The sequence below is a fragment of the Empidonax traillii genome, unplaced genomic scaffold (assembly GCF_003031625.1).
Source record: "Empidonax traillii isolate 1590-97213 ecotype Southwest subspecies unplaced genomic scaffold, ASM303162v1 scaffold30:size3273891, whole genome shotgun sequence".
Lineage (NCBI taxonomy): Eukaryota > Metazoa > Chordata > Aves > Passeriformes > Tyrannidae > Empidonax > Empidonax traillii.
The window spans coordinates 3,060,192-3,271,670 of NW_020955223.1; the positions used below are offsets into that span (position 1 = coordinate 3,060,192).

Below are 211,479 nucleotides of genomic sequence, written 5' to 3' on the forward strand. Positions count from 1 at the left end.
AAAAAAAAAAAAAAAAAAAAAGGAAAAAGAAGGATCCAGAGGAAGAAAGCTTGACATTCATGTTTTTAAACCTGAAAATGTGTCATGTTTATTGTTAAAAAAAAAGGTGGAGATGGGCATAAGAGGACTTGTACAGAATATTTCTCTGTGCAACACCTGTGCATTTAAGAGCCCTTATCTGAAGTAGAACTAACCTGCTTTTATTCTTGCAATGTAGTTTAGTGTTTTTTCGGAATTACAGAACTTAAAATACACTGTATTTCTCATTTGAAATAATGTTTCAATAATTACAGCTCACAGAATAAATATTTTTCTGTAGAACAAATATAATTTTTACTTCACAAGCAGTGCTTCTACTACTGGAGATTGATGTATATTATGTAAGAAAAAAAGCTCGTAATCAAATGTTAGCCCACACAACCTCTTGAAGCTGAGTATACACAAACACTTTCTTATAGAATGTTCCTGTGTAGATTGGTAGGGACAATTTTCTGTCATAAAAATAAATATTATTTAATTTTATTGGATACAAAGGTCATATGAAGAGATTTCATCCCTTTCCTAGAATTTTCATGGACTCAAACAGTAAATGATTGACTGACTCTGATATATCAGTAATAGTTGCTCATCTAAATTAACTTCACTGTTGTTGCCCATGTTTTTTCTCGTCTTTGACCTCAATAAACAATGATTTCATATGTTTTCTTGTTAATTGCCCAAAGTTATTTAGTACTTTCTAGCCAAGAATGGGATGCAACTGGATAATTCTTTCCAATTAGCAGTAAATTTATTATTACAGTAAAACTAGCTGTATTTTTCACTTAGTGCTTTACATCATTTATTTTGTAATTTGCAACATCAGAAAGTACCAGATCAAGTACCTGAAAAATGACCAAGAAAACATGAAACAGTGTAAGTCAATTTTCATAAAGAAGTATTGAATAACACCCCCAAAGGCATATAGAATTATGTTATATGCAGGTGACTTTCAAGTCACCTTAAGCGTAATAATATATCTAAAACATGCCTGATACCCTGTATTTATTTCTCTTAACTTAAAACACAGATGATGTTCTGTAAAGTAATGTAAACATCCCTAACCTCTCCTGAGCAGCAATTAATTAAAAAGAAAATAAGTCTTGCACTAATTTTTTTCTAGGCATTACAGTGTTATTCAGACATTGGAAAGCAAATTTAAAAGATAGGACTGCCAGACCTCTCAAAAGACAGTATTTTCAGTGCAGAGCACATATACGAAAAATATGCACTCGGGGTCTGATAAATTAAATGAGAACCATGCCGCAGCTTTGAGATTCACTTCACAGAAGTACCTCTCACAGTGTTATTCCACAACGACTGGAGATATTGTTCATAGAGTTGCATCTCTGTGTCAGCCCAATGTCTCAAACATGAATCACAATGATTGTTTTCATCTTAAAAACAGATGCAGATGGATAGGTTTAATGTAATTTACTAAAAATGGCTTAAGTGGGATTTTCCAGAATGGTTAAGGAGTGTCAGAAATGTAAAATATATATTTTTTTAATGCCAAAGAACAAAACAACGTAGATAAATGATTATCCAGGCTGAAATGATACAGGAAAGTTTAGATTCAAAACTCCCTGATCTAAATGAGAACTGTTTTTCCAATGATTTTTGTTGCATCTGATTTGAAAAAGCAAAGGATTAAAAAAAACCCAACAACATTTCTTCATCCCTGTTGCTGAATTCTCCTTTCTGTTGCTGTGGTACATAGTGAAAATCAACAATGATGGCATTTGTTTCGATGTTTGGATTTCAAGTGTGAATATTTATTTACCTAAAACTCATCATATCTTGTCATTGCTCAAGGTGGTGGGGAAGGAAGAGAAGTGATTTTTGTTGGTCTTGATGCCAGTGATAGGAACTGCAATTTCCCAGGGGAAATGACTAACTAGGTTCGGCAAAAGCTTTGATGTTTTTTTTAATGTCAAAAAAAGATTTGAGACTTTAGAAAGTGTATGAGATAAGAAACTGAGAAGTAACGTGTTAAGATTTTTTTTTTTTTTTTTGGTAACTGATTAATTACCATGTGTTTTTCCCAGTTATTGTTCTCAGTAAATCATCTCCCACCTCTCCACCTTTTCTGTTTCCATATGCAAATGCTTGTTACATGTTGTAAGTAGTTCTCACAGGTAGGTCTGCAGAGGCTTTTCCCGTAGTGCACCACTTTGATACAAAGGGAGGGTTTCAGAAAGAAAGCCTAAGCAACAAGGAAAATGACGTTTTCAGAGAAGAGATCGATTCCCTCGTAAAAGAAAGAAAAAAGGATATGTGCAGAAGTTGGAAGATTTGTGACCTATAAATTACGGAAAATGGATCAATTAAGCTTAGGAAAGTAAACAGCAGCATGGAAAATATGGAGATTCAGGGACAAATGTGCTTTGGCTAAGTATTTTGGGAAGCATCATCTGTGTCAAAGTGGATTCTCACGTGGCCATGACATCTTAGAGTTTTATGTGTGTGAGAAAGAGACGAACTACAGAAGACACAGAGGGAGACTGCGATCTGGCAGAATTTTGGTGCTCAGACAAGAAAATCAGTATTTGGTATTTTGTTAATGTCTCTGTAAAGAACATGAGAATTTGCACTTTCAAAAATTAAGTGGAATTATGGAGAAGATAACTGATGGAAATACCAATTTATCTTTCAGGCTAGAATCATTTCCAGAGTGATTACATCTAACCAGATTTTGAAAATACATAAATTATTTTTCCATGCAAAGTTAATTTAATTCTAGTTTAAGGAAGAAAAAAACAATCTGGAATATTTGCAACCTAGCAAGCCCATAATCTACTTGAGAAAGCATGATGATTTCACTTATTGCTAGTGGCACTAGTTACCTGCTAGGCATGTACAGCTGTTAGAGTCCAAATTTAAAAAGTAGAGAAAGTGTATTTGGCAACTATAGTTCTGCCACAATTCATTCATAGTTCTACTGCAGATAGGTATAGGTAATATGGACATCAAGAATATATTGTGTCTGAACAGTGCAGCAAAAATCCCATAAGCGCATTACTCACACTCCTTTAGTTAGGGTTACTTTACTCAAAGGGATCAATCTGCTTCTGACACAAATTTCCTCATCTTCTCAAAAGATGAGGAAAACCCAGATCTGCACTGAGTGCTGTCTTGTAAGATAAATGTTTGAAGTAGTTATAAAGTCTTATTTGCACATAATAGCCCATATATAGAGGCTACTAACAAGGGCTGCAGTGTGCCGGTAAATACCTGGATTAAATTTGACTGGTTCAGTGGTGCTAAGCCTCTAACAGTGCTCTCAGTAGTAGATGCTGAACACATTGGAGCACCTTTACAAATTGCATCATGCTGTCAGCCCCAGAAGGCTGACAAATTTCCATAGAAAAAGTGTTTCTCAGTTTGGCAATACAAAGGTTTTGTGTTGGTTTTGTTCTACTTTTTAAGTGTGTTCCACCATGATTAGTACATTTGAACACCACTGTTTTCCAGACAACTCCCTAATTGAATTGGGGACCATGTTAGTTCTCCCCATGACCCGTCAGAAATAAAGAATTTGTTTACTGTAAATTGCTCAGCACTTACTCCTATGCACCATCTGCCACACTTACGCACAACGAGCTGCATTTCTAATAATAGCTCTTTTAACTTAAGGAAAGTAATAAAAGATATTTCATGTGCAAACATGGAATATAATGGCACATTTAAATCTTCCTGCTTACTTTACCCTTACATATAAAGTTTTAGTGGCAATAAATAAACTTCTTTTAGATTTCAAACTTTTTATGTAATAGTTGAAGTTTTGCACCATCAAGGAAAGTAAGAAATAGGGTACTAATTTTGTCCCTAAACTTGCCTTAGCTGAATCTTACAGTGTGTTTTGACTTCATAATAAAATTAGTGCCTTTTTACCAGTAATAGCCTTTTCTCATCACATATCTGTGAGGTCCTGATTTAAGAACAGGTAAAAAAGGACCTTGCTAGCACACCATCCCTAAGATATTGGCATGCTGCCCTCAGGCTTATCTCTGGTGAGCCTTGTTTTATCCTTTTCTTCAGTTCTGATTTAAAGTTCTTTCAATGAGCCCTTCTAACTCCTGAGCAAAGATCCTTTTCTCCCTTTGGGACAACTTTGCATATAATTTTATTTGTATTCTGGACTTTCACCCCCTTTCTTAGCACTCTTCTAGAAGTGTCTCTAGAAGTGTCTTTCTGTCTGTCTTTTAATCTTTAAGATGTTCTTGTTCACCAACTATTTTTTCTAAATTTATTTCATTAATCTTTTTATTCAATGTTGTCCAGGACTGTATATTGTGTAAGTGTATTACTCTTTTACTGGAAGTAATTTAATTCACTTGGTATGTGTCATGAAGGAAATTTTTTTCTTCCTTTCTGTGTAATGGAACATTCAGCAAACCTTTCTGTATTTTAGTATTTTATAGACTCACTGCTTTTATCATTTTTTATGTATTTTGCCTCTGTAGAACTATAAATACAAGTTCTCAAAGATTATATGAACACTTTCTTCTTTGCAGAATTCTGCTTTCTAATTTTAGTTAATCAATGTGACTTAAATAAAATACTAGTTTTAAAGCAAGTTCTTATTCCATGTATTTGGTGTTTTATTATTTTCTTTGCTTTCAGAACAACATTATAACAGGTGTAAAGACCAAAAAATTTGTCAGCCTTCACATAAAATGCATCTCAAGGTCTATCATACCACCTGTTTTCAAGAACCTAGGAACCATAAATGAAGGTAAACAAAATATGTTTTCCCAGTTTTATTGTTATCTTCCAAGCTTTTCCTATATATTTTTCAAAGCACGTGTGGCAGAGCTCTCTGGGCTCATTACATATTTGGGGCTTTCATTCCTATTTTCATCTCATAATGATTGAGGGTTAGGGCCCCTTATTGAGAAACTTATTTCTATATCTTAAGTATCTTCCTTACAAAATCTGCTATGTTCTGTCTTTAAGAAATGATTGCGTTGTTTATAAGAGTCCTTCGGAAGTTGTCAGACACTCCCTTACTGGTAATTTTATCTTGTAAAGACTGGAAAGGTATATTCTTTAATAGCACTGTTCCTGCAAATACAAGTAATGTTGGAAACACTGGTGAAAATTTTAGGCACAGTCCTTTTAATCCCTTTTCAGTCTCCTATACTTGAATTTTGACATCTCTTCATTAATTTTAAATCACCTATTTTCATTTTTAACAAAAATAACAATAATATTAAATTATGAGGTTATTTACATTACCAAAGTAAATTTGGTAAAACTATTCAAGTGTGGCTACTATTGACTACTAAAGTCAAAGTACTTCCCAAAAGGAATTTAATATAGATCAAGAAGTCTTATAATTTTGGCTTTGTATTAACTTTTATATTGCCTTATTAAGAAACCCATATTCCATATCAGAATTCTCATCTTTTTATAAGGTATTATTGTTGAAAATTAAACTACATTTTTATTTATTTTTTTTTCATGAAGTGATTGTTAATTTCTGTTATTTCCTGATTCTGTTGCTAGGTTTGTTTTGTGTAGATAGTATGAGTGATATGTGAAGTCTTATCCTTTTATCTTTATCTTTTAGTAAGGTAGTTGTACTGATGAGTGACAAATCTAGAGAACATATTTTCAAGGCATTTGTTTTCGCACAACTGTAATCTTAGTTTGAATACACATGGAAGACAAAAAGCAATCTATTTAATAGCAGTCAGCGAAGTTTTATGTGAAATTACATGTTCATATATGTTGAACAGTGTAATTCAACAACAAAAAATCAAGCAAAGCAATTCAGAAGGATTCATGTATATATAATTCTAATTATTTTTGTAACTGTCATATAGCACGTGATTTCTTTCAGTGGCAGAAAGTTCTGAGTATCAGGCTTATACTATACCCAACACTGATGAAAATAGCAGGAAAACTGAGAAGTAATTGACAAATCAGCTGGTACAGATTATTCAGAGGAAAGAGGATAAACTGCCCTCCCTAAGCATGTAACCATAACTCCACCAGGAAAAACAGATGAAACCATGAAGCTGGACACTGCATAACATTTCCATTTCTGTTTTCCTAGCATTGTCTTATTGTTGTGGATATGAAACTGTCTACTTTGATTACTCAAGGTCTATCCTTTTCAGCTTTAACGCCAAAAATCAGTGACATGGGTTTGCCCAAACTACAGGTCTGCCTAGCAACACACCGTGAAAAGAAAATAAAAATCTTTTTCAGATTTGAATTTTGTAATTGTTGACTATCTCCCCACTCTTCTGTTAATAAGGAGATGCCACTCTTCTTTCTCTGCACCACTCATTATCATCTTGGCTGCCACTGTTGCTGTGATGGCTCAAGATTTCCTGAGAGCAGTGGGATTTGTCTCAGCTTTCTGATCATGGCAGGGGGAGGAGCTGGTTTATACTTGCTGCAGTGCACTTGTTCCTAATCATTATGCCGGGTCCCTAAGCTGTTTCTTCACAACTAGGAAGGAAACACACTGCAGAGTCCAATGTCTTTCCCAACTGGCTTCAAATACTTTGGCTGTATTAAACGCTGCAAGTTTATAGGTTTCAGACTTGTCCCCACTGCCTCCAATCCCAGGCAGGCTTAATTGCACAGCAAAAATAAGTTTTGTAGATCTACAGGTATAAATTTGGAAATTATAAGTTTGGAAACAGAAGGCTACAAAAAGGGAAACAGAAAACACGATCCATCTGTCTAGTTGCTTAACTTTTCATGAATGTCTCTAGGGGTTGTCCCCCTGTACACTTTTTCTGCTTCCTACCAGCCTGGATTCCTGTCCAAAGAAACAGGCAGAATTGATGAATTACATTTCACATCTACACTGTCCTTCCAAGAAATGAATGTGCTTGTTGGCTCAGCCAGATCCACTGGGTATTTATAGGTGACTTCCCAGCTGTGCCATGCAGCTAGTCAGACAGGTATCTAACTGGTTTTGCCACAGTTTGCATATTCACCCTTTTTGTAGGGCTGCTTGCACCCTTGTTTTGATTATGGTTATAAATATATTTTATGACAATTTCTTTTTTTTTTCCCTAACAGTTTCCTACAGAAATTGCTTTTGATGCTTCTTTAATACAGACAGTAACTTTAGCAACAAGCTGGTTTTCTGAGGGAGCATAACATGAGCTAATGCTGTTGGTATTCCTTGTGTCCAGTATGATAGTTTTCTGTTATAAGCAACCAAGATTTTCAGTTACATTTTTGTAAGCTTTTTTCTCTGAAAGAAATTAAAGTATACAAGTTCTTCCAAAGGAAGTTTCATTTTTGTTTTGATATTCACTTGATTTATTATTCACAAAGAACCTTTGAACAGAAACTGACGAGTCTATGAGCCAAAATACTGACTTTAGAGAAGGCCTTTGGCTGCAGTTTTAATGCCCTGTCTAAATCAGCAGGGAATAGTGCAAGAATATTAAACGTCCTGTTTAAAAGTTAAATCCAACAAAACACACTTACCAAAACATACACTGCAAATTAAAATGAGGTGTTTCTTTGATATTTTACATTCTTTCTCTTCTGAGGTATAGAGAAATCCAAGCTGCTCATTTTGTCCCATATTTTCACTTTTTATATCTTACTAATTTCATTTTTAGCTTTGAAAAAGAAGTCAAAAAAATGTTAGGTCCAATGTAATTTCAATTTGGCTCAATATAATGCTTGCCAAAGGATGGTAGTTAGACTTCCTAAAAAAGGAATGCAACATGAAGAGGGGAAAATGGCCTTTTGAAAAAAAAAAATCTCAGACACAGTAGGAAAGCTGGAGACTTAGTCTTTATGAACAATCCTCTGTTTCCCAAGGTAAGACATTTTGTCTTTGTTACCCCAGTCATCTTCTGATAAGTAGAGATAATATGCTGCTGTATTTGGGAGCTTGTGAAATAAGTGCCTATGAACTCTTGGAGCGTGTTGTAATTAAACATTGTTCTTTTTTGCTGTTGACAGATGATAATTATACCATCTCAGAGAGACTGATGACCTACTTACTGATTTCATTTGTATTATTTATGGGAATTTATGTTTACAATGTGCTTACAAAGAAACAGTTCTGGTATCCAGAAATTTTGATTCAAGATTGCAGAAACGACTATTATATGTATCTATAAGCTTTTTTTTTTTTTTTTTTAACCCATAAATCTCTAACTATGCAACTAGTGAAGTGGAAGTAAAGGGGTTTGCTTCTTCTGGGCCTACCTGCTTGCTATTGCTCTCAAGAACTTGTCTCTCACCACTGGCACCTCTGGAGAGTGCATATTGTACCCGTGGTAGGCAAATCAGCACTGGGGAGGTGCAGTCTCACGGCTAATGGGACTTGAGGATCAGCCAGGAATCCAGGCCTTTGAAGTCAGATCTTGCTTCAAGCCTGTCCTTTCATAAACTGAGAATAGAATTGTCTTCCTCATTACGCTTTTTTTCTATACCTGCTTCTCACAGTAGGAGGTTTTAAATTGCCAAAGTTAAGCAGTTTAATAATTACTTTTGAAAAGTGAAAGCGCACATGGCTAGGCAATTTCGTTTCTGTTTTGAAAATAAGTTTTTCCTCTTGTTTCTGAAAAAGGTGGTGAAAATTATGATTGCTTATGAAATTAGTTTGTATAACTGGTTAGGTATTTGATTATTTGAGCATCTGTCTTTAACAGCTGAGGTAGTTCTGTTGCCTTAAGCACAAATCAGTGAGGTGAGAGCAGATAGTGGGAAAGAGACAGAAATTGCTCTCAGGCTACTTGCCACTCAAGAAGTCTAGTTGCAGAGTGCAGGAGTTGTTCTAAAAAGGCAGATGTAATGTAAAATCAGTGAGATCCACTTTAAAAATGCACATTTTTGCAAGTAGAAATAATTCCAGCTGCAAGTTATTTGGTGTGAAATTCTTTTCCTTCCCTTAAATATAACATCGGGATGGTAAAGAAAATCCCTGAAAAAGGAACTAGAAAAAGAACTTCAAAGAGAGTTCTATGTTTCCCTGTCTTGCAGTAGTTCCTATTGTGCCTTGTAGTATTCCCCTGCCCCTAGGGTCCTAACAGACGTTAAGATTGAATAAAAGATTTTAAATTCTGACCAGGAGAGGAAGAAAGTGGTTTTCTGATATTTTAAAATCCTTTAAGATCAGTCATTTCATATTAGTTTGCTTTTCAACACTACTTTTTTGTTGTTGTTGTCTCGTCTCTTCCAATGCTTCCAGTGCAGGTCACACATCAGTTCTTGTTCTCATGTCCCACACCTGAAAAGCTAAACAGAGCAGGGAAATTGTGAAGATCAGTTAGGCAGCACCTCCTTATAAAATAAGCTCAGAGCTCTGTTGCTAATCTGGTTTCTGACAGTTACCACTGTTTGCCCTAGGCTAGGATTAGAAGTTAGATGTGGGGATCAGGACTGTGGCATGGGAGGTTAAGGAAACATGCAAACTAGTAGTGTATTAGATCAAATGGGAGAATACTTTGCTCTGTCAAAGGGATGAAGTAAGAATCCAGCATAATTCTGTTGCTATTCCTCATAAAGAAAAACAAAAGCTAAAGTAGATGATGGTCATAAGATCAGGAACAGCCTGTGTTCCAAAAGAACTGTTGTCCTCTTACAGGATTATAACTTTGTTCATAGAAAAGTGTTAAAAGTGTTTGTTTTGCAGCTATTCAAAAGATGTTTCTTTCAGAAGAAATGAAGGACAACACCCCCATGACTGAAAGGACATAGCATCTGCCAGCCCGGCATCTGCCTTCTGGCACAATCCCCAGGACCTTAACCTTCAGAAGCCAAAATATCCAAGATAATATAATATCCAATATCCAAGGTCCTCACTTAGTAAGACAGCAAATGTATTTGAATTGCAACTTAAGTTTCCTTCTACTGTTCATATGACGTACCAAGGGGAAGTACCAAGTTTCTCAAAATAAAGTAAATTATGCATAAACAATATATAAAATATTCCACATTCTTTCTGTCCAAACTTGGGAATGTATCATGCTTTGTTACACAGTGTGGCACATTTCTTTCATCTTGTCTGGAAGAAAAATGGCTAAAATATGTAAAATACAGAAGGAAAAAAATTAGTATCTTTCGAAAGTGCCACAAGAACAAATAGTTCATCTGAGACTAACTTGGGAAAAGTTTGTTGAAGTATCTTTGTTTTTTATGAAGTAGTGATATTTCTATTATTTGAATCCTATGCTAGGTTGAAACTATACAATATGCAGTCATAAAATCTTTCTGTTTGTGAATCATAGAATCATTATAGAATCATCACAGAATATCCTGATTTGGAAGGGTCCCACAAGAATCACAGAGTTCAACTCCTGATCCTACACAGGGCAACCCCAAGAATCACACCATGTGCCTGAGAGCATTGTCCAAACACTTGAACTTCAACAACCTAGGTGCTGTGACTTCTCTGGAGAGCTTGTTCCAGTGCCCAACCACCCTCCAGGGGAAGAACCTTTTTCTAATATCCAACCTAAATGTCCCTTGACACAACTTCAGGCCATTCCCTTGGGTCGTGTCACTGGTCCCCTCAGAGAAGAGATCACTGTCTTTCCTCTAACTTCTCCTTGTGAGGAATTTGTAGACTGCAATGAGGTCTCCCTCAGGTTCCTTTTCTCCAGGCTGAACAAGCCAAGTGACCTCAGCCATTCCACATTTGGCTTCCCGTCGAGATAATTAATATAATTAACTCTGGTGCATATTTTTTCCCCATATAGTATCACAATTTTTTTATTTTAGTTTGATAGCAATCTGTGACTAGTAGAGAATTTTTTTAAAGAAAAAATAAACTTGGTCACAGGAATGGGTAAATTATGGCTACTAATGTGTCTTCAGCCTATTATGTGCAACAGAGGAAAAAACCAGCAGTCATTAACCACAAAGGTATGTGTTAAGCAGAAACAAAACGTTTTTACTGTCCTGGGAAGCAGATAGGAATTGATTGGAAAATAGATATTAGGCAGGTGGGAAGTGTATCATTACCTAAAATGCAATTTCGTAAGTGTCAAACAGATACAGCTATCCTGCAATACTCTGGCTAGTTCATAGATTTGTTATTTGGGAGATATATTAGGCTCGTGGGCCAACACTCATTTCAGAACAAAGTTCTCACACACTCATATCTTTTGCAAATGCTTCCAGTCTGTAACAAATAGTAGAAAAGTGAGATAAACTACTAATGACTGAAAAACCATGATAACCCATAATATAAAGTTCCTTAGAATTAGTAATGGAGCTCTTTTTCAGTTGGGTGTTTTTGTTTGAGTTTTTTTTTTTTGGTTTTTTTTGTTTGTTTCCAGTCTAAAGAAGTATTATGAAGAGCAGAAACCTTCACCAACCACAAGATCTCTAAGAGCAGTAGGGTGCATTTGCAGGTAAATCATTCTGGCACAAAGGGACAGCTAAATGATGCTGATAAAACGCAGAACTTCATTAACTGACATTAAGAAAACTACATTTATGATGATTAATTGAAGAGAAAAAATTCTCTGGGACCTTATTGTTTTTCACATGCAAAATTCCTGAATTTTATATCAGAGATTGCATAAATAATTGCTATACCTTTATAATTGATACTTTAAATAGCATTCAATTATAAGGAAAAAATCTCAGTTTCTGATGGAGTTGACCCATTGGTAAATGTTGGTGGGGTTTTTTTTGTTTAGTTTGGTTTGGTTTGGTTTTTTCCTGCTGTTTATCTTTCGTAGACTCACATGGTCTAATCACCCACAGAGCTGAGGACTAACATGAATCCTCTGGGTCACATTAGAGATCCTGGACTGATGCAGAATGGATATTTAGTGAAGTCTGAAGCCCAAAATGTCTAGCATATAGCAAGAAAACAATATCATACATAAGTTATTTATTTGTTCATTTGTAAGGCTACTCCAGAACAATTAAATGCCATCTTTAGACTGGAAGATGCAAATTGCAGTTGTTTGCATGATTGAGTTCTTTAGAAAGATTGTATGTGACAGGTTTTCTGCTCGAGTATCAATCTTGCTACAAAGTTCTTTGATGGGGTTGTCTCTAAGGCTCTGAGACTTAGCCTCAGAAAGACAAAGAGCTAGTCAAACAGCTAGAGCTGTCCAGATGGCTTCTTCTTTATTGATGACCCATCTCTTGTCACACAGTTTCTCTGCTGCTTTTGGGGAAAAAAAGGTCAGAAATCCCTATTTTGTTTCCTGTATGATTGTCCCTTAGTACTTTTTTTCATTATTCTGTAAATTAACATCAAAGAGAGAATCTGAAAGACATATATAACAGAAGACTTGTCTCCACAGATGCAGGGGCAGGAGGGAGGGTAGTACGAGCATTGTGACCAAATAATGATAAATACTGTGATTTCCAAAAGCACTGAAGTGAAGGAAGAGTCTGTGTGTTATCTGCAGATGTTTTACAATTGATTTTATGTTAATTGACATCCATGATAACTGTTTTCTAAATCATTTTCAAAATTATACAGATCTCCTTACTACCCAAAGCACTGCTAGTATTTAAATATTTGCCTGGTGTTTTTTCTGTTCTTTTGGCCTCCCAGCATTTTCTACATCTCTGTTAATGGGGCCTGCCTTTCAGAGAATGTGATAGTGTTGAAGGCCAGCATTCAGCACAGCATTTCACAAGCAGGAAATGTTAATGGGAGTGGTCAGTCATTTTAGCTTCTTTTGTATAAATCAAATGAATTTCACCCTAGTGCTGGCCATGGCCCCTTCAACAGGGTCAGCCAAAATGTCTGTGTTAGACACAAACTTCACTACTTGGTCTAATCAGGTTTTTTAACCTAAACAGAGACGTGTCCTCCAAAATATTTTTTTTTTTTCTTTCTCAGTGCTACTGCAAGTGTTTCAGCAGTTCTGCTTTGGCATTGGAAATGTTGTGATTGTTCCTGTACACATCAGTAACATTCTCTCCTGAACTGCAGGATTTATGGATGAGTAGAAAGCATGCAGCTAAAGACATCTACAAAAGTGTGGGGTTTTTTCTTTCTGGAATTTTCAGAAAAAAGCCTCTGAGGTTGAAGAGGTTTAAAATCCTTCTTTCGTTAGGAATACAAGTGTATAGAAATGCCCATATTTTTATGTGCCACTAATGTAAACCTCCTAGCATAGTAAAATGCAAAAAATGTCTTTTTGTATAAATTGAGTACAAAAAAATGTTTTTCTGACTCATGCTTAATTTTTGCAATGCTCTTGAAATAATTAATGGGTTACTCCACCTCAAAAGATTTTCACATATTCCTATCCCTAAACATGGATTTAAGTGTTCCATAATATATCCGTGGTTCCCTAATAATAATACATTCCTTTACTATAAATGAATATATCCTTAAGAAGCTTAAAGGGGAAACATATTTTGTAATTTTTAATATATCTTTTCGTAATAGTTATCATGTATTTCACGTGACCATCTTCTACTTTGTCAGCTTGGAGCGAGATAGCAGCTCCCCTGACATTCAGGAACTGCTATTGTACCAACAGCCTGGGCACCTTTGCATTTATTATCTTTTTGCAGTGGAAGAGAATAATAACAGAAGAGGGGAAAGGATGGGAAAAGAGCAGGTCTGTGTCATTTCTTTCTCAAATTCAAGTATATGCTGCTCTCTTGTGGAACTTCTATGGTAGTTACAAGCACTATACAAAGGTGTCCTTGCCTTTCTGACTGTTTTATTTTGTTCCAGTGAATATTGCTAAAACAGATTTACTGCATTTTTTTTCAAATTATGCTATATAGATATCAATTTGCCTACTAATGTACTGTTGTTTGGTATTTTTCATTCATGGTCAGCCTCCATTGTTGACATAGCTGTGCTTGCTGCTTTTGGAATTAAATTTGTGCTGTTTTGTAAAAAAACATGTATTTGCTAATACTGGGAAACTGCCTATTTTACTCTTTAGGTTGCACTGAAACACACTTGTAGTTTTTTCTAGTTTATTCTTTTAATTAGCCTCAGTAATAAATTAAGTGGTTTAAAGAAGGGAACAAAAACTTGGATATGTCTGCATGATGTTTGCATCTGTGAGGTGTGTTGTCCAAATTATGGACTCTAAAATCTATTCTTATGTGTTATGAATCTGAGTGCTGAGTGAAACTTTTAGAATAATTTTTCAAAGTATTTCACTGTCCAGCCAAAGAAAGGAGGTGACACAGTCATAGAGCCATCCTCCCTGAGGCCCTGGGAAGCAAAGAGCTCCACAAGTAGGAGAACTTTGGGTGCCTGGTGTCCTGAGGATGTCTTAAGGTGAGATTCTCTGCTTTCCAAGGAATATGTGTGAATACATGTGTTTCAGTTTACATGGCAGTTGCTCTGTCATCAAGAGCATCCCTCTACCTTGACATCCATTTTTATCCACTTACAAGACCGAAGTATTTGAGGCTGTTGCCCTTCTGTCAGATGTGATCAAAAATATTATTTATTATTGAGTGATAGGGTGGTAGACCAATTTATTACCTATTTACCTGGAAAACATAAGTTAATAGTAATAACAATAAGCCGTGTTTGTACCTGAATGTGCCCTACATTCTTACATGTTATGCAGCATATTTTATCCAGAAGAATCCTAAAGAAATCTACAGGCTAAATGTCCCCCCCTTCTGGCTCACCCTTAGAATTTCTACTGCAAACCCAATACTCTGTTTCTATAAAGTCTGGTTGAGTTCACCGATATAACACACACCCAGCAAAATGCTCTACTACAAAGAAACACTTCATTCCCTGATATAAATACTTCCTGCCACCTCTGCTGAGAAAAAAAAAAAAAAAAAAAAAAAAAAAATCTCCTTAGTGCAGGTACTTACTCCTGTAAGCAACAACAATTTTTGAAGATCTGTTAAAGTATAACCATTGTTAAAATCACACTGGCAGTTTCAAGAACACTGAATTTACTCTTGCCAAGTAAGTGCTGCTCAGAAAGTTGAGGTAGGGTTTGACATTTGGTCTGCTCTAACCCTTGGAGGAGCACAGCCTGTGTTCAAAGGGGAGTAAGAAAGGTCCTGGAGATATCTTTAGCGCAAACTGGGCTTCCAGGAGGCAATGGCTAATGCACTATAAACACAGCCTCTGGCTCCCTGCACACCAGCTTCTCTGTGTAGCTCAGCCTTGTATTCTCTTGCTTGCAGACAGGATATTCTCCGGTGAAAAGAGGGAGTCCAAAGAATCAAGTCATAATCAGTGTGCTTTTGTGAGTTCTGTGAAATAGAATGAGAGTTACAAAGGAAAAGCAAGTAGGTTTTGAGTGCACAATATTTCAGGAGAGATTGGGAAACGGTGTTTTTACGATATTCTATTATGTCTCCTCTTTGGAGAGAGGCTAAGCCAGTGCCAAAGGAATAGTTTCCCAATGTGCTATTTGTTCACAGGATGGATGGGGGCTGACAAGCTGACCATCAGAACGGTTTCTTTGTCCTTGGAGCTCCAGGTGGTTTAACAGTGCTGACAAGCTACGTGTTTTTACCAAAATGACTGTTCATTCCTTTTTATATGACTTTTCAGCCCTTTACAGCTTATTTTTCAAGGACTTTTAAAGGAAAAAAAAAAAAGCAGCAGGGTATAATAGGTGGTATAATAGGTATATAGGTATATATATATATAATAGGTATTTAAGGTGGTGGGGAGGTAAGGGTAAGGTAATATGGGGTGTACACATGATGGGGAGGGGGTCTCTCTTGCCTTGTTCAGAAATACATTCACCCAGAGAAAGCTCAGAGGTAGAAGTATGAGTATTCATGCCACATAAATAAGAATCATGGCATAATCATGGCTATAATCAGATTTACTAGCAGCAAGATCGACATGACTGTATAATGTTCCATGCATTTTCTGAAAGTATATTTAAGGATGTAAAGTACAGTATTAAAATTATTCTCAAGAGCCTCTGAAGATTTTTTAAATATAATATTTTTATTGGTTTTAATAAAATATTTGAAAGTTCAGCCATTTATAGGTAAAGATGATAATTACTTAATGTAAACAGCATATAATGTTGTTGGCATTCATGATTATAATCTGATTTAGTCCATGTAGATTAGAACAGAATATAAGAACAGATTGATTTGTTGCTAATAAAGAATAAGGAGTCATTCTTGCTTACTGCTTTAGGTTCTGATTTTGACCAGCTTGTAGAGATAGATATAAATTCAGGGCCCAACAAAGAGGACTAATGACCTCCTTCAAGCTGTTCCTAATGCAGCTGGCTCCTCACTGCCAGGGTCTGCAGCTGAGTCACGATCAGCATGTTGACCACCAAGAGCTACTTCCAGGCCTGCAAGCTATCTTAGCACCTCTGTAATCTCTCTGCAATATTTGTAAGGATATATTTTTTTATTATATATATTTTTCTAAATATAGATAAATTCTTTACAATTCTTTTGAAATAATCAAAGTATTTAATTAGCTTAGCAAGTAGAGACATTTAATTTTGCCCAGAAAGGGATAGGAATAGGGAAAAGCAACTGCATATATTCTCTGTTACCTACCTGGGGGTGGAAAAAATGCTGACTTCTATATGCAGTAGTTACTCTGTTAGCTTTTCAGGCAAGAACTGGGGAAGAGAGTTGCCTCATGTTGCACAAATTTGGCTAGAGACCTCTAATCCATTGACTCTCAAAACTATGTTGACTTGGTTGAGGTCTGAGGACCGTTGAGATAAATGGCACTGGCACCCTGAATTTCTGATAAAAATAAATTGGCAGTTCATCCAAAGAGGGCAAAGTATCCACTTGCAGTGCATAATGGGGTGATTATATTTTATTTCCATCATTCCTAGCACCCAAAAGATGCATGTGATATTTGATGCAAACCGAGACACTTGTTTTGAAAGGTTTCGCCATTATGTGTGTAGCAAATGGTTGTGTCTAAGCTTCTTTTCTGCACAGCTTGTTCTCTTTGCTGAGCTTCTTCAGGGAATAAGAGAGAGAAAAAATCTCTGCAGATTTTATTTCCACAAGAATGCTGCTCCCTTCATAGGAATGGTCTTTTTAACCAGGATTCACTGTTGCCTTTAAAAGTCTGTTTTCCTAAAATGCTTAAAAAACTTAATTAACTTCTGGTCCTCATTCCTTTCTTCCATTTATTTACAGAAACTGCTCATTGGTGCATTATTATTGCAGTTACTCTTCATCAGCAGCGTAAACTTTGCATCATCTCATCAAAAAATTGCATTGTATTGTTTCCTGCTATCTTATCACTTTACTTTCATCTTATTTTAAAAGCTTATTCATAGCACTGAAGCCTTTCCTCGAAGTTGTTGGGTGTTCACTAAACTTTTACCACTTGTCACAATTCAGCTGCAGTGAGAGAGCAGATTGCACACAGGACTGCATGAGTAACAGCTTGAAGGAGGTCATTAGTCCCCTCTGCTCGGCCCTAAATTTATATTTATGTCTGATATCAGAAGGGAGATCTATATTCCATGGATTTACATGTCCGTGTTTCTGGGGGTGCTAAATCAGCAAAAAGGAGCACAAAGGGCCAGGGCAGCGGCAACAGTGACAGCCAGAGCCAGGGAAAACACTGGCAGAGCAGAGATTTGCCAGCTGTACTGTATGGATAGTGCAATCGTGTATTCAAAGAGATGCAAATGAAAGCAGGAATAGAAAAAGGAACTGCTGGTCTCTGATGGGACCCTCCCAGTGCAGTAATCCGTGTCTCTAAATCTCCACATTGCCTTGATTTTATTTCTGCATCTGCTACAGAGAAGGCGCCTTGAGAGAATTCACAGGCCGTGCGTCTCCAAAAAGGGAACCGCATGGGTATTTTGGGCAGAAACGCTGTCCCTCCTCCCGCGCTGCGCGCTGGGACCCCCGAGCGAGCGCAGGGCTGGGCTCGCGGGCCGAGCGGCGCTGCCGCAGCGCCGCCCGGTGGCCGCGGGGCGAACTGCGCCGGGACCCCCGGCCCGTGCGGCGGCAGCGACGGCCCCGACACACACGGCAAACAAACTGACAGCATCTCAAAACCTACAGGATCTGCCGAGTGTCGCGTTCTGTTTGATTTTGCAGAAGGCAGCTGTCTCACGGTGGAATAACTCGCTGATACAGCTTCCTCTCTGCATCTTGTCTTCCGCGGTTACCACTGCGGGGCTGTCATTTTACCGTAGCAGAGAGATTTACTGTGTCAGTAAGGGTAGAGCTCCGTGGACTTCCAGACAAAGGCACTATTCTGCTCTTGACAGACCTATGGATTTCCGTTGGTGCCGAAGTGCAGAGCTGTAGGAACTCTGATATTGCAGTTAGCTGGGGAGGATAGGTCAGACTAGAGGTGTCCTATGCCAGGGAAACAATTAATACATCATTTTATCCCATGCAAAATATTTATCACCTAGAGCTGATGATGGATACAGTGATAGGATTTTTCAGATACAGCCAAAGTGTTTTCATAACAAAAACCTCAAAGTTTTCCAAGTAATGAAGTCCTCCAATAACCAAATATGAAATATTAACATTACCCCTGTGTCTATTTCCATTTTAATTTTCTAGCTTTTTTCATTCTTAAAACATGCAAACTCAACTGGTAGGACTGTCATGAGCTTTGTCTCTTTATTTTATTACCTACTGCTGAATGCTCTTCTCTCCTCCTATTTAAGTCCAGTGCATATTTCAGCATCAGTGCTGCTAGGCATAACCAGCTTGTCAAAGTTTATTTTAAAAGCTATTTACTGTAATTTGTGAGGGAGATTGGAGACACTTTAGTTGCTCGACAGCTGCTTTGCAGTCAATCAAAAGTAGAGAAGTAATTTAATTCCGGTGTCCTCTCCAGAGAAAATCTTTAAAAGGACAATAATGAAGTAGGAACATGATGGACACAGAAAAAAGCAAAGCACAGGAGAGATGCTTTAGTTGTGTAGTTCCCATCCAAAAAGTGTGCCTTGCTCATTATTCATGTGCTCAGTGCACGAGCTCTCATACCCATCTGTTACTGAGGAATGAGCTGGAAATAGCTGGTTGCAGGAGCATTATCATGAAGAAAGAGTAACAAAACTTCTGGTAATAGTGTTAATAATTGTAGACTCTGAATCTAAAAATAAGGCAGAACCTGGTTTTATAAACAAGATATCAAAGTTATTTACCTGTATGTGTTGATGGCCAACTATTAACGTTTCTAGGTTTAAACTCTGGTAAAGGGCATGTTTAACACGCCTAGACTTAGAAAATTCACCCTCCTAGGACAGTGATTGTCTCACATCTCATTACACGTTCCAAGGAAGGTATCTCCTTTTTCTTCACTTTAACTTGGTACATGTGAGGCTTTTGAATGTGTCCATCTTTGTTGTGATGAGGTTTCTCTCTGAACTGTTCTGTGCTTAGCACTGAGAATAAAGAGATGCCACTTTTCTTGGTAGTGATTGCATTTTGATTTTTGAGAGAGATGTTATTTTGTAAGATAAGAGAAAATGCCTATAAAAATAGTAGAGCTCTTCAATGATAATGTCAAACTTAAGCATTAATAATGATCTTTCACTTCAGCAAATAATTAGGTGCTTATTCAAAAGGTGGAGCTACTTTTTTCCCCCTCAAAAATGCAAGGCAGAACACTGGACACCTGACTACCTCCTGGGGACTCCTTCATGTTTTATGCTTTCTGCTTTTCTGCAAGAGTGAAAATGTTGTTGTTAAGAGTTAGGTCTTTGAAAATGTCTTGTCATCCACATATCCAACTTCAGGCCTTACATAATTTTTTTCTGATGTCTTGGGCTCAGAAGTGTGACTTGGCTCGCTTGTACCTTTCTCAAACATCTGATACCCTGTATGCAGTTTCTTGTATATCCATTTCTCGTTTAGTAATGCTATCATTAGTATGATTTCCAGAGCTGCTGCCCTAGCAATGGATGTTGGACATACACAGACTGAAACAGTCTACATATGTATAAAGATTTTTGATACAATACTTTGTTCTTCCTCCCTGATCTTGTACCAAGACATTGTAACACACTCGTAGTTTAAGTGTTTTAGCGCACACACACACACACACACACACACACACACACATTATGTATATGCAAGCAGATCAGTTTTAAACTACCAGTAAATTTTCCAGAAGTCCAAAGTTTGTAATAATTAGCACTTAAAAAATTTTGTGAAGGTGTTCATCAACATCATTCATCAAAGACTAATGTTTATATAAAAAGTGTGCTAAAGGTTCATTGCTTTCATTTGCACCTCTGTTTGATTAATCTTTTTTCTTGGTCCATCACTTTCTTTTTCTTTTTTTCTTGACATATGTTTTTTTGCTGTTAATCTTTGAAGTCCATCTTTGATTCAAGGAAATGAAAGTTGGATGGTAATGTTTGAAAAGGTGTTATTCCTGTTAAATAATGAAGTCATTCTGGCTCAGTTTGTTAACTGGTAGGTGTCCATTTGGCTAATTGGTCTGATGGCATGTAAAAGTGTTTAGAAGACATCACAAAAGTGACAGAAAAAAACCTGTCCCCAATTTATTTTAGTGTTCTGGTAAACTTTCCTGAAGCTTTTTCCTTTCTTCTTTTTAGAGCTGTAAACATCAGAAGGAGAGTTTAATAAAATGCTTTTACCTCAGACTACAGGGGGCTTTAACGGAAAAGGGAAAAATGTTTGAAACTGTTGCATCTTCATTCTTTTTCTAAGGCAAGAACATTGAGAGTTCACACAATGGCATTTTAATAACTGGTCTTATTACCTTCACAGCAGTATTAAAAATGGGGGCACCTGGGTTTACCAAACTGGTTAAAAGGAAACAAAACTATTCCATACAAAAAATCCTTGAAAAGGCACATAGGAGTATAAATAAGTTAATTTCAAAATGTCAAACAGTTCTTTAGAACATATATATGAAGTCTAAGAAGATATTCACAGACTCTCTATTTTGCAGAATATCAAGTGCCACAGCAACACCTGATAGCACAGCCACATTTCCCCGAGTAATTAAGTCAATAACAGCATCCTTTGGAGCCCTGGTGGTTCATATCTGTGCTAATGATGACCCCTAACTAGCCTGCCTTCCTCAAAACTGAGAGCAAGCAGCATGGCACATCTTGCATCAATAGGGCTGCATTTCTCCTTTGCCTCTGCTTTAACCATCACCAAAACACATCTCTGTGCCCGGAGAGGCTCTGTGAGTACTGCCTTGTGATGGCTGGGCTGTGCCTCCATGCTCACATTGCCTGGGAAATTCCCAATTGCCACAGGGTGAGCCATCCTTGATACTCAGCCTATGCCACTTCACCTAAGAGACGGTGTGTGAGTGTGTGTGTGGTAACTTTTACATAAAAGTCAACAGGAGAACAGACATATTTGCAGTGTATGTTACTGTATGTATATTCCAAGGAGGGCATGTTTCACTTCTTTTAAAAATTTTAAATCTTTTCAGAATTATTATCAGTGATGTTTTGAATTCAGAAGTATTAGTTCCTCTGTGACCTTGATTTTTTTTCTATTTCTCGCCTTGTAGTTGAAATAAATACTTCATTTGTTGCCTTCTAAATTAAACAGTTGTCAAGATACTATGATATTTTCTGTGGAGTCTGCATTGTAATCACAAGTGAGGAATCTGAAATTCTGTGCTATTACCTCTGGTAGGAGGTGGTTGTGCTTTTCCACACCAGTTTGCCCATGACTACTCTTATTTCTTCCTGTTTTTTATTGTTTCTTGAACAGTTGCTGATGTTGGACAAGAAAAACATGCAAACTTGAGACCTCTCTGTGCCTGGCTGTTTGTTCTTGCTGCTGCTACGTGGTCTTATAATGCTGTTGCAACTCTTCTGTTCTTCGTACTACAGTACTCACTGGAACTGCAGTTTCTAATGCAAGAAGTAAGATCAAAGCAGATACAAATTGATTTTGTGTTTCTTCATTTCACATATTATCTATGAATTGATCTGAATCATTTAAGGTCCTCCCATTCTGGCAATGCTTGGTAATTTCTGTTGTTTTATCATGTAACCAAACATGTCTTTTTGAAACTTTTATTTATGAAACAGAAGAAATATGCAGTAATTAAGGAATTTGGTGCTAGAAAGTTTTGTAAAGTTTATATTGAGTGTCTCCTCTGCTAGTATGGTGAGTCAGGCTGAACAGTGAGTTATTTTCATCCTCAATTCAGTGAGGCTGGCATCCTTTTCATCCTTTGAATCATTCTATTACATGCCTCCAGAATAGTTGTATTGCTGTTCTGGCCCTCTGCTGTGCAAATAAGCAAAGCAGCTTTCCCCTAATTTTTTACCCTTTCCCTATCAATATGCTTGCTTATAAATTGTTACACTGTTGTGGCTGTGGTTTACTTTCCACTGGCTTATGCTTCATATCACTGTGTGCATATGCAGAACTTGGTGCTCAAGTGTTGTGTCTTGGCCCTGTTCTCACCAGACCATAGGGAAATTGTGGAAAATCTAAACAGAGTGGACCTATTCTATAGCTACAGATTTTATTTTACCTCAAGGTACTTTGCCTGGGAGTCAAATGCATGAGAGTCTTGCGAGTCAAAGAGTTTGCTTGCTATCCCATGCTCTTCTCCACTCTTCTCCGGGCTGGAAGTTCTTCCGCGCAATGACCTTCTCTTCCTCTGTTCTTAAATATGTTATCACAAAAGCGCATTTTCATTGGCTCAGCCTTGGCCAGGAGCAGGAAATTCATGTAGAGCTGGATATCACTGGCTTTTTATATGATAGTGAAAGCTCCTAGTAGTTTCTGACAGAAACCACTCTATAGCCCTCTCCAGCTACTAAAACCCATGACAAATAGATATTTGTTTTGCCAGAGAAGTCATCCAGGGGTAGCTGCATCACCAAAGTCTACAGAAAATTTGCATCACCCTCATAGATGTAGATAAGGGCCTACAACTGAAAAATTAACATGTTGGCTGAATTTGTTACCATACTTATTTGTTAGTATCAGCTTCCACATTCCAGAAGTCTCACATATGTTTGCTGTAAAACCAGTGTACAGTGTGTGAAACAGCCTGCTCTAATTACCATCTAGACAATGCCAGGAAAGTGAAGCTAATTCAAATGATCTCTATTAAGTCATCCAAAACATGGCATTACATGCCATGAAATCAAATTACTTGGATGCAGACTGGTGACAAGGGAAATATTACATGTCAAGATCATGCCTTTTTTTCCCCTTCTTTCAGCCAACAAATTAGAAGCTCATTTGAAAAGTCAGCTTAATTTGATATAGTGATGTGGTGATGACAACTTGGACAGCATTTAGCTCTCAGGAAGCTAACCTTTTAAAAGCAAAGTCCAAAATCTTTAGTGATGGCATGTAATATTTTCGCAGTCTTATAAATTTTGGTCCCTAAGAATCTGAAGGTGGTAAATTGATATATCTGGGCTGTGCTTTCACTGTATCTTAGGTCCATTTTACAAGCAGTGAAAAAAATGTGCTTCTATTAGACAAGCCTACAAAGAAAGCTTACATCTTTGGTTAGTTGTGAATCTGGCAATCGGTTATATGTGTGATATACCAAATGCAGATAAGCTGAAAGAAAAAAACACTCTTTACTGAGACACTTGTTGACTTGCAAAATATTGAAAAGTTGTTGACAAATTTATTTTATTTTTCCTTTTTTTGCTTGAATATTTTTCCCCTTGGAGATTACTAGCTGTAGTTAAGGAGGGCTTACTTTACTTATCTGTGAACTAATTGATAAGTTTTATATGATAATTTTTAATACTGGGAGCCCAGCCTGCTCTACTAGGTGTGAGGACTAATGACATTGTCCATGTTTTTGCCTGCAAGTATTAGAACCTATTAAGAAAACACCTTTCCATTATTTGTTAATCTCATCAAGATTTATATGAATCCTAAGCCATTACCTGCCTCTGTGTCCAAAGAAAACAGAGTAATGCATGGAATCAAAAGTGTATGTGTTTTACAATACTATCATTTATATAATCATGTGATTTTTTTTCTCACAGGGTCCAATCTTTGTTCATTTCAGATACTCAATTCTTATAATTCATTTATCTGCAACTTCTTATCAATTTTCATCCCTATCTTCCTCCCAAATTCTTATTTCTTAGTCTCCATAAATCCCTTAATCTCCTTAGTGTGCCATACCAGGAGTATGTATCTTGTGGGAGTTCAGTTTCCAATATTCAAAAATGTTTCTATGGGACAAGGGGGAAATTATGAGTTTTAAAAGATTTGTAATTTTTCCTGATTTGAATGGTTTGAAAGAAAGGCTAGTTTTGACTTTACAGTCAGCTCCTCTTTGCAGTTCCCCTGTTTTGGGTTCTCTCCCAAAGTGGAGAAAAAGTAAGGCTTCTAACCAAAGGATTGTCAGGCATTTTTTTTAATAAGAAAGTCATCATATGCTATCCAATTTTAGCTGAAGCTTTAAAACAATGTTTAATTGCATAAAGATCAATGAAGGTACTACTAATTGAAACAAGTTGTGATAAGAGTAAATATTACATAATTGTCACCCTAGACCACCTGGTATATCAGCAGCACAGCACTCCCTAATAGAAGGGACCTGGGTGCTCTCCATGGCCAGCAGGATTGTTTGGCTTAGCAAATGTTCCACTATTGTAGGCAGTTTGTTTTGAATGTTTTCCCAGATGAGACTTCTACTGCTTTCCTGGAGAGAGAGATCTTTAATCTTAGGAATCATAAATATTAGAGATGAAATCTGCCCAGTTACTTCTTCAAGGCCATATATCCAGACCTTATATTAAAGTCTTTTTTTTGTCTACATGCACTTTTGTTACATGTTCTTGCCTTACTCTCAAGGTACACTGACTATCTGTATGTGTTGGAATTTTATGCTGTTCTTACTTCACCTTGTTATGACATTCACATTCCCTCAAATCCTTCCTTAAAAAGAATTTTGTTCATCTGTCTTCAGCTCAAGACTCCACCATGCTATGGGTGGGCAGGCATGTTTCAGGCACCTACATGTACATAATGACCCTTGATGTTCTAGGAAGAATCACACTCTGGGGAAAATGACTGACAGGCTGTTCTGTCTTTTATGAATTTATGGCAATGGTACCTGCTGTAGACCATACCCCAGATTTGCTTCTTACCTGACCACTTTGGAGCCATTAGAAGGGTGGTAGATGCTAAGAGATGGCGTAAGTTCAAAAGCAAATTGGTCCCAAAGTAAAAGCCACCTAAGTCTGCAATATACAGTGGCTGGTGGACAACTATTGGCCTGGGGAGTCCTGAAACAAACAATGCTTGGCTTGATAGTGTAAATGCAAGAAAAACTCTGTGCTACAAAAACTTTTCATTTTTTATTAAAGATTAATTTCAAATTTTCCACTCAATATCTTTAGCTAATAGGTTGTTTTGCGAGATGTAGTAATGTAAGTAATTCTTTACTTATTCTGTCCTGTCTTCACTAGTCCTTTGCTGAGCTGTAGTTAAAGGCACTATTAGTCTATTTACTATCACAAATGTAAGTTATTTTGAAATAATTCTACTCTGCTCTTGAGGGAGAAAAGCCTCACAGCATGTTTTTTCATGTCTTTGATCACATCAGATTTTGATGTGGCTCATTGCTTTATGACATATTTTCCCTTGTTCTTCTTTGTCCCCCACTGCTATCTTGCAGTTTTTTTGCAGTCAATCCTAGCTACTTTTTAGTTCACTTCAGGCACTTTTTTGTTCCAGTTGTTCATAATTTTAATCTTTTCAGTAACTAGCCCATTGGCTTCTTTACCATGTCTGCTCAGTCAGTATTTTTTTTAGCATTAGCAAGTTCTGTGTCCATATTGAACAGCTTTCTAGCTCACTGGTATATTAGGGGGACAACATTAGTTTAGCTGGTTACCCTTGTGACACAAAATCACAATTCAGACAGAAGCCTTGCTTATGGTAATAAATACTTCTGTATTTCCTACAAAAATTGTCATTGTTGATTTTTTCCTGTCATCACTTTTTTTTGCACATAGTGCAGTTTTAGTAAATTTAGGCTTTCGATTCAGTTCTAAGTTAAAAGATCCTGCTAAACTGACTTGAATCTCTCCATTAAAAATAGCAAGATGTGTCCTTAAGATAAAGACAATATTTTCTTACATTTTTATACATTTCTCTAATTATTTGAAGCCAAACTTTGAAAAGCAGTACCAAGAGAAGATTACTGTATTGATACCTTGGAGTTTTGATGTTTTGATTTTTTAAATTTTTGTAGATCTTAGAAGTAGTTTAGATTTTAGAGTAGCAGCCCTTTACCCTTAACACACCAGCTCAAACCCCTGTTACCCATTCCCATATCAATTCCCTAAATTCCATAGCATGTTTAGTCTCTTTTTCAAGGTAGAATTGTAGAAGAACATCTTAACCCTACGGAACAAGATACAGCTGTAGACCCAACAACCTTCAGGCTTGGAATTCTGGAAGGCCTCCAAGGACATTACGTGCTCTGAGGAAGATGAAGATGAAGAAGAGGGGGTCCCAAAATGCCCCCAGACCCAATTTCCAAGAGGTGTGGCAGGGGCAGAACCTGGGTGGTGGCTGGACTGGATTGGGAGAAAATCATTATAAAAACTGTGGACATCTGTATTTCAGGGGAGAGCGCTGGAGGTATTCCAGAAAGCCTGGGGTCTCATTGAAACCTTTGTATCCTTATCTTATCTCCTACCTAATTTGGCTTGGAGTCTTTTTTTTCCTCACAGCCATTTAGGCAACAGTATCAATATTCATATAACTCAAAAATTCTATCAATCCTTTTTTCTCATCCATTCACCCCAAAATTCTGTTGCTGCAGAGTTGTTACACTCAAAATCTCCCTTATGGGCATAAGCAGTGCGCACAGCTCTTTTATGTACAAAGAGCTAAAAAATTATTAGTATTAGTGAAATTGAAGCACTCTAACCATTATTAGTCCAGATCTCATTGTTTACAAAAGAACAATAACACCGCTAAAATGTTTATATGGATACCTGTTAGTGCCTACCCCTTCCTCCCAGTGTTAGGCTGATGTCTCCACTGCTCCTCTGGGGTTTCACACTGGTGGCAGTGAGGAAGTGTCAGTGAATTGTCAGCCTTTAGAGTCCTTTAGTGTGAGGGATGTGATGTTTGTGGTGATCCTTACTCTAGGATCAATTTGGGGTAATTTCTATGTGTCTGCCAACACCCTTTTACACCTTTGCTCTGTCTTCATTGTTCTGTTGTTTCATATTACACCCAATTTACTATACATGGTGTCTTTTATGTATGTTAGATACTATTTCTTTGTTATCTCTAAAACCAGTTCTGTCCAGCTCCAGGTCCACAATCATCATGTTAGAGTCATAAGCACTACTCTGCAAAGAATAACTGCTTGTTACTGCTACTTGTGTAAAACTATGATTCTACTATACAAACAAAACAAATTAAATGTAGACATCTGGTACCCTGCCTGCTATTCCAACTGATTTCCTGTGATGATGCTCTTAGCAACTAGTTCAGTTGGGTTAAAAGCCTTTCAGAACATGAGAGAATGAAACATGGCGTAGATATATTGTATCTGACAGTCAAGTATGTATAATACTGACACAAGCTAAAATGGGGAAAGATTCTCCTTCCCACCCCTTCCCCCCAAAAAATAAATATAAAAATTAAAAAAATTAAAAAAAATAATAAAAAAAGAGAGAAAGGCTGTAGAACTATGAAGATATGCACAGATAATGGATTGTTCAAGCCCTCCCCAGAGAAACTGGGAGCACAATTAATTTCCTTGTCCTTAGGAGTTGTATCCTAAATGGAAGATCTGGAAGGTTTTTGGAAAAGCAATTTGAACACAGTGATCTGGATAATTCTTTAAATTAATATTTTTTCCCTCTTTAAAAGAAATTTAATGTTACTTTTATTTAATTGTCCTGTGATTCTACTGTAAGAAACCCAATAATCCTCCCAATCCTGTTGCATATGTGATTTCTTCTTATATACATAGTTCAATACAGTTATGCAGAGACTGCTCAGGATGTTTTGCATGCTAATTGACAACCGCTGAAGTAGAACTTAAAAGCTTTAAACAAGTTAAATCAAGTAATAATAAACGTTATTATCACATATGTTATTTTCTTATAATCTCTATAGTGTAATTATAGGTATATAAAGCCTTAAATAATAGCAGAAAACATTATGGCTTATAAGAACTTGTTAAACATAAAGATAATTTTAAATATGTCATGGTAAGGCATTTTGATGAGACCCATGAAGTATTCTGGAGAAACATACTGTATTGCCATTTCATTGATCTTAGGCGGCAGATGGAAGTCTTGTCATCTGCAGTACCACTTCATTTCAAAGAGAATATATTAACAGATATGGAGTATGGCAATTTTTAATGTAAATAATGCTTTCCCTTTCTGAAAGAGCCCATTTACAGTTTTGAGACCATTAGACTTCTGCCCTGACTTCTTCAGCACTGTAATTCTGCAACAGGATTTGAGAGTCAGTTTGAGATTGATGATTAACTTCTCGCTTGTGTTGCAAAGCTTCCTCTTATATTTCTGTAAAACTGAACAAATGACTGCTACTAATGTTATGCTCATCAGCTAGTAAATGGAGGCCATTTAAGGCAGAAACGTAGGATCTAGCTCCAGCTGCTGTTCTAATGTTGCAGAAAGCTTTGGCTGCAGTTCATTAAATTCAACTTCAGGCAGTCACAAAACTGCCAGCTAATTATTTTTTTTCTTTCCTCGGCTAAGTGAAACCTGGTGTCACCGATTTCCACTCACAAAATGGAGCTACATAATCCTGAATTCTGAAGACTGAAGAAACAAAGCAGTGAGGAAGCAACCAACATAATTCTTATAAAAAGAGGTAAGATTGAGCCAGTGAAACTTCATTTCCTACCAATTTGTCAGAATACCTTGGCAGTTAGACTCTGTATGGGACATTGCTTCTTTGCTAGTAGATCACAGGACCTTTATTAATAACTGTTGGTTTATGTTTTGGGGACTAATAATCTGATTGGAGATGCAGGTTACATGGGTTCAACTATCTGGTTGAAAAGGAGCAGACCTATGGCCGAGAGGTAATTTTCTGCAGTACTGAGTACATGGAATGTTTTAGTCTCTATTATGCTGGTACAAATCAAATCAAATGATGAGATTTTTTTTCATTTTGTGCAATATCGAAACTAAAAGTGAGATCCAAAGCTGAAAGACAGATGTATGGAGATGCCCCTCCTGACCTTAAGCACAGAATATCTACCTGAACGCAGCTCTGTGTTAACACATATGATGCTACACACCTCTGATAAACTGTTTCAACATATCTCATCTGTTCTACCCCTGATTTTAAGCTGTTGGTAGAGCTTAAAGTAACTAAAATCAGAACATCCATGTGTGTTTAGAATAAAGTAACTAAAGCCAGACATCCATGTGTGTTTAGAATAACACTCAGAAACAGGAAACGTAAATAACCTCCTGCCATGGAGAATAGGGTTGGTTGACTCCTGTGGTGGTTCACAAACAGAGAACATTTCCAAGCAAGTCCACCAAACTTTCATCCCAAAATTCCTGGAAAAATAATAGACAGTGAGAATTTGAGCATCTGTTAATCATTGTTTATTGTCATATCAGAGTCAGGATTTCAAAGAGGGACTTCTCCCTTCTGCTATAAATTGTACATGCAGAGGAGAGAGCCCTTAATATGCTTTTACAATTAAAATTAACAAATATACAAAATAACAAAGGAACAGTAAACCGTGAAGTAACAGCAATAAAATGGTAGAGTAAAATATGTAGAATCGGGTATCTTCAAGGTTTCTAAATACATAGTTGAAGCTTTAGTTGCAACAAGAGAGGAAAAATTATTTCAGCCTCAAAATTCATATTTTAAATATGCATATTTTTGCTTTTGACAGCATGTCTTCAAATACTTGTAAGCTGTCAACTGGTAACTATTGTTGTCTAACTGTGATCTTAAGAGTGAGAAGACACATCAAAAGAAAATTAAAGCTATGATAGCAATCAGTGCAAATCAGAAAAGTTCCACATAAGGATGAAATCTAGCACTTGTGTCAAGCACCAAGACACAATGGGGACAGAGGAAGAAAGATATTAAGGGAGTTGAGTTTAGAGTATGAAAGCAAGACACAATATATTACCTTTTTGTCTTTCTATGACAGTTTTCATATTTTTTATGTGACACAGGTTGTTTAAATAAGTTTGGGTTTACTCTGAGTGAGCTTTTTGTAGGACTTCATTATGCAGCACATTAACCTGTCAGTACTGGACAGCCCATTCACAGAACTGTTAACTAAATTCTAGTCATATGCTCAAGTCGTATTTCTATATATGTATCTCAATGAGCAGCAGTAGGTAGAATTAAAAAGCTGAGAATTAATTCCCAGTTTGATATGTATAGGTAAGAAAGAGGGTTTGTTTTTATAATTTTTAAGGAAAAGAAAAAATTAGACTTGCTTTTAAATGCAATACTGAAATGGTGATGAAATTTGTAAGCTAAACAAAACTGATCAAAAGACAATTTTCTGCCATTTTAAAGAACTACAATGACACTGAAAGGTAATTTTTAAAATAAACAAAAACTCATTATTAATTTCAGTTTCACAATATAATTCTAACAAACATAAGGATTAGGTTCTGAATACAATCCACAAAATATTAAAACATATATGGGAGCCACTAAATCCTCATCTATAAATGGACAAATACCAAATCTTATCTTCTATAAAAAGACAGGATTTGTTAATATATAAATGCATAGTGATAATTTAATAGGTCCAACCTTGAACTCTTTGAAATGTGATTTCTTTGAATATGGAAAACAATAACAGGTATGATCATGGATTATGATCCTGTGGCTAAGTTGTACCTTCACCATAGTGACAAATCAGAGGACTTTTTCCCTTACCCAAAGGGGGTCCAAACCAGTCATGGGCCTCCCAGCAGAGCCTTATGAGAGCTGGGGGAAATAATGACCTCCTTCAAGCTCTTGCCAGTGCAGCACTGTGTGCAGCTGCCTTCCTCGTCACCAGGGCCTGAAGCTGAGCCATGGTCAGTGTGTTGTCCACCCTCCACCTTTTCAGCAGGGTTGTTATGTGACCAAACTAGGACAAGCAGGATAATTCATCGAACAGCATCAGCTTGTCAAGGCAGGTCAGAATATAAACACCAGAACTGACTTATGCATCAGGCTGGAAGGGTCAGCTTCCAGCACCACCACCTGTGCGGACGCAGGTTGGCGTTAACAACCTGACAGAGTTCAAGAAGCATTTGGACAATGTTCTTAGGCACATGATGTGACTCTCCAGGTTGTCCTGTTCAGGGTTAAATTGGACTCAATGATCCTTGTGGGTGCTATCCAACTCAGCATATTCTGTGACTTTATGAACCTGCCACCCTGATGTTGACATGTTCTCATGAGGCTCAGTCCTGTCCCAGAGCGAAGATGCCACTGGCAAACAGAAAGAACAATGGCATCTGCCCAGTGTCACTGAAGGGGTGCCTCACGGTAAGCTGTCCAATTTTTCCATTTAAGCAGGACTTAGAAAAAATGCCCATTTGAAAAGGATGTAGAGATGCTTCACCAGTACATCTGCACAGGACCAATCCCTCCACTGCCAGGGACAGAGCCTCAGTGAAGGTAAGCAAAATTAGACACCTGCACCCTCTGCTGAAAAATAAATGAACAGGCAAGCAAAGACTAAGGTACACACACACACACACACAAACACACATATTCATGATCCCCATCCCCCTCCTAAATGCTAATCTGCCTGGTCATTGTCTGCTTTTGGAAAGACAGTAAGCTTTACTGTGTCTAAGAAAACACAAGAAGATTCAGAGAGTACTGGTTCTGTAGTCAAACTGTGCATAGTGATGCCAAGCAGATCCTGAATGGCTGCTTAAGCTCACTGCTGTTTCAAGCAGGGTAACTTTTTAGACCGAATACTCTCAGTCTTCACATTACTAAAGGCTAAATATTTCCAAGGCTTACCTAAGCCTCTTCATTTACCTCTCAATTTATGTCCTTTTATTATACTTGCACTGGAAAATCATATTCTCCTGTAATTTATTTTTTTTTTAAATAAAGGCTACCTTTCCCAATCTGTAAGCCATTACTCTTAAAGAACCAATTGTCAAAATCCTGCTATGTCTCTTTACTGAATGTGAAGACCATATAATCTTCAATAGTATACCATAGCTAATTCTTTTCTGCAGAGCTTAAAAGAGAATTTTAATTTCCTTCTCTCAAGTATGTTTTTTAACTGTTCATAAAATTCTACCTCTATGGAATTAAAGAACTTTAAGTGATCTAAGAAATTCCTCTATTAAGGTGCAAATGGGATTCAAGAAAAATACTTTGATTTTACTGTGAATTCCAGCAGGAGAAAACGTGCATAGGAGGTGTTTACGAAAATCCTGAAATGCCTCTCAAATCAGTTGTGTGCTCTCAAAATTGTGTTAGCCTGGAAGAGTTACTGGGGAGGTAATAACTACTGAAATAGCACAAGTCCCCTGTGATCTGGTGTGTAAATACACAGCAGAACAGGACATGAAAAAAATTGAGTTCTGGAGACCACAGAGGTAGAATATGAGCAGTTACAGAACAAAATGCAAAGTGACTCTTTTTCTTCTTGTGCAGGGACAGTGACAAACGCAGCTTCACTGAAGTGATGTCTTCTAGTGAGATCTTGATCCACCCCTTATTCTCCACAAAAGGGTTGGTTTTTCTGATATAAAAATGCCAATTAAGGAAAAAACCTTAAAATATCAATTATTTTTTGCATTTACTGGATATTTATCAATCAACTAAATATCTTTCGTAAATTTTTAAGTCTGTAGGACTGTAGCAACAGACTTGATAGTTACCATAGCATCAGCAATTATTTTTGTTTTTAAAGACTAATTTTTAACAAGAATATGTTTTCTAAGTCCTTTAAAAAAGCCCCAAACCAAACAAAATCAAAAAGAGACTATTTAAAATGTGGTCATATTTTAGGGATCTGGCTTTTATTGTTACTCTACCCCAGTATAGTGTACTACATCTATTAAAAAAGACATTAAATGATTTTGTGTTTATATTTATTGTCAGCAATACATCAGTTATGTAAAAATAACCCAGATGAAAATGTAAGACTTTTTACATTTTCACATCATCTGTATTAACTGAATAAAGCTTAGTGACAATATACACAAATTTGCAGTAGTAGTTGTACGTAAACATTTTGTGCATTAAAAAAGAAATGTACATAATTTAAAAAATAAAAATGCATTACACAATTTACAAATTAACATTAACAAAAAAAAAAAGGTAAACATTCCTCAGACAGCTGCCTCCTTGCTCTACAAAATAAATATTCAAGTAAATTAAGTTAGGCAAAATAAACTCTCAACTTTGGGTGAGCACAATTTACATAAAGGTAAAAAGACAGATTTCCATTTAATTCAAGGTATACTTTACAGTGATTTACACAAAGAGTTTTTAAGTTGGTCTCTTCATATTGTAAAACTGGAAAAAAAAACTTTATTACATTTTGGCAGGAGAAAGGGGGTTTCAAAATTGATGCTTTATACCAAATATAAATAAGCGTGTGCAGTTGCATCAAAGCTTCAAAAAGGAACTGTTCCAGGACTCAAAGCAGACACTGTAATCTAGAAACTACAGTTTTAAAAAGGAAAATACAAAGCACCACATCAACAGGAAAATGTCTACTTTGCTATTTTCTGAATGGTTTATTTGATCACTGGAAACGTTACTTTCACAAACTAATAATCTACAGTAGTGGCTGCTTTAGGCACTGGATTTGTAGAAGCACTCTGATTTTTAAAGCAAATTGCTTTTCATTCTATACTGATAATTCACCTATTATTTATTTCCATTTCAATGCTAGAGGGCTTATCCACCTTAGTAACTTTTAGCTTTACATAAAATCTCTGCCCTCCTTACATTTTTTTCTTGATAATGAGGGAAGCCATCCTGGCTTCAAATCTCCATGCACTTTGTTCATAGAAAAAATAATAATAAAAATGCACTCTAGATTTTAAATGCAGCACTAGTATGATGCAGATGTGCACCAAATATTTACTGATCAGATATAAAATACTTGCATGGATTGCAAAGGCCAAACATACTTAAAAAACTCTCCTCTCTCTTTCTTTGTTTGTCCATTTAATATGGTAAGAAAAAAGAGATGTCATACCTTTAATTTCAAGTTATTAAATGCTTAGATTTAGGACATAAAAGTCTTTAAGGTAAGAACTAGGCAACGGCTCCTGCCAAGACCAGCCTGTACAATAAAGATGACTCACTGTCAATGAAAGAAACCCTATTCCCTCAATGCCCTATTGGTCCAAAACTATTTGAAGACACAGAATCAGACTTAAAAGCACAGAAAACATTTTTAAACTTGATTTCTCCACACGTTGTTATCATTCTTTAAAACTTTATAACTTTTCCATGTTATTTTTTGTATGTCAGACAACAGAGGAATCAACCAGGTTTTTCTTGTTTTCTACTCAAGAACGCTGAGCTAATTAAAATCATCAAGATTTTTATTTTTCCTATGGATCTTTACAAAGTGATCTTAGAGTGAGGGCCCCAGTCCTGAAACACATATATGAATGAGCCACTGCTGTGGCAGGGGGCCACGGAACTTCATCTGCTGTGGCTGGATCAAGGCATAAAATGAGAAATTAACCTGCAACAAAGACTGTTACTATTGTTCCTCTATTCATCCTTCCCATTTAGGGAATACTTACACAGTGGGAGAAAGGTAATTTTCTTGATTCAGTAACGCCATACTGGTAATATGTTAGCTAAGTTAGAGTAGGACCATAATCTCTCTTGAACACCCACAAAATGCTCATTGGTTCCAGAAATTATTCTATATGAAAAAAAGTGTGTATTTTTAAGGACTGATGTTACCTTTTGATGTCCATGACAATCTTGCCATTGATTTTGGTTGATCTGGGCCAAAGTTTGCAAAGCTACAGTTTTATTCGGTGTGCAAAACCCAGTGCTTCTTGAGTAAATAGCATGATGAGTAGGCAGAAGCGGTTTAGGTTATAAAAAAGACCTGAGAACCTAATATTGAACTTTATATAACAATTATTTTTGAGAGGTTGCCTGATAGAATTTTCTATTGCTTACTAGTGGCACAGTCACTTGTATGTTCAGGCTACACACAGAAGCCTTTTGAGGAGAATAGCCCTTCTCAGGTCATGGATCACATCCCTAACAGGCATGTAGATACAGTGGCAAGTCAATGACCTTCAGGCTGGAAGCGTAACACTGAAAAGCCATAAGCATGGAAGAAGTTAACAGTGAGTTTTCATACTGCCAGATTTGTTTTTTAAATTCATAAGTATTAAAATGGCAGAACTATTGATCGTATTGTTTACTTGCCAGTACACTCAAGAATTTAACTGACTAATTAAAAGGGTCTATCCAATTATCCTAATTAGAAAAGATGAAAGGGCTCTGAGTACTTCACTGTCAGCAATAGTGAGAAAGCTCTCACTAGCAGAAGGAAAGAAAAGCAAAACCTTTTTATTTCACTTGAACAATCAGAACAGTTTTTTAGACAAGTATGTCACTCAGGATTACAGGGCAACCACTTTTTCTTTTCTTCTTTTTTCTAGCAAAGTTAACAAATATAAAAAATCTAGTCATAAACAGCCTTCAAAGTACAATTAGAAACCAGCAGGACAATCTATACCAATATAGGTAGATGGGGCAAGAAACTAGACACTTGTATTACTGCCATGATGTAGACTACAAATGGCTGCTGTGATGAGGAACGGTGTGTACAGTACACATTGTTAGCCAATCCCATCCAGTCACAGTCCAAACTGAACGCTACTCTCTTCAGGATTCAAAACCTGTCTACTTGACACTCCTTGCACAAGATACATCATTATCCTTTCTGAAAAGAGGCAGTTTCTATGGCAATACTAGTTAAGTGCATATCATGCTGCACTAATATAGTGCAAAAATTTGCCTTACATGTCGCAAAAAAGATGCAGGCAACAGTTCGAGTTAGAGAAAGTAGAAACGTATTGTAACATTTACAACAGGTATTCTTTTTCCAGACAGCAACCACTAGAAAACAGTGAATCTGAGAATGCCTCCTTTCTGGATGTACACATGAGGCCTTTATACTTTGGAGTGGTAACAGGACAGAATTTTGCAAGTGAGTCATTGCCCTCTGAAATGCAGGTTAACACAAGTTATCACCAACTGGCAAACTCTTGAGCTTGCTCAGTGGGTTGATCTCAGTTAAAAGTTAATATTGTACTAAGCACTAAAATGCTCTTTAACAAGTATATAATCAGATAGAGTAATACATATGGTTCAACTGAGTATATATGTTATGCTTGAATATAAAGAGTCATAGACAGCTCGGTACAAACTCTTCATGCTTTCTGATTATACTTGGTTAATGATGCAGGGGCTTCCAACTGTTAATACTATGTCAGCTACAGTATTCTGGAGACAGAAGTGGTGCTTATAGTTTCTAAGACTAAGGAAACACCAGAGATCTCCAACTGCAGTGTCTATTAACGTGATTCTGCCAGACTTCTCAGTGCTGATGGTCAAAGTAAAGCAATAATACCTTGAATATCCATAGGCATTATGAAATCCATCCTTCTTTATCTATGGTGCAATTACAAAAAAAGAGAAAGAGTCAAAACACTTAATCCACTCCATAGAAAATCCCTGTGGCTTTGGACACCTTCTTATTTCAATCCAATAATTTGGACTCCATTTGTCACCATGAGAAGTTATATTTTACATATCTGCATCTCCATCATAAGCCAAGGTTAAAGGTTTCAGTCGGTTGTTCTGCCTTCTCTGGGGCTTCTTTGGCTTTTTGCTGAAACAATAAGATAATTGGTAAATAGAACAAGCAACTAATAACATACAAAGACGGACTTCAGTCTTAAATGAAAGATGAGCATGCTGATAATGCATTTGATTGTTCATTGATAAAAGCTGTAAGTCTAAAAGCTTCATTTGGATCATGAATTAGCTGTTTATCAACCCAAAGCAATGTCTAATTCAAAGCTCATTTGTACAGAAACAAGCTGTTATGGTGCTGATGTGACTTGATGAAGTACCTTGGCAGGTACTTCTGCAACATCAGTCAGTTTTCAGAAGAACTCAGAGCCTGCCATGCAATATTTGGTCACGTATCAAAGCTGCAATCACATTCTTTTAAATTACATCATTCAAATCTTAAACCTCTCTCAACTGATCAAAGGTTTCCACAGGAAAGTTCCATCTTTTGATTGGTTTTATCTCATTATACTTGCTGGAATGATACAGTTAATTCTAGATGTTATAATCAAACCGGTCATAAATAGCAGGGATATGGCTGTTAGCCATAACATTCCTTGTACAGCCTTGAATTAAGATTATAATTCAGCAGTATTTCCAATCCATTTGATATAGTTTTAAAAAAATTACCAAGCCAAAGGAAAATGAATGTTTATGCATGCTTTTGTACTTGTCTTCTTTTAGAGCGTAATATAAGCATTTCTTTAAATCAGGTCTGTGCATTCTCAGTCTTCCTCCACAATCTTATCTCGGTCATGTCACTTAGGCTGCCCAAATATGAATCTTTTATATCAAGTCAGTTCTTACAGTGGCTTGCAGTGGCCACAGATTATTACTAAAAGGCATACAAATCCAGAAGTGCCCTGAATATCCAAATGCCTACTAATGCAGTACCACTGAGAGCCTGATGCATATGACCACAGTTTCCTCTTCTTTTATCTGCACAGTCATTTGGATCAGAAATTCCAAAAAGGACCTAGAAAACTTCAGGGAGCACATTCTCAAAGGTGATTTGTTAAAAAAAAAAAATCATTTCACGTATGAAAAAGACAAGAAAGTTTTCAGATTTTTTTGGTTGTGTATCTCTATATCCTGTCAAATATAAAATCTGACTTGCCTGATTAATAAATCATTATTAAATTATTAAATTATTATAAAAATAAATAATTATTAAATTTCCTTCTTTTCATTTTGAGATACAGACACCATAAAATTATTATGGACACTGTGAGTAACAGAGATAAACTGAGCAAGAGTATACCACCAGAGTAAAACCAGAATCCACTAACCTGAGTTTGATCAAAAGGACTTGGAAAATTAAAAACTGCAGTTCCTACAGCAGCATATGTAAACACTTGCACTACAGTCTGTGTGTGACTGTTTATTTATAAATAATTAAAGAACTCACCAGGCTAGATAGATCATAGAAACAATAAAGATGAGTAAAACAAATGCACCAGCAGCTACACCATAAACCCAGGTCTTCAGCCTCCCATCTAAAAGGAATGAATGTTAGTCAGTAGTGTTCGAGTTAGTGCTGTTGAATTATTAGTTCTGATATAGCATAGAAATACTTCAATGATTAAAAATAAATGTATTCACTAGAAATTACAGATTAATAAGAGTAAATACTGTTAAATAAGTGAACAATGACTTCTCTCTGTACTTGTGCTCTGCTTTTTAGCCAACGTCTGGATAATTCAAATGGAGCTGAGATGTGGGACAGATGCAGCAGGTGAGATATCCAGAAATTCAGCCCCAGGGCCCGCTGGTAGCGAGTGATCTCTCAGTGTGATTGCAGGGCAGTCCATCAGCCCAGGGCTCATTTATGCTGTTAGCATCACTTTCCGTTCTAGCTCCAGTAAATCAATCTGCCTGTTACTTTTATTCTGGTTTCTATTTACTTTTATGCTTTTAAATACTCCTAGCATGCTTTACCTCATCCATACCTTAACTGTACCTACACAACTTTCACTACAGCATTAAGTTATATATTTTTAATATCTTTTCCTATCAAATGCAAATTTTGTTGTTATAAACCACATTCTTCTCAGAGAATAAAAATACACTAAAAAAGACAATCCATGCTCACAAATAGAACAACTGTCTGTTGTCAGTAAGGACTGTATTTATGTGCAGCCTGTGCAGTTTGCATTTTGGACATGATGTCCCTGCAGGCTGAGATACACATACCACTCTTCTTCTTGCCTCGATCCTAGATGCACCCAATTCTACCAGGAAAAATGATGTGACTTTGTCTGTGGGGTTTTGCTCTTACCCCAAATGAGCATGTCAGAACTAAAAGTACAGGTATGCCTTTTGACTCACTACTTTTATCTGACTCATTTCTACGAGGCTTTTTGAAAGCGTTGTTTCCCAGGAGGTTAGCTAGCCTTGTTCCATTTCCTTGACAATAAAAAAAATCCATTATAAATCTGAATTATTTCATTTACAAATGGCAAAAGTTTTATTACATGAAGTTGTGTATATTTTCAATGTAAGGAAACACAGATAAAAATTTTTCAAACCAAACCCTTACTGCTTCCTGATATCTCTCTAGAACAAAAAGAATCATCAATGCAGTTTACATTTCTGCAATAATAACGAACATTAGTCAGACTGAGTTTGCTCAGTTACACAGTAGTGCTCTCTATTGCTCTGCAATTAGCTTACTGGTCCCTAGAAATGCAAAATCTTGCAGTCATATGGACAAGTTGTTCGAGACTAGTGAATATCAAGACATTTTACCTTTGCTACCTTATTCAACCTAAAAAAACATTATAACTGATATAACTGAAATTAACTGATAAATTAAACAGTAGATTTGACCTGACAAACTCTATGATAACAACATCAATGAGAAAAATTCAGACTTCAGTACTGCTAAATAGGTTAGTTTCTTCTCTCCTTGCTTTATTTCCATTGGTAAATTTAAGAGTTTTCAGGTTGTTTTGGGTTGGCTTGTTTTAAAATAGTAAAATCTTGAAAAAAGACTGGCAATACCTTGTGTATGGATTTATCTATTTTTGGTAAAACAAGGAACTCCGTTAATGAGGTCATGGCTATTATGCAACTACTGACATCTAACTCAGGCTTTCTCAATTCCCCCTGGAGAGATTATTTTGAAGTATACAAGGGAATTGGCATCTCAAACTCATCTGTGTGTGGTAATACATCAGAACAGACAACTGAAGAGGATAGTTTTCATACATTCCTTTCTGAAACTGCAATAAAATTCGTTGAAGACAGTGAAAGACCTATTTTAAATTTAGACTTAGAAACTGTAAGGAAAGGAATAATCATGCCAGAGTAAATGAAAACTTTTCCAGTAGATACCCAATCCTGAAATTAAAATGATCCAGCATAAATCTCGTCTGAAGTGCAAAATGTTCACTTTCTTTTACATTTGCTCATACCTTCACTGCATAAAGGATTAGTTCTATTGAATATGGTTGGGATTGTCTGAACTGAGCTTTGTCTCCTTCCTAACTTGAATTACAGAAAAACTGGTGAGTTTTCATGAAATCTCTCAACCGGACCTTGCTCCAAAACCATGCCTGAGCTTGTGTGAGCATCCCCATTCCCAAACAGTTGAAGGCAACTGTCCAATATTTGCTTCTTGTTGCCAATCTGGCTTCTACAACCCACCCTCTGGCCTTTTCAGGTGCAGTTAGCTAGAATGAGTAAATGATAACATATTTGTTAAGATGCTGTTTTTTAAAGGAGGACCAGGAAAATTTAATTTTTTTTTATTATTGATTAAAGTACTTTGAGTAAAGACCATTTTATTGCAGGTATCAAATATGTATTACAGTACAAATAACAGTAAATGCTAGTAGGACTAAGGGGATATAACATAAGTATTTCTAATTTCTAACCCAAATATTATTTAATCTGTTTATTAGAAGTATTGTGAAAATTCTCAATTTACAACATTTTATGGATTATGCATGTAAAGATAGTGCTTTCAATTCTGAGATTAAAAACATCCAAAACCCTTTAGACAGAAGTGTGTTAGAATATTTAGCTCTATGTGATTTAAAAGACATGATGATAACCAATTGCTCTCTTCCATGTAAGTAACATTTTGGACAAGCAACATACATCTTTATGTGAAAGTATTTTGCTAATTAAAGTTTTATTTGTCTCAATACTTAATAGCACTAGGGAATATTTACTGATATTTGATTACATGATGGACTATACAAAGTATTTTTAATTAAATAACTGACTTATGTTTCATGCCACGCTTGCACATAAGTCCTTGCTTAGCTCTTAAGAGAGTGGTCCATCATAAAAGCAAATACTGCCTACAGAGACTTCAAGCATGCCTATGCTAGACATCAATAATATGGTTAGATTTTGATTAAAATGAATTAGTCTAAATATGGATATGGCAGAAAAGCATTACCATATCTATACAGATTATTTTCCTACAATTTATGCTATGGATGCAGATTTCAAGCAGCCTTTACCCTTTGAATTCACCTGAGCTACTTTTTCATTCCTCTGTCAACTGCATTATTAGTTGAGACACCTTAATTTAACTTCCTGTCTTGCACCTTTGCAGCCAACTTGCTTCTGAAGTCACATTTCAAATAGCTCTTGTGAAATTTAACAGGTGTAAGCGATTAAAAGGAAATCTGCAATATAAGATTTCCTTAAATATATTGATGGAGTAGTGAGAAGGCTAGGGGTTTACTTCTCTCGCTTTGTTTTCAGTCAAAGCAGATTCCTGCCTTCTTAAATGAACACTTGAGGGTTTTTCTTTTTTATCTTGGCATCACAAAAATGTAAATGCCAAACCCTGAAGCAGTACTTAGCACTAAGAACTGCTCATTGTATGACTTCACCTGGCCCAAAAGGCTGTAGAAACCAGGTCCTTCCTCGTCCTGACTGGTTACTGGACGGCTGGGTGGGGTTCACAGCTCGACTGGTTTTCACATCTCCCTTTTTGTCCTCCATGGTGGGGATCACCACTACTGGGATGAGAGTGCACTGTTCGAGTGTGCCATCAGAGGACATAACTTCAGTGTATCCATCTTCACAACTGCATGTTCTAGTCTGTAGGGAACAAGTGTTTTACACTGTGTAGCAGAAAAATAAAGTTTTCTGTGAGCTACAAAGCATAATAACATGGATGACTGGAAGAGAAGACTCTTTTGATGAGTGCTAGCCTGGAGGGTACCTCTTCATACATTTTTATGCAAGTTCATACCATATCAACAGAGATTCTTTAACATTTTATTGAAGGGTAGAAAATGATGTGAGGTTGATTTTAACAAATTAATAACTAGTAAAATCTCCGAAAATACTTTTTGTTGGCACAATATCTGTAACACTGAGAGATGTGCGGGAAGCCCTCACGGGGGTGTTCTATGCTCCAATGCAGTAGCACATACCTCACTGCAGTAAGCGTGGGGATGGCTGCACGGTGGGTTACATGACCTGTCAGCATCTGGTTGGCGCATCACTAAACAGCCCCCTGTAGGACAGAAAATCATATTTTGACATGGTAATACCTCACCACTGATGAAATTACTGATTTCATTACTTGCTGTAGTATATCATGGATGTCAATTTTTTTTGCTAATTTGAATTTGAGAGTCCTTCTCTTATTCCAAGGTGAGGGATAATTGGCATCAAGTATTTTCTTATAGGTAGAGTAAAAGGATACAGCAAATGAATTTGATTTCATGTGCATTTTAGAGAACTAATAATTGGCAATTGAGCCTTTGTTTTCCCCTTTTTTCCTTTGGTGGATTGCTTAAAAAACAGTTTAAATGCTTTAAAACAGCTTTAAATGCTCAAGGGAACAGATTTAGCTCTCTAGGGCCTTCCTTATGACTCGCATATTAAAACTGTGGCCAAAACAGAAGTAAAATCATAATTTTAATTTATGTCGTTGTCTGTTAAACTGAAAACAATTTACTCATCCTGTTTATCAAGGGATACTTATTTTCTGTTGCTCCTCAGTGGTCACTTTTACACATGCTATAGCTTTGCCATTATGAAGTGAGGCTTCATGTTAGTGTAAGATTTTTTTGAATGGAAAGCAGTATTATCAGTAAAGCATCTACTGAATGTTACAATACTGATAATATAGCGGGTTTCAGTAGTCTTTTCCCTTTTTATACAGACCTAGTTCTTATTCTGTAACATTTTGTACAGTGCAGTTATTGTTAGGGACCAATATACACAATCAGGCTTTCACTATCATTTCAGCCAGAATGTCTTTAAAATGCATTTAGAACCAGTCTGAATTTACCTGTGTTTCCTTTTAGCTTAAAGAAGAGGCATATGCATCATGTACTTTAAAACTTGCACTGCTACAGGACAGCTTATCTTTCTTCTCTCACATTAGTAATATTTTTATACTGGTGTGATATGATAATGAAATCCTGATAGCTGAGGTTGGTCACAACGATAGCAGATGCAGTTAGATGTGGTTATGTAGATCCAGGTGTTAACAGGATGGCTGATGAAGAACAAAGAAAATCCTGCTGGTTGCCATAAGTTTTCCCCATCCCCAGAAAAGAAAATTATACATCCTAGCATACAAATCACATGCCTGTGGGAATCTATGCAATAAAAAATCAGTCATCCAAGGAAGCTGCAGAAGGAAAGAGTTGCCTCATCGCCCATGGGAAAGAACACCTTCAAGTAAAAAAGAGCTATTCAGCACAGCAATATTATGCAAACAAGTAAATAGATAAAGACCTTAAAATACCAACAGGAATCACAATAATTATTTGATAGTGTCTGAATTGAAATACATTATATTAGAGACAAACGCACAGGAATAAGGCAGACAAGAAACACAATAGGGCAGACAAGAAACACAGTCATCAGAGAGATGGGTTAATTCTAGATCACAATAGCTAATCTCCATTTAAATCAATCATGTAAGGGCATCTATCAGTTTGAGCTCTTAAATACTGTACATTTTACTGTACTGTTTTATACAAAACACTGTCAAAAAAATGTACAGTTGCAAATTAAAATCTGGTTCACCACTGTATATTTAATGTAGAGAAATTCCTATACTTTGGTGCTGTGTCTGAAAACAATCAGAAACATATGAAAAATATAGCTTTGCATTGCACAGAGACTGGTGATTGTGTGTTCTGGAATTTTCCACCAGTCTTCATTTCAAATCAGAAAGTTAACACAGCTTTAGAGCCACATACAAACAAAAATGTCTTTCAATGTCTTTGAAAAGAGAAATACAGTATAGGTCTGAGGTTTGTTAACACAGGAGGTCCCATTATGAAAATTCTGCCAACAACACATATTCATACTTTTTTTTTCCCTGGAATTTATCACATGGCCATATTTAGTCACATCAAAACAAATTATTATTTTCATGTGACTGACTGTGATTTATGAATACATTCTGATTTTAACATCTCAGAGCCATACTCTCCAAGATGCTATCTGTTTTGAAATCCTATAGGACCTTTCATAGATAATATCCTATATTAATCTCACAAAAAGGATTCTTACTTAAGAGTTTTACTTAAGATACAAGTATCTTAGCTAAGCAGGAAGGAATCAAGGTGCACAAATAATGCCTTGTTGCACTTGCTGTGAACATGATGCATTTTAATAGTCTATCAGCATAAGGTAAGATTTGCAAGAAACTTTGAGCTATTATTTCAACACCTTGTAAAGATAATACAGACATTTTATTTCTACTGTTACAACAAACAAGAGTGGTGGATTCCAACATGAGGAAGTATTGTATTGACAGTCCTTGAATAACAGCTCCCCTCCTGTGACTGACCTGGCAGTGGCTGGCATTGAGGATGTGTTTACAATCTCTGGGATTCTTTTACTAATGTCTGAGCTGATACAAAAATTATTTAAACAATAAATGCATAAATCTTAGCTTCAATGAATCCCTATTTCTGAAAAACAATTCCATATAAATAGACAGATATGAAGATTTTCTTCTGAGACCCCAGTTATCCTTACTTCATGTTTTTAATGCTTTGGTTTGCAAAAAATCTCACTGCATCCCATACCTGTCTACTGAAGTATCCTGATATAGATTTAAGGCATTGATGTACAGAAATAAACTTTTATAAGCAAATTTATAAAAATTTGATATTTTGTAATTTTAAGGAGATGTATCGTATATGGATTACATTATCAACTTTGCAGCTTTCTCTGTCTTTGTATAGGCACTGAAATGACCTTTAATACATAAAAGTTTTATTTGTTGCAGAGCTTGAAATCTAAACCCCTAAATTTAGAAGTGCAAAGATGCCTATGGTTAAAAAAAACCCCAACCATATACAATGTAAAATATTTCAGGTCCACTACAGAAGATAATATTTATATTTACTTTTAGGATTACTTGATGCATAATTCTGGAAAAGAAACCACATCTTTAGTATGCAAAGAGATAATGATTCAAGACAACATGTCAATTCCCACACCAGGAAGTGGTTTTGGCAGGTTTTTTGTTTGAGGTTTTTTTATTTTTTATTTTTTGGGAAAACACATTATCCACCTGTTTTCCAGGCTTTTTCAGTCCGTATAAAAAAAGTAATTACCTGTGACATTTAAACCATCCGATCTTTGGCACCACACTGTCCGAGAGGATCCCTTCCATGGGCTAGCCATCCACTTGTATTCATAGCACTGGCCATCTACAGCGAGAAAATTTGTTTTTTCAAGAAATTTGATGACAAGATCTTAGGCTACCACTGTCAGCAGCTACACTCATCAGAAGATCATTCTCATTCTGTGACCATACTCATTATGATTAACAGCTTGAACAGCTAAGTAGGCATCTCCCTACTCATTCAGCAACTTAGAAGGGTGCACTGCATAAATGGAAGCTCCAAGGTCTCCTGCACTTACTGGACACATACAGAATAGACCAGACGTGTCCTGGACTCTAACTATAAGGGTTGTACGCTCTGCTTTTTGAGTAAATCTGATGTAATGTAATTATTAAAAAAGGATAATTTTAAAGTGGTAACTATAATAGTTATCAAATCGGCACTTGCCTAAATTTGTGAACCATGAACAGAAAGAAAACAAAATTATTGGTGTTCTGTGGTTTTTTCTTACAGGAGGAGGGTTTATGCATATTTTTTTACTTACCATTGCATGGTCTTGTTTCCAAAGCCTGTGCTGGACAGAGATGTTGATTCTCTAAGTCCTGAATGATCACTGCTCGAGATCGGACTTGTATTCCTCCAAAGCCAAGATCCTCACCATTAACACAGGTAAGCTGGCAAAGGCTCCATTCTGACCATTCTCTCAAGTAACAGTCCCCTGTCAAAGAACAATTTTTATAAGATGAATGACCATTGTATGTGAAGAGTTTTTTGCACTGAATATGTCTTAGAAAAAAATGTCCAAATCCGGTTTCTTAATTTTCCTTCTTTTTAGTTCCTTTCATTCCTATTTTTAAATTTGACTTATACTTAAGAGAAAATGATACTTTGACACTCTCTGAATATCTGTGTCATAGAAAATAGTAAAAAAAAAGGTTTTACAAAGGCCTATTTGTTCTAGAGTAGGGTATTTTCCTGTAGCATTCCTATAGGATCACTCTTGTTTTGGATTTTTAAACAATGCTCCATCCAATATCTGATTTTTTGTAAATTTTAGGGTATTGTATGCCCTATGCTAAATTTATGTATCTTTCTTTTGCAATTCTTCTTTGATCTCAGAAAGAGAAAACATTTTCTGGTATTAAAAAGATTAATTGTTGCTTATTCTCATGCAGAATTTCTTCAAACAGATGTAGAATCAACTGCTGGAACATTCTTTGCAAGAAAGGGAAATGGGAACGTGATTAAAATGTCTGCTCTGGCTATTTCATGCTAGGATAATAGGGATTTTTAGAATGTTATAGTGTAAAACTGAAAAATAAAATTATACTAATTAGTGTGAACAGCTAAAGAACATTTAAGGAAGATCCAAGGCACAACACAAAGGAACCATTTTTTTAAAACTGCAGTCAAAAATTGGACTAGACTATGCACAGATTCATAAATAAACCTCTTAGTTCTCATTATTTCAGTGAAAAAGCTATTAAAAATTCATGCTACCTTGCATTATACTGATGGCAGATATAATCAGTACTGTGTTGACCAGATGCCTGATTAATGAAGGAATTTTATTTGCCAAAGCTAGGAAAGCATGCAAAGAAATGAATAATTGACAAACTGGTATATACATAATAGGAAAACAAGCAGTGATTTCTGGAAACATTAGCTGGAGCGTATCATTAGCACATCCCCACAGGGCAGTTATTCTTGCTGGCTAAATATGAGAGTGGGGAAGAATATGTTCCTGCTCAGCAAAATTTTAAAAGCCAGCAGGAAGCAGCTATTTTTTTTAAACTTGACCAATATGAAAACATAACTACAAGCTTAATATTCTTCCAATTTTTATTTAAGAAGTAAAAATATGTGAAAACCATGCATTTGGAATGCTATGTACACAGCAGTGATGGAAGCCTCCCCACTTTTGATTAATTTCTATTTATTGAGACAACTTTGCCTTCAGTCTAATCTGCAATGAACTGGAAAAGGAAAATCTGAGAAAGCGGAGGGTTGCAAGAGAATGAAAATAGGGTATTGGTAAGAAATGATAGCTACATTAGAACTGAAGGAGTTAATCCCTTCTGAAGACATCATTAATGACTACTAAACAATAGTAACAGACTTCAGATTCTACAAGTAAGTGTCTGAAATGAACTGGAGGGGTTTTACAAGAAATTAAACAGCTTCTATGTGCTCTTAGCCTGCTCAGTATGAGGATCATGGACCTGATAATTCATAACAGCTCCTTTGGATTCAGTTCACAAAGGCAATGATAGTGCATGTCCCATCCAGAGAGTTAAACAGCTAAAGGCATTCATGTTTTCTCAGAGATCAAAACAATAGCTTCATTTGGAATAGACTCTTTAAAGAAAAAAATAAGACCCCTTAGCTTAGCTTCCTTAGACAATCATAAAAGGCATCAAGTTCTTAGCCACTGGTAAAAGTATTAGTAAAGCTGTTAGGTGATCTAAGCACTTAAAAAAAATACTTAGCTGTAAACCAACACTATAGAGAGTTTTTATTTATTTAAAAAGACTTTGTGAAAAAAATATATTATTCTTCGGTACAATCTGTGACTGAGAAGTCTTTCATAAAATTTATAACGTGGTATTTTTCTAATTGATTTATTGTCATGAAGCCACTCCTGGAAAGTAACTCTGTCAGTCATTTGATGGATTAATCCAATCAGTAAAGCACATGAAAAGATTTAATTGCCTGTGGCTAATGCTAGGCACTAATAACTGAAATGACACCCAACCAATCTTGAAAAGCAACAATTTTTTGAACAGCTTTGTTACCTGGACAAGGGACAGTGCAGGTTTCTTCAAGTATCATCTTCTTATCCCCATCTATAATAGGCTCTATTTCTCCACAGAATTCCTCATCTACTACTTTGCCATCATCTTCAGTGGATCCATCATAAACCACACAGGAAATGTTCCTCACTCGTGTTCCCTCTCCACACTGAGCATCCTTTGGAAGGAGAACATATACAGATAGTGGACAGAAAAAAGTGCCAAAAGACTAGATCTGATTTACGTGTCATTCTGTCTTCTATTATTTTTGCTTAACTACTTATTCATTCCAGTAAGGAGGAAGAAAAAAAATAAAAAGACATAGTTCAATACTTCTGAAATAAATAAACAAATCCAACCCAAAATTTCTGGTGGCTGCTAGCTGTGGAGCTAATTATGCCTTTGAATTGCAGTATCAATGGCAGTATCATGGCAGAACCATGGCAGTATCTCAAGTAAAGATCTCTTCTAGTATGTGAATATATTTCTGCTGATATACTTTTACAATAGAAATATTGAAATTATTAGCAAAAATGCTGCTTGGGTACCAAAGTTTACATTTATACTTTTAATATCTGTAGGAGAGTTTTGTATCTATTGACAAATATGAACTCTAAGGAAAAAAATCTTTCATTTTGGTATAAGAGAGGTGGAAGCAAATTGTTTACAGCATTGTGAAGAAGGTATCTGGGTATATCCCAAATATGCCTAGATATGCAAGTTCCATAACTTCAAAGTTACCTCTACTTTGCATGGAGACCATTGACCATATTGCCATCGATAACAAGGTTTTACTGGACAGGGTTTGAATTGCTCCATCTGAGAAGGACAAGGCCTCCCATCACCCTGAAATGGTTGATTTATGGTCCTTCTTCTGATCATTTTTCCTGTAAACAAGAAACAGCAATATAATTAACAGCAGAGTGGTTAGACTTATTTATTCTTCAAGATGGTTCTATTTTGCTGAAAAGTGTTGTATTTGAATAAAGTAATTTTTTCCACATTTGAAAAATTGGATTGTAAAACAGATCTGCTGGCTCTTGTCTGTTATGTGGATTCATATTTTCCAAGACAGACACTTTATTGTTTGTTTGTACTGCAAGTGCAGGAAGATGTCTAATTAGGATTGCTTCTGTAACAGCAAACAAAAGCAGTAATTTTCTAGTTCACAAGCCTGCAGAAAAAAATTCTTTCTGAAAGTGACAATATGTTTGTAGCACTTCACTGGAGATTCCTGCTCCTCATCTGGAGTTTTCTGCTAGAAGAGACCAACATGTTCTGTTCTTCCCTGAGTTAACACAGAAACATGTATTCCATAATTGTTTGACTCCAGCAAAAGGGAACAGCTTGCAACTTTCCATCACTGTCTGTCTGGATAATGTGACATGCAGATTTCGCAGGAGATGGAGGATTCTTCACTCAGGCCCAAAATTAAAGTGCAGGAGGCTCATCTGACATTAATCTTCTCTTCAGCCACGAGCAGTACTCAGCTTCACTGAGATACAGGTTTTAATTCAAATACTTATATAAACTGAAAAGGTAAGACATTTTTATCCTTTCAGTAACTCTTGCTTCTTTCATCTTGCAGAGGACATTATACCATTACTTTTCACTACAGACATGTTATGTGATATAACCAAAAAGTTTCTTCTGTGTCTGAAGTAGTGGCCAAGTGGCTGTTCTGGAGTTGTCACCTCACAAGAGTTTCCACAAAGCCAATACAGCTGTAAAATCTATATATAAATATAAGAGTCAAGTCTGAAAAAAGATGTATGTATTTAAATTTGTATACTAAGGCTTATGATAAACTAAGGCATTCCACAAGTTTACCTACATAACACCTGATGTTAGCTGGCCAAAGAATTAATCTTTAATTCTACATTTCAGTCTCATGCATTTGGAATTGAGCACCCTAATGATAATGACACGGATCTTTTGCTGAGAGCAGGCTACACAAGCCATGATGCACAAGCAGAACTATATAAATCTCCCAGACAGCCATGTTCACTGCAGACAGCTAGAAAGATGTTTGCCAACCAGAGCCTCATCACTCTTGAATTCACAGCTGCTCCAACTGAGATGTCACAGGAGAAAAAAAGACTTTCTTGAAAAGTACTGCAGAAAAACCTCCAAAGAACAGCAAAGAGCAGAATTCTTCCTCAGCTTTATGGGTATTTAAATGGGTGCACAAAAGCAGTTTAGCTTTGTGGAAATTGGGTTTATTACATGGTTATTACTTATGGAAAAAGACCAGTTACTTCCAACTTCTTGCACAACAGGAAAATTATAGCTTGAAGGCTTAGATGTGAGGCTGTCACCATCAGTTAAAAACACTGAAAATTTGAAAGCTGTTTTACATTACTTATTTTAAATAAATGTTCTAACTTCCACAAATAAATTCTATGCTTGGAAAGTACAGGCATTTCAGACAGTGACCCACCTTCACTTTTTGAAAAAGCACAGCAACAATAACTCTCATTCAGAAAAATATCAGGTCAGTTCAGGTTTTGTACGTAGGGCAAAGCTTGTAAAGGAAAATCTGGCAACATATTTAAGTCTTCAGTGGAGCTGTTAGTTCAGTTCTCATTCTATAAAGATTACTTTGAATACAGAAGTGTAGATTATTTTAATACAGAAGTCACACTTTGAGAGAACCTTCAATAACTTATTATGAGACATTTCAGAGCAAATAAATAACAAGAGTTTCTCATAACTAAAATGTGTCTTTGATTTCCATTCTCTGACATATTTGATTTAAAAAAACTTAGATAGTGATCAGCAACATTTCAGAAAAAAAAACAAATTAGTGCAATTACAGTGAAAGTAACTTGTACCTCCATGCTTGCTCTGTATTTAAAACTATAGAATTCTGCAGTGAGTAAATTTATTAGTTTTAATCATTGTGCACTTCTATAATTTTAGGTGTTCTAAACTCATCACTAATAATAAAACTTAAGAGAAAATCCCTCTTTCCTTTTTCTCCCCCAACCAACTGAAAAATAAATATTCACATCAATGTTTATTTTTGGCTCAGTATATCATTCATCATATATCACTTTTTTCCCAAAGTCTGAAATTATTTTGGACCAAATTCTCATCTTCAGTGAGTAAAGTCTCACTAAAGCATATTATTTCCATGAATAAGACTGATTTAGATCTCTGTCACTCTCTCTACCTAGCTACATTTTATAGTTCTGCAAAAAGAAGTGTTATTGCTTTTATTAAAGAAAAAAAAACCAAGAGTTCAGTCTTTAAAATATACAAAAGGTACATACTGACCTGTAAGGCCACATATTTGAGAGCACTCAGACCAAGGGGACCAGTCAGAGAGCTGACAGTTCACAGGACATTCCACCACACAGGACATATTCATTTGCCACGTCTTTTCCAAACCAAGCTAAAAGAAGATGTTAAACAGTCAGCACATAACTCCAGGCCTCTCTGTCATCAGTGCAGTGTGATGCATTAGGACACGGTGAATCTGAGATAGCTAAAGATTTATGCAAGCATGAAGTCATTACTAAATAAAAAGTAAAGCAAATAGGACATCAGAAATGTCACTTCAAGGCCATCCTAATACATGCTTAAATCCCATTTTCATCAATCATTTTCTAAACTAGAGCCTATAAATGGAGGGCTTCAGCTCTACAATATTACTTTTTACAAGATAAAGGCCAAAGTAATTTATGAAGTATCAGTGAAGTATTTTGAAACAGGAATGTAAAAATACTGAATTAGCAGCAGCTATTAATAACTGAATTGAAGTGGTGCTAGGAGCCAGGTTCAAAACTAGCAAAAGGAAGAAGATGAACATGTATTGGACAGTCAGTTAATTTATCCGAAGATGTTGTAGATGCTAAAAGTTTACAGGAGCTCAAGAGAGACTGAACAAGTTAATGAAAGAGAAATCTGAAGGTTTAAACAGATAGAAACCCCATCAGGCAAATGCAGTCCAAGAGCTAAAAAGTGGTGGAGGCTGCAAAAGTAGCAAATGAAAAGTCATGGATGTCTGTCCTTCTTATTCTTCCTCAGGCATCTGGTTATGCCTATCTTGTTTTTTTACTAATGTGCTGTATAAGTGCATGATATATATTATGCTATCCATGCAAATTATTGACATGACATTGACAATGATATGTTCCCCCAAAAATAAATAAATAAATACAGCTTTGTATGTTTTCCTGAAAAGCTTTGCAAATAGCAGAATCCGCTAACATTCATAAAGTGAAAGCGCAATTGCTGGAGGAGTATGAGAGAAGGGGACAAAGAAAATAATCAGACTCACATGTTTCCCCAAAAATATATTCTGTACTCAGCTCTTCTCTGAGTTGGATTCAGCCTAACAATAACAAATGATGGAAATCCCCTCCCTCCCAGGGAAAGAGAAGTTTTATGATCATGATTAGGACACGGAACAATGGCTACATGGTCCTTTGCCCAATGAGTTGGCCCCAGAATGAGTTAAAGGACAGGCCAGGTATAAGGTGTATGATATAAAATGTGAAAGAAAATCAATCCTGCCCATATGAACAGATGTATAGCACAAAAGACTGTCCTCTTCATTGGACCTCACCAGCAGACCTTGATCATCATTGAGGCCTTTCAGAATCCCAGGAGGTTGTGAATATCTTTAACTAGATAAAATCCCCACATACTTTAAAAAAAAAAAAAAAAGCAAACGACATTTCAAAACCTATTAATTTTAATGACTGCAGAGGTTAATGACATAAAATCAGCAGTTAAGACTTTAAAAGGGAAATAAAACCACTATTTCCTACTAAACACAAGCATAGAGCAATAATTAGGCACAACATTAACATGTCCTCCATAAATAAATTACCACAAGTACTGGAAATGTCTCCTCCTGATAGACTCACAACGTTTTAAATTTGCATTCGCAGTACCATTTATTGAGACAAATGAGGTTTTAGACCTCTGTTCTGTTTTATACATCAAAAAATGAGTTCTTGGTTTTTCTCAGTGGTTCAGTATAGCCTAGATTATACAGCTATCACACAGAGGCAACACCTGAAACCTTTGGATAATCTGGAATTCAGATGATTAGGAAACTAGAGAACCCTCTTTGAAGTCCTTATTTGGGTCAAATCTTCTGAGCAAAGGCTTTAAAGCCTGATGATTTGATTCCTGCCAATTATAGAAACACAACTGCTCTCTTTTGAGACTGGCCTTCTCAGATGGACTTTGTCAGCTCAAGAGGGAAAAGCCCAAGAGAGATATTAACAATGAAGAGGAGAAAGCTGAAGTCCAGATTACCCACAGTGACCTTCTATTTGCATGTCTTAGATACTGGAGTGCTGCTTAAAATAGATCTTGGGAGCAATTGACAGACTGCAGTTTGATAGTAATCACATATTCTTTTCTAATTCCTCTCCTTCCTTCAGTTTATGAACAACAATTCACCTCGAAGAGCTTAGAAAACCTTTAAAAAGCCCCCTTACCTGAAAGCCTCTGTTCTGGATGAGCTGTCGTTTCTGACTTGACAATTGCAAGTACTGAAAGATACCCCTGAGTGCCCTGTGCTCCTGGTCACACATGCCAGGGGCAGCAGACTGCCAGACCAGCATGCTCTTTAAACCCTGTGATCCACAAAAAGTATCTGTATTTGTTTATAGGAGTGTTTGGCACCACAGATTAACCCATGCTGCCAGAGGTTAATCATGTAATCTGACAAGCAGACTATTTACCAACAAAATGGAAAAGTTTGCTTTAATGCAAAAAGCCCTACTGGTTTCTAGGCTTTTCTCATCTTTAATTGAAGGTAAATGAATGAAACTAAGTTTATAATAGGAATATGACCTGGACTAGCTTGCTTTTGGTGATTTGATTTTCAAATACTCAAAGAAAAGTCAAGTTCGTGCGAGATGCTAATTTTGTAGAGTTAGAAAGAAGTAATCCAGTATTACTGTGCCTGGGGAGTGTGAAGAGAACTACATTAACATAACCAGGACTTGGAAATAAGCTCTAGAAATTGATTTATCTTGGCAGTAATCTTTTTTAGCTGATTGACTGAAACAAACTCAAGATCATATGGATGCATAAGGAAACCAGAACACAGGGGCTCAGAAGGAACGTTAGTATTTAACTGCACTGATGCTTATAGTGTTGAAGATTGTGATGGGCAAAAGTCAGCAAAGGGGCTTTTTATATATGCCTTTTATTAATTTCTTTAGCCATCTATTATATAGAAACTCAGACGTTGAAATCATGTGTCCTAATTTCTTAGGGATCAGAGTAGGTTTATCTATTCTGATCTCTCTACTTTGCATATGGTAGTAAGAAACATAATTCAGTACATGTATGTACAAATAAATTAAACAAACCTTTTTATTCATACATCTAGTATAAAGTTTTATGATAGCCCAGGCAAATTCTATTAGCTAGGCCATTACAAACTTATTTCATATTTCTCCTGTTTATCAACTTTTCCAACCCCATGCACCTTACTTTGAACTTCTCTTAATCTTTCTGCACTGTCCTTATAGCGCAAAACCACAGCAAAAGTCCCCACTCTGAAGGAGCATTAGCAAGAAGTACACAGTGTGTATTCACACTTTGATAATTTCTTGAATACTCTCCTCTTGTGACCTGGAAGGTCACAGCGTTGACTTTCACGTCTTCGCGGTGAAGGGTCTGTTCAGATCTGAACAGCTTGGCTTTCTTGTTAATCAGGTTAACAGGTTTTACACTTTAGTTATTGGATCAGCCTTTGACCTTGTTGTACCACTGCTTACACATCCATAATTCAACAAAGAGTCTTAATGGTATGACCGGGGAGTGGATCAGAGCTTCCTACAAGAAGATATATCTCTGTATGATCTAGCAAATCAAAAGAGCAAATAAGAATTTCTCTGAGTAATAAACTTTCATTTCTTAAAGGCAGGAAAGCTCCTGAGGTTTTCTGAAATGAGATTTCAGTGTAAAATGTAATCATTTGTTCTAAATGTTGCTTTAAATCTTTGGTTAACAACTAGAATAATTTCTTGTTTTATGGTAGAAGAAAAATATTTCCCCTTAAAATTTAGTAAATCATATTTTTTCTATTGAAATATTTATGTGGATGGATATTTTATAGCATGCCTTGGTATTAATTAATCAATATTGCAGTGTCTTAGAAATAACCTGACAGACATTTTTCTTCTTTTAACACATTAAACCATTAATAGAATGCATTAATGCAGTGCCTTATTAACTTCACAACAACTTGCTGGTAGATAGTCAGATACCGTGCGGAAAATTTTTGCAGATTCCACATCCCTGGAAATGTTCCAGTCCAGGTTGGATGGGGCTCTGGGCAGTCTGGTCTAGTGGAAGATGACCCCGCCCATGAAAGGAAGTAGAGTGTCAGTCTCAGCTAAAACCTCCTGCTTTTGCTAAGAATGTAAAGATTCAGGAATCCAGAACGCCAGAGGAGATTGGAGAAACTTAAGTAGGTCAGATATAGGACAAAACGATAGTCCAAAGTAAATGATGAGTCTCCTGACTCCCTCCACTTCTGATGACACTGTTTTCTATGGGTACATCCTGAAGAGCAGCTACGAGTCAGAAGGATCACACAGAAAACTGTTGGTGCCAAAGCCACTGTGGAGGTCACTCCACCTTTGTCCCCCAAGGCAACTAATTTTGTTTCTTATGTCATGGTGATGGTGAAATGGCAGTTGAAACAAGTGCAGTTACTTTCCATCAGAAATGCATGTAGGATTGCCCTTAATGTACAATTTGTGTTGTCTTCCTACTGTTTTCCTACATACTACCATCTCCATGCAATTGAAAATATTAAGACAAACAAACGTCAGGAAGCCAGTGCTGTCAAATTTGAGGTTAGTTTGAACATTTGCAAAATGGCTCTTTCAAAATTTAAGGTCTGCTAGGTAGTTCTCCATATATGCTCCTACTTAATATTACATTCATGCTGCACATTTTTTCCACACTAGCCTGCGTATCTTCTCCATCACACAGCTGGATACAAGAACTTAGCATTCAGCCCAGCTGTGGAATGGCACATGAGAAATATTTTACAACACATTGAGTAAATGATTGATACTGGCAGGTGTCCAAGGTTCTGTGCAGAAATTGTATCAAATTAGAATTATGATTAGTATTCTGACTAAGATTTATTACATTTATTTGATTTTATTAATTATTGTTTCTAAGTAATTTCCTTCAGGACAAAATAATTAGCATATGTTCATGGAGGCACTTAAAAGTAACCAAAGGAAATAATATAAAAATCACTCCTGATGGATCAGTTCGTTTCAGAGGTACTTAACAACCCATGAATAGTGTTGCAAAACATCTGGTGAAGATGTCATGCAGCTCAGTTTGCTCAGTATTAATTAGCACCATTAGAAGCGGGCTTACTCACAGGTACCCACTCACCTCTTCACAGTACTTCAGGTCAACCGATTTGCCATCGCTGCGAACACAATCAAGCATCCGTGTTTTGATGCCATTACCACAGACAGCCTTCTCACTGAGCTGACATGTGCTCCAGTCTGGAAAAGATGAATTCATTAGCATAGCAGACTTTCAGATAGAATTCTTAATGATCCAGTCTCCCATCTAATTCTAACTCCAAGGACCTAAAATAATCCTCACAATCAACTTTTACACATGCAAAGGCCCATGGAGCCTAGCTGCTATACATTTTTGGAAACAGTGACTTTTACTGCAAATAGTCGGTGTCATGGTGCTTTCCTGAAAAGTTCATATTTGGTTTCTTCTGCATAGCTTTTGAGTAAATCCCCAAATTAAAGGAGAAATAAATTTCCTGCAGTTATAGCATACCCATTTCACCTAAGTTGCAAAGCCTCCATTTACTGTTTATGGGGATCAAATAGCCTGAATCAGTTTTCAGTACAAGTTCCACAACTCCCTCTGGATAAGAACAGAAAGCTTAAAAATCCATCCTGTAAGGGGAATGGAAGTAAACTGTAGTCCCAGACTGCCACTAGAGCATAACACCACAAATACCTGTCACATTGTAGTCATAGTGGTAGCAGTTCTTGTTCAAAGTGCAGGCTTCTGTCTCAGTGGCAGCAGGACAAGGCTTTCCATCATCTGGTTGTCTCAGGGATTCAGCTGACCTTTCACGAACACTACTTCCGTTGCATGGCTTAAAAGGGAGATTGGAAACAGCTTTCATATTTTGGCACCCTGATACTTTTTTATGCAGCCTTTATAACAACCTTTCAAGTGATCCCTTCACAAAACACAAGTGTTACATAACGGGTTCATGCTTCTGTGTAAGAGAAACCCTTTTCTGTTTATTTCAGAGAGAACTTGCTCCTGCATCTTGGTACCACCCAAGGTGAAATATCCTTTAACTTGTTAACACCTCTCTATTTTCCTGATTATTGCATGTTTCAGTACTAGTGCTTTGTAACCATTTCACTCATAACTGGATATTGAGAGGCTCACTTTTCAAATGCTATAATGTAGTGCATCAGAACATCAGTACTCAGAGGTTCTGAAACACTTTTATTTTTTTTTTCTGTTTGTTTGGTGGTGGTTTTTTTGGTGGTTTTTTTTGATATTTCTTCTTGAAATTGCTGTCAGGAATGGGAAAAAAAGGCCCAAAATTACCTTTCTATGTTCAGTCTTGATCCACAGACTTCACTCATTATCAGATAGTGACACTTTTAGTACAGGGACTGCGCTGCTATGGAGAGGCTCAGAGCTAGGCTAAAAGACAGACTCCCAAGCCACTGCCAAAGCTATTCCACTACACAGAAGGCACCCCTCACTAAATACTGACCACTGGGACATTATAGTCTGTGTTTTGGAGTAATTTTGCTTAAAGAAAAATATTGGCATACTTAATTTACAGTCAATAATCAAGAACCGTAAAGATTACACTTTATATAGACATTAGCACAGGTAATCACTGCTCATTTCAGCATCTTTGCACAATACATCATGTATACATTTTTAAAGCATCCACCTAAAACTATACTTCTTACCAAAGAACATTGAGACCATGATCCCCATTCAGATATAACACAGTCCTCAGGACATGGCAATGTGCATTTTCTAGCACCAAGTGGCATCTCTTCAGGATCACACAGATAGTCCTCTACAGTGTCAGAAGGACCATCCACAGTGTTTAACATGCACCTGGAAAAAAGAACTGCACATAAACTGCATTTGTCGTGGATTTTGTACAGTAACTGCATTCTACACTATTCTAAAACACTTCAACATTTTGTTGTCACGTAACAGACATGAGTATCCAAGAGCCAAAAATAATCCTTGTTTTTACAGATAATAGCCACCTAAAGACACGCACATAATAAAGACAATCCCTATCAGTAACTTGCTGAGGGCCTCTGGGCAAGTGATTTGCTTGACATTAGCTTACCACTAAGCCACAATAATGCAAATCATCTATATTTTAGACATATTTTGTGTATAATTAAACTATAATTTTAAATCCAGAATTATTAAAACTTTAAAAATTTATATTCTTAGCATTATTCCCTAATTCCCACAGATGCTATTTAATTACCAATAGATTAAATTAGGAATCAAGGTAATCCATAATCAGTAGACAGAGTCATATTGCACTCAGTGAAGTTAATCTGATTTATATCAGGCAGGATTCAGGTGTGGTACATTATGGTTGGACTCAATGCTGTACATTACACAGAATTACATTATATTAAATATAATAAATGCAGTCATAACTGAAAGTGAGGGTTCTCTAAAGTGAAGGAGGAACAACACTGTTATACCTGACTTTCCTTGTTTGAACACCTTCTCCACAATTCTCTTTTAAGTCCACATTGGTCACTTTGCAGACGCTCCAAGGTTCAGTAACCCATATGTACTGGCTGCAGTCACTGTGGCAGGGGACTACCTCATACACCTGGAATCCACATTCAGTGTCAGTTTTGTTGCACACAAGTAAGATAAACATGCAACAGTGATCATAAAAAAAAAAAAGGTCAGTGTTCTTTTTGGTAAGAATGACAAATATAAACTTGCTGAATTAAAGGCTATAGTAATAATAGAGATTAAATACTTGATAAAAAACTATCAAATAACAAAAAGACAAAAGCTAACTAATAATGGATTGCCCAGTCTTCTCTGCCCCTAAGTCCATATTGTGCCATTTTCAACAAAAACATGAACACAACTAACATAAAGTCTGTAACTAGGCTAGCTCTTGAGCATACCTTTTAAAAAAATGTTGCTAAAACTCTGCTAACACTTTACCTCTGTTCTTCGCATCTCCCCCCCACTATTCCATTCCACTGTTATTAGTTGTGGGAATTTGTATTTCTAACGAGGGGTGACCTCAAGGGAAATTATACCAAGATATATTGGTTAATTTTATTTATTCATTGTGTATGATCAAAATCACTAATATATTTGTCCAGTATTAGTATTGTGTTTGGATCTGAACAACAAATTTGAAATAGCATCTCATACAATAATTTATACAGTGTTCCGTCTCCTATCTCAAGTATACATTACAAAAAAAGGGCCAAACAACATAAACATTGGACATAATCAGGTTAAGGTTATATCTCTATTTTAGAAACACTTACCTGAGCCTGCAGAAAGTATTTTCATGAACCCAAGAGAAAAAACAACAACAACAAACAAACAGGAGAAAAACAAAACAACAAAGAGAAAAAGAATTATTAGAATGAAGCATATGTATTGAAATGATATTAATTTAGCTTGTACTACAAATAATAGTCTGTTACTTCTGCAAAGCAAAAGGCATCCAATTTTTCCTCTTGGATGTCCCTTGCTGTCATGAGGCATTTTGCAAGAAGTTTGCCCTTGGAAGAAAAAAACTGTTTATAAACCACAACTGGTGGGATGAAACTGTAAATTACCCAATCTCTTTCTCAGTCCTGAACATTTGATAGAGTTGTTTTCCCTCTTTGCCTATAATGAGCATCAAACCTTCTCTCAGTAGAAAATCCAGTTTCCCCAAGATAAGAGTAAATTCTCTGTGTTTTTGGAGGATGCTGGACTTCATTATTAATTGAAATTGTTCTGACAGCATTAAGTGCAATAAATTCAAAGGAATAATGGAACTGGCAGTTCTCATCCTTCCAAAGTTCCAGGTTCTTTCACTGAATATCTTAATTATGTGTTGTTTACTTAAAGTCCATTGCCTCAATATTAACTTATACCAGCCAACTTCACGTACCATTCTAGTTATCAAGTCAGCATAACTAATACCGCTAGACCATCTAAGACATTGTCTTAAACAAGTGTTTGATTTCTTTTTAGGAACACGTCTCATGTAGGAAAAGAGGGCTAATGGTTTGATAGTTAACCTGCAAGAAAATACCCCGAATCACAAAAAATTTAAGGCCTTGAACACTGAATGTGTCTGATGTATCACCATGCAGCTGATCAGCCTATGCACAAGACCACAAGCATAGTCAGCATACTCGGGCCTTCTTCGAACTACATAAGCATTAATTTGGGCATAAAGGCGTGTGCTGTAAATGCATGTTAAGTAAGATACTGGACTCCATGGACAATTTATTCCTCAGAATTCTTCTCCAGAATTTCCAAAATGAGAATAGAGAAGACTTAATCCAGAGAACTGTCTATATGTCTGAACCTGATTAGCATAAGAAGAAATACAGAAACTTTGCATATTCAACAGCCTTTCCAGTAACATAAAATCTGGATATGTTGTCAGAAGTGCAAAGGAGAACTCTATATTTCATTGCACATGTTAGTGGTGTTCTCCTGATACTCTGATACTATGACTGCAGGCCACTGCAGCTGGTTAGTGTAAGGTTTGTATGTCCACCTGCTCCTCATAAGGTGGCAAATAACACCTAGAGTCAATAAAGACAGGGATGTCCTTGATTTGTCTAACAGTCTCAGATTAGTCTCTTTCTTTGAAATCCTATGAAGGCAATGGACATGATTTTATAAGAAACCTGACTCAATTATTACTGTAATTATGAAGCCTTTTAGCCTAGGGAAGTGAGTACTGAGCAAGCTTCATTTAACAGGATTGTGTTTTGGGAGCCACCCTGGCATGCACTGTCCAAGAGGAAAGACACTCACTGAGACATCTATGTGTTCACTGTTCAGTCTCCTCCAAAAAACAGATACACATGCCAGCCCTGAGAGACACTGAACAACTTCTTAACAACATCTTAAGGATTTTATTTCAATGTTTCCCTAGCCTTACTATTAGAAAGTTTTCCAAAGGTTTAACCCAAATCTGTTTGCAGCATTCTAAGCTTTTTATCCTATCCATGATGGCCACGGAAAATGGATTATTGCCATGGAAAAAGGATTATTTCCTCCTTCTTTGCAACAGCCTTTTATGTATGTGTTATCAAACTGCCAGCATCCTCCCTCCCATCTCCTGCTCCTTGGGCTATACAACATGTTTTAGTCTTTCCTCAGGCTCAAAATTCCTAGATATTAGCTTAAAGCATAGCCCCCTGTAAATCATAATCCACATATTTGTGGGCACCAAAGATCCAATCTAACCATTATGCTTTGTATGTATGCAAATAACCCTGTTACATATATAAGTAATAAATATGTAAATAAACAAAATTACATTCAATAATTGAAATAAGTATTCTGAAGAGTCAGTAATTTGCCATCCGAATAATGGTGGATCACATTTAGATTAAATAGATCAAGTAACTATGCATGTGTATTTCTGCATGTTTTTGAATTGACAGGGAATGTATTTAAAAATGAAAGATACAGCCTCTATATTCTTAAAAATCCTTATGTTCTCTGTAGAGATTCCTTCTCATGAAAGTACTATATTTCATTTTTATTTTTTACCATAGTTATATTTTGAACCATCTACTATTATTTGGCAAGTACCATGTAACATTGCCACAAATCAAATTAGAGTCAAAGTACCAGCAGAGGGCAATAGTGTTGCATACAAGTGGTGAACAGGCCTCCAATAAAATCACCTTTGATGCAGAAAAAGCCTATTATGTACTACATGAATATTAAAGAAGGAAAAAGACTTCTGTATAGACTATAATTTGCTCCTATTGAATCACATTCCTCCTAAATTTAAAGCATATTTACATGCTGACCCAAATCCAGCAACCCTCATTCTAGTTTGTATTTTGTTAAAGTAGATCACAAACTTAATTTATTAGATGCAGTTTAACACTTATTATTTTCTAAATTAGAACTAATTACATTCCCTAAAGTAGAAAATGAGATCAACAAGCATTTCACTCTGTGCTAGCAAAATGTCAATAGGATAATATTAAGTACATGCATTTTTATTCAAATGTAAATTGACAGCACTTTTTTTTAAATCTTTGAATATTTACAGAAAAGACCATGTAGCTGTTTAACATGCCTCTGCAGACTAAATTGAATTCAACAGTAATATGAATATAAATCAACTTTGAAGAGCATAAGTTAATTGACAAGGAACATTTTTCCTTTCTAAAACTCTCCAAGCAAAGAAGCTTCAGGGGTTTGACTTGGACTAGTGCTAAACTTAGTTCCAAGAACTACATGCTTATCAGTTATCCAAGAAGTCCCAGTGTGGTCTTGGATCATGTTTTCTGGCTTAGTTTCAATTGAAGATGATACAGATTATATGGCCAGCCTGCTACATAGTGTAACATCAATAAAGTGCAGTTAGTGGGAGAAGTGGGAGATGGACTCTGGAAGTGCCATTCATGACTTGAACTGCAGTGCTGGGGCAAGCATACTGAGAAGGTCAAGCTCCAGCTTGACTAAAAACTGACTAACAGACACTGTTTGATAATGTGTGAGTGTTTGAGACTTTTAATTTGCTTTCTGATCTAAGATGGTCAGAGAGGGATATTAAGAATCTTGCCAGATTGAGCAACTGTAATGAAACATTCTACCCATTGTCATAGAAACATAGCAAGGCTTGGGCTAGAAGGGACCTTAAAGATCATCTAGTTCCAACCCTCCTGCCATGGGTAGGGACACCTTCCACTAGACCAGGTTGCTCAGAGAACCATTCAACCTGGTCTTGAACAGTTCCAGTTTTGGGGCATTTGCAACTTCTCTGGGCAAACACTTCCAGCGCCTACCACCCTCATAGTAAAGAATTTCTTTCTAATATCTGCTCTAAACCTTCTATCTTTCAGTTTGAAGTCATTACCCCTTGTCCTGTCACTATATGCTCTTTTAAATGTTTATCTCCATCTTTCTTGAAGGCTCCCTTCAGGTAAGAGGTCTTCACAATCTAAAGAACATTTTATTGTCTTTAATCTGCTGTTCAGATAATGTGTTAAATTCTTGCAGATAAGGAAGTAATGAAGCCAGATTCTTTGCTGACGGAGGAATTCTGAGTCAGCACATACTCCTCCATCTGCCTCTTAATGTTGTATTGTTTTTCTACATCAACAAGCAATATGGATAAAACGGTTATCTGAGGTATAGAAGAAGATATGTCAATAATGTAAATATAAATCAAATTACCTGATTGACATGATCTAGCTTTGGACAGGGTCTTCCACCATTGTAGGGTTTTTCACGGAGCCATTTAGACCGGACCTTTACCCCGCTCCCACAGGATTTACTGCAGCGAGACCAGTTGGACCACTCACTGAGCTTGCAGTCTGAGGGACACGGAATAATACAGGCTTCCTCAATGTACCCTGCATGAATGGAAAAGAAAGTGAAATCTCTTCAGCATGTCACTTTGCCACTTCTCCCTGAAGCCCTCGTCTCCTTCATTTAGATTGTCCAAAGTTTGACTAGACAGGACTGTGTGAATAGAGAGATTTCTTCATCATTAGGGCTAAATTAAATTCTGAAGAAAATTGACACATATAGCTGGAGACTGTGTTAGAGTAGCAGCTGAGCATCCTCACCGCTCTGTGATTAGGATTCATGCTCACCAGATTTCAGCACTCAAACTTTCTGACAGCTACAGTGTAATTGACACTAAGCAGTTCTTGGCTGCATCATTCTTACTTTGTATAAACAATATGTATTTTTTTTAAGGAAAAAAGGTTTCATTAAAGGCTACTCTACAACTGTATCAAGGAACTCAATTGCAGTTTTACATCAAAAATCCAGCTGAGAAGATATGCATCTTGCCAGCCTGGAGCAAGAGAACTTAACACCTTGTGACCTTTGTAAGGCTAGAAGGAGAGAGTAGCCTGCCACATTAATGATCTGCCGATTAACAACCATCTGCCCCCAGTAGCACACTGAATAATTGCACTGAATGGAAAAGCAGATGTTTGGTTTGGATAAGTCATCGGTCCTGAGAGGTTGGAAGGGAGTATGACATGGTCTGCAGGGAGTAACATGAGGCCTCAATTCACTGAATAAGTAAAAATGTCTTTCTTTCAAAAGCAACATATGGCATAGCTCTAAAATATGTTTAATTTATTCTAATATTTAAGGGAGAAGCTATTAAATGCCAAATAAAAAGCTGGCCTTTACTATCTTTTTCAACAATATCCTGAACATGTATGAACTCTCACCTCCCCTTTGCTGCATCAGATCCACAAAGTATTGACTATTGCCAAATGTTCACTTTAAAGATTAAAAAAACCTCAGTACATTTCAAAGTGTATTAAGATATTTGATGAAAACAGTTGCAAAATTGACTCATACTTCAGTAAAATCGTTCTCAAAAGATTGGCACAGTTTGCTAGATATGGTTTCATGTGTTTCTCGGAAATACTGAATTTTTTTAGTTTGAAAGCGATCACTATCTTTCCATCAGAGCTGATGTCAGCAGCTTTATGTTTTAACATATACTTGTAAGTAAAGCTAATCTGTCTCTTCTAAAAGCAATCAATAGTAACCAATTACAAGGTGTGTAAAGAATCAAAAAACTTAAAATATATACCTATTTCTAGTTGTTTCCATTGATTTATTTTAGATATAAGTAAGTTTAAAAAAAAAAAAATTGTAGCATTCATAGTATTTTATGGTCAAATTCAGGTGATGATTTTATACCGTATGGCTTTGCTCTATTTGGAAGTGTTAAATAAATATAGAGAGCGCATCCTGGATTTGAGCACTGCAAAACTATTGCCCACCACCTCCACATACCTCCTTTAAATGCCTATAATGTTATGAGCTTGAATTGCAAGCATATTTATTAAATATATCTTGCCATTTGATTGATCAGCTCAGTGATGATATATGAAAGGGACATTGTGTTAAAATATATTTTTGAAGATCATATCACTGAATATCAGAGGTGGTGATATAGATTGCCCTGCAGGAGTAAAGCCAAAATTGATTACATTTCACTTTACCTGACATCTCTGAGTCTTACAAATCCAATGCACCCTATGTCACAGCTCCATCCTACACCGAACCTTGATTGCATAAATACCAAACTCTGCATCTTCACCAGAAATGAGCTTTCAACAAGCCCTCTTAGGTCAGCCCTCTTGCTAAACAAACCCATGCACTCATACAATAAAGAAGCTACTGAATGAAAATGGACAAACCCAAAAAAGTTAAAAGAAACAACTACCTCCAAGCAGTAAGTGTTTAGTAATATTTATTGTCTCATAGAACTATGCAAAGATTTTACTGCTCTATGAATCATTTTGAGATTCTGAAATGCTGACTTGACTTTCAACATGACTTCAAATTCTTTTTTGAAAGGACCAAATTCAAGTTGTTTTAAATGTGTTGTAAAACCTTAAGTAGGTAACTTCATCCAGTATAGGCTGCTTCAGGAAGACTTTATTTTAAGGACTTCCATAAACCTCTGAGTTTATCTTAATAACTCTCAAAGGCATCTTCCCAGTATACCATGATATATTGGGAATTTGATAATACTTCTTAGCCCACCAAAAGAAACCTGTGTGGAATATACAAAACTAAAACGATTGACAAATTAGAAACTATTTTGCCTTATTTCCCTTCAGTTCATCCAAACAAGGACAACAAAGTTTTTGGTTTTTTTTAGATAATGAGAATATTAAATGTTAATGTTAACATAAAAAAGTTTAACATTAGAAACTTGCAGATATAAGTTGTATCAAATACATTATATTATATGCAAGTTCCAGGTAACATTTTAATTACACTGAGCTATACTTCAAGGAATTCCATAAAATATCAAATGAAACCATATCTCTACATCAACCTTTATTCACACTATCTATGAAGTATCTACATTTAAGTCAGCCACTAAAACTGTCTTAATATAGAAGGCAAAAAAGACAGAAAAGTATCATATTACAGGTACAGAGTCTTAATAAATAACATGGAAAACTGCAACCTTGTTTATATGTTAATCCATTTTGTAGAGGATGCAGTGGTTCACTTGACATTTCCCACATGCTTTATAATGAAAAAATACTGAACTGCAGTCTTATATGGGGTCATTAATCTTATAAGCTTCATGGAATAGCTTCTGCTCACTATACAGCCCTTTCCTATGCCATCTCTAGGATATCTGGCCTACAATGCTCTCCTCTCCCTTTTTTCTATTTCCTCAGAAAGGCATCAAGACCCAAACTCCATATATAAACAGCTGAAAAAGAAGAATTGAAAAAGAGAAAACAAGAATGGAGCCAATAATTGAAAGGATAAAAAGAAGCTCTAACAAGGAAGGAAGCTTCTGAAAATGTGAAACATTTTCAGAGAACAGAGAAGAAAAACATCTATTATTGTGTAAGATGCAAGACAAGCATAAAAAAACCTCTACTAACCACTGGTATACTAAGAACACTGGATGCAAAAAAAGGTCAAAGGCACAAATAGAATAAAAGTATCCAGGAAGGAGTTTCACAGCTTCTTCAGAAAGAAGGAAATAAATAAATAAACAAAGAACCCAATGTTTAGCTTGGTTCTTCACCCAAAGGGTAGTTTGGCACTGGAACAGGGAAGTGATGGCAGCACCAAGCCTGCTGGAGTTCAGAAAGCATTTGGACAATGCACTCAGTCATGTGGTGTGATTCTTGGGGTGTCCTGCACAGGGTCAGGATTTGGACTTTGATGATCCTTGTGGGTTCCTTCCAACTCGGGATGTTCTATGATTCTATGAAGTTACTTTTCATGTCACAGAGACAGAAGTCAAAACAACAGAGAAAATGTAAAATAAAATAGAGATTGAGGAGGAATAGAGAAAAGGGTAAGAAAAGACAGGGAGAAGGAGGAGGAAATAACTGGCTCAGAGAAATAAATTCAGGAGAATTATAAAGACACACTGCATAGGGATTCAAAATGAAGAAAGAAGAGAAAAGAACAAAACACCCTGACATAAGCAATATCTTGGTGAAGCACAAGCAGCTGGCTCTTGACAGCTTACTCTGATATCCCCTGACCACACAATGAAATGTAATGAAGAACACTCTAACAAATCAAAATAGAGGACAAAGAGAAGAAATAAAAACATTGGCCTCTGATTTGCATTCTGTATGTAATTAGCATGCAGAATGAAAACGACCCTGTTATATCTGACATCAAAAAGTTTCTGGCATATTCATCCCTTGGCATCTTTTCCTCTCAGGGGCCTCACTATTTTGATCAACAGACTATTTAGCATTTAGCTATGCCACTGGACTCCCTTAGAACTAGGTAGAAGCAGACTTCAAACTGCTTACAGATACTACTTTAGTCAAGAAAGAAGACTGAAATAAAAAAATAATTTTTTTTTTGCAAATGACTTGTTTCACTCCATTTACTACCTAATGAATGCTCTGTTTCAGAAAAAACTTCTCTGGAGCTTGTCATCACCTCAGATGTCTTTCTGTGTCTATGATGTCTGCATATCTTTTAGAGTGATCAAGGATGATAAGCTCCGTAAGTTCATAGCAACCCTACCTGAAATCCAGGAAAGCAGATATTTAGAAATTTTGAAAAGTTTAAATTTTTTAGTTGTTTTTTGTTAAATTTCAGGCATTTGTATTTGTAAACTTTGTTCACACTGTAAAAATTTTAGCAAGAGAGAGGACAGCATGTCCTTATATAGAAAAAATATTTAAAAAAATATAAACACAGAAACCTGAAATATTACATGCAAATGGCACTGGTAATGCAGATACATAGTTTCTGACATGAAAAGGATATGAATGAGCCATATTTTAATATTCAGTATTGTTTTCAGTCCGATCAAATCATCCTTGAAATGGTGAAATGAAATAGGCCTCTCAAGTGTGGGTGAGTGTCTTTATGGTGGAATATCACCCAGTTATATCACATAAATAGGCTGCTTAATATACCTGCACCAAAAGTCATACAAGAGCTTTGAGGTTTAAAGAACAAGCAAGAAATTACCAAGGTAGAAATACAAGAGATGCAGAGAGAAGGAAAGAACGAGAGCAGTGAAATTGCTATGAAGAAGAAAGCTGAAGAAAAAAGTTTATAGAGGAGGGAGGGATAATGAAATAGCAGACCAACACTGTAAAGGCTGAAGATATGTTTTCTGAACATCAGTAGTTCATTTTGTTGCCTTCATGCTTCCTAAATTTCTTCCTTTGCCATAGAGCATCTGAGGGATGTTGGAGAGATGAGACCTTGGTGCACTGTGGTACAGAGTACAGCCCCTGCATGGTCCAGAGAGCTATTGAAAAGAGATGCCTATCTCTAAGGGCCTATGCCTTTTCGCAGGGCAGCAGTTTCTTGATTATTTCAGCTCCTATCAGCTGAACTTCATGAGGCTGTGAAATGGGCAGTTGTCTATTATGAACAGGAACATGGCTATTCTATCATTAAAGATTACTGAACCACAATTTAACAAATGACTTTGAACCACTAGGATTATGAACAGAACTCATTAGTAAAAGGGAAAAGTTACTGTCCCCTTGCTAATTTGCTATAAAATCTGGACTCCTAGAACAAAGTCATTAACAGATGTGATGGATAATTTATAAGGGAGGACTCTAATGGACTTCAAACTTTTTCTAATGGCAAAGCAGGTTAAGTAGGTGGATACAGGATTTTTCCCCATAAATTGCACTTGTAATGTGTAAGAATAGACCGACTACCTGAGTTGAAGGGTGTAGAGTGTGAAAATATAAACATCTTACAAACTGTTAACATGAACTCTTTTGTCCGTAGGACTGACAGTTATGCTCCTGCTTTTATGACCAAATGTTATACTGTGTTCCAGAAAAAATCCCTGCAATGTCAGAATGTCATAGATTTTTTAAATTTTTTTTGTTTGTTTTAGGAAATATAGGAAATAAGAAATATACATCTTCTAGGACCTAGAAATATACAAGTATTTGTAACAGAAGATATGTATTTCTGGAGACTATTTGTATTTCTGTTGATCCATGGAAAGATAGATTGAACACCATGAGGCTTTTTCTCTTTTTTTTTTTCCTGGATTACCCTCCAAACCCTCAAAAACTGAGAGCAACTGTTCATGCTTAACTATCTTCTGCACCAGTAGTTCTGCCTCTGATGAACTAACTACAGGGCTTTGGGTTGATGGATGACTGCTTCAAAACAGATGACCTGTTGACAAGGCAGATGTGGTGGCACCACAATGCAGAAGCCTAAGGTAGGATTTGTGGTGCAAGGCAAAAGGTAGCATATTCCTAGGGAACACATGACATAAATATATACTTTAAAAGAAAATCTTAGAAAATATATAAGCTATGAAACATCAAAGCATCCTAATAACAATTTCAGAACCTAAGCTTACTACCATACTAGATTAGAAGTTCCTATGGGAAATAAATTTACTTCTGAATAAACATTCAACAGACACCCTCAATTAAATTTTAACACCGATATTTTTTTCTGGATAAATTTGCATTGCTTCAGGTTAGAATACTGAAAGTCAAAAAACATTAGGATTTAAAAAATCCTAATAAAAGTGGATAAAACAATTCTAACAGACATCTTGGACTCCACTGACTCCATTATATCATACGAGATTTTACTGTTGCACATATAAGCAACTAAATACAAAATTCCTCGATTCACACTGATACTCCTAACAGCTGTTGTAAAAGTATTCACTGATAGGCAGATATTCCTCTCTAATCCCCCACATAAGCCTTGTAGCCACAGAAGGCTTTGTAGAGTCAGCACAAATCAATGCATCTCATTTAATTAATGCTAAAGGGGCAAATAATCTCACACTAATAAGGCAGCAGACAAACTATCCTGACTGCTTGACTGTGCCTAAGGTCTTAACAGTAAATGGACATGAATTAAGAAGGGTAATACGACCTATATAAAAATTCTGCATCTGTCTGCTGTGCAACTACAATGTTTGCCTTCACTAGGCACACACAAACAGAGCCACCGCTCAGCTTTTGTGGGTCATGATCCTTAACTGATATATGATGGAGAAAAACTAGATACTGAAGAGCAGATAGTGTAATGCCACATGACAGTGTCTTGCTTTTGATTTGTCATGAAATTTCAAGGTGCAGTTTAAAGGGACAATGAAGAGAATCTCAATTTTTTTTTCACAAATACACTGAAACAGATTGTTGGCAGACACATGTCACTATCTGCAGAGCTCTAATATTCTAGTGATGACAGGGATAAGGCTATGAAAAACAACTGCTGCTTTTCTAATGGAAAAAACCTCTCACACATGACTATCAAGCAAATTGTATATTTTTATGTTTCTCCAGTAAAATTACCTATTTAGTATTGAAGAATAGAAGGAACAAGAGAAAAGGCCATTTATGTGTCTTCCATTAAGGAAAACAGGTAAACCACAGCTCAGTTACCACATCTGTTGGCAACTGGAAGCTGTTAGCTCCTCCCTACACTCTGAAGAACTGGAATGATTGAAAAATACCAGTGGCAGAATATTTCAAATGGTTGCTGAGTGGTTTAAACTCTTTCACCAGTAAATTTAGCTCAAATTTGAAACTAAACATTTTTAAATGAAAAATCAAAATATTTGACATATGTAACAATGAAAATAAACATCCAAAGATAAAAAAGAAAGCGAGGGAAAAACCAAACCGTCTTGTCTCTTTGCAGATGAAACTTTGGTCTGTTTTCAGCTTTTTGTTTGGGATTTCTTTTGAAGCACCTGTTAAGCTACAGAAAGCTAAGGACTCTTTTCAGAAAGGCTCTGGCCTTTGCTCCCCAGTGTTCTCACCCAGTGGTAACAACAGATTTATTTTATTATATTTTGCCTTTCCTTTTGTGTTACGGTCACTCCTGACACTTTGAGAAACTTGTTTGCACTTGGGATCTTATAAATGCACCCAAAATTTCAAAAATTATCACAAGAATCTCCCGATGGGTCTGCTAATTTAGCACTATCCTTTTGTCATACCTGTTCTTTAGCTCCTTGGTGTCTGTGAAACTGTTAGTGTGTTGCTAACTCTTCTCAAATCTTTGAAAATGAGATGTGTCAAGCAGTAAAAAGAGCTCTGAAGTACTTATTCTTCTGCTCCTGTTTACCTTTTCTTTTCTGAGTAAGTTAATTTAATTGTGATTATAATCACATTTTTCAAAACAGCTTACGAATTTTTTGGCATTGAAGAGAGGATTTGTCTTCTCATTCCTTCCACTCAAAACATCATGACTTGCAGCATTGACTTGTTCATTGCCTCATAAATTTGCATGGCAATATTTACATAAAACTTTTGACAGTCTCTCAATTTGAGTTTCTTATGGCATTTTAATATATCATAGTATGTCCCATGATATATTAATAACATCAGTGTGGGTGCAGTTTGTCCCTCTTGTCAAATTTAGAGGTTGTTGTCACAGCTGAAGAACTTCAATTATCTCCACTTCGCACCTCAGGTTTTCATAGTGTCAGGAGATAACAAAAGTTCAAGTAAAAGTTGGATACCACACAGGAGAGATCTTCTTAAAGGTCTTGACTTCTCTACGACTGCAAGCTAATTGAGCAAATAATATCCTATTAAAAAAATGCAATTACATACTATACTAGTTAGAAAAGAAATAACAGATCTGCAGGAACAAAGAGTAAAACAAATTTCTGAGTAAAACAGATAATGTAGTTGAAAAAACTGCTGAAACTTTGGATCAGTTTTAAAATCAGTGAAAAATGCAGTGTTATCACTTCTGCAGAAAAATAACTTTGTTAAAATTTACAAAAATAACACAAGCAGGCTTGATTTCTGAGTCCTGTCAACTTCAGCTTGAAAAAACAAACACAGATTGATGGGAAACTACAAGATACTTTTATCTGTTAGCAGGTGGGGTACTATTGTGATACCACAAGAGTCCCTTGTTGATTTGGCATAATATAGCCAATCCAACCAACAAACAGCACACTGAAATCTAGAGATGATGCCAAACTAAAGAACTGGCATAGAAAAAGGGCATGAAAATAACATGAAAAGCATCATAAATACTGGGAAGATATGAAATAAGATTTACTTGGCAAAACTGCGGTTTATACACATTGAAAAAATAAAACAAATCATCAGAACATAATCCACGGATACAAAGCAGACATTCAGAAAAGGCAGAGACATATACTGAAATTAGATTGAATATCATTTGGTCTAGCTGCCTTGTATCTGCAAAAGTAAGCTAAACCTGGAAAAATGCTGAAGGCAGACAATAAATAAGGGAAGCCTATACTATTACCTATGTACAACAACTAGAGGAGCTACTGGAAAGGAAACCATCATTTCAGTGACATATTCCTTAGCACCAGTTTAATTCCTTATCATCCATGTTAGTTACTTCATTCCCTGTATACAAGAAATTCCTGTCAAACAATTTTAGAAAAGTACAAGGAATATAGGATTAGTTCATGGCAATTCCAAGCTTTATCTGCTCACACATTACAACACCATGGACCAAGTTAACTGTACTCTCTCCCTGAAATAGAACTGATGAGAAAACACACACGAGGAGGGGAGTTGGGGGGGAGATGGGGGTGGCATGGTGGAATAGCAAAGAACCAGACACCTTAATGAACTAATCTAGAGAGGAAGAATTCAAAAGAGAACAACACCTAAACCCAGAGCATTCAGGCTTCCCAATTTACAATAAATACAGTAATGACTGGCAAACACTTCCAGTTTACAAGGAGAGTTAAAAGAGACTTTAAATTTCCTGTGAGAAAAATGGGATGGAATTGCAGAAAGAAAAAACACAACAAAGCAATGCTCTATTGTGTTTTGTGAAGGATGCCTTTAGACTACACAGAACAAAACTAAATCTTTGCAGGCCTCAACCCAGAGCAGATAGCTGAGAACAGAATTAAAGAATATCCCCAGAGTAAAAAGAGAGATTTTCTGTCCCATGAGAGTTTAGGATTTAGACTTTGTCATTCAAACATATCTTCCAGTATGAGCATACTACAGGAAAAGATGATTTTAAATGAAAATAAACATGGGAGAAAATTCTCCACAAAATTATCTTTCAGCTTTGCTTTGAGGATTTAAGCTGAAATACCACTTTTCCATTTTATTACAAAGATATGCTAACAGCTTGGCTTGATACATTGAGTTTCTAATTTATCATAGCTCTAAACAGGAATTAATAGTACAAATTAAAATCTCCTTATTTAATTAAATTTGATTAGCTAGTTTAAATATATTCAGCTAAATAAATGAAATTTCTGTTATCTTAATTTGACGTTAGAAAGTATAATACATATAAGAATTAAACTTACATTGACCTTTTAATGACACTGAAACTTATATCCAGCCTTTTATACCAACTGCTCAGATACAATTTTTCACTGCAAGCAAGGAAAAAAAAAAGAGCACAAAAACTCCAGTGATGTCAATTAGCACAATTCTGGCTCACTGAAAGCCAGAAAGGGCTAGTTCTGATCCTAATGCTACAGATGCATCCCCTGTAGGAAGGAACAGTCTTTTTAATTGCTTCAGGAGAGAGAAAAGAATATAAACTCCTTAACCATCCTAGTTTTACACATGACAGATTTATATAGAGAAAAAGTGTTGCGTGCTGTTGAACTCAGATCAATATATGCCTGCCTGTTAAGGTGCTGAAGAATAAATGGAGAGCGATAAGGCTATTCAAGAAGTTTAAAGCTATCTAAAGAACTAATGGAAATAATTTCAGCCTTTCCAAATTAGTCACGTGCTTGTTTATTTTTTTGAGAATTTGACCCTTCTAAATGGCTTTATTTTCAAATTTCTAGATACAGTTATCAGAAAAATAACAATATTTTTTTTCATTAAAATACCTAGTTAGTAACTTAGCATGATTTTACTTTTAAATATTGCATGATAGCAATTAATAAAAATTAAGCTGACTATTTTACAAGTCAGCAAAAACGTGTGCTGGGTTTGAAGGTATCTTGGGATAAAATGCAGCCTAAGCAATAAATATTAACCTGATAATTCTACTTGTACACATGAATTAATTAAAGCACATAAATAAAGAGGAAAGAAAATAGTTTTCTAAATACCGTGACTGTTGCATCGTGATGTTTCCACAAGTCGATTGTTTTGGTCATAGCATGCCATGGCTTGGTACCGATAGCCTTGTCCACATTCCTTAATGTCCCCTTGTACCTTCATTCCTAGCAATACTTCCATCTTGCCCTCTGGTAAAATACAGTCTGACCAATTCCCCACAGGCTGAGCACTGTACTTGTCACACGGACAAAACTGATTCTCGATCAGAGGATACAACTGAGAATTTCTGCATTTATCCTTTTTCTTACTTTTTCCTAGAAAGAAGAAATAGTTGTTTTAGCAAAAAAATTTCATTTAGACTTCTGTAATAAGTGCTTGCAATCATATACGTATGCTTAATATTACTTACACTAATCTTTATTCATTTAAGTTATTGAGTTGAATTTCTAAAAGTAGTGGATACTTACAATTTGCTCAAAGGGAATGTCTTTCTTTAAAAAAGACACGATCAATATTTACTTTGAATAAAAATGCTTGGGGAGTACAATTTGAAAAAGTTAGCAATTAAATGAATATACCCTTTTTCTCTTATTTCATCAGCAGTGTACAGTTCCATAACAAACTTTCTCAAGTTGAAAGTGCAGAAGGAAGTAATATGCATCTTTGTTACGCTAGTGCCTTCTTTCAAAATGTCAAAATTCTTTAATTTAAACATTTTTTATAGTACATTTGTTAAAAATTACCATTCTTCCCTCTAATAGAATAAGCTCCTGTGAATTTGTTTCTATTCAACTCTCTTCTTGTTTTCCTTCCTTAACTGGAGCATAACCATCCACTCAACTTCCCCTTCCCATTAAAAACATTTTTAATCTTCTCTTTGGTAAAGTTTGTTTAATTTTCCTTTCCATACCAGACAGTTCATATAAATCAATGGAGTAGTCTTTGAAAAAGTAGTTTTGAAAAGGCTTGTTACTTAGATACTACTGTAAATTAATATTCTGTAATATTTTCATTGCTATTCAAAACAAGGCACTGGACACAACTTTGCAGTATCCTTAGTTCTTCTATTTCCTACTGCCTTTATTTAGAATAGACAAAAGGTACCTCAAGAAAAGTTTATCATTCTTCTGACAACACAACGTCTCATTAAATGTGCATTTCTCCTCCTCCTTTTCACTGGAAATAATTATGAATTTACTCCAAGCTTTACATGTTAGCCTGGGTAATGCATTGCCACAGAGAATACGCCACAGCATATCACAGTTTTAGCAAGCTTGAAGGGGTTACAAGTAAGGACAGGAAGTAGCAAAAAGTGTTACTTTCTTGCTTTGTTTAAAAAAAACAACAAACCTGTTAATCAGAGTTTTATTTTCCTTGTGGAAGCAAACATGGCATAAAGTTTACTTTATTATTAGACAGTCACAGTGAGGCTTCTTGAATTTCATGAATTATTCATTGTCCACTGGTCTGATTTACAGGGGGATGGAGTAGGGGATAGGGTTTGGATCCTATCATATTCTTTCTGATGCCGCTAATGGGCACCCCCCTTAGCTAGCTTTCCTCCACCACAGACAATACAGACTAATTGGCAGAGAGTGCTGTGACAGAGGCCAAGTCTCACTCTTGAGGTTTCAATTAAAATTTAGAAGCAGAGAATTTTTTTTTCATTTCACACAGAAGAAACAGTAATTTAAAAAAACAAAACAAAAAAAAACAGACAAAACAAAACAAAAAAACCCACCAAAACCTAACATATTAAAAAGAAGTTGAAGAAAAAAAAATGTTTCTAAGTGGAACAGTGTCTACTGTGTGGAAAAAGCAAAAGTTTGTGGCAAGGGTTTGGACATCACTGGAAAACCTTTTTATTCTGTTAACTAAAACCTCAAGAGGTTTCATGGGACACAAAATAAGAGCATTATTACTAGTGTCAAGAAATAAGGCAGAAAATCAGGCAATGTGTTGCCTCATGTGGTGATCTGTGCTGCTGGATTTAGGCAATGGAAGAACAGAGAACAAAAAGAACTTGGAGAGCAAACATTCAGCCTAGAAAGGACTGGCTTAATCATGCATTTGACATTAAAGACTGCAGCTAAGAAGTTCAAAAGAGGCAAACCAAAGTTTAAGGCTCAAAAAGGTGGTCTGTAGCAAAAGGCTGAAAAGCATTCAGCTGCCATAGTGATTCTAAATGCACCAAAACACCATCCAAGAGGGAAGTCTTGTTTTAGCAAAGACCAGATGTGGGAAGAGGAAGGCAAGTAGGTTAACACCCAGTCCTGTTAAGCTGAGATGATTGTTAACTTGTCTGTCAAAAATTTTAAAGAATTACTAAATATATAACTACATTTGGAAAAAACCTTGGCATCTTGTGTTCCCCATCTTCTCTCTAGCCACTTACCCATAATCAAGACTGTCTGACATATGGCAGGAGTTTTTTCTCCTGGATGTTGTTCCACTAACAATATATAAAGCATGACACTGCATCTGCTTTCTGCCACTATGACAAATGCTTGTCATAAGGCAACCTCAGAAATCCTGAGGTTTTAAACAAAATGGTATTCATAATTAATAAAAGATGCATTATTTTCCTGGTTAGTCTTACCAACAAGAGTGCGTTTTCTTGTCCTGACTCCCCCACAGTCCCCGTTACAGGGAGAAAATTTTGACCAGTTCGTAAACTGACAATCATCTTGGCAGGGAATCTGGCACATCTGTGTTAAGGATGGTAATGGGCCAGCGTATTTAAGGCACTCACTGATGTCAGCTTGTCCACCATCTTGTCTGCGACAAGTAATTGCTGGAAGCAAAAAGAAATGGAGTCCAATTCAGCATTTTTTGTATGAATGTCTCTATTCAATTTAGTAACCAACAATATTCTACCACAAAAACACACTGGAAGTCCAGAATACCTATACAACCACTTAATATTTGCCACCAGTTTTACCCTGAGTGAATATATTTGACATTTCCAATTTTTTTTAGATTTTGTTAAAATTAGTTTTTAAGTACTTAACAGGAAAAAAAAATCTTACAGACCATGGTAAATATTATAAAGGTTGCACCATGTTATCCATACCTGTTATTCCGCTTTACACAAACACAGCCTACATCTAAGACATTAAACCTTGTAATATCATTTTAAGTAACTGAATTGTGTATAAGTTATAAAATTTTATCAGCAGAATGTATTTTAGAAAAAGGGATAGATATAAAATTTAGAAGCATGTTTGAATTCAGGATACTTCTTAACTGCTTACAATAGTATTGACGCCTGATGTTCTTCAGCAATTTTTAATCTTGTAAAAGGGCTGAAAAAAAAAGCATGTTTCCTAGGAGTGGAGGATCAGCCAATCGGGCTACAACTTTTTAGAACAGGATAGCTGTGTCCTGAATTAAAGCTTCTTACTTAATAAGAAAAAAAAAAAAAGTTCCTTAAGAAAATTTCAGGTCACACAAAATGAAGCAGTTGGAACATAAGGATGTACAAAAAATAGGGCTGTTTCAATAATATAGCTCTTAAAAATGACAGAGTGATTAATGTTGGAAGGGACCACTAGATCTCACTTGGACCAACCTCCCTGCTCACGCACAGTCCCCTGGAGCACTTTGCACAGGATTGTGCCCAGAAGGCTTTTGAATATCTCCAGGGAAGGAGGCTCCACAACCTCTCTGGGCAACCCATTCCAGTGTGTGGTCATCCTCACAATAAAAAAGTTCTTCCTAATGTTCAGGTAGAACTTCTGTGTTCCAGTTTATGCCCATTGCATCTTGTAATACTGCCTGGCACCACCAAGAAGAGCCTCTTTATACTCTTCCCTCGCAGTCTTCTTGAGTCTGAGCAGGCCCAACCCCCTCAGCCTTTCCTCATAAGAGAGATGATTCAGTCCCTCAATCATCTTTGTTGCCACAGGACCGGCTCCAGGAGCTCCATGTCTCTCTTCTACTGAGGAGCCCAGAACTGGACAGAGTATTTCAGATGGGGCCTCATTAGGGATGTGTAGAGGTGCAGGATCACCTCTCTTGACCTGCTGGCAATGCTCCCTCTAATGCATCCCAGGGTACCATTGGTCTTCTTGCCCATGAGGACACACTGCTGGCTCATGGACAGTTTGCTGTCCACAACAACCCCCAGGTCCTTCTCCACAGAGCTGCTTTTCAGTAGGTCAGCTCCCAGCCTATGCTGGTATATGGAATGCAAGACCCTGCATTTGCCTTTGTTGAATTTCAGATGATTCTTCTCTGCCCACCTCTCCAACTTGTTGAGGTCCTTCTGAAGGGCTGCACAGCACTCTGGGTCCTCCTAGCTTTATGTCATCAGCAAACTTTCTGAGGAGGCACTTTATTCCTTCATCAAAGTCAACAATGCCCTATTATTATTTCTCATGCCTATTTTTTTTTTAAACATGGTTGCTTATCTATTTTTCTGTCATAAGCCTGAGTAAACCCAGCTTTATTTCCTTCCCCAAAATAACATAAAAGTTGTTACACAGTAACAAGACTGGAAACTTCTAGTTGTTTATTCACACAATAGAATTATATTTATGTTTCTTGGCATCTGACAGCACACAGTGCATGCAGAAGCTCAAGACTGTGAAATAATTCAGGTCACCAATTGTTGCTGTAACATTGCACTTGAATAATATTCTGTATACATATAGGGAATATAATTTTTTAGATCTCACTCTATAATTTAAGCACAGCACTTCAGTTGTGCTTAAAATAATTGTTTTATTAGCATGTGGATTAAAAAAAAAAACACACAAGTTCAACTGCTGGAGAAAAAAGGGTTTGGATGCAAAGTCTCAAAATAAAGCAGAAAGCCACTTATGAGTGGGGAAGGAGAGGGGCAGGTGCTCATCTCTTCTCTGTGAAAGGTCATAAGGGAATGGCATGAAGCTATATCGGGGGGTGGGGGGGTGGGGGGTGTTTAGATATTGGGAAAGGGTTCTCCACCCAGAGGGTAGTTGAAACAGGCTCCTCAGGGACTGCTCACAGTACCAAGCCTGCTGGAGTACAAGACACATTTGGACAACCAGTCAGGCACACGGTGTGATTCTTGGTTTTGTCCTGTGGATAGCCAGGAGTTGAACTTCCATAATCCTTGTGGGTCCCTTCCAACTCAGGATATTCTATGATTCTATGAGTACATCCTCCAGGAGGAAAAAAAAGAAGAATAGCTGAGGAAACTTTTTTTATTGCCCTAAGGTAATAAAGCTGAAAAAAGCTTTTTTGTCTGACTACTTCTAAACTCAATTTCTAACTCATTACGACTGTAGGAAGCTGAACTTGATGACCCACATGGTCCATTTCAAGACTGTGTGCCTACTAAAACATATCCAGAGGTCCCAAGGGCATTGTTTTTGCATCATGTACCTGGTAAAACACTGAAGGGGAGGGGGGGGGTGTTTCCTGGGACGTTAAGAAAACAAATTCCCTGATCCTTGACTACCCTTTGGAGCAGGGCTGCCAGCACTGTTTGTAATAGGCTCAGTACTGCATTAAGTTGTGCTTACTGGAGGACAGTCCAGCTGCACATTGTCTAATACAATTATTCTGTCAAACCCTATTAGTATTGGTGTGGTTTATGTGAGGAAAGCTTTTTTTTTTTTTTTCCCCCACATATAATTATAGTGATTCAATGAGTGAAATCAAACGCTTAAAAATTGAAAATCCATACTATAGGATTTCTAAGATTACACAAATATTTTGGAAAAACACAATAGTAGTCAAACTACTGTCTTCCAATAGAAGCTTAGGCTATGCTGTTGGATTCTACTGAGATACTCTTCTCTGCTAATAGCATACATCAGTTTCCCCAAGGTAAAAACATAGTTCAGACTAGTTCTACCATAGGGAAATTAACAGAGGTCAAACCTAAATTCTCTGACTTGAGTTTGACTTTGGCATGTGCACACATCAGCAAAACTAATTGCATTATCTTCACTTCCTTCTCAGGAGATACAGGCCACCATTTTTAGCAATGAAAACTATACCTAGCTAAGGGCTAAAAGATGGTCCACTAATAGCCAATAACTTTTAATAACTTTCCTCAAAAGTTTAATACCTATTCTACATACTGCTTCTCCACCCAGTCCTTTGACAAGACATAAATATTGTTCATTGAAGAACATTCTTTCTTTCTAGCTAAATTGGCTTTTTCTAAAGCCAATATTCTTTCCCTCATCTTTCCTGCTTATTAAACATTACTCCATGAGCAGATATACACTCTGTCATAAATTTTTTCATACTTGTATTAATCCATTTAATTTACATCAGGCAGACCCAGGTGAAAAGCTCCCCTGAGGATTAACACTTTGGGTTTTTTTCCAGATTAACTGTCAGTTGTACTGTAGCAATCAAAGCAGGAAAACTCTTCATTCTTGAGATCTAAATATTTCACCTTAATAACAACACAAATTAGAGGACAGTTTGCCATACTATATCAGTTCCTGAATCTCAGTTTTTACAGTGCCTGTTCATAACTATTCAAATTACTTCTAACTGACAAGACCTGGATAATTCACTCTATATTCCATTTTCCTACTGTTATTCTTCAGATTCAAGTACCACCGCGAAAGATTTATATTCCTTATGACTGCTGAAGAGCGGGTATTTTTCCATTACTTAAAGCAGGGATTTGACAACTGTATAAATTCCATTAATACACAATAATTTTGGCCAGCTAACTGTCTTGACATCTGAAATGCTCTTACTGTTAGTAGAGTTACTTTTTCCATTCACAACCTAACCTAGGCAAACTCATCCCCTGCTTCTCTGGTCAACCCCCTGCTTCTTTAACTATATTTGGTAGAAGTTACTGATATCAATGACCAACTTACTATACAGAGAAGTGTCTTCAACTACTATAAAGCCATATCATGACAGGCTAATTATTTTGTCTATACAATGCAGTCATATTTATTACAGACATTAGCAGTAAGTGGAAAGAGCACAGTTCCTCTTTTACTGAATTAAATGCAAGCAATTATTAAGTGAAAAAACAGGAATACACCTAACAGAAAAATCAAACTTAACATGGAAACCTTTCACTTACAAAATTGCTTTGGTATTTAACAACCACTATCTCCCAGAAGAAGGGTGTGAAATAAATGGCAGTCTAAATTTTCTAGACAAAGGACTTTAATATAATTAAAACTTCATTGGACAGCATTGTTTCCACCAAGCCCCCAGAGGGGACTACAGGCTAATATATTTTTTGTTGGCATAATTAAACACTGAGACTGCATTTTAACAAGTCATGTTATGTGTGGGTTTATATAAAAACCTTCCCAGTGTTAACATCATTAGCATACTTCACTGAGATTTCACTGATATGTGAGCTTCAGTGACCCCTATACCTAAAAATTCCTTCATAAATGAAGGTGTTCTATGTCCTTTTAAATCATTCAGTATTTTTAACAACAAAAACATTATTTTTCCAATTCTAGAAAACCAGAATTATTTTAGCACACTAACTTTTCTTACACCTTCTATCCATGTTTCCTAACCTATGATCTCATCTATGTTTATTTCTTCCTCAGTGGGACACAGCAGACTAGATACTACCATAAGCATCTTAAGCAGGAGCACATGCCCATAATACTGAGAAAATACAAGCCTGAGTGTTCTTCATGTTCCATGGAGAATAACAATGTATTTCTGCCAAATAAAGTTGTCTGGAGATTCTGGCTCTTGTGTTGCCAAAAAAAAATAAAAAAAAATAAAAATCTCATGCAAACACTGCTTTTGAGCAGTTATCCAAATACTTACTTCAGTACAAATCCTCAAGTTGACCACTGTCCTTTGCAGCGACTAGAATATGAACCAGGCAATAGGGTACTCTCATTTGTTAAGTTTTAACAACTTCAAAATAGCAGTTTATAGATCCATGAAGAGCAGCACTCTTCTCAAACTTATGATTTTGTCTTCTTTCCTATGCTTTCAATAAGGGCATGAAACTCCCACAAGAGCAAACTCCCCCACCTTCATAAGTGATGCCCAAAGAGAGAGGCTGCTGTCCCTGCTTAACTAAAGAGGGAGGAAAGGGCTTTTCATCACTGGTTCTGCCTCGAAGCCTTCCTGTTGTACAAACAAGCCTGCAAGGCCTCTGCATGTGCTCATGGCCATCCTGAGAAGCTTCCTCCCATTCCCTGTCTTTCAAATAAGTCTACAGACACCCTGAGAATGAAGAATTACAAGAGCTTGAGATCAGGTCTTTAATAAAGGCCAGTTCCCAGTGACATCAAATACAGCCATCCAGGTATTTTCTCTGACAGCCAGGTTAATTTAGCTTCTGCTTAAATTTACAAATAATCTTCCTCTTGGTATTACAGAATATGTTGACAGATTTCACAATTTTCATCCCATTTCTCCCACAAAACTCTGAGGAAGATTCATGGTGGCAAGGACTGCAGTTTGTACATCCTTCTGCAAATCTCTTCCAGTCACTGGGATAGGTCTTACCAAGTGCATCCATCCACATACATCATGATGTGATTAGGCTATTGCAGTTTGGGCACTCAAGCTTCTCATCTGCTACATGTCCTCTTCACTAGCACTGGGATGCTGTCAAAACCCTACTTAAATTTGCAGGAGCTACTGGCAAAACAAGCCATTTTAGTAACTTTCCTAGGTTTTCCTATACAATTCCAAAGGGATCTGAACTGTGTTAAGCTGAGGTTTACTTACACCAATCTAAGATATGAGTATAACATAACACATACCTACCTAAGTTGTTCACAGTTTCAACATTAATTTTTCTATCTCACTGAGTAGACTACTAATCTGAAATTAGATCTATGTGCTAATAAATGCCAGCCTTAAAAAAACAAAGTAATATCTCTTAGCACCCTAACCCTAATTTCTCTCACTGTGAGAGTGATAGTCCACAGCCCCATCAAATATTAGTAGCTCGAGTTTATTGAGGATTTACTTTTTCATTCTAGTTTTTGGTTGGTTGGAGTTGTTTCATTTTTATTTTTTTGCAGGGGATATCTCCCTCCTGGGTTTCAGTTGACTCATCAAGACATCAACTTACTCTTGTTAGTTGAGAAACACCTTATGAAAATAAACACAACATAAACATTGCAGTAAAATATGGCTTTTTAAAATATTTCTATATAGAAATATAGAAAGTATCCTATATTCTTCTATATTTCTATTCTATATTATAGAAAATATTTCTATATTTTTCTATATTTTTATATTTCTTTTTTCTTGAGGTCAAAAGGAAGTTTTAAACTCCTTGCTGATGAACCTATAATTCTCTTGAGAGTTTTGAAGAGAAGTCTTAAGTTGCTTCAATTCTGTAATACATTCCTGCCCTGGTAAAAGGTGCTGTTAAAAGGCATTTTACTGGTGATACAACTTCAGATTTTCATTTATCATAGAAATTCAACACAACTGTCATGACTACCTGCCTTCTTCACATAAAGTTCATGACTATAACAACGAGTTTGCTGCTCGGGTATTAAATGCTATGTTACTACGCTTAGGATTAGATATAAATACTTGCCCATTATTTGCATGAATAGCTAACGAACATGTTTTTCTAAAAAATTTTAAAGAAATTCTTATTTTAAAACAAGACCCAGAAACCACCAAACCATTTTATTCTCTTTCCTCTGCTTTGACCTGTTACAGCTTTGTGACATTCATTTAAACTGACATGATTTGTACCAAAACCTTCATTATACAAGACAGACAGAAACAGAGCTGTCCTTAACAATGAATCAGAATTCTAAATTTTATGATTCACCCAAGTATCTCTTCTGCCAAGAAAGACCAAATGTGATAAAAAAGCTGAAGAATGGAAGTGTAAATAGTAAAGCTGTGATATAAAGCAAAGCATGCATAGGGTCTAGTTACAGACTTAAGATCTAATAAGTCATTTTTAATGATTTCTAACTTTTGCCTTTTCCTTCAGATTTAATTATCTAACTAAAATACTAACAGTAACAGACTATTTTGTTCAGAAAAAACTGCTAATGAATGCATGGTCAGATATGCCTTTTCCCTGTTGTACATTCCTATTCTTTCTTAACACATTTTCTGATATGCATGTTACAGTGTTTGTGCATGGGCCATCAGATCAGAAATAGGACAAGCTGATAGCAATGGCAACATCCCTTAGCACTGAAAAAGAAAAACTGAGAACTCTTCCCACTTACAAGAATGCAATTACTTGCTCTACTGAGTATCGACATAAAATGAAAGGACAATCCACAGGATATCAAAGGGCAGAGATTACTTTTATAAGGTTATTGTTTCACTTTGTCATCAAAAGTAAATCAGCATGAACAGATAAATGAATGTGTGATTTTTGCATTCATGAGTGCCAGAAATTTGAAAGAGAACTCTTTCTCTATTGAATAAGAAATGCTACTAGGTCAACAATTTGGTCAATATTTTTACAGAAATCACCAACAAACAGTTACATGTACTGTTCAAAACATCTGTATTCCAGTAGCAATAACAAATGCAGTATCACAATGTTATACCAAATGGATATTTCAGTGTTTAGCATTTCCTGGTTTTGTGGTGGTTAAAAAGACTTGCACAGTAGAAGCTCAGTCTTTTCTGTATCTACATCATAAAATATTCCTCAAATAAATAATTTATGGTACAGATTTTTTTAATGATATATTATCAATCAAAGTTTTTCATGGCCTGTAGAAACTTTATTTATGAGAAGCCAAGTATGCAGGATATATAAATTAGCAGAGAGAGGGGATAAAACCTTTTCCAAAGCCTTTCTTCAGAAACTGGTGAAATCTTTCTAAACACTGTCCAGGGCAGAGCTCAGTCAGACAGATGCCTGCTCTCAGGTCAGTCTGCCTTCAGATATCACTTTGCATGAAATCAACTCTTGTTCAGGGGATCAAACAAAACAATGTGTATCACTAAAAATTCTCACATGACAATTTTCATAGTAGAATTTGGAATGTAAGAGGCAAAAGTGAATATATGTTGATGCCCTGTGTAGGAGATAAACTACATTAAACAAACAAAGCACACTATTCATGTTCAAAATGCAATTTTCTGATGGGAGAAGTAAATAAACTTCAACTGATAATCTCTAGAATTACAGAAGTGTGTTTTCCAAAATGAAATTTACTTTTCTGCAAAAATTCAACTTTTACTTCCAAATCATATTCATTGTAAAGGTAAAATATTTTATTTGTCTCCATCTAAGGAAAAGCTGTACAAGTTTATTTAGCTCCTACAGGCTATCAGTTTACATTACTGAGAACAAAAGTAAAAGATATATTCAACACATTGTGAGGTATTAAAGCACTCAGACTCAGTACATAATATACCTGGGTTTGAAACTTAAGATTTTAATTTTCACCACTTACATAAATGTAAAAAATATTGGGCCAAAAAAATCTCTGTCTTTAAGTGCCCCTATAATATTCACCACTGCAACAGCCTAAACAATATTTAGATTCATATTTAGATATCTGGACTGCAGCACAAATGAACTTTGGTTGTCCAACTGAATAACTTGCTCTGTGAATTCTACAATAAAATTTATACATGGGACAGATTTAAAAAAGAAACAGGAGCAAACAAAATCTGCCTTTCTAATGGTTTATCTCAGAATTATTCACAGAATTCCATCAAAATCACCTCTTTCTTCAGGCTTAGCTGCACCAGGGGTTCCTAATGAATGATTACTCATCCTATCACTTCATGACATTACACTAGAGAGCTACTTCCATTTTACTTGCTTGTAGGAATAAGATTACTGTTTGAATACATCATCTTTCACAAGACTGAACTCTATGTAGTACCAAAGAGAAATTCTGCCAGACTGTTCTAACAGATTTGAAAACTACATGCCCAGTATTTCCAAAATCATGTATTATTCCATATGTGTGTGCCCTGCACACACTTTGACGTACATTAAAAAAATACCCTCTTATGACACATAGGAATAATAAAATCCAATCTGCATGCATTATAATTAGCAATCTTTCCTTATTAACTGGCTTTGAGGCAAAGTCAAGAGATTTTGGTACTACCATGCAAGTACAGAAGACACCACTTTGTACTATTTGAACTCCTACCTTCTGTCAAACACAGAAATCTTATTTCCTCAGCGTGCAATTTGAATGTATCCTCCAGAGCAGCTAGAAATAGACTGCATTGTGATAGACCTTTGAAATAATTACCACAGCCAGAAGCCTTCTGTATTAGCAGGCAATGCCTTCAGGTTTCATTTTGTGGTAAGCCCTAAATTGATCTCCTGTAACACTTTTTTAGTTAGCAGTAGGAGCTACTAGCTTAAGATTTACTCTGTGACTTTTTAAAGTATACCACAACCTCCTTCAATACTGCAAGGAAGTTAATGACCTGAACATTTCACTTCTGCAGTTAGCAGTGCCCTTGCCCAGGAATGCTACAATCTGCTCAGCCAATAGTGTTTTAATAGATAGGAGTTTGCACTCAAAAACCGGCAAAGGAGAAAAACCTTCCTGGAATTCAAGGTTGACTAGTAGTTCAAAGCAATTCAATTACTGTTACACAGTAAGCAGGAATTGCAATTATTTTCGTATTGAATTTATTTAATGCACCTCAAAAACCCTTCTCCCGACTGTATTTAACAGAATCACACATACACAATTCTGTTAAAAACGCAACACTCTCCATGAAAACAGGTGACAGTAAAGCTGTATTTGGATGCAAAAATTATTTGCTATTTAATGGAAATGGTGCAAAAATATCTGGATCATTGAGCTCAAAGGGTCAGTGGTTTCAAAGTCCAGCCATCCCCTGGTTAAGAGCGTTGCACCTCAGTAGTTAATTCCAGGGTCAATTCTGTTTAGTTTCTTTAACAACCTGTACAGAAAGCATCCTCAGCAAGTTTGAGGAAGATGCCAGTCTGAATAGTCAGTACCCTGGAAGGTTAGGCTGCCATTCAAAGGACCTTAACAGCCTACAGAAATGGGCTGGCACTGAACTTTAATAGTATAAATGCAAAGTCCTGCATCTGTAATGCTCCTGTTGCTCTCTGCAACTACTTTAATTTGAGGACATAGAGAAGAGATAATCAAACTGTTCCCAGAGATATACAGGGAAAGGGTAAGGGGTCACAGACACAAATTGCATCAGGGAACAAGTGCCGGAGAGGCTGTGGGATCTCCATGCTGGCAGATTCTCCAAACACACTGAGATATGGCCCTGAGCAACCTGTTCTAGTCTGAGTGGGATTCAGCTTTGAAACTGGCACTGCTCAGGGTACAGGGTTGGATTAAGGGACTTCCAGAATTTCCTCTCAGATGAAAATTATTGTAGGGTTCTCCAACCCTAAACTTTCAAACAAACACAGGGTGCAAAAGCCTTTTATTCTGTCTAATGGATATATCCACAAACCCATTTGTACATCCTTACCATGAAAAATATCACATTTTCACAGGTGAATTTACACAACCTTTTCTACAAAAAGAAGCATGTAAAGTCACCTATCCTTTTCTTTTTCTTTTTGAAAACATACTTTCTACAAACACCTATGAAAACTTGATTCAAGAAAGGATGGTGAAAAAACATGAACAAAAAATGCCATAAAATTACTGACCAATGTGGTATCTATACTTCAAAATAAATCAACACTGACATTTTATGAGTAAAACATTTGTTAAATATCAGTTGTGATGCACCCAGCCATACTAGCATTCAGTATTTTCCTTTGCTGATGAACATACAGATAGATAAATTAATATTAGGTATAATGACTAAAATTTTAGGCATTTCCCACACCAGTGCAGTTATAGATTTCTGAGGAATAAATGACAGAACCAAAGGGTCCAACCTCTTGCTTGTAGCCCAGGTCCACAAGTCTCATGTGCTCCTGGACTGTCTTGGCGCACATACCATGGTACGAGCTGGCACCTGCGCCATTTGTGGGTCTTCCACCTGAAATGAGAAGGGAAGTAATCAGCTTCAAATAATTCATCTAAACTTGTAGCCATCAAACCTGAGGCAGCACAAAGTGCTAGACAGCTAGAAACTACCATAGGATGTTGCTTCCTATTACTAACTGGTCACAGACAATTCACAAAAAATAGTAACAATACCATAAACTTATCCCTATTTCTGTTAACTTTTTTTTCTCCTTTTAGGATGAGGTCACTAAGAACACAGTGAAGAAAAGTAGAGGCAAAGGAGGTAAGAAAGAGTAAACCGTATGTATTTTCTAGGATTTCAAAGCACAAAGGTACATTAACACTACCTAACAAATACACACTGAATACAATTAACACAAAGCTCTAACACAATTATAAAAGACATGAGAAAGAAATTTTAAAAAAGAAAACTAAACAGAACAATAAAATTATATGAATTGAATACCCATTTAATAGAACTCCTTTGCTATGGATTTATATCTGAGCACGTTGAGAGTATTTTACAAATCAACAAGATGATATGCTAAAATTTGAAAAGTGGACTTAGCAAAGGGACACTAGCATCTCATAAAATCAACTTTGACCCACTAAGTAAGGATGAATTTAAAACACTACCACATCCTAGTAAACCTCTCCTCTTTCCCACTTTCTTTTCCCTCCTGTCTGTTTTCCACTTACATGAAGCAAAGGTGTGTTGAAGTTTACCAAACATTCCAGAGATAAGACTCCAGGATTGATTTCTGATTAAGGCAACACTGGAATTGTTTTTTGGCAGTAAATATTGTAACGTGAAAAGTGAATTTCTTTATCTTTTCCTTCTTTTCTTTTCCCCAGGTTTTTTCTTCCCCCACTCCCTTGGGTATGCATTGCAATACAACAGTAAATGGAGCAATTCTGCCTTGCTTGAGCACAAAGAAGTCTTGGAGCTACAAAGATTAGGTAGGATGAACAAAGTTTTAGGATTTTTATTTTGTTTTCTCAAATTTCAAAGGGTATGATTACAAGAGTAAAGTTGCCACAACAGACAAATTCCTTTGTTAAGTTTCATTTGCCAAATGCTATTCCAAAAGAATAAATAAGAAGCAAAAAGGAAAACCAGCTACACTAAAGTACTGGGACAATGGGCTTGAATGACTGTAAGGGTGCCTCTGGCAATTCCTGGGATCTTGGGCTGCCGAATGATATGACCTCATAAATGTGGAGTCACCCAAGAAATCCAACACAATGTGAGTATGAGCCCACACCCTGTCAAAGTAAAACACAGACAAAAAAAAAACAACCCACAAACCAAACAAAACACCAAAAAACTTGAAAAAATGCTAAAATCAAATACAATATTGTGCTGTTAAAATTATTCTATCATTATCTGCTATGAAACTTTTTATAAAGTTCCCTGCTGATGCTGCAGAATACCCTAGGCCTTAAATATAACAAATCCAGGCAGGTCTATTTGTTGTCACAGCTCTAAAATAATCCACAGTTGTCCACAGCCCCAGCCATCAGCAGTTTGCATATTTTAAACTATCTCAGTGGTTTTGCACCTCAAGTTTCACTGCAACTTGCCTCTATGGGACAGTAACTGAACTAAGGCATGAGCCAACTGAGTGTGTGAGTCCATCTGCTGCAGCATGTGTGTAGGTCAGAAAGATGCACAAAGAAATATAGAGAACATGTGTTCAGTATTAGTTCATGTCATGAAATATAAATGACCTCATCTACCACTCTCTAGCAACTCTTCTTTCTTCTTCTCAGCACATTATCATGCAGTTCAGATACTGAACATACTGAAGAGATGAGAAGCACCCAGCATTTTAAAAGAAAACTCTGACTCTCATTTTGACTAGAGAAAGTTCTTGAGCTCTATTTCTCTGATGTTTGGAGTACATCAGCTGTTCATTGGAAGCTTAAATTTTATTTGTACCTCTGCAACAGAGAGCAGTTTCATAAAACAAAACAAAAAATCTTTTTATTGTTTTGTCAAGTAAATCTAAATAGCTGCATCAGAATTTTCTAAACTCTGTCTATATCAACAGCCAGATCTTGTTGTGTGACTAGACCTTCCCACACCACTCTGATGGATTATACAGAACTACCCACAAATTTTCTTAACCTTTGATGGTGGAGATCCCCAGCTACTGGAACAGTTCTCAATATTCTGTGGTGAAGATTAGGGCAACTCAGAGGACATAGGGAATATGGGGATATGCTCAATTCTGGACCGTCTCAGGGCTTACAGCGATAGAAAGATGAAGAATACAGTGGGTGGTAGAGTGTGGCACCAGAATTCAGCTCTCCTGCGGAAAAAATCCTTCACTCTGCACCCTTTGTGGTGAATGAATTCAAGCGGGACAGACTTTTGTCCAGAAAGAACTCTCTTGTAACTTTATTACTCCATACCTATATACAGACTCTCTACCGACCCTAGGTCCGAGCTATCCAGCCAGGCAAATGTTTCTTTATCTACCCACATACCACACACACCCATGTGACTGCTTCTAGCCACAGAGAACAACCATGCTTCTAGCAGCTTTCCAGCTCGACCTTGTGATTCTTTTCACACACACACACTATTATTAGCTCTGGCTAGCTCAGGACCGCAATATTTTTGCTTTAGTTTTTTCTTCTTCTTTTATCATCCAGGTGGCTGCTCCTACACTCTCCTAAACAGATAAGGTTGCTGTTCAGTGCTTTGGAATTTAGAAAGATAGCTTTTTTTTTACATGTATACAATGTCAAAACAGGTTCTAGGAAAAATTTATCCAGAAAAGTAATTTTTAGTTGTTACAATGTTCCTGCAAAGGAACTGGAACAAAATGAAAGAGTGATTCACTCTGGGCTCAACTGAGTCTACATATCTGTTTTGAAACCTTGATTTAGATATGTATTCTTTTTGTCAAATTAGTACATGCTAGAAAAGAACCTCCTGTTAAGAAGTGGAGTTCAGCAAGCTTAAGAGGTAGTACAAGTTGAAAAATTATGTCTGAGCTAATTCTGGTTGATTGTCTCTCATACCTGTAGCTATGGCAGACAGGAGAAGCTTCACATTCCCTTTCCTCAAACAAAGAGTCTGGGCACTCTCGACCACCATTGGCAGGGAGCTGGATGATGACTCGGTGACGGGATTGCTTCCTTACTGTGACACCCCCTGCAAAGAGTACAAGATCTTGTTTCTCCTGCTACTACATAGGGATGACAGTAATTACGGGGAAAACAGGACTTAACAGGTATTTGAACTGATTGCTATAATATCAACATGCTATTTTGCCCATAAGCAGTAAAATTAAGGCTAATAGAAAAAATACTTTAAATTCAGCTGGAGGCCAGCAAGCAGAACTAAACATAAAGCAGTAGCAGCAATACTGAACAAGTGACTAAACAAATGAACAGACAGATGAAATGAATACACAGTTCAAGTCAAAAATTAAACCAGCTCACTTTGCTGCTGCACTTTCCAGTTTGAAGGTATAAGCTTGACCTAATCATTTCCATGTAGAACTGAAGACAGAAATTCCACTCTAGAATTCCTTTGCAGTTTACAGTTTTTAATTATTATAGTCATTCATTATTAATGATAAACAACAAATAGTTTCTACAGGAATTTTGATTTCAGTCATCTTCGGGTATCAGTTCTTCAGGCAGAAAATCAAGAGAAAAGCTACAGATCTGTATTAGTTCCACAGCAATGCCTAATACAGAAATACTGTTAGGTAAAAATCTTGGATTTTTTTTTTTTTTTTCCAATGAGCAGTAGGGCAGACATTTGGCTGACTCGGCTGATATCAGCTTTGGGTGGGTTATTGCAGCAGCTGCAGCTTGTCTGAACACAGAAGCGTGCTGGACCACAGCCAAGGAATTGTAATTAGGAGAAAGCAGTAGGAGAATCCCGGTGGTGGCTCTCCACCACCTGGCTGCTTTTCAGCACATAGGAAACCCTTCACTCTCGAGTCAAACAGCTCCAGGAGATGCCAAGAGCTGTCACAAGGGACAAGACAGACGTGCAGCCCAGCAAAGCTACCCACCAGCTTGCTGACACAAATGGGTAAACCCCATGAAATAAAAACTGTCTGTGTAGTATAAAAAGAGTTCAACCACTGAATAGACAAGATGCCTGTAGTAGGTCACAAATATACTGTTTAATAGAAGTCTACATGCTAGTTGGTAGTAAATATTTGTGAATATTTGCTCTTGCATCAAGAACTTCCTTAAAACTCGCATAAATGAGAATAGGAAAGGACAGCATTTTTGTCCAAGATGATCTGATCTAACAAAAATATTTCAGAAAGAACAATTAATACTGCTGCAAAATAACACAGTATTTAATGATGAATAACTATTTCACAGTTTAAGATTTAATGGTTTAAATTCTCTGCTCTTTTTCGAAGGTTATGAATTTAAGTTTTTCTAACCCTTTTTTTTTTTTCTCATTTGTTAAGCAGTAATAGGAGTTACTGCAAAAATGCCTTTATGCCTGTGTCCTTTATTAAGCATATAGAATTGGCCATGGCAGTCCAAGTCTGTATGTTTGATATAACTGTACCTTACATTCTGATAATCTGGTAGCTGTGAGTAATCACCACATCCCACAAAGGGATTAGCACCCTGTGGAACAGAGTATATTACAGAGTCTGTCTATAATAGTACATATTAGAAAAACAACTCCTGCTAAGCTTAAAAAAATAAATAAGGCATAAAAATGTGGCTAATCTTAAGCCTGTCATCACTCTTCATGTGTGACTTCATGTCTCAACTTCATGTATGATTTCAATGTAATAAGAATTTAGGGGAGACCTGCACTGTTTTTAAGAGCTCTGATAAGTATAATAAAATGGTATTGGATTATATGCTTAAATCAGACCATTACCATCAATATAAAGCCTGCTGATTTTTATTAACTTTCCTTCAGTTTTCCTCAGAGTAGAAGCAGCCAGCCAAAATTATATACAATTGCGTGTCTACTTACCTACCTACTTTTCTCCTGGTGTATAAAGTCTCAGTTTTTTTCTCATGAGCAAGCAGCCTAAGCTTACCTGTCAATTTTATAATCTGAAAATTAAAATGCTACAACTGTAGGAGTTATCTGTTTTGGTTTTACATTAAGAGATATGTGTTTACTCTGTGACTAGTTATCTCTTTATCAGTGTAAGATGCAAATGAAAGTTTGTAACATTAGGTAAAATTGGGGGAAAAATCTATAAGCAGATGCATATAGGAAATGTATAGAAAAAATATTCTTTTCATCAAAAACTTTTTGTCCTCCCGGTAGCTGCTGTACCAAGTATTACACGTCCCCTGTTACAAAGAGATATGTATAACCATTCTGCCAAAAGTGACTGCTGGTCGAACTTCACATAATGGATAAAATTACCTTCTTGACATGAAGAAGGACATGCTGTCCAGTCACTGAATGGAGTCACAATACAGTCCTTTCTACAGGGAAGCAGACAAGGTCTCACAGTTTCAGGTCGAAGGCTTTCAGGGCATCTAAAAGAAAAAAGACAAACATTACCAAATAAACAATCATTCTGCAGTGAAGTGGTGAATCATGAGAGGTACTGAGTGCCTGCAGGCACATGAGGGCAGTGCTAGTTGTCCAGAATTCACCAGGATGGAGCACAGACATAAAAACTATTAGCATTTAAATACCTCTGGTGAAGACAAGCCAAACATGGTGTATTCTGCGCCTGGGGATTTGACTTAAATCATCATTGTTCCTCACCCTCCATGCCAGACTCTGTTCTTGTCAGGGTTATTTTCAAGTTTCCACATAATTATGAAGAAAAGCCACCTCCTTTAGCTTAGCAAAATACAGTTTTAGGTCTCATGACTTTAGCAGAAATATAAACTCTGGAAGGAGGCATATTTAAAATAATGCTGCTAATTCAGGAACAAAGAGGTATAAAGTGACAGTGACTATGAGAGAAACCAGAAAATGATTTGAAACTGCGTGATTAATGAGACTGAGAAAGACTGTCAGAGAAGACAAAAATCCTCACTTGTTTTAGGAAGAGGTTTGATCAGCATATAAAAAGGATTATTGGACTGCCACATATGGGACTCATTACCCAGGTCATTTTCCCCATTCTGTGGGGATTCTGTCCCTTTTCATCAAGGACAAAATACTCTGCTTGATAAGAATGATGCAATAACTCTCATAGAAGTACAAATCTTCAAAATAATTTCAAAACTACTATTGCCCTAAAAGCATACAGACTGGAGACTGTCAGAAGAATATGTAAAGATATAAGAAAAACATCACTTCCATATTTTGGAGCTTTTGCATCATTACAGAAAAACATTACTGTGACTAGCTTCTCCTCTTCTGGCTGCTGGGCAACTGGGACCAGAGAGATGAGACACCAGTTTTATATTTAGATTTCAACAGCTGGGAAAGCTTGGCTTGTGCAAGGCATCTTGCTTGCCAGTCCAAAGGAAATCAAGCAAGTCTAATGGTGAACTATCAAGAAAATATGGTCTCCACAGTCAGTGAAGAACTATGCTTGGGCTCTGTCAGGAGGACAAAAGTTGAGCTGCAGCGTTACAGGAACATATTCTTCAGCAATAACACTTGCTAGTTCATGTTTTCCATCAGTTGTCTCTGCATTTTCCTGTCAATTCACATAAGCTTCTCAATGTATGATCCATTACTAAGAACCAGCATCAACTCCTTGGTGTGCTCTTACAACAGTATCTCCATCCTCTCTCTTCTCTCCCCTTCTGCTACTGTGAAAGACCATGAAATATTATGGCTACAGCAACACAAATCCTCATCAGCTTTCTATAAGCTCTCTTGACATTTTTTAATCAAATTGTGCCTTGTTTCTATGGGATTCATAAAATCAGATTCTATATGCATGGGTGTACTATATATGAACAGGTACACTTTAAAAAAACCCTCTGTTATGAATCATATATGTTCACTATGTTGGTAGAGATTTTCCCCAAGGTGAAAATAAAAAATGTTTCTGAAAAGTATTGAACATTGGCTTACTAATGGCTTTTTTTATATTGTTTTTTTTTCACACTGGCTTTTTCCTTAAAGAATGTGAGGAATTATAAGTGTACAAAAGAGTTTGAAATATACACATTCAACAAAGAATTTAATTGAGAACTTCATCTTTCAGAAGCACTGAACACTATAATTCCTCTTCAGATACTTAGGCAAGGTAATTAGTTCAATTAGAGCACCATTTCTATCCTTTATATTGTTTGTATTTACTATATGTGGCTTAAAGCGAAGTATTGATTTTTTTGCGGTCCTTACTCAAGGTCAAATTAAACAGAAAAGATACATGCTGAAGTCTGTAACTTGTGAGGCAGATAAGGCCAATAATATTGATTGTATCGTACCACAGTAATCCTTTTTATTAAGGGGAGTTTAAAACAAGGTTCCTATTTACATTTTCATGTTAAATGTCTGGGGTTTAAAAATGATTCTGTGATTTTAATGTGACAATTTGAAGCATCAATTGAGATTTTTTCTCATTTCACATGATTAATTTATGAAAGAATAAAACAGCCCTCCTCCAAAAATTTAAGGTCAAATCAAAGGCAGAGACATTAACAGTAGATTTCAGAAGAATGATAAATCATTAGAGGGTTTTGGGTTTTTTTAATGTAAATGCCCTAAAAAAAAGATATAATGATATCATGACTATACAGAACAGCAACTTAATGCAGACACAGAACAGGGTAGATTACTGAATGTGCTGGCATTACTCCTCTTATTTCCATTTTAAAGTAAATTAGGCTTAAGGTCTACTGCAGAATAAAGCAACAAATGGCAAGCATCATGCGAATAGCTGTCTCATGAACTTTCTAAATGACCTCTGATATCAGTTCTTTCAGATTTGAATCTGTCCTGAGCGGGATATATTTACAGACTGCCAATCCATATAAAGATATTATCAAATGCTTTTTACTAGCAGCTAATCCATATTTAACCCTGGTCATACATTAAACTGTAAAATTAAATCACTAGGCCAAAAGGATCACTTAAAAAACTATATATATGGGGGAAAAAAATCACAGAGGTTGTCTAGATAATGTTTAAACTAATGTTTCAAATTAATGCCCAGTCAGGGCATTGGAGGTACCACAAGGATCTTTGGAATGATGCTGCTCTGCATGTCACACACATATCTCATGAACTGTATTTCGACTCAACCTGACAATGGCAAGGAGCCAACTGGATTTAGTCAGCAGTATCACCATTGCAAATACACCCCATAAAAAACAATAGTGAGAAAGGTATCATCTAGTCCTCCTGTTGCACCAGTTTTGTATTTTTAGAAGATGAAGTGTTCACCTGTGAGAACACTCATGAGAAAGAACAGGGTCTTTTTGTCTTTGCATGTAGTTATTGGTGACAAAAATATAAAGCAGCAAAATCCAAAGACAATTATAGCATGAAGATATTTTTAAAGATCTTTACTTTTTTGGGCCCACTTGTCCCACGTTGACTCTCACACAGATGACCTTTCTTGTCTGCATCCCCACGGAACAGGTGGCCTCCCCGTTCCAGCTGGCAGAGGAGTTGAAAGCAGAGACAGACGTGTCCTCTATGCACTGTCCCCACGGGCCGGTTTGCCAGTGATACACAGTGCAAGAGTGCTCGTTACAGCTGCGCATTTCCTGTAGGGCACTGATATTTGGGCACTGTATTCCTCCTGGAACAATAAAAGAGGGCAGAAATTCATTCAGTGGAAGGAGATATTTTTTAACTTTAAAACAACCCCATGAACCCACTTTGAACTCACATTAGTTACACGTTATCAGTTTAAATACATGAAAGAAATGCTGTTCTCCTTTTTCCTCCTCTTCATATGCTCAGTATTGACTTTGACAAATTTTAGTCAACAGACCACACAGAACAGACTGTTCACGGACAGTATTTAAATCTGTACCATAAGGATGCCAAAATAATCATAACTTCTATGACACATTAATGTACTTGGAGTAATCTACAGCCTTACTACTTTGAAGTTCTCTAGAAGGGACTACAAGAGATCACATAAGGACATATGAAGGCTCTAGGCAGAAGAAATGGTTAATTATTCTAGTTATGCATGTGTAAAGACCACTGTTTATGTCTAATTCACAGATCAATTAAAAAGATTTTTGGAGCTCTTGTCCTATCTCCCAGTGGATGCTTATCCATGTTATATAATTACCAAAGAGGATGGCACAGCTGGCAATTTCAGGTCCAGATTGAGATAACAAAGGCTGTTGCAGGTTAAGATTAAAATGCATTGAAGTGTCAATAATTGTGAAGAAAAGCTCAGATAATGCTATCTTTGTTGTGTTTGGTTTCAGATAGTATGCGTAGTCTATAATATTCAAGCACTTCGAGTCACTCTGGCCTCCCAGAGTCCTCCACGAGAAGTGAAGAGGTTTTTCCTATTAGACTTGATCCCAGGCTACTAATGTCCAGCCCTGTGAGTAGACAGCATGTCTGCTAGATACCTGGTGTTACTAGACATACAGAATCTAAGCTTAAGAACTAACTTAAACATTCATGGCCTACAAAGAACAATAGGAGTCCTATTTCCAAATGATGGAAAGGTAGGAAAAACTCTAAATAACATTTCAGCCTTTCCCAAATGACAGGAAAAGTAACAATGACAACTGAAAAAGGAGCTTTTTATTAGTTAATGCAGTGAGCCATATGACTTCTCCAAAAAAGAAATATGTATGCTCACACCAAATGCATGTTGGAGAGTATATTGGACTTTATATCCCAGCACCGAACTTGAGGTTGACTTCCTGCCCTACAGACACGCAAGAAGGAAGGGATTTTAAGCACTCGTTGAGAGAAATTAAACAAACAACTAAATGTAACAAAAGAAACAATGGATGCTTCTAATACTCAACACAATTCAAGTCATTAGCACAAAAATACTTTATATCCCAAGCTGCATTTTAAGGATGACTAGATTTGCAGCAAACATGAGGAAAAGTCCATTCTAATGAAGCCACAACATAAAATCCAAATTCTCACATTTTTCCCTAGAGATATTTCTAACTTCTGTCTTTGGGCTAAAAATATTGATGCAAGCAAGCAACAGTAAACATCATATTAATTGACATGTTTTGCCACAGACTAGCTAATCTTAAATTTTGCAAAAGGGGATTAGAAAAACCTACAAATCTGTGAATGTAATTAAAGAATAACGTCAATCAATTTTCTTTTGTTTCAGAATGGATGCAACTCAAGTCCATCAGAATTGCTTAAAATATGTAACAGTTAGCAAAACATCAAGACAAAGCACCAGATGAATTTCTCTGAAAAAAGCAAATAAAAAACTCCAAATAGTAAAATGAAATTATGTTTACGTAATAAGTTTCAAAAAGTTATGTAGTTAGCATTGTTCAGGGAAGGAAAAAATTTCCAGATAACACCAGCAGATAGGAATATTAGCAAGGAAATTAGGAAAGTGAGTGTGTTTTGAAAAGAAAAAATAAACAGTCACAAATTATTTGTCATGGAATAGAAAATAGACCCATGGGAGAAGTCTAGACAAATTCGCTCAGCAATAGGGTTAAAAAAGGAAAACTGAAAAGGCATAAGGAAGGTTACTAATTATTTTCGTCTGATGTTAACTCAAGAAGAAACACAAGGGAAATATTTAAGGAAATTAATATATTAAAGGGGTGTGTGGGGGGGAAGAAATGTTTCCCCAGAATTGGATGCCACAGACAACAGTTCCTAAGGCATTTGAGAATAAAGTGACAACTTGGGTTCAGTTTTGACAGCTATGCAAGAATGTATATTCAGGGAAAAAAAAAGAGAGTGACATTGACTTGTAAATGAAAAACATTGGGGCATAAATGTCTGCAGCTCAGTGGGAGTTCAGTTCTGTTCAGATTAAACTAAGAATTAAAAGCATGTAAAGATTGAATAAAATGTGGAAATAATATTACTAAAATAAAAACCAACTACTGCTAGTACCAAATACTGTAATATCCACCCCCCCCCCCAACTATTAATTTATAAATCGAAATATCATTCTTTCCAGGAAAACAGCGCTCCCTTGTGCTCACTCAAATTTAAATGGGTACAGAAAAAGCAGAAGTGGTTGGAAAAGTGGCAATTAGAGATGCCTTTTACAACATCCATGTCGGGGTAACGAGATCCTGGCTGCTCGACTTTAGGAGCATATCCCCAAAAGGGGACAGGTTTGACAGAAATATAAAAGTTAATGAGCATCACAGAAAAAAATAAAACAGACATTTGATTTCATCAGAACATGTGAAAAAGGGACATACAATAATAAATATAATCCTTAACAACACATGATCAGATGACAGTAAATAACTGCTTGGCAGTACCAAAAAGACAGACACAGTCAGAACCAAGACTGTTCCACTACTGCAAACATTGACGCTTCCCCACCTGCTGCATCAGTTACACAAACCAAGTAGACTTGTCCTACAATACACAGCAGGACAGGAGACAGAGTGTACCCATGGGAAATGAGAGGTCTGTCTCCAAGTCTTTTCATGGATAGGATTTGAGCCCAGACACCACAATACAGTCAGGAATTTGAGCTGATGGGCTCCTGAAGAAATGGAAAAGCACAGTAACATCCTCTGCTCCAGCTCACCATCACACACAGGTGCCAGGTCACTTTGTAAGTCTTGCCCGAAAATCCAGGTTCCACAGTTCCAAAACTAAGTAATTTTTTTTATTCCAGTTTCATGAGAAAACCCATGTTCTCCAAAACTTATTCTTTAGTGAATGAGCTATTTTGCTGAGAAAACAATTTCTCAGTTCTATGCATTCATATTTAATTACCAAGCACTGTTATTTCAAGCCAGGAAAATACAAAAATTAAAAACTCCTTTGGTCCAGCTATTCCTTACATATCCAGTAAATCAACCTTGCAGATATATGAGAAGGAAGAGCTATAGGTCCTTGACAAACAGAATATCTGAAGAGATGGACAACTGATATTCTATACTATCTAACTCAGTGATGTTTAATAGTTTGTGATATATGAGGTCACACTAAATAGTCCTTCTGGCATTATACTTTGCTAATCTATGAGCATACAACCGCCAGAGTAAGACAGTGCCATAGACACGCATTCTGCCCTAAGAGAATATGTAGAACAAAATTGCCCTTCACTCTCATTTTATTAAATTAAGCTTTTAAATCAGATAATTTTTCTCTTTGCATTTGAATTGTGGAATTTTGTTTGTTTGTTTTTAAATCCTTACTTTTCCAAAATTGGAAACTGATAAAACTTGGACTGTATCCACATTAGCATTATGCTCTCTGACAGTGTCAATCTATGGCAGCGTATAATCAATACAGAATCAATCTGCATAAATACTTCTTACTGAAAAACTATGATTCATTTAGTAATTTTTAGTCTCAGGTTTAGTAGTTAGGTAAAGTAGTCCTAGTGTATACTATTAATTATAAAAGATTTATTGTAAGCAGGAAATAAAAAAAAAAAAGAACAGAAATATTAAACAGAATATAAAACAAAAATAGACAATCTTACATTCAAAAGGATAGGCTGAGATGTATAGGATGGCTTTACTAGTTTTATGCAGAATAACTACAGGATGTATCAGGTAACATCACTGTGTCCTTTGCTGTCATTTTATATTTTGAGACAATGACTTTCCCAAGTTTCTTACTGTACCATGAAGATATATTTGACAGTGACACAAATTAGTGACCACTATAGGCAGGCTCACAGACAGGCAAATTTATAAATCACTTTGCCTTTCAAACCTTCAAGCTGAGGACAATGATCTCAGAAAAGATATCAAAAATGGCTATTGTGACACCCATTTCCACACGGAATCATCTTGCAAACCATAGTAAGTCTTTATCTTGAGAAAAGAGACTCTCTCTCTCCACTGAATGCAAATAAATAAGCCCATCCCAGCTGTGCATGACCACACTGTGCTTGAGGCTCAGCAGCCATGTGGTTTAACCATAAGGAAAAGGTCTTCTGAATGACGAAATGATGATGAGAGGGTGTCATCATCATGAGAGGGTGAGGTCAGCTCCTGGCTCAAGCAGAAGTCAGTGTGGTGCTGGAGGGGCAATTGGTATCCCAGAGCTCATTAGAAAACTTTGTCACTATTGTAATTTACATACAGCTTATATTTTTCCTGTGAACTTATGCTTACCACTGAGGAATTATAATACTACTGAATCATTCCTATTCTAAGTTATCCAAAGAAACTGATTATACTGTGGCAGTTTCCTGGTGGCCACTCATGCTAACTTGATGGTTTCTTCAAACCAATCAGCAGCACAGATAGCTGGGAAATAATAAGGAAAATAATTTCTTGTGTGTGAAATGACGTAGCTCTATTACAGGCAGTCATCTGCCAACATTAACTAGCAAAATGACAGCATTTAGTATTTTTTACTTCAGAGAAGAGAGAAACTGAACAATCACAGCAATACTTAATAAGGAGCCATCTGAGATCCAGATGAAAGAACCTATTTCACATGTACTTACAGATCCTCAAAAATTTCAGTGAGATTTTCATGTTTTAATACCCGAATGAACAAAAATTAGGTGCTTCAGATAGTTTGAGGGTTTGCAGTATTCCTTGTGTATGTAATGCCTGCAATGCTTTGATCTTCTTATGCTTGTGGATTGAATTCTCCCTGATTAGCAGGAAGATGTGTGTGATCAAGGACTTATATTGATAAATGTGGACCCCTTATGTCATCTTAGAAGACAAGTTTAGTCTATATTCATGGATTGGCAACAGCCTTGTAGATTCTTTCATTAATATCCAATCCTGACATATATTAGGAATAGTATATATTTATATTCATATTATATATATACATATTTAGATTTTATATATATTATATATTTATATTATTAGTCCTATTGTGTTCTGAATAAAAACTCTCAGATATCATGGCTGAATTATAGAGAAATTACTATGAAATAGTTTACCAATCCTGGTCTGTCTCTCATAACTACAGTTCTAGGACAGGTTCAAAAATCCAAAAGAAAACATCTGTGGGACTGTTCACCTGAACAGTACTGACAGCTGTTTTCAGAACCCAGTTTTAATGTGTAAATGGAATTATTGGTCTTACATTTATGAGAATTGAGAGTTTTAGTTATACATGCTGCTTACGGAGTTTTCATCTACAGTATTGAGCCTTTTTCCTAAGTTACAAATAGAACTGAGAACTGTATTTTGCCAAAAAATGTTCATGTTCATGTTCTTTTTTATATCAGCAGAATACAGATGTTCAGATATGTGAGTATATTCTTTGCCCCTAGAACATAAAATGAGCTCCCAGTACCAACTACACCAATCAGTGTTTTATGTTTTGGGAACATAGCTGATCTTTGTCATTCAGTTATTTGTCATGTAGCAAATGACTAAAAGGCATAAGAGACATGTGAGGAGAAAGATGACAATAGCTCTAATTCCAGTGAAGCATAAAAAATATCAGTTAAACTGATACATTTTGAATATAATACAAGAAAAGGTGAAAAGTACCTTCCAGCTAGAGAGTTGTAACAATATGCTAAGCTTTGGAATATTTATATACTTCCATTCTCTGGAGTTCGCACAAAGTGCAAAAGAGCACAATAATGAAGAGATCTGTTCAACATGTGAGTGAAGTGCTATAAGCTATATAGACATACCAGCTAAAAAATGCAAGGAATAACCTCATCTCAGAATAGTGGTAAAGAGGTCAAGGTGTGAACAAACTGAAGCATTATAACACCGAGGTAATGAGTTAGCTTTCTCAGCATTAGTTTAAGGATCTTTTCACTACTACCTATGTGTCAGTCTTTGTGATCACTCTGTGCTGATTCTGATCATTGCACAACAAACGTATAAAATTCACATACCTAAAATCCAGGCTACGCTGAATGGTTTTGCTGCATCTGCAGTTTTGTAAATTAACCTAGGTTGTATTAAGTATCAAAGTCAGAATAAAAAGAGTACTTTTTAAGAAGAAGCATAAGAAAGTGGAATAATTTTTTTTAATAACTTTTCACTTCTGTGACATGCTTTTCGGGAGTTTAAATTTCTGCCTCAGTAAAACTGCAAAAGTGTATTGAAAATCTATTGCCTCGACCTACACGGAAAAGCAAGAAGCATGTGAATACATGTTTATTTGAATTAACTGGCTCTTTGTTTCCCTCGAAATGAGTCCATTTGACACACTATGAAAACAAACAAAACGGACAACATAAACCGAATTTTGTTTCTAATTTTAAAAGAGTTTCTACTTTGTTACATAGATCCATCCAAGTAACTTACTATTTGAATCATCTACCAAAATAGAGTTCTGATTGCTTCTTACACTTCTACTAAGGGTTCCTTTCAGGGAAATGCTCTGCTACCATTTTTTTTTTTTTCACAATCACCCAAATTCTGTCAAATACACTGCACACTTTTAGCAACAGTGTTACCTTTGTCTGCATATAGCTGTGTACAGATGTTCTGTTTCGCTGCTCCCATACATTACAGCTTCCACTTTTCAGCTAAATTTTATCTTAATATAAAGTTATAAAATGCTTAACAGTTTTAAAGAAGAACTACCACATGCATTTGATCCTTTATATTGATGGCATTTAAGTTTTCCGTCAGTAATACATATGAGTAAACATCTTCTAAGAACTCCTTGGTGGCTATGTCTCCTGGCTCCCAGTGTTGCACAAGGCATTTTATCAGTTGGAGCCTGGCACACCTGACATTAGAACCATCTTACATATAGAATATATTTACTCTACAGCCCACAACCCTCCCCTCCCTGGCAATTGAAACCAAAACAAAACACATTGTAGGAAGCATGGGAAATCATCAAAGAATAGATATTAGCCCATATCTAAAACCTTTTTCTTCTTCTCCTTTATATTCCAGCTGTCTTCTCTTTGCATGTGCTGCAGAAGGACCATTTGCAAGAATGTAAACCATGTATGAGTGAGGGCTTTCAGGGCAAAACCCAAGTCCTGCTATGAATAAAAATGTTAATGGGGTAACAAAAGTTACACGTAATGGTGCATCAGATAAACCATTTGCAGTATTTAATTTTAGTAGAAAACAAGAAAACCATGTATTTGAAACAGAAATGATAACATTAAGCAGAATAATAAAAAATAGCAACATTAACTGAAATGGGTAAAATAAAATCTCCTCTTTAGAACAGCTTCAGGTATCAGGAGTAACATCAAATAAACATTTAAATAATTTTTCTACATTTAAATAAACCCACAACTCCATCTAATAATTTGCTTCTGTAGATCGAGAAATTACTTTGCTATTACAAAGACAGTTGAGAATTCACAATCAAACCAGAGCCTGCAAGGGAATGCGACCTTACCTTCACCTGCGTACGCTAGAATGGAGCGGGCACGCATCTGCTTCCCTTCTGTGGTTTTGCCGGAGCAGGTGTGTGAGCAGGAGGACCATGCAGACCACATGCTGAGCACACAGTCCTTTGGGCACGGAGCTTCACAGGCAACCGGGATCGGGTAGATGGCATCTCTACACAGCTGTCTGTCAACCTCTTCTCCTGGGAAAAAAAGGCCGGTAGCAGTCCATCATTTGTTAAATTAACTTAAAATGAGCAATCTAGTCCAGATGGACACACAAATAAATTAGATTCTGTTCTTCTATACAAACAAAGTAAATAGACTTTTTATTAAAATTACTTGTCTCCTCTGCCTCGATTCTGGGAGAACTTGCTTAAACCTAGCCTTATTTGATATTCTGATGAAGTGAATGCCAGTCTGGGTGGTCTTGGGACTTTAATTTTGTAATACTCAATTTCACAGAAAATCCGAATGTGAGTAACAGAGTATATTGTACACCTATGGAAAACTGTGTACATAGAAACGCAAGTACAGTAATGGCCTAGTTTTCTTCCATGTTTGTGGGAGAAGGAGAAAAACATCCTAACTTCCAGCTTAGCCAGTTCTGTAACCCACGATTCATCCTTTGAATTGCAGCTATCCATCAAAATATGAAAAGCTGTAGTAGACTGCAGTCAGTGTCATTTGGTTAGAAAGATCTTCATTTGTTACCAAACCAGTGACACATCACTCTTTGTGTCATGGAAGTATAAAATGATCTGTCACATCAAGGTACGCATTTTATTATAATAAAAAGATCCTGGCCGGTATAAGTTGTTTAATGAAATATTAGCTATTGTTTATGTAGCAGGGTTCCTTTCGATTTCAATGAGAAAAATCATGGCAGCACTGTGTCTAAGATCTGTCTGAACAGCACTCCAATCATGAAATGGATAGTTTTGTGAAGTGACATATGATTCCTTGATCAAATAAGTTCATATTCATTAAGTGAGGAATGAATGAAAGACCACATATTCTGGTGTCAATAAATCTCATCATAAATCTTCATGTTGGTGCAGATGATAGAAAAAAATCAACTCAGAAGGCAGAGGTTTGCGTTCACTTTTTAGAATTCTAGCCTTGTTATTAACAAATCAACTAAAGAGAATGTTTGCCAGGAAAAGCATCAGGATTGAGCAGCAGCCCAATACATAATGCCACTTTCAAGGAACTGTGAAAAAGTTGCATCTAAGAGCACACTGGAGTTTTGAGGCCCTGATTACCACCTACAATCAAGGCAGGGAAAGAGCCAGTTCATTTGTAAACATGAAACTTTTAAAAAAAATTTTCTGAAAAGGATAAACTTTCAAAGCATCTGAATGCCTTTTGAGCTATATGATCCTTGCTGTACTAGGGCATAAAAGCCTCCTGTTGCGTTGTATTTTGCCTTCTGAAATACTGTCGAAGCATACTTGATCTTGCCAGGACTTAACAGGAGTGTCTAGAGCATGCACTTTCTAAGATCCATCATGTCAATCCCTTTGTTCTAATAGCCAACGTCAACAAAATAAAGTTTCATCATAATCTCCAAATGAACATAAGTTTTCAATACAACAAAACATTTGTTAGGTATATTAATTAAATACTCTATAATTGAATCATAAATGCATCAGCCACTGTTAATAATTACCAGCTGGATTCGGAAAGCTAATTCAGTGAGAACTGTGCATACTGTAAATGAAGCCAAAGCTCTATAAACACTGCTTTACCCAAGTCTCAAACCAGGTTTTATTGCTTAATAGAATAATAATAATAAAATGATTCAAACACTAATCTAAACAGAAACCACATTTTTTGTCATTCAAGAGTTACAGTCTTAGACTCTCTCAAATAAGAATCTCTGTTAAACTGAGTTCCTGAAACTAGGAGGTTCTTTAATACTTCAGTCATATTATGGTCCCAGAGCTATTAATGACCAAATTCCTTATGAAAGAGGAAAAGATGAGGGCCATCCATCCAATCCTTTTAACCAGGGTCAAATATTTTAGTCATACAGAATATTTAGGCACAACAGAACTGCAAACATCAATCTTCCTTGGCTCTGAAAACCAGGGGAAATCTGCAGCTCATGTTTTTAAAATAACCTGAAGTAGTCATACTCGTCTGAATTATAAAGACCTTTGAGATCAAGTCAGTCTCAACAGCTGTATTTTACCATATTAAAAATAAAAACTTGAGCCTTGCCAAAGGCTTCATAGCTCTCCCACATCAAGTTCTGCTTCCCTCACTGGACTCAGTCTGCATCAATTGCTCCTTCTTTTGTATCACAGGTCACCACACTCTGACACTGGTGCAGGATGGATTCCTTTCTGCTTCCTCAGAACAGAATGTGTCTGGGTTGAAGGACAAGAGACAGAGGAGTGGACTGCAAACATCCTTTCCAAAGAAAAGGAAAAAAAAGCTAGAAAAGGGGTTAACCCCACTCTCAAATTGTTCCATTGTCAGGTAAGACTCTGAGGTAAACCGCTGTGAAACTTTCACACTTGCTACTATTACAGTAAAGTGCAAACATATTGACCTTATTTATAACCTGCTACCTGTTAATTTTAATCTCAAACTAAATTTGGGGCCACAATGAGAAATTCTGTTAAACTAGTTTCAGTCTGAGTTTATATTTCAAACAAAACTAAGCCTTGACCCTCTCCCAGAATCAAACCCTTCTTTTCTCCTTTGCTTTTACAGAGAAACTATTCTAGAGATACGGATCTTACATACTGGCATTTCATTTTTGTCATCTGTCCAATTCTTATCTGATGAATTCAATAGCAGAGAAATGTAGTTGGAAGGAAGGTTTATAATGGGTACTTATCTTCAGTGAAATATTTTTTTAGACTAAATTGTTTCTGACATTTCACTAATGATTTTATGAACAACTTGACCTTTTTTGCCTTCCTCTTTAAAGTGCATAGTGTAGTCAGCTACCAGGAACCTCTCAGCCATAAGCTGGGAACAATGCCAATGTAAAGACTAAAACTATTTAGAAAAAGTCCCCTTTGAAAAAGTTTGCCATGTGTGTAGAAGCAAGTCCAGAGGAGGCCATAAAGGTGATTACAGAGCAGGAGCATGCTTCCTATGAGGAATAGCTGAGAAAATTGGAGTTGTTCAGCCTGGAGAAGAGAAAGCTTTAGTGAGACATTATAGCACCTTCCAGTATTTAAAAAGGGCTAACAAGAAGGCTGGAGAGGGGTTTTTTACAAAAGCATGTAGGGATAGGACAAGGCGTAATGGCTTTAAACTGAAACAGTGTAGGTCTAGATCAGATAAAAGGAAGACATTTTTTATTGTGAAGGTGGTGAGGCACTGGAACAGGTTGTCCAGAGAAGCTGTGGATGTCCCACCTCTAGAAGTGTCCAAGGCCATGTTGGAAGGAGCTCTGAGCAACTTGGTCTAGTGGAAGCTGTCCCTGCCTATAGTGGGGGATGGGGAGCTGGAACTAGATGAACTTTATCCCTTCCAACCCAAACTATTCTATGATGCTGTGATTCTACTTGAATGTTATGGGTATAAATTTATGTTGCACAAGAATTGAAGGCAGAACTCTAAAAACATGACTGAAAGGCCTCTGCCCTGGGTTATTTATACTTTAAATGACAGAATGACAAAAAGTAAAAAGCTGAAAGACGAAAACAGAATATGACATTTCTGTCAAGAGAACTCTTCACCATTTATCAGTTGATTTGTTCTTTAAAATCTGGTATCTAGCAATAGTCCATATTCAGAAACAATGTCTATGTTGTTGAATGATATTTCTCTCTTAGGCAACAGATGCACATTTTGGACTAAAATCTCCAAACTTCACTTAAGGGAGTGACTGTAGGTATAAATGACAGAAAACAAAAGAGGTTTAATTTTTCAAGAATTTAAAATGTCAAAAATTGTGTCAACCTTTCCTGGGATTTTTTTTTACAGATTTACATTAGTGAGGAGTGCTGAGGAGCTAGCATTCCTCAAATTGTTATGCTGGATCCAGCTAGACAATCAGCAAAGCGGGTCACTACATTAAAACCTCCTTGCAGCCACCTTTTTGACATGAAAACCTCCTGTATGTGTGCACACAGGAGAGCCACTATTGAACTACTGAAGGATTTAACTGCTTTAAAACAAACAAACACAAAACACCAACCAGATGAAACCCCCCAAACCTCCTACTGAACAGGCAAAGTTTTACAGATCAGAGAGGGAGTTTGTGAATAGCGTTCCAGAGGAACTGGCTGATAAGACTGTACTCATATCACCAGTTTTGTTTTATTATATTCACAAAGCTGATGTGTTATCTGTGAAAATTTGGTCTAGATGCTGATGGTTGGTCTAGATCAGAGAAGACCCACTTTCTGTGGTTAGTGCAGTTGAATCATATCAGTCCTTTGTGTTTTTCGTCACTTGTGTAAAATGTGTGTGATATTTAAGTTGCTTGTAAAATGATTCAAGAAAGTTCCAATGGGAAGCATTCTTAGAATTGGTATCACTAGAGAGACATGGCAAAGAAATGTTCTTGCTTATGTGCATCTTTTAACATGATGTGCTTCAGTGCACAGTAAAAAATTGCTGTGAAATTTTAACCTGTAGTAAATGAAAAGGTGTTTAATAAAGGAACTTTTTTTTTAAGCCCTAAAATAAGCACTAAAATCGCTGCAAGATTCAACGAAGCACAGAGAACAACTTAAAAAAATGCAACGTAAAATAAAACTGCTGCTGGAGTCATATGCAATAGGACAAGTTTGGTCTCAGTTCTGTGCCAGGAAACCAGCTATTGTTTCTGAAAGGCTGAACAATAAACCAACATAAACTCAGTAAAAAATTGACAATAAAATCACAGTAAATGGGATTAAATCAAGAGAGTGCTCTGAACAGTAATGTCAAACATTATTTTTAATATGCCTGTGTAATCCATAAAAGACAGGAATATCACACTGGTGCCAAAGAAATCTTACAGTTATATTTAAAAGTTCATAAAAGAATTAATGACAGTAACTGAGCCCAAATGCTAAAACTGCAGACTTCAGATTCTGAATTGTATGGTCCAATGTGTCCAAATTTACTATTATATCTTCAACTGTAAGAAACAAAAAGTCTCCCTTAGGTCATTACCTTTTTTTTTGTGGCTCCTTCACCCAGACACAATAGTCTGATTTTAAGTACAAACCACAGAGAATCATTCAAGTGTTTTTAAACCTGCACACTTAAAATGAGGACATAAAGATATAAAGTATGGAAAAGACTAATAGTTCACAGCACTGCACGATCTGCATGTACTGGTTATACATATTAAGGTACATACTGTGTTGCATGTATGTGACTACCTCAGTTATAGGCATCAGTTTCTCAACTGATGCCTCTCTTAGCAGTTTTCTTGTCTTGCCAGCAAAGCTGTAAAGGAGGCATGTGATGTATCATCCATTGGAAAACTGCTGGGCACCTTAAATACTTGGAAAAGCACCCCAGAGCTCAATTTTCAAAGCACTCAAAAACAAAACAGAAATAAAAGTTTTCAACTGCCTTCAGTAATGCCTCCAAGCTTGGAGGCTGCAGGAGAAAAATGCAACTAGCACGATAGCAAAATCTGTGAGCTGTGCTGATTGCCACTGTTTCCTTCCTTTCCTGTACAGAAAAATAATCAACAGGAAAGTCTTGAACTGTCTCTGCTATGGTTTGCAAAGGCTGAAATGGTTGAGACTGTTCTTTATCTTGAATATTCAGCTTCCCACGTGCATTCTTCCCACATGAGGTCCTATATGTATTCTCACACTGATTCCCTCATCAGTCTCACAACGTGTTGAATGACCTCCTCAGCCTGGCTGAGGAGCCAAAGCTGTCTATCAAGAACAAAATATGCATATTTATACTCAAAACTTAGTAAAACCAGGACTGTGCTATGTGCTCAGTCCTGTTCTTCATATGGAACTAACTTTAATCACTCTCTGCAGTTGAAGTCAATAAAGCATATCCTTCTCCACTAACAAGTTGGTATATGATACAATGTTAATTTGTTTTGCATTACTCCTGTAGAGATATACAATGATAGTTCGACTAAAAGAAGTGAAAATGTGGGGATTTTTGTTTGCTTGTTTCTTAATTTTCTTACAATTCTGAAGTGCCTAAATCAGGCCAGAAAAACAGAAAGAAAATCCAACTGTCTCAAAGTTACAGGAATGTCATGACTAGATTGTAACAGTATAGGCAGAGTATTAGTGAGTTTAACTGTCATTATTCTAAATAAAATAAAAAAACAACTTCAAGAAAATCACTAAATAAGAAAACTTACAAACTTATCAAATTGTGCAATTCCATACTAGATTTTAAATAATAATAACCTTGTCTATGCATTGGATGATTAGTCTAACGAAAGATGCAAGTTCTTTATATTACAGAACAGCTATCAAATTTATCAAAAAACCCACATCTGTCATGTGCTAGGACACCCTATTTCTACAAATGAGCAGATGGCAATCAACCACTAGGATAAACTAAAATTATTTTTAAATTTCTAATACTTTTGCATTTCTTTCAAATTACTAATTGATTACCCATCCCCAAAATTCACCACGAAAGGAAAAATCTTGCCTGCCTATCATGAATTGCATGTAAGTTAATGCCACAGCTAATTAACTTTTCCTTCCAAACCTCATTGCTCCAGCAGTAGTGTGGATTTTTCTTACTAAAATGATCAGAAGATATAGAGAACTACGTTGTCAACTATGCATAGTAAAAAGTGGGGGCCCATAATACTTTCATTCAAATTTTGCCCTTTTGCATAATCAGACACTTGCAATGTGTCTTCTACTTTTTTTTTTTTTTTTTTTTTTTTTTTTTTTTTTTTTTTTTTTTTTTTTTTTTTTTTTTTTTTTTTTTTTTTTTTTTTTTTTTTTTTTTTTTTTTTTTTTTTTTTTTTTTTTTTTTTTTTTTTTTTTTTTTTTTTTTTTTTTACAGTTCTGTCTTGTTGTTTGTTTGGTTTTCCCTATACAGAAGGAACTCTCTGAGGAATGCTGCCTTTCTCAGAGAATGTCTCTAACTAAAATGCATACACAACTGCAAAAGGCTGACCCAGATTTTTCAGTAGGGAGAATTTAGAAGTTAATCTCTGAAAACCTAATCAAATAAGCCACAGAAAGGGGAAACAATAATATTTACATGCAATTCATCATTTACCATCTAGTTTAGCTCAACAATCTTAAGAGTATTTGGAGGGGGAAAAAAGCAGCACATGCAGCAGTACCTGACTGACAGAACAATTTTTGCTCTTGAATCAGTTCAATACCTGCATATAGCACATACTTTGATAGACAATAGGAAACTTTCTTATTAATCCCACTAGCCTTCATATCATCTTGATGGTATTTATTCATATCTCTCCAAAGTCTGTCAATGTAAGCTTTAATGTTAGTAAAATGGCAATGCCTTTGAAAACCGCAGCAACCTTAGTAATTATTTTCTCTTATGGTTCCTTAGTGACCAGCTATCAAAAATATCTCTCTATGAGGTAGGTTGATAAATTCTCAACATTTGAAATAATTTTTAACCTCTCTAATTGAACATAAAGCCACATTAATTACAATTTATGACCTCAGTATATTCTACTTCATTGACTGCTACGTTTTTCAACAAACATAATGTGAAAGGATGGTGTATTTTCCCCTCATGTGAGCCTTATCTAGTGAAGTTTCTGCATTCATTTCTAATGCTTAGGTGCCTAGCTGGTAGCTCCAAGTGTTAAATCAGTTGATGATTCCCTAATCACAAGGCTTTCTCTCAATTGCTTTTGCTAAGTAGTATTTGCATTTAATTAAGTACATCTTAATTAGTTTATGGTTAATATTCTTGAAGTCCTTTTCTTCTAAGAAGCCTAAGTAGAAATGGCAGTGATTTCAGTGAAGACAAATACACTGGGTATTCACATCTGTTCATTTTATAAAAATAATAGAGAGTTGGTCAAATAGTTTAATGATATGAAAACACTGTAGGATTGTTAATTGTTTGATTTGGTGATTTGTGTGTGCAAATTTACTGTGGTTTTAGTTTCAATGCAGTATCATACAGTCTATTCCTTACTAGAACAAAATGATAAACTTGATATTTTGGCCACTTTAAAAAAACATAATGAATCTCATAAACTTGTGGATGTATTTATTTTTTTAAAATGAGAGATTTGCTAGAACAAGCACATTGTATTTCCTCTTATTTATATCTTTACCATGACAGCACACACAAATCAGTGACACAGAGAAAGAGTCACTGACTACTCTGCTTTCACTATGCAAATGCTGGAAGATATGAATATCTTTTAAAATATAATACTAAATTTTAAAATGTGACTTTAGCTTTTTGTTTTTTTAAGCAAACCTTTGTGATGACAAATGCTTGATAATGACAGGAACTAATAATATACAAAACAAAAATGGCTGGAGCTTAGAAACCCACCATATCCAATGTTTTTCCAATCAAAGATAACAGCATGTCAACACACTTAAGAAAACATCATGATCTTTTTAAGGTTTTCTATTCCTTAATGAGATGAAACATCACATTTTACAAGGAATAACTTCTTGTTGATAGCTATGTGCAATTTTCTTCTTTCTTCATATATTCGCCTTATGGGAAAAGAAATTTTGATGAGTGGGATGACAGTGGCTTCAAGAACTCCCACATTCATGCAGAAATCTAATTTCAACAATAACACTTGAATACTTCTGCTCCTACCCTGTAACCAAACCAGTAAATGCTACTGCTACAGCTCAGTTATAGCTTACAGAGTAGCAAGTGTTTGCTCACCTTCCCCACAACACAGCATACGACCGGCTGTGTAGAAAGAACGCAGATGCAGGTAAGCCCTTGCAAGTGGTTTACAGGAAAGCTAAGAGTGTGAAAGCTATTCTGCTACAGAGGTAAGACAGTTCTAGCTACAAGTTTCTTCCCTGTCTTTAAGCTCATCCAAAGTTTCAAACAAGCAAATTTCAAGAAAACTAAGTCACTGCTAAAAAATCCAGGTTAGTATTTCTCAATGCTTCAGGTAAAGCTTTGCACTATATACAAAACAGTTACAGGAATGACCAAAAACAAAGTAACACTCCATAACTTGAAATAATGACAACAATAAAGGGACAACTCTGACGCAAAAATTAGGAACCTATTTTAAAGATGGATATTTCCTCCTATAATTGCTTCAGATGGGAAACATCTTAGCATATTCTTTGAATGTAACTTCAAAATAATGGTTAAAAATAGTGAACTAACATCTTCAGATACAATAATAATGCTTCCAATAATCCCATTTCCATGTCTGGCAATAGCAGAACAGTGTACCTCCATTTATATTGGAATCATCTATTAGGATTACAGTCATGTAGATAGAGTCTAAATTTGAAAGAAGCAAATAAAAACAGGTAAAGAAATAGTATTTATTTATGCAGATAATATTTTTTTAATGTAAAATGCAGTGCCAACAGATTAAACAAAAGTATGAAAAAAAAAATAGTCCATAACTATGTTAACACAGAAGTATACAGAAACCTGGGGCAATTGGCTGGGGAAATTAATTCCATTAAAGGGTAACCTTCTTATTTGTGCTGGCATTCTTTACTCAACAAGAATCAGAAAAGTAAAAAATAGCTGTTCTCTTTTTTGTCATCTTAACATTTAGCGGTATCCTTTGAAAATTTACCTCTCACTTCTTTATCTCCTCTCTAAATTTTTACTATTCTTTTCTAGATTTACTAAGTTTGAAAACCAAAATTACATATTTTCACTCAAAAAATTTCAAAAAATATTTTCACTCCAGTTCTACCTGTATTTATTTACATAATTTTCTAAGCAGTAGGGGTGATGCCAGCCACAGTATCTGTTTGCCCCAGCACACAGAAGTCACCTGGCTACCTATTAGGGTCCCAGTTAAACAATCAATCAATAAATAAATATACTTGAGGCAAGTTCCTTCAGTATACACACAGAGACACATAGATGGTATCTTATAGCACTATGGCTTAAAAAGTAACACAGCCTTTTTATCTCTGACACAACCCTATGAGTTACTGAGTGCATATTTTTTATTATGCATCAAAGGCTATTGGAAAATTCTTCTTACAGACAATACCTTCTTTGATTCTTCACTACTTGAGATACCACTGAATATTCACCAGCATGAAAGGCTGTATCTGAATTATTAGTGATAAAGTGATTATCACTAAAAAAGCCTATTCTAAATAGGAATACTGAAGAATTAATCCAAATTAATTAAAATCAGACTTTGAAGGAGATTAGTTAAATTGTATTAACATTTTATGTTAATATATAGCCCATTTTGTATGGCTATCCTTACTCAGAATAAAAGAGAAAATTCTTGACAAATAGAATTAAGGCCACCTTAATTCTGAATAAGAGGATTCACAGACACATTTAATATAGTTTAATTATTTTTGCTGTTAGTTTGGATCGACTTTTCGAAGTGTCTCCATGCACGTAAGACAAAACAAAAACTGAGACATGATATGTTTTTAGCTGAAAATCTCCTATACTTTTAACTTGATGTCATAGTAGACTTGTAGCACAGGGATAGAAGTCCAGTATTTATAATAAAGAGCACAATGGAGTATCCATACACTGCCTGACAATAGGAATAAAATTTTCCTACTGCTTGACAGGTAGTTGAAGCATTTTCATGGTTCATTTGCTAACGTAGTTTTACTGAGAATGATAAGGAACAGAGAATATAAGTGTATTGATCATAACCAAGCACAGTTGTCTTCTAGTGTCAAATAAGCCAATCAAATGTCATCTTGAAACGAAAGAAAAAATAAGTTTGATGACAGGCTACAGTCCCATTGAGAATAAAATCAATATTAGTCATGGGACCAAGTGGGATCAATATGTCAGACCAATAGGCCATTTTAGCAGGATGGGAAAAGGAGGGGAAAAGTGCTGACAGAGCTATAAGGTAACAAAAAGAGAGTGTGAACCTGGAGCATGAGATCACTTGAAAATTCACACTACATTTCTAAAAAACTTGTCAAAAGCACCATGTCACCTTAAAAAGATATAGCTGATTCCAAGTTCAACTGGGCTGTCTCATAAAATTTTCCCAATCAAGCCCCTATTCATACAGTGAAAAAATTATATAAAAATATGACCAAAAAAATTTTAAAAATACTTTCTCTATTAGATTATAAAACGTTACAGAAACTCTACTTCACTTTAAAAGTGAAGGAAACTTCTTTCACAGACTTTGGAAAATACTGTTATTTGAACATTGTTAACAGTAGGATTTTATTACATCAATTTGAAAATGCAGAATGAATGTATTTTATTGCAATATGTCTTTTTCCTTATTTAGAAAAACAGACATTTTTCATTGGAAATTGTGATACTAGTTTTTCACTGCTGAGTATTCTCATAAGATTTTTTAATTCATCTGATATAGACAAGTAGAGTGTTGTGGCCTTTTAAAAGGTTTCACAGGCATTTTATTGTAACTGCTATTTTAGGCATTTCCTCCTCCCCTCCAATAAACTCAAAATTAAGAGGAGAACAACTTCGGGAAGGATAATGTCAATCAAACCAGTTTGATTAGAAAAGATAATTCTGATGTGCTGTCTGAACTAGATTAATATTCAAGGATATAAGTCAGGAATAGAAGCATAAAAAGGAAATAATAGGCAAGACTAGAAAAACAGTAGCTTGAAAACAATGTGACAGTTCCACTAACGTCAGTAGAATGAAAGTGCTCACCACAATCTTTTCAAAAATTCCCTACACTGAGGTACTAATCTGCATATTTTCAGCAGTTACCTTAAATGGCCTTGTTTTTCAAGAAACACCAAAACTTTCACAAACTTCAGGCTTCTCATTTTCTGCATAAATATGAGCTTTGGTGAATAAATTTATAAATTTAAGCTAAAAGGTTCAAACAGTTGCATCATGAATTGATTCATAAACACTCCAGCACTGCAGTTTCAACACCAAGTATTTTCCTAGAATTTGGCCACCAACAGTATAATATTATTCTTCTCTCTAATGCAAAAGCTTAATCCACAGCTGAAAAGAAAGACTAATGGTATGCACCTGACAGCATATTAGGTGACTTTTCCACTTGGTCTAGTATTTCACAAATATGCAGTGAATTTGCAGTGAGTTTACAACTGTGCATTCATATATATCTGTCATACCTCTTGCTACACAAATAAATATACACGTATCTCAAAAAGGGGGTTAAGAGAGTAAGAAAAATTATTTTATATAGGAAAAGATGATTGCAAACATTTTCTTTGCATTATTCATACAGTTGCAGCTAGTAAAGAGTTGTCACTCTCTATGTAATCTGACAGCTCAATTAAATCATAGTTAAAACACAGGACCCAAGAGGTGTAAGAGAGATCACTGCCACTGTCATGTTTACACATTTCTGAGAAATAGTTTTAAAATTAATTTCATGGATGCTTCTGTCTGTGTCCTACCACTGGCAGATAAAATGCAGTCTTTGGAGAACATCTTTTTATGCATCTTGCAAAGAATATCTTCTCATCATTACAAGCAGAAGGCACAGCATGCCTTTAGGGAGCTCAGAGGTGAATTAATCTTCTCTTTTGGAAATATTTTCATAACTGATTCCAGAAGACTAAAACTAACCCATCCCTTTTGACTTTTCTGTTCTCCAAGCCTCTCAGCACATGGATTCAGAAAAAGAGTTGGACGGAAAGCAGCCAGAGGTAAATACCATTACATCTTATAAATGCTAAATTAAGGACATATAATAACATTGTCACACCTAAACCAGAAATAACAGGAGCACATCTGCAATGTAGAGGGACATTACAACTTTCTTACTTTGTTAATAAGATATACAAGCTAATGTCCTAAAGTCAGAGAAATTAGAGATTTCACTGTAGATTTACACCTACTCAAGGAAATAAATTGTATCCTGGAAATAGAATTCCCTTTCCCTACTGGAAGGACATCACCAGTTTTCCAGAAGCCTCCTATAATATATAAGATGCATCTATCTAGAGTTATTCTTCTTTTCTCCCTCTTTAAATAATAATAATAAAAAAATCTATTCTGAGACACTCAGAACAAGAGATTTTATATAGTTTCTGCTTAATATCTTTTCTCTGGAAAACAGTAATGCACCAATTTGGTATTTATAAAATAACATCAGTGACAGTAAATGATGCCTAATATCAGTAAAATTAAACTCAAACATCTGATAATTCCTAGGGAAATATTTACAAAGTTAATCAATAAATTACCCCCAAAACTATGTCAAGAAACCAAACAAGAGTAAATCTCAGAATTAAAGTTGCCTTCATATAATGCAGGCTTTTTAATTGCATAATCACTTGCTTATTATTTTTCCACTGGGTCCCTTCCTCCTTCAGTTCACAGACTGAAAACTCCTTAATGAGGAGCTATTTGGTATTTTTATTCTTTTGTTCAAGGCACAAGCCTATGTTTTATTTACCACATACTAATTAAAAGTGTTATTAAAACAGAACTGGTGTTTTTCCTACGATCTTTCTGTCATGACTATCAGACGCCCACTAATACAGTGTTATTTTCAGAACACTCAAGATGTGATGGGTTAGTACTATATTTTGCTGACACTGAACAAAAGTGGAGCAAAATTAAACCCTGAAGAATGAAAAAACTAAGGCTAGCTTTATCAAAGACATGGTATTCATTACTACAAAATGCCTACTTAATTGCCAAAGGAGATATATAATCTGTATCACAAATAAGTAACAGGTTCTGTGGGGAAAATGTTATGTCGGCACAATTAAATAATTAAGTACTTCCATCTGACACATTCGGATAAGGACCATACAAACCATTTTAATTTCCTAATGTTTGAGGGCTTGCTTTTGCAACCTAAAATACTTAATTTTGAAATTATATTTCTTTCCAATTTTCTAGTTTAAAAGAGAAGCCAAATGAAAAATAGTACTTCTGCCATGGGTGTTTCACTGATGCTGGACGCTGCTGCTCTGCCTGGTGATCTCGTGAGGCAAAAGAAGATGCAGACTATAATGCATAGTGTTCCAGCTCTAGAAGTTATGAATTTCCTTCTTTATTCCCCATTCTCTGGCTTCTTACCCAGCCTTATTTTCTCTAGACACTAATCCCAGTCTGCCACCTCACTGTCCCTTTCACCCGGCTCTGACAAATTCTCCCCAGCTGCTTGTCAAATCCTCCCTTGGGCTGACCATTAACAGACTAAATCCCTCCTAAAATTAATTTCTAATCTCTGTCATGTAGAGACACTAAAATTTGCTTGGTCTCAGTAAACTGTCTTGGAAACCAGTGTAAAATCTCACCTTTCCCCAGTTCTTAACTTCATTGCTTGGTCTGAACTAGTTTCTTCGTCTTGTCTTCCATACCCCTTTTCACCAAATCCCAGGTACAAATTTATTCCTTTCCCTCTACTAGTGTTTCAGCTACGGAGAGTCACAGATACCTGCACCTCATAACCTGGAACAGATCACTGGGAACATTGGAGAGACTGGCATTCTCAGCTGTTTGCCTTGATTCCAAGTAGGCATTGTGGCTGGGCATATTTTAGTTTGAGGTTTTTAAAGTATTCAGTAGAGATGGTGTTTTCTTCAGCGCACAGGAGTTGCAAGAATTGCAAAATGACACAGATTATCTTAAGGCTCTGAATTGTCACTGGAACGGTTATCTTGTGAAATCAAATATTTTTGGCAGGTAAGAGTGGTTTTTCATTAATCAGTACTCAACAGAAATTATGATCTATAAGAAATGTCAGACAATGAGCTGCTTAAAGCTGGAAGGACTGAGAGTAAAATTGTTATTTATGCTGGCTCAACGTGACTAGCTCATGTTTTAATTGTCACCATTTATCAACACACTAGTTTCACGGCTTTGAAATTTGATAACATTTATTTAGAAAATTCCAATAACCTGCATGCTAATGGTACTACTACTAACATTTATTTAGAAAATAAATGTTAGTAGTAGTACCATTAGCATGCAGGTTGTTGGAAAATATAAATAGGCCAATGCAACCTTTTTGTCTCAGATGGAAAACTGACTCCCATCAAACCTAATGAGACGATACTGTCTTAGAACATTTTATCATAAAGATTAATGACTGGTACTGTGTAATATAATATGTACCATTATTTTTATAGATAACAGTATTAGATGTAATTTTATCTCTTCTGAGTATGTTTTGTAAAAAGATTTCAAGTATTTTCTGAGTCTATTCTAGGGAGTTAACATGTTGGCGTACAAAAAAAAATCCAAAACCAAAGTTCAGTACTGGCACTATAAATCCAGTTTTACAATCCATCCATAATTCCATAAACCATTTCTCTTTCTTGTTTCATAACAGCATAATCTGAAGCAACAAATGGAAATCCTGTAAAGCTTTAAACTGACCTTCCTGGAAAAAAACTATTTTTTTAAAATGTATCTACAATTATTCCCCTTTGAGTTGTTACCATGATAAAACTTGGAGTCTAATCAGAACTGGGTTCCTGCATTGCAGAATGCTACTTAAATCAAAATGTATGTTTCGAAATCTCCCCTCTTAATTTACCCACAAGCAGTTATTGCAGGATCATACTGGCTATGCCATGAAAAACAAAGGCAAGGTACTAAGAGTATGTATAATATAAAACATGTAATTGCACTCTCTGGTACATTTTCAAAACACTTGCACTTCCCATTACATCAGCTTCTACTCCTAGAAGTCCAGCAAATCTTACACCAGCGCAGCCTCTCTGCAAGGGCATTATAGTACATTTTAGAAGTAAACAGGCAAAACACACCAAACTCATCTGACCGGACAGCCAAGTTATGATCTATGACATGAGAAAAAAATTTTGGTAATTAAGCTGGCCCACCCATTTTCCACTTAATTATATTATTTATGGACATTAATGTCTCTGTAGGCATTGTCCATATCAAGTGCAATTCTGTCTTCAAAAATATATGATAAATTGGAAACGAAGATCTATTGCATTGTTATAAGGGATAATTGTTTACTGAACTGTGCAAATGAAACATAGTTACATTCTACTTATCACTTTAATTGAAATCATCACATCAAATTATAGGGCAACTGTTAAAGACATGGAGAAAGAAAGTGATGCTTTTAATTCATTCCATATAATTTATTCACTTCATGTTACATAAACACTAAAAGCACTCATTCTTCTACAAAACTCAATAGTGACACGTCCACTCTCCTAATGTCAAGATGAGAGACTAAAATGAATTGGTGTTACCAACTAAAAGTGACCTTTTATTGACAGAAGAAATATCAATTATCAAACTTTCTGAGATTTGAATGAGATATTTTAAGCAGTACTGTGCACTAGTTTTTCTCCTAACATTTCTTTACATTAAATAGAGCAAACCTTGTAAAAAAATTAAAAGCCTTAAAAATCCAGTACTCTGAAACATGAGAGTGTCCATTTACAGTGAATTCTTTAAACTCACTGTATTTTACTCTCAGTAAGAAATGTTTACATACACCAAACTTCTGATAAACTTATTAAATATATTTTTATGTAAGCAGAAAAATTAAAGAATGGAAAGACTTGGTTTTAAATTTTGTAACCTATATGTTTACTGTGAAGAAAAAACTATACATATTACATTTGATTTAAATCCCTCAGATGGTCATCCAAAAAGCTCTCAACAGCAAAGAAGAGTTTAAAGCAATTCTGTTATAATATTAGCTAGGTAATAAATATCAGGAAATGATGACTAATGCCCATATAACCAAGTTCCTCTGAGTGTAAGGCAATATGAGCTGAAAGAAACTGTCACTAGCTACTGTATTTTTCTACTAATTGACTGCTGAGCATTGACCAGATTTTGATCTGGGTTTTTTTAATAAGATTAACTGACTAATTCAATGTAATCTGAATTTGAATCTGGTTCTTTGTTCTTTTTACAGAACTCCATCATAAAGTGACACAAAGTAGTATTTTCTATCCTAAATACTCATCAAAAAATCCAACCAGTCTGATGGTTTCTTCATTCAATGCATATAACCACACAATAAAAATGGCAGAAAAAGTAGATTCTTTATATTTGGGCACACCTATAAAATACTTATGCCCAGACTGATTGATTCTTTTACTGTTTCCCATTTTGAAAATAAATGAAGACCAGTAGCTACTCATTTAGCGTATATTTGATGCAAGCCATAAGTATACTGAAAGAGCCAATTCCTAAAATAGCCAAAATACTTCAAATAAAAGTTGTTACATCGGCCAATCTTCAGTTTTCCTGAAATGTATTCTATATGTTTCATTAACTGCCTATTGTAAGATGATATAAAGCCATAAGCAAATTTAATACAGAAAACAGAGATATTTATCAGGGAATAACAGAAGACAATTTAAAATTCATGAAGACATTTTGTAAGATTTACTTCAAAGTGAAATTCAACAAAAGGAAGATAGATTTCAGAAATACAAATATTTCTAAATCCAAAGAAACACAATAAGGCAAATAAAACAAATAGGATATTCATATGCCTGAAGTACGGTGTTTTCAGCCAGTCTCAGTAGACAAGAATAAACACAGAATAAATGAAATATACCCTGGAAATGTGCTCTGTTCCATTTTGATCAGTACAGTGCTTCAGCTCCAGACAAAGTAGCTAAACTAATTGTTTTGAAATGTGTCTGAACAAAACAGACTACCTTCTATATCTTCTAATTAACTACTGACACCACTGTTTTATCCCCCAAAATTGCAAAACCAGTATAACCCATCCGTTTACATGAGAATATACCAATGGCAGTGGTGGTTTGAATTTGCGCTTCAGTCTCAGGGAGACCAGATCCGTGTCACCCACATCCATCCAGGTGCCAGAGAAGAGCTCATGGCACTCAGCTACATCAGCACACACCTCCGTCCAGACAACTTCAAGAACAATTTTGCTACTTCAAAGAGTTGTAGGAATTTACATATATACGGAGAGCCTTGCTGTTGCCATGGCTCCCTCTTCTAAGGCGAGTCTCTCTCACAGCTGCGATACAGAAGATGGCAGCGCGTCCACTCCTGTCTGTGCCCTGTTGAGCTAGCTGTAACCCAACAATTAGTGAGCTTGACCAAGACCCGGAAGAAAATTGCCCTTCAAAAGTGAGATCTGTTTTATCCAGAGTAGCACATACAGTAGCACAAAGCCCAGTATATTATAAAGGCTGTAAACCAGTTTATTATTTACACAGTCTTACAAAATGAGCGAGTAATTTCAGCCGACTGTTTGAGGATCAGAAGCACACTACTGACCCTACAGCCGCTGCTACTGTTTCAGACTGAAGATAAAACCAAAAAATGAATGAAACAAGCATTTTGTAGGTATTTTCAGCAGTAGTTAATTTTGCGGATTTTTATGTCAGAAATTAGTTTGCTCTATTTACATATGATTGGGACTAATGTGTCTCTTAACAGAGTGTGGAAGTGGCCAGCTTTCTCACTACAGACTTCAAATAATACAGAAAAATATTTGAAACTGTATTCTTCATAGATTGTCATAGCTTTAGAGAAACAGAGTAAATTCATCTGTTCTAAAAATATTCTTCTGAACTGTATTAAAATACTTATAAGAGACAATATGTACATACCTGTATGTGTGCAAGTATGCCTTGTATACATAAAAAAGATGGATGATAATTAATTTTAAAAAGTCATTTTATCATTATTCAAAGTTAATCCGTAGAATGGAACACTAGCAACAGATCTCTGCTTATTAAAATTAGGTATACAATGGAGGAATTCTGATCAGTTTCTGTCCAGTCTGTGAGTTGCCACAACCAAAAGGTGTTCTTTACACCTAAAGGAGCTCCTTTGTGAAATTTCCAGGAAAATTATTCTGAAAAGGCTGTTTCCACAGTAAAAGACTGAAGTTCCTTTTATATAATAAAATACATCAAAGTTCATTATAGCCTCTGCAATGACAACCTGGGGTACTGGCTGTCATATTTTTTTCAGCCTGAATGAAAATTCTGATTACTGCCATCCGCTGTGGAAAGAAAATGACAATCACAGGCTTCCGGCAATGAGACGGGAGGATAATCTATTGTTTGCTATTCTCTCAAAGGTTGTAATGACTCTTATCTATACACCAAATTGAAGAGAGACGCTCATTCCAATTATATGAAACAATCTCACAAATGCTGTTGCTTGATTCTAATTGTGAAGTAAAACATCCAGGTCAAGACACCTTATCCCAACTGATTATGCTTCAAACATATAGAACGATGGAACAGTGCACAGGAAGAAAAGATACTAATCAGTGCAGCATTTAATTCACATTAAGCAGTACCTTTAGAGTACAATGCTTACCCTGAAATACGTACCACTAGCCTTTTTCATTTTATAAAGCAGAAGCCAAGGGGAAAATACACTTTTATTTTAATACACTTAGTCCCTTCAATCCAACCTTTCCTATCCAGGCACTTTAAGATAGGCTCATTAATACTTCTAATAAAAAAACTCTTGAAGAGACCAAAGAGAATAATGTTAAGCAAAGATTAGTTCAGTTTTAGTAACATAGCAAACTTAAGCAATAATTAATGCTTTCCCCATGCTGTTTTCCTTCAGAGTCATTTTTACATGGAAAACTGAATGAAATTCCCTGTGTGCTATTTAGATCAAAATTATAGCATGATTGTTACATAAATTATGTATCCTGTTAATTGAGGCACAGTCTTTAACTGACATTCAATGCAGTCTTCTCCAAAAAAATGCTCAAAGAACACTGAATATCACAAATTTCTTGTGATGAGTAATTTAAGCCATGATGTTTAGACAATTGAAGAGTAGCATTCTCCAAACTTTATTTTACTGCAAACTACCCTGCAGATGTAGGGCTTGAAGCAAAACTTGCCTGAATGCAAAGTGTTGCTCTGTTGTATTTTGCAGAGCAGAACTCAGACATCTGCAACAAGTGTTTGGTGATGGATACCATGGTTGTTCTGTTGACTGCAGGGGTAGGACACCAAAGTACTAGATGGGAACTACGTGGGAAGAGGTGGCAGTACATATTTAGAGAGGTATTTAAGAGTTGCCTACAGGTTTTTTAGGGGGTTGGTGCTGTGGGAGACAAAGTAAGGTGATGCTTGAGAAGAGACAGTTTGGATGGAGAGAATGCTGAGGTTTGTGGGTGCTTACTTTGTACTTTGCTTCTACTGCATCATGCAAATCTTTCTCAGGAGAGACTTAAGCAAAAGACACCTGGTATTCCTGGTAAAGTACACAGAATATTGTTTACTAAGAGAAGGGGTTCAAAGAAGAGCTGGGTCAATCCACTACATTACTCTTCATTGCTTTTGCACTCTGTTGAAAGATAGTGAACATGTACCTTTGTGGGTGATTGGATCTTTGCAAAACAAGCCATAATTGCAATTTGTTTTCTCCTTTCTTTGAAACTATGCCCACAACTCTTTAACTTTTAAACACTGACAAGCATATGGCCAAAGCCTGACTTCTCACTGCTTCTGGGAAAGACAGCTGACATAGGCAATGTATAATGCCATATAATTCAGAAAGACAGAGAGACAAAGATGAATACTGTGAATAAAAAAAAAAAAAATCACACGTCTTCAAAGTCAAATTTGGCCAAAACCAAAGCTCATGCAGTGCAGAGAGCAAACCCTGTGAGTTTTCAACAGAAAATACCATATATTTAAAAGATATCTCAAAGTTTAGTGGCTCAATTGCATGTTCCAAATATGCAATAAGTTATAGGCAATATAAATTGCTATATTACAATTTAGTAAGCAATTAGGTAACACATGAGAAAATAACCCTCCTCAAAAATAATAATAAAAAAAAGGTAAACCAAACTAACCAAAATCTAGTCAAGAAAAAAATACAACAAACCAAACCAAAACAAACAATTTCTTTCTGTTTTACAGATAAATTTCTTTTGCTATCAAAAAAGAGAGAAAAAAATAACAATTATTCAGAAAACTCTTTCATTTATAAGGAAAAGGTCATTTTTCACCCGAAAATGTACATAAACAAAATGCAAATAGTTTCAGTGTTGTTGCCAAGAAATTATTACATTGCAAAGGGAAATTTTTTGAGATAAGGACACAAAATATAGTATATTCAGTATTGTAACTTTATTCTAATCTCTTTCTGAGCTGTAAAAATGGTTACCAGTTCCCTTAGGTGTATGTAGAAAAATGAAGCTTACACTCTAAATCTCAGCTTTTCAATTTAAGCCCCAAAACTCAATCTTGATCCAAATTCTTCAGCATGAAATCCTAAGATTTAAATATCTCTATAATCAGTTCTTATTACTTCTGATCAATTTAATTTCAAAATATTTTGTGCTGCTGTTAACACTCATCCGACACGTCCTCTTACTTAATCCTCTGTAGGGCGTTAGAAGCCTATTACCATATTACACTGTAGTCAGTAAAATTGTTTTAATTTATATGCTGCTCTAGACTATAATATCACTAATGAATAAGGAATATTCTTGCAACAATAATTCATGAATCTTCTGTAGATTAAAGTATTTTGTAAGCAGCTTTCAAAATTGGCTTTTGTGACTATGTCATGCAAAATCTGTTTTCTCCCACAGAAGATAATTGAATAATGGTGGTATTTTTTGACCTTTCGTAGAAGCAAGACAGCTCAGATTGTCAACCCAGCTCCATAACACACATCAAACCATGCTTTTTAATAAACACATTATTATTTTTCTTCCAGCTATACTTACTGCAATATGTCTTAGTTTACTCACACTTTATTTGTTCCTGGACTGAGAGGATCAGCTTTGTTAGGGGGATTACATCAGGGAATTCAGTCACGCCACTGCAGGCATGAGTCTGATCTACTGATGAACAATAGGTGTTTCCTATTAATTTTCTCAAAGTCTCCTCATTTATCTTTGAAGACCTACAGTGTATAGATGAAGGGTCTTGATCCTAGAGCAACTAGAGGTCTTACCCTTCTTAACCAATACTAAAGGACATTTATTTCTATTCCAGAACTCTTTGTTTTAAGGATTAAGAAAGCTGAGAACAAAAACTGCTACCCTTTTGGACTACGTATTAGCACCTTCACTCTAGTTGGTGTGTACTGCAGAAAAAAGCACCTTACCATCACTGTTGACACAGACGACAACAGGAACCTGTGTACCAGGGCCGCATGGCTTTTCATTGTCTGGAATGCATTCCTCCAGCCCTATGATTCTCCAGTCATAGCATGAGGGCTCTTCACATGGGATGGCTTCCAGCAGGTGAGGGCAGTTTCCTGTTCCTCCTGTAGGCTCATTGGTGATGCGACGTTTCCTCAGTTTAAAGCCTAAAAAGTCCATGAAAATAACAATTCAACTTTAAAATGCAAAGCGAAGCTTTTTTTTATCTATCTGGTCAGATCCATCTCATGTAATAAATCTTGCCTAGATTGCTGGGTTGCCATTTCTCAAACATATTGTTTGTTTTCTTGTCAGATATCTTCCAATAGGGATGGATTACCAAATGATATCATCTTATAAACACTACATTTCTGCTCCAACTCTCCCCCCAAAATAAAATAGAAGAATAAAAAGACTGCATTGTAAGACAAACAAAGGCATGGAAATAAAACCAAGAAGTCTTATGAACAAATTTTCAGTAATAAACATTATAATATTCATTTGAATACATTTAAAAACTTCCTTAAGACTACCCAAACTCATTTTGGGATGGAGAAACTGATGGGCGTTATACAGTGTGTCACCTGTGAGATCAATGCTAGTAACCAAGAGCAAACCCCTCTCCCGCTTTCAGGATGTAATGTTGAAAAAGCCAGACTACATATAGTCAGAACAGCCTAATCAAATTGAATGGATTCAAAAAATAGTTCCTCATGTAATAACTTCCTATAGTTTCTATCTGATTGGAATATTTTTAACTTTGGTAAGGGTTTGTTTCTTTTCACAGCCTTTTTTTTTTAATCAGTATTCAAGCAAGTTAGTATTATACAGATATTTTTTATAAAATGCTACATATAACTCATTTCTACCAGAACACAAACTAAACCAGAGAGTTGTCAAACACATATGCGCAAGAACTGATTCTTTGTTTGAAGACATGCCTCTTCATTTAACTCTAATAAATATTACTTTAAAAATACATTTCCATGTATCTTCAATTGTCATTTGTGTGAAGGTTCTTTTCTAAACTGAAGAGATCAGCCAAATTATGAGCAAATGGTTTAGTAAGTCTGACACAAAAGGCTGATATCATTTCAAAAATAAAGAACTCCAGTATCTACAGCAACAAAGGAGGCAAGTGATCCGGAAATATGTAGAAAGACATGCTGCTAAAAGTGGGAGTGCCCGTACAATTTTTACATCATTCTCTCAGAAGAACTGTCAATGCAATTATAAAATAAAATGTAAGAATTTCCAGATACAAGGAAAACATTGGCAGTTGAGAAAAGATCCCTGCTCATATGTGCAGGAATAAAGGCTTACATAATGTACATCCTAATATATTTCCTTTAGGCAGATGTCCAAATCAGTCTCACAAACCTAAACTTTACGCCCCAAAATGTAGCAAATCTTTCAGTGATGGAACAGCAACAGAAATAACAGACTACTTGAAAGCTATACTCAGAGGAGACTTAATCCAATAGGCTTACACACTGAACTGCTTTTTCCTTCTTGAATTGATCAAGGTTGGATTAGAGTTCTGCAAAACAGCTTTGCAAAACTTGCATTACTGCTGCCCACACAGAAGTGTAGCTAGCAGTATGCCAGAAAGACACAGCTAAACTAACATGCTAATCATACTTGCTCCTTCAAGTGGACATATGTAGCTGCCCTTTCTTATGGCTGTTTTTAATCAAGGAACCAAGTCTGTATTCCCAGCTTTTGTCAGATAATCGCATTGCAGCAATGACTAGGCCAGTTTTTCTCATTTACAGCCAGGAACCCGCAGACTTCTAACATGAGGTCCCTGTCACTCTATTCTTGCTTTCCTATTTTGATGTCAGGTTACTACAATCTGTTTGGCATGGAAATAAGCTGTAAAACATGCTGAAATTGAAACCAGCACATATGTCATCAGTAAAACAATGTCACGTATCAACAATGAATGGTCCCATTTCCTTGCCAGATCATGCTTTACGGTCTAATGGTGAATCCCTAAGCTATTACTGAACTGTAAATCTTTGAGTCACTTGGACACTACATAACTCAAAGGCTGCCTCTGTCCTCTTATCGAGACAGTGCCAGAATTGTGATTTGAACACACAGACAAACTATATTCCTTCCAATGTGAGAGAAAGACTCAAAACTGGAATTGATCTGTAAAAATGCAAACCAATTTTGAGAGTCTAGTAAATAGGCTACATTTTTGCCAGCTTTCATGTAACAGTAATATTAAAATATAGGCCTAATTCAATGACCTTATTTTGATGTTCAGAGGCACTGGATATACACTTCTTGGTACAAAAGTTAGTGTGCTTGCACAGCCAGAGGTTCCTAGTGACTCAGGAATATTAATCACCATTAAAAGGATCTGCTGAATTTTTACATACCCTTCTTGGCTTGAGGGTCATCACAGCTTTCATAGGTGCATGGTCCCCAGGCTGACCATGCTGAGGTCTCACATTCTATAGGACAGGGAATATGGCACAGCTGGGAGGTGCTGGGAAGAGGTCCTGTACACAGTTTACGGTCCACCGGCCTCGAAGCTGTCAAAACAAAGTTAAAACATTTCTCACATGTCAGCTTTACGTGGACAGAACCATCCTTCAATTAGAAAGGCTGCTATAATTTTAAATTGAAGAAGTGATGGAAAAATGCCCACTTCCAAAAAAATGAAACACAAGTCAGTTCACTGTCTACACGAACAGAGTCAAATCCGATTATGTGGAGTCAGGGAGACTGTAGATATTGCAGCACCCTCTTGGACGAGTCCTTGCATTTAAGGTATAAATTATGCTACTACAATAATTGTTCACTTTGCACTCTGTAAATTGATGTCCTGCTATCTCACTACTTCCTTTCTTAAGAAACTGAAAAAAAACCTGTATAAATCCCTTCGCACTTGTGTATATATATAGTATATGATACAATAACTTCAAAAGACTGGTTAATTAATATTAAAAGATTATTTTTAAGTAACTTGAAACAAGCTAAAATTACAAATTTTTTTCTTCTTTAAAGACTGTAAGGTGCATACTCAGCAGTATGATTTGTGCAGTAGAAGCTTTAGTTCAAGACAGGCCTTGTTTCAAACATATATGGTTTGCATATACTATAAATATATATAAGTAATCTATTCAAAGTAATTAAAATGACACAAGACAATTTATTTTTTCATTAAAGTATTATTAATCTATAAAGACACTTCTGAAAGCAGATTCTTCTGATCTCTAAGGATCAATAAACCAGGCCAAAATCACCCTTCTCCTTCCATACTTTAATCTTTGACTCCCCAAGTCATGCAAAAATTAGGACAACTCTAGAAGATACCAGAGTAAGGTGAAGAACTCTAACTCAAAATGTATTATTTCATTGCAAGCAAGACTTTAGTTCTCTTTCATAATTCAGGACTTGAAAAAATATCACACTAAGCAGAGAATATCTGCTAGCAGGCGAAGTGAAATCTGCCACATTAATTCACATCAGTTGATTGAAAAAACATGACATTCCTTAACTTAAAACACTCTCATTGTACTCCCATCAGCATTTTTTTTCACAGGAAGGTTACCTCATTATTTTTTGCCACCACTACAAATAATTCCTTTTGATGGGAAGAGCTCTCTGATGAAATAAGTTCAGAATACGACAAAATATCCTTCTTAAAGATGAGATCAATAACAACTGATACAATGTGAAAGTAAACACCATGTTGTTAAAGTGTGGTCTTACTTGTAGACATGTGTGTATGTCTTTCGTTTCAGATTTTCTAAGTAGATGATCTTTCCAGTTACAGCAAAACCATTCAATTCTCACTTTTTTAAGGGAAAAAGGGAATGAAAAATCCTCCCCCTCTTCTGATTTTCCACATTGCCTCCTTTGACACAGTTTTACACTGTGTTGTTCCACGTAATGAAGGCATGAAGATGGCCCACAGTCCTTCAACATTACTGCCTCCAGCTCACCAATCTCTCAACACAAAATAATACAAAACCAAATATTTCAACATTTGCATAATGCTATTTTGGAATTAAATTTTATGACAGAACATTGAATTTTACAGTAAGTTTGACATGCACACCTAACATGCATGATAATCAACATAATATGCATATTTTGTGTAGAAAATGGATATAAATAAAAATAATTTGCCTGTAATTGAGTTTGAATTGAATATTTTCTAATAAAAAAAGAAAACCAGTAAGTAATTTCTATCTGTACTTTTTAAACCTTGATTTAATCAGGGAATTACCCAAGTGAGACAGTTGAAATTAAGGGTCAATTACACCCCTGAGACGCAGCCTTGCTTCAGGGAACAGAGAAAGTATTCTGAGGAATGCCATGCTTCATCTCCAGCCTGCATCTGGATAAAGAACTTACCATCACACTGTAACAAAAGATCTTTCCTCAGGAAGCTTTAAATAGCAGGTTCTTCATTCTATAGGTATCAATAAATCTCTAAATATGCCAAAATGTTTTTTAAATGCTTTTAGACCATAAATTATGTATAAATGTCTGCTAACAGATCTGTGATATATTGCTTTTAAAACAAAAGAATTCAACAGTAGGATAGATAAGTTTCAGGTTATTAAAAAAATCTTTCAGGTTATTAAAAAAAAAATGTTTTCATCATGAAGAATTAAGAATGCATTCATGCAGGATTACTCAGAATTCTTTCTTTGAGAAGACAGTAAATTAAGACAACAGCCTTGCCTTGGTATTTTATGACCATCTTGCTCCCATCAGTTTAAATGGATTTCTTTCAGTATCAAAAAAGTATAAATTAACTCAGCTTTTGATGCTTACTTTTTATCAAGACACTCTGAGAGACGATGATTCTGGATGCAGAAATTTACAGTTTAAAACCTTGTCTTATCCCTGTCCTTTCATACTGTCTTGTGGCAGCAATAAGGATTGTTCTTTTTTCCTTCAAAGTGATGTTGAACGTTGATTAGACTGTGTGTAATACTACAAGATCAATGTGAAATGTGACCAAATTGTGGGCCAAGAATGGAGATAAAAGTGAATGCATTTTGATAATCTCTCTTTCTCCTTCTGTCTGACTAAAAAATTAGATTCAGTTTTCAATAAATTTCAGGTTTGAAAGTAGTGATCTAAAAACCAAAATAAGATTCAATCATCCTGTCCTCAAATTATCTGCTCTATCAGGAAATTTTAGCTGAATATATTTTATACCCTTGTAAAACACCTGCTCGAGTAACTGAATTTAAAAAAGGATTGAAAAAGAACAGTTCTGTTCTTATGCCTTTGCTACATATATCAAGATCTCAAACTCCCCATCTGTCTCTAGAGACCCTCAATAGATTGGTGCCCAGTAATGACCAGGATGGTAAAGAGAGTGAATTTGTATGTGACTGCATCAGTGTCACATACAGACACAAGTAGACACAACTTCATATTTCTCTTTCTGGTCATTTGTCATATCGGTTTCATAGGAAATTTCTCCAAGTACTCACACTCAAAAAACCCAAGAAGAACTCAAGCCCAAAACATATTAATTGACCAACAATTAAAGAATTCATATTCTTCTTTTTATAATGTTGAATTCTATGATCAAAATTCATTAGATAATTCAGAACCTGATGGTCTAAGAAACAGCACAAGTCTATGCAGCTCTCCTGTGTTTAAGAGGGCAGTGACTGTGTGTTTGCAGATATAGCATAAAATTATGCCCATGAAGGAACTTTTCTCCCATTCTTATTCTACATCAAAGGATTTAAAGGTACTTGTAAAAAGATGACAATATCCACTTCATCTTACAGCGAGAGAAGCTTTGTGATGAAACCAGTTGAGGTGAATAGAGATGAAACAATTTAAGTCAGTGTCAAGTAAAAGGCAGAATGACAATGGCCTCCATGAAACTTGATTGCCACCTGCTTAATTACTACATCCAATACTCCTTCTTCCTTCTGACCTGAACGACATGAGGGATTCTGGTTCAGCTAAGTATTAAAAGTTCAAATTCTTACTGGAGCCCTAACTCAGTGTTTTAAATCTACAGAAGGGACTGGAAACAGCTGCTATGATGAAAGCTGCAAAACAATTCCCAGAGTTCAGAATTGAAAGGAGTGGAGCAGGAAACTATTCCAGCATCCCAGCAGGCTCATCATCATTAGTTTGAGTTTGGGCCTGTCACTTTCAAACTGACCTGAAACTTCCTGAGAATGCATGAATCCATTTAAATATTTTAGAGCTACATAAACATGTTAATTATACACATATAGCCAACAAGGTCTCCCAAAAGGGATATTGCCTCCTTTGCATGCTTTTAATCAAAGGGCCAGGTCAGAGGCCTTAATTTACCTACCTGTTATTTCAAAAGTGATTGATAGCAGAGGCGCAGCACTAGCCTTCGACTTGATCTGTGACTGACTTTCTGAAATAACAGGGAAACGCCATCATGAGTATATGAGAACGGAGGTCTTTAAAGCAGCCTTACTCAGACAGCATTCCCTACCATCGACCGTAAACTACACTGAAATGAAGGCGTTTCCCCACAGCTAAATCTGGTGAGTGTGTTACCTGGCTTTTTTCCATCCTCAAATTACTTTTAGTTTTCTGTGAGTATGTTTCTATGAGGGGAAAGGGAGGAAGGATGAGAGAAGCAGCAGCTCTTCTGAAAATCTATCCCCTAATATGGAAACAGCCCAGAGCTTCCTTTTAAACTAAGACCCACTTCACCCTCAGTTTGAGCTCTTGAAAAACTGTTCTCATGTTTATGCATCCAAAGACTAGTTACATTTTAATCAGCTTTCCAGGGTCTGCAGAGATTACCTCCTGATGGGCTCTGCGTATTCCTGTCACAGTCTGATAAGGGTAGATTTCACACCCGCCTAAGCCGGCAAGACTTCACAGCCTACCAAAATCCTAATCATCATTCTGAACAGTAAGCTGCCACTGGTTTTATTGTTACTTTTCCTTAGCTGGGAGGTTTTCCTCGTTCACACTATTGCAGGGGCATCTAAACTTTGTTCCACAGAGGCGATTTACTAAAAGCCCTTGGGCAGAAGCTGATTTTCATTAAACGAAGAGGCTTGAAAGTTTCTTCTTTTATAAATACAGATGTGAGGCCTGCGGAGCTCATAATGCTCAGTAGCTCACTGCTACTGATCCCAGCAATCATGCTGAAATGTTTGCTGGCATTAATATTCCCCACAAACTATACCTCTATGGCAAGTTTGAGAGTACCTTTAAATCACAGCAGAAGCCTCACTAGCCTGCAGTTTGGCCAACCCTGGTCTAAAGTTTGTATTACACAGGACTTGTACAATGATGTTGCTTTTCCTGAAGTGTGTGGCTGCATTCATTTTTTTTTTTTATTATTAATAATGTGTGTTTGTGTGAAACAGATACAGAAGAGGATAAAACAATTAAAAAGCTAAATGCATTTAGCTTAATTTACTGATTTCTAAATCTGTAGTGATTCATTAGTATGCAGCAGTAGATGTAACAAACTACTGAAGTGTTGTTCTAAAGTACATACATTACCAAAGGAATTAAAGATTTTGTCTCCTAAGCTATTCTCTTTTTTCTTAAAAAGTTGTACAAGCTGTAACAGGGACAAGGAATAATCTCTCTTCCAGTTAGGGAAATAAACGGATGAAATTATATTGGCTTGAAGTTCTGAAAGCTACTTAAGAACTTGAACAAATCAAGAAAAGAAGAAAAAAAATCAATTTCCTGAGAATTAAATATAATCATATTTTTACATTGTTTTTCTATATTGAGCTTACATGCCAGAATTGACATATTCCATCCACACATCAAATAGCACAAGTTTATCAACCAGCTGAAGGATACACAAGAAATTTACAGCAGATGCAGAAACCAAATCTAGGATTTCTGACCCGCCTTCTCATGCTCTTTCTTATTGAGAGACATTCTTTACATAAGACAGTAGTTTTCAGTAGATATTAAGAGAGAGTAATTTGTAGCTAGGAATCTATATTTGCAGCACAGAGAATGAAATCTCTGCTACATCAGTTAAGCACTTTCACTTGAATTGAAAAATAGCAGTAACCCACAAGGTAAGAAGGCACTCATGGCAGAAGACAATGGCTGTCAAGGAGCTCTGGAATGCTGACATGCTCTAGTTTCACACTAATTCAAATGCAATTGAATCAAATTTACCTTCTTTATCCTTGAGGGTATTTAGGTAGGAGAGAAGATTTTCATTGGCTTGCACGCAGTACGTTTCTCTGGTTTGAATGCCACCTCCGCACAGCGCCGTCTGATTTCCTCGCCTCTTGTCCTGTTGGCTAAGGAGAGGATCGACACGGCATTCTGTCCACTCTGTGGTCCGCCAACCATACCTGTATCAAATTTGGTTGATTTGGTCTTTAGAAATCATGAAGCCATTTTACATAGCATTAATTTATACAAGCTGAAATACTTTAGTAGCTTTATTAATTTTCTAAAAGGCCAGAGCACCACAATTTCTTGCACACAGAGGTGAGTTAAGCCTCATATTTTATATGGTTGGAATGTTTTTCTTAACATTTAATTTTTTAAATTATTACTCTTTAGGAACATCTTTTCTGTTCAATTCCTGAAACATATCACACATATAAATGTTTTATTTGAGGGAAGAAAAACTTGATATCGAGACATATAGTCCATGTTCAGATAAGTTCACTTTCAAGATTGTGACTCTTAGCATTTTTTTAGAGCTAGAAAATTTATATAAACTAAAGCCAAAATATAAAGACATGTGAATGTAGAGAAATGTAAGAGCCAGAAAAGGAGGGGAAAACCCCACACAACTCAACCCCCCAAAATAACCCAAAAGTCCATTGTTCATATTTGATAGGAGACATGAAAGTTTCTCTCAGATAGCAAGGTGAAAGTATAATGGTAATTTTTTTTATTATTACCACATAAAAACCTTTCAGGAAGTTCCTTTTTTGCAGTTAAGAGGAAGATTGTTCTGCAGTACTGAAGCATCCCTGCTGGGTACTGATGAATGGCGAGAAGCTGTGAGCTTTCTAATCAGTGAATGCACAAGAAAGATCTTTGACTCATAGTTAAAACCCCAATAGGGATTATGAACGGCAAGAAATGCCACAGAATTCTCTACCCAACAAGTACTTTAAGGCTAAATCAAGCAAAGTGCTTCCTAATGTAGCTGGAGATAGGGAAAGATGACATTTCAACACTTAAATGAAAAATATATACCACAGTCAAAGATGCTTAACATCAAATGAAATTTCTCCAGACTCTCTTCTCAATTTGATAAAGAAAAAGCACAGCTGGGACTTTAATATTAATCTTGATTAGTTGATAAGGATTACAGCAATCTCTTGAATCGTAAAGTGTTTGCTGTCATTTCTCTAAACTTTATTTACTGTCACTGTTATCCTCTCCCATTTTCCATTAGGGGCTCAGTAATGCCTATATTCTGCTGAATACAAGTCTCACTAAAATTGTCTGTTTGCTAACCAGATGTCTATCATCTCTTTTCTGTGTTCAACATTTTGTCTGCAAACAGACAAGTATTTCAGAAAACAATGATTCTGATAGAAATGTTATATAGGAAAAATATCACTGAAAAATCAGTAAAAATAACTTCTTTTCATCTTGTCTGAGCCTGCATATGCACGAATATTTTGAAATCTTTTAAAAACTGAAACAAATGAAAAAAATGTACTTGTTATATTTCCTGTTTAGAGGAGGAACTGGTTACACTATAATAGGAGCTATTTGCAGGCTTCAGGCTTTCAAGAACACTAAATACACAAAGGATTAAAAAGCCCGTAAAGTCATAGCTATTATTTCTTTAATAATGGTTTGGTTGGTATTCCATCACCAGACTTGTGCACTTAATTGAAACTGTTCATCTTAATATAGGGAGAACTGAAATGAACCAGCTTACGTAATGCACGGTGCTACGCCATCTCCTTGGGAAATACACTGCTCTGCTTCTTCTAATTGTGGGCATTCACTTTCACTGCCAACAGGGAGCTGCTTAATGGTCCGTGATCTTGTACGATTCCCTTTGGGGGTTGTCATGTCAAAGCAGGTTTTGGAGCAGGGGGTCCATTCTGACCACTCTGACACCTGGCACTCCTTCATGATCACACAGGACTGAAACGTAATGGGCAGCTTGTCCTGCTTGCAGAAGCTGTAATAAGAGAGCATTAGAATTTTCAGCACACACAGCCACAGTCCCGAATTCATAAGTGATGTCCATTGTAACATGAAAGTCAGTAAATATTTTTAAAACTGTTAAGTTTTAGTTCACACGTATTTGAGCCCAAAAAGTAAGCAAAAAGGATTTTGGTTAAAGTGACTCAAACCATATACATTACATTCACTACAGTTAAAATTACCAGTATTGCCATATCTGTAATAAAAATATTGTCATATTTGTGATCAAAATTAAAATATAAATCTTCATACATATATAGAAGTACAACAGAGGAAATAAGTCAATTTTTCACTGCTTATCTTTTGTTTTTAGGTATACTCAGTTTTTTTGTTGGAACATAAAGTAAGGGAGGATAAATAACAGAGGTGATTAAAGATGTTTTTGAAGAGCACGAAGTGCTCAGTGCCATCTTCTTTTAATTTCCAGATTACAGTTTGTTAAAAAACGCAATGGTAAATATGTTGAATGCTTAGTCAGTAATCATTTACTTTGTTAACAGCTGGTATATTGCCACAGTGAGGTCTCATGAACTAAATAGGGAATGATCTCTGTCTTAAAGTGGAGTCTTCCCTGATGCAGTGAACACAGAGCCTTAATTTCCTGTTTCTTATGAAAGCCATAATTTAATTTCCATTCTCCATCTCATCGCTTCATTCACATATTACATAGGTCGTCAGCAAGATTTTTTTACTCTAAATCCCTCTGCATTTCAAATGTTATATTCTAACTAGAAACTAACATTTCTACTTAAAAGCTTGATTAACAATAGAAAAATGAGAAATAGAGAAGCTAAACTACAATTAAAGTGAACATAATGTTAAGTAGAATTACAACATAAGCATTTTTTAACTTTCTTTGTCATGTATCTTTTGGAATAAAAATCTGGTTTCTGAAGCACTTAAACAGGCAGGAAAACGATTTACTGTCACTGCAGATGGCTCTGTTCAGTACCAGTGCTATAAAGAGTAAAATAAAGGTTCATTTTTTCTTTTTAAAAGAATACAAAATAATACAGAATAATGAATATTTACAACTATTTTGTTGCCATACAAAATTTTGCCCTACCCATATATCCAACATAGTTTTGAACTACTATTTACAAAGTTTTGTAATACTAGAACTAAGGATACTTGAGACTAATAGGAGATTTAAAACCACAGTAAATGAAAGCATATTTATGCAAAAGAAGCAGAGTAATTCTACAGCTTGCTAAAAGAAAGTCCTGGTTGTGGAGACAGAGAGTGCCAGCATGTTCAAAAGGAGGTTGATGAATTTGTGGGCTATTGGTCTACATATGGATTCGGGGGGGAGGGGAACCCTAACATATGATAGTCAACATTTATTCTGCTTAAGGACAAACTATATCTTGTTTGGGGTGAATACACTGAAAGATTTTGAGAAAAGTGTTCTTTATTAGTGGAATTTTTCCCCTACATGAAGCCCCATTTGGCACAGGACTAAAGTACTGTCAAAATCAAACGGCCAGTAGTTTCAAGGGTCCTCCTTCGTGCTCTTTTTGAAGATGGGAGTAAACATTGGTCTTCCTCCAGTTATTAGGCACCTCTCCCATTCTGCATGATTTTTCAAAGATGATGGAGAGTGATAGAGCAACAACATATGCCAGGTCCCTCTGCACCTGTGGCTGCATTCCATCAGGGCCCATGGATTTATGTGTGTTTAGTCTGTCTAGCCAATCTCTAACTCAACCCTCTATAGCCAGTATGAAGTCTTCCTTTCTCTGGCCTTCTTTTCTTTCCTCTGAGGTCTGGGACTCCTGAAAGCCATCCTCAGCAGTGAAGACTGAGACAAAGAAGCCATTTAGTAATTCTGCCTTCTCTGTGTCTTCCATGACTAGGACACCCATCTAATTCGGCATTTCCCCCATTCTTCCTTTTCCTGCTTATATACTTGTAGAAGCCCTTCTTGCCCTTGATATCTTTTGCCAGACTCAATTCCAAGTGGGCCTTGGCCTTCCTCATTGTATCCCTGCATACTCTGTCAATGTTCCTATAGTCCTCCCATGTGGCCTGTCCCTTTTTCCACATCCTATAAATTTCTTTCTTGCACTTGAGATGTACTAGGAGTTCATCTATGCAGGTCTCCTGCCTCCTTTGCCTGATTTCTTCATCATGGGGATACACTGGTCTTGAGCTTGGAGGAAATGGTGCTTAAATAATGACGGGTGCTCTTGGATTCCCTTCTCTACTAGAGCCTTTCCTGTGGGATTTCTCTAAGCAGGTCCCTGAAGAGACCAAAGTTAGCTCGCTGGAAGTTCAGGGTTCTAGTTCTGCTAACTGTTTTGCTTCCCACACACAGGATCCTGAGTTCCATTATCTTGTGGTTGCTAAGGCTGCCCCCAACCACTTCAACCAGTCTCTCATGGTTTGTTAGTATGAGGTTCAGCAATACACCTTTACTTGTTGGCTCCTCGACCACTTCTATCAAAAAGTTTTCTTCAATAACCTGTAGGAACTTCCTGGACTGTGTGTGCCAGCCCATGTTGTCCCTCCAAAAAATATCAGGGTGGCTGAAGTCCCACAGGAGTTTTTTTTAGGATGAGTGATGCATAGGAGAAGTGAGACCTTGAGCTGAAATCAAGGTCAAAACTACTGCATTTATCAATTTTTTTTAAACGTATTCTGAGCTAATTGAATTAAAAAAGAAACTTTATAACAGATTTTCTGAAGAAAATAGAAAAAATTGACAAAATTGAGCCAGTGTACTGATAAAAAAGTTTTCCCATAACCACAATTGAAAAAAGTGTCAGATATAGTGGGGAACTGAAGCTGAAGGTATATAAGCACTTAAATCACAGAGAAAGCAATCCCAAACAAAACAAAAGATCACAGGGAATCACTACTGCTATTAAGCCAACATTAGGCCTATTTCTGACCTGAAAGACTGAGATTAGATTAAAAAAACTACAGAAAAAGGCAGTGCTGGTTCAAAGGACAACCTACAGAACATAATTGCTGCTCAGCCTCCTTTGGAGATATGTGGTCAGCAATTTGTGTCTACTCACGTTCTGCAGCCTCATTTTTGCTCCTACAGCAATAAATAAAAACTAAATATCACTTTGGATAGGAGTTACACCTGGAGACTTCAAAGTAATTTATGAGATAATTAAGGGCATAGACACATGGAGAACAAAGGTTGAGACATATGCCCAGAACAAATTAGATGACAGTACGTGTGTACAAATGAGCAAGTTGTGCAATTGAAAGCACTCTCTTCAATCAAAGATAAGTTTTAAAAGGTCTGATAAAATTAGATTAGTCACGAGATAAAAAAATTCTTTCTGAGGTATCCTAAATTTCTATTAGAGTGAAAAACACTGTTACAATTTTTAAAAATCAGGAAAACTTGATTTTATACGCTGATGACCTGTATGAATGTCTATAGTCTCAATCTCAAAATTTGTCTTTTAAGTTATACAGAAAACTGGAAGAAACCCTTGGAATTTCTTCCTCTACAAATTCAACTAGGAAAAAAGTGCTTTTTTCTTTTAATTTTTTGCAATAGATAAAGCTGTGCATACTGCATGCATAAAGCCAAATGCATGGTAATGCTTGAGGGTACAACTGATCTCTAAATTTATGCAGGATGAATATAAAAAATAAATAGATTTTAAACTAGGCAGTAGGACTCTCTACTTCATGAGCATACTTCATATAGAACTTATTGTACAACTAAGAGATTTTCTACTTTTGCTGGTGTTTCCTCCGTATCATATTGGACTCATAACTACAAAGAAGAGTTAATGAGAAGAGATGAACAGCAGCATTAGAATGGCTGAGGGGTTCTAACTAATAATCCATGCAGTCTGAAACTTGCCTTGGCAGTAGCAGAAGAGGGCAAAAATGGAAAGACAACAAGTATTTGGTCACACTCTCCCAGGATACCCTCTGGTTTTCCAGCAAACTACAGCTTACAGACTTCCTGAAGACAAGATGAATCTTTGCACTGAAGAGCCCTTTAAAGCATTCTCCTGCAGGAGTTATTATAAATGCTTTCTGAACCTAGATAAGATTTTGGTACCTACATCATCTTAGAAACAACACATCATACACCTTTTTTACTCACCAGCAACTGTAGATAGCTATTTTTGCTTTAAAACTTTTCCGTTAATTTCATTTTCTAGCTTCAGGTCTTACGTACCTATGCTCTACTCACTTTCTCTGTGGCATTTTTGAGCTTAGAGACATCTATAAGCTCTTTCCTTGACTGTCCCTGTTGGAGACACCATTTTGAAGATCGATTTTGTGCTTTTCCCTGTACAGCTGCTCTTCATGTTCAAATGCAATAGAGCATCAATGCGAGTTTTGCAATTGAAATGTAAAATTGAACAATGAAGATTATGTCTTTTACAATAAATTCAATTAATTCACCTAAGTGCTGATATTTAACAAAAACTGCTATTTACAAGTTATGACTATATTGTAAAGTAATGGAGCCCAAGAGACAAGGTTATGAAAGTCAAATAGTCTCCTCAATAATTTTTGTTTGCATTATTTTGCCTCTATTCCTTCACTATTATCAGCATTCAGCTTTGTTTTTCCCATTATCCATATTCATTTTTGATTTTCATTAATGAAATTTTAAAAGCTATTATTTCTTACTTTCACTATATGTGTTCTCCTAGAATTCTGATGTATTTATTTTTTGTCTAGCTGATTTTCCATTTGATTACACACAGAGATTTCCATTGTTCTGAAATGAATAACATGGCTACAGTTCAGGAGACTGATGCCAACATAAACTTTAGGTATTGACGAGAAACAAAACTATGGGTTAGCGCTTGACTGAAAAGGATTGAAGTGAAATGTTACAATTTTTTAAATTGAAAACTGTGATCTTTTGATACTGGATCACTATTTGGTGTGGTAGTGGATTATGTCCACAGGCATATTATTTTTGAATATATATTTTTGAATATATATTTTTGAAGAAGACTACTTCATTTCTATCAAAAAATAAAAGCTATGCTTGTATTCTCCAAAGCAAAACCCCAACAACGTAATTCAATTATTATTCAATCCACAAGACTGAATGAATGAATTAAAAACTTTAGGGTAATGAAGAAGACATAAACAAAAACTAAGTAACTGCCTGGAAGAAACTCTGATATGATGATACTGAGTATCATACAGGGCAGTTCAGCATTTCAGCAGAAGAAGGAAGCTGATTCTGAAAGTTTCAGATCAAAGCACAATCAACATACTTAAGAAAATCCAAAATTCTTTAAAAGGTTTTTACGTAGCTTCATTTAAATACTGTGAAAGAAGTGTAAAGGGTATCAGGCAAATTAAAAAAAAAATTAAAAAAAGGTACTAGTGTGCTCCCTCAGAGCAGAATAATTTAACCATTTCCTAGCCTTGAATATCCTGTACATCATTAGGTATCTCCTACAACCACCTGCTTCATAAGGAATCACGAGAATTTCTCTTGGATTCTTGTTGATCTCATGAGACATTACATCACTGAATACCATTAGCAAAATGGTCTTCAATCTTTCCCACCAGCCACAAGACAAGAACTATTGACATACAAGCCCACTTGACCAAACAAACTTGTCTGCAGAAAGATTCGAAACCGTAACAAATTACTTATAGAACTCTAAAACTACATGGTAGTTTAGCACTTGAAAATCAAAATTACACACACAAATACACAGAAGCAGGCTTGTTAAGGTTGTCATTTTTGACTGAAGGGCAAACTAAAGCTAAAGGAAGATTCTGGAAAAGAATCAGAAAGTAAATTTGTGATTGAAAATAATGGCAATGGTAAATCCCACTAAAACAAACCACTTAGCTGGACAGAGTCCTTGCAAGACAACCTACAGGCATAAATGAACATTGGCCTAACTCCCAAAGAATTCTTAGGAAAAAAAGAGAAATTAAAGACATTAAAAAGAAATTAAAGCAGGACTCGAATATTTTACTTTTCCCAGTAGAGACAATACCAATAGTTTGCCTTAAATTTGCTTGAATGTCAGTAAATCCTACAAAAAATGAGAGACTGTAAGAAACATTTTCCAAAGACCACGTCTGCTTCTCAAAACTGTAACCTTACAGCGAAGGAAGGGGTAAAACCTGTACCACACCACTCATTAGTATCACATCCTAGAGAAATTCAGGCTTACACTGCTGGGAAATCTGCCAACCCCCTAGGCAGTCCCACAGCCAAGATGCTCACACCCTCAACAGAACTACTGTGCAGAAATAATCTGGTTGGGTCAGAAGGTCAAATCAACCTTTGAAATATATGTATCCACGTGTGCAATTTTCTATGGGAACTCTGAATAATCACCCACTAGAGTCAGGAGGCCTGGGGAAATACAGCAATACTCATGTTGAATATTAATCCTTTATGTGATCTGAAATTAAATCCAGATCTTAATATTGCATGTGTATGGTCTACTCCTTGCTCTGTATTTGACCACCACGGAACCTTAAAAAGATGCTCTGTATAAGAGGGATTTTGGAGTTAACTTAGGGATACAAGTATGAAGCACAATGTGATGCAATTTGATGTGTTGCAAAAAGCTATTTATTTTCCATGTAGTGTTCTCCTCAGACTTCATACAGCCTGTTGGATGTGTTAACCTCTAAAGCAAAAGAATCAAATTAACTCTATGCCATTCCTGGATCACAGCTACAGCTGGATTTTGAAAGAGACTGATACTCCTGGCATAAAGGAAAAAAAAAGGGGGGGGGGGGGTGCTTCTCATAAATAAAACAAAAAAAAGTTTAATTTTCAGGTACTAGACAGCAGGAATAATAAAAAGGTGATTTAAATCTGGAGGTTAAATAACCCTCATGAGCTACTCTGAAGATAAAAAATGTAATTCGTAAAGTCTCATAATCCGCTCAGTTTATTGTTGGTACCCACTTGTTTCTTTAAAGAAGTTAGCAAAAATACAGTGTCCTGGTGGAAAATTACATAGTCCTGATTCATTTTCCCTACAGCTGCACTGTTTAGTATTGGCCATATTGTGCATTGTTCTGAGAAACTGTCAGTACCTCCCTGTATAATGGGCTGTTATAATCACACAATGAGGCCACTTTATTCATTTACAATTCAAGTACTGTCCACCTAAGTGCTTTTCACAAGACTATTTTCCCATGATCCTTTCACGACTTTAACTAATTCTGCCAACAAGGATGCACAGCCAAAACAGTTTTGAAATAAACAAAACCATTCAGGCTTCCTACATCACAGGAGAAGACAGAGATTACATACAACTTCTGTGTCAAGAAAAAATATATCAACTAATACAGGCAAAGCAAAAAGAAGTTCTACTACATCCAAACAAGCATCAACAGCTGCTGTGGGGCTATCACAGACACTATGAGTATTTGAGGAGACAAGAAAGCAGAAGGGTTGAAATAGAGGTCCTATCTTTCACAGTCCAGTAACACAGTGAAATGTATGCAACATGTCACCCTACAGATAATTTTAAAATTGGTAGAGCAGGTTATTTGGCAAGAGTCTACATAGATGACTTAGAAAAATACTTCTTGATTCATATGTACTTATTTAGTCATATTGAAGTCAATTAACATTAAAATTATCTGATGAGGAAGAAAATATGCATAAAAGTACACTGCAGGAGAATCTTCGTTGAAGATCACAGTGCCTAATTTAATTTACCACTGTGTATCCTAATCTCTTACTAGATTAAGGCTAGAAATTCAACATTGCATTCATTCATAGAATTAATTTATTCACTCATAGGATTTATGGCCACAAGGGATTATCAGAACATGTAGTTCAACCCTCATTACATTACAAGCTATTATATTTTGCTAAGGAAGATTTTTTTTTTATTTGAATAAAAACCATATTCTAGAAAGGAATCCAATCTTGGTGCTTTGCACAGAAGTATATGAATGTCATACATCTAAATGACAGAACAACTGTTCACTGCATGAAAGGAGTTAAAATATGATGTAGAAAAAGGAATTGTTCATTGCTGATGTTTCAATTATTCAGCACAGTGTGTAGGATTCCATCTTAAATCTGGATTTTGGCATGGTATGTCAAATGTGTAGCAATACTGACAAGCTGCTGTCAAAACAGCAGCCTCAGTAAGATGATGGAGCAGGTACTTAGACTAGAAAGGAACACCCACTGAATAATATTATGCATTTCCACAGAAAATACTGTCTCCACCAAAGTCACATTAAAAAACTACAGGATGCTTCTGACTTTCAAATTCATGGAAATTCTAAAGGCACAGTGGAAACTGGTAGGAAAGCAGTATGTTTGCATCCTGTTTCTCTAATATTTTACATTTTTATTATCCCAATGCACCTGACAATTAACCCTGCTGTTTTTAGTACTTAAAGAGGTCTTTCTTCCAAGATTACTTTCTTCTTTCCCATTCTCCATTTGTTAACAGCATGTGCTCCAGTGATTCCAAGTTAATGAATCAAGATGACTGTATATAGTTCATTTTCCAAATATGTGATATTTACAGGTCTTCTGTAAGCGAACCACTTATGGCTTCTAAAGCCTTACAGTGTGGTGAGCTTGCAGGCTTCTGCTACAAAAACATGTGTAGAGCTGCCTCTCTAGTAACATAAAAAGCACATGCAGATATATATGCTTTCACCTGGTCCTCAATGAACAAAAGAAAGGTTGCTTATGCTCCTTCATCTCCACAACCCATCCTCTCTGCATTGCTATTTCCCTCTCCTTCCCACAGCCCAGCTCCTTTGAAGCCTTTTCTACCTTAACCACTGCCACCTTCATACACATCACTCTTTCTGCCTCTTGCCTCATGGAGTTGCTCAGAGAAGTACAGAGAATTTCTCAAGACCTTTTCTAAGCAAGGAGTACTTTACAGGGTCCAACAAACTGAGCTGCTGTACTGTATGTCTGAATCTTTCTTCTGTTTGCTGTCTGACAGCATGCAGCTCAGCACGACTTGTCTACTTCTCCAAATAATGGCAGAAATAAAGCAACAGGTTGATGCTTTTTTGGTTTGGGTTTTTATCTTCCTCCTTCACACAGCCTATGACTCATAAGAAGAATGAAAGTCCACAGACAGAAACATTTGTTGTGTTTTTTGGAAGGTAAGCATTAGGTTAAGAGGTTTCAGGACCTGGAAAGGAAAAGAAAGTGAAAATGCCATTCCAGAGGAGCAGATTCTCTCTCTTTTTTCTCCTGCCAAAACATCTTGAGTATCACTTGCTCATTGGTTAAATACTCCGTTGGCCATTCTTGAATTCCTCAGTTCCTGGGTATCTACCTTAAGACCTGTGGTCAGTATTGAATATAGTGACTCTGTATTAAGCAGACAGAGGTCTACTTCAAGCAAGCTGAAAAATTATGCATTATGCATCTTCAAACTGCATGCCCAAAATCAGCAAGACAATCCCCTAATTTTTGCCCTACTGTCATATCTCACATCCTAACTATAATATTGGAATAAACAAAAGGTCAAACTCTCCCAAACTTGAAATTTAGTAAAGCACTACAAAAAGACCATTACAGAAACTTCCAAGAGAGTTTAATTTGTTACAAGATGTGGATATAATTTCCTAGATATTTCATGAATACTCAGAATCAGTGAGGAGGACGAAAAGAAATAACAAATAATTACTTTTTAAGAACAGATGTGAAACATATGAAACATGATCACAAGATGAAATGCATAAAGACGCTAAACCAATCTGCTCATGAATTAGTCAGCATTTCTAAAATTCTGGATTCTTTTCTGCCCCGCCACTCCGTTCCACTATCGTAATTGCATAAGATTATTTCCTAACAAAGAAATAAAAGTTCTGAATATATACAAAATTTCACTGTTTTTTCTTTAATTGTCATTTCAGGTCATTCAGGTCATCAATAGTGTTCAACTTCACAAACAGGTCTCCCCTACAGAGGTGCTGCCAAGAGAATATTAACCAGTTCTGGGGACCGTGGCCAGAGCTGGCAGGGATGGTTTTCTACTTGGTCTCCTCCATTTCTCCTGCCGTTCAGACAGAGAGTGTTTTGGTCCCAGCCTAAGCAAGATAAACAAGCCATATTTAGAAGATGGAGAAAAAGAAAGGAAATACTGCAGAAATTCCTGGGATTTATTTGTTTTAAGAGGCAGTTATATGCTTGCAGGAGTACTTTAACTATGGTCCCCTTTCCAGCCATTTGAGCTAAGTGACTCTCAGCAGTGACACGCTGCCCCCACACCTGTGGACTAACTGCTTCAGGGGAACATGATGTGCTTTGTCAGTGGATTTCAAAATCTTTGCTGAAATGCAGAAACACACAAAAGGCCAAGAAGATACTGTAGTTCTGTTCTGTGTTCCTACAGTTATAAATGTCTGTGCTCCAGTCTTTTCTAATATTTCTTCTTAGACTTGTTCAAAACCAGGCAAAACCAGGCTAAACTTTTCCCCAAAAGTCTGCTCAGGAAAATAATTATGAAGAACCATTTGAGACCCAAAAATAACAATTTGGCAAAGTAGAATAAAGTCAAATCAGAGTCTACATTACAATAGAAAATTATAGGTTTAATGTGAGGCATGATCATTACAACTTGTAGTAGGACAAACAGATTTGCAAAATAAAACGAGTTTTTACATATGTTTTATGTTTCTCTACACTGACAGTTTTTTGTCAAACAGCTCTCTGAGGGACCTCTGGCAAACCCCACTTTCACCAAAGAGGAAACATTTCAGAGGATCAGTTTTGTCCTGTACTCTAACAGCAGCATTGTCCAGATTTCTTAGCTAGCCAAAGCAGTCATTTTATAAGCCACCTTTAAAAATTTCTGAATTACTTTTTTTCCAGCATTTCTATTTTTAAAATATTTTCTGTGCACCAGAATTTCAGACTAAGGGGAACATAAGGCAAACAAAGGCCATGTAACACATCCATTATTGCAGAATGAGCAATACAAAATCCAATATTTCATCCTTCATGGGAGACCATCTATTTTTCACTCAGCAATAAATTAAACTTTGATTTTCTTGTTTCACTTCTCTTTACCATGCCTGGTGTGCTGATGTGTCAAGAGAATTTGCCTTTTCTGAAGTTTTGCTGACAGCGTTACAGAACCATCTTCTCTGGAGCACCTTTCTGAAAGTTGTTCTGTTTTAAAACCCTTTTTATATGATACCAATTTTGCTACCTCTGCAAAAAATATTACTCGCCTGAGGGTTTTTATTCTTCTTTCAGTCATGCTGCCAGGGGGCTGATTGTTTCTGATTGCTGAAGTCAACACTCACTGAAAACAGACTATTCAAGCTGAAAAAAATTTCACATGGGAATGGCAGGTTTTCCAGTCACCTTACTTGTCTATATTATTTAGTAACACAGTTACTATGCGATGGAGATTATAAAATCATTTGATCTAGCTGCACTGACACTCTGGGCAGAAAAAAAATTCTATTGTTTCAGATTCTGGAATGCCAGTCACAGAATAAAGCATTTGACCACTTAGTAAAGTGCGCAGTGTAAATCATGCAAATAGATATATAGGTGATATACATACATAGATCCCTGAAAACTAAGTTATCAATGACAGAATTTTTCACAAGTCATTTAACCTAATTTTCTTGTTTATGCTAAGCAACTTGAAAAAAAGGTTCTATATTAAACTTGACGTGAAGACCACTAGAAATCTATTGTACATTTACAACAAAAGTCTCAGCCATTAGACATTAAAATGCCCACTGCATCACTTCTATAATTTTCTCCCCTGTGAAGAATTGTTCCTACATTGTATTATCTACTGTTTCACTGCCTCAGGCAAGAGGGTTTCATCCATTTCCTGCACCAGACTGATATGTGCATAATACACTGAGGTATCTGAACCTAAAACAGCATTACTTATCTAAGTGAATTCAAGAATGAGTGTAAAGATGATGAGTAAAGTATGCCATTGACTTCCAACTATACTTTTATTTTCTTTTACCATTTATCAGAGCTTCAGAACATGACTGGGTAATTCTTCCTTTTTTTTTTTTTCTCAATAAAATTTTTAGCCTTTCAAAAACTTAGGGACTTCAAAAAGAGTGGTTGGCTGCTATCTGATAGCAACAGATGTTTAATAAATTACTCCCTGTATTTAAAGAGTAATGATGTTCCTGGTCTAGGCACAGTATGGGCTGCATGATGTGAGGCTGGAAAACAAAGGAGTAAAGGCAATCTGTTTCTGTACCAGCACTGAGAGAGTGCTGCAGCCAACACCTGCCTGAGCATACTGATTTTGAGATTTTTTGTGCAGACATTCATCCAAGTGTGGATCAAAATCTTAAAGAACTAAAGAAAACCAGAGCTAGAAGAGACTGCAAAAAAACTATGCAGTCAATACCTCTTCCATAAACAAGAGCTGCTTCAGGTATGTTCTCACTGACATCACTGTCTAGCCTATTCTTATAAACCTTCGAAGATGGAGGTGCCACATAACGTCCCAGGTAATTTTTTCCATAGCCTCACTATTCCCAGTATTGAAAAGCTGTGCCTCATTTGGCATTGCTGGGATTAGCCCATTATTCTTTTTCTAATACACGCATATTATCTAGAGAGAATATCTTGCTCCATTCTTCCTTGTGGTGGGTTTTTACATACTCCTAAACACTTTGCATCTTCACCCAAACGTCCTCCTTCCAACTAAACAACCCAAGTTCTTCCCTTAAGCCAGGGACCTCTCATCATTTTCCTGTCTTACTGCTGGATCCTCTCTTGAAAAGAATATACCTGAAAAATGTTTTCTACACATGAAAAAATATATGGTTTTTGACAGAAAAGGTTAAAGCAATTACAACTTCTATGATAGAATGTTTAACTGGAACAACAAAAACTAAAGTTAAATACCCTGAAAAGGTTCATAAATACTAATGTAACAGCAACAGGAGTCAACCTCATTCAGCAAGATATCATGGTCATTTCACAGTTGAAGTAAAATTGATTAATCAGCCATTGGCCTAGGAGTCAGGAAATAGAATCGCATCAAAGATGGGAAGATTAGATTGAAAGAAGATTTTTGAGTTGGACAAAAACATTCTGGAGGAAAGAAAAACATGAGCTAGCAAGAGAATGCCAGATAACACAAACAAATTAAAGATAATAGGGTTCCAGAAATGCACCCAGAAGCCTGTACAAAGGATTATCAAAACATCTGTGATTGCCAAAACTCTTGAAAAAATAATAAATAAGTAAACAAATAAATAAATACTAGTGATGTGGGGGGAGAGGAGGGGGTGGGATCAAAAGCAGATAGCCACATAGAGGTACAGCTGAGAAAGAAACAGAGGAGCTACATAGAAAAAACCAAGAGGTTTTCCAGTATCTCTTTCAGAAATTTTGCCACAGGAATCAAGAAGGACAAACGATATTTCATACTCTATTTCAAAACAAAAATGCTGGAATGAGTAGGTACTGCCTTCTTGTGTAGCATCTTTCTGTCTTGTTTTCTACTTTTACTGTAAGTCTGAACCAGCCCAGTTTCCAGGTTTTTTGCCCAAAGCCTTAAAAGCAGTAACATCAGCTCTTCCAAACATGCACAGCTTGTTAGAGAGTAAACGCCTGCCTGAACACACCGAAACAGAGCAGACATTTGAGAAATATCTTCAAGTTTTTGGGGCAAATCTATTTAAACAAAGAGACGCCAGGGAGCTAAGACAGTTTAAGAGTGCACATGTATGTGATGCTCGGTATGATCCCCAACACAGTTTGCATATTTCATATCACAGAAAATACTTGAGCTTGATGATGGATGTTCAATTGGAAATAGTGTGAGTCCCATTTTGAGACTCAGGCTTGTGTAGAAGAATCCACTTATGCATGTTTTACTGTAAACAAATAAAAATTAAGATACGCAAATTCAGAAATAGTGATTACCTCAGAGCAGCAGTTTTCCCATTTCTGTGAGTACATGTGACCTGCCTTGTTTGGTACCCAATTTGTATGTCCCAATATTTGTTCTCCTGTCTATTCTGCCTGTTACGATTCCTCTTCTTCTTAATCAACTCACGAGCCTCAGGGTCTCGAACTGCCTTTTCTCTGTCCTTTTCCTTGTCTTTGTTCTTCCCTCGCTTCCTTGCTTGCCTTATTTGCCTTGAATGGGGCACTGTGCATGAGCTCCAGGGTCCCACATTTAGACTATACAGGCTTTCTTCAACAGCGCATGGGCTGGACTGACAGATCTGAAATTCAGTGAGGTTGGGACAAGCAGACCCACCAAACTGCGGTGGAGCCACAACGTGCCGAGTTCGATGCTGAAGCCCGTTGCCACAGGTCTTCGAGCATTCCGACCAGGGGGAGAATTCGGCTACAATGCAGTCCTGCCGGCATGGGATGAGGCACGCCTGCTCCTGCCGGGGCTTCGGCTCAAAGTACTCACAGATGACATCCTCAGCTGGAACGCCATTGGACTTCTGTATACAGGTGATGTCCCTTGTCTGGATCCCTTCCTCCCCTCTGAGGCACTCCAGGGGCTTCTCATGGCTGCGGGAAAGGACAGGCCGGCACTGGTTCCAGCTGCCGATCTGCCAATCATACAGCTCCTTGTGCCAGTCGCAGACCCGAAAACAGCTCTGCTGGTTGTCTGGCCGCTCTGGCTGCTTGCAGTTCGTGGGCAGGGTGGTCCAGCCCTCCACGTGGGCACACCACACCGCTCGCGTCTGGATGCCTCCTGGACCGCAGTCATCTCCCATGCATCTCCCCCATGGACCTGAAAAACAAGAAAAGATGCTTACATTGCACACTTAAATTATTTTTCTGGCACAGTGCAAAAGCAAGCTCACAGCATTTACTGTATCTATAAGAATTTAATTCTTGGAGAAACTCAAACTTGAAAAACGCAAGGATGGGATGATTCTTCATCTCATATTTTTATGATTATGGATACATTTCACTTTTTATCCCAGACAAAGTGAATATTTAGTTTCTAGAACATACACAGAAATCAGTCACATTAGAGAACTAAGAACTGAGCAATCACAAATTCATCACCTCGTTTTGACTGCTAAGACAGAAACCAAAGCTCTCCCTTCCAAGGCATGAATCTAATCTCTCTCACCTGCTTGAACACCCCTTCCTGGACTGTTTCAATTTTGCCTTGCATTTCTATTGCACTACACTTTATATCCTGATGCCAATTAATATCATGTTCTCTTCCTTCTATATTGTATACAAAAATGAGAACACCACCACAATACATTTTGAAAAATACTGGTAACACAAGTAGGCTACTTCTAGTTTTTATTATAACTAAAATAAAAATTAAAAGCCACTTTAAAATGTTTGTTTCACACAATCTGTGATATTATTATAGAACAGAATAAGTTCTTGAAGACAGAGACATACCAGCTGGTAACTCTCCAAAGAACAGAAGTTATTGAATCACAGACTCGTAGAATACTAGGTTGGAAGGGACCTCAAGGATCATCTGGTCCAACTTTACTTGGCAAAAGCACAGTCTAGACAAGACAGCTCTGCACCCTGTCCAGCTGAATCTTAAAATTGTCCAATGTTGAGGAATCCATCACTTCCCTGGGAGATTATTCCAATTGCTGATTATTCTCATTGTGAAAAAGTTTCCTCTTGTGTCCAATTGGAATATCCCCAGGAGTAAGTCATATTTAGAAGTAACTTTTAGCCATTGCTTTTTTAAATCTCCAAGGTCCAATGGTAAATACTCAATATGCAACATGTCGTTATAATAAACGTCAACAGAAATCAATAAAAACTATATCCTTGAAAGCTGATGTAGTTGTTTTTTCCATTATTAAAACTGTAATATTTACCCAGTTCAACTCATGAAATCCACGTATCAGAGGGTAAAAAACCCTATATTTTTCAGTTTTTTTAAGACCTCCACTCATAAACATTGTGCATTGATTTACTATGTAAGAGCAACAGAACAAATAGTTCAGAAAAACCCCTGTAATCATTTATCAAAGAAAATCTGTCTATCCGCAGACACTTAATCACAAAGAAGACATTTTCTCTGACTAAGGAGTGCTTATGTTCTACGAAGAAACTGGGGCCAGGCCACACAGTCCTCATTCATCTGACTGACTCCAGCAGCAAGACTATTTATGTAAGTAAAAGCTGGGCTGAGCCTTTGCTATTTCTAAAGCAGGTTAAGGCATAATTTTAGTACTGCACAAGAAAACGTAAATGAACTATGAAAGATACAAATTATTTACAACTTGTTCTTACGGAATGACTGGGAGGAATATGAAGCCATATCTCATTACTGATTCCCATGAGCTTTAAAACTATCATTGACTTCAACACAATTTTCATCTGTTCATCCACTATTAACTTCAGTACCAGTTTGGGAATGGGCCGATGATAGGCCACACACTTTGCCTCTGCTCCTCATTGTTTCTTTTTTTAAATGGATACTTGCCTTCACAGTTTGCTTGTAGTTCCAAAACCCTAAGTGTGTACACTAAATAGAAATGCCAGCTGGCAGACTCAGCCCATGGAAACTCTGCCATACATAAGTTTGAATTATGGTTTCCAAGATTCAGCTACCTATCCAGAAAAATGAATGCATATTAAATACAAATACATTTCAGTTTTCATTTCAGCAAGATTGCACTACTTTATCTTTAACCAGCCTTCCATGAATTATATAATCATTTTTATATTTAATTAGGTATTTACACTGAGTTGAGAGATATAATTTCTTCAAAACACCACTTTGAACACTTGTCAATTTTTAAAGAATAAAGGCTGCAGAAAATCTTCAACAAGAGCGAGATACAAAAAATAACTGTGATTGAAAAAAAGCTAAATTTTTATCTTGCACACTTCAAATTTCTGTCTTACCAGGTCATTACACCTAGTGTAGTACACCAGGTGTGTTCAGTGTGTTCAGTGAAGAAATCCTTTTTTTTTAAAGACCAGGTCTTTAATCCAGATGAATAATTTACTCATTTGGGATTCTATCAAATTTACAGCCATCAATAATCCAAGAAATACACTGTACCTAAAAATTATGCTTGCCATCAAAGTATCTTCAATCCAACTCTTGGGCAGGTTTCTGCTAATGCAAATGTTAAAAATATCAGCCTCAATGCAATATATACTGCCTTTGGCAACTTAAACACGAACAAAAAGCCTGCATGTGACTGCGAAAACTGGGCAAAAATAAGCTCTTTCATTAGATTACAAGTATGTTGTTTATGGAACTGAATACAAAATAATGATGAGGTGCACAGGTAGGATCATGTAGTAAATTACATTATTTTGCTTGTGCTGTGAAGTAGCAAACCATTTTATAAAAGCATTACCAGTGAGTACCAACAAACCACATTTACATGGACTAACAGCTACTCAGCAGTTCTATGTTCATATGCATGTTGACACACAACTCTAAGTGATGTATCTGACCTTCCCTCCTATCTACATTAGGTTGATTTTTAAGTTTTAATACAAAATAGCACATTTAGAGACCAAGACTGCAAGTACTCCAAAAGCATAAATTTTATTGTACACTTCTTTATATGACTATGACAAGGTCTAAAAGTGAACCGCAGCTTTGTGGTAGGGATCTATTTAGGTTTTGCCCTTAGTGAGCTTCCTCAAAAAACTAAAGTGCTTCCACACTTGACCAAATCAAATTTTATTTGCATAGAAAGTTAATACCTGTGGAGGGGGGAGCTGTTAAAGAAAAAAAGCTGAATTAAAAAGGCAGGAAAAAAAACCCCAAAAAATAGTTATATCTATCTAGCTAGCTATATGTATATATGTGTATATATATACATCTTCCCTGGCCTCTAAGCCTCTGTGCCTCCCTGCCAGTGAATTTAAATTGCAGCAAACTGTCCTGTATCTCCTGAAATCCCTCTGGCCTTGCAGTCTGGCCACCTACTCCCTGCTATACACTCCACTTGCTCAGACTTTTTCTCTTTTCTATGCTATCTTCCCCACCTTCATAAATTACTCCATGAACTATTTTTTTAAAATATGTCACATAAAGAACACTAAGGGGAAAAATAAAGTTGTTTGTGCTGCTTTTAACCTGAAAAACACTAAACACAACCAAAAGAACTTTTCTGTATGTCTGTGTGATAGAATCAGTGGTGAACGTTTGTTTTTTAATGCATGCTTTAATATGTGCAGAAACAAAAAAACTGTAACTGGTACCATTCTTCACAACTAGCTGCATTTCTCTTTGGGGTTAGGGAACATATAGAAAAATAAAAAAAAAAAAAGAAAAAATCCTAACCCTAACAATTCCACACACAGGGCTCCTTTAAAATAAGAGTTTCAAATTAACTTCCAATGAATTAATTTCAAAACACCTATTCAGTAATTTCATCAGCTTAATAAACTCATTTGTCTTATTTAGGGTGGAGAAGATGAATGGTCATTTTTTTTCTTTAGTTTTTAAAGAATAAAATAATTTGATGTATTTCTAGTTACATGAACAGAAACTTGTTTTGACCAAAATTATTCTGAGAAATACCTTTTTTTTCTTTTTCTCTTTCAAAAACAATTTCTGGAATCTACATTAACCAATATTTCTGTCGTCCTTCAGTTGCACACTTTGAAATCTTCAGTTCAATTATCCACATTTTCTTGTAGGAACACAAGTCACTGTTTTTAACCTCAAGCACTTGCTGAGGAACGTTGTTGCCATACATTTTTAATGTGGACCTCACAGAGAGAGAGAGAAGCTCCTCTCCAATTTTCTTTACAGTTACCCATCTCTCTCTGCCATTTATCAAGAATCTACAGAAATGCACTTCTAATTTAAGAGGTCCCAAACACATCAAAAGCATCAAGGTAAGACATTTAAAAATAATCATAGAAAAAAAGGAAAACAAATGTCTCTGAACTGAGTCAAGGGCCTTTGTGACTTTTAAAAAAAATGACAACTAAACAAACAAGAAATAAATCCAAAAGTATTCTTAATCCACTGTCATCTTTTTCTCATTGTAACAGATAGAAGAGAAAGTACCCAGCACACCCTTACAATATTTATTTGCCTGCTGGTCAAGACATTACTGAAGATAAATAATGAAAAAACAGAAAAGGCAGAGGCTTCAAATGTTCTTCAAAAGTATGGGAAAACCACCTAGAGATCCCCTGCAACATGCTCTGTGTATTATATCATTATTATGCGTAGTACACTTAGCACTGTATTTGTAAAACTGAAATTTTGGGATAAAATTAATGTCACAGAAACTAATGTAGCATCAAAATGCCACTCAGAATGAAAGAGATCAGCAGAAGGCAATATATAGTCTCATCCACCACCCTAACTTAAAGGCTGCAGGACATAGTGCGTAGTGGCTGCTCTTTCACAAATCCTCAGCTGATGTCAAACACTAGTAACAACAAGAATGTATCTAGGAAAGCTGTCAAGCCTAATCAGGCCTCATATGATATTTTAATTTGCTCTTTATGAATATTCTTTAGGTACTCTCCCATTGAAACAGTCTTCACACAGACACTCTGCACCCCCTGCTTTATCCAGTTACGCCTTGCCAATGGGATCTATGTGCTCTCAAACCATTTCACATTGGGGAAAAAAGGCTGCTGCTGTGAATGCAAAGTAGTTTTTCTTTGGATTTTGTTTTAGAGATATTTAGATGAACGAATCATAGTTTGCCTGTAGCGAGCTGAACTTGTTTCATGAAAATACTATCGTTTATCCACTCAAACTAATCAGCACATTACAAATGGCAATTACAGAAATAAATAGAAAGCTTGCTTCTTCTTGTTGTTGGGAGTTGTCACTGAAGTCTTAGTGAGTTTAAAATGTCACTTGTAATTCTTTGTCTTCTAAAGAGATTATTGTAAAATACAATATTAAGATTCCGTCTAAGCTTCTGGAGGATTAACATTTAGGGTTTTTTAGGGTACAGGAACATAAATGAATTAACCATTACTGAAGGTTTATTCTGAAATTTCAGAGACTGATCACAATGGACTTAAAAAAATGAAGACTAAACCTCCACTAAAGCACTGACAGTTTTGCAGCTGAGAACAAAGTAAGCTATCGTAGTATTTAGTATTGTATATTTTAATATTGTTTCAGGTATTAAAATTATTACTGTCTGAAAAAGAAAGAACTCACTTTGAACTTTGATCCAGGGCACATAAGGCTATGTGAAAATCCCTTAAGCTTTTCTCCTCATACAATTACAAAGAAAGACAAAACAATCCCCCAAGTATCCCTAAACATAAAACTCCGAACATTTGCTAAAGCACCGAGCAAGACATTACTCCCATTTTTAACAAATGCACCAGTGATTTAATTTGAATTTTTCCATACTTTCCATGAGAACTGGTTTTGTGTTACTGGTTTGGTGCCTGTAAGTAGCATTAACAGTTTAATGCCAGTGAGAGAGACTCAGACTGCACAAGACAATGAGCAGCTTAGTTTTCAGTATTTTGAGAGGATTGTATTTAAAGAGACTATTGAGAAACTGATTAGCAGAAATCTACTTTTTCCAAGTTCAGAAAAAAGATAACCTTACTCAGTATTGGAGAACTCCAATTTCCTTGTATTATGAAAAGGTTATGCTGAGGGTCAAGAAGGTTAACTGGTTGATACAGGGCTGAGAGTCAGAAGGACATGAGTATTACAAGATACCGTTCAAGCCTAAGCAGTAAATCTCAAGAGGGGTCAAAAAGACACAGATCAAGAAGTATTTGAAGAACTCGGGAGATGACAGTGAATGCAAACTGCAGCTCTTGACAGCAGAGCTGGTCAAGGAGCTGGGTGAACAGCAGGTCACCAAGAATACAACAGCCTCAGAGCTGTTGCTAAAATCACTTGCAGATCTGCTTGGCTAAATTCAAATATGATAAGCATGTCTGTAACTTGGTAGAGTATACCTGTATAAACTATATTTGCTTTCCACAATTACAGTGACAAAGGAAAAAACAACTGCTGCTACAACAAAGTGTTTTTATCACAGGTAGTAAATTGCAAAAATCTAAACAGGGAACTGAGTCTCACTGATACAGACATACATTACCTGTAAAAAGTAGTACAGCAAAATGTTGTAATTCTAGGTAAATTACTGATACTTTTTTTTTTTTTTTTAAATACAGAATCTGACATGCTGCCAACACAACAAGCTGTCCTCATTTGGAGAGACAGGTTCTGTAATTTTAATATTGGGAGTGTCAAGAAAGTAAAGACAAAACCTTTATTTTCACATCTTTCCCACCCACAGAAGGACTCCCTGGGTGCTGTATGACTGGCTTGCTGCTCTCTTTGCCAGCAAATTCTCCCCTCTAGGAGTGCTATGGATCACCTTGACTGTCGTTTCTATTTAATACTTTTGTCTTTCTTGGTTTCTCTTTCAGAGGTGGAAAAGTACATGCAAGGCAGCATCTACATCAAAGAAAATTAATTCTGGATATAGAAAAAAGATTTTAAAAAAAGGAAAAGATTCTCAACATCATAAAACATAATACCTGTGTTTCAGAGGAATATAGTGGAGAACCAAATAGGTCTACAAATTATTTGTCTCTTGAATCAACATTTTTATTTTCTAATACTATAAGGGAGAGTGTAAGCCATGCACAATTCAAAGAATTTCAGAATCTGAGGAACAAGTTGTTGAAATTTCTCAAATTAGCAATGAAATACAAAAAAATAACATTAAAAACTAATGTAAAATAATCTAATTTATAAATTGCACATTGTTTACCCAGCTTTCCAGAGCACACTTTCAAACAATATGACAAAGGCAAAGCAAAGTATAGAAAAATCAGCCACTTAATTATCTTTCTATGTGTGCACTTAATTATTAAGGTGCTTAATAAAATATGGGTCTTTTTATTTTTTCCCCTACTAATATCCCTTAGGAAAATATATTCACACGTGTTCCTGATACTATTCATGGTATGGCACTCAACATTATGCATCTGTTTTCAAATTTCTCCTAAAATCATGAAAACACACACAAACTGACCTAAGAGTAACCATACCAGTTTAAATTCTGACACTGACATCAAAAAAAAGTAGAATGCTTATTCAGTGTTTCCCTAACAGCACTGTCAGACTGAAACCTCACAATTACTGGGACCAGATATTATTTATTTTCCTCCAGCAGGGACAAAAATTAATTTTGTATATTATAAAATGAGTGAATCTAAGACAAGGTTGTGTATTCCAAAAAAAAAAAAAATGAATTTAACATGCTTTGCCATTGTTGATGCAGTAGCTTCTTGTGTTGTAATTCGAGGTAATTTTAAAACCACGTTTCACTCGGTAAAGAGCTTATTTGTCTGCTTTCTGCTTTTCTCTATGCCTTAATATTTTGACAGCTATAATAGATATTGACTTGTTTTCCCTTTGTCATAAACATTGAGAGGGTAAAAAAGTATATAGTTTTACAGTACAAAAAGACCCCAAACAAAAATCATAAAGAAATAAAATGGTCTCAAAATTCTTTTCCTCTTTTAAATATAATGCTAGTTCTTCATTCCCCCCAGACAGCCAATGGTGAATTTAATGCTTATTAAAAAACAAAAATAAAACAAAACAAACACAAACCAAATAGACAAAACAAACACCAGCCTCACAAAAACAAACAACCCCACAAAAACAAACACATAAACCCCCAAACAAATCAAACAAACAAAAAACCCATAAGACTCTCCACTCAACTACCTTTTTAACATTCTTGTATTTGTCACTGTTTAATATTTATTTTGTTGCTCTGGCCGTGCAGATTCAATTTTTTAAAGAACCTGCACCAGGGTCTACACTTTTCGTGCTACATTTCTTTCTGAAGTAATTTGACTGTACAGCGGTGTAACACCCTGAAAATCGATATCTGCACCCAAACTATTGAGAGCCTCCAGCTTGCAGTAGTGGTGCAACTTGTTTATCTGAAGTATGTACTGGCACATGCACAAACATGAAAGGTTGATAGCTCAGAGTGCAGAACTATCTGTGCTGTTGTTATCACCTGGAATGAAATCCTTTCCTTTAGGTTTATTATAATTATTCTATTTATAATTATTCAGCTACTTCTCAAAACATTACTCAGTTTTAAAACATTTCTTCATCTAAAACTTTCTTCTCAGCCTAAGTTCCTCTTAGTCTTCATCATTCCTTCACAAAGAACAGAAGACAAAACGAATATTAAATGAATACACAAAAGGAATATTTAATTGAAGCAGCATGCTTTAAAGAGAAATACAGCTTCTATGTTCTACAAAGCAATTACATTGCTTTGAGCTTCTAGTTCTGTTGTAATAAATACTTTTGATATTATATGATATTGAATATAGTTTCTTCTAGCCCATAGTTTGTTTACATATGAAGCTGGTTCATGAACATCTCTTAGTTTCATTAGAGGTGGTGTTAAACCATACTAATATATTCCTCACACGGCTCTCCTTATGTTGCCTCTCTAGTTACACTGCTGGCTGAAAAGCCAGATAATGCTCTTCTGACAAAATGATGATTCTCATATATAGCAAACACTCTTGCAGGCTTTGTAAGTTGGATGAAAGGTTTTATTACCCTTTGCTTGTATCTCTCCCACATGGCCATTTTGGTTTTCCTCTGATTACCCAGAAGAAAAGTTGAAAATTGCTCTGCATGTCCCCTGTGAGACAGACATACCGAGTCAGACCAAAGACCTGCCTATCCCAGTATCCATCTCTTACAGCAACAAAGAACAGAGGCTTGAAGAAGGTATAAAAATGCAGTAAACATGCATGATGTCTTCCTCAGTACCCTGACAGCTTCCCACCAATTCCAGATCACACACCACAGCAGACATGCTGGTACAAATCTTTTCATATAACAAATACTTATAAATAGACATCATATAAAGAATATCCATGTGTTCCTCAACCACCTTCTAAAGAAGATCAGTTTCAGAAATCATACTAGAAACTCCTAAATTTATTGTTCTTTTTTTCCATGCTACCAGAATGTAACAATAGAAATGTATAGAAATATCAGAAATGTAATGATAGAAAACAGATGGCATGAATCTATTTTTTTTAATGAAGTAGGCAAGGAAAAACAAACCAAAACCCACTTCCATGAACAGCACAGTGAATCTATGAAATCAGCAGTTACTCCCAATTATTATTCAGACTGTAATAATGAGTAAATATTATAATTTTATAATGAAAGCTCTATAATAAAATGTGTAATAAAAAACATCATAACAAATTATTCTCATTTGTGTCCCTGTATATTTTTACAGCTCTGTTTCTGTCAGAATATGATTTTAAGAGATAGGTTGTTGAGAAAACAGGATCTAATGCCTATTAAAGGGGAGGATTTGATTTGTATAGATTAAAATTAGGTTTTCTCCTTGTTTTTGAATGAAGATTCACTGTTTTCTTCCCATCAGCATTATATATTCAATTTACTCACAAATCTTAAAGCAAATTTTAACTGAAACACTTCTGACATAACACCTCACACAACCTGAAAATCTCATAGTTAGTACTGTTTTCAGTGACCTCATGTGGAAATGTAGATTTTTGCACTAATTTAACCAACTGAGCCTTGCCTTCCAGTTTTCATCAGAGTGAACCCCAACTAGATCTATTGAAAAAAAAACACCACTAGCCCTTGTCATGACACTTGGGCATCAGTATGTGTCGCAGCACCAATTTCTTGACAGTGTTACATGAGTTTATTTCTGTGCATGTCGCATGTAATCTAATGGTAATTAGCAATACTGAACAGGTAAACAGAGACGTTAAAGAGATTTTTTTTTTCCATCATGAATAATTTTGCAATTCGGTTTGTTAAATGTAATTTTCCTCAGTACACACAGTTAAAAAGAGAAGACAAAATATTTCTGTTTCAATTTTCATCAAGACCGAGTGAATGCTTTTATTTTTCTGCCTCTGTCTCATTTTCTGCCTTTTGATTTCTTCTCCTTGTTCATCATAGCCTCCTGCTGTGGTGCTGATGGCCAGAAGTGCTAGTTTTGAGGCTGCCGCAACCACAGGGTACATCCGTCAACACAGCCCATCACACTTGTGCCAGCCCAGCGGTTTGTAATCCCAGTCTCTGCTTACATTAGCCAAGGGCAAACAAGTCAAAAACCTCCTTCACTGAGACACGAAATTCACTGCTACAGTTCTTCAGAAACTGGTTACAGCTTTTCAATGAGGCTACTAGAACCAGAAATCAGAAATTAAATGTAGTATCTTTGTGCACTGACTTATTCAAAGGGTCGGACTTCCTGCAAGGTATAATGTCAGACGAGGTAGCAGGAAGTTGGTTATAACAAATCTCTACAATGCAGTTGCAAGAAGTCAGAGATTTAAGCTGTACCTAATGCTAGCCTGTAGGATCTACGTACACCATTTGTCTCCTTGCATTTCAGCTTCTTCTGCATAAGGCAACGAAAATAATACAAACTTTTAAAGTCCCTTCAGAGACATTGATGAAAAACTGTGTGCAAGAAGTAAGAATACATGCTCTGTCATTTTCCCTCTGGAAGTACACCATTTACTCAATATCTTTCCCTTGAGTTTTGCCCTAAATCCTAGTTGTGTTGAAAGGTGCACTTTAATAAAAAAGTAGGAGGCCCAGATGATAAACTGTCACTTTTTCTTACTCTTGACAGAAATCTTATTCATAGAGCACAGCATGCATACTTCTCATCCGTGTCTTCCCTCTGACTCTTTGGTCACAAGTGAGCTAATATAGATATTCAAGGATCAAATAGGAAGATTTCTCATATCTCTGGATTCTTAATAGTTTTCTTTGCCACTAATGGAATGAAATAAAATAGCAGACCTGAACTTAATGAATATCACTTAGATAATGTAATGGACCTGCCATCCTTTCGGCTTTCTTCTAATTCATTGGAGCAAAGAAAGTTTAATGAAATTGCATCTTCTAAGTAGAGAACACTATGCAAAGGGTCAAATTTATATATTTAAATATTTATATTTATTTACTTTTAAATATTTCATTACTGAAACTGCCTCTGTGTTGGGCTGAAATAACAATCCAGTCATAACTCTTTTGAAGTGCACTAAGACTTTATGTCTTGCTGAGATACACTCTCCCAAGCATATCCTCTATTCATTTATTATTCATCATCTTCATTTTGCTAAATTCCTTTGAAACCCATTTCCAATTTTAAATGGCAACTTTCCCTTGAAACTGTGGCGCATTCATTATATAGGTATCGTACTTAAAACTATGGGAAGGAAAGACAACTAAGCCATGAAGATGTACTCAAAATAGAGGTGCCACTGTATTTTGACAAGCATAGATCTCTATAAGTTTGAAGAAATCTTATCAGGACCATATGATACCTTTCACTGCAATTTATGCAAACTAAGCAATGTCTTCATCTGAGTGCCCTGTAATCAATCATTTTCATTCCAGATACAATTGAGACAACTAATTAGTTCAAGATAATGACTATTACTTTATCACTTATTTCCATCTGGCAAATGTTTTGCAAAGTTGTATTAAAATAAGTGGATTTGTCTATTTTTATGATGCTGGAAATACATCTAACAAACCCTTCTGTGTAAATACTTTTTTTCAATTATTGTTTTAGAAATAAGTAATAACTTCTATGAAATATCGGTGTAGGAGTTATTTCAATATTTCAGACTATATAATAATTTTTGCTGTTAAACAGAACTCATCATTTACCACAGCAGTGACTTCTGCTTAAAATTACATGAACTTGATCTGATATTACCACAATGATCTATCACAAGAACTCAAGATGTCCTTTTAAAAATACAAGTCACTATTATAGAAAAATTAAAAGTACACAAGTATTTTAAGGAGTCCATCACAAGAAAATGATCATATCAGAAATTTCTTAAAATTCTTCTCACCCATCAAAGAAACAGAGAGAGAAACACAGCAACCAAACCCTGGCTTTAGTCTTTCATCCTAGCACAAAACCCATGTACCTTTCCACTGCTAGTTCTACCTTTGATTTATAGTTACTTCACAGAGGTAATTTCATAAGTAACAGCAGAACCTTTTAGCAGATACTACTGGGAAACACCACCTCTTTTACTCTTTTTTTTCTTGGCAAATAACATTTTTCTTTAGCATCACCTTAAACCTGCTGGAGATTTGGAAGGATTTATTTGATTATTACATTGGTAAACCTCCCAGTTGATAAGGGGAGAGATGAAGAATGTATTAGATGACTTCAAACATGAAGCTACAGAGCTGAGGAAGGAACATGGTATCAGGGCAAACTGCATGTTTCTCTCCAGAAAGGCAAACACAAGAAATTTTTTTTTTTCTAATAACTTGCTGGTCTTTAAAAACTGTGCTAAAGTATTAAAGTTCAGCAGTGAGGAATGTCATTGAATACTCTTCCAATACTATATTTGTCACTACTATTTTCCTGTTCTAAATATTCCCATTCAGCCTTCAAGAAAACTGTAAATCTTTGATTTCATTAGACATTGTTAAATTCACTAGAAAGGAAAATATGACAGAACATGTACCATGTTGTAGTAATCAGGTACTTACCAAGACAATTCTTTTAGGCTTAATTTTGGGGGAAAAAAATAGAAATTTTATAAAAGAAATTCTGACAACATTTAGGTCCGACAGGATTCTTGTGGAGATAAAAGAAAACCTCTACAGAGAAGCGAAATTCTTCTAAAGAGTTTAGCATAAAGTAAAACATGGTAGGCAAGTGGGACTTATAACTGCTACTAAAATAAGTAGGGTGAGGGAGGAAGGAAATAAACTTTTGGTTTCTGCTCTTCCAGAAAGCCAGACACAATTCTAAAAGCTCATCCAGTAAAGATAATAAACCACATAGCACTTCCTCTACCAAGTATACTTCTGTAAAAGGTAGGCAAATGCTAAAGTAATTAAAATTCACATTACTAGAGGATATTTAAAGGCACCCATTAGACTTAAAAAAGAATGGTTTAAATCTGGCCTTGACTGTTGACAAATTCTAATTGTCAGGAGTAACTTAACAGATCATTTTATCAACTGCTGAGACAAGACTTGGCAATATTAAACGTTCTACAAAATACAAGACAAATACCTGATGGGAAGGTACAAAGAGAATCAAGCTCTTTTCAGTGGTGCCCAGTGACAGGACCAGAGGCAGTGGGTACAACCTGAAACACAGGAGGCTCCTCTGAACACTAGAGAGCAGGGTTTGGCTAGGATAGGGTTAATTTTCTTCACAGTAGTACATATGGGTTTATGTTTTGGATTTGTGCTGAAAACAGCATTAATAATATGAGACGTTTTCATTACAGTGCTTGTACAGAGCCAAGGCCTTTTCTGCTCATTACACCACCCCACCAGCGAAGAGACCGGGGATGCACACCGTGTTGGAAGGGAAGATGGCTGGCACACCTAACCCCAGGTGACTTAAGGATCATTCCATATCATATAGTGTCATGGTCATCATTAGGAGTTGGACTTTGATGATTCCTGTGGCCCCTTCCAGCTCAGGATATTCTATGGTTCTATAATATAACGCTGTGGGCAGGAAAGGAGGAATGTTCAGACTGATGGTGCTTGTAACCATTATGCATGATGGAGCCTTGCTTTCCTGGAGATGGCTGAACACCTGCTTGTAAAGAGGAAGAGATAAATTCCTTATCTTGCTCTGCTTGTCCATGCAGCTTTTGTTTTACCTATTAAACTGCCTTTATCTCAACCCATGAGTTTTCTCACTTTCATCCTTCCAATTCTCTCCCCCATCTCAACAGGGAAAGTGGATGATCTGTGTGGGGCTTAGTTGCCATGACAGTCAGGAAACATATTTTTATTTTGAGGGTGACTGAGCAATGGATTAGGCTGCCCAGAGACCACATGGGGTCTCCATCCTTGGAGATGTTCAAAAGCTACCTGGACACAGTCCTGGGCTCTAGGTAGCCGTGCTAAAGCAGGGTGTTTGGACAAGGTGACCTCCATTGGTCCCTACTAACCTCATCTGTTCTGCAATTTTGTGAAATACACACATCGATATGGAACACAAAAGTCACAAAGGCAATACTTGGTTATGTATTTTCCAGAATCTCGTAAATTACTTAAACTTCACCATGCCAAAGTTTAAACCACTATATGAAGACTAAAAGATATTATGCATTTTCAAGCAGACATTTCCAGGAAGTAGACAGTAAGAAAATGTTATTTGTTAAGGTTTGGAGTTCATGAATTATAGAACTTCCAATAAAGTCTACCATTCTAGAAATAGATGTTTAATTCCACACCACAGATTCTGCATCAGAAAACTGACAGGAAGAACTATTTGTTATGAAAATAATCCACAGAATTAAAAAATTTATCTAAAAGACAATTCCCATAAACTTAAATATGTAACATGGATTCACACTTCATTTAATATTAACTACATTAGAAATGAATTTCTAAACATTTTTACAATTATTAACTCCAGTTGAGTAGAGAAAGAGATATGACAGATACAAAATGGCAGGAAAGATTTAAAATTTTATATTGAGAAATCTTTATAATGCACTGTATGGATTGCCATAGGTTTTCTATCTCATTGTTTAAGCTTTCTTGAACAATGCATAGTTATATGCATTCTTAAAACTCTTCCAATACTCCAAAGTATTAGATAAATGGAAATACATTTTCTACATGGTAAAGGACAAGTCCTTGCACAAGTTTGATTTAAAGGAGAAAAGTATTGAGAGAGATCTATGTATATGAACCAGGTGTAACACACAGGCAATATAAATATGCCAAAAATTATGTTTCTCCATTGTTTCTACCTGTCAAAAATTTCCTACCAAAAATTCTCTGTCAGCTCTCTGCCAGAAGTTCTCACCAGGACTTCCCATGGGACTTTTCCTGCCAAAAGATCCTGCCATTATTTAAGGTTATCATATCTCCTCAGACACCTTAACTGGCTATGTGCCAAGAAACCACGTACAACCTCCTTTGAACACTATAAAACCTGAAGGCAAACTTTGGAAAATCGGGGGAAGAGGAAAGGGAGAGAGAACTGGTTGCCTCAGGAATCTCTCCTCACCTCTCCTCCCCTCCCCTTGCCTTTTTTCCTCCACGGTATGCTGCCTACCTGCCAGTTGGAGAGAACTGAGACCACTGTGCCACATGTGTGAGTTATACCTTATCCTTTTAGCCTCACTATACTCCTGATGGCCAGGGAGTTGTGGCTGGACTGACACCCTGCACGGCCTGGGACACCATTGTCTGTGAGCAGAGAAGCCACACTCCTGCATTCCAGAGAACCCCTTCCAGCTAAAGAGATAACATCGAAAAGCGACAGAGAAAAAAAAAAGAGGCAGAAAACTGTTTTCCGCCCCCCACTCGCACCAGCATAGCAGAAAGGTAGTTTTCAGTGGTATCTTTTTTCTGCTTCTAAAAAAATAATCTTAGCATTTTCCAATCTTTTCTTATTTTTTCTTCTTTCTCTTCGCATCTCTTAGCAATCAATAAAAACCAGTTTTTGGTACCAACAGATAACTTGTGTGAGTTTTAATTTTGCTCAATGGTATATTTGAATCTGAAGTTCTTTCTGCAATATTTAAAGCAGATTGTAACACCAGGCTATGATTATTTTTAATCAGTCATACTAGTAGAAATTTTAGGACAGTGTCAGAGTACCTATCATGAAGCCACTCCAGGTGGAATTAGAAACATTTTTTTTTCTGAAAAATAAGTGTCTGCGGAGTCCAGGTCATTGAAACTGCTGAAATGATGCTGTAGTATCAGGTCAGTCAAATTTCTAGGCAGCTAAAAAGTTTTCTTCATATTCTTCAATTTTGCTAATGATTCATTAGACCTGAATTCCATGTGTAACTTCCAGAAGAACTTCAAGAAAGAGAGACAAACCCAAGAATGTCTCCTTGTGATATAACAATATTCAATTAAAAGCCATTCCAGAAGGCAGTAGCACCTGAGTGGAAATCTATTGTTGCACAGTCCAAGAAGTCTCACCATGCTAAAAAACAAATCCTTTTAAAGGACTGAGCTAACATTATACCACTTTAGCACAGTTCCTTTGGCTACATCACTTAGGAAATTAGAAGTGTCATTTTCTATTTTAATTCACCTCCAGGGAAGAAGGTTAACTCATTGGCAAGGAAATTTTAACAGGTCAGATCTTTCAAAATCAATAACGAACTGCATTGGAGAGATCTTTCAGAAGGGATGACTTCAATTAAAACAGGTCTCACCAGAGATAATGAGTAGAGAAGGAAGGTTACTGTTGGACAAAGAAACAGTCATCCCATTGCCAAATAAGTGATGTAAAGATCCTTATCAGCCTGAATTATGCTGAAAAATCTTCAAAAGGCTCTGAAAAACAGAAAGGTCATTTTGTCTCAAGGAGACTCTCTCTACAAAGGGGGAAGAGTGACTGCGAAGTCTTTCCTAATAATTTTTAAAACTCATCAACATGATGAGTTCCCTGGGCTCGGAAAGAAAGAAAAAAATTTTTATGGGAATTTCAATGTCACAAAGGACGTTTACAGCGATCATACGACCACTGTTTATTTTTTCTGGAGGACATATAAGAGGTAATTATCCATCCAGGCTACTTTAACAGGCATAAAATCTCTCTCCCCTTCTTCAGATGCACTAGGGAAGAACAAATGTGTTCAAGCAGGGACACACAAGCGCTTGGCCTAAGTCTCCATCATAATGCAAAATTTCACTCAATTCCAATTTTACTGGAGAACTGAAGAAGCTCTTCCTTCTTTTTAAAATATAAAATTTAGGGTTGGATAACAGCAATTACCTCATAGAAAAGTATATTAAAATAATTACAGATCAAATGCAGGAACTTAAATTTGTCTACCTTGACCTCATTATTGTATCCTCAATGACACTGCCTTTTTTCCATTTTTCACCTTATAATAGTACTATTTAGGATGTTTTCTTCTTTTTTTTTTTTTTTTTTTTTTTTTTTTTTTTTTTTTTTTTTTTTTTTTTTTTTTTTTTTTTTTTTTTTTTTTTTTTTTTTTTTTTTTTTTTTTTTTTTTTTTTTTTTTTTTTTTTTTTTTTTTTTTTTTTTTTTTAGTGAAAAAACAGTCATCTAGAGAATGGTCACACTTTAAGAAGAGCACAGTTATTTGTTCAACAGCAGGTTAATGTAAGCAAAAGAAAGTTCAACACAGTACGGCACCGCTGAAAGAAACTAAAGTCAGCTGGGTAGCAAAGAGAATAAAATACACTCCCAACTGCATGCATCTAATTACATGTAAATCACAGTACTCTGCTTAATTAGTAAGTTTTGCATTTTTCCTTCCAGTTTCGATTTTTAAAGGCAATAAAGCTACTCCAGAGTAGGAGGTTATAGCAATAAGAAACATGACTTCATGCCAGTTGACCAGAACTTCACTAGAAGAGCACTGGACCATCTACATCTTATCAGGGCTGGGTATTACAAAACAGAAAAGAAACTCAAATCAGAAATGAGACTTCTTTCTTTCGACCATTCAAACAAATCACCAGGAAGACAGCATTCTCTCCCCAGAGATCTTGAGATTGAAACGAGATGCTTTTCTGGAAGAAGCATTCAATTACTTATATTCATTTTATTGGTCTAAGAACCAAACACACCTGACCTTACTGTGCTGGACACTGGTGCAACTTTAGAGAACTAGAGTGTCCAGGAGATACTCCACAGAGTTCAGAAGCTAGTTCAGGCTCAGGAGAGATATATAAAATGCACACACAGAGAATAAACAATTTGATAACTGTTTTGGTTTGAATTGCTTGCTTTGCTAGGCTTTCCCTGGAATATTTATGTAAAACAGAGAGAAAAAGGGAAAACTGTAGTGAAGAGTCAGTGAGAAGTGTTAGTGGAACTGAGGTTCAGCAGCCATGAGGAAAGCAAGAAGCAATGACTTAACAGTCAATCAGAAAAGAACAAGAGCTCAAAACAGTGGACTTTACAAACAAAAGGCCCCTACTTTATCTGCTGCTACTGCTGGTGAAAGTCTTCAGCTGTCTCAAAACCTCCTTGCTTCAGTTAGGCTGTTTCAAAACAGACAGTAATTGTACAGTCTAGACAATTTGGTGCAGTGTTTTGCTGCAGAGAACCTAATGATGTTCACACAAGTAATTGCTTACTTACACCTGACACCCTGCCTCCAGACACCCTACCCCGACCAGCATGGGCAGCACAGGCAGACGGCCAACACCCTGCCTGACGTCGGCAGCGTGGGCAGGATGCTGCCCACATTACTGATGTAAGGTTGGATCTTCTCCAATCACACTGCTGTTACTGGAGCCAAGGAGCATCCCAACTCCAGCCCACGTGCAAAAAGCATTTGCAGAACTGGCTGTTGCTGCCAGATGACCCACACACCAAGCATCCCTGGCAGTTTGCCACAGCCACGGCATCGTTTATGACCCCGTATTTGCTATCGGTGATTAGGTGAGTGGCCATATGGTTGCAGTGCTGCTCATCTTTCTTACTGCCTCCATAAAGCTGTGATTTATGAGGTGTTGTCAGATCCTGTTACTGTTGGGACCACAGCACCTGACCATACATTAAAATTAAGACACCTGTTGAAAATCCAGAATTAAATTTAAGTTAGATGTTAACTCTAGGTGAAAATACCATTAATGGATCAGGAAGTATTTTGCCAGCACAAATTCATTTGAAGCACTATATTACTATTACCCAAACAACCTGTTATGATTTTATGTTAACTGAATAAAATGAGATATAAAAACCTGATTGAAATATGCTCTGGGCATGTTTGCTTTCTTGCATTCTAAGGGAAGGTAAAATACAACAGGTGCTGTCTACAGATCAGTATTAATTTAAAGCTGCAGAGAGCACTATCTTATGAAGTAACTGAATATACTTATACTGATTCATAAATTTGAACTAAATTTATTTAAAGCAATAGCTTTTATTGAATGTATGTTTTGGTTTTTAAATAAGGAGACAAACCCCACACATTACAGTGAGAGATTTGAAAAAAAAAACCTCTATTTCAATGCTTTGCATTTTCAATAATTCAAACACTAATAGCTAAAATCCAACAATAGAAGTTCAGACACTGATTCTACTGCTCCCTTGGTGGCCTTTAAGACCTTGGTTTCAGTCACTAATCCAGATACTAACAGACCTTCCTCTATTACTGGAAATGATATCAGAAGGTTTCATAATTTCTCTGTAAGAAATGGAACACTTACCCAAGCAAATTCAGTATTAACTGCATGTTTCGATTCAAACTCTCTTTACAGCCATCAGGCTTTTCACTATCAGCAACTACACAGGTCAACCATACTACAGAACTTACAGACTAGAAATAAAGTCTCAATGGAAATGCAAGAGATTTTCTATAAAATTGCCCTGTTTTTTCTTTAGATAGTACAAGTTATATAAAATGTTATGTAATAAAATTAGATCTTCTAATTATTTTTCAGGTTTTCTTTGTTCCTTTGAAATCTTCCAAACATAAGTGTTTGAAAACAAGAAAAAAGATGTTTATCTAACAGAGAATGTCTGTATTTCAATTTTGTTGCAACAACCACACTCATGTCCTGATGCTAGTTTGCAAGAAACACTTGGGTAGCATAGAAAGACTGACCTATTATCATCTCATAAGCCCCTAGAAATTTCAAGCACAAAAAAAAAGGCATTTTCCTCTTCACCTCTTTATTCAGGTATATGTTCTCTTATCAAATGGCAAAGAGCATTCCATTATTAAAAGAAATCTACTAAGAGCAACTCAGTCCTAACTGAGGCCTTGGGTCAATATTTCAATATAAATGACAAACATATATATATCCCCTCTTTGAAAGTTAAAGACTGAATTTCTATCATACATATAACAGTAGAATGTTATTTTTGTTACTTTGTGATAACCACTTGTTCAGTACTTGCAGCCTACTTCTATCTAGTGATGCTTAATAATTCCTAATATTACTATTACCTTTGATGAGATTTTAGTACATTTGGACCTCCTAGCTTATTAACTGAAAATATGTTGAACAATATGGGAAATTATCATTATTAAAAAAACTGAGAATGAAAGTGGTTGTGGGTGCAGTGTTTGAAAACTCTGAGGTTTCAGCTTGGCATCAGCATCGGTGGGGAACAAAGTAGAATACTTGCCCAGAGGTGATGACTTGGTCCTGAAGAACATAAGATTATTTTTTTCCATTTCCCACCAACAGCAAGTAGAAGCAATTGAAAAACAAGCAGTTTTACACTAAAAAAAAATCCATATCCTGCAATGATACTGTGAACTAGGAATTCATTACTTCCATTCAAACAGCACAGAACTGGATGCCTGAGAATTTGCTTCAAAACAGAATTCAAAGAATCACTGACAAAACCAAGGGTCCTCACATTCCAGCTCAGTGCATTTTTGGTTCACGGGAAATACATAATGATTTAATTTGACATTGCATATGTGTCAGAACCACTTTCAAGGTAGAGATAATACAGTCAAAGTTTCCATGATACTTACGTATTGAGATTAAACATTTCTGAAAATGTGGGGTTTTTTGTTTGTTTGGTTTTTTAATTTTTTTTTTTAATTGGTTAAAAAGATCATTTACTCAGTCAAAGAGAGTTCCATCCATATGTTTTATAAGAAGTGCAAGACCACAGCTGCAAACCATTGGTTGCAAGCATCAAAGCTTCCCTGGAACACATATATATATCTCAGCCAGCAAGACCTCACCCTCCTATTCATCTCCGCTAGCCAGATGCACAAAGGAATCAGGCTAAGGCCTCACCCTGCTCCAGAAGAGTTCCTAGCATCAATAACAATTTTACAGTCCAGATTGCTTTTTGCTATTTCAAAGGTTCCAAGATGCTTGATGATTAATACCCACACAGGGAATGTTTTCGTGACCTGAAATCACATGTTTGCAGAACGCTAGGCTCCAGGTACTAAATGGATTTTGTTTTTCAGTAGCTCGTGGAAGAAGAGGAGAAAATGGATAGGTCAATCCTGTTCTGATAGGTTAATCCCAAGCCAATAAGCACACCGCTATCTTAAATACCCCAACTGCATTCAAAATGTGGCCAAAAACGCATCTCTTGAGACTGTCCAAGATGAAAAATGATTGTCCAACAAGCCTTCACTTTCTTTATACACACTCCTATACCACCTAACACTATCAAAAGACCAGCTGCTTCAATGTCCACATCTTTCCCACTGAGGTATCTTATGACAGGCTAACATTCATAAAATACATGGCAAGAGAGGAGCTGAAGGCTTTGCAGAGAGAGAGGTGATGCCATTCAATGGATTTATCTTTAAAGACATACTTTATGCTAGAGGTAGCAAACACAAGTCATTGTGAACTACTCTCTGGTGACTAAAAATCTCAAGTGGGTACAAGCTCTGGGCTCTTGATTTACAACAGACTGCCAAGGGCACTGAGCTGCACCTCAAAGATGCACACCCCAAACAAAAGTTTGGCTCATAAGAGGTAGATCTCAAACACCCATCCACTAGGGAAGTTAGCACTTGGGAAGCCCATCACTCAAACTTTTCATATCACATTAGTGATAACACCAGTTTCTGACACGCAGAAAATGTCACACATGGAGTCCAAATTTGTAATCCAGACAATCTGAGGCCCAAAAGACAATAGCTGGTGGCTGGACAGTAACAAACCATGGCTGGAGAGTAACAAACCATGACTAAGCAGCAACTGCTGGCAGAAGCTTCCCTACATGTTCTGCTAATGTCTCTTCAGAGACACAAGAATGACTGCAAGCCCCTCTGCCCTTGTTGTTTTGGACATAGTCCAATGATCATGCCAAGGTCAGGACTTAGGGAAATCCTCCAACATCACTGCAACAAGCACAGTAGGAGCACAGCCAGTAAATCAATCTTCACCAGAACTGTAAAACTGTATGATTGTCCTGAGAGCTGTGGGCTAAATAAATACTCTACAGCTGTGGAAAAACAAGCAAGTCAGAAAGTTGGACTACGTGACTTTTGCAGGCCCATTGCAACTGAATGATTCTATTCTATTTTGTATGACCATATTTTACCTGTTGTCGGTCTCCTTAACTGTATAAATACCTATTTCCATGAAATCTACTAAGTTTTTGTCCTCAACAGCTTCATCGTTTTCTAAACATCTGCTATTTCAGAAGATATAATAATGCCTAAAGCATTTATTTATTTTATAGGTGTCATAATAGAACACTATTCCTGTAAAAAACTGCAGAGATCTGAGTTGCTGAATGAGGGCACTGGGATTAGCATTTATACATCTGCATATAAGTAAGGTGATGCTAAGATTCAGAATAGCCTTGTTTTTCATGAACTTTTTAATAAACACCAACTATCTACCACATTTTTTAATAAATAAAAGTGGGTCTTCTAACATAAATAGAACCAAAGTGCAATTAAAACCAAAACAAACCAGGATGTTTCCCACGTAACATGTAAAAACACCTTGGGAACTTCTTGTTGTAGGTGATTATGTGCAAAGAGCAGCAGGACATGAGTACTGAGGAAAAAAATTGCAATAGTTATTACACAGTAAGGGATTACCATTGCTTTAGAAAGACACAATTTGCTGGAGGCAAGGATAACATTTAGAGGCATGTTGCTACCTAATTGTCCTCATTTCATACTCTTCCCCAGGCATCCAGAAACAGGTAGCGTCACAGAAGGGATATTCTGTTAGATTCACCTTTGTTTGGATTTGATATGATGCTCTCTTTTTTAATCACCATATATAAAAATCCATGCTGATAAAGTTCTTCCTTCTATCCCCGAATTATTATGTATGTTTTCATCAAAACCTGCAAAATCCACGCTGCCCAGTGTGTACCAAAGGTCACCACACTTAACACAGGGAACTCTGTAAAAAATGTATTCTTACAGAACTGTGAGATGGAAGAACATGAAAAGATATGTCTTATCAAGAAAGTATTGCTTTAGAGGAAAAGGTATTGCATATAAAAATCCCAAAGAAATCCTAAAAAAATAGAAAACTTCCTAAAAGTTGTTACATGTACAAAGGGAAAAGAGGTCAGATCTACTCCAGGATTCCTTCTCCTTTACTTCTGGATATTTCAGTAAATCATAAGCAAGGTAAATGCTTGTAGAACAGTTTTCTTCACTGTTCTGCAGAATGAGATTAAATGTCTTTCCATGACGTAGAATCAGATGACATTTCCAGGACTGCCTTTTTTTTTTCCTTTTTAAATATATTTACATATTTGTGTATGTGCATCTATCAAAAAAAAAATATCAAGAGTTATATGATGGGTTGAGGAAACATATATATATATATATATGCTACCAAGTTTTCATAAAATTTAGTTTACTTTTAGTGCTGCATACACAAAAAGCAAAGCGGGTTTATATGCCCTATTAATTTAAGGGAGCAGGAGGGTAAAAGACCAAAAACTGTGTAGGAGGAAGGAAATATTCCCTCAGATCTAAATACTGGAGTAATTTACAATTATCAAATCAATAAATATGACAGTAAAACACATACAGTTCTATCTAGAATGAGTATCTTAAGGTTCTATAACATGACAGGTATTTTGCTTCATTGTTCCCCACTCAGAAAATATAATGCAGCTCTCAAGAACCAAACCTTTATGGAGCCTGAATATTTTTCAGTTTGAAGCAAATAAACTTCTCATCTCATAACAGCAAGACCCCATTACAGAAATTGCTAATTGGCTGCACCCTTTGGGAGCTCAGCACACTCCACCTTTTATTTCAAGGCCGACACTGCACCTTAGTGCGAGGTTATCACATTAGTCAGTGCCTGTTGTGAAATACCATGTGTGAAATTACAGTGTGAGTGCAAAATGACCAAGTTTCACTTTGCCTGCAGTGTCAGCACAAGGTTCCTGTCACATATCATTGAGTGCATGTGAAGCACTAATGTGTCTTTGCCCACCTTACTTTAGGAAGGATTATCAAAACTATTCAGCTTGGATAGTACTGTCACTTTATGAAAGCCTGTTGCTACATCTTTCATGTTAAAAATGATTAGCATATAGTAGGAAACAAGTTATCATCTGTTTGTAACAGAATATTCTTTATTAGCTTTAGGAAGGAAAAAAGGCCCTGCAACAGATCATAATTTTCAAATAGCCTTATCCCTGCATATTTAAGTACAGTGAATAATGTGAAAATAAATGTGCATTTGAAAGATATTAATGTGCTAACAGAGGCTGCACAAGTTGCCATTGTGAAACATGTAAAAAAAGCTGGTTGAAGAAAACCAGAAAGGACCCAACTTTGATGTCCATTTAGTAACTACTGTAGAACGATTAGAGTGAATAGAAATTAACCTGGAGATTCATCACTGCAACAGTTTACGAGAAAGAATTACATTATACACATACATTCTAAAAGAATTAAAAACCACTTGCCCTGCTCCCTCAGCGTATGAAATGCCAGCCAACTGCATGTATGAAGCCTAACCACAAGTTAAATAGCATCAAAACAGTCGAGGCAAAATGCTATTTTTTAATACCTGGGCAATCTACTGAATAGTATAAAAGCTATACACATAAAAAACCCCATACCCAACCAAAACCTTAAGATGGGAAGAATCTTGCATTCTTTCTTTCTTAGTCAGTTCTGCTATCCTATTATAAACCCCATATACTTCTGTTACTTCTCCTCAATTCAGGACACTGAAAAATAAAAAGCAACCTACAAAACCTATGTTAGCAGCCAGACCAAGTATAGACTCACTGTTCTCTCTTCCAGAGGCTTCTGAAATTCCAAAATGTTGAAATCAGGCACAGAAATAAACTTTTGCTCTGAATCATATGAAGTAAAATTACATAGACAGACTAAAACAAGAAAAAAATTAAAATTTTCAAAATCTTTTAAACATCTTCTGATTTATAAATATTTTGTTAGTACCTATTGTGATTGAAAATGTGCTGCCACTAGTGAACATCTTGTCCAATACTTGCACATGACACTGGGTGGCATTCAGGGGAAATTTCAGACAGCAATCAGAGTATTGACATTAGAAATGAATACAGACATAGAAATATTTTAGATTTTTATTTTTCAAACTACCTTTTCATTCTATAAGGAGGGATTTTTAAAACTTCAGATACTTTAGTGTATTTAGGTAGAGAGAGGAATATAAATAAATATATGTCTATCAGTTACAGTCTCAGAAATGAGGAAAACAAGGCAGCTAAACCTATTCTCAGGTCAGAGGATATATCAGGCACTACCATCCTTTAGATCTTGGTTCAGTTCGTAACAACAGAGAGCTGCTACTTTCTAAATCAATAATGACATTCCTGGCTTTGTTTTCCAAACCACCCTTCTGAATTCAGGGCTGTTCACTGCTTTTTATGAAAAAGTAGGGTTGTCTTTCATTTTTGCAGAAAAAAATCCTGCGTTTAAAATCCTACTTCAGAGTGCCTATGTGTTTACATTTCTGCAAAATACCTTTATGACTTAGCACCATGTATAGTTTTTATTGTATTACCTACATTTCCCAACTTTTTTTTTTTTTCAAAAAGTTGTTTTAACAACCAAAATAGTATTACTTTCATGAGTTTAGGGTATTTTATCTAGTCTGTTTTTGTATTATAAGCATTTTGCCTAATACTTCCTTCTTTTTATCCTTCTACAAATTCAAAGAAGTTATTTTCAGGATTAGAGTCATTTTAAGTGACTACATTGATGCACATTCCCTTTCTCAGAACAATGATTATTTGCCAGATTTAGCTGCAAGCCTGTAACAGCATTTGATTTTTCACAATCTCATAAAATTTATACTGTTTTTTGCATATAGCTTCTATTTAAAAGCATTCATAAAATTTTTGTAAATCTCAGATCAGCCTTTTTCTTGTATTTAAGAAGGTTATTTCATTCACTGAATGTTTCTTTTTCTTCTGAGTGAATGAACTTGGAAGCATAAAAGTTGAAGGAAGTGAGGAGAAGAGTTACTAAACTGATCTCTAAAAAGAATGAACAATTAGACTGAACAAATTGGAAAATTATTACCAAAGAAGAAATTCTTTGGAGTAAAACAGCACTTCTGTCTATCAATCTGCACTTTTTCAGTATTAATTTGCAACATCAAGGGATTTTACGCAGGAAAATGTGGGAAATTATTAACATTTACAATATATTTGGTATCTGAAAGAAAAAGAAACTTCAAACCCCAATGAGATTTCTATTATAGAAAAAATATTAGCTGCATTAAGAAGGAACACTTCATGAACCTGTGTTGACAATAAAACAGGGACTAATGTGATTGTAATTAGCAACAGTCAGAGACTGTTGGAACAACAGATTTCTGAAGTTATTAGCATACTACTTAATTAGTGGCTTATATAAACCATAAAAAATGTTGATATTTAACCTACACAAGAAGAATTTAAAGGATAAGTTTAAGTGAATGTGACAATTTGTTTATAGCATTACTTAAGACTATTTACACAAGAACTTTGCATAAACTGTAGTGAATGAACCATAAAAAAAAACAGGTGTGTTTGTTATAACTGACATTTCATGCCTATTAGACAGCCTTGAAGACAAAATATAAATCCAAGATTTTAAAAATTCATCAGCTGAAGGAAAATGTACTATGAGATACATAAAGAAATACTGTGATAGAAAACAATCATGATAACAATCCTTATGATGAAAATACGCTGGATCAAAAATAATCCTTTTCTATGGAAAACATCTGTTTCTTGACATTAATGAATGATTTGGGAACTTACTGTAGTGATGTTATATATAAGCAGTATACTGCTTATACTGCTCCAGTTTTTAGAGATTCTGTCCAGAAGGTAAAGAAAACAAAAAGAACCTTTACAAGCTGCTTCGAAGGCCAGGACGATGAGCTACTACTCTTCACATCTGCAGTAAGAGCAATAGCAGAGGAGTGTAGGTCAACTGTAGTATCATCCATCTTAGATTTCAGGGAAAAAAAAATCTTCTAGAAAGGTTAAAGATGTACTGAATTACTTCATCTCATGATGCCACAGGGTTCCAAACTCTGGAATCCCCAGGTAAGAGCACCAAGTCACTCAGTTTCATGATTCTGTGTTCACGTAGTGCAAAATTTCTGTGTAAAATGTAATTCCTGTCATCATGTGCTTCAATGAGTTTCAATACAAGGGAGCAATACTGGGAAAGTGGGTAAGTAAGGCAATACTGATACAAACATGGGGATTGAGGAAGGGATCAGAAACACGCAGTTGAAATAGCACTGCACAGGCTAGCTTGCCAGGGAACAGAGTTTAAATCATACTAAGAAAACAATGAGAAAATGAAAAAGACAGTGGGACAGAGCCAGAGTGAGAAGGGACAGAAGCAAGAGGTGCCATTCAGTTCAGCACAGCTGTGATAGATGATGCTGAAGCTGTTGAGCAGATGAGAATACAGAGAGGAAGAGAGAAGAAGCAACATGTCAGAGAACAGCCTTGTGACAAATGCACTGCACTGAACCAGCCTCTTCAATACTCTTTAATTCCTAATGCCATCTTCCTTTCAGAAATGGCTTGCTTGTATGATAAACTGGACATTTGCAACAGGGATATTCTGATGGGCAGAAACTCCCTCGGAGGTAAAATTTCTTCAAGAAGCACTGCTGTAAAATGAGCAGCCACAGCCTTTGCATAAGGGGAAGAAGACAGTCACACAACAGAACAGAATTGAACTGCCAATATATTTGCCAAGGGATTTCTATCGGGTGCTATTGCTTAGCCTATATGGGAGATGTAAGCAGAGGCCAACAGAGTTATTTGGAAAAAGTGCTGCCAATAGACACACTGGGATTCTGGTCACGTCTGAGTGGGCAGGGTAGCATTCAGCAAAAGATGTAGTGCCTAAGAACGTAATAGGGAACACTGTGTTTCAAAGCATTTATAGAACCTGAGAGCCTCTCCTACCTGACAGTCTCCTCAAAACCTACACATTCAAAACCTGACGTATTTATACGATGTTGAAATGGCAATTTGTTGCTTCTAGTTAAGGTAGGCACAGATTTGCTTGACTTCCAAAATAATTATTTTCATTCTGTGACAAGAGGATAAGAGAGCTGAAAACAAGCTTATTTGCATCATTTTAACTCACTTTTGCTCCTGCTTTTTTTGCAATCAATATAGTTATTTCTGCAACACACACGTTCCTCAAACAAGGGTGCAACGTCCTCACAGCTCAGATGCTATTAGGGATCAGCAGACTGCAAGTGCAACATGAAGTGTACCAAAAAAAAGGCAAGTAAACAAGGTTGGCCCAAAGGACAGAAAATGTCTCTCACAGATAATTTGCAATTACAGTCATATCTTCTACAGGTCTGTACATCCAAGCCAGAGAGACAATACAAATAGAATTTATGCTTTTAACAGAGCAGTTTGGACAGCAGTGCAATGGAGATACAACCTTCTGTCTTTCTGCCTTTGGTCTTTTTTGGCAATGACCTTCTAAAATAGAAATGTAACAATGTCAAAAATACAAACCTCTGCTGCTTAAGGTAAGCACCCTTTTTATTCTCTTAAAAAAAATAAAAAAGAAACCCTTCCATTTGTCTAAAATATTTCTGATATTTATGAATTTTTCTTGAAATAATTAGGCCTTTAATCCAAACTGCTTCTAACGGTATGAAAACTTGAAACCTGTTTCCAACTCTCCCTCTCCCTTGTTATTCGTTACCATACATACATATGTATATGTATTTTGCCATCTTCAAGCTATCTGTTCAGGCACTATTAACTTTTTCTTTTTTTTGTTCTGATTATTTCTTTTTAATGTGTTCAAGCATAAAATGAAGCACATTTGCTTTAAAGTTTCACTTTCTGATTAAGCAAAGTAGCCTTATTTAAGCCCTTCCTGCAAGGCAGGCTTAAACATCTCCTTGATGCCCACAAGCACATGTTTTATGAACCAGTCCTACATATTGAGTGGTTCTTCTTGGTTTCCTTTATGCAGAAGGGGCCTGATTAATATAAACACATTGCCATATAAAATAGCAACATTTTAACCATCATTTTCATGTCATATTTTCAGTGGCTACATGGAACCTTCAAGCAAGATTCCTAACATTATGTTCCTCCAGCCATGATGCTGAATTTGTCAGCAATGAGACAAAATTTCACCTACATACTATTCCCAGAAACTATTCAATGTATATGAATTTTTAACCACACTTTAAATTTTTACTTCCCTGAACAGCCAAAATTTCAGGCAGTTGCGACAGTTAATTCAATTAACTTTTTTCTTTTCCCCCCAAACATAAGAATATTGATGGTGAAATCAATCTAAATATCAGATTTGATATCTGATTAGATGTTAAAATGCTGTAGCTATGCTATATAAGTTTTTTTTTAAGAGCCTCATGAGTTACTGGTGGCAAAAAAATTAAAATCACTAGTCATACCACCATTTTTAAGATCTTAACAGTAACCTACTCAATTAGTTCAAAATCAGGAACAATATCAGCTCATAATACCCAGAAGGCTAAATGAAGGGAAAACCATCTGCAAGAATAGTTCTTTATACATAACATTCTCTTCTAGCATTTCTGTACTCAATAAACATTTTTGATTGCATTTACTGCTGGCTTTTTGAGATCCCAATTTAAATCTTTAAGAAAAATATTCTGTAATTCATGTGGCAATCAAAATGTAAATCTTCAATTTTTTACAAGCACTACCAAAAAGGTGAAAAACTATGCTTACTACATAGCTAAAAATGCTGAATTTGGGAGCAAAGAAGGGTAATCGAGTGATTCATATTTTGGATAACAATGTCTGAGCAGCTTTCACATAAACAGTAGTGCTGTGACCATGTCAACCTTATGTTCAGAAAGCATATATGAATTTTCTCTAACAAAAAAAAAAAATCTAAACTCAACAGCAGCACTCATTTTTTTTTATATTAAACAATGCTTCAGAGCTCTAGGACAGTACTGAATCTGCATGGGAGGCTATGTTGAATGTATGCAATCTAGAGAGACTTCTACTGCCAAGCAATACACTCCAGAAGATGACTGTTATATTTTGATTTGACAATCTGACTCTATCCCAAAGGCTATGCCCACTGCACTTGCAACATAAGTCCTATCAAACCTGTACCAAGCTAAAAAGTAATCACCTTCTGTGAAGACCATTAGCAGATTAAGCCTGGGATAAAAAAAAGAAAAAAGTTCCATGCATTTATTGAAGGGCAGAAAACCAATGGCTTGTACATAAGCCATCTTTTCAATTGTATTTAGGTAAGTGATCAGTCTTCCTCTTATCACTATCATTGTACTATTTGACTTCATTGTTGCTATACTGTGACCCAAATACAGTAGATATATCAACAACCAGATCAAGTCTAATTCCAGCTGCAGGCTTTTTATGTCTACTGACATATTAGGGATGACTGATGGTAGCTCTCTTGGCTTTACTTACAAATTACTTTATTGAAATTAAGTGCATCTATGAGAAAAGTAACCCACATTCCAGAAATCATTTTGTTCTACCAACTTGACCAATCAAAAGGAAAATGGATTATATTAGTGAACACACATAGTATGGACGTAAATGCACATTGTTAACATACCTTCAAAGGCTGCTGCATCATGAAATTATGTATTTCAGGACTAGGTTAGGAATAAAGAACTGTTATTTGTTCCTAATAACTTGAGATCAAACCCTGATGTTCTGGAATGCAGAGCAAACCAAAGGGATGAATATTGTGAGGTTGCCCTGAAGATTTCCACTGGGTCATCTTGTTCAAGAGAAGCAATGAGGATTTTCCAAATGAAGTTGGCAGTGATTCAGTGTCTAAACCTCTTGATCCTGTGAACTCTTAGAAAGATGAGACCATCTGCCACAGAGACTGTTTCCACCACTTGCAGTATGCACGCATTCCTAACCGTGCCCTTTGATTTACATCTCGCTATCAGAGTTTCTTCCTGCCATTACTATGAAAATCGGAAAGACATGGTTCTTGATTAATCAACCTGAAACCATACAGGGAGAGATCTTTCTCTCTCCTGTATTTTTACAGTTGCCTTATATTCCTCGGATGCCTTCTTTCACCCTCTAGTGCATACTGTAAACTTTCATTTATTTTATTTTTTGCAAGACCCTCATTTTTTCTCTACTGAGACCACTGACCACAGAAACTTTTCTTTTATATGCCTTTGTTTATTTTAGCACCTGGCACAGAGTTAGCTTTGACTTTGCTTTTTTTTTTTTTTTTTTTGAGCCATCAAGCCTATGCTTTTTCCACAGGCAACTAAAACATATTCATGCTTCCTTCTAGGGCAGATATTGTTATTGACTGCCATGTCCCCTAGTCTTGTAAAATAAGTATCCTCTCATATTTTTACTGTTAGAGCCTTAGGAACTTGCTCATGCCATACCCATTGACTTTGGCTGCCACATAACAACAGGAGTCACTACATAGAACAGTACTAATTTCTGTATTTTTTTCTAGACTGTATCAACTTTTCAGAGTCTAATTAATATGCCTTATAGTTTTTTAGTCTATTGCATGGGTTTGTACCATTTTGTACAGTGCTAATGTTATGAACCTTAAATGTTTCCACCCATTCATGTCTGCAGCTTTCATTAAGCATCTGGCTGTGTCTTAGCCTCTAAACATACAAATCATAGATTTACAGGGCTGGTGGAGTCTATCACATAAGCTATGTATTTGTTTTGCACTGTGAATAGATCTGTGACAACCAAGTCAGGCTGCATTTGGATAGTCATTTAGCATGTGGAAAAATGGACATTATGCCGTCACAGAAAAGGAACCACACAGAGCAGTTAATCCAGGAGCTGTAACCAAGCTCTTCACCCTGCTGAGTAGTTCAGACACAGCTAAATTTCTGACAGGAGTATTCTTGTCTTATGATTCAGATCTCCAGTTTAGGTAACAGCTGAAGCACACACATATGCCCACAATCAGCTATAATTAACACTTAACACAGGAGATAAAGAAATTAAAAAAAAAAAAAAAAAAAAGCCAAAGCTTATCACTTGCCTTTGCCTCTGATCTATCATTTCTCTAAAGCCCTCTCCACAGTCAGCTCAGGACCCCCAGACTCTCTCTTTGGTTAGCTATTGGAGTTACATATGTCAAAAGGTGAAGCACTCTTCCCTCGGAGTATGAAAATACCTGTTTGATCCTTCTCAGAGCCTACAGTACTCCTTCTTTGACCTGAGTGTTTGCTCCTCCCACAATTCCTTTTAGAAATTTTAGAACTTTGACACTGTCATCCCATTTGCAAGATTATACAATTATAGTTCACTGCAGAGAAGTCAGGATAAGTAGGCTTCAGAACAGAGTTCTGTGTCAGAAACAATACCTGAATGGATAAACTACTAGTATTTGACAGATGCATGATATCACTTTTATCAATTCATGCCAGGCTTTCTACACATTAAAAATTTCAGCCCAAAAGTAAGAAGTTACATATATTACAAATAATTTACTTCTAATCTTTAACAGAAAGAACAACCAGTAAATCCAATGCAAGGACAGACAAGTCCAAGCCTTTAGAAAAGCAGCTTGGTTGTAGGACATAAATGGGGCCAGAAATTAAATTTAGAAAAACAAACCAAACCCACCACAAAACTAACAAACAAAAAAACCAGACGTCCATCCCCATGGTTCAGGTTGAATGGTCAAGAAGATCTAAAAATCATCTCAAATTACACAGTGGGCTGATGCAGCTGAGAACTAGCTGTTACATCATCCAACTGACACATAAATGTACAAGGTCTAGAGCTGAGACTGCTAGTACAAGAAGATGGCTGTAGCAAGGAAGGCTGAGGACCACCTTTTTCACTGGAACCCTGTACTTGTGCAGAATGAAGTTCCAAATTTAACGCAACAACGTGACATGCATTTTACTACTTAATGCCAACAAGTAAGATTCCATGCTCATGGGAATCTCAGATGCATAGGCTGTACACCTCATATCTATATCATAGCCTTTGGTCAACAAATCCTTCCATTCTACGTCAGCTTTCTTGGCAGACTGTTCTCTCTGTAGAGCATATAATTCTCTAGTAGAACAAGAATCACATCAGACACGGCTTTCAGAAAAGAATGAGTCATCTAGCTCTCAAATTCTTGTATCTGCACACAGCTCACAGAATTTGAATAGCTTGCACAACTAAGCACATCCTTCAGGTACAAAATATTTATTTTTGTTTTACTTAAAATATATACACCAGTACCAAAGGCCCAAATGCCCCTAGGATTCTTCTGCAGCTTTCAGCACATCAGCATTTTTACCTCAGCATAACTCACTGTCTTTAATCTCCCTCTGAAAAGATTTGACTTCTGGTGAGGCTGTTCCTCTAAGAAGAAATAGACATTTGGGAACAAAACCTTACACAACATTAATTCAACATAACATACCATTTTCTAAAAGTCCACAAGGCAGTGAACCTGACATCCTGAGCTTCACATGATTTCTTGTCATTTCAAGTGCAGCTTCTTAAGAAGCTGCTCATAGCATGAGTCTTTGGCCGTGGGAGAAAAGATCCTAACAAGGAATCACGAAATCATTAGAACAATCATCCTAAGGGTTATCAGGTCCCAAAATCACCCAGAAACCCATTGTCTCTTCCTATTCTCGGCATATCTCCATCCTTTAAGGTATGAAACACATCTTCCAACTCTCTGCTGCACAGAAATTCTCATTTACTTTCTGTAGAGCAAAAATTGTTTGCTGTTGCTCAAAGTTCTTAATATTAAGAAGATGCTTAGATTGAAAGTTCATAGCAATCATGTGGATGCACACAAACTGCTACATCGATGTTTCATTGCTACTTCAATACTCATTATCAGTGTGGAGAACTCCAGCCTCGACATTACCAGTTACCAGATGCGCAAGTGTCACTTGTAATTTGGGATCTTGTTCTACTTGTGTATGTAGTTCTCAAGGAAAAAGTTAAACAGTCTCATAGTCACTCTCTGCAATTCGCTAAAATATTACATTGAGAATTCTACTCAGTCTAAGATAAAACCGCTTGACAGTAAACAAAATTCTTGCCCAAACATCACTACAGTGCTTCCTGAGTCCTCAAAGGAAATTAGCTGTTTCTATGAAATTTTCTAGTGTAAATGATCACTTTTGGATTGGTGAGACAGAAAACACAATTGCAGCTAAGGAAGAACAAACAATAGCCAGAGAAACCGTTCACTTTTATCTTTACTTGTGTTCCATGTATATTTAGCACTTCTAGACTGCCTAATCAGATAATATTTCCACCCACAAAGTTGCCATCTGTTTGATGAAAAAGGACTTTTTATATTTGCACATACACATTGCTCTGAAACTGGAGATGAATACGCAAAACACACACCTCCATATTACTTTCCTATCACAGTTTCAGCTATGAAATAGATCATTCATGACCTAACCATGATGGAACTTGAATTCATTCCATGCTAAAGTTGCCTGACAGGTTAAAATTATAAAAGCTCATGGTTAAATTGTTGGAAACAACAGAAAACAGTAGTTATTAATGGAAAAACATAATTATATACACTTCATAGACCACAAATATTACATAACTGTTTCTATTCATTACACTCCACCTGCTAGTAAACCTTCCAAACCTCCAATAAAGAACTCTCAAATATGGAGTTTTTCCTCCTCTCACACTCCTACAAAAATTAGATGATCCAAGGTCAATTATGAGTGCTATTCAATACTGAGCCAAAGTCCAATTTATTGTACAATATATCATAATTTTTCAGTGTCAAAAAAGTCGGTACTGTTATTTGATTAGCCAAATCCATTCCAATCTGAAAACGCCTCTGGCTTCAATATTCTGACAAGATTGTCACCTCACTGAACTCTAAAAAATACAAGCATTGACCCCTGAAAGGAAAGGCAGTTTAAGTTGCTTGTGTGATTTAAGGGGAAAAAAGAACCAGGCATGTAGCATATATATACAATTAAATTACCAGAGTATCTTGGCACATATATAAACAAATATGAAAGCTTTCAAACTGTAGGTATCAAAAATGTAAGTCTCTAAGCAGGAATATATTTTTGCTACAGTATGCTGCAACAAATAATTCTTTTCACAAGAAATTTGTTTCAGTGTATACAGCTCTACTGAAATTCAGGTTTAGAACCATTCCCAGAGACCATGTAAGAAAGGAGGTGTACAGACTTCAGATTTCACTGTAAGGTGCAGCAGAGGATATAAAGGTAGCTATCTTCAGAAATGGATTAACCACTACTATACCATTGCCTTCCAAACCAGTATGCTTACCTATTGGGGCCTTCCCTTCTCTGGGACTGTGAAGAAGGACAAACTTACCTAAAGTGATGTTTGTACCTAAACAATAACCACATAACTCAGCTTTTCCACCTGTAGGATCAAATCAAGTTTCTTTAGTACACTGATAAATAGCAAGTGCTAGTCAGGCTGACGTCAAATAGCAGCCGCTTCGGCATGTGTTAATCCATCGCTTGTCCAAAACTCAGACACCACTTCCAAAGCATCTCACAAACAACTTTATTCCACCACTGTAGTTCAGTTTTCATCTATTTTGGTCTTCAGCCAGAATAGCAAGGGGGAAAGGTTGAGTTTCTTTTCCTTAAGTTTTAGAGAAAATATAGTGATGAGGTACTCTCTCAGACACATGGCATTTCACAACACTTGCAAGTTATACACTGCAAGAAGTGGTAAGCATTTGTCAGCCCAGAGCAATTCTCAAAAATCTGATCCATGAATCTCTGAGTAACTTTTGGAGTCCTGCCAGACTGATAGCTTAAAGGAGGCCAAGACTGGTATGTTAAAAAGCACCAGAATTACTTTTTATCTTCTTTATTTGGGATAGATGCAGAATCAGCCCAGCTGCAAGCCAAGCATGACTTTCAAGTCACTGACCAAAAAAGAACATGCTTGAGTTTGCTCTTTCTTTTCAACTTGAAAGACTTTATGCTTCAATCCCATACATTAACAATAGCGATTAGGAAAAGAATTCATTAATTGTGGTTTTTTTCAGTATGCTGAAAATAGCTAAAGTCACATGGACATAATTTTCCTGAAACATTAGTGGAATTATTATTGGATTTTATAACAGTGACCTAACATTTCAAGTCAACAGCATCCCCTTTTTCAAAAAACCCCACACAGTTATTTACCAATTTTAAAAAGTGAATACTTAAAAGCATGCATGTGGTGGCTGCACAGAATGTACTATCATGAACTGAATGGGAAAGATGATTACCTAATTGAGACTGAACATTATGGGCCATCCTCTTCCTTAAAATCAGCACTACTGCAGCATATACAGAGAGGTTTATGTCCATTATCCTCCAAGTGAAAACCTTAAGTTTGAAATTTAGTGTCAAAGAATGCATAGCAGTATAGTCTTTTTTGTCACAAGATGGATTTATATTGCACTGTGTTTTTTAATCAAAGCTACAGCAGATTCTTTCACTCTTCCCCCATATATAAAAACAACCACCATTTGTCTTTTATTCACATTGTGTTGCAAAATACCGCTTTGTTTTGGTGTTGGGAGATTGGAAGGTGAAATGGAGGTCACCCAGTTCCCCGAGGTCAGCCAGCACTAATAACACCAGACTCTGGAGAACGCCAGCAGTGTCCCATTTCTCTCAAGGTCAAGCAACTGCTGCAATCATTCAATGAGAAACTAATAAGACAATTCAAAAGTCTTTTTTTCTTCAAGGGTAAAGGAAATACATCTGTGCTGTTCTGATGGTTTTAAAATCTTGTAAATAAAAGATTTAAAAAAATGGAAAATATGTGCAGTAACTACAGTAACAACCACATGGAAGAGGTAATTTTTGTTTTTCAGTAGAGATAAACTATTAATTATTAAATACAGATATAATGAAATCTGTGCACTTGGGCCTTAATTCTACGTGTACATATCAGAGTAAAAAAGAAAATCAAAGAAATACGTTAATTCATTTATTAAAATTATTTATGTGTTCCTGCCCTATGCAGGATCTTGGTTACCTGTATCCATGCAGATACTGGCCCTGCACATCACACAGCTTCTCTATCCACATCTCTATTCACATCTGTTGCAGACCCCCACTTGAGCCGGTCTCTTGCTTCTCAGAGCTTTTCACAGTCCTGTTTACCAAAGTCCCAGTACAGCATCCAGATCTAAACTCCAGAGTGCCTTACTTCTCCCAATCCATTTTGCCTTTCAGCCTGACCCCTATTTCATCCCATACGGGTCTCTCTGTATGCACAATATTCAGATACAGACTTCTTTTTCCAAAGAGCCGTGCACAGGTAATTAAAGAAAAATAGGGAGTGGCCATGAAGAAAATAAGCAAATGGTAGCCTGAACTTTGGGTATCAGTAATTCTAGCATCCACTTCTAAGCCATTAAGGACAATGTAACTCATTTCAGTAGAAATGGGATCAATCAAAACCCAACTCTCTGCACAAATGCATTCTTATCCAAAGGTTTACAAAACTCAGAAAAACTCCCCAGGTATTATGAGCATCAACAGATCTAGAAGTTTGTGTAATTAAATTTAGAAAAGCCTAAAGAAAGCAAAGCTATCTTCCTGCTGCATGAAAAAGTTAACAAAGTATTTATTTTGTTAGTGATATTTTATTTTTGGTTTACAGTACAGTATGACTACTGCTGAATATGAAGTTGTAGAATTATTAAAAAAACCACATTTGGAGATCAGAATATTGCCAAATTACTTTTTTATATTTTAGTTTAATATATATACATATCAATATGGAATGTATCATGCTGTTACACAAAAATATCCTGCTCTACCACAATCTGACAATAGCAGCGTAAAGCAATGCTATAGGAATCCTGAGTAGGCATAGACTTGTATGTTGTATGAACTGTAATAAAACCTCAAGGTTTTATTATGTCCTTTTATGACACCGGTATCACAAATCATCAGGAGTTATAAGTGGCTGCATGTGAAAAAAAGATGCTGTTATTACAATTAAGTTGAGTTTCAAATATGGATCAAAATTGCTTAATTTTCTTTCTCTCTTGCAAAGTATCTTGCTTCTGATTTTATTAATTTATCTGAAGCCTGCGGGGAGACTCCTGGGCATCTCAGTCATAAGACACTGACTTTACACTTCTGCTCTGAAGTACTGCATGGTAGAATTAATTATTTCAGTCAATATATGATTACTTGCTCTGTGACAGTGCAAACTTGCAAAGAAGTGCCTTTCCTCATCCTTTCCTTTTATTTTTAACATACTACAGCAGGTAATTTTTCACATTTTTTCACTTACACTCTTTTTAGTGCAATGCACTTAAAAGTGCAGCCAAAGAAAGCTCATGTCAACATGTTAAAATATGTTCAAAATTTGCAGGTAAAGTGGTTTTGCTCTTGTGTTTCAGATACCTCATTTGAAATTGTCTGGAAGGTTGGACATAGGAACAGTAGTTTGGGTGTTTTTGCAGACAAAATGGTCAGCAGAGCAGAGAAAACAATAAGTCAATTTTCTTTTTTTTTTCTTGAAGGAAATTCTAAAATGATCAAACAGTTTTAAATGTGGATAGAATTAACTATGTGTATATATATATATATATAAGGGAGGGAGTTAAGAATTGTCTACACCATATTAATCTTTTTTCAAAACGAAATATTGCTATGAACAGTCTTCTAAATTTTGTACACATAACCAGAAGGCAAAAATCCTCTCTGAAAAAATATACTCCACAAAAGGACAACGTATTATCTACAGCTGGAGTTCCTGTTAGATGCTTACTTAACATGTTAAAAATATAGCTTTTCAATAGTGTGTATCCACATTAAGTTATCTAATTCTGAGCCTCCCATGGCCATTCTCTCCAGGGCAAGTTAATGGGTCAGGTATTTTGCTACTTAAACTTGGCACATTAGAATTGACTTTCATGATGTTAAAGGGATATATACCATTAGTATCTGACCTGCATATTTGATGAATTTAAAACTGAGATTGCTGTTTGTGTGTCTACTTTAAGTTGCATAAGGATAGGAAAAAAAAAAAAAAGAGTTAGTGGTAGGTTGGTATTTTGAGTTTTGAAACTGCGGGCAGGAAGGTATTATATATGAGGAACAAAACATTATTTCATGACTTGGATATAATTGAAAGCTTTATTTTATTTTTAACCTTTGCAATGGAAAGGAGGGCAGCAGAATGGCAACTATACACACACACACATATGTATGTATCTAATGGTAACTACAGTAAAACATATAAAGTCTTTCCCTACAGAAATATCCACCTTCTAAAATATTAACTAAAATGTTCAAAAGATACGCTTTCTACTTACAGAAGAAAATTGAAAAAAACCTCTCATCAACATATTCAACTATTAAATCTGACCAATATAGCTACAAAGAACTAAGAAAAAAAATTTAAAATGTTAGGGTGCTATTAAGTCATAAGATTAGCTAAGAACTTGGTTTTTATAGCACCATCCCTAGCAGTTTACCAAGTTTTAGAATGATGGGACATTAAGAAAAATGAAAGACCACCAAATCAAAATAGATGAACAATTGTCACTACTAGAAACAGTTACCATAGGAAAAGCAGCACTTAGCAAACATTAATTTTATCATTTTCAATAATGCAAAGAACACCGTTAACTATAAAGCTTAAGCTATAGCTCCTGTAAATGTTTGATTAAAAATCATTCATCATCATTACCATCTTCACTGATAATTTGTTAATAAATTATAGAATATGTCATCCTTCTACTTATTTCTGAAATCTTTTGACAGGTAAGTGAACTGGACAAAATGAGAATTTGTATGACAAGCCCAAATATTCCAGTGAATAATTTCTACCAGATGGTTGAAAGAAACTTTCAAATTCTGGAGCTATTCCTATTTTACTGCTGGCTTCTGATCAAGATGAACCATCCAGCTTTGAAAAATTATTTCTGTTTTTCTCTACTTGGAATGGAAATAATATTTACCCTCACAGTGAGCATTTGACAGTTGCTTCTCAGTCTAAACCATCTCTGCTTATCAAAACCATGTATAATTGTGACTCAGACATCAAGCTGCAACTGTAAACATGCTAATTCAAAACTAAAGGTTCATTACTCACATGATAGAAGACAAGTTGAAGCATTTCATAATGACAGAGAATTTCCCTTTTGACTACTTTTGATCTTCAAGCTATTTTGGCCTGAGGTCAGCTGGTAAACGGATACCATAGACTGATTTCTGTGTATGTGTGTTAATGATTCCCCTTTCCATCCTTTTGCTCCAAATTGTCCCAAACTGGAATTACTATGATGATATTCAGAAAATAAACTTCATAGAATAATCCCAGTGCTACTTATAAATAAATCTTAAGGTTCAAAAGAAAATAATTCTTGATACCACAAGGGATTACTGAAATTGATCTTGGTAGTATTTAAATATGCATAGTTTAACTGGGTTCACCACCTTTCATTCATAGCATTCCCATTTTCTAAGCACAGATATTCTTACTATTTTAACAAATCCAGCATTTTTTGTGAACAATGGATCCTATTTGCCTTTCAAAACCAACCACAGTTCACTTTGAATGCATCAGCCTAGGAAATTTGAGCCCTGAAAAGGCTAGGCCCTTTCTTTCTTAGGATGTAACCTGTAACCACATCAGGCAATATCATATTGGTCAGAATGTTTAATCATGCAGCACAACAAATGCTTAAACAATCCCTTAGCTTCTGAAGCAATTTTTTCCTCTTGCAATGTTAACTCAAAAACCACCAGTAATGAAATGAGAGTTGTCTAGCAATTAACATGACAGAAAGTCTGTAAGGGAGCGCATATACAGAGTTTGTCCAGAATAAAGTTTACTCTTTCCAACAGTTATGAAGAGTTTACTCAACAGAACGACTGAATAATACCAACAGAAGCATGTGGTCCATGACCAGATATCATAAATCTACATGGACCAAATTACAATCCCTGTGTGAAGCTTTCCCTCAAGCAAAGTACTGCTGTGCTTCACCACAAGTAGGGCAGGTGCTTGGCTGCTGGTGGGCAGAGTGCTGTGCATCTTTCAATATTGCTTTGGCAGCATTTGAAATAAAACAATGGAATACCTGACTGTCTGGAAGAATAAGCAGCAAAACACATGTATTCCTCTTATGCCAGCAGGCTATTCCATGTTACAGCAACCTGGTCTATTGGTTGGACATTTACGAGATAAAGGCAGGTAGATGAGACAGGAAATTACCCATCTAAATCTAAAACTTCCTAAATGGCCAACTTCTGCAATTTTTTTCCAGAAGTTGATTCTTCTGTACTGTGTCTGAATTAGCAAACAAATTGAACAGAATATTTAAATAGTCACAATTTAAATTTTGGGTTCCCCTTCAGATTTGATCAGCTATCTTTTCTCATTTTATACTGAAGGACACAATCTTTAGTCTCCCTACATGTAACATATCATATTTAAGTATTCTAATTTCCAATCAGCTTAGGTTTACTTACAGTTATTAGGAGAAACATTAATACAAATCATTCTGTTTGGATTCCAGTGCAACCTTTTTGGGTAGTAGCAGTATAAGTCAAGTGCAGTCAAAACTAAATCACTGATAACCAACCCCTGAAAGCTTGATTTTTACTGCTCCATTTTCATATGTTGAAATAATTACAATGATAAAATTAAATGGAACTTTAAAAATTGGCTTATTATTCTGATTTACAAATGAATAGAAAACCTTTGTATCCATTGTTAAAAAGACTGTGACAATAAAGGATTTTTATTATCATTGCTCAGAATCTGAGGAAATACATTCTTTTCTAGTATATAGAACTTGCTCATCCATTTTCATGGACTTGACAAGAAAACAGAATTATCCAACTGCCACTCAAATTAAATGAAATTAATATATTACTGTCTATAAGAAAAGGGAATGCCCACCTAAGAAGCTCTTCCTTTTGTAAAGGGACAATATGACACCTGCATGACATTCAAAAAGATTATTGGAATGATAACAGAAGAAATAAAGTATAAAAATATTAATATAACTTTCAAAGAGGTACACAACTGAAATATTACCCTAATATTCAAGTTCAGTTAAAGTGCTGAGTGCTGGACACAGATGCTATATATCATAGAACAGACTTAACATACTGAAAACCACAAAATATAAAATACAAACACAAAATTACCAAAACACAAAATACAAAAGATGTGCACTCTATACCTTCCACAAACCAAAACCCACATTTTCTTTTACTTTCTAATTAAATACATGGGCTAGATCATTACCTAAAATTTAAACAGCAATTAATTCACTTCACAAAATTACTGCCTGTAAGCAAAACCAACATCATTTCCAAAACAAACAAACAAAAAAACCTGACAACTGAAGTCTCGCTTCAATCTAGGCAAATTTTCTAGTCAGTAGAAAACGCAACTTTCAGATTTTAAAACACTGATACTTCTATCATGTCATTTGCACTTGGAGCAATTGCAAAGAGCACTGAAGGTTGTTACTAATAAGGATCTCTGCTGTTGTTTTAGTAAGCGATTTATCACCTTCACATCTAAGAAGGAGGAGGTTGGGCTGCAGAAAGGAAATGATTCATTCAAAGTGTCATTTCTCCTTCCATGGTCAGTTGCTGAAAAAAATTAGCAATTTCTTCTTACTTAGTGACGACATACAATGGCAGCATGGCTTTTTTGTGTTAACACAGGATACTGAATTGCCAAATAGTACATTGCCTAATTTTCTAATGAAGTGGAAATAATTAATCCCTCAAAGCATAGAACATGTGTCATTATATCCCTCTTCAAAATTTTTCATAAATCTCCCAAGTTTTTCAATCAATACCAATAAAATTTGCAAAACTCTCTGTGATAAGTTTTTCTGTTCTCTGCAAATAGTGGATAACAAAGGGGAAGCTCTTCATAGTCATCTAACTGCAATTTGCTCCATTTCTCCAGCCATAGACTTTATTTTCCTGTTAGGATTACAGGGCATTTCCACAGAAGGTGGATGACTACGTGAAAAACAAGATATGAAAAGGTATATCTTCTAGAAGCAAGGAGAATGGTTTCCATTTTCTGCTTTTGCCACTCCTCTCCTCTTGCCAGTAGCATCATCCAGAGCATCTCCCTCCCCATCCCAGTTTTATTTTCCACTCTGCTGTGCTTTTTTGGAGTCAATTGTCTGCCGTAACAAAAGATCATTTGGAGTTTTTGTTCTGAGAGGCAATTAGAGGAAATATACAGTCAAATCATTCTAGAGTTGGATGGGAGAGAACGAGGTTAATCATCAGAACTGCCCCTAAAGCCAGCTCTTGGCACTGTGACATGGCCTGACTTTGGTTTCATCTTAAGCAATCAGGAATGCTACGCTTGGTATTGTTTTCTCACTACCATTGTCTTGGATCATTTTTACACCCTATCACATTTTCTTTATATTTTAAAGAATGCAGGCAGAGTGCAACAGACATGAAACTTTAGTCCAGACAGACACACCCACAACTCTGTAAAACTGCTGTGAGTTTTACCCAAAGGGTGAGAAAAAAATCAGTGTCATAAATAAGTCAAGTCTACAAGGAACCTGATGAAACAGTTTTATGAAAATGAATAAAATTAAGACATTACTTAATTTTGCTTTCGAGAAAAGATCTTTCTAGAGGTGGGGTGAAGTATTCCTTGTGTCTACATTCAAAAATCTCAAACCATGTGAAGTATTTTGTCCTGAAATGTCTCAGAATTATGTCTGACTTTCTGTACAAAGTTATTTCATCAACTACCATTAGAAATATAAATCAAATTACCGTGCAAGTAAAGTTTATCTAGGGTTCTTTTTTAACCAGTTATTGGACAGAATCAAAAGAACAAGAATAGCAATGTCTATATAAAACAAAACCTACTGCAAAGACTGAAACAAAAAATAAAAGGGAATCTTTGGTTTAAAAAGAAAGGTAATTACGGCCAAACAGGCTTCACAGAGGAAAAATTTTGCTTCATGAAGGAAATTAAAAAATGTATCCACAGGGAATAAAACAAATAATTAATTTAATTTGCTTTATGAAAGCTTAGCTTAGACCTTAGGAAGCGAGAACATTATAAAATAAAGTAATTTTAGTAGCAAGACAGTTAACATGCTATCAGATTGCCCATGAATACCATGAAACCTCTACTAACATAGGCTTAAGAAAAATTAATCTTGCAAATGCTGAACTAAGTGTTCCTTCTAGTTCAATTTTCTACATCCTTTTCATTTTGCTTCCTAGAACTGCATGTTCAGAGATGGACAAAAATACATTACAGATGTCAGACTTGCCATCATAAAATATTTTTAATGGGATAGAAATTAAAATACTGAGCTTTGTGGAGCAAAAAATCATAGCAGCTGAGCTTCCACTGTAGTCTGATAAGACGTTCTCTGTTAAGAAGTATTGTGGAGAATGGTTTGACAATAACAGGGATTCCTGTCTGTTCAACACAATACAAGAGAGTGATGGTTGACATAAGCCAAACTTCAGACAACTAGGATAAAAGACGTGTTGTGATAGTACAGAAGGATATTGAAGGAACAACAAAGTGGAAGACAGAATTGACACCTGCATATATCTTATTAGAAAGAAAAATTTGAGTAAATACTTGACTAACTGTAACAGCTCTTTCAAAACACAAAGCTTGCAATTAAATTAGTCCTATCTAAAACAAACAAATGAGAAAGATGCATGACCATACAGAAGAATTATGACACTGACAGATGATGAATTACAAGGAAAAGCAAATGCACAGGTCAGGAAACCGAAATGTATTAAGTGCTGCCATGTGTGTACATATGTGTGTTATACATAACTAGTCTAGCATATTAGGAATATTTCATATTACACATTTCATATAGTATCATATCTCCAGTGCACTCTACATATCTGAGGTCACACCAGTACTTCAAATGTTTATACTTCTTATTTGCAATTATTTGCATTCTGTTGGGTTGTAGACTGTTTTTAATGGTGAAGTAATTTTTTTTAGTTTATTAACATATTGCTAAGACTCTGATCTAGAAGCAGGTCTGCTGTGCTACCTTATTTCAGTTTGAAGTTGGGGAGATTAATGTCATTTCATGTACAAAAATTTGAGCACCTGCTAAAATTGCACTTGGGCTTCCTGAAGATAATGAAAGACTAGTGAATTTGGAAGCAAGTTGGTTACAACAAATCAGACGTAAAATTTAACAGCGTAACCTTAACCTCTGCACTGGAGTAAAAATGCAACTTGCAGTCATACTTTTTTATACATATAAATACACACACACAGTGTGTGTAAAGTTACACATCACATATCTACAGAGTATTCATAAACTTTATTTCTCTTCTTTAAACTCAGTTTAAAATCATCGGGATAATGACCGTGGACTTAATAAAGATTTTGTGGTTGACAATAATGTTTTTCTATTTGTATTCTCTCAGCTATTAATATATAGATTTTTAACCATTCTTATGTCACTTCGAACAAGCGTCTTTATAAATTGCAAAACACTACTGGCCTCCTTTGTTACAGGAGCACACTGCTGGTTCATGTTCAGCCTCGTGCCACCAGGACCCTCAGCTCCTTTTCTGATGAGCTGCTTTCCAGCTGGGAAACCTCTGCATATACTGGTTGTTTCTCCCCAGATTTTCCACTTGTCCTTGGCTAAACTTCAGGAGGTTCTTGACAGACCATGTCTCCAGCATGTCAAGGTCCTCTGGCATACCAGGGGACCATGTTTAGTGTCATCAACAAACTTGCTGAGAGTGTACTCTGACCCATCATTAGATCATTATTGAAGATGATGAACAAGCCTGGACTCAGTACTGACCCCTGGGGTACACTGCTCATTACAGGCCTCCAACTACAGGCCACAAGATGTAACCAGGATAGTAGTTTCCAGATCCTCTTTTGCATTATCTCTGCAGTTGCTCCACAGAATGCTAGAGATGTCATTTTATGCCAACAGTGTTAGTTCTACTAAATGACAACATAAAGAAAAGTAATTTATCCACACTACAGTAGCATGAGGCACATCTTATGGATATAATTTCTATCCAAGGGTCACCTAATCCAAGGTAGTATCTCTGTGAAGACAGTTTAAGAGAATTTGACTCATCATGGTATTCACATCAAAAATCCAAACAGATTGGGATAGGGAATTCATCCCTTTTTTTTCTGTAGCTAAGAGAGCAAAGCAACTCTAGCAGCCTGAGGGGTCAATAGACTGAATACTAAATTTTTCATTAGATTTTTTTTAACCCTCCTCATTCTCTCTTTGAGCTTGTTTTTGTATCTCCAAAGTCCTGTTTTTCGTTGTATCTAGCATTTATCTTTTAGCAATCAAATTCCTAATTGTGCCCCATGTCTGATTCTCTCTCATCGAACTCCCATATTTCCCGTCTCCTACTTCTACATATATAAACATCACTGGTTTCATGTTCCATTCAAATATTTGGATATCTACTTTGGGTCATCTTGTGGTGAAGCAAAAGGAATTTGTAATTAGATGGATACATGCATAAAAAATATTGAAGCCGAAAGCATTACATTACATAATGCATGCGGTATTAAGAAGTATTTTATAGGTTGCTCGGAATTTAAAGTAGAATGTCTTCTCATCTCTCTTTCTCAGCTCTATATATTTCATTAGCATGAACAGTTTTTGACAGCCTTTTTCTCACATTCTCTGCATCGCTGTGTATTTGTACAAACACAATATGATGAAACCTGCTGTTTATAGTCACTGAATTGTACCTTTAAAACATCCCAAATCTCTAACAAAGCAGATCGCTTGCCACTACCATCATTGGCCCCTTCACTACCACTAGCACCTGAAGTAGAGTTTAGATTTTGGGAAGGTGGAGTATGGAACAACATTCCATTGCTGCCAGAAGTCTCATAGCAGTTACCTGCCAAGTCTGAATAAATCCTATAATTTCTGTAAGCTGGTATTAGAGTTGGGGGCCACAAATTCAACACAGAGGAAGCTTTTTGTCCCAGAGAAGAATTTACCAGTCATGCCAAATAATGCATTATGGACTGACAGGGCTCTCCCACTCTGTTCACAGATTGCTGAGTGCCCACTGTAACTATTTAAAAGCTTGGCTTGTACCAGCAGCTTCTTAACAGAGCCAGCAAATCTGGCAGTGTTACACAGACAATTATATAATGGCTAAATTAGGGAAGGAGGAGGATGCTCTGCCTGATGCAGCCAGCACAGGTATCATAGCCACTGGGAGAATTTCTTTTGAGCAATTTCTTAGCTCAAATGACACCAATGAACTAGAGTGCATGGTGCCATGGTCACTCAACAGCTAGCACCACTCACTGGTGTGGGGGCAGGGCAGGGATAGCAAGACTCCCCTCTGAAGTGCTGGTTTGCAGCATCACAGCTTCAGGATCAGATACAGCCCCAAAACACTGCATTAATCTTGAACCACTGAGAAGAAATAATAAAAAAAATGTATTATATATGAGCTGTGAATTTAGGGTAAGTCCTTTATTCTAGCTGCAGGATGGCATTTATAGACTGATATACAACTTTGATTGGCATTTAGTGAAAAAATGCAGACGAACTGATATACCACTGATAGAGAATGCTAAAGTGTGGCCAGTATATGTAAAAGCTGTTTACTTGATTACCGTCAGTAGGGACAGTAATTTGTGCGTTTCCTTCCTGGATACTCACATTTACACATTTTCTAGGAACATTTTAGTGTCAAAGTGTCTTTCAGATTTAAATTGTGCATTTGATTATTTAATGTAATTAGGTCCAAAATTAGGGAAACAGATGACAACAGAGTCAGTTTCCTAGAAACGCATACTACAAGAAGCACTGGCTTTGAGGAAAGAAAGAAAAATGTTGAGGAAATAAGGGCAGAATCACAGGGCACGACAAACTCACTTGGTTGTTCCATTCAAGGGCTTCTCTCTCTTAACACTTTCTCATGAAAACTGAAATGGGCCCAAATACTGCTTTGAGATCTAACACGCAAACACATAGCCCACAATGGAGTTGTACTTTTATTTTTGTCTAAGAATTCATTTAATATATATTCTATATTCTTTGGCCTTGGACATTTAATTCCAACTTGATGAAAAATTAAAGCTTACTAAATACCGTTACCTGAGGAGCAGTTTAAGTTTGAAACAGCATCATGGCAATATTTGCAACCAACATTTAGAGATAATAAGTTGTGTGTATTACTACAATATATACTATGCACTCATTAATTTTACAGCATCTGCCATTTCCTCTAGTACTACTCCTTACTAGAGTAATCCATTACCAAACTCCTGACAAAACCTGCCTGTAAGAAAAAAAAAGTAATTCCAGCAATTCCAAAGATTTTGTTTTTTCAAGGGTTGCATGCGAACTGGTACGTTAGGAGTTCTATGGTTCTATTTCAGTCACACAATGAGCAATTAGATGAATGTGAGGATGACAACTAAGGAGGTACACTCACTAAAAATAATTCCAGAAGCCCTTTAACGCATGGACCGAAACTGTGCTCTTTAAGAGACCTTGGCTTGATTCCTAGCATTAACAGGTGAAAAAACCCAACCTATAACAAAGGAGTGATACACACTTTCCATTCAACACTAAGCTGCTCAGTAACAAACTAATGAAACTTCATAAAATGGAAAGAAGCACCAGCATCACAGGACCTTGAATGTGAAAACTGCAGAGTGAACCTTCAGCACTGTGATAAGGGAGACAAAGAAAAGCTAAAGGTAAGAAAAACAAGGTCAAGAAGCAGAGCAGCACAAGACTGTGTCAAAGAGCAGATCATGCCAGCTCAGAGAAATTGTGACCATATAAGCATAAAATGTTAGAAAGTGAAGTCTCCTAAACAACATATTCATATAGTCCAGGTCAGTTAATGGAAAATCTACAGTACAGTCTGAAATAAAAGCATTTTAATATAGATGGTGTTAATGTTATGCTAAATGCTACTATACTGCTGCCAGACTGTTGCAAATCTGTGATAAATGGGGGGGGGGGGGGATCCCTAGAGTGTTAGAACTATAAACTGGAACTAGAAAAAACATAAGAAAATACAAAACTTAGGAGATTTAGGTAACTGGGTAAAACATTAATGCATGAATATCTAAAGATAACTCTCTCTTTCTCCTTCTTTTCAAACCCATAACTATGGTTTGAGAGGAAAACACAAGAATATAGCACTGGAAGGTTTGAACATTTTGTCATTGGAACATTTGACTTCAGATTATAAAAGCAATTCAAAGAGTATCAAACCAATCATTTCCCTATTATTTTTAACATGACTTTTTAAGCCCTATAAAAAATACCCCTTATGAACAAAAAAGCACAGCAGAAAACCACTGGCTAATGCAGAGGAAAGGACAAAGAAAAATTCTTTCTGAAGAGTGTATTTCTAACAAGGAAAAAATGCATATGAAATTGAACAGTTAACACCATTGTTTTCTGTTTAAACACCATCATATGTTGGTTCAGCACCTATGACGTTCAGCTCATTATAAAACAACCTCAAATGGTTAATTTAAAAAGGGTTTATGATTTATAAAAAATGTTCTACTTCATCTTTTTACAAACTAATAATATGCCAAAAATAGTTTGAAGTTGCCACATTGCTCTGTTATTAATAGATCAAAAAGAAACCTTATTGACACTCACATGAAAAACAGTACCAATTGACTTGTCTCATTCACCTATTTTTTCAAGAAAATGATAAAAAAACAACTAAAAGAAATAAGAATTGTGTGCAATTTCACACAAAGTAGGTTAAAACAAAGCATAGAAGGATAAACCGAAATATATATAAATATTATTCGTCTGAAATAAGTAATAGTAAATGTAACAAATATTTTCAGTTTTCAAACCAAAACAGCGATGTTGCACTGATATATGGGCATTAGGATGTCTCAGCTGACAGTAGTAAGAGAAAAAATTTGGATGTAAGAACAGCCTAAAATTTCTAGTCTAACGTAATAAAAAGAAGTTAGACAGGTGCATAGGAAGCATATTTTCATAAATATTTTCATAATTTTTTTTTATTTTCATTATTTTAAACATTGGGAAAATACTGCTTTATTTTTAAGTGAATAGGTAGAATCAAAGTAAAAAAAAAAAAAAAGTGTATTTTCAGCATGGAAGTATTTCCTTGAATTACCCATTTGCACCTACCATATGCTTTCCACAAAACTATCATCAATAATATTTTCTAGCATGCAACTTGGCTTTCTTTCTTTACAATTTCTTTCCCTACTGGAAATAAAACCATAACTTTATGTTTCAGGTTATTACAGAAGATGCCCAAATGTTCTCTGATGACTACAGATGTAATGCTCAGAAAGAAAACAACCTTGATGGAAACGATGTACTATTATTATGTATGACATCGGTTCTGCTTTGGGGCTGAGCTACGATATTCTTCTCAGAGGTCTGAGGAAACTATTGGCAGTAGTTCTTCCCAGATGGAGCAATATTACAGCTGTTTACAAAGTGGGAAAGCTTTTGATCCACTTCTAAGATATCAACTGTGCCCAGTCTCATTTCTCTTCTGTCTGTGAACTGTATAAACAGACATTTAAAAGACAGATCAGTAGAACTGTTTCTCAGCCCTGTTAGCTTTCTTTGCAAAAGATGCTTCAGCATTAAAGTTGCCCTGTACAGGTTCAGAGCAAATTCAGACAGACTGGTTAACTGGAGAGCTACTTCTAGCATTTTAACTGCTGACTCCTACCTCCTGTGATGGGATCCATATTAGTGTTATATTTTGAATGAAAAAACACCCCAATTCACACATCTCCTGTGGTGGTGATTCATCATGCAAGCTGTTGCCTCATGATTGAACATTATTACTGGCAAGGGTTTATATTCCACAGTGTCAGCAAAATCTAAAGAAAAAAAAAAACAAACCCAAAACTTAAAAAAAAAAAAAAAAAGAAAAAAAAAGTTATCAGTGACAGAGGAGCAATTCTACATCACCAGCTTTTCAGTACCTATGACTCAGACCCTGCACCCCCTAGGCCCAAGTGATCGCAGTATCTGTGATCAGGTCAGTCTGTGACCCAGATACAGTACTGATGATTATTGAAGCTTCCACTTGGCAGGAGTAATTCTGACCCACTGTGCTAATAATTTTGCTGATGGGAACTAATTAACTACCAGACAGTCTACACACACTCTTTAACCTAGCTGTTAACAAGCTCATAATGAAACTTGAATCAAGTCACACTGTGCACTGGCTTAATAAGCACATACACACACCCGCACAGGGATACACACATTAGAACGATGACTACAGTCCTACATAACGAGTGAGAGTGAAATTAAAACATGCTAAAACACAGAGCAAAGTGTCTTGTGTTTATGTATATCTCATCATTGACCAAGATAAGGATGAGAATTGGAAGTGGCTGCATTTCTGCCTCCAGGGTACTTCATACAGGTCAATTTAGGACAATCTAAAGGAGACTCGACTCTCATAACCATGTAAGTCTAGCCTTTTTCTGTAATAGTGCATCAATGCTATGAGAAATGCACACTGAACTTTACCTAATTAGGTTAAAAGTTTATTAGATTACCTCAATGCTTTGAAGTAATTCGATATCTCCAGTTAGTGTTCAAAAAGACCTATTTCTAAAGAAATTAGAAAATTGGATGCCTAGAGAGAAGAGTTGTGAGTACACTCATGTTAGGACAGACTCGGTCACTTATACAATTCTAAAAGAATGTTTGTGTCTATTTAAATGTAAGTGTCACTGTGCTAACCCACCAGAAGTCATAACAGTCATGGTTAGGACTTAGAACTAAATCTAACAAACAAACAAAAAATTATCTCCAAATGCTTCAGACTGAAATACAGAAATAAAAAAAAGAAAAAAAAAAGAAAAAAAAAGAGGGAAGGGAGCATTATTATGCATGGCAAAAAATACTATATAATATTCTAAGTAGGCAGGAAACTCCTGTGTACTCTAGGCACACATCACAACTAATGAACCAGTGCAATTAGGTCAACAGAGAAAGCAGGAGAGAACAAAATCACTGTGTTAACCATCTCCTGTTAAAACACTTCAAGATACAGAATAATCAAACAGGAAATAATCTTCATGGATTATATTAATATTGAAGAAAAGCATGGAGATTGATTGCTCTTCATTTCCCTTTCATCATTTTCTGCTTCAGCACAGAAGTGATAGTTAATGCCATTTGAATGAGGCAAGTTCTGCAACAGCAGAAACTCTTCAAAAAATAGTCTATAAATTACTTTAAATACAACCTTTTAATTCATCATTATCTACCAATTTTCACTAAAGATAAGCATTTGTGCCTGGTTCTATGAAATATTAACTACATGTACAGCAACTTTATGATAAAACTAAATCACTGCTCATCTTTGGTGAAAATCCAAGATAAGCCTAAAACTTGTATTTTGTTCTGTTTAGAGATTACAGCCTGACAACCTGACTCCTTAAACAGTGTTCTACACAACTGGTTTACCTCCACCAGACTCACTGACACAGGCGTTAGACACTTGGTTACATCATGCACTTTTACTTCCGAAAAAGAGCACTAGATTTAAACTATCTTAAATCAGGATCTTTGACCTTTTCTGATTACTAGTGCCCACTCAGCCTTTTAAAGATGAATGGTAGATATCTTTGTCCAAGACAGTTTATGCCACAATCACAGTACTTCCACTAAGTTAGATAAATTAGGTGGTCACTTAACAGGGAGAAAGGCCAACATCAATTGCAGCAAAGGTCACTCAGTCAGTTATCATGTACTGTATTAAATTGTCATCAGATCTGAACAGCAATTTCATCAATAATCCATCCAACTAGAATGACTGTGAATGTTTGAAACCATCCACCCACTCTGCAGTGGGCAGAGAGCAGGCAGGGAGCTCACACCTACCTGTAAAGAAGTGACAGCAAAGGCCACAGAATAAACACCTGAAGGGAAAAAAGGTTCTCATCCACCAGTTTGTGGAAAAAGAGAGAGAACAAAAAAAACCACTAATAAGCTGATACTATACAATATAGTTTTTCCCACAGTACTACAAACACCATCCTATATGCTGCTACTACTTAAGAGTACAAGCACTTTCCCTGAACCCTTGCCTCACAAGATTTTGTGTGCTCTTACAGTCACTCTGGGCATACCCTGCTCTTTCCAGTTTCCAAAAGCACCTGCATAGTCCTGCTAATTCTGATTTCACCATGAGCAAAATGCAATAGAAGAAATATTTCCTGGAAAAAATAAATAAATAAAATGAATGTTATCTGAGCTCTGACACAGGAAAGTATTTTGATCCATTTACTACAAAACCCTTAAGTGCCAGTAAAAGCCTTCTAGCTTTCATTATAACCAAGTGTTTATATTGTTGAGAAAAACATTATTTCATTATTTTAATGAAATTAAAATATTTCAGTCATTCTAAAATCCCAATAAATATGAAGAGCTCAAGCATGAAATGTTTTTGCAATATAGTAATTCATATTACAAGGAAACACATTACAGGTAACCTGACTCCATGTAGTGTTATTTATATATTTCTTTAAGAAATACAATTGATTACTTCTACATGTAGAACTTCACAAAAATAGCAGCAAAATCCATGCATTACAAAAATGCCAGATAACGCTGTGCTTTTATTTTGCATATAAAGTTTTAAACTGCTGACTGAAAATACTCTTACTTTTAAACAATATCCATACTTGGATGCCCTCCATATTTTCAAATAAATCATTATCTAATTTTCAGACAATCCATACTGAAAGCAAATATGAAAGTGATGCCGGAGCACTTACAGATGAAATCTATAGAGTCTACTCAGGAATCTGCAAAGTAACAGCTGGTGCTACAGCTGCTACATTCAATCAGGAAAGACAAGCAATACCATATGGCGTGTTTTTCTAATACAGTTCTGAACACTGAATATCCAAGAAACTATACTTAGGGGGAAGAAAGAGGGAGTTGAAATCCAACCATTACTAATAATTAGCATCACTAACAATTAGCAAAATTTATTTACCATTAATAAATCCTTACTTAGGGAAGGTTACCCAAAACATCAGAAAGAAAGGCTCACATAAGAATCACCTAATGACTTTTTTTCATTATGAAAAACAATGTTATTTTTAAATGCCAGGAATAAAGCAAGGAAGTATCATTTCAAGTTACACTTTGAAGGAGGGTCAGCCAGCCATCACTCTCCTCTGGGAAACAGCAGCAGAAGCTTTGAAGAAAGATAGATTACTTCCAGACGTAAAAAACCTGACAATATCAACAGACTCTTTTTACCTTCCAATTTACACTCAAAATCTATGTTGATGAAATTAAGTTTCATATTTGAAGGCATCAATGTATTAAATAGGAAACACAGAAAAATAGAGGTTTGATCAGTCAAATATTAACTTTATTATATTATCATGTTAATTTTTGTCTCTAACAAAGTAGAAGATTCAAACTTTTAAAAAATCTCAAAGGAAGAAATGTTTCACTCTCAGAGAAGCAGCTAACTCTGGTTGACAGAGATATGTATTTATAGAGATCATGATTTTATCTCTGTATTCTGAGGGACAGTTATAACAACCTGTCACCAAAATCACTGAACTAATGGCAGAATACTCTTACTCTGACACAAACAGAACATACTGTATGAAAACAACATGCTGATTAAGTAGTATTAATAGTGCTGTGAGTTTCACTTACATCCAGCCACTGTATTGACAGCTTTAACATATACACTTCTCAAGAAAAAAGAAGAAAAAAAAAAAAAAGACAAAACAGTTAAGAACTTTGCATGTCTAAATAAATATTTTTTAAATGCACTTTTGTGACACTGTAAATACTTTTCAGGAATATATTTTTAGACAGCTTGTTTCAAATATTCAGAAAAAGTTAACTAAAAGCAATAAAAATACTACACAGTAGGTAACTAAGTTGAAAACCCACACAAAAGAATCTCCTTATTTAAGAAATTTAGCGCAAAGTACAGATTTCTGTTGGTTTATTTGTTCTCAGGTGCTTATCTCTTCTTACATGAGGTTGATCAGTTGAGCTCCCTTTGAAAACCATAACAGGTTTTTGTAAAAAGTAGAATAAAATTGTCGTTTTCATAAATGAGGATTTAAAAGTCATTAAAACTGAAGCACAACAAACCAAAATGACAGTACTTGCTGCATTTCACAGCAACATTTACTGCTCCAAGGAGCACTCTTTATAGCAACTTCACTGAACAGGGTGAATCCATCTGCCCCACTATTAGTCCATGGCTCAGAATGAAACAGATAAACTCCAAACTTTCAGCTTGACTTTACTGATTAAAGATGGAGTCTAAGGCCATCTGCTGAGTTACAACAATCTGCCAGGATGTCAGAAATCCTGACACTGAGAAACAAACAGCAAGATCTTTCAGCAGGGAAAACCATATTAAAAAATTCTGTAGTATCACTACAATGATATAGGCATTTCCAAGAGGATACTTATAATCATCACAAAGTATTTAGGAATATTCTAAAAACACAGAAGCACCAGATCACACTTGTGAAATGTGTTCTTACAAGCACATCGCTAATAACAAAAGAGACTCTAATAATTTGCAAACAAACCCTGAACTGCACTGGACAGAGAGTGAATATTACATTTCAAATTGCCTTACCCAATTTCCTGTTTGTAAACAAAGTACAAAAATGTCTTGTTAGCTAGTGTGAATAGCTGGATGACACTGAAACTGCAGGCAGTCTTAGAGCTGAAAGAATGGTCAGACATCCATTACATCCCTGTAGTAGAATGATGGTTTACCTTCCCAAATTGTACTGAGAAGCTACATAAGGACACTAAATTGGACAAATAAAATCATCTTAATACTTCACAAAAAGAAATACTAACCAAAATTATCAAAAAAAAATTACTTGATTACTAATTCATCAAAAGGTATTATATATGCATGACCTTTAAAAATAAAATAGGCTTTGCTTTTGTGCTGCTAGGATCAATTTCTGTATCTTTACCAGCCCTGAAGATTGATGTACTGTTCAAGGCAGATAAAAGCAGAAGCTTGGAATCATACTGAACTGCTTGTCTCACAAGCAGCTACCATGAAGTAAATTTCAGTTTAAAAGCTTTTTCCATTAACATAGTTTTTAAACAATATGTTCTCTTGAAACTTTTCTTGAAACCAGTTATTTTTAAAGATACATGACATTCTTTGCTTTGGAAATGGAATGGCTATGAAAAGCTTACTTAAAAACAAAATTGTTGCCAACGGCCAAGCCAAGGGTACTTATCTACCAGATTTCAAAATTGATATTGCAAAGGGTAAATTCCTTTTTATCTATACTGTATGGATTTTTTTTTCCCTACAAACCAAAGCACCTCAAATGTGGCAAGAATCACATGAGCTAGTTTCACTTTTTACTACTTCAATTCCATAGAATAATGTTCTTGGTAGAAGAGAAAGTGAGACAGAAATGGGCTATGCACACAAATCAAAAGAACTAAGTAAGATTTTGAACCATCAACTAAAAACGTACAATAACCATGAGAATTAACAAAAATCTACATTAAAACTTCCCCATCACCCAAAAAATATGTCCTTCACTACAAGTGAAAAATTAAAAGATGCCAAAATATCTTATGTTAAGCCAAAACTCATGTATCTGTATGCTTACCGGGTCTGCTTGATAAAGCTACACTGGCACTTTGCTCAGAATAAAAGGCACACATACTTCTGAAAGATAAAGGGGTAATGTTTTCTAAAAATTCTTCCAAACCAAGAGGAAATGAAGTGCCACTTAGCTCAATTTCATCTTCTGCTTCCCATTCCTCCTAATTCAAGAGATTATGTGTTTTATTCCTTAACTAAAGCATATAAGCTAATCTACCTAACAGCTAAGAGTCTTCTGAAAAGGAAATAAGGTCAAGACTCATTTTATAGCTTTTTTTTTTTTTAAGTAGATTTTAACATGTCTGTTTAAATACAAGACAATCAGCACTGGCCATTTTGTTTGAATTTATATTGTGTCAGTGACAGCAAATAACGCAAATTCCTTTAAATAAAACTGAAAAGAAAATGAAAGTACACGAACCTCTGAAACATTGTTTTATAGGCCACTCTCACAGCTAGGTGTAATTCCAACAACATAGGAAGAAAAGAAAGTTTAAAGATGCCTCCATGACGGGAAAAGCCCAATCACTGTGATCTATATTAAAATTGAACCAATGTAACAAAAGAAGTCTCAGTGTATTGAGTTGTACAAAGTTTAATATTTTTTAGATGAAAGTGATACCAAAAAAAACATATTAAAGAAGAAAGATTTTTTTATCATAAAATATAAATTAAAATGAAAAAAACAATCTAGGAGTGTTTCATGGAGATTATTTCCCTGTTTATTCTCCAATAAACAAGAAGCTCCATTTATATATTTCTAATATCAATATCTCATTTTTTAGTTAAAATTAAAAAAATACTAGTTAAATATTTTGTCTGTAAAAACCTAAGCATTATTTTAGGGCAGAATACTGCTGGGGTTTCTGCTTCATGATTCTTATGTTACAGAATTGATGTGAAGCACTTGAAGGGTTACCTTGAGACATAACATTAAATTTACAGGAGCTACATGAATATAAGGTTGGACCCAGAAATGTTATCTTCCCAATGGAAAAATCACACAGAAATACACTTATTATAAAAGCTGAACTAAACGTCCTGCTAGAAAGATTCAGATTTGCCACTCTCTTGATCATAGTGAATAGAAAATAATCATAGAATTATTAAATGAAATGGAATTAGTTAAAAAACAAAATATCCTGTTAAGAGATTGTGTAGATGTATGACTTGTTTTTCTTATTAAGCTTACACTAAAAGTTTCTCACATTCTTATGAAGTGAGGAAAATAGCATAATCTCTCAGTGTCATACTGGATGATATCGTGACCATTACATGTGACAAAGTAGCTCATAGCCTGGGAAGTAGAGCACACCAAACCACTGACAGCTTTATCAATTTCCTTATCTGGCATTTCAGGTTATCTTCGAGGCCACAGGCTCTAAAGCAACAGCAGTCTTCTGAAGCACCAAATGTCTCTCTGAAGTGCAGCTGAATATTAAAATCCACGTTTGCATCACCATCATGTGACTGATATTCCAGGTTTGTAACCTATGCAGATCTAGAATATCATTAATAAAAGCACCCAAATGGTACAGGTTTTGTCTTCCAATATCAATTCATTTTTGATAAAAATTCTTTGACGTTGAAAGCATGAGATAAATAAGAATGTCTTAGTGGTTCATTTTTCTCTTTGCAAGTGCATTAACACAACATCACAAAAAGGGTGAATCACTATTTCTTGATACAAGTAGCTGTAGTTTCTTCTCCAGAATACTGAGCAGTTGTGGAACAGGCAGCTAAAACAGACCCAGGTCACGAGGACAAACATCTCATACAGCATCCATTAGCCCACTGAGACAGAAAAAGGGTAGGATATGGAAGTGCTAATACAAGCCATGTGAGAAACTGGGACAAGAACCTACACATACCAGAAAAAAAAAAAAAGTCATAGATTTGAAAACTCAGTAAAACTCTACAAAAACTTACTGTGTTTTAAAGAAAAGTCTAAATGTTTCATTTCTCATCTGACTATCTGTACTTCACCTAGAGTTCAAAATATTTAAGAAAACAGCATACCAAACTGATACTATATCACTCAGTGGCAACTTAGTTATCAGAAGAAAATGCCCTTTTCTCAAATAATGTGGGTTTGTGGCTTTTCTATTTGTATGTGTTGTTTTGTTGTTCTTTGTTGTTTCATTGCTTTATTTTCTTGAAATAGCTTGTCCATGAAAAAATTTCCATGTGCTTCATAAATTTACTTAATAAGTGATTAAAGAGTCAACTCAGTAACTGGAAAGTATATGTATTTGGGCAATGATCATATCTCAGAAAGAAGCAATTCTCAACTTGAAGTCCGAAGATAAAAGTCACATTAAACCAATTAGAGGAGCTGTTATGTAAATAGCGGATCCTGTGCTGCTTGGCTCAACTCTAGTTGGTTGATTTATCAAGAAAGATTAGAGTTCACTAAGCTCAGTTCAGCTAAGCAATAGCTAAGGGGCATGACAACTGACAAATACTCTTCTTGAATAATCCAGCCATGAAGGTAAAAAGGACTACAAGAGAAAAACCAACGTATAGTTTGCTATAGTGAGATACACAGACAATAGTGTAGTGTGTCTATTACAGTGATAGAAACCCTACTGCTTAAAACATTTACAATAAATGTAAAGCAGAGATTGGAAAAGACATGGTAGATTGGGAAGAAAGAAGAGAGAAGGGGTTAATTTTTCAGCCTCATTAAATTTTTCATCAGAAGCAGCAAACTATCATAGCTTGAGCATTTCCTTTTTCATTAGAGTGCTTTTTAATATTGACATCCAAACAATTATGTTCAAACTAATTCCCAGAATACTGTGAGAATGTAGCTACTTTCAGAAGTTTTTCCAGATTAATGAACTGCATTATTTTTTCATTAGAAGCTCCAGTGTGCTCTGAGACATACAAAGTGGGGAACAGAAAACCACCCTGAACAGAACACATTCTCCCAAAAGCTCTTGGCTTTCTTAATGAGTTTCTATCTTCAGGGAGCCTTCTTCATCTTTACTTTAAAAATTCAAAACCAAAAGCAACACTTCTACCTCAAGTGGACTTCTTCCTACCAACTGCATCAAATTACATGAACTCTCTGCCTG

General features: G+C 36.0%; 1 protein-coding gene across 1 annotated transcript; it reads right to left on the reverse strand.

Annotated features, from left to right (window-relative positions):
* Window positions 1–32,958: 32,958 nt before the first annotated feature.
* Window positions 32,959–153,118, reverse strand: THSD7A (thrombospondin type 1 domain containing 7A). Its single transcript, XM_027911107.1, has 29 exons — window positions 153,091–153,118; window positions 150,766–151,597; window positions 136,639–136,887; window positions 134,898–135,079; window positions 133,075–133,143; window positions 129,140–129,295; window positions 126,713–126,916; window positions 104,599–104,790; window positions 96,694–96,928; window positions 93,628–93,743; window positions 91,275–91,407; window positions 88,169–88,272; window positions 76,958–77,152; window positions 74,409–74,672; window positions 63,554–63,732; window positions 59,668–59,673; window positions 58,849–58,982; window positions 58,078–58,231; window positions 57,089–57,230; window positions 56,495–56,610; window positions 51,377–51,494; window positions 48,839–48,984; window positions 48,101–48,275; window positions 45,850–46,023; window positions 45,294–45,389; window positions 42,135–42,217; window positions 41,586–41,796; window positions 38,141–38,228; window positions 32,959–36,769 (listed from the first exon to the last, which is right to left on the reverse strand). Exons 1-29 carry the CDS (start codon window positions 153,116–153,118, stop codon window positions 36,685–36,687), a joined length of 4,866 nt encoding a protein of 1,621 aa, XP_027766908.1. The 3' UTR covers window positions 32,959–36,684.
* Window positions 153,119–211,479: the final 58,361 nt, after the last annotated feature.

What these genes read in the sequence shown, in the direction of transcription:
- THSD7A (XM_027911107.1), bottom strand. Translation starts at nt 153,118, where the DNA reads ATGGCTTCATATTCCTCCCAGTCATTCC. An exon ending in TACCCTCAAGGATAAAGAAG is followed by an intron (nt 133,144 to 134,897) that starts GTAAATTTGATT and finishes CTGTTATTTCAG; the next exon opens with AAAGTCAGTCACAGATCAAG. An exon ending in GGATGGTTTAAATGTCACAG is followed by an intron (nt 42,218 to 45,293) that starts GTAATTACTTTT and finishes TCTGTCCTACAG; the next exon opens with GGGGCTGTTTAGTGATGCGC.